Source organism: Copadichromis virginalis, linkage group LG7, assembly GCF_057382275.1.
Source record: "Copadichromis virginalis isolate Kocher_CV1m ecotype Utaka linkage group LG7, C_Virginalis_male_GT1.1, whole genome shotgun sequence".
Classification (NCBI taxonomy): Eukaryota; Metazoa; Chordata; class Actinopteri; order Cichliformes; family Cichlidae; genus Copadichromis; species Copadichromis virginalis.
Window position 1 is genome coordinate 30,003,880 of NC_140624.1, and position 288,358 is coordinate 30,292,237.

The 288,358-nt window shown below is 43.1% G+C and overlaps 6 protein-coding genes, 4 non-coding genes and 1 pseudogene across 12 annotated transcripts; 1 reads left to right on the forward strand and 10 right to left on the reverse strand.

Moving 5' to 3' along the window:
- Nucleotides 1-117,025: 117,025 nt before the first annotated feature.
- On the reverse strand, nucleotides 117,026-119,357 carry nkx6-1 (NK6 homeobox 1). The gene is made up of 3 exons (XM_085465181.1): nucleotides 118,590-119,357; nucleotides 118,299-118,471; nucleotides 117,026-117,676 (listed from the first exon to the last, which is right to left on the reverse strand). The coding sequence occupies exons 1-3, from the start codon at nucleotides 119,128-119,130 to the stop codon at nucleotides 117,428-117,430; spliced, it is 963 nt and encodes a 320-aa protein (XP_085321307.1). The 5' UTR covers nucleotides 119,131-119,357; the 3' UTR covers nucleotides 117,026-117,427.
- An 8,456-nt stretch (nucleotides 119,358-127,813) lies between these two features.
- Nucleotides 127,814-130,995, forward strand: LOC146705299 (uncharacterized). Its single transcript, XM_085462950.1, has 3 exons — nucleotides 127,814-128,449; nucleotides 128,767-128,902; nucleotides 130,716-130,995. Exons 1-3 carry the CDS (start codon nucleotides 127,860-127,862, stop codon nucleotides 130,917-130,919), a joined length of 930 nt encoding a protein of 309 aa, XP_085319076.1. The 5' UTR covers nucleotides 127,814-127,859; the 3' UTR covers nucleotides 130,920-130,995.
- Nucleotides 130,996-132,117: 1,122 nt separating this feature from the next.
- rpl17 (ribosomal protein L17) lies at nucleotides 132,118-136,334 on the reverse strand. Its single transcript, XM_085462951.1, has 7 exons — nucleotides 136,275-136,334; nucleotides 135,847-135,896; nucleotides 135,628-135,668; nucleotides 134,232-134,366; nucleotides 133,951-134,049; nucleotides 132,554-132,745; nucleotides 132,118-132,199 (listed from the first exon to the last, which is right to left on the reverse strand). The coding sequence occupies exons 2-7, from the start codon at nucleotides 135,884-135,886 to the stop codon at nucleotides 132,152-132,154; spliced, it is 555 nt and encodes a 184-aa protein (XP_085319077.1). The 5' UTR covers nucleotides 135,887-135,896; nucleotides 136,275-136,334; the 3' UTR covers nucleotides 132,118-132,151.
- Nucleotides 132,272-132,339, reverse strand: LOC146705301 (small nucleolar RNA SNORD58). Its single transcript, XR_014921812.1, has one exon. It is a non-coding gene; the product is annotated as a small nucleolar RNA SNORD58 (small nucleolar RNA).
- Nucleotides 133,021-133,087, reverse strand: LOC146705302 (small nucleolar RNA SNORD58). Its single transcript, XR_014921811.1, has one exon. It is a non-coding gene; the product is annotated as a small nucleolar RNA SNORD58 (small nucleolar RNA).
- LOC146705303 (small nucleolar RNA SNORD58) lies at nucleotides 134,129-134,196 on the reverse strand. Its single transcript, XR_014921810.1, has one exon. It is a non-coding gene; the product is annotated as a small nucleolar RNA SNORD58 (small nucleolar RNA).
- LOC146705304 (small nucleolar RNA SNORD58) lies at nucleotides 135,735-135,804 on the reverse strand. The gene has a single exon (XR_014921814.1). It is a non-coding gene; the product is annotated as a small nucleolar RNA SNORD58 (small nucleolar RNA).
- A 2,361-nt stretch (nucleotides 136,335-138,695) lies between the features above and the next one.
- Nucleotides 138,696-167,480, reverse strand: mfhas1 (multifunctional ROCO family signaling regulator 1). Of its 2 annotated transcripts, none has more exons than XM_085462956.1 (3): nucleotides 164,143-167,480; nucleotides 141,274-141,570; nucleotides 138,696-140,548 (listed from the first exon to the last, which is right to left on the reverse strand). In XM_085462956.1, the coding sequence occupies exons 1-2, from the start codon at nucleotides 167,093-167,095 to the stop codon at nucleotides 141,440-141,442; spliced, it is 3,084 nt and encodes a 1,027-aa protein (XP_085319082.1). In that variant the 5' UTR covers nucleotides 167,096-167,480; the 3' UTR covers nucleotides 138,696-140,548; nucleotides 141,274-141,439. The 2 variants fall into 2 exon arrangements, with proteins under 2 accessions (XP_085319082.1, XP_085319081.1); XM_085462955.1 differs by having other exon boundaries at nucleotides 141,241-141,570.
- A 3,852-nt stretch (nucleotides 167,481-171,332) lies between these two features.
- On the reverse strand, nucleotides 171,333-174,343 carry LOC146705306 (E3 ubiquitin-protein ligase TRIM21-like; annotated as a pseudogene). The gene is made up of 3 exons (XR_014921332.1): nucleotides 174,286-174,343; nucleotides 174,047-174,092; nucleotides 171,333-173,496 (listed from the first exon to the last, which is right to left on the reverse strand). The product of XR_014921332.1 is annotated as an E3 ubiquitin-protein ligase TRIM21-like (transcript).
- LOC146705307 (scavenger receptor cysteine-rich type 1 protein M130-like) lies at nucleotides 174,140-240,059 on the reverse strand. Its single transcript, XM_085462952.1, has 20 exons — nucleotides 239,353-240,059; nucleotides 232,408-232,693; nucleotides 230,455-230,487; nucleotides 230,047-230,340; nucleotides 229,127-229,432; nucleotides 228,762-229,049; nucleotides 226,513-226,818; nucleotides 226,165-226,434; nucleotides 224,078-224,383; nucleotides 223,715-223,999; nucleotides 218,905-219,210; nucleotides 218,543-218,827; nucleotides 194,959-195,264; nucleotides 194,581-194,880; nucleotides 180,830-181,135; nucleotides 180,452-180,742; nucleotides 177,232-177,558; nucleotides 174,948-175,036; nucleotides 174,704-174,861; nucleotides 174,140-174,608 (listed from the first exon to the last, which is right to left on the reverse strand). Exons 2-19 carry the CDS (start codon nucleotides 232,514-232,516, stop codon nucleotides 174,718-174,720), a joined length of 4,551 nt encoding a protein of 1,516 aa, XP_085319078.1. The 5' UTR covers nucleotides 232,517-232,693; nucleotides 239,353-240,059; the 3' UTR covers nucleotides 174,140-174,608; nucleotides 174,704-174,717.
- A 33,841-nt stretch (nucleotides 240,060-273,900) lies between these two features.
- LOC146705308 (CD5 antigen-like) lies at nucleotides 273,901-279,944 on the reverse strand. Its single transcript, XM_085460993.1, has 6 exons — nucleotides 279,899-279,944; nucleotides 277,487-277,573; nucleotides 277,083-277,364; nucleotides 276,430-276,735; nucleotides 275,137-275,418; nucleotides 273,901-274,347 (listed from the first exon to the last, which is right to left on the reverse strand). Exons 1-6 carry the CDS (start codon nucleotides 279,942-279,944, stop codon nucleotides 273,974-273,976), a joined length of 1,377 nt encoding a protein of 458 aa, XP_085317119.1. The 3' UTR covers nucleotides 273,901-273,973.
- Between the last annotated feature and the right edge of the window lie 8,414 nt (nucleotides 279,945-288,358).

The window sequence follows — 288,358 nt, forward strand, 5'->3', positions numbered from 1 at the left end:
AGCTCATTATTACACCCTCGGTAAACATTTATATTTATATCTGTGATAAATTTGACTTAACAGACTCAAAGATGTTTAATGTAAATCTATTTTTCTTCATGTTTTCAGTTTATTTCGGGTCAGTAAGCATATAGTAAAGTCTAACATTATTATTTTAATCCTTGTGTCTAGTTTGCTATGATAACCTTGGTGTTTCCTGGTGGACCAATCAGCGAGCTTCTTTTGACCCAGGGGTCTGAAGCGTTATCTGGAAGCCCGCCCCTCAGAGAGCAGAACAAGAGTATCTGTGACCAGCAGAGATTTGTCGAAGTCGTTTCATTCCGTCTCAGCCGCGGCCACAATTGACTTGTCATGTATTTTCCAGCTAATTAGCCCTTTAAAACGAGCGCCTATGTAAAGCAGCCATTGATAAGAACACAGCGGTAAATTGACCGTGAAATGCTGCCATTCATTCGGGGACAATGACCCCCTGTAGCGATAATCGGGATTAATTAGAGACCGTTAGGGGAGAGTGATGGCGGGGCGGCGTGCATGCTGGGTAGATAGCAGGGTTTCTCCCTTAAAGGACGCTGTGATTGGCCAGTTCCTGTGAATGTGCCGGGGTTAACTAGCAGGGATGGGAGGCGATGTGGGTCTGAAAAGAAGGGGCTGCATTTTAACAAAAGGTCATTAGAAAAGCCCGGACTGCTCAGTTTAAACACCCGCACACCGCCCAGGGCCTGAAGCTGAATATTCAGGAAGATTGACCAAGAACCATCAGAGTTCATCACACAAGCTCTGAGCACAGTAATGGTACCCAGCATGTTTCTTCTGCAAGTGGAGGAAGAAAGTCGTGTTTCTCATGAAGGGTGAGGAGCTAAAAGTGCTGAAAAAGCCCCCCACTGTGTGTTTAATGGGGGAGGGTGAGCTTTGAAGCCAGCATGTGGTGACAGCATCTTCACTCAGGCCTATAAAACCTCTGCAGGCAGATATCACTGCGACTCAGACCACAACACAAAGACAAGACACGCCCCTGACATTTAAAGCCCCGCTGCCCCATAAAGAGGCCGATAAAGCACCGAAATACCGAATGTGGGAACGCTCCACTGCACCTCCCCTGCAAGTGTCCCATATCGCATCCACCTTTCATCTAAAAGAACTGCATCACATGGTGCAGGTGAACTCAGTGTGTCAGGTATGAGACACACCTGCTCAGGTGTTTCCATCATCAGTGCTGCGGAAACCCTGACACTTGGTAACAATCAATAATCTGAAAATATGGAATAATAATGCTGAATAAACAGTTAAAATCATTAATAAAGTGTTGGAATATTAAGCTAAAATTATACACAAACTTAAAGCAGTGTGCAAAAGCCTCGGGCCAGCCCTCACTTCTTTATGTTGTGAAGGAGAATGAGAAACATACATGTAAATACAGAATATGAGGCTAAAATGAGCTTTAAAGTGAATCTGCGGTGTGAGCAGTTTCATCCTTCAGCTCAGTGTGAACTGTCTGAGCAGCTCTCTGTCATCTCTGTGAGGATCTTCGGGAACAGTTTTCCAGGCTTCTTGAAGGACATTCAAAGCTCTTCTTTGGGTGTTTCTGCCTTTTGTTGTGTTCTCTGTCAGGATGATCCCAAACTGCTTCAGTGATGCTGAGGTCCAGCTCTGGGGAGGCCCATCCATGACTGATGGTGTTCCACTGTGTGTTTCTATCCAGGTATGCTTTCACTTCACTGGCAATGTGTTTGTGATCATTGTCATGCTGAAACATTAAGGTGCTGATAATTAGATGTTTGCAGATGTTTCTGTAAAGAGGATCAAACTCTGATGGTATTTTACTGAGTTTATGATTCATCATTTGTCAAAAATCTCCAACACTGACTGACATGCAGCTGAAACATGACAGAGACTCCACCGTGTCTCACAAATGGCTGCAGACTGTCACTGTTGGACCTCCTCCCTGTTCATACTGACCATGATGTCGATCCATCTCTCCATCAGACCTGTTCCTCTGATCTTCAGACCTCAGCCTTTCCTCCTGTTCCCCATCTTTAAAAATGGCTTCCTGGCAGCTGCCCTTCACTGAGACCTTTCTGATGATTCTTCAGTAAACAGCAGAAGATCAGCTGAACGTCCAGATCATCTCTCAGGGCCTGTGCCAGGTCTTTCAGATATTGTTCCTCTGCTGTAGAGTTTTTAGGCCTCACACTTCTTCCGTCCAGTTTCCTCAGATTTTTGAGCACACACTGTACATCTGCTGAGATATGCAGAGTTTTAAGCTAACTGGCCTTTGGGAATCACCTTGTTGAGGCAAAAATACTATTTTCTGTCAAACTGTTTTCCTTGTGTCATAGATTCAGCTAAAATGTGAACAGATGAAGTGTTTGTGTGAGAGGTTGCTGGGAACAAAGAGCTAAAAAATCTCATTTAAAACTTGCTCTTTCCTCAGTTGTCTGTTATTTTTTGTGCCTTTTTATGTTTAAATGGTTTGTAGGTCAGAGTTCAGAGGTTAACAAACAAAAATGTTCCTGTGAAAATGTTCAGGTACAAGGACTGGACTGAAAATAAGAGAAAAAGCAGTAATAAATTTGGGCCACCCACAGTTCTCCATGACTTTTGCACAATACAGTTAAAGGTATACAGAGATGAAAAGTTTAACATGCAAAAGAGTATAAATTATGAATAAACAGCGAGTGTCACGAGGTCGGTGAGTCGAGATTATTTCAGGAACTTTGAAAGTCAGAACGTGAGAAGTTGATCTTCTCTTACTTCATCTCCTTTCCATAAACATGATGCTCCTGCTCAGGAGTCTTGCCTCAGTGTGATCGGGGAGTGTGGCGTCAGCTGTCAGCAATGCAGTGCGGCGTGATCCCCGCTGGCTCTGCTGGTTTCTCTGAGCGGGCGGAGCTGGTGGTGGAGCGCTGACAGCGATGCGACAGGCTGTGGGACTCCCTGGGGAGCTGTGAGCTCTCCTCTGCTGCAGCACAGAAAGGACTTGTCTCTGCTAATCGAGGCCTGGTCGGCCTGACAGGTAATGGGGCTGTGGGGGGCGAGGAGGGGGGAGATTGGGCCCTGCTCTGCTGCAGCCTCCAATCTCCTGGCGCTGTCTATGCAGGCTGGCGGTTTAATTCACTGACCATTAGCCGGCAGATTTGTTATTGCTCACTTTTAGAGGCACTGACAGAAGGCATTCGAGCCGGCCGACGGCTCCTCCGCCGGGAATTACAATGAAGGATTTGGCTTCTGCCGCTCTCTTCCCGAATCCTTCCCGTCTGGCTGGAGTGTGGGAAGCCACTGCATCCACCCGCTCACCTCATCATTCAAAGCATCATCCTCCATTCTCCTTGGTGCGTCACATCTGCAGGGGCTGGAAATTAGCGGAGGGCATTCCTAGTCATGGAGCTCCTGATTTGTCAATCACTTTTCAATTAGCAAATGAGCTCCAGCACCACAAAGGTAGCTCCCGGTCACAGCCAGGAAGAGCTGAGCCAGCGGGAACATCCACTTCTTCACAAACAGCAATGAAATTAACTGAATATAACCAAATCACCATTAGCGATCCATCAAACAGTTCAAGTTGCGAAGCGGGGCCTCCAGACGGCTGATAAGGGACTCCATCCTGATTGAGAGGCGAACTAAAGAACGATGAAGCAGCTCAGAGAGGCGGAACGAGAGAGCAGAGCAGCTTTAAACTGTAACTTCATACAAGTCCAGGTGAGAGGTGGATGTTAAAGATGAACTGCCAAATGGTTTCCCGATGACTAAACCTTGTTTAAAGGTGGAAGTAAATCAGCTAAAAGGAAGTCACCGTTTTCACCTGTTCACCACTCAAACTACACCACCTGAACAAAAAACTGAACTCTTCATAGAAAGTGTTCAGTCTACTCAGCAGCTGCTTATTTAGATAGAACCTTTCTTATAAAAATCTAACAATCAGACGATTTTAACAGAGACAGAAACAAATTACTCCATAACTGAAGCAGAAAACAGAGACTGAACTTTTAGGAAACCAGAGTCACGTGTTTTTGTTCTGACGCGGGCTTTGTTATTGGTTTAGGCAGTGTTGGCTTGTCATGGATGGGGAATTGGATGAATAGATGAATTGGTAGACGGATGGATGAATGGATGGATGAATGAATTGGTGGGTGGATGGAGTATAGATGATATTTCTGCTGAGACCGACTGCAAGGACTGATTGTGCAGACTTCCTGTCTGGTTTCAGTTTCAGGTAGAAATAATCAATAATCAGTGACGAGCATCTGATCGAAGCTCCTCTGGTGGATGTTTGATCTCCTCCACGGGTGGGAATGGGAAATGAAGTGATCTGTTTCTCCTCCTCCCTCCTCTGTCAGCAGCGTTGACCTTCTCTCCCTCACCCTGACAGAGCCTGCTAAAGGACGTCCTGATTGGCTGATGCTGCACTTCCTGCCTGCCGTCAGTGCGCCTGTCGCTGCCAAGGTGTGAGAGGTCCGGGGCGTCGCGTGGAGCGTTTGATGAAGCAGAGGAATCGATGGAGTGAGGAATGATGAAGAAATGAGAGGCGGAGACAGACAGACCGCGAAAACGAGCGTGTCACATTCGTGAGCAGAGGTGGAGCGGGGTGGGGGGAGGTTCAAAATGCACAGAGAGGAGGGGGAGGGAGGTCATTGATAACTTAGATGAAGCTGCATCTGTAGCTTCGTGCATCACATCACAGCTGGCTTCATTATTCTGAAGTTTGGAGTAAATTGCGAGATTTAATGAGGAGGTTTAATTAATGAAGTTATTCCAGGGCGAGCCTCGTGTCCCTCTAATTCGCCTGTTTGCGAGGAAGCTCCACCTGAGCGCCGAGGGCCTCAAAGAGAGGCCGAACAAAAACAAGCCGACGGGAGATGATGGATGATCGGGTGGAATCCTAAACGGCTCTCTGGTTGGCTGCCAGCCGCTTTGGGTTTATTTGTCTTCATATCGGGCCGAGTCTGTGTTTATGTTCGCTCTCTGGAGAAACCACATGTCCTGAGAAATGACCCGGCCCACCAGAGTGAATACAAATATGAACTCCTGCTCATCTTACCCATTATTTGTCTGAATTTGGGAATAACGCGGGAGCATACGTCACCCCGAGGACCGACAGGTTAAACGAGTTTACGCTGAAACTGAAGCACGAAGCTCTCTAAACACAAATCTATGAAACCTGATGTCTCTGCTCTCAACCCTCCACCTACTCTGATTGCAATTGTTTGGAAGTTAAAATAAGTTCTTTCAGATATGAATGAGTAAGTTTCGATGAGGGGATGTGAATTCAGGCCCAAGCTTTTAAAAAAAAATAAAAACAGGAACATCAATGAGAAACTTAAATGAAGAGTATCAAACTGAGCATAGATTATTTTCGTCTTTCTTTTAAAAACTGTGAGATTAATCAAAGCCTCAGTGCATCCATCCTGTGGACAACATGCTGTCCACGCCAAGCTGTTTGAACGTCTATCCTTCCACCCGATCTCCGGACCATAAACTCTCTTTCTTTTTTTAAATCATATCTCTAAATCCATCCGTTTAGAATTGCTATCCTTCATCATAACACAGTCTTAGTCTACTACTATCTTGATCAGTTTTATTGTTTTGTGGTTTCATATTCATGTAGATTCTTTTAATTTGGTGTACTAATGTAAGGTGAGGGATGAGTGAACTTGGAGTGCCTGTAACTCTAAAAATATTCAAAGAATGAAGGTAAAATTCTACAAAGGGTACTGATTTTTCTAAAAGTGAAGATGAACCAGAGATGGTGTCAAAATGAATCAATGGATGGATGATTTGACGGTTGGTTGGATGGATGAATGGATGGTTGGATGGATGCCTATGTGTGGAGTTCAGAATTAGGCCTCCTCCATTTCCAGGTGCATTGATTTATTTCCCATCATTAATGAACTTTGCTGCAGCTCCACCTGTCAGGCTTGGCCCAAGCGGGTCAATAACAAGAAGAAACTTGATGCTTAAGTGATTGTGCGGCGTTGACCATTCGATATATCCGGACAAATGTCAGCTGCTTGTAATATGTTGATTGTGCAGGCCTGATCTGCATAGGCACTACGTTGAGCCGGGTCGCGGGAAATTCTTGCCATAAATATTTCATGCAGAGGTGACACTGCCTGAATAAAGCGACACAGGAGGGACTCTATGGGCCAAATCGATGAAGCTGCTTTTAAAGGGAGACAGAGATTTCAGATCTGCCACAAACACGCTTTACACCGTGACGGCCCACACGCCAGCGTTTAACAGAGGGAATAGGCTGACATGGTGTTTGCAGGCTCTGCAGTGATGTGTGAGCGGCGTGCAGGGAGGTGGGGGTCGGGCGGTGTGTAAACACTTAAGGTGACTAAACTGCTGGCTCGAGTTTTCTGGCCCGAAGCAGAAATCAGTGCGATGGATCGGACGGGAGAGATTTAGTTGCAGGTGGCAGAGGTCGGTGGATTGTGTATTCTGTGCAGTCAATAATAAAGTTAGGACTTATGCCTGCGGAAAGTTAATGAGCGATCACAAGGACCTTGGAAAGTCATTTGCATCTGGGCACGAGCTCCTCACTTTGGCTGGGAGAGGTTCCCCAGGGACATGTGGGAGGTGTGAAAGGCACCACCGCACTCATAACAATCAGACTTCAGCACCACCACGACTGAAGGTGGCGCTACGAAACATAGAGGGTCATTTTTACAAAGCTGTATAAAGACTGCAGGAGGCTGGAAAACACTGACAGGTACAGTCAGTAACTAATAGAGCCAGGAGGAGGAGGAAGAGGAGAAACAGGAAGAGGTAAAACTTCAAGACAGCTTCGGAAATTAAAATTTTTACTGCCGGTAACCAAGCGACGCAAAAGTCTGGATTTGCTCCCGGCCACGTGGCAGTAGCCACGTCATCACCTTGGTAGCCAGCCCTGGGCCTCGTTCCCCCTCCCCCAAGGGCCCCGCCAGCTTCCAGACCGCCACAGTGCCCAGTTGCCGAGGGACCCAATGAGAGTGAAGCGGCTCCATATGGAAGCGATTCATTCAAGGTGGTGACGTGCTCACTCTTTGATGTGGATACAGAAGATGGTCCACCTCATCTGCTGCTCAGCATCATTTCACCCACCACTCGCCACGCCATTGCTTCGTTTATGCTGGATGTAAAAGCTGTAATTAACACCTTTATTAACGCTAACACATCACACTCTGTATGAAAGACGGTTGCGGGATTAATGAAAATCCTGTGCAATCAGGACACTTTTTAGCTCGTTGCTTCACCCTGACTTATAATCCTTTTATATTTGCCCACTGTTTTCTTTGGCTTTGACACATTTGTTGTCCTGAAATCTAGAAATTTACTTGACTTCATAATTAATCAGCAAAAACGTTCAAAAAAACATGGCTGCCTGAATGTTTGTTTTATATTAACATTATATTATCAACATATGATAACAGATTATTATGGAATAAATACACACAGCCACCCCTGAAAATCTGATTGAAACACTGAAGCAGAACATCCTTGATCTGAAGTTTCACATCCACTCGTTTGTTTTCCATAAGTTGGATGAGCAGTTAGGAAAATGGATTTGTGCCCTGTGAAGTGTTGCAGGTATATCACCCACATGCCAAACTTTATGTACAAGTCCATAAACGGTTATGTGTGCAGCTGTAAATGTTAATAAGCAGGAAAAACGTCTCTTGGTCCAGATGTCCTGAAGCTCTCTCACACAACATAAAACAGTTCGGTGATGAATTAAAGTCCTGATGAAGCAGGATTTCCTCACAATCTGGCAACCCAAATGTTTTTATCCATTAATGATAAGCGATCTATAAAGCATTACCAGTGATTTATTCACTGTTGATAAAACCATTAAGTTCAGCTTGTTAACGTGCTGTAAACTGACTCTGAGGGATTGTTCAAACAACAGAAATATAAACAAGTAAAAACTATGTGAGATGCTGCTCAGACCTCTGTGTGAGCACAATACTCACAGCCTCATGAACGAATCAGGATGGGAGACTGAGTGATGATCTGCTAAAAGTGTTTGAATCAAGTTGAGCTTCACCTCTCACCTGAAAACTTTCTTTGGGTCTAAGAGCTGACCAGTCTCAGGTGTTTAACCTTTAGTGTGGCCGTCACCTTGGTACCTCCACACTGGAGAGCCAGAAGGACAGGAAAGGACTGAGCTGTGCACCTGAAATTAAAGGAGATGGTTTGTGTGAGGAGTAAAGAGGCCATCTATCTATATCACTGTGAGCAACAGGAGGACGGTGATGGCCTCCGGCTTTTCACCCCTGAGGCTGGGTTTGTGTTTCCTCCTGGTCTAAAACCAGGGTTGTTTCACAAATAAGGTCAGTGTGTTAACCACTACACCAGACTTCATGCATAAAAAGCTGAAATATACACATTAGAACAAAAAGCTAAAAGTTAACCCGTTGATCTTGAACGGGAAAGTTTTCCACAGTAACTGCTCGTCTTGTTAAATTGTTAATCACTGTGATTAATAACGTTTTTGTAAAGCTAAGTTCAGTCTCGCACCCAGAACTGATCACTGCCAGACCTGCTGAACCATAAATTACTTCAACAGAAGCTAAAAGATCTGAAACAGGAGGACATCACGCCACGATCTAAAGAACCAGCTGAGAAACAGAGTCAGGGACAGAGACTTCTGGGAAATATTCTGTGGACTGACGAGACAGAAACTGAACTTTCTGGAAGGTTTGAGCCCCGTTACATCTGCATCAGACTAACAGCGTTTCATAAAGAGAATATCAGAGCAGCACCCAGACATGGTTGTAGTGTGATGGTCTGGGTTGCTCTGCTGCTTTAGGAGGATGTCCACCCATCAGGTCATGTCCTGAAGCTCAAGAGCACTCAGGCAGCAGGACAATGACCCCAAACACAGCAGAGATCCACGGGTGAGAGAACAAGCTCCATACGGAGGCGTGGAAGCTGCTGTAAAACAGCTGAGGGACCTTTGAAATGATGGTTTTGACTTCAGTGACATCCGGTAAGGTCACGGCTGTAAAATGCTCTGACGGCTCATTTCTATCCATAAAAACGGAGGCGGTGTGCGAGCTACAGGAGGGTGGAGCCTGCTTTTATTTCACCTCTGGATGTGACAGACGCGATCAGCATAAATGCTTTTTAAGTTACAGGTGAATTAACTGCAGAATCTTAATGCTGATAAAAAATCCAAATAAATCTGCAGTTATGAATGTATTTAAATGGTCCCATCTGTTTTCCTGCTGAGCCCTCTGAGGTGCAGAGCTGAAGCGAACAGTCGGAGCAGGCGGAGGGGAAAAATACATTTCATTACTTTGCTTTGTGGCATTTTTTCCACGTCATTACAAAGCAGTAATGGGCGATCACAGGGAGAAACAGATTGCTCCGCTACTCGCATCCAACAGGCCTCATTTTAATGTGCCACCATTACGCGACTCACTGCTTTGTTACAGTCGAGTATGAGCGCCTCCCTGCCTCCTCCCTGTTTTTATGAATCTGTATAGAGAGAGTAGACGTTACTTGGATCTGACACGAGACAAATGTTTCATTCAAATGTTGCTTTCGCATATTGTGGAGGAAGTAATGAATTCCTGTGCGGCGGCGGCGGGCCCGGTTCACCGTGTCAATCCTGAGCACGCCGCGGGCACAGCTCCACAGCAGCAAAATTAAATTTAATGTTCCATTCGCTGCGGGAAAGGTGCATAAATCAAAGCTTTTGATTTGCATAGACTGTGGCGAGCCACCTCATCCCATGCAAAAATAAACCAGGACAGAATATGATGTCACGGCAAAAACAATGTAATCTCAGAGCCACTAATAAAAACAAGCAACAGGCGGGGCCGTTTAATTCAGACCGCTGCTCTCATGTCAAGTTTATTATTAAAAACATGGCTCCCGCCTGCCCTCTGCTTTCATTTAAAGGAGGAAAACGGCAGCTGCTTGAAAAGTTTAATTTTGCTGCCCTGAAGAAAGAAAAATGAAAGTTTCAACCTTTCAATCATCAAAATAACAGAAAGGAGATGGTTCAATAAGAGCATTTCAAAATAAAAGCCTACAGTCGAATTATCATCTACTGATTATTTTCATTATTGGTTAATATTCACAGTTAGTGTTGGAATAATGAAATAATAGTTGAAATTCTCAGATAATTATATGTAAGTGTTAGATATTAATTCAAATTGTGGAATACCAGATTAACCCATACGGAAAAGAAATAGTAAAAACTTATATGTGATTTACTCATGAAAGTGGCCACTTTCGCATTACTTTCATATATTGTTTTAGTAAGTATCCAAAACATACAAGTTTCATTATATAATTTTTCAAGGGATCTTATATCTGTTTTCACTCTTGTATGCTTTTCATACAAGTTTCACACAAGACAGATACAAACTTTATAAGATTTATATATATCTTTTCCATATGGGAACTCTTTGCTAAAAGTTGAATAAACCAATAAAACATATGCCACTTTTGGCAAATTATTAATTGCTGGACAGCAAGCTACAAAATAATACTGATTACCCAAAATTATGAACAAACAAACGTTTAACCAAACAGAAAAACACAGCTGGCAGATGGTACAAAGTGATTCAGACCTCAACAAAGTAAAGTTTCCTCAGTCCCTCATTCTGTGCTATGACACATGTTTCTCTCATAGCATTACTAAAGGGAAGCATGTAATGCAAAAACTACACATACATCTATACCACATTGTGGATGATATCCAATTATATTTATCTAAAAATCTGCATTAGGAGCAGCATGGAGTCACGTAGAGGAGTTTCACCCTGGAGACTCGGGTTTGTTTTTGTTCACTCTCTTAGGTTTTACTTGGTTGTTAGATTTAAGGACTGAAAACTATTTAGGAGCAGTTCCTGATTAGCACTGAAATAGACCGCTCAACGGAGCTAACAAAAATAATGTTATGACTAAATCTAAAAATCTTTCATTTCCAGTTTGCTGTCCTGCCAAACTTATTCTCATCACAGATCATGAAATAATGTCAGAACCAGCCAGAAGACGGTGGTTCACCCCCTGTTTGGACCTTTGTGTTTTCTTGGTATGGATTCAGTTTAAGTGGACAATCATGGAATAAAATGCAGAGAAAACTTTAATTCATACTCAAACATAACTGAGCTATAACAAGCTTTGATCTTCATGTATTGAAATTACACTCATCGTGGGATTACGACTGTCATTTTCTAACAGATATAATCAGATGATATTTTTACCACGTTTCTGTAAGTACGCACAGACGGATGAATCCAGCGATTATCAGGCTGATCTTTGATGTTTCCATTCATGTAAACTAATGTCGAATGGCTCTGCATGCCCTCACCAAATTACACACACACACACACACACACGTCCGAAGGCCCATTAGGAATCAGCCCTGATCAATACCCAGTGAATTAGAGTGCTACTGATCTGATTAACTCCCCATTATTTTCTAGCAGGCGTATTCAGGATGCATGATGAGGAAATATCCCACTTTCTTTTTCTTTAAATGAAACACACTTTGTGGCCCACGCTCACTTTATGTCTGATTCATCTTCCCTGATGGCAAGGCGAAACGAGGGTTCAAGACGACGTGTTCCTCCTTTAAGGGTTTTACAAGTTTCCTCTAACAGCGTGTACGAACGCTCCGATGTGGATGGATGAAGAGCGGCTGATGGCTGATTCTCAGACTCTAATTAAGGATGCAGATGTCTGACTTGCAGCAATGCAGTGAAATGCCACGCGGTGGATTTGTTTTGCCAAAGGAATGTGCAAGATGACTAATAATAAGAATTATTGCTTTCTGAGATCAGAGTATTAGGAAACATCTATTTTATCCGACTGTTTCAGATACTTGTTCTTGATTACAGTCTTTTTGAATATGAAGAGGCCAAACTCACAATTTAAAAACTTTTTCAGAGATTCTTTGTCTAATTTGAATGAAAAATAAGTATTTTCTAAACAAAAAGCAACAGAAAAAAAATTTGTAGTTTAACATGTATTATGACAGTGTATGGATACCCAAAGCCCTCTGAAGTTAGTACTATTTATCACACAGGTTTCTTAGAGCCACAGTTGGGAGTTAAATAGGTTAGACGTAGCAAAATCTTTCAAAAAGGACGTGTTCATCTTCAAACTGACTTTGATTTTTCAGATGACTAATGAGTAGGGATGGGTACGGTTCTGACATAAACGGTAGTAACCAGACCGAAAAGCAGCGCACATTTCGGTGCTTTATTTCGGTGCTTTTTTTTCCTGAGCTGTGATACACTTCTAGCCAATCATTTTACATTTCCGAGGATAGTAGGCGGGGCCAGGTACGTACGTTCTTTTAGAGCAGAGCTACAGATTAAAAATGCCCAAGGCGAAGCGGTCAAAGTCTGGCTGTACTTCACAGCAAAATATGCAAACTCAGCAGCCTGCAACAAGTGCTTTAAGCTGATACTGTGATACTGTCAAAGGAGGTAACACCTCAAATCCGATGAAACACCTGGCGACGCATAGCGTTTTTTTAAAAGCCGAGAAATGCGCTGTATTTGATAGCTTGCTGCGAGACCTCACGCCGTGCACATCTACTGCGGGTGGGTTGCCTGTTATCGGACCCCGGAGTTAGCAACATCCCCCAAAAACACAAAGAGTAGAGTCCTGGCCCCTAGCCCTGCCAGTGTAGCAGAAATGATGAGGATGATGATGGCAGCAGCAGTCATTCTTCTCTGCGTGAGTAGCTTAATGTTGTTCGTGTGTAATTTACGTTGAGTAGGCTAACCACGTTATTACATTAATGCAGGTAAGGTGAACTAGCAAACACCATCATAGCTACATGCGGCTGTCTTCTTGTTTGATGGCAGATACTCCCTTCACCCTGGCCAAAAAGGCTAAAATGACCAAAGAAAAAGTGGAAAACAGCTAAACATGAGAGGTTTTTGGACAAAGTTTGTGTTTTTTTCCCCATTGTTTAAGCACTGCTTCCAGCCAAGAGTGATACCATATATGCCCTATAGCTGCAGAAAAGGCTAACATTGTTATCTTTTTACAAAAAAACAGCTAAACATGAGAGGTTTTTGGACAAAGTTTGTGTTTTTTTCCCCATTGTTTAAGCACTGCTTCCAGCCAAGAGTGATACCATATATGCCCCATAGCTGCAGAAAAGGCTAACATTGTTACCTTTTTACAAAAAAACCAGCTGAACATGAGAGGTTTTTGGACCAATTTTGTGTTCTCCATTCTTTAAGCACCGGTTTGAGCACCGTTTGAGCACCGGCACGTTTCAAAAGTACCGATTTGGCACCGGTATCGGATAAAACCTAAATGATACCCATCCCTACTAATGAGGGAATATTTATAGACTTTCTTTATCTTATTAGAGTTAGACACTTAGATTGTAGGTTAGACTTAAGATAAGATTACAGTTTGCGTTAAAAATGATAAATTTACTCGATTGTCAAACACTTTCCCTTCCTGGAGTGTCAAATAATGCACTTTTGGCAGATCGCGTGGAGATGAGAGGAGTGTGGACCCAAGAGCAGGCACTGACGACTGACTTACTGAGTGAGAGCTTAATTTACAGTGGGAGGCGACATACAAACAAAAGCAGAGAATGGCAGTAACTTAAACTAAACTGAACTGGGAACGCTAACAAGAAACATATAACCAGAGACGAAGAACTAGGAAAAACCTGCAACGCAGCGGGAACAACAGGGGAATGCAGATGAAACACGGGAGATTTCAAGTAGGTGAACCAGCGACAAGCAGAGGAAAACACAGGGCCTAAATACACAGGCAGGACAAGGAGAGGATGGGGAATGGGTGGGAACACACCTGGGACAAATCAGACATCACAAGAAAAAGGAAGCAAAGCAGAATACACTGACATAAGATAAGGACTATCAAAGTAAAACAGGAAGCACGAGACATTCGCAAAGACGCAGGATCAGAGACACGGATTTGACACTGTCAGTGTGCCCCAGGGCAGCTGTGGCTACAATGTAGCTTGCCATCACCAGTGTGTGAATGTGTGTGTGTGTGGGTGAATGACTGAATGTAGTGTAAAGCGCTTTGGGGTCCTTAGGGACTGAGTAAAGCGCTATACAAATACAGGCCATTTACCATTTACTGAGACATGACTGACTGGATATGCAACATGGAACAAGGTGACCAAAACTGTCTCACTGTCACACATAAGCTGTTGGCCAACAGCAGACTGCAGTCCTGTTTTAAAGACCTGGAGCCATTTTTAAATTTCACTTCCTCTTACTGGTTTGGTCACCAAAGACTTCGTATTTAGTAGTGATGGGATTTCCGGCTCTTTTTAGAGAACCGGCTCTTTCGGCTCGGCTCACTAAAAAGAGCCCGAACCGGCTCTTCAGGTTGTTTTGTTGCTTTAAATAATTTATTATTAACAACAATATAAAATTTTGCACAAAAGGAATTACTAATGTAAAAAAATGTGGTTTTATTTATATATGTTTATATAGAAATATATGCGGTGGCCCCTTGAGACAAAGAACGTACAAACTTGGTACTTGCTGGCTTGTGTAGCCACTAGGTAACAAAAGCTCAACACTGCGCCCAGCATCCTGGAGCACTTCTGTTGTCTTTTGTACGTGTTTCGGAGTTTTTACGTGTTTTGGAGTTTGTATGTGCTTTGTCTGTAGGGGCCACTGTAAATATACATTTATTTATTCACTCCACAAATAAATCATATAATACAAAAACCAACTATTCACAGTTCAACTTTTAACTATTTAAATTTTCAGCTTTTTCCTTTTAAACAAATTTAAAGTGAAACAACACAAAACACTGCAAACCACAACACAATTAAATATAAATTATAATATGAAAACAAAAAGAACATGCATATTCTCTGTCATATGGACCTACATGAATAAACTTTCTGTATCCTTTATCATCTGCAACTGAAAATAGTTGTGGATAATTACTATACCTTTCTAATGTGACATTGTTGTCCCTGGCTCTCTTTCTCTCTCTCTCCCTCCCACTTTGTTCCTGTGCTACTGAGTGTAACTTCCGCCCCTCCCCCCTCTTCCCAGTGCAAAGCACAAGGCTCACGTGCGGAGTGAAGAGAAAAAAGTGCGAGAGAGAGGGTGAGAGAAAGAAAAAAAAACACGGCTCGCGATAAGGAGCCGGCTCGCGTCGTTCACTTCAAAGACCCGGCTCTAAGAGCCGCTTCGTTCGCGACCGACACATCACTAGTATTTAGAGTTAGTCTTTGAAAACCACTCATTATAAAAATGACTCTGGATTAGCTGCTAAGTATAAGCCAAAACCCCACTAGATTAGACCTAGTGCCTTTTTTTGTTTTTTTTTCTTTCCTTTTTTTTCTTGCCCGTCGCCCGTTTGGTTCTTTTGCCATCAGAATTGTTGTCTAAAGGCAAAGAAAGATGCCCAACGGATTTACTTTACCAAATGGTCTATTTGATTCACCTTTGCTTTTATTGTTTATTTTAATTTATTTTCACTTGCTACACACGGGACAGACATGACTGGGGAAAAGAAAAGGGAGAAAGAAAGAGGGAAAGAAAAACAGCGGGGAAGAGGAACGGTGATAAAGGGCAAAAAACAAAAACCAACAAGACAAACAGACAAAAAATATATATATCAATCACCTGGATCACCTGTTGAGAAAGAAAAAAGGGAAAACAAGCAAAAAAAAGAGAGCAATATACTAAACAACATCATCGCCAATGTTCCCTCTAAGCTGCGCACGTGCGCAATTGTACACTGCTGGCACGTCTCTGCGCAGAAAAAATCTGCGTTGCGCAGAAAAAAAAAAACTAACCTGAATTGAAATTAAAGTAGATACGTTAACAATTCTGGCAATTCTGGCAGTGTTAGTCAGTAAGTGACTGGCTGCTCCAGTATGGGAATGATGCCACCTTATCCCATAGTCCAGCCAATCACGCGATTCACATTTGTATATATATGCAGCTAATCAGCGTCGTTGACAGGCTATGACAGCGTGCTTATGTGCCGACGCCGGTGTTTTAGCTAGCAAAGCGGCTGATGTGGAGTGAAGCCACATTAATGACAACGTGTACAACCATTGGAGATGTGAGCAGGACAGACGGAACAATTGACGGAAAAGGTGTGGACTTTATACCAGTTTTTAAATTCTGTTGATAGGCCACGTAAAACCAGAGTTGTGATAAAAATATCTGCAATGTTTGGTTTTCTTCCTGAATACTGTCGTTGTTTATATTTACTGCGGGGAGAAACGGTAAAAACTGCGTTTTATAAGGAAAACACTCGAAAGCCTGTGAGCAAAAACAAAACCAAAAAACCCCGCCCTTTCCTATTGGTCGAAAAATGTACCATGTCGACCAATCAAAGCATGGCTTTTAGTTGTTTAGGGAGGGGGAAGTTTTATGAGCGATGGCGGTGTTTTGACATGTGAGAGATTTGCGACGTTTAGCGCTAATCTTGCGTAGTTAGTGTGTTTTGTTGTGTAGTTAGTGTGTAGTGTAGTCAATAGTTTTGTTGTGTGTGTCAGAACAATGAGGCGACTGCTGAATGTTACAGGTGTTACAGGATTGATACATCTCTTGTTGTCAGGCCTGCAGGTATCAGGCTGTTGTTCTCCTTTATCTCATAGTGGACAGAAATGATTTTTTGGAGTGGCACAAATAATTTGTGTGGCATCAAATTTGATGCAGAACAGCTGATTGTTCTGTAAATAGTTTGAAATGTTTATTTAAAAAACGCCTTGGCTGCATTTTTAGGTAAACAGCTGCAAAAAACTTTGTTGTTTACAAAATTCAGTAACTTTTTTGAAGAAGTAACTATATAATTAATTGCCCAGCACTGGTCATTATATACTGTATTTTGCAGACAGAGTTACAGGACTCTCTCCCAGACCACAGACTCATAATACAAGTCAGAGCTTTATTTGTGTTTTCAAAATTGGAGTTCAAGTTATTTTTACTTCCAATAGTGTTACCATGCTACACAGGTCATGAACAAGATTTTTATAAAATTTTCATTGTAAGTGGGCTAAAGCAGTTAATTAAAAGTAGTCTAACATAAATGTAAATGCTGTAATTTGATTATTTTAATAAACCATGTAACTTGGATGGATTCGATCCTGGCGTGACCACAGTGCACACGTCTGCTGTTGCTCACAGTGGTCCAAGGGGCCGCTCAAGGAGTTTTTGTGTTCGCTCAGACACATGAAAAATTAGAAGGAACATTGATCATCGCGATAATCTATGTGAATATAACAGTAAATACTAAATATTGAATATTATTGTGCAGCACGTAGGATTGACAGCGCACAGTGTGCTTTGAGGTAGAAGCCAAAAAGGGTGTAGTTTGTGTGTGTGTGTACACCTGTGATGAACGCGCTTGTATTTAAAAGGTTCCTTCATGTAATGATCTGCTAGAGGGTGTGGAGGGCCATAGCCCCGTCCTCCAAGGCATGAAGCAGGTATGGAGGAGATCCAGGCTCCAGACATCCAGAGGCCCCCAGAGCACAAGAGACCAAGGAAGACCAACGGAGGGGCAAAAAAAAAGAAAACTACTTGATTTGGTTTCACTGCCACAAACTAGTCAATTAAAATTAGCTGCTAATAGGTTAAGTCTAGTCACTAAAACTACTTAGAGTACCTAAGCCTAAGTAGCTTGGTTAGTTTTAGTGACCAAAAACTAGTCAGCAGGATTTAGACACCATAAAACTATGAAGCTAGTTAGAATAGTTAGCCACTATAAATTACTACAGATACCAGTCAAAATTCCAGCTCAGTAATGCTGTAACCAGGTGTGCCATACACATCTGTGGGAGCCCCTCCAAGAACACGTCTCTGTACATTCCAATGCATTCTGCTCTGTGGGCTGTAGAAGCTGTTACCTGCAGAAAAGGAGAAACGTTGATCTGATCTGCAGGTTTACATCGTTCTCTGTGATTTGAACCTGCAGTCATGGCTCTGCAAACAAAGCCCCACCTCCGGTCCTGAATCCTGAACTCTGCTCCTCGCAGAGGATTCCGGGGCAGATGCAGGTTATTGAAATGAAATGGATCTGCTCTAAATCTGCTTTTCTTCCCCTGCTGCTCTAAGAGCGCTGAGGAAGAGGAGCTGAGGAAGACGAGAAGCGTGGGGAGAAGCCAAGTCCTCCCGAGGCATGATGGGATTAGTGGCGGGGGGCTATAGAGCGATTGCGGCGGCCCTGGATGGAGAGGTTCAGGTGTAGTGCTCACCCCTGTAGTTAAAGAGATTATAAACAATGAAGATAATCTAAAGAAAAGTTCCTGCACTCCACACACGCCGTGAAAACTCGGACGCTCCTCCAACAAATTCCCAGAAAAGGCTTTTTATTGTATAAGTGTGGCGCGGCAGGCAGGCCGTACAGGTGGCCGCGTGCTCGCCCTGTGATCCCGGCAGCTCCACTCGCCTCCACAAACCTAATAACACACACAGGAGGGATGACAGGCTTTTATATTAAAAGCCATATATTCTGATTAATTCCTCTCTTTGTGAACGCCACGCTTTGAGAACGAGGAGCAGAGAGGAGCTCAGCAAAGGCTTCACTGCTGCTTCATCTCATCAAAAACGCGGATGTTTTTCATCAAACCAACCACTCTGCAAACTACACATGATGAGGACTTCCTGTTGGTTTACAGTTGCCACGGCGACCACAGCATATGAAACCTGATAAAGACAGTCTTTCATTAAAGGTCACTGACCGAAGGTCACGTTACAAAGTCAGAAAACCAAATCATCCAAATCAACTCAAACACTGACAGATAAAGCAACACAGCAACTAAAGCTACCATCCATTACATCCAGCTTCGGCAATTAAACTAGTGGCAATGATTGCCAAACCCAGCTAATGCAACCAAAGAAATCCACCAATAACCACTAATACTGATGCAAGACCAACAACTAGCAACACTAGCCGCTGCAACTAAATACATGCCTGTAAAAAACCACGACTGCAATGAAGCGTGGCAACTCCTGAAAGTCACACCTGCAACTACGACCAACAGGTCCAGCTAACTCAAGTACACCACCCACTGCATCCACTGCAACGAAATATGAGCTGTGCGCCATGACAAGTAAAACTAGAACAGCTACTGCAGCTCCAACAATCACTCATTACCACACTTACAGCAACAGTTTCTCCTATTGAACCAGGTACCGCAACTTAAATACACCACCCATTACCTCTACAGTAACTATATGACTTCTGCAACTACCTGCAACCAAATAAACTGCATGAGCAACATGAATCTTTGGCATGTGAAAGATCAGCATTGGGCTGTCTGCTGTTAGTGGATCACAGACAAACTGAAACGGCTGTATTGCTCGACAGCGCAGAAGCTGCGAGGACAGTCTGAACTCTCTGGGTTTACGTGTGGTATGTAATGAGAGGGATTAATATTCAGGGCTCAGCTCAGGTTGCATTTCATTATGAGCTGATGTGAAAAATCAGAAACACTCTCAGGGTTTTTGTGTCCACATAAAGTCTGCAGCTGCTTCTTTCACCTCCAGCTTCACACGATTAATGGATCATTTCGGTGGTCTCGCTGCTTAATTTGGACCATTTATGTTTCAGAGCAGCGACATGTTTCCCGATTATGAGGGATGCTGTGAAGGCAGCAACTTTTGAGCATCATGAAAAGAGCGAACCATCTGTGATATTCCCCACGCTGCAGAAAATAACTGTTAACGTCCATATGTCTGCACACAGAGGGGAGGCTGCTGTGCAGAGAGAGTGGAGACTTTAGCGAATCACAGACAGTGTAAAAGATCCTCATGGCCATCGTGATGTCACACGCTGGTTTATGAAGTCCCACGGTGAGCTTTTTCAACGTTGCCACCTTGGTGATTGGAAACCACACATGCTGGTTGACGAGTCATTCGCCACTGACCATAACCCATTTCATCCTCCTGACTATGAAAATAATCAGAAATAAACTTATCATCATTTTTATTCATTATGAGCTGAAACTGGTGAGTGAGGCCATAATAGGATCAGGAGACTATTCACTGAGGTCACAGGAAGAGGGAGCAGAGGGTTGTCCTTTCATCAACTTATATATATTTATATAACATTTAGGACATGTGACGTTAATGATGACGATGCAGGGTCTAGTGAATAAGACCCAGACATGCAGAGCTAGAGACCGCTCTGCAACCATCTGGCAACAACCGTCGTGGGTTACAAATTTTAATTTCCCTGATTTGTTCCAAGTGTTGCTGGAGGATGATGGCAGCCTCTGGGAAAATGATTACTAAAGTGTTAGCCACTCAGGTGTAACTCACACTTTAGGTGATAGCAGTAATGTGACAGGAAAAACTCAATTTATGCTCCTGTCTCAACTGCTGTCAGATATGGTTACAGAACAATAACAATAATCCAGCTGTGGCTTGAGTCCTTGAATGAACTTTGAGGTTTTTCCACATTTTTTTTTTGCATCAAATCTTGGACTTTTGGGCTTCATTGGTGCGGGTCAGTTCTGCACCTACCTTACTTATGGATGATTTATAGAAGGATTTATTTCGGATAACTTTGCGACCTTCGTTACCAGCCTCCAGGTACCGGCTTACAAAAGGCTTCCAGAGACTCATATCTGAAGACTTCGGAGAGCATCTCCGAAGGACTCCATAAAAATCCCCAAATATTCACTTTATCTAAGAAAAGCAGCTGATAGTCTGTAGATGATTATAAGTAAAATAAAATCTATTGCATCTTGTGATCAAATTAAACAGCTTTTAACTAAATTCTGCTTTTAGCATGAAGGTCATTGTTGAGTTTTTGTTGTGCGTGAGGCTGAGCTCTGCAGAGACAGGAGGAGGAGGAGGTGGTGGTGGGGGAGGAAGGCTGTGAGAAAAACACACAAGCTCATACACCAGCGATTCAAATCAATTTCAAAGCAGAGCCGGAAGAAATTTCTGTACCAACGAGCCCGAGGTTCCTCGTTTGGAGAAGAACAAGTTCACAGAAGTAAAACGAGGAGGTGGGGGAGGAAATGAGAAAGACAGAGGGAGGAAAAAAAACTTCTCTGGATTCCAACTTGCAAATAAAAAAGCAAAGCAATCAATCATGTCGGAGAGCCCTCATTCCTGGCCGCTCCTTCCAGGCAGCGGCAGAATGAAATCGGACAAGACTAGAATATGCAAACTTACTCGCTCTTTCTGGACGGCAGGGAGAGGTGGAGGGGGAGGTGGAGGTCTGCAAAGACAAATGGGCATTCCTGAGGACAGCACACAGGCCTGCTAAAAGTTTACTGTCACAAACACTAATTAATCACCGCAGCAGCCGCTATTAATCATATATTAATGGGATGGTCTCTTTACTTTGGCCCGTACAGGCCTCCTCGCGGCCTCTGCGGCCCCTCGAAGCATCCAGGACTCAATTAATCTTCTTGCACCTCCGCCTGCTGCAGACAGACACTTCAGTGAAAGCAGGCAAACAGAGAGGATGTTTTTAAATGTCCATATTTCAGCGGGGATTTTTGGGGACATTTAATCACCTGTGGGTTAATATCCCTGCAGACCCTCAGATACATCGTACCACCATCCCAACCCTCACAGAAAAGGTGAGAGGGACGACTTGGCAGATCATTTTTGCTGATTTCTTTCTGATTGTTGGAAACACTAATGCTGATTCAGACATGAGGTTTATTTATATAGCCCCACACAATAACAGTTGGCTCAAGGCACTTTGTATTGTAAGGTAAAGACCTACACAGACAAACCTGGACAATCACATGAGCCCTTATGAGCAAATGCTTTGGCGACAGTGGGAAGAAAAAACTCTTTCAACAGGAACCTGCAGCAGAACCAGGCCCAGGGAAGGGGGGTCATCTGCGGTGACCAGTTGGGATTCAGGACTACAACCAGAATACAGCTCACTGCAGTCATCTGAGTCAGATCTCAATAGCTTTGAGACAGGTTGCCTACCACCAGGCAGCCTGTGCAATCTGCTCATGTTCAACATTGGTCGTCCAGAAGGGGAGGGTGTTGTTCTTGTCCTTTTCCTGTATAATGTTTCCTGTTTCCAATGTCCTCGGTTTACAGGAGGACGAAGACACAAACACAGACTCTGGATAGAGAATAAAGTGAAAACACATAATTATTGATATTCGTGGAAAAAGTCCAAAACACAAATACCAGGTTCCAAACAGGAAGGCAGGGAAGTGATTAGGAGCAAAAAACAGCTGAGGCCACCGGTGAACACAATCTAGGTAATGGGACAAGGAGAAGATAAAATTAATAATACAAAGCACTACCAAAATAAAACAGGAAGTCACTGAATAATAAATAAACTAACAAATAATGAAATAAATCAAACAGTGAACAAATGTGGACTTTATCCAGCTACAGCACTGACTCTAGGCTGGTGTGACGCTGTGCGATCGTTCCTATGTGTTTGTAATCCACAGTCACATGTCATCCTCACCTGGTTCCTGCACCGCTCCACTCACTGTAACAGAGCACGATGTCAGACGTGTGTTCCTAGCAGTGAACCCCAGGAAGTCGGCCGGTCCAGATGGAGTACCTGGCAAGGTACTAAGAGCATGCGCACACCAGCTCACCCTCATCTTCACCAGACTCTTCAACCTCTCACTGGATCAGGCAGCCATCCCATCCTGTCTAAAATCAGCCACAATCATCCCAGTACCAAAGAAGTCTCCCATCTCCAGCCTGAATGATTACCGCCCTGTGGCCCTCACACTGGTAATCATGAATTGCTTTGAGAGACTAGTCCTTCAGTACATCAAGGATTACCTCCCCCCAGAATTCGACCCCCACCAGTTTGCATACCGTGCAAACAGATCCACAGAAGACGCCATTGCCACAGCTCTCCACGCTGTGCTGAGTCACCTAGAGCAGCGGCAAAGCTACGTCCGAATGCTCTTTGTGGACTACAGCTCAGCCTTTAATACAATTGTAATGGAGACCAGGGGTTCCATTACCTGGTTGGTATTGTTAATAATAAATTGTTGGATTGGGAATTTAAAATAGGGTAATAAAGAAAACACATTAGTTCTTATGGAGTCTTTTATTAGGTTATTTGACATACGATTAAATTGACAGCTTGTAACGGAAAAGAGACAGTGGGACTGGCCATCCTACCTGTGTCAGAGAAGAGCCAAAGTTAGAGCTGCTTGCAGTTAATCATTTATCAATAACCTAAACATATGTGAAATGAGAACTTGTAAATGTACTCACCGGTCCTGGTTGCTTCTTGCAGGATGTGGAGCAAAAGAGTGAAAGCGGCTCAATCACCTGTTTAAGAGCTCTTGGAGCAGACCAGTGTGCCGGGTTAGGGAGTATGGTTAAAGAGGGATTTAATTTAGATAGAAATGGGTGAAGCTTATGTTATTGGTTTGTTTATAGTATGTGTTAGAAATATGTATATGTTTGTGATGTTATGTGTTCATTTTGATTAGTTACTTGGGCTATTCCGGATGCTCACCTGAAAAGGTAGAGTATAAAAGGAAGCCATTTTGTTTAGTTGTAGTTAGTGTTTCTGCTGTTATCATGCGCCTTCTTTAATACAGTGCCAATCCATGGATGTCTTTTACTCCAGTCTCGCGTCATATTATTGGACAGAACCTATGACCGCCGGCCAAAACTGACAACAATCATCCCGGACATCCTAATCATCAAACTGGTCACTCTTGGCCTCCCTCCTCTCACATGTGCCTGGATAAAGGATTTCCTCACAAACCGGCCCCAGACTGTAAGACTCGGCCCTCATCTCTCCTCCACTCGCACACTGAGCACCGGCTCCCCACAGGGCTGTGTGCTGAGCCCCCTCCTGTATTCTCTCTACACCCACGACTGCAGTTCGACCCACAACAACACTCTCATCATCAAGTTTGCTGATGACACCACGGTAGTTGGACTCATCTCGAAGGGAGACGAGGCAGAGTACAGAGAGGAAGTCCTGAAGCTGGCAGCATGGTGTTCAGAAAACAACCTGGCACTGAACACTAAGAAAACCAAAAAGCTCATTGTTGACTTCAGGAGACACAGCACCGACTTGGCCCCCCTCTACATCAACGGGGAGTGTGTGGAGAGGGTCCACACTTTCCGGTTCCTTGGTGTCCTCATCTCTGCTGACATCTCCTGGACAGGAAACATCTCAGCGGTAATCATGAAGGCCCAACAGTGGCTGCAAGTACAAGCTGAACTCCAACCTGCTGCTGACCTTCTACCGCTCGTCCATTGAGAGCCTGCTAACCTACTGCATCATGGTATGGTACGGCAGCTGCACCAAAGCAGATAGAGTGAGGCTTCAGAGTGTGGTCAAGACAGCACAAAAGATCATCGGCTGCCCTCTCCCCTCCCTGATGGACATTTATTCCTCCCGCTGCCTCAGCAGAGCAGCAAACATTATCAAGGACAGCTCCCACCCTGGCTTCAACATGTTCAGCCTGCTTCCCTCAGGGAAGCGCTACAGGTGCATCAACACAAAAACCCACAGACTCAAAAACAGTTTCTTCCCCAAAGCGATAACCACCCTGAACTCACACATGCACAGATAACACAGCCCCCCACTTCCCACTTCCTCTATGGACCACCACTGTGCAATACCAATTCCATGTGCAATAACTCAACTGTGTATACATAACACTATTTATTACATATTACTTAAGTCTTGTATATTGTACATTTTATATATATATGTTTTTCCCTATGTTAATACTGTCCATATGTACATAGCGCTGCAGAACTGTACCCCCCCCCCCCCCAGCATGTTTACACTGAGTAGGAGATGCTCTGTATCTCATTGTACAACTGTACAGTGACAATAAAGGCATTCTATTCTATTCTAACCAGCAGTAAAAAGACTGTAAATAAATAAATGACTGCACACTTTGTGTCCTGTTGTCCTCACGGTCTGTTATAGAGATACTTTTGCTTTTTTCAACCTTCGTGACTTAGAGGATTACAGATACAGATACAATATGGCGCCAATCAGTGACATCACCAAACAAGCGTGTCCCAGCGTGACACACACTTCGAACACTGGTGGTCTTTGGTCATCAAACTGACCTCAGGTATGCAGTATCAGTACACTCCTCTCAGCTGTTGGGGACAGAGCGGGTTTCATTACATCAGCTTTCCTCTCGCCTCCACCTGTGTGGCGAGCGGACAGGTTGGGGCTTCCCGTGAGCTGCTGCGTGCCACAGTGAGTGTGACCTGTGAGCTTCCTGCACAGAAATGTTTATCGCACGGCGGCATTAATAAACTGCAGGAGTGCATTAAACAGTGCAGGTGTCAGTGCATGCTGATGGAGAGAGCTGCACATCGTCCCCGCTGTATGCAGATCAGCCCGAGGTCAGGCCGCTCGCCGAACTCTGAACTACTGCACTCACATACTAATGTACACACACACACACGCACACACACAGACACACACACACACACACACAGAGCTACTGTATGAAACTGCAAAAACTCCCACTGATACAGATCAGCAGGCCGCTGTAACGCGTCGATAAGTCATTCTTTATATGAGTGGAGGCGAAACGTCACAGAAACATTGTTCCTGTAATCTGAATGTGTTCACGGTGCAGACGATCAAAAATTCATTTTTATCATTTAAATTCAATAAATAGAAATATTAAAGCCTGTTATTGTCCTAAAAGTTTACTATGGCAGCCCAAACACAAAAAATACTTCCTGTAGTAAATTTATATTTTGCTAGCAAGCACGGAGTTGACTAACCAGAACAAAGGGAACTTTAAGGGAGGCGGTGTCTTAACGAAACAGGAGCTAAAGGGGCTCATCACCAACGATGATGACACCGCCTACAGGGATGAGGTCCAGCGACTGTCAGAATGGTGTAACTACAATAACCTCACCCTAAACACCAAGAAAGTGGTCATGGACGTCCAAAAAACAAGAACTGATCCCCCTCCCCTATCCATAAAAGGTGACTATGTGGAGAGGGTGTCCTCCTTTAAGTTCCTCGGCACCCACATATCCGAGGACTTATGCTGGTGCACAAACATATCAGCCCTAGTAAAGAAAGCCCAGCAGCGCCTCCATTTCTTGAGGGTTCTGAGATGGAACAGGCTGCAGACTGAACTCCTAGTGTCCTTCTACCGTGCCACTATCGAGAGTGTGCTGGTGCACGCCATCCCTGTGTGGTACGCTGGTTGCACAACAGCTGACAAGAAGAGATTACAGAGGGTCATCAGAACTGCAGAGAAGGTGATCGGCTGTCCACTCCCCTCCCTGGACTTAATTGCCAGCTCAAGATGTCTCTCCAGAGCCAGGGCAATTATAAAGGACCACCTCCATCCTAACCACCACCTCTTCAACATCCTGTCCTCTGGAAAAAGGCTCAGATCCATCAGGTGCAAAACCAACAGACTAAAGAACAGCTTCTTCCCGTGGGCTGTCAGAACTCTTAATACAAACTAAGAGTGTGTAAAGACTTCCCCAACACATCCACCCTGACACTGCTGTTGATCATCTATGTGCAATATCTCAGTCTTTCCATGTTCTGTGCAATATTTTTGGCTCATGTGCAATTATTTTGGTCCACACCATGTATATAGTTCCACTCACATATGTATACATATACACTGTTTTTTTTATTTTTATTTTATTTTATTCTATTTATTTAATTATTTATTTATTTTCCGCCTTTGTTGTATATTGGTTTCTCTTCTTCTTACTTTAAGCAAGCAAGCAAGCAATTTATTTATATAGTGCTTTCAGATCAGCCACGAGCTGAACACAAAGTGCTGTACACTTGACATGCCAAACATGATACATTGAGCATGTTAAAAAAAATGAGAAAAATAGTAATAATAATATAAGATAAGTAATATATATATAAACACATTTAAAACAATAAAATCAGCACATTAGATTAAAACAATAAAATCAGGGTCAGACTGTGTCATAAGCCAAAGAGTAAAAATGAGTTTTAAGACGTGTTTTAAAAGTGGACAGTGAAGGGGCCTCTCTAATGTGCTGGGAAAGATTGTTCCACAGATTAGGAGCAGCAATAGAGAAGGCCCTGTCCCCTCTGAGCTTCCTCTTGGACCTGGGTACCTCCAGGAGCAGCTTGTCAGCTGACCTGAGAGACCTGGGGGGTGAGTAAGGATGCAGAAGCTCAGAGAGGTAAGTTGGGGCAAGACCATTTAAACATTTAAACACAAACATGAGAATTTTAAAGTGAACTCTAAGATATACAGGCAGCCAATGGAGTGAAGCCAGGACGGGAGTTATGTGCTCTCTTTTACGAGTTCTGGTTAAAAGTCGTGCAGCAGAATTTTGGACCAGCTGCAGACGAGAGAGAAGATGCTGACTAACTCCACAATATAGTGCATTACAGTAATCTAAACGACATGAAATAAAAGCATGGATTACCGTTTCAAGATGCGGCTGAGATAAAATAGGTCTTATCTTTGCCAAGCGCCTTAGATGATAAAAACTGGACTTGACAGTACCCCTAATTTGACTATCTAATTTAAAATCACTGTCCATCTTAAAACCCAGGTTTGTAACAACAGATTTAAAATACTCTGCCAGGGGTCCCAAATCAATAGTGGAGGGTTCACAAGGTCCACTAGGACCAAACAGAATGACCTCAGTTTTGCTGGAATTGCATCTTAGAAAGTTTAGGGACATCCAAGATTTAATGTCTTCTAGACATGCTAAAAGTGGCTTAATAGAGAAGGCATCGTTCTGCTTCAGAGGCAGATAGATCTGACAGTCGTCAGCATAGCAGTGGAAGGATATTCCATGCCTTCTGAGGATGGTTCCCAGGGGCTGTAAATATAATGAAAAAAGCAGAGGCCCTAAAATTGAGCCCTGCGGGACCCCAGACTGAAAAGTGGCAGAGGAAGACTCATACCCTAAAAAGTTAACACTAAAAGTTCTGTCGCAAAGATAAGACCTAAACCATTTCAAAGAAGTACCACGAATGCCTGCAAGATGGTGCAAGCGAGACAGTAAAATGTTGTGATCTACAGTGTCAAAGGCAGCTGTTAGGTCAAGAAGGACAAGAACAACATGATTGCCAGAGTCACAGGAAAGGAGGATATCATTAAAAACCTTTAAGAGTGCTGACTCCGTGCTATGCAAGTTTTTAAAACCTGATTGAAAGACCTCCAGGATACCATTCTCATTTAAAAAATCCATCAATTGGCAATGTACAATTTTCTCTAAGATTTTAGACATAAAAGACAACTTGGAGATAGGTCTGTAGTTAGCCAATACAGTGTGGTCCAGGGCAGGTTTCTTAAGCAAGGGTTGTACTACTGCATGCTTAAAATTAGCAGGGACTACACCAGATATTAAACTGCTGTTTATAACACTAAGAACAGCCTGGCCTATGCTAGGAAAAATCTCCTTAAAAAATTGTGGTGGGACAGGATCATTTGGGGAACCAGAGGGCCTCAGGTGGCCAACCACATCCTCTAAATAAGAAAGAGACACAGGCTCAAACTGGTTAAAAACAGCAGAGTAAGGGATCAAGACAGAGGGGTCAGACTCAGGAGAAGAAATGAGAGCCCGCGTGGTTGCAACCTTCTCAATGAAAAAACACATAAAATCATTAGACAGTTTATGAGAGGCCTCCAAACAGTCACTTTGTGGAGCATTTAAGACTAAGTCAATAGATTTAAATAACACACGTGGATTGTGACTGTTGGAGGAAATGATCTTTGAGAAGTATTTTCTTTTAGCCTCTTTGATTGCATCCTGATAGAGGCGCCAGCAGTCCTTTAGGATTTGAAGAGACACCTGCAGTTTGTCCCTCTTCCATCTGCGTTCAGCTCTACGACACTCCCTCCTCACAGTCCGAGTGGCGTCATTAAACCAAGGATCCGTTTTAGCCTTGGGCTTCCTGGTTTTTAATGGTGCCACAGAGTCCAGAATGGTTAGGCAAGAAGATTGAAACCAGGAGCTGAGGTTCTCTGTGTCCAAGGGAGTACGATCGGCGGGGATAGACAGCTGGTTAAAAGCAGTTGAGAACTGGGCAGCAGTGAAAGGGTTAATAATCCGACAGCGGCGAACAGGAGCACCGGTTTGAGCTGTAGTGCGTGAAAACACAGCATCAAATAATACAGCCATATGGTCAGAGAAAGCAGTGTCAGTCACTTCCACATTAGACACAGGTAGACTGTGTGACAAGACCAGGTCTAGTGTGTGTCCGTGTTCATGTGTGGGACCAGGTACGGACTGGACCAGATTAAAAGAGTCAATGAGGCTTAAAAACTCCTTCACCAGAGGTTTATCAGGACAGCAGACATGGATATTAAAATCTCCCACAATAAGAACATGATCGTAGTTGGGCATAATCCCAGCTAGAAATTCTGAAAAGTCATTTATGAAATTCTTATTGTATTTAGGGGGACGATAAATAACAGCAAAGAGCACAGAGTTAGAGCGATTAACTTCAAAACACGTGAGCTCAAAGCTGGAAAACAAGGGCTGTAAAACACACTGTTTACATTTAAAATCCTTTTTAAAAACAACCGCCGTACCTCCTCCTCTCCCTGATGTCCTTGGTGTGTTAAAATAGGAACAACCCGCTGGTAAGAGTTCAGATAAAGTACTGGACTCACCAGTATTAAGCCAAGTCTCCGTGACACACATGAAGTCTAGTTTCCAGGAGGTGAATAACTCATTCAGAATAAAAGATTTGTTCACCAGCGATCTGGCGTTTACCAGCCCAATCCTGACAGGAGCCGGGGATGAGGTAAAAACCCCAGCGGCACAGGGGGTCCGACACAGCGGCCTCAGATTGCGGAGGTTCGCCCGGCGCACGTTGAGCCGAGGGGGACAGGGGTCACGGAGGAGCGGCGCATCATCCTGGCAGACCACGGGGATGAGGCAGGAACCCACGGGGTCCAGGAAACGTCGGTGCACAAAAACTCCAGGAAATAATCTCTGTATTCCTTTGACGGTAGTGGGATGGTGTGCTAAAGAGATCTTGAGTTTAACCAGCCGACCACTGCGCCTACCCCGACGTCTTCGGGGAGGTAGCATGACTGCACGGCATGGGCAAGTTGGGATATGTGACAGCAACGGACACCATGAATTCTGACCTCCATTAGAAAATGGAGCTGTATTTTGTCCAGAACTTCGGAGGTTCAGAAGCGATTGGCGATCGTACACCAGTAATGACCCGATTTCTTGAGTGACACATGACAGGAGCAATATAAAAACAAACAAAACTGACAGCGACAGACGAGCAGCCACATACACCGGCGCCATCTTTGCAATTTAACACCTTTGTGCTTCAGCTACCCAATTTTGCTGTGCAAGAAACTGCACAATGACAATAAAAAGCTCTAAGTCTCTCTAAGTCTAAAGCAGATTTCCAGCTGCACGTCTGAGTATAGGTCTGTAAATACTTTCCTGACAACTTCATGGATCATACTGAATAATAATATGATGTTTGTTTTATAACTTATACTTATTATTATTGTCAGCTGATAAACGAACTCTTTCTCTGACCATAAAGATCGCTATGATCCTTCGTATCTTGAGTGTGAAGGTGTAAACATAAATCTAAATGTTCCTTGTGGCACACGAACATCTACGACACCTCCTGAGTACAAAATCCTTTTCCTATTAAACAACCTAAAAGATTACAGACTGCACCTTAAAGATTTGTGCGATCTTGGCGAGATTCAGATTTCAGAGTAGGTCGCTGGCTGATAAACAACAAACTGCTAAAATATTCCAGGTGGCATACTCGTGCTCTAACTTATAGATTTGATCTTAATTCATTAACAAAATGGATAATTAAATAAAATATTCACACATAATCAAAAACTGTTTTCATTGGTTTTTATTTACTCCCTTTTCTGTCTGTGAATCACATAAATCTTCTGAACATGTTATGTGCAGTGCACTGTACTGCAGACCCATAAAAATAATAATCAATGAAAATAATCCTTATATACACACTGAGCTATAAAAATGTCTCAAAGCAGAAACAATACAATCTTCAATAATCATCAGAGTCTCTTATTTTTCTCAGTAAACTGAATCTTTGAGTTTTGGATGGCTAGTCAGACACAGACAGACATTGAAGACTTTTTCCTTCGTTTATGAGTAAAAACTAATAAAAACAATCACTCGTGCTTCATGATGCGGTGAATCGGGTCACAGCGTGTTTGCCACCTTGTAAAAGCTGCTGGCAGCTCTGCGGCAATCGCCGCTCCTCCGCCGATGCCTCATTAAGTGAATGGTGCTAAATGAAGCGTGGCCTCGCTTTACACCTGCAGGATGCGCCGCTCAGGAGAATAAAGCAAATGGAGCATCACGTTGGAGAGCGGCCTTGCCACAAGTTTAACACACAGCCTGACAGACTGTTGGCACTCAAAGTCTCGGCTAATGGGCCCCGAAGGAGCTCAATGATTTTACATCCAGCGGTTAAACAAAGCCACGTCACTCGGTGCAGAAGCCACAGCGGCTCATTCCTGATGTCACTAATGCCAAAAATCTTCCTGTTTCTGAGGTGACCACATACACCTGAAGTCCTTCTTTTCTGTACAGACAGAAACATCCAAGAACATGATGCTATACGTCTTCATGTCTGGGGTGAAAAAGTCCTGTTCTGCTGTTGTTCGAGTTATCAGCTCTCCTTTGAACGCTCTTCATTTGTATTTCCAGCTCGTAGCAGGTCCTTAAAGGTATGCTGATGATCCTGCCGTGATTGAGTCAGACCTCTGGCTGTTCCACACCTTCAGTGAACACATCAGAAATGTAAAAATGTCCTCCAGCTCTCATCTATCATAGCCTGAGTGGGAGTAAACCAGCGCTGCCCCCCCCTCATGTCTTTGAATGATCCTTGCAGGACGTCTGTTAATACCTTTTAATCTGATAACTTACGGACGGGAATCATAGTCCAATCGGAGACGGATGATCATAATTACGCACTTAGGCAGCCATCAGACTAATCAGGGCATGTAAAACCAAAGTCCAAAACAGAGCCGCACTTCCATCCACGACCTCCACGCCGCCATACTTAGTAATAACGGCCCCCGAGCGGAGGGATGACATAATAAACATGCGACCCCGTGGCCGGGTTTGTCACAGAGATGTCCTTTAACGGCGTAGACACTCTCTAATTGGTTTGCCTCTTTCACGGGGAGAGCAGCCCTCCCTGTAATTACCCACCAAAAGCCGCCATGGAGCGTGCCGCCGTGTACGTCCGGGCTGATGGGCGCACTCGCTGTCCTTCAGTACATTACCCTGAGATCACCTGAGGAGGGTGACACAGATAGATCTCCCTCATGTGCCCCATGGGGGGAGTGTGATGGCTTAAAAGCAAGGTAGCCACGGGAGACCCATTGACCTGAGGACAGGAGATGGAGGGAGGAGCGGGAGGAGAGGGGTAGAGGACGGGGGAGGACAGCTATCTGAGCGCTGCTGTCAGAGCACCTCTGTGAAGGCTGTCAGTGCTGCTTTAATCAAGGACACAGAACTGCAGAACCACCCGAGATCCTGCTCTGCAGAGGAGGAGGCCCGCTGAAGGAAACTGTCATCCTAGCTCATCGTTTACGGTTTTTTCATCAAGAACCAGAAGATCTCAAAGAACCTGCAAAAATGAGGATGAAGTCTGGCGCTGACACGGGCACTCAGTGACCCATGTTTAGCTTGTTGGGAGCTACAAATGTTCACCTGGTTCAATAAAGTGGAAACACTACTGAAGGAGGAGCACACGGCTGGAGCTTAACTGGACATGGTTAAATGTGATTTGATTGACTGAAGTATTAAATATTTATTTCATGCATTGAAAATATTTTGTTAAAGTTAAAAAAGAATAAAATACCCCTTTACTGTTATTATACATGTACAACAACATTGTGGGCTGATAAAAGCTGATTTCATTTGATTTGACAAATTTGGCAGAGTGCATTTTAGACAAGCTTAAAGAAGGATGGACGCTGGCTGACCGCTAGCTTCAGTCTGTACATCAGGACAATGAAAGAACAAAAACTCATTATTATTGTAATCATTTATATAGGTAAATTTTACATAGAGACTCAAGACTAAAGCATTAGCAGATTTAGTCTAATGTGGAACTAGCCATAAGACAATAACCAAACATTTGTAGCATCATTACATTTAGGTAGCAAGAGTGACTGCCATAATGTTTCTACTGTGTAGAGAATCAACCTGGAATACTAACTGAAAATGTAACTATTTACCTGGGATGTTAAGTGAAATACAAAGTAATTTCTTGGATGTTATTTCAAATAAAAGTAGTTAGCTCTAATGTAAAGCAGTTACCTGGAATGTTAACTGAAATATGAAGTAGCTAGCTTGGGAGCTAAATCACATATAAAGTAATTGGCCAGGATGATAGTTCGCTCCTATACTAACTGAAATATAGCAAGTATAGAAATTTAGCTGAAATAGATGCCCAACAGATACCGGACCATCAGACTGTGGATTCATTGTGGACCCGAGGCAGAATGGCACATTGAACCCTTCTATTTACTCAGTCAAACCAGTTGTCACTGAAGGACAGCTGGACTCTGGACTTGTTGAAAACAGTGAGTAAAACATGCTGTAAAATTATACTTAATTTGTAAATTTGCCTTGTACAATATGGGCATAGAAAAAAGGATTTTATGTGCTGTTTTTGAAAAAATGGAAATGTGGTGGAAGTTAGCTCCTTATTGCATGTTAGCATTAGCTAAAGTTAATTCTTCTTAGCTGACAACCTTAAGAGGTAAAAAAAATGCAGAAACTTTAGTTAACCCTTTGGGGTCAACAGACGCGCTGGCGCGTCAAAATCACATGACCAATTTAAGACGACACAGCTACAAGATGCAGCGACTCAGAGTTTCCATTTCAACTTGGGTCGAAAGTGCAGACTTCAAACTACATACCAGTTTTTGAATTGTGTCGATGGGCCACGGAAAACCAGAGTTATGATAAAAAAAATACACGCGACGTTTTTTTCTGAATAAAACAGTGGTGTTTACAGCAGGAAGAATGGCAAAAAAGGCGTTTTCTACAGACGTCGCTAGCAAACAGTCTCCGCTTGCGAGTGAAAAGAGAAAAAGAAAAAAACACCCCTTCCCTATTGGTGTTAAAGTTTACCATGTCAGCCAATCAAAAAATGATAAGGCAACATGTGGCACTTGTTTGTTTAGGGAGAAGGGGAAGTTTTAGGAGGGACACCCGCTAAGGAAAGCGGGCGAGCGAAAGAAAGAGAGCGAGCGAGTTTTCATATGTGAGACATTAGTGACGTTTAGCGTGTTTGGAGGCTGTAGTTAGCGTGTTGAGTAGTTATTGTTTTGTATTGTGTGTCAGTTATACTGCTGAATGTCACAGTTGCTCCAAAACAAATTCTGTTCCCACATGGAAAACAGGAGTGATACACCTGGTATTATACTCAACACAAACTATTTTTTTGGACTGGCACAAATCATTTGTGTGCCTTCTTATTTGATGCAGAACACCTGCTTGTTCTGTAAATAGATTTAAATGGTTATATAAATGATACCAATGATACCAAACAAGGCAAGATAAACAGTTTTTAAAGATGAAATAACGAGGGAAAATCAAAAGTAGTCAAAAACGGCCAATTATACCCTGGACCCCAGAGGGTTAATCGCATGTTTTAAAATGTAAATGATATACTACATGTATAAAGGCTAATTTACCCCATGGAGCCCTGCTCTCACATACTGGGTTAATAAAACTCGTAACCATAAGATGTATAAATGGGTTTATTCTTGTACCTCCACTCCACAGTGGCCAAATTCTTGACCCCGGTGAACAGGTGATCGTTTCCACCTCTGTCTCCTCTTTGGTCCCTAAAACATATCAGAAAAAGATTAATTTGCAAAAATTTAAATTAGCTGTACGTAGGAGGCAATATACAAAAAAACCGTGGGACCCGCCAAATGGACTAGTTCACAGGCGATGACTTCTTATTAAAATTATATTAAAAAAACATCTCTAACCAAATGCCAAAAGCCTAACAACACAGCCACTTTAAGCTTTGAACTTTTGCTCCTTCAGATTTTCATATACTTACATTTAAAACTGTACTCCTCGCCTGCTTCGTCTGCCATTTATACAGGAACAGAAATCTCGTTTAGCCCACAATGAATCCTGGGATATGGTGGGCCATGAAGGATACAAGTGACCTGTCCTTCAAATCCGGGGAAGCGGAGGATGCATTTGTGGGCCGCATTTAGAGGAGCCTTTGAACTTGGACAGCCTTCATCGATTCGCTGTGACGTAATAAGCCCCTGAAATTGCCCCCGGAGCTCCAGTTCAGTCACAGCTACATATATCATATATGTTGTAGAGAATCGCTCACACGGCTGCCAGGACGAAAGCTTTCGAAGTACAGACAGCTACATATATTTTCTTCTGGATGGGTAAACAAAGCCGCTGTGTGGGTGAACAACAATAAAGCGTTCATCATTAAAGCAAAGGTAAGGGCTACACAGCTAGCTTAAACAAACTACCATGTGGAAATCTTAGGTTTTGTTGACTTGGACATAAACAGTGTAGGGCCAGAAAAGTTCTGGTAGGATTAATTTGTCACATTAAGTAAATGAATCCTACAGTTTAAATGAGCCACGCTGACAGCCAAGGTCACTGAATTTGGCCTGGAAGGCGGGGTCAGGAGAGGTGTGCTCACCTGTTGGTGCCACACTCTACTATCTGTCATATTTACTAAGTTAAACTCAAAGATGTTCAAAAGACCACAGTACTGTTTTTGCCTGCCAGGTGGGCGTGTCCCAGCAGCTTTGATGTCAGGTGAAAACTATGGATGGATCAACAATCATGACAGGTAAAAAATTTAACATTTAAACCAGACAAACTGTGGATACACTTTTTCAGGTCTTAGCCGCAGAATGCTATCAACAGGTTTAAATGCCAGAAGTTTGACGATGTTCTGATCGTCGTGCTGAATTTGTGGCGTATCTAGTTAAGAAATAAACCCGTTTGTTTGGGCGTCACACAGCTCTTGATGTCCACGCCTGACTGTGGGAGAGTGTCACGGGTGCAGCAGCTGTTTGGCTTCGTGGAGCTCCTCTGTGTTTGTAGGACTTCATGTCCTGGATGGACGAGCGGTTTGGTTCAGCGCACAGGAGAAACGGGGGTCTGTGTGGTAATGTTAACGTGAATGTTGTGATTGGTTGGGCAGGGGGCCTTTGATGACACGCTTAATGAGAGGTCTGAGGGAGCAGCTCAGCGGGGCGAGGGGGGAGACCTCCCACATCAAACGGAGACCCCGTCCCCCTCTGACTCCTCCCCCTCCCTGCAGACCCTCACAGAGAGGCAGCGAGCGTCCATGTCAGCACATGAATACAAACACTGAGCTCTCGCTGGAGTCCAGCTTTTATGATTCTGCTTTATTCTGGTGCATTTCTCTACCATCTGTACGTTTCACACGTTAGCCTTTACAAACAGCTCTGAAATATTTACATCTTTTGTTTTGCACACAGTGAATTTAGGTTTAGCAGTAAAACTAAATTACATTTTTAATTATCTCTCATTATTTTTCTGTCTGTGAAGAGACAGAGATATGGATAAATATTGCTCATTTGCTACAAAAGGGGAAACGAGTCTTGGAGCTGGAGTATTTTGAGTTGAGGATGTGAAATTTACCAAGAGCAGATCAGAATTATTATACTACTGATACTGGGCTACATGACTAATAACAAATAATGACATTCATAATTACAGTAAAGTGTATTATTTAAAATTGTTTCAAGATTTTCCATTATAATAAAAATACTGAGCGAAAGCATGGCAAAAACTATATCCCGCCTTTCATATAATAATGCTCCTCACAATAATAAGATAAAATTATTTGAGATGTCTGTGATATTATGAAAATTAACTTAATTTGATTATGAGATCCTAAACTAAAAATTCTCATTATTGGAGATACAAGTTATTTGTTTTCACAGTTAAAAACACATTTTTTACTCCATGAATGCTTAAAATACAATGTAAATGCATGTTCACGTACTTATACTGAGTTATCTGCACTTTATGCACTCACACTTACTTCAATTAATACTTATGTGACCTGTTATTTTATTTTTCTTCTGAAACAGTGAGCACAAAATCTTTGGATTGATATTGTTCAACTTTATATCGTTCATTTATTCATGTTGTTATAATTATTATTTTAATATTTAATCATCAACATCATAAAAATGTTTCTTGTAATGAGGTTGTCAATCTGCTTGTCCAACAGCTTTTTCATAAAAGTGACTGAAAACCATAATTAATGACTTCAGAACATTTCAGAATTTATCTGTTACAGATAAAGAAAACAGTATTGATAAAACGTTTTTAAAGTAACACTAAAGCCATTTTATTCCATTTGAATTTCCTGCAGGTCCCAATTTGTCAGGTGGCCCACCTGACAAATTGGGACTGTTGTGGAGGGCTGCAGCAGTCACCTCATAAAGACACAAAATTAATATTGATCAGAACTCAGTTGAGGTTATTGGTGCAGCCCTCCACAACAGCTCCAATTTAAGGTTAGTTAAATGATTAGGTTAGTTAAGTTAAATGCACTTTCTAAAACTATCAAATATTTATAACAGGTACATGAACATGACTTCTGACCTTGAGTCTTTAATATACATTACTACATTATACAATGTTAGGCTACAGGAGCCAAATGTGTCCTGTTAATAGCAAAAGTGTTACACAGTGAACCACATCAACCCTCAATGAACCAAAGAATTACACTAATTACTTTTTTCGTGCCTCTCTACCCATATATGGCACATTGTTTTCCAAGTTAAAACTTCACATATACTATATTTCAGAATTTCTAATGCAGATAACAAGTTTGTGAGCTTCCTGCAGCTCTCACATTATGAAGTTCTGAGCCGTGATCCAAATTAGCAGCGTGTCAGATGTAATGATGGATGTGCATACGAGTCAAATAAACTGAGCGCTCCACGTTACTGCACAAGTACAAACACAGTGGTTCACATGTGTGGATGGGAGGCTCTGTGTGCGAGCCGCGCTCTCACAAGTTTACTCAGCTTGGGAATTACATGTTACAGATGGCTGCTTCACGAGGGGAACGGGCTAAAGTCACGGGGGAAAATATTATTGCAGCGCTGACCTCTGTTTGAAAGTGCTCTAAATGTGAGTGTTTTCTGGGAGTCCTGTAGTCCTGACCTCATCAGCCTCATCAAAGCCTGACCCCCCCTCGCTCTCTGACCTCACCCTCACATCGTGTTTAAACACAAAAGTACGAACACGTGATAATGACGGAGAGGTTACGCACACACCTGAACCTCCTCTGGGTTTTTGCATCAAATAAACTTCAAACTTAAAGAACTTTTTCTCAAACGTCAAGTGTCTATTTGAGGACACGGAGGAGCCCAGCGTGTTTTCTCAAAGAGCAAAAATCCCCGTGGTATTTACTTTCGAGCACGCTCCAGTGCTGGACATCCCTCCACAAATTAACATCAAAGTGTGTGTGCTGAAGGAAATGCTTGGGAAGTATATTTTAAAACTCAGTGTGACTTCACTCTCCCGCCATCAGCTGGAAGACGAGGTCGAGACGAAAGAGGAGGAGGAAGAGTTTCTCACCAAATACCAGAGAAGACAGTCTTCGTGTTTGATGTGAATCTAGGAGGTTTTTAAGGATATCCACAAAGTAATGCCATCTGTTCCTGTGCTACTGAGTGTAACTACCGCCCCTACCCCTCTTCCCAGCATAAAGCACAAGGCTCGCATGCTGAGTGAAGCGAAAAAAGTGCGAGAGAGAGGGTGAGAGAAAGAAAAAAATAAGGAGCCGGCTCACGTCGTTCACGTCAAAGATCCGGCCCTAAGAGCCATTTCGTTCGTGACCGACCCATCACTAAAAGAGAGCCAGGGACAACAATGTCACATTAGAAAGGTATAGTAATCATCCACAACTATATTCAGTTGCGGATGATAAAGGATTCAGAAAGTTTATTCATGCAGGCCCATATGACAGAAAATATGCATCTTCTTTTTGTTTTCATATTATAATTTATATTTAATTGTGTTGTGGTTTGCATTGTTTTGTGTTGTTTCACTTTAAATTTGTTTAAAAGGAAAAAGCTGAAAATTTAAATAGTTAAAAGTTGAAATGTGAATAGTTGTTTTTTGTATTATATGATTTATTTATTACATTTTATGTGGAGTGAAAAAATAAAAGTATATTTACGGTGGCCCCTACAGACAAAGCACATACAAACTTCAAAACACGTAAAAACTCAAAACATGTACAAAACACAGCAGAAGTGCTCCAGAATGCTAGGCGCAGTGTTGAGCTTTTGTTACCAAGTGGCTACACAAGCCAGCAAGTACCAACAACCTGATTTGGTGTGTGGTAGTAACAGGTAAATGAACATTTTTTAAAAATTATTTGAATATATATGAGTGGCAGGCACGGTGGCACGGTGGTTAGCACTGTTGCCGCACAGCAAGAAGGTCCTGAGTTCAATTCCACCATCAGGCCGGGGTCTTTCTGTGTGGAGTTTGCATGTTCTCCCCGTGTTTGCGTGGCTTCCTCCCACCGTCCAAAGACATGCAGCTTGTGGGAATAGGTTAATTGGATAATCCAAATTGCCACTAGGTGTGAATGGTTGTCTGTCCTTGTGTGTTAGCCCTGCGACAGACTGGCGACCTGTCCAGGGTGTACCCTGCCTCTCGCCCTACGACATATATAAATAAAACCACTTTTTTTTTTACATTAGTAGTTCCTTTTGTGCATAATTTTATATTATTGTTAATAATAAATTAATGAAAGCAACAAAACAACCCAAAGAGCCGGTTTGGAGCCAAAAGAGACGTTCTCTAAAAAGAGCTGGAAATACCATCACTAGTGCAAATCTGAGATAAAGGAGATGTGTTATTGCAATTGCAAACAATAAAAAATAACATTAATGTAACATCACTCCACTTTCTGCATTTTTGTTTCATGTGATGATAAGCTGAATAAAATTAGAGATTTATTTAATTGTACCTTGTTTGAAGATGACCTCATCTTTCATTGTGGCTCATTGTGTAAATCTTGGATTCCACGATTAATGAGTAATAACAGCTTTATTCATTTCTATGCTGATGACAGTTATTCATTTATCAGCTTTCCCTGTTTCAAAATAAGGCATCTTTATCTTGTCCTGGGCCTCAGTTCATGCTCTGCTAAAACGAGCTGAGCAAGTTTTCTTCTGATTGGCAAACAGAAGTGTGTGGGAGTTGCCCCTCTGTGAAATCGCACAGTCATTACACACATCCTACAGTAAAAAAAGAAGGTAAATTTGGCTCATAGTGATTACTGTACAAACACTGAGCTCATTATTAGAAACTTCGGTCACGAACAGGAGAGATGTGACAGGAAATCAGGACAAACAGCATTGGTCAACTTCAATGAAAATACAGAGTCATTTCAGGCATATGTTAAATTGCAAGTTTATGCTGTTATCAGATTCTTTTCACAGTTTAATGAAACCTTTAGTAGTTTTAAAAATTTTTAGTTTAATTAAGAGTTGGTTGATTACTGCGGGGGAACTTTCACTCCCAGGCTTTTAGGGATGAATAAGCTGAAAAATTACTTTTTTAGGGTGTTGTCCTCCCACAGGATCTGAAAATGGAAAATTATTTGGTGTTCTGCCTCTCCTCCTCTTCCTTGTTCATAAAGCTCATTTAACACATCTCTCTGGCCCCATTCATTGTCCCGCCTAACCAACAGGCCTCAGTGATTTTATTTATTCTCCTTAGCCAGATTAGAAGCTGCATGGAAATCCCATCGCAGCTAATTGTATAAAGCCATTAAAGTCAGGCAGAGTTATTTGGTTTTAAGTGTGCGCGCTGTTTGCTGCAATTTGTTCAACATTTAGGCTAATGATATTAAAGTCGATCCATTAAGCAGGTGGGAGGGCGTGTGTGTATCGTGTGTGTGTGGTGTGTGGGGGCAGCAGCTGCTCGGCCATGGATTGACTTAACCTTTGTTACTTTGATGGCCTTTGTGTTTTACACTTGCCCAAAAAACAGGGGCAGATGTCCCTGAATTCACCCCCCACCTCCCAAACACACACACACACACACACACACACACACACACACACACACACACACACACACACACACAGGTTGAGTTAACCTAATGACGCACACACCGGCATCAGCTGGTTAAAGCGAGTGATGTAGTGAATAAGTGGGCGGCACGGCGATGCTGCTCAGTAATGAATAGTTCATTTTATTAGGGACCTCCAGTGATTTTCCACCTCAGCATTTGTGTGTGAGATAAAAGTATGAAGCTGGTGGTCTGCTTATATTGCCCCCTGGAGGCTGGGATCACAGACTGTCTATAAAAGATGGACATACCTTCTAGGTCTAACAAGTGAGACCTTAAACCTTTCTTTTTATTCACCAGCAGGGGGCGAAAAGCAGGTCTATGAGAAAATGAGCTTCTTTGTCAGCTGATCTCTGAGCTTGGTAATCATGTTTAAATAAAACATGATTTGGATATTATGGTCACATTAGAGTAAAAAAAAAAAACGGGATGAAATTTGAAGTGAAGCAAAAGCTTTCCAGCATTTTCTGTGGAATTTACACTCCAAAAGCACTTGTTGCTATTAATCATGAACCTTTAGACATTAAAAAACAAAACAAAAGAGTCAAGCACTGCAGTTCCTCTAGCCTCCACTAGAGGTTGCCTTGAAGAGTAAGCTCATTGGAGTTGAAGCCCTTTTTAAGGAATTTTTAACCCAATTGCTCTGAGCTCCAATTTTGATGAGAGAAATTAGGATTTTACTTTAATTGCTGATGGCTAGTTAGCATTTGTGTCTGTGTGTTGCTTTCACAGTCTATGCTAACCAGGCTAACTAGCATTAGCTGATAACTCAGTCTTCCAATCTCTCGTCCAAATATGGTTATTTCTGTGTCTTTAAGTGCAACATGGCAGTATGCAAAACACTAGCTTTACAGAAGTTGAGGCTTCAAAATGTTGTATCCAGAAAACAATGGGTGGCACAGTTCATCTTTTATATACAGTCTATATTCACGCTCCTAAAAAGTATGAAAACAGTGGCAATTTAAAAAAAAATATATCAGAATTAAGACTTTTTAATCAGATTCACATCACAATCCATTTCCCCTTTGGCCTCACTATTGCCTCCCTCCCTGCCTCCTCCCTCCCTCCCTGCAATGAATGCTAACTAGTCGGAGAATGAGAGCAAGCCAAAGGCTGCAGTGTTGTTGTGATCCACTCAGGCAGATCAGCATTTGACTGAGAAGTTTTTAATAGCCCTCTGGAGTTGCTCCATAAATAGCTTGGCTCTGGCCACTATTTGTCCCTGTTTCCTTTCTTTTGAGAGGCAGACCATTGTGTGCCACGCCACCAAGCCAAAGCAATCATTTCCACTGCTTTGGGCAATCGGGGCGAGCATGAACCCTCTTGATTTATCATTGAGTCTCTATTAAAATGAACGGGTCAGATTATGGCTCAGCATCTCCTAATCAAACTGTGTTCATTCGCCCATTATTCATCCGTTGTTAGAGCCGCAAACAAAAGCAAGATGTGCTCGTGTTTTCATCCAGAAGTGAGAGAGTAATTTCTTTATTTGGGAGCCGTGTTTCTCCACAGGCTCCAGACTTTAATCATGTCTTGCCTCTCTTTCACCTTGTTCTCCATCCAATAAACCCGTCCACTAGAAGTTATTGCCTTATTTGCACCAGAAAACAGCAAAGCTGGATTTGGGTTGATTGTCACATTTTTCTCAGTGAGGCTGGAACAACAGCAACACTGGTCGATTGTTCAGCGTGGTTAGAAAGTTCGTGCAGGTGACCTCATGCGGTCATGTGAACAGTGCATATAAAATCTGTGCTGTTGTCATGTTCATTAGGTTGGCTGACATTCAAAAGCAAGAAAATGGAGAAGCTTGTTGCACATGTTTGACCTTAGAAAGGCTTCCAGTTTAGAACTAAAAAGGTAGTTTTCAGTACATAAACTGAACCCCTCATTAATGGAAAATGATGATTTTTTTTTTACCATATTAATGAAAATTTTCAGCTAATTATGAAAACAATGATCATACAGAGGACACAAATCACAGTTTTCTGTTTAGAGTGCTGCCTCTGATAATAATGTTTCTACAGGCAGACCTGTCACTCTTTAAATCTGCTAATCCAAGTATTCATTGGTGATCTGTCTGAGTTACAATTTTAACCATAAACTGTATATAAAAGATGTGACCAAATGTGACACTCACTATTGGGTTTTGAAGTTTTAACTTTAGTTTTATTGACATCACTCCCTTTTTTGGCAACAAAACTGGTGATATTTGGAGTTATTAGCTAATGCTAGCAAGGTTAGCAAGCTGTATCTCACAGACTATCTGTTCCTATAAAATCACTCAGATAACTGCTGATTAGTGCTCAGTGACTTTCAAATAAAATGCTAGCTTAGACTGGACAGTCAGTAGAAGTAAGTATACAACTTATTAGATGCTATTAGACGCTACCCACACATACATATATACACCCATACAGTTGTTATGAAGGAGCAAACATTTTGTGCTTTAACGAACAAGAATATAATTTAAACATGAATAATAACAAGAATAATAACAATAATAATAGTAGACGATCAACAACGGAGACCTGTGGAACACCATGACCTGTAAGAAAACACTCTGTGTGCTTTCTGGTTTTTGTTACTCACAGTGATCTCTGATGGTTCAGGTGTAAAATCCTTTAGGTCAGACCTTTAGAGGGTATTTGTGCATGTCGACTCGTGTTTCTTAACATAAACCCCTCATTATATACATACAGGTGTTATGAAGAGAAAAATGATCTACAGATACCAAACTTTTTGTATCGCGCTGTAAATGTTTATTTCTGCTGTAAAGCTTTAACATGGGAGTGTGTGGGGACTGACTCACTGCTGGAGCCTCTAGTGGACACTAGAGGAACTGCAGGTTTTGCTGGAGGCTTGGTTTGAACTGAGGTCTGAGACCTAATACAAATTAGTGAAATACGACTGGGTTATGACCAGTGATGGGAATAATGTCGTTATAAGTAACTGCGTTACTGATGGCACTACTTTTTTTCAGTAATGGGTAATCTAACTAATTACCATTTCTATCGTTACAACGCCGTTACCGTTATTTACAAGAAAATGCAGTGTGGACACGCTAGTATTTTTCACCACAGACAGTTGAAGCTGTTTTCTTTTTCCTGGGAGCTAGGGGGGGGGTAAAACAATCGCACGAGTGCTGCTGATTGGCTGAGGAAGAATAAAGTAGGCGTGGTAAACCAATCACGTGACCAATTTAAGATGACAAAGCAACAAGACGCTACATACCTACGGGGCGCTACGGGGCGATCGTGGCTCAAGAGTTGGGAGTTCGCCTTGTAATCGGAAGGTTGCCGGTTCGAGCCCCAGCTTGGACAGTCTCGGTCGTTGTGTCCTTGGGCAAGACACTTCACCCGTTGCCTACTGGTGGTGGTCAGAGGGCCCGGTGGCGCCAGTGTCCGGCAGCCTCGCCTCTGTCAGTGCGCCCCAGGGTGGCTGTGGCTACAATGTAGCTTGCCATCACCAGTGTGTGAATGGGTGGATGACTGGATATGTAAAGCGCTTTGGGGGCCTTAGGGACTAGTAAAGCGCTATATAAATACAGGCCATTTACATACCATTTTTTAATTTGCGTTGATAGTCCATGGAAAACCAGAGTCATGATACAAAAAAAATATATGCTGTGGTTTTTCCTGAATAGTATTGTCACGTTTACTGTCTAAGAACAGTGCTAGTGGGTGGCTGTAGCTCAGGTGGCAGAGCAAGTCAGCCACTAATCAGAAGGTCGGTGGTTTGATCCCAGGCTGCCTCCTGGCTGCATGCCAAATATCCTTGGGCAAGATACTAACCCCATGTTTGCCTACTGGTGGTGGTCAGAGGGCCCCAGGGCAGCTGTGGCTACAATGTAGCTTGCTATCGCCTGTGTGTGTGAATGACTGAATGTAGTGTAAAGCGCTATACAAATGCAGGCCATTTACCATTTAAGCACTCTCTGTTTACGACCAGAAAACGAAAAACACCCCTTTCTTATTGGTGGAAAAACATTAAAAAAAAACGTACCATGTCGACCAATCAAGAAATGATATGCCAACATGGCATTTGGTTGTTTTAGGAAGAGGGGGACGTTTTAGGAGTGAGGTGTGAAGGTGTGGTTTGAGAGAGAGAGAGTTTTCAGATGTAAAAGATTTGTGACTTTTAGTGTGTTTGGAGTGTGTAGTTAGTGTGTTATGTAGATAGTGTGTAGTGTAGTCGATAATTTTGTTTTGTGTGTCAGAAAAACGAGGTGACTGGTGAATGTCACAGGTGCTGCCAAAAAGCCACCGAGGGCAGACTGTAAACAGTGTCTCCAGGTGGAAAAACAGAAGGAGTGATACACCTGTTGTCAGGCTTGCAGGTATCAGGCTTCTGATGTTCTCCTTTGTCTTATAGTGGAGAGAATTAATTTTTTAGAGTGGCGCAAATAATTTGTGTGGCCTCCTTTTTGATGCAGGACACCTGATTGTTCTCTAAATAGCTTGAAATGGTTATAAAAAACGCCTTGGCTACATTTTTAGATAAATAGCTGCATATAACTTTGTTGTTTGCAAAACTTGTGCATAGGTTTTAAAATATACAATTTAAATTTGCATTTCAAGTTATGTAAATGGTTTGTTGTGGCTGTTGTTACAGTAAAAAATATAACTTTTTCTACTCGGATTTTAGGTTTTCGTCTGATTTTAGATCAATTGTGTTAATACAGTATGTCAAAATGAAAACATAACTGTAAATTCAGACATGTGAGGTTGTGCCGAAAAGAATGATACCAAACAAGGCAAGAAGGTGAAATGTAGAGGTCAAATAAAAAGTAGTCAAAAATGGCCAATTACACCCTGGACCGCAGAGTGTTAAACTTTTTTTTTTTAACGCAATAGTTACTTTTCCTAGTAATTAGTTACTTTTAGAATATTGTAACTCAGCTACTAACTCAGTTACTTTTTTGAATAAGTAACTACTAACATTAACTAATTACTTTAAAAAAATAACTTGCCTAGCACTGGTTATGACATCATTAATACTTCTTTTTGTGCTTCTTTCTTCCTCACACTTCATTTGGAGAGACTGAACATGTCTTCACTCGTCATAAAGGTTTTGTTTAAAAATTCTGACCCTCTATAAAAGCTGCTCTTTCTGAGAATATCTACAGATGAAAAAATGTGACCTCTTGAGACTTCTTTGAAGCAAACAAGGAGCTCAGCATTAACAAAGTTCTGAACAAACAATGAAAAACATTCTTTTTTCTTCCCCATGACTGAATCTACAGAGTTCTCCAAGCGAGGCGTCTGAGACGCTGTGATAGAGGTTTAAACCGTCCGTCCTGTTTCAACGCATAAGGCTGGACATGAGTGTTTACACCATCAGCTGCAGCTGAACGGCCTGCAGGTTGTAGCACTACTGTGGCTGTAAACAGACCAGAGGAGCGGCGCCGTATTTACATGATGGCGGTATGTAGACGCCCAGAGCCTCTGACCTCACAGCACTGTGATGTCACACATCCCAGCTGTCCCTGTGTGAACTTCCTGTGAACTCCTGACAGTGACGGCGTACCTGCGAATGAATCCTCCTCCTGCACCGTCCTCTGGGTGGGTGGTCCCTGCTTTCACAGCCACAGGAGGAGGAGCAGCGGCCATTATTATGGACACAGAGGGGGGCTGAAGGCATTCATTAAGGAAATTAGCTCAACAAGGCAGCTTTATGTCCATCACCAACACATAGCCTCTCTGCAGTGTCCGCACAGAGCGCTCAGCAGATGGTCGGAGAGCCTTTCTGATGGTGAAGCTCAGCTGACAGCAGGAAATAAGGCTGGAAACCTCCATCATCTTCAGGAGGATCTGTGAGAAGGATCTCTGTGTTTGCTTGAAACACATCAGGGCTTACATTTCTAGCTGCTAGATCAAAAAAATGAGTTAAGGAGATTTTTGCTGATTCTGCTCACCTCTTTGACAAACTGCCAAAGGAAGACGATCCAAACGTTGCTTTCATGTTTATAGGAGTAAAATATGCTCCTATAAACTCTTATTTGGGTCCGCAGACCTCTCATCCTTTTTTTTTTTAGAAACATGCTTCTCACCAGGAAACAGACAGAGGCAAGAACATGATTTCTGCATAATCATAGATCTGTATTTTACATAATTCTTGTCTTTTCTTTGTGGGATCAAATGTATAGAGTAAGAGATTTATTTAACAAATCTGGGTGTTTAATCATCTCTGGCCGTCTGACAGATAGGCCTGGGAAAACTGAAGCCATCAAATGAACCGATCATGTTGCAGCAGTGCTGACACAGACCTCAGTCCTGACAGTCAGAGCGGGAAAGCGCTGCTCGTGCTGTTCTGTGTTGAGTCGTTCCTGCACGCACTCAGAGACGTTTCCTGTGATGCTCGGCGTGCTTTAACGAGAGCCGGTGCAGCTGTTAGAGGAGACGTTCCCGGGTTTGTGTGCGCTGTAAAGGATGTGATGAATTCACGGCGCTGTTGCAGCAGTCAAATAAAAGCTTACTATGAAAACATGGTGTAAAACTGCCTGTTTTATTGGAACAAGTGTTACCATTATGTTGTGGACAATATTACGGTGCCGCCGCCTGTGAAAAATGGCCACGATGATGTGCAGACCGCCTGCGCCCCACCCGCTTTATTACCACAAACAGCGGCGGTTAATTGTGCGACTGTGTGCTCGCCATCGCCGCTTTATGAAGAAAGTAGCTCAGCTTTGATTACACACGACACGTCTCAGTTCAGCAAACATCCACAAACCGGATGAGCTTCCTGTGGCACCTCTTGCTGCTAATCGCACACAATCATGTGACAGAACAAGAGCCAATCAGACAGCATCCTGCAGGTTAAAGAGGTGAGAGAGAGAGTGTCACAGCTCCAGGTCAGTGATGCTGTAATTATGACCACAGAGCAGGTACTCGTTTGGCCCCGCCCACTGGCTGCTCACCTCTGACTGTGTTGCTAACCAAATTAAAAGCTGTCCGAGGTCGCCGCAGGTTTGATGGATAAATTCTATTCATGTGAGCGAGGGCTAGATTCAATTCCAGCGTCATCAGCGTGATAAATAGGAGCCACGGTTATTAAGGGCCCTTCAGTTACTGGGTCACTTAAAGTGAGTGACAGTGCCCTGAGAAATTGCTGCTTTATTTAATTGCATTAATTAAAGTGCTGATGTGTTTTTGCCTTTTCGGGCGCCGCCGCTCGCCCGTATCGACGTGGCTGCCATGTTTGATGAATAACCTGCTTTAACATACATGTTTCAGAGGTCATGATAAGAGAGCGCATCATTCACCGCTCAAGCCGCCCTTCTCATAAACTCCAGATGTGGACCAATTTGACCCCTACGCCGCTCAAGGCCATTTTCAGCAGCAGACTTGCAGTGATTGGCTGCTAAACTGCTTAAACCACGTCAAATGTGATGTGATTAAACTCAAAGATGTGAGATTCCTGCTTCTCCTCCCGCTGGCAGCTGTGGATGTTTGCAGGTTTCCAAAATCACTCCAACGCCTGTATCAGTGAGAGTGACACAAGGAAGAACATCACTTCCTGTTCCTGTATTGATCCGTCCAACATCTCGAGCATTATAGAAGCAAACATTGCTGCAGAAATCGTCCATCGGGGCTTCAAGCTGTGACCCTGGCTCAGAGCTCAGATCCATCCTCCTCATGCAAACTGAACCTGACCAGTCATTGTATCAGTCTGCTGCCTCTGAGGAAGCATTCAGGACCCGTACTTCCTGTTCCTGCTCCCTTCAGTATTTACAAATGTGGACAAAATTTTATCTCATTAAATGCAGCTCTGTTTTTTCCCCCACAGGATGTTCACCTGCATCACAGGCTTCAGAACATGATCACAGCCCCAGTTCTACAGAAACTGGAACACTGCCGGTACCAAACAAAAGATGACATAAACATTTTACAAAGAGCAGGCACGGTGAAGGCTGTCATTACGTCGTCCAATCAGCTCTCACTGCCCCGCCCGGAAGGCCCGATGCAGGTGGAGGCTTTAAAACATCACGACTCCTGAGTCGATCCAACCAACGCTCCGACTTTAAACACAAGAAGAAGCTGGCCTGCATCCCCGTCAGGAACACCTCCGAGTGCTCCCTGCGGCGCGCCTCAGTATTCGTGCCGGGCTAGAAGGCTGAGCGCCGTAGCACCTCGTTAAAATACCAGCCGGGGCCGTAGAGCACAGTTTGTGTTAGCTGATAAGCCTGAATGGGCTTTAATGGCTGCAGTTACCCGTCACACTAATATTATTGTTACACACTGTGATGTGACAGACGGCTCATATCAGCTGGCGACTCTCCGCTAGGCGGGCGGGAGAATGACATCATCAACAGCAGAATGCATAAATTTAAAAACGCAGCTCAAATTTTCCGCCCCATCATAACGAGCTCAACCTTACAGTGAGGAAATAAAGGTAACACAGTTGTGCTTCATTTTCTCATCTCAAAATGTGTTTCATTTTTATAGTAAATATGAAAAAAAAACAGGAACTTTTGTGTTTATTGCTTATATATTACTTCATTACTGCGGTGTGGTATATGTGAGGAGAACTCTTCATCAGCAAGAAAAGCTCTAAAAAACCTTTATGCCCTCCCAATCCTTCCAGATTACAGTGTTTGTTGGGCCGATTCTGGGCCCCGGCCTTATGTTTCACACCAATGTATGTCAAAGAACCTTTTTTTTTTGCGTGTTTAAATGTTAATTTTTATTGTCTCTTCTTTTCTTTCTTCTGTGAGTTGGGTCTCTGTCCCTCTTATAGCTTATTTCCTGTTTTATTTTGAAGGGTCAGCTTCTCTTTTAGTTTTGTCTTTACTTCCTTCCGCTGTGTCAGGTTGTTGATGTGATCGGTAATAAAAACTTCCTGTAGTTTGACCCAGGTTTCAGTTGAACCGTGTCATCACTGAGAGTCAGCGCATCTGCAGCTTTCATAATGAAAAGCTTTAGTGAGCAGCACATACAGGAGGTGAAGGACACAAATTAAACATGTGGTTTACATGGAGGCGTTAAAGCTGTGGGATACGATGATCAGGTTCAGTGAACTTTCATTTTGCACACAAACAGCAAAAATATGCAGATGATCGCAGATGTGATAAAATCAGAGGAATCTACACGTGTCCGAGTCCGATTTACAGGAAAACACTGAAGTTAATGGAGAGCGTGTCCCGCTGCACTAATTACACGCGCGGACCATGAATTTCTAATCAGCCTGCGACTTGAGAGCAGAAATTCATTTTTCCAGCAGAAGTGTGTAAATACTCGGAGGACGATGATGATCTGCTCCTCAGAGGCCTGTGATTGAGAGAAAAAAGGGACCTGTTGAAAAAGAAGCCATTTCATTAAGTAGCTAACAAAATACAAATCTCAATAACTCACGAAATAATTGTGCAACCTTCATTAGGCATTCCATCTGGGCAATTAGCTTCTTTTTAGCCGCGGGGAGTTATAAATGAGTGGCCGGTAATTGAAGCTAGCAGGCAGCGAGAGGCTGAGATGAAGTGAATTACACGATGTCATTAAAATAAATACATCAAATAATTGTGAGACGGAAAATAAATGGACTGAACGTGTGTAATTGTTCTTTCAGATTAGCTCCCGCGCTGAGACAGAGGCAGGATCTTCTCATGCTTTCACACCTACTGAATGGTGGCGCCGCAGGCGGCGCTATGGCTCCTCATGGAGGACCTGCTGCTTCTTGCTGCTCCGCTGCAGAGGACGAATCTCATCTCTGGTTGCACGTGCTGAGGCCGCGGCGCTGAGGCCTCCATTGTGCCGGCACGTCTTTGTCCTCTCTCGCTGATTACTTTCTTGATTTGCCTAAAAAAAAAAAAAATGTGGGGATTCCTACCCTTTTTTACCTTGAACTCTGCAGAGGAGCCTGCGGTTGAAACATTTCCACTTGAATTGATGGTGACCTGATTTATGGGCCTTATTGCGCCGTATAATTAATTTTATGCATATGACTTCCTTTACAATTACCGCGCGGGCCGATTGGAGAAGTTCACTGCGTATATGAAGCCATCAATAACTGCAGATTCATCAGGGGCGGGCTGAACATCTGCAACAGATTTCCTGAAAAAGGGCAAACGCTTCAGGATGACTGAGCGCCCTAAAACAGCCGACAGAACAAACGTGAAGGAGATTTACAGACTCGGAGCACCCGCCGCTCGGCTTAAAACACCAAACGTCTGAGATTTGGATTCATTAACCTTCTATATACAGCTCGTTGTGACATCACATCAGCAGCAGCTGTGAGACAGACCAGCATGCTGAAAACACTGTTACACCAAAGATGCTGATTTTAATTATGACTGATTTTATTTGGAGGGCCGAAGCTGCCAATTCTGACAATTGTAAAAAGGAAAATATATGATGTACTAATAAAACTAATCGCACCATATACAAATAATAAATGAATAAATAAATAAATAAATAAATAAATAAATAAATTTTCTGCTTTATCTTGTATGTTATCATTATGTATACATTTATTCCTCTAATAATTTAATAATTCCATTTTTACTTTTTAATTCATCAGATTTTTAGTTGATGTCTTGTGTTTCTTTTGCTCATTGTTTTTTGTTTGGTTATAAAATATTTTGAAGGACTCACTTCAAATGCAAAATTAAAAAGTTGGTGTAATCATCAAGTGAAATGTCAGATTTCAAGGTAATTAAGAACCCGTGCCTGCTGAAATATTAAAACAACAACAACAACAACAACAAAAAACCCTCCCAACTCATTTGGATGCATTAAATGGTAATTAATATAATGTTTTAGTAATTTATTGTGTCATTTTTTAAGCCCTATTATTTTGCCACTTTTGGACCTCCTTAATGTTGAGATAAAGAAATCTGGACTGGAATTGTGTATTTAACAATCTTCAAACATTCTTTTTTATTTATTGGGACTACATGAAGGTTAGTTTACACCGGAATTAGTTTGATATCGAACATCTGTGGAAAACGCCGCTCTGTGGTTGGAGGTTTGAAGGTTTTTTGCATTTAAGCCCCCGTACACTCATTGAGAAGATGCCATAAGTTCATTACAAATTCACATTTTACAGCCACAGTCTGAAGACTGAACCTGGTTCCTGTGAACTTCAGAGTGTGACATAGAGGATATTTCTGTTGATTCACAAGATGCATTCTGGGAAAGCTGGAAATATCAAAGGTTTGATTTATGGCTACGCTTAGTGACCAGGATCATCTTTCATGGCGTGATGGCAAAAGTATTTCAGATGGTTTCTTTAAATATATTAAAAGGTTGTAGTTTTAATTGTTGGGGAGTGAGCCAGACTTCCTGTTTTCTGAGTCACCTGAAGGTGAAACGAGTCACTGACAGGTACGCTCAGACCGCTGAGCGTTACAGCGACAGGTGACGCTGATGTGTCTGAGCGTTTCCTCTCAGGTGTCACTCAGGAGAAGCGTGCCTCGTGATTGGACGTGGGGGCCAGCGGCTCAGGTCCAATCCTGAGACACGCTGAGTAAGAAGGTGACGAGCAGACAGAGAGGTCAGGAATAATGAAGAGCGAGAGATCCACTCAGGTACAACACAAAGAAAAATACATCAGCTCCAAGTTTTCAGGCCAAACACTCGATCATTGCTTTCATTTGTAGAAATTGGTTTATTTTTAGTTTATTTAGAGAAAAATCCCAAACTAATCCCAAGCTAATGTGCTAAGGCTGATTTGCTTTTTGTGCATCAAATGTTTGTGATGAGGTGAGCTGTCAATGCTGCTGGCGTCACTCATTCCTGCACAAGGTGTCCTCAGGTGTGCTTTTTAACCCTTAACCTTGACCTTAAACCTGCCCACCTGGTGGAAGCAGGAAGAATGACAGCAATAATGAAAGTACCTGAAACAACCCCATAAAACACAGAGAGGAGGCTCATCCAAGAAACTCATTGGCCAACGAGCGACAGTGTTCTTCAGTGTGGATCTAGCGCTCACCTTTCAGCTTGAGCCTTCATAGCGGGATTTCATGGGTGAGGAGTTTGCTTGACTGTTTGTGTCCTGCTTCCGAGCTTTGAAGCTTTAAGTTTTGTACTTTGTTTTCGGTTTCATGGAAAAAATGTGAAATAGTTGCAGAAAACATCTGCGTGTTTATGTACATGGACACTTTGTAAGTGGTTGGGTTTTTTGTCCATGTCCAAATATTTTTGTACTGCCTAAAGTAGAAATTATGCAGTACAGCCAAATATAAAAGTCAAACATCTCAGCGGCTGAAGGAAGATATGTTGGCCACAGAACATGAGGATGAGGGCTTGTGCACCCAGGGCGCTGTCTTACAGGAGCACCGTGCTGCAGGAGGAGGAGCCCAGCTCAGGTGTTGTCGCCGATCAAAGTATCAGCTGTGAAATGAGACTGCCAGCGAGCTAAAGGTCAGGAGGGAAAAAAGTTACCTTGAGTGCACGCAGAGGCGGCAGTGGTTGTCCCGGATTAATCTGGGAATCATTATCATGCATCTGTATGTGAATAAATCCAAGGAGCAGATACATTTCTCGATTAATTCAGCAGCACTGAGGGCATCTGCTGCCTTTCCACATGAGAGAGAGACAGAGGCGGCAGGAAACACAGCATCCACGCACCACCGGCCAAAAAGATTAGAATATATGTGTGCATTTATATTACCTCCTTTACTGTCAGCTAAATTATTCATGTCATCCAAGATTCCATTCAGTCCCAGCGAGTTTCCTGCTGCAGGTCATTCTAATACAGAGCTCCTGTGCTCACATTAACATGTTCCTCTGCACAGTTTGTCATTGTTTCGCAGAAGCACAGGCTGATGTGCTGCTGAGTGGATAAGAGATTTCAATTATGTGGACTAAACATGATGATGTCAGGAGTCAGAGCAGGATTTACACTGCGTGGTGGAGCCGGAAACGTGCAGCCGAAGATAATCTGGGTTTATGTCGTTCGTGGAGGCCTTTTTCAACTGATTTAATACTTTAATGCACATTTAAATGCACGAAGTTAAGGATGTGAAGGGGTGTATGTAAGTCAAAGGTCAAGCTGCAAAATGAAGACTAAAGCTGCAGTTCCTCTAACGTCCAGCAGAGACTCCAGCAGTGAGTCAGTACTGTAGGCTCCAATGTTAAAACTTTAACATGATGTGTTTTACACCCAAACCAGAGTTTTTCTGGAAGCAGTGCATCACAGAGTGTTTTCTTATAGGCTGTGGTGTTCCACAGGGCTCTATTATCGATCCTCTAGCTGCTAATTTAGCATTTTTGCTAAAGTGACCACAGTTCTGTACCATTTGCATTGTAGGCGCTTGTGCCTGTTGCTGTATTCTGCAGAAAGATAGGCATCACCACTCACAGAAAACCTCCACATCAGTGCTGATACAGGAGGAGAAGCTTCATCTTTTCCATGCATTGCACGACCTCTTTCTGTATCATCTGTGAACCTCTGTAGCTTCTGGGCTGACGCGATCATAAACTCATGTGTTGAATGTCGGTGGAGGTGGCTCCAGCAGAGCGGCACCCATGCAAGGTGGTTACATATATTGAGGGGTGTACAACAGGCTGAAACGGCACCAAAGGGAGTCTTTCTTTGTCTCACACAGTGTCACTTGTGAAGGCGAGATTGGTGTTAGGCTTGTTTAGACATTAACCTCCTAAGACCCAAACTCTTTCATGGCATGCATTTTTAATTTCTCCTTGCTATTGGGCTGATTGGGACCTGATGAATGTAAAAACAAAGAATTACGTGATTTTGTTTTTTTACCTGAGTTCTGTTTCTGAGAAAAATGAGATCCACATATGAGGACGTTCGTTTTAAATTCCGATAGAACAGTGGCAGTATAATGTCCTCGTAAGTGAATATCAGACCCTTGTAGAACAAAATTTAGTTTTTTGGTCTAGACAACCCAAAATGTGATGTCCACATATGTGGACGCGAGATCCTAGGAGGTTAAAGAAAGTCCTGCCATGTTTGTTGATGGCTGAGTAGTCAGAAGAAGAGATTCTGTGTGCTGATGGTGGCGTGGACCAGAGGTGGCATTTCCTCTGGGGATCAGATTTGATGCTGATCTATGGACAGCAGAGCCTCACCTGGACGTACGTGAAAGCTCTTGAACGCTGGGCTGAGCGTCGATGAAACGCCGCCGCCACCACAGAAGAGCTTCCTGTGAAACAGGAACAGATGGCCCGAGCAAAACAGCTCATTTGGACCCCAACAAAGAGCCACCAATGATTTAATGATCATTTCTCATTCAGCCATTATTTCTATGGGCAGATAATCAACTGACACACAATCTTTCATTTGTTGCGAGGCTCGTGCACGGGCAGAAGGAGCTCGCAGGAGCGTCGCCTCCTTCCCGCCGTGAACGATGATGCTGATTAGAAGCTGTTTTTATGACGCACCTCTTTCAATTAAAGGCCTCGTAATGAATGCGTCCCCTGACAGGTGTTTTTGTTGTCGCCGCTCTGATTTACATGGCAGACTAATTTGGTGGAGAGGCTGATATAAAGCAGGTCCCCCCCCCAACCACCCACCTCCACCCCGCCTCCGTGTAAAGTCCTGCTCCGAATGTGTTCCCATGTAAACACACAACAACGCGCAGGTGATGCAGCGCCGGGCTAATGAGTTGTGCAGGTGAAGCTGCTGCAAGAGGCGCAGCAGACCTGAGGTGCAGGTTAATTAATGAAGTGGCGGGGGCTTCCTGGCGCCCCGGGCGGAGGGTCGCAGCACCGACAGATGCCCCATTACAATGTTAATGATCGCAGGGCGCGGGTCACGTAATCATATTCAAAGCTTTTCTACAGATAACAATCAGGAGCGCACACGCCGCTGATGGCCTCGCTGATGAGGAGCTGCTTCAGAGCATATGTGGCCAACCCTGCCCAGCCCCACCCGCTCTCTCCCACCTCCACCATCGCTGGCTGAATGGCTGAGGTCCCGGAGGACCGATCAATGCGATCAGGGCCCGATAAGATCTGCTGGCGGCATGCGCTTCGCACTCTCAGCGGGGATCCATCAGCAGCTCTGCAGGTCCCCAACACCCGCAACACCTCCACCCACAGCTCACAGCGACACTATTCAACATGTCAGAGCTGAGACTGAAGCATCAATACCTGCAGGATTAAAAACACTTTCAGGTAAAAACTTCTCCACCCTCAATAAACACGAAGCAGTGAAATAGATAAAATTGTTTATTTATTCAAATAATTATGGGCATAAAAGTTTCATAACTTATATTTTTGTTTTTATATTAATTTATTTATTCAGAGAAGGCTTGCAGAGTGTGTGGAGCTTTTATTTGTTATTTTCTCATTTTTATATATTTTATGTTGGTGCTTCTTGGGATTATAAATTCATTTATTGTAATCTGAATTTCATGTATTATTTAAGGATTATTGCGTATTTGTGTTAATTTGTTGTTTCAGTCATTATTATATACAATATATATTTACTATAACATTAATTTTACAGTTTTTTTTATTTGCTTGATTGAAAATTTGAACTGGCCCCATGTTTTATAACAGTGCATACAAAATATTTAATTGAATTTATTTATTTTTTATTTTTATTTAATTGTGTGTTATCCACTGATTTCATGTTTGTTGCATCCTTAAAGTTTTAATTATTTATTTATTTTAAATTATTTATTTATTGTATTTTAAATATTTAAAGAAAGAAGAAGAATAGACTAGAGTAGAATAGAATAGAACCTTATTAATCCTTTGGGGAAGTCCCCTCAGGGAAATTATGATTCCAGTTCACATTATATACAAATAAGAAAAAAATACCAAGCGGAAATAAAAGATTAAGAACAAAAATATTAGCAGCAGTGAGAATTTAAGAGATGATAATTAAAGTAAGTGTAAAGACATAAATATAATGAGCGAATGAATACATCTGTTATCTGCTGCTTTGTTTCAGCAACTCCTGACCAATCAGAGCCTCTCGTTTGCCGACAACATTTCTTCCTACTTTTTTCTCTGTGTTAATTAATATGAATCCACCTCTCGGCCTCTGTGTTCCTTCAAGTCACACTGTTTGAATTAAAGCTCGAGCAGCGCTTGGAGCTTCAGCCACAGGTGCTCTGAGCGCTACCTCCAGCCTCACAGCTTTCAGGACACAGGAGCTGTGCTCCACTGTCGATTCGTGGAGGGTTTCTGCTGCTGAAGGTCCGGATCTGTCACAGATGAGGGAGGATTCAGCCCTCCTCCCTCTGTAATCTGGGCCTAGACTGGAGCCTTTTCACTGCTTCGAGGACATTTCCATTAGTCGAATGCAGAAGTGAGGACCAGAGGAGGACGTCTTCCAACTGTAAAATAATTCATCTCGAGCATGCGGCTGCATCAGAGGGGGCGGGGTGAGCATTGGCCCGTGATGTGGAAAAAATGAAGAGAGGCCAGGAGGCAAAGCGGGTGAAATTTATTTTTCAACCTCTGTCAGGAAGGTGCATTAATCTAAGAACGGGGTGCGAGTCCTCCGTCGGCGGCCACTCCCCTGCTCCCTCATCCCAAACATTAAATATCACCTGCCGTGATTAATCCCAACTTAATTAAATCCATCAGCCAGACAATAGCCAGCCAATGAGCTATGTAATCATTCACGTAGTAAATTAAAAGAAGGGAAGGCTCCTCGGCATGCTCCTCCTGACAGAGATGGAGAGCGTGGAGCAGGAGGTCCCTGAAACTCAGCTGCAGGAGGAGCACGAGGAGAACGCACGTATCAATTACAGCCGCCGCCATTAGTCACAGAAAATTAATCGCCGACTGTTTTGATGATTGAGTCGTCGTTTTGGTCATTTTCTGAGGAGGACAGTCAGACGCTAGACGGCTTCCTGCATCACGTGACGGGAACGTGAAGATCTCCGTCTGAAGGAGGCCGTGCAGGACGATGAGTCGAAGGTGGAATGGTTTCAAAGGAGGAGTACACCAAAACCACGAAAGGTGAACTTAAAGAAGTCGTTCCAGTTTAGTAAAGATTTAATTCACTTTTTTTAAAACTGCTAAATCTCATGCTTGAGGATTTGCTCTTTGGCTCTTTTGGGGTTGGAGGCCCAGAGCAGAACGACCACCAGTTCTGAAGAAAGATTTGATGTGAGCGGCATCCTGCGTGTACAGAGGAGAAACTTTCTGTTTGCTGCTTTCAGCCTATCAGATTTCAGGATTCAATGCTTTTCTTCATCATGTGACCTGCAGATCTTTGAGGTGTGTGGGTTGGATCTGAGCTTTGATGTTACACTGAGCTCAGTTTATTTGATAAAAATAAAAACTGCAGGGACGGGAAGCCGGACTTTGAGCCAGGCACACATAAACACCTGAACTCACCTTTACGGCTCCAGCACTCGGATGTTCATCTCAAAAATCAGAGAAATACAAATCCATCTGCAATCTTCTCAGGTTACCATAGTGACGTACCCCACCATCATAACCCTGAAAAATCTGGCCTCTGGGTGGAAATACAGATACACAGTCTGTGATCTGAGGAGGTCACGGGAAGTGTGTAACACACAGAGACACACACACACGGGCTGTGTAATAGGCAAACAGCAGCCACAGCTGGGATGTTAATGCCAGCAAACAGGATTATCCTCAGAAAGGATTTCTCTGCTAAGCATTTCCTCTTAATTAGATTTCTCAATCTCAGGGATGAATTGCCTTTTAGCGGCGAGCGCTGCCACTCAGGGAGCTGTTAGCTCCTTATAACTGAATTAAATGCATAATTAGTGATACAATTACATTTGCACAGGGGCTTTTGTATTTGTGTGAGTAAAGGAGATGGAGGTGGAGGGTGGGGAGAAGAGCTGACATGTGATCCATGAGGGAGAATGTGCAGCTCAGGAAGCTGCCAACAGGTGAACTGTGAGGTGACCACATGTGCATGCTGACAGGCGCCTCATATTCACTGTAACGGCCCACAGGATTCAACAGAGCAAAAAAATCTATGGTAACCGCTCCAAATTCAAACATCCAGGCTCAAACAAGACAGATGGTGATGACTGATGGGGTCACAGGGTCAGCATCAGAACCTGCAGTTCCTCTAATGTCCAGCAGAGGCAGCAGTGAGCCACTCCCCACAGACCACAGTGTTAAAACTTTAAAGCAGAAATAAACACGTTAACAGCCTGATACACAAACTCAATGTAAAAACTAAACTGGATATAAAGGTGGGATAAGTGGTATAAGTAAAACCTTTATCACACCTGAAACATCTGGACATTTGACATGATGTCAAAAGAGTCTTTCTTGAAGCAGTAACCATCAAAGATCAATGTGAGCCACAAAAACCAGAGCAGGGCATCGCAGAGTGTTTTCTTACAGGTCGAGGTGTTCCACAGGGCTCTTTCATCGATCCTCTACTTTTCTGAAATTATATTCTTCTTTGTCAAAGTCCAAAATGTTTCCTCCCTAATAACACCTGTACAGACAGAGAATGTTTTTATAACTCATCTGTTTAAATTGTAAGGCTTAAAAAGTTTGCATTATGAATGTGGCCTCTTTTACTGACAGATGGATGGTGACATCGGTGGCTGAAGCTGCTAGCTTCACCTGAACTGGACCTCTGACCGTGTTTGTGCTGTTGGAGCCATTTTTAATGACATCATGTGACCAATACTATGGCTGCTGTGAGGTTAATGTCCTAACAGAGCGTGCAAGAGAAATTAGTGTTACTGAGCACTAATTACCATGTATCTGTGTCTGTATGGATGCAAACTGATGACTAAGTGCTCCCTCCCTCCAGTTTAAATATGGTCATCTCTGGTGGCAACAAAAAATCTGCTTCACACTACACAACCAACAGCTGATGTCACAGGTGCTACGCCAGCCTTAGCATCTCTTTTCTTTTGCTGTTGTTTTGTGGTGAAAGTTTAAGAAACACCTGAAGACTGTCTGAAACAGGAACTTAAAGCACATGATTCATAAAATCTCACTGCTCAGTAATGACTGACGCTCTGAAGGTCGGTGACATCAGGAATGACGCACGTGCTCTGTTTGTGCTGAAAAACAGGAAGAAAGAGCTTCTCCAGTGTGAGCTGCAGAAGGACCATGTGACCTCAGGTAGAGCTGCAGAAGTGACATCATCAACCAACAAGCACCAAAAACACCACAGTGATGAACTCTGAGCAGATTTATAGACCAATGAACGTCACGTCATGATTTCCACCACCTTCAGGCTCCGCCCCCTTGTGCCTCATTGAGCGGTCCTCCTCAGATGATTACGATCTCTCTCACTGACTGAGCAACACACTACATGTGCTCAGGTCTTCAAGAGGATCCGTCCCTGGGGTCACAGCGAGCCACAGGTGGGTCATCAGACCGCTCGCCGCCTTCCGCCACACGCCATCCAGTTTGTGAGCGATATATTCATTACCCATCAGCTCTTGATTAAAGATCTGGCGTCCATGACTGTCCCCGTGACATCTCCCTCTGTGGCCCCAACCCTTCCCCCCCACCAAGGCCCCACGCTGCCACGGTCATGTGACGGAGGATATTAATGGCCGCCCTCTCTCAACCACTTGACATGTTGCTCCAGCTGTCAGTCTGCTGCCGCCGCCGTATGAGTCTCTGGCTGGGAGAGTGCCAGCGGCGCGTTGACCCATCCGTCACTGTCAGCGAGCGGCCGGTGATGAATGGTCCACGGATGCGCGGCAAGGATGGAGGGGCGAGGTGCAAGCGGGGCGTGAGCTTGGGCGCGTGCACTGCACAGGAGCTGTGATTATGAATTCAACGGGAATCTGAGTAGGAGCCTCAGGGGTTAATGTGAGCACTACAGGAGCGGTCATGTGACAGGCTGAGGCTGGATATCACATTCATACACTTCTCATTTGTTTCCTTGGGTTTCATAAAGTTTCTGAGCGTGGTCACCGTGAAGGACTTGGAGGAACCTGCAAGAGCGGGTTTCACCTTGAGGAAAAATATCCCAAAACTTTCCCTGAAAAGTGGCTGAATAAATAAAACAGTCACCTCTGTGCAGCAATCGGCATGAAAAAGTGTTCCCACTGAATTAGGCAGGATTTGTGGGCACAGAGTAGCAGAATGACTTTGAATATTTCTTATCATGGTGCAATAATAATCTGTATATAATAATAATAATCATGTCTGTGTGGCAAAAACCTCTTTAACCCTTTAAGACCTACCATAGAACCAAGTCCGCCAGAGCTTATGTTATATTTTTACATGCTGTAGTGCCATTTTTTGGGAGCATTTCAAGTTGATATACATCAATACAACTGTTATAGCCCAAATTTTAATAATATGTATGCATTAAGTGCATAATAATTACATAAATTGCAAAAAAGTGCAATAAACTACAAAAAAAAATAATTGAAAACCATTTTTGTTTTTTTAACATATATTTCTAGTTAGAGAAATTTAAGAGGCTTATCCCTCAAAACTGTAAATACAAAAAATTTGCACAAAATAGTTTCCACCACAGGAAATTTATTTTAAGTGTCTTCATAGTTTTATTTTTGAAATACATCAATTTTTATATACTGCAGGAAAAAGAAAATAAATATTATAGTGCAAATTTGCAAAAAAACAGCATATGCATCAAAATAAACTATTTCCAGCAGTGCAATATGAGTCCTAAGCATCCCAGAAACGACACAGAAAGTCATAAAGTCAAACATAACTTTTAAAAACACCAGTATAGGCTCATGAGGCCCTGATGGTAAAAAACTACATTTCTGCAAAATGACGTCACTTCCGGTTTCGGGCAGGTCATGGCGGACATGCGATAGTTCGTGCTGATGGACGTAGGAAGTGTTACAAACAGCTGATCGGATCGGCAAAGCGTGTTTCTGGAATATTATGTTTTTGTTGCTGCAAGTGCTTTTTATGTAGTTTTTGCAAACCTATATGTGGAAGGAAACTGTGAACTAGGACAAGCTGATGGCATAAGATGTAAGTACAACTCCTCCGGTTTCATATGAAAAAAAAATTATTGTGCTAGCTTACGTGGTTGCAGAGCTACCGGGATTTAAAAACAGTTACGCAAAACGGAGCGTGCCCGCTTCGACCGGCTTTAAAGGGTTAACAGTCACACGTTTAAACTCAGAACACCAGACTGTAAAAGATGGATGTAGCTACATGCAGTGACATATTGCTGTTCAATTCAGTTTTATTTATATAACACAAAATCACAACAACAGTCGCCTCAAGGTGTTTTATACTTTAAGGTAAAAACCCTATAATAATACAACTGAGAAAACCCTGCAATCAGACGACCCCCTATGAGCAAGAGCTTTGGTGACAGTGGGAAGCAAAAACTCCCTTTTAAGAGGAAGAAGCCTCCAGCAGAATCAAGCAACAGTCCCAGTGTTAGGGTTCCTGGGTCGGTGACCCAGTGTTTTGTGTTTTTGGTTATTTGATTTTGTTATTTCATTATATTCTAGCTTTGCTTTACAGGTTTTTCTTAGTTAAGGTCCTCTGGGTGGGGTTTGGTTAGAGTTTTAGTGTTTTGGTTTTCTGTCTGTGTTTCTTTAGTTGCTCTGTCTCCCCTATCACCTGTATCCCCTTGTCTAGTTCGCGTCTCTGTGTATCCTTAGTTCCTATATCCCCGTGTTCAGTCAGTGTTTGTGTCTGCCCTGGTCCCACGTCTCTGTTCCCTCTGTAGTGCCTGCATGTGAGTCTGTTATGTGTTTCCTGTTTTACTTTGAAGGTCTCTGTCTTATCTCAGTGTGTTCAGTTTATGCTTCCTTTGGTCTCGTCAGTTCTGATTTGCCCCAGCTGTGTTTCCCTCCTGTTATTCATTCCCTGATTGCTCCCTCTGTGTATTTAAGCCCTGTGTTTCTCTGTGTCCGTGTCGCGATCTACCGTTTACCTTGCTGTGTGTTCTGTCATTCCTCCAGTTTAAGGTTATTTTGAGTTTTTTCAGTTATGATATATTTTGAGTATCACATTAAAGCCATTTTGAGTTCACGACTGTCTCCGGAGTCTGCACCTTGGGTCCTATTCCTGTCTGCACACAGCCACACCTAACACCCAGTATGTCATTCTCTTTCTTTCTCTACGAAATCTAAACTCTGCTTTTACTTCAAAATGGTTCCTACCAGCCTGCAGTTCCTCTGAACAGAATTTTCAAAAAATATACTGCATTTCCCCTCTGATTTTTTTTAAGGAAACACATTTATTCCAGATAATTCAGAATTTGTTATTTCAATATTTGAGTTTTTCCTTCTAAATTATGAGATTTACACCTGTAACTGTTATTAAAGTATTTAATATGAGAATTTTTTTTCCATTAAATTTTTCTGATGTTATAATCCCTGAATTATTATATTTTTCTACATATCTTTATGTAAATGTATTTAAGAAGACAATATTCATTTTTATGATAATTGTACTTGTAATTGTAAGCAGAATATTTTGATTTTTAAAATCTCTAAGACTGTCCGGTCTTAGATGAGTGCTCCAGTGGTGGGAGAATAATTATATTTTTTAAAGACACATTTAAAATTCTTTGATAAATTGAGTTTTTTTTTCTGAAAGATTTATGATTTCAGGTTCCTGCTTGTGAATTTATGACTATAATTTAAAAAGATACTCAGCTTTTTTTTAACATGAATGTACATGCTGAAAAAAAAGGGGCGATCGTGGCTCAAGAGTTGGGAGTTCGCCTTGTAATCGGAAGGTTGCCGGTTCGAGCCCCGGCTTGGACAGTCTTGGTCGTTGTGTCCTTGGGCAAGACACTTCACCCGTTGCCTACTGGTGGTGGTCAGAGGGCCCGGTGGCGCCAGTGTCTGGTAGCCACCCCTCTGTCAGTGCGCCCCAGGGCAGCTGTGGCTACAATGTAGCTTGCCATCACCTGTGTGTGTGAATGGGTGGATGACTGGTGGTGTGAAGCACTTTGCTATACAAATACAGACCATTTAATATGAGATTTTTTTTTTACCTTTATGACTTTCTAATCCCTCAAATAATCCAGGTTTTCTCTATATAGTATATCTATTTACTACTTTAAGGGAAATTCATGGAGGTTTCTGTGTGAAAAATGCCTCTATTTTAAGACAAAAATGTTCTAATTTAATCAAAGAGTGTCTCTGATCTTTCCTCTGACGTCTGCTGCTGGATGAAACCATCAATGACAGTAATGAAAGTGATTCTCTCTCAGTGTTGGGTCTGAACAGGCCGATGTGATCTCCTCTCTTTGAGCTGGAGTTTCGGTGCTAAAGAAGCATCAATGTTTAATTGACTTTCACCTCTCCTTGTCCACTGAGCTGATGTATGCAAAGCAGGAGGCAACTGTGCAACTGTCCACAACAAACACACGTCTTTAAGAGCCGAGATGATCCTTTAATCCAATTCCACACGGCAATCAAAGATGCATGAATCAGGCCCATTATGAGCAGACCTATGGCTGCGCCGGGCCTCCCTGCATGTCATTATTGGGGGGCTGTGCCTAACAAAGCTGCTTTTAATGAGATTCCACAAAGCTCCAAATCAGGATCCCCCCTCACTAATTCGCTTAAAAATCATTCATTCCCAAAGAGCGAGGAGCAAGGAGAGCATTTGTCCTCCCCACAACTTCAGCTTCAACCTTCACAGGCAGGAGGCCCCCGTCCTCTGTGTGTGTGTGTGTGTGTGTGTGTGTGTGTGTGTGTGTGTGTGTGTGGGGGGGGGTTGATTAACTCTAATGTCCTCAGTGTCCCTAAATGCAGATCTGGCAGCAGGAGGGGCTCCGGAGGATAACTCATCCCACGCAAAGCTAATAAAATCAAATAATGCACGGCTAATGCTAGCAGCCTTTATGAATAGGAAAATAAATATGATATTCAATTACGAGTTTATACACACACACAGAATTCAATTTCTATCCATCTCTTCTATGAGGGTCGATCGGGCGCCTTTTCTGAGCTAAACAGAGAAATGAGAATATAAAATGGCATCAGTCACATGGAGCGTCGTAACGCAGCGCGCTGTCAGCCGACGCACGCCGCCCGAGGTGTTCACACGCACATCCACATGCCTTAAATTACCTCGGAGCGACCGGCTGTCAGAGCCAGTCGATACATCTCCCTCAGGTGAGTGTGCCACCAAGAAGGATGAACATATTGTAGCTCACGTCTTTCTCGAGCCATCCGTTATGATTGGGAAATTACAAATTGGAAGTTGGAGTGCAGACAGAGCGAGCAGAGGCAGATCCATCAAAGTGAAGCGTCACTGCTTTCGCTACAAATTATTTCACTTATCTAAGATGAAGTCCCGCAAACATTCATAAAGATTCAGTCTGTTTGCTGGATATTTCACATTTTCCAGAAGTGTTTTCTCTCTAATGTTCCCGCCATTTATTGAAGTGAAGTACCAACATGCCGAACATGTTTAATAAATCCAGTTTGTTCCAGATTCTTTGATCGTTCTCAGAATTTCTTTATTATTGGCTCACACGAGTCTTTTCTTAAAGGTGGCAGCGTTTAAATCATGGCACATTTACACAAACCCAACCAAGACTCGCTCTTTGCAATCTGCTTACACTCTCAGCCACTTTATTAGGTACACCTGTTTAACTGCAAATATGTAATCAGCCAATCACATGGCAGAAGCTCTGTGTGGCTGAGCATTGCATGGTTCCTGATCTGCTGCGATTTTACCACCAACCATCTTTTGAGCTCACAGAGTAAACATCCAGCCAGCAGCAGCTCTGTAGGAGGAAACGTCCTGCTGAGGTTGGAGGTCAGAGGAGAAAAGACAGACTGCTGCAAGCTGATAAGAAGGTAGTCATTACATCCAAGGTCTACAGAAGACCATCTCTGAACAGGCTACAGCAGCAGAAAACCACACAGATGGCAGGATCAGAGTTTGGATTAACACAAAAGCACAGATCTATCCTGCCTGTGTCAGCATTTCAGGCCACTGAGCATCGTTTAAACTCCACAGCCTGCCTGAGTGTTGTTGCTGACTAGGCACTTATGACCTCAGTGCACCATCTTCACCATCACAGAGACTGAGTTCACTCCACAGTCACAGTCTCAGTCCACTAGGTCACCTTTAGGATGCACCTGACACACCTGCAGCAGCTTATGATGATGTCAGATGATGTTGTGACATCACTGATTTCTGAGGAATGTTTCCAGCAGTGCTTCACAAAAGGAGCGCAACCCAGAAGGAACAAGGTGTACCTAATAAAATGTCCTGTTAGTGTATATAAATTGAATAGACTGTAAATAGAAGCAGCGTCTTTATCTTTATATAGGAGTTTTGGAGCTTGCTGCCTGCCTCTGACCTCGAGTCATCAGTCTAGCCTCAGTCATGTGGCTAGACTTAATATTAAACCTTTCCACTGGAGAGCACATCAGAGCCCGCAGGAATCAAACCGAAGTAAAGCTCTGATGTGAAACATTAACAGAGTCGAGTCAGCGGCAACGAGCTCAGAGGTCATATTCGGGCTGCTGATGTTCCTGTTACTGTGTGGGACTCAGGAATGTGAGCAGACTGAAGTCTTTGAGCTCTGTGAGGGAATCCAGATTACAGTGACGTGTTTATTATTATACATGTTTTAATTAAGTAAGAGCTTTTTACTTCAGTTATAAGTTTGTGTGAACTCAGAATAAAAAACAGCTCAACTAGCATCTCATAACATGTTTTAAAGCAGTGAGTTTTAAAGTGAAGGTAACTTATTAATGTTATTAAGGTAGAAACTAAAAAGCAGGAAACTAGTGATTGTGTGAATGCCTCACAGGCAATTACTTAAACTACTTCCTCAGTTTTTGTGCTATTTTCACTGTTCAAATTTTAAAAAATTATGCTCTTTCCGGCTATGCCTTTTGGTGCTCATAACTTCTATACTTTTAAGATGTTGAATTTTTTATGCAATTTTTCTGCCCATTTAAATGAATGGAACACATTATCAATGTGGTCACTTATTTGTGCTTGCCAGCCTGAGCTGTGTTTTAGCTCAGTGAGGTGAGCAGCCGTTCTCAGACCGGGAAGCCCGGGTTTAAATCCCGCCTATGGCAACATTTTTTTCAGTTAACAGTTAAACTTTTTTAACTCTTTTCAACACAAATTTCAGCTGCTTTACCTCTTTTCAGCAGAATTTTTAGCTTTTGCACCCCTTTTCAGCACAAATCCCACCCTTTTTAGCCGTTTTAAGCAGAAACCTCTTTTCAGCAGAAGTTCTGCTGATTCATCTCTTTTCAGCGCAGCCTTCTGCTTCTTTCCCTCTTTTCTGCAGAAATTCTGCTGATTGACCTCTTTTCAGCAGAATTTTCAGCTTCTTTACCTGTTTTCAGTGGAATTTTCAGTTTTTCCACCTCTTTTTAGTTACCTGAGAACCATTTTGGCTCAGTGAGATGAATATCCACCTTAAGACCAGGGGGACTGGGTTTGAATCTAGCTCATGGCAACATTTCCTTTAAGCACACTGTTCAACTTTGTAACCCCTTTTAGTACAAATTTCAGCTTCTTTACCCCTTTTCAGCAGAATTTTTGGCTTTTCACCTCTTTTCAGCAAAAAATTCTGCTTCTTTACCTCTTTTCTGCAGAATATTCAGTTAATTCACCTCCTTTCAGCACATAGTGCTGTTTTCAGCAGGTTCCACTACAAGGCATTCACACAGCATTTTTGCAGGAAATGCAAATTTTTCCAGTAATCTGGTTGATTTGCATTTGAGTTCAGCTCAGTCCACAGAATGAAGGATTTATCTCAATCAGATGTTTGCATCTCTGCCAGTCATCTTTCTGTCAGTTGTGCATTTGACTAGTTAACATGATCACCTGAGCTGAGAAGCTCAGAGATGATTGGTGGAGGTGGATGAGGCTCAGGCTGCGGTGTATCATGTGACCTCTCTGAGAGCGGCTCTGCTGTCACACATGCTGAGAGCTTCATGAAGCAACAGATGGGACTTCCTCCTCCTCACATCAGCCGGATTAGACCAACATCAGGTGTTTTGAAAGCTGCTGGACATCAAGGCGTTTGACTCAGACACACCCGGGAGGTCTGGGCGTGCTCCGTGGAAGAAAGGCGGTGAGAGGCTGCGGTGTCGCGGAGATCAGACCACCTGTCAGAGCTGGCCTGACGGGGTTCATGGGCGGCGTGGTTCTTAACTAAAGCGCCGACTTTCTTTAACTAAACTCTCCCATCTGTTGAGTGGCCATTGTCTGTTCAGTAATGCAGCTGCAGGGCTCCTCCTCCTCCTCTTATTCAAATACTGTTACTAACCACTGATTTATTCATTGGCTTTACACAGTCCACTATCCCACCCCCTCACACACAGACACAACCCCCCCCCCCAAACACTCCAGTCGTCCTTTTACTGCCCGACACGTCTCATCCTGCTCTTTATTCCTGTCCACTCAGACCTCCCAGCACCCAGCTGTCACTCCAGACTCGCCTTCCTCGCTCTTCACTGCAAAACCCACACCCTCAGACTCCGGCCACAGCAGCGTGTCATAATCTCCTATCAATAATTCATTTGATTCAGCATGGAATCAGCTTTAAGAGCAAAAGATAACCCCTGAGATCCTCAGTGGAGCAAAAAAAATTACATTCAAGTAACGATTAAATATTTTTAAAATACATTTTTAACCTTAGAAGATGAACTGGTTTCATAACATAAAATAAATCTGAAAACTTTATGGTACCTACATGTTTTCTTCAGCAAGAAAAAATTCATGATTTAAAGCTTTTTAAAAATTAAATCAGTGTCCGAAACACGTCCCCACTAAGCTGTGCTAATTTAGCCGCTTATTAGCAAATGCCAACCCACATTTCACCAACTGCAGTATTGATGCACCCACACTTTTATTCTATCTGTCAACATATTTAACTCATTATAACTCAGGGCTATGTTGGAGAGAGCCCACTGTTCTACTGCAGGACTAACATGACACTCACGTTAATCCAGAATCACCGTTAACCTGCCCAGTGCACGTCTCTGGACTGTGGGAGGAGGAGAACCCAGAGAGGACCCACGCAGAGAGGAAGCAGATGGATTCAGATCCTTCTCGCAGTGAGGTTGAAATGAATCCAATCCAGGGACCAAAAATAAATCCAATAAAAATACCAGAATGAAATATTTACTTAATTTATTTTCACTGACAGTTGTTAATCATGCTCACATTAGTCCTTGCCCTGCTGTTAGTCTCGCTTTGAGTGCACCATCTCACACACAGGGAGGAGCAGACAGGACGGACAGGAGGAGAGAAATAATATCAATCAGACATTAAGTTTGTGTAAGAGCCATAAACGTTTACGCACACAGAACACGAAGAGAGAAAAGGGAAAGAAACACCATCGCTGAAGCGTCACGTACACTCATGCTGACCAGTCCGCACCAAACATGAAACATGGATGTTTCTGCAAAATTACAAAGAAAACCTGCAGACTGCTGTCGCTGTGAGCTTCCTCCAGGCTGTAACTCAGATACTTGAGCTAGCTTTTATGGCTCAGGTACGTGATGCCAGATAGAAACCGAATGTCAGATTGGTGTATCGAAGCCTAATAAAGTAGTTCTGGTCCCTAAAATAAATAAATAATAATATCAACATAAAGTCTAAAAATACAGGTCCCACATGGACATGAACCCCAGTCTCAAATTCAAATTCAAATTTTATTTGTCACACACACACAACCATACACAGTATGACATGGGGGTGAAATGCTTGTAGCTGTACAATGCCCGACCATTAAATGACAGAAGAAAAGTTCTACAATATTTACAATTTACTACAAAAATTTACAAATTAACTTAGGAATTTACAGTAAAGAATGTGCAAATAGCAGAAGAGATTATAAAGATAAGGATTATAAATTATAGGAATTATAGGATTATAGGAAATGTGTGGTGGTGCGTGTGGTGACGTGTGTGAGAGTTCAGTCTTATAGTGACGTGTTTGGGAGAGTCCAGTCTACACCTGGTTCAGGCCCCGAATAGCCTGGGGGAAGAAGCTCCTCCTCATTCTCTCTGTTTTGGCCTTAAGGGAGCGGAAGCGCTTCCCAGACCTCAACAGTGAGAAGAGTCCATTGTTGGGATGGGAGAGGTCCATCATAATCTTCCTAGCTTTGGACTTGCACCGCTTGGTGTAGATGGACAGCAGGTCAGGGAGCTCTGATTGAATGATGCGTTCTGCCGAGCGCACCACCCTTTGCAGATCTCGTCTATCCTGCTTGGTGCTGTTCCCAAACCAGGTGCAGATGTTTGACGTCAGGACGCTCTCGATGGTGCAGGAGTAGAAGTTCTTGAGCGCCTTCAGTGGCAGATGGAAGTCTCTAAGTCTTCTGAGGAAGAAGAGACGCTGACGGGCTTTCTTAACCAGGGTGTTGATGTGACAGGACCATGACAGGTCCTGAGTGATGTGGACACCCAGGTATCGGAAACTGTCCACTCTCTCCACTGGCGTGCCACTGATGATGAGGGGTTTGTAATTCCTCGCCTGCTTTGTAGTGAAGTCCACGATCAGCTCCTTAGTCTTGCTGATGTTTAGGAGGAGGTTATTCTTCTGGCACCAGGTCTCCAGGTTCCTAATCTCCTCCTCCTCCTTGTTGAAACTCCTGTTTGTTGTACTATTCTCAGTATTTTTCAGTTATTTTTTCTGTTTTGTTTCTTTTATTTTACATGTTTAATAAATCTGCCCTTTGACCTTCTGTGGACTTCGTGTCCATCTGAGGATGGGGCAGGTTAACCTCCTGATTAGATCTTTACTCTGGAAGGCAGGACAGGCATCTTGTCCCCCTGTGGGTGATCTGCTCCCTGCAGCCAGCCTCTTTGTGGCTGATTTCACGGCATATTCACCTCTATGTTAAGCCCTCAGTGAGCGTGAGGCTGACAGTCTGTCGTGGTCAGTATACTAGACAGATACCGCCACTTAACGCAGCCGACTGAGGGAAATATGGCCTCTTTTATGAAGGAGGATTTAAGTGATGAGTGAGCGTCATCGCCCATGAAGCTGTCAGCTGAAGAGCGGCGGTCGGTTGAGGTCAGACCCGAAACCATGGTGGGAATCAGCCATCAGAGTGGGCGGGGGACAAAAAGCCCACCCAGTCTTTAGCTGGACTTTAATTCGAGGCTGATTTTTGTTATGCAGCTCCCCCACCAGCGCCACCAGCCTTCACCCTGCCGGGCAGAGCAGTTTTACAAGCCCCCCTGCAGCCCATGAATAAAGGCTGACGGTGGCAAAGAGGCCCGGAGCTGCTGTCTGACTGCACACAGCACGTTGTAATAAAGTGGGCCATTCATTCTCTGCTTGCCGAGGAGGGGGGAGCGTTTCAGCTACACTGCGCGTGTATGAAGCACCGGCCTTGTCCAGCTGCTTTCACTTTAATTCATCTTCAGATTTGAGCTTTTCGGCCAACGTTTCCTGCCATATCCTTTGTGGCAGCTGCGGCGGTGGGATGAGATGATGAGGCGGATGAGTGGCCACTCTTCTTCTGCTGTTCGAGTGGAGAGTCGGAGCACTCAAAGACACTCAGGCCACAAGGACGGATCAGCAGCAAAGCACACAGAAAATACACAAATGTCACTCACTGAAGAGTTTTAGAGATCAGCCACTGCCCGCTCTCCTGAGTCAGCTCTGAGTTTTGTTTCATCTTTGCTCTCCGTCTGCTGCTCAGCTTCCTACTGATCCTCTACACTTGGTGCTCCTGCAGGTAAAACTTTAAATCTGAGCTGCAGATCGTTTTCCTCACTAAATAACTGCTCATTTAAAAGGTTGGTAACACACATGTTCCGGCTGCTGGCCCTTGGTTTTTTTCTAATACAGGGTGGATAATCCTGGACAGGAGCAGGTTTACTGAGACCAGTGAACACTGACAGAGCCATGTGCTGACACATTTAATGTGTCCGTCATCACTGAATAATTATAGATGACCAAAGGTCATAATGAAACTGACTAATTTTAATCATTTCAGGCAAACTGTATATTTAGTTTCACATATTCACATGAATCCCAGGAATTTTTAGCTTGGTGGGGGGATGCAGTCTCGTTGCTGTGTTTCCTTCCACATGATTACAGAGTAGTTGTTACTCAATAGCAGTAAAAGACACTAAATTTAACCCATTGTTAAAGAATCCTGCCTAAAATTCCTGGATCCCCATTAACTAAAAGTTTGTTGCCTGATGAAGAAGCAAATCATTTACTAACATTAATAACAGAACACTGAAGCACGGCAGTTCAGATCAACGAGAGGATCAATACGTTCTGATAACAGGACTAAATTGTCCTATCAGACAGACTGTTTGGACTCTTGGACGTTTGGGCAGCTCACAAGTGGAGTTCAGGAAGGTCTGCTGAATTACAAACAGGTGTAAATGCACATATTGTTTTGTGAGGCTGCAGGTATTTATTAAAGTCAAATAAAACAATCAAAATCAGAGCCACCTCTGCACACCTGAAAGACTCACGAACAGACGCTTTACTATGTTCTGTGTTACATCTTAGAGAAAAAGAAAAAAAGAAAACAAAAGATGAAAAGATGAAAGTCCATTTGTGATGTTGCACAGCTCTGTGTTCAACCAAACCAACAAAATGTTCATTAAAAAACAGGAAGCACTGAATCCTGCTCCCATCACTGTAAAAATCATTTTGCTGGCTGTAGTACATCCATGGTTTTTCTGGATCATGTTTTGGGAAACTATTCTTCCATCACTCTGATGCTCCATGTTAAGTTCTGCTCATTGCAGTAACGCTGAAGACCAGAAATATGTGGGAGTATGTGCTAAACTTGGTCTGAAGTTACAACGCCGAAACACATTTCTGGCACCGTGTTCAGCATGTAAATCACATCTGTATGCTTCATTTAAATATTCTCTTCCTAGTATCTGGTACTCTGAAAGGTAAACTCTTACCGACACATGTGCAATAACTAACTCTTTACACCCTCTCAGTTACACTCTGAAGTCTGGAAGTAAATGTGAAATGTAAACTCAGCCAATAACAGCAGCCTGTGGGTGTGGCAACACCTGTTCATGTAAAGTTAAAGCTCTACAAATCAGCTGATGAACGCACACATACAGTTGTAGTGATTGCTGCGCTCGTTGCAGCAACTTTTAAAGTGCAGTCAGTCAGCGAGGACGCTCTTCATTTCCTTAATTAGAACTTTTACTGGTGGAGGTAAATGTCTTTTTAATTCATTAGTAATATCTTTGTAATTAGTAACTATTAGGCTCATCAGTGGAGGACAACTTTCAGGTGGCTTATCAAAAGCAAATTAAACATCATCAACAGCCTAATGTGGCTTTGATGGGGCCGCGTGCCGAGTCTTAACTAATGACGGTGCGCTGCTCTCAGCCTGAGTGGCCCCATTAAATCAGCCTGCCCAACTTAATGTTCGGAGGTGTTAACAGATTGATTCGCTTAATCTGTTCAACTACATCAACAGTCAGCATGGGGTCGGCCACAGCCGCCATGTGTGTATGTGTGTGTGTTAACCAATTTCACAGTCCACAGTCACACACAGTTAAACTCTGCAGCAGTTTTTTTTTGGGGGGGGGGGGGGGGGGGGGGGGGCTGGTGGCGTTGAGCAGAATGGCAGCAATCTTCAAGTTCATTCAGCGTGATTAAACCGGAGCGGGGACTTTTCTTCCCGGCTAATTATGTGGAAATTACAAAGACAATAAAGCATCTGCTCGTCTTTCTTTCCCCTTCACGTTTTCCTCAATATTGTGACAGGCTGATGTATTGTGGGCGAGTCCAGGCTCCTGGCGCTCAGCCGCCTCAGAGCTGAGGTCAGCAGAGAGCAAATAGATGAATTTATAACTTTGGCTTTTCACGCCGGAGGAGCAGGATCATTGTCTGCCCCCCCTCCCTCTGCTGTTCCACCCCAGAGACCACCACTTATTCTGAGGACACCCATACTGAGACTAACACCCCCTCCTTCAGTCTGTACAAAGCAGGGGAGAAAGAGTGTAACCCACCCCACCCCCACCAACACCACCCGGGTTGGCAGGCCACCCTGGTAAAGGCGCCATGTTTTCTAATTCCTCTCTGCTTCCACACATTCAGCCACAGCGACGGCCCACAATGAGCAGGAAGTCTCGTTCAGCCACCGCTGGCTGACCTCAGATCACGCCTCTGAGTCCAACCACAGAGAGAAAAATACAGCCAGAGATCTTCTTACCTGAGCCCCTTAAACTCAAATCTGTGGTCACGTTATCAGAAGGGTGAACTTCCTGTTCCTGAAACTCCGTCAGAGGCAGTCTGTTGTGCTACACAGAAAAACATTTATTCATTCAAACGACAGGAATAAAGTCAAAAGAAGAAGCAATGTAAGTAAAGTTTATCTTTATAGAGAGACAGTCACCAGCCAAAGGAAAAGGCCAAGTGAACACGCACAAACCCCGCCCACACGCAGGTCTGAACGGGTGAGTTTTAAAGGAAGTCACAGAGCCAAAGACACGGTGGTCAGCTGCTCTACGGTTTTGGAGCTGAAGGCAGAATCATGAGAAGCATCCAATCTGGGGCCCGAGAGCCCGGCTCCGAGGTGGAGGCCATAATGCAGGTGGAGGCTTTGCTCAGTAAAATTAAGACGCAGATTTTAGCTGACAGGATGCCACTGCAAACAACTCTAACAGTGGTGCGTTCACTCTGGGCCTGCCACACTTAATGCTTTCATTATATTTTTATTTATACTACTTTTACTCTGCATCATGCAGTACTTGGAAGAATCTGTCTAATATAGATTTTCTTTTTGTAAGATTCCTGTAGTTGGGTGGGGGGCTTTGTTGGACAGGGTGGGGGTTTCTGAGAGTATGAAGACCACCGCCTGCATGTTTGTCTTTCCAGCATTATGAAGGATAATTAGTTTGATATTTTGTCCGTCCTTCCCGGAGTTCCCTTCTTGCCTCGTATCCATCCGTCTCGTCCACCTGGCGTCCCGGCATGTGTCCCTCCACAGTTCCGCTGTGCCCGCCTTAATTAAATGTGCACTTCATTAATGTAAATTGGGGGGGTTTAATGCCCTTGTTGAAATTCTGAAGAAAGTGCAGTGGCCTCGCGAAATGCTCCGGCATCATTGCAAATGAGATTAGGGACCAAGAAAGGCAGTAAAATTAGAATGATAATGGTTGATATGGCTGCCTGACAGGCATGGCTATTCAGGGATCAATGGGATGTTGAATGCTCTGGCGGAGCCCACTTCTCAAAGGCCGGGGGACAAACGTCAGCCTACAGATGTGCCTTTTGGAAGCACTTGAAATTAGTTTAATTTGGTAAATGGTAGGGATTTAGAAGCTTTTAGCTCGACTGTAACAAGACAAGAATACATTGAAATGTTTTGCTCTTCTTTTATTAGCATAAAACGGGGCCGGGCCAATTTGCATTCCCAACAAGTCAATTTTTTTCCCTCCATCTGATGCTTTTTCTCCTCTATTAGATTGCATTTGCATTCGCTCCTGTGCTGCTGCTCAGAATGAACACTGTTTTTTAACCCGCGCTAATCCTTTTAAAGGGGAGGGGACGGCTTGATTTTATTACAGCTAATCTAATCACAGACACCAATTATGGGGTAATTTTGATTAAAGTCCAATAACTCTAACGAGGATAAGAACATTCTCCTTCCTGATAAGACCTGCGCGCTCTGTGGCTGTCAGCTTTGGGCAAAATTATCATGTCTGACAAGTTCAGCAGCTAAAATATGTAAATGTCACCATTGCGTGCTTAAAATAACAGCCGAGTGAGGGAGAGGATGATGATGAAGCAGCTAAAACACACCGTGGCCTTTCATTCAGCCTCCGGCAGGCTGACATCATTGACCCAAAGGCTTTGTGGGTAAACAGATGAACCCGGTCCACTTCTAAAAAAAAGAGGGTGGGGATATTTGGAAAGAAAAGAGCGAGGAAGTGACTCCAGAGGAGCTGAAGGTTAAAGCCGAGCAGCACAAACAGAACAGACAAAGGAGAGCGATCACACTGCGGGGGTTAAACGTTTCCGGTGTTTTAATCCCAAAAGGAAATCAGAGAAACGGATACGAACAACACCCGGAAGGTTTATAATTAACTCCAAAAATCACGTCTGACGAAGAGACCGAAGACCTCCCGAATTTAAAAGACAGCCAAAAATGAATGAATGAGAAATAAATAACTTAGAAGGTCAAAGCTGATAGTTATTAAACCCTTATGGACATATGCACAACATACACATATATATCCACAGTACATATAAATAAAATATTCATGTTCAGAAGATTTGATGTCATGACATCAGCATGTTGGAAAGACGAGTCCTTTCATATTAAAAGTGAATCACTACAGTCACAGGAAGAGGAGGAGGTCTAACACTGACTCAGGTATAAATCACTGTGACTGAAGTTTATCATTTCCAATGCTGCTCAGCTCATTTATGCCACATCTCACACTGACCAGTCAATGTGAATAAGAACGCGCTTATTTAAAATCTGACAGCAAACTTCAGACTCTAGTCCATCGGTTCATGTTCATGATTATTAGCAGCTAAAACATTAAAACACAATAAATGCTAAAGTGAAGGACACAAACATGTTTCTCCACACGTGGAAGCACGTTAAAGCAGAAGGAGGACTTTGTGTCTGCAGATGTGAGATTTGATCAGTAACACTGCTTTTTTAACGGTACTGGAAATATGTGATTTCCATTACAAACCAACCCACCCCGGACAAAACAGGGAAGCAATTTGGAATGAACTCAAAGATGTCTTAAACACACGTGTAAGTGGGGTTGAACTAATTGATTTTAATTAATTACTTTCATATGTCCTTGGATTGATGCTGACCTCCAGTAAACGTGCTAATGAGCCCGCCTCAGATGATCCAGGTTCAAACCAGAGTTACTGAGCGCTGACATTCCCGCCACACTCTCATTTTTTAACCAGCTGAGGGGGCAGTGGCAGGAAGTAGGTCACTGCAAAGTGGCAACTGGCAGCCCTATAATTAATCAGCTTCCACTGTAATTAAGGTGTCCATCAACAAGCCAGGCAACAGTGATCACTCCCTCCTCCTCCTCCATCCTAAGCCTCAGGAAATCAACCTGCGGGAATAACGATTTCACCTTTACTGGCTCGGTAACAGATAAACACCACGTTATAGGCTGAAGGCACGGATCAGCTGATGGATCATTGGTCTGCAGAGACGTTTGGAAAAGCGAGAGGCCCCCCAACAGACTCACAATTAAACAACAGACCGGGAAATGGGTTTAACCAGACACACGGTAGGTACCAGGAGGGGCATGAGGGTGACCAACAGGACGCTTGTTTAAGGTTCAGAGTGAAAGGCAAGGACTGGGTCGGTGCATGTGGCCTGGAAACCATTCGAACCAGCAGCGCTGCAGTTATAAAGAAGTGGAGATGGTGAAGTGAAAGCCAAAGTCTTCAGCTAGGTCTAAGAACCTCTGGGTTCTGGGTTAGCTTGTTCCTGTGGTGGGAGGGATCAGCAGGAATGAAGCTCATTTGTTGTTCATTTGGATGTTTCTCTGTGTGGAAACAAATCAAACCACAGGAAAACTGATTTAACAGAGTAAATGAACTATAGGTGTGAAAATGCCCTTACAGGTCATGGCCGGGCGACCAGAGTAACTATGGGGATGGTTAGGAGGGAGGTAGCTGGGGACTTCTAGCCTGCTGCACAAGTGTTAATATTAGAATGATGTCCATAACTTTTTAAATACAAAGGTGAAATTTATTTATTTATTTATTTTAAATGTGCCACTAAAAGTTGAGGATACTAAATATTATCAGTTGAAAGGAAATAATCGGTGGTAAAACTTGATCATTAGCCTTTTGTATCATATGATTTCCTGATTATCCACCTTTAGTTTTCCTAAGCTGGGTCCCCTTTGCTCAGCCCCCTCCCTCTCACCTGCTTGGGTGCTCTGTAACCTTGAAGCTCCACTGAGCGCGCTCTAAATACTGCGATCCTTCATCAAGGATGCTCGGCTCCCCCAGCCGCGGATCAATGGTAAAAAGTGGGATTGGTCATTCTAAATCATGCAGCTGTGGTCGAAGAGAGCTCCTCCAAAAATCATTAAACAATCATGTATTCTCATTGATTTATTCTAAATACCTGAGGAGGGAGCAGATTAAAGCAGGGGAAGAGGCGGCTAATGCAGATGAAGCAGCTGAGGGGGTGGCGGGGTCCTCTGGGAGTGCTTTTGTCCTAATCAGAGGGAAACAATACTGCTGCAATTACCAGCCTAAGCAGGTCTATTAAGGCTCCTTCACTTGACATATTTATGTATTTCAGTTACAGCGGGCCACATTAAATGGAGTTTACTCAAGCGCTTTCACATTTGGCCAGTAAACAGCAGCTACACTGGGGGCGAGGCAAACCACCCATCCTGAGGTTCTGACGTCACGGGGTTCCATTTACAACATGAACCAGCGACTTTTTAAGACCTCCATACATGAAAATTAAGACCACAGAATTTCTAAATGATAGGTATAGTTAGGTATACCTATAGTTAGGTATAGTCTACGTTACGTTATCCCCATGGTGGACTTTTCTGAAGCAGTCTAATTCCAGCAGTGAGTCAGTCCCCACAGACTCAAATATGCAACTTTACAGCCTGTAAAGGTCCAGTCTGGAGGATTTTACATTCAAATCAGAGTTTTTCTGGAAGCAGTAACCATCAAAGATCACAGTCAATAACAAAACCATAATGAGGCATCACAGCGTGTTTTCACACTTTCAGTGTTTAGTCCATTTAGATCGCACTCTGGTTTGATTTCCCCCTTGGTGCGCTGCATTTGTGTGGATGTGAACACAGTAATCACGTGAGTGATACCAAAACAACCACACTGAGACTTTTCGGAGAAGTTGATCTTGGTACGGTTCCAAATGAACTCCAGAGCGGCTTGTTTATGGTGTGAATGTGACCCTAGACCTGTAGTCAAGACCGCCTAATCCGAGACCAAGACAAGACCAAGACCAGAGGGTATCAAGACCAAGACAAGACCAAGACCAAGACCAAGTTGAGACGAGACCAAGACCGAGACAAAAAAAGTCTTTAAACTGCAGCCAGATGCTATTCTATATACATATGCAGGACACCTTAAACTAGTTTTTTTAATTAAGCAGCAAGGCAGAACAAAGTCGGGCCTGTATCAAGACACAGGGACTAAACCCCAATTCAACCAGACCCAGAACTGATCCGGAATTAAAACAGGACTACAACAGTAACCAAGACAGAACCAGAATCAGAACTAGATGATAGTAGCACTAAAAATCATCATAGACCTGCACTACACTTATTTTTTAATTCTACCAAAGTACAATATTTAGATTGAGAAAAGTTTATATAATTATGTAGCCTTGTTGTGCAAACAAGCCTGCAAAACTTAATAAATATAGAATTTGAAAAGTAACAAATGGTATCTAAAAAGAAACACTAGGTACGAGATACATGTTCTGATGAGTTTTGGCAAACAACCATTTGACTAACATGTGTCTCACCTGCTCTTGTTCCATCTCTCTCCCTCTCTCTCCCTCTTTGTGCTGACAATCATCAAATATACAGTTGAAACCAGATATTTACTCTTCAGATAAAAACACAAACACTTTTTTAATTGTAACATCAAATCAGACTAAATGTTTATTTTTTTAGATTGATAAATATAAAAAACATATTTGTTAACTTTAAGAGTAAAGAGAGAAATTGTCTGTATTTCTTAATCGTAAATGGCACCAAATTGTATTCATAATTGAGCCACACTTATGGAGCTCCACAATTCTTTTCCTGGTGTTTTGGTTGATATCTCTTGATTTTCCCATGTCACAGAAACAGGCTCTGTGTTTTTCCTTATATGCATCCACAGGTGTGCCACCAAGTTACTCACATGGACTCTACGAACCTATCAGAAGCTTCTTCAGCTCAGAATGGAATCGTCTGGAGTTTCTTATTAATTAACAATAAACTTAGTGTATATGTACTCCTAAATTTGATGAAAGTGATTAAAATAGACAGCTCCCTCTTTTTATTCTGACATTTAACTAATTCAAAAGATATTTCAACATTTATCTAAAACAAAAGTTTGCTCTAAATTGATGTTTTCTCCATAAAGTGTATGTAAATATCTGGTTTCAACTGTGAATATACTGCTGTGTATTGAAATTCCTCTTGTTTTGCATAGATATACTGAACAACATCCAAAGCATCATATATAAAATAACATCTACCTGTGTTTTTTCTTTGAAAGAAGCTCCTTATGTCCATTGTTGTGTACATCGGTACACAATTGAAACCGATTTAGAGAGTTTGTTTAGCCGTGGAGGGTAACAACTGAAAATATGAAATGTAAGCTAAGAATCAGCATTGCTGTTCGGCTTTTTATTTATCCATTTGTTGATTCACTCGAAGAGCAAGTAACGCAACCAAGTGATCAGTTTGATATCAATCTTTTGTGATACACCGTCATATTTACATTATTAGTTCAGTACGAATGATTTGCTTTGGTACCTGGTCAGACTTAAGCTCTCCTCTGTCTGCAGCAAACTCGCAGGCAGCAGCTTCTCCCCCCTCGCTCACATGGGTGCTGTGCTCAGTCGCCTAGTGCCTGAGCTCGGGTCATACCACAATTAGGGGGAATTTACGACGGTGTGCTCTGTGCTTCGTGTGTTGTTTTTGTTTCATACAGTTGTCAGTCAGGCCTCTAACTAAAAAATTACACTCCAAAAGACCCCATGCTTCTGAAAAAATGACCCGGGCTTAAGCCCAGTAAGCCCCCCCCCCCCCCCAACTCCGCTGATGGTTGACTCCAAATCTCCCGAACACTATGTCGATTTGAGAATGCAAGACCGAAACAGCGAGACCAAGACCGAGACCAAGACAAAAGTCCGTCGAGACCAAGACGAGACCAAGACCACGTAAAAGTGGTCTCGAGACCAAGACCGATCTCGAGACATCCAACTCTACGTGACCCCGACCTGAACCAACAACCAGGTGTTTGTTAGAGCTAAAAAAATTGGCATTGTAGCCACATGTGCTTCGTATTCTCAACAAAGCTGAGCACAGACTAGCAACTATCTGTGAAATTAATGTAAATTCTCTTTTTTCTCACACGTAATCTTACTCTTGTTGTTCCCACCCCGACACATCTGGCCAATGAGTGGATTAGACATTCTCACCTGATTTGTAGTGATGGATTTTGGCTCATTTGTTTTTCACTTGAATGTTTCTGTATGAAAACAAACTGGAACGACAGGAAAAGGCTATGAGTTTACACACTCATCAGCTGACTTGAAAGAGTAAATGAACTATCGGTGTGAAAATACCCTTACAGGTTGCAGCATTCCACAGGGCTCTATTATCGGTCTTCTACTTTTTATTCATACTTAATGATATTCTTGTTTACCAAAGCACTAAATATTTCATCCTTCTCAACAACTGTGCAGGTGAGAATGTTTCTATAACTCACCTGTTTAAATTGCAGGTGAGTTATAGAAACATGAAGGCTTAAAGTTTGCATTATTAGGGGTCTGCAGGTGGCTGCAGCTGCCTTCTAACCTTCACCTCAGCTTAATCAGAGTCCCTGAACTGGACCTCTGGATGATGTTTGTGCTTTTGGGCATTTTTAATGAAATAATGTGACTATATGGCTGCTGTGAAGTTACTGTAGTAACAGACCGTCCAAGAAGTCTGAGCTCCAGTTTTGGTGAGTGAAATTCTAGGATTTTATTTGTTTGTTACTCAGTACTAATTAGCAGGTAATTAGTGCTAATGTTAAATGATAACTTGGCCACTTCTGGCTTGAAGAAAAGAAGAAGAAAGAGAAATATAAGGCTGTAAATAGTTTAATGACTTGCAAAGATTTTCCACCAAACCACTAAAGATATTCTTGACAAAGCATAATGCTGTAATCTGTTTAATTCATCTAAAGCAGCCAAATGTCTCATAAAATATAGATTCATAGAAAATATCTGTTTCTATTCAAAGGCATCAGCATGAAGGGAGATCAGAGATCTGAAAGTATAAATTACAAAGATTTAAATGAGTCTCACATCTTGTTTCTTATGAGACTTTAAAGCCTTGAAAGTTATTCCCAGCAGAAAATATTAATCAGAGCAGATTAAGCGCTTGGCTCATTTGCTTAACATCTCAGAGGAGATGGCGGGAGACAATATTTTAAATTACACATGTCTAACAAAGCTTTTACATCTCAGCTGAAACCCAGAGGCCTCCGACGTCTGAATGCTTAGCTGAAATCCTCGAGCAGAAATAATGAGCGAGGCGACGCAGCGGAGGAAGAGATGCGCGACACTTGGAGGATTTGGAGAGATTAAACAGCTTCTGAATGCGGCAGTGCACTCTGAAGATTCCCAGAAACGGCGTTCAGGAGTCACTGTACGGCATATTGAGCTGTGAGCCTGACGGCCGTGGACAGCACTTTCATTCAGAGGCAGAATCCTTTCTTCAGCTAAGCAAAGAGTCATTGTAACTCCTGCTCCTGTTTAAACAGCTGCAAGTCAGCACACACTCCGCTCTCATTTGTCTTCTTTAACACTTCCTGCACATCTTCTCAGGAAAAGCACAGCAGTCACGTCGTTTTATAAAGTCTTCATTTAGCCATGAAGCTGTGTAGCTGCAAAGACACAAAATCTGCCACACATGATTGGGTGGTGTGAACTTTTAAATAATTTCCACATATACTTTTAAATATGTAGAAAGCAAAACTGCATTAAACCTGTCCTGGCCTCCAGCAGGTATCGCTAGCACCTGCTGCATGCCCTTGAATGTAGCGCACCGTCCTGTGGCAACATAATTGGAGAATCCTTGTTGCAAAAAAGAAGCAGAAGTGCCTTACACCTGCGTTCCATCTATAGGCCAGCAGATGGCGATAGCTGTGGTTGCAGAAACAGTTCTGGATGTATAGAATAAAATTTGATTTATGTAACACCAAATCACAGCCACAGCCCTGTCAAAGCGTTTGCTATTGTAACATAAACACCCTACAATAAAACAGAAAATACACCAACAATCAGGTGAGATAGCCCTTGGCAACAGTGGGAAGGCAAAACTCCCCTTTAACAGGAAAAAATGTCTAAAAACTGCTTTGTGACCTCTGGAAACACTTTCCTGCTGATACGCTCAGTTCAGTGGTTTCACAGTTAGACACGCCCCTTTTTTTCACATCTATTTTCTTGACACCAAGATGGTGACGGCAGAAACTGTCATCTCCATGCTTCTAAACAGGATGTCAGATGACGTCACAGGAGATACACCCACCTTTTACACCGTCTGCAGGTGGGAAAAAAATCACGACTGTGACAGAGGAGATTCACATCTGGCCTCCTGCTGCAGGTTTCGTCACAAAGAGACTCCAACAGGGCAGATGTTGGATGTTCAGCTGACTCCACATAGCTTTTTGGCTTTGATTTAAATGTAAAACATGATTTAGAGTAAAACAGAAAGTCAGATAGGCCAGTCTGGATTCTGGTATTCTCCGCTGCACACACTGTATTATCATGTCTTATCGTGGCTATAATTAACAGGAGTTCTGCCCCTTTTCTCATATCACAGCTCAACTGTCAGAAAACACAAAGTCAATTCAAGTTTGATGAAAGCTCAGAGAAAGAAAAGAAAAAAACCATTGTTATCCACTGTGTGTGTGTGTGTGTGTGTGTGTGTGTGTGTGTGTGTGTGTGTGTGTGTGCTGTCAGTGCAGCTGCTTGAACAGTATCTTGATACAGCAGAGTTGTGCTGCAGATCGACTGGGCACAAACTTGTTGAGTGGAGTCGGTCGATATTTCTTTAGCACAAACACAGAAAATGAAAGCACTTTTAAAGGCTGAGGCGACTGTTCTGCCACAGCAATCTACATCCAATGCCGGATTGACTGCTCCACCGGCTTTAGTATGTGGGTAATCAATGAGGGTAGGGGTTGGGATGTAATGATTAACTCTATATGGGGGTTCCTTAGTCTGCCTGCAGGATGACAGGAGACATGCAGAGGCTAGTAAGGACAAAAGATTCATACCTGCACATTAAACACATTACTATATGGTACAGTTTGGCTTCAGTCACATCAGGATAAACCCGCTTTTAGTCCAATCATAAATCACGTGCCTTAATGGGTTTGTTTGGTTCTGGGGTAGCTCTGGAATATTTGCCCTTTAAGCAACTCCAAACTCTTTAGGAGAATCCCCTTCATAACAGCTGCACAGAGGGATGAACGGTTTTATAACTCACTAAGAGCCGAGCCTGAAGTATTTTACATCCAAACCAGAGTTTGTTTGGAAGCAGAAGACATCAGCGATCGCTGGGAACAACAAAAACCAGAGCAGGGCATCACAGAGTGTCTTCTTACAGGTCGTGGTGTTCCACAAGGCCCTGTCATCGATCCTCTATTAAGTCATGTTTACATTTTATTCACAAAATGTTTCCTCCTTCATACCAACTGTTTGGGGTGAGAATGTTTTTAAGGCTCACTTGTAGGAATGGGAATTGATAAGAATTTAGTGATTATGATTCCCTACCAATTCTCATTGGATCAATGTAACCACCATCTTTAAGCAGCATATCAAACACAAACATTCATGCAAATTAATTACACAACTGCATGGTCAAAGGTTTGTGCATGTTAGATGTAGCTCCCTTTTTTGGTGTGATCAGTGTAGGGGTCACTACTCAAAAAAAGTAAAGTAAAACAATTATTACATAAATTTTCTTAAAAGTAATGCAGTAGGTTACTTAATCACACCCAGGAGAAAGACACTCTTATACTACCAGTTACTTTATGCTACTCTGTAAAATGATCTGAAACACATCTTTTCATAATGCTATGGTGATTCTACTGTAGAAACATGAACATGTAGAAACGGAGGCTGCAGCCTTCACTTTGTTACCTGTTGAAGTTCAGCAGCAGCTCACTTTATGGCGGTGCTGGTCTGGGGTCAGCATTCACTCTGCTTTAACATAGCTTTGGGTTCTTGGCTAGCTTAGCGTTAGCATGCTGTCTGTGCAGGTGCTTGTGAAGAGCCGAAGTTGTGTTAACAGTATGATGTAGTTCTTTCTGTCCTGGAGCAGTCTCCACTTCACCATCGCTCTCTCATCCTTTAATGCAATAAAAATAAAAGTAATGTCCACGTTGGCGACTGTGCCACTGTTTTCCTCCGACACACGAACTGAAATCAGCTGATTTGAGAGAGCGTGCGCGAACCAATAAGCTGGATCGATAGGCAGACGATTCTAAGGTATCTCGATTCCCATCCCTACTCACCTGTTTAAACTGTATTAAGGTTTAATGTTTGCATTATTAGGGGCGTGGCCTCTTTGACTGACAGGTAAATAGTGACACAGGTGGCTGTAGCAGCGCCCTACCATCTAGAGCATTTTGCCATGTGACCAACAACATGGCTGCTGTGAGGTTGCTGTACTAACAGCGTTCAAGAAGGCTGAGCTCCGGTTTAGTTGAGTGTAATTCGAAGAATTTATTTGATTGTTACTAATATGGTATCTGTAATGATCCAAACAGTCTGTGGCTCACATGCTGTTACACTTTTCATTACCACTTTAGATCTGAGCCCCTGCATCATATCTTAAATTTCAGGGAACAAACTTCAACATCATCTCTTTAACTCTTTATCTCTTTTAAAGCCACTTTCCAAAAACAAGATTTGAACTAAAGTTAAACCGTTTCTTTATTTGTGTATTTTCAGAAAGTCATGTTTTTAATTACATCCAGTTTGTTCTATGTTTGACTCAGTGAAACCTATTCTTAAATTGATGTTTCTGTCTGTCATTGGTGCACGGGTGTTCTCATCTCTCTCCTCACATCAGCTCATCTTCCTCACTAACAGCCTTTAATCCCAGCTGAAAACTCTCTCCTAATTTTGTCAGCTTCAGTTTACGTGTGTCTTCCCCCAGTAAATCTCTCCTTCATTTGATCATTTTTATGATCAAATGTAGATAATTTAGCACTCCGCCCTCTCATCCAAATCAGGATCTGTAAGGACTCGTGTTCACTTTTAAGGTGGTAAAAGTGAACACGTTTAGGTCGTTGTGTTTGTGTTTGTATGGATTTGAGTAAAAAGAAAGGAAACTGCTTCAGATTTATGGAGAAGGAAGTGATGATGACGTTCAAAGACTTTCTGATGAGATCATTTTAGTTTTTATGAGTGTTTTGGGGATGAACTGAATCTAAATGAGGCCATAGTTTAAAAAAAAAGTCAAAGGTCACAGTGACACACATGGTGAGCACTGCTGCATGCTGGGTAACGGTATTTAACAGTAAGATGATGTCCGTGTGTCTGCCGGCTGTCAGGCAGCAGCATTAATGCATCTCTGGTGTCCTCGTGTTGACAAAAGCTAACTGATGACAGCGAAGCAGCATCAGCCATGTTGGAGGAAAAACACTGTTGACCCTGCTTAGATTGGATTTACCGCAAGGCTGGATCCAACCACTGGTAGACATGATGGATTATTGTAATGGCCACCCCGATGGCCTCTTTGTCATGTTTAAATGGCAATACATTTTAGCCGGAGGGGGCAGATTTAGCGACGTGAAGCCGAGGAGGCGAATGATGTGTTTGAGGTGTAAATAAAAACGTGTCACGGGTTCACTTTGTGCTGACGAGCTGCAGGTGGGAGGACGTGTCTGCCTCTCAGCTCCCTGCGGGTTATTGCTATTGATTGGCTTTCATTATGTGCATTAATCTGCAGCCATTAAAAGCCATTATTATATCTGGCTGGAGCGTCGCCAGCTTTGAGTTACACCGACATCACCGGCATTTTCTCATCATCCATCTTTCCGGCTGTGACCGCAATAACTGGGTTTCATTCTTTGACAACACGATAACATGTTTATAAAATTCATCATGCAGTGCAGACAGAAAGTCCTGTTGTCCGCGTCTTTAACACCGACGCCTTAAAGGAGCCTGCAGAGCACACAACCCGAGTTTCGGTTCGTTCCAGTTCAGGTGCTGAACCCTGGATTCATTCCCATCATTGTCTCTGCAGTTTTCACAGAGAGGGCCACATTAAGAAATATCACAGATATTTAGGAATAATCAATCATATATTATCAATGAGAGGTTATTTGTCAGGAAGCAGTGCTCTGAGATAAACGGTGGTGAGAAACTGTGCAGTTGCAGCTGCTGATAGAGAACCAGAGCGCTCTTTTAGCCACCAGTGATTAAGTGTGTGATCTTTAAACTCGGAGGCCAGTCATTGCACTCTTATCACCAACCGGCTGTTCCCACGGAGACCCTGCTCAAAGCTTTCCTTTCACCCCCGCCACGCTGGAACCAGCAGACCAGTTTCCTCCTCCTGGATCCTGATTCATCACCAACAAACACCATGTGGCTTTCATGGCTTCTGCTTCCGCTTTCTCAGCCACCTGCTGACTATCCGACCAATCAATGAGCTCATATTCACCAAAGTCGAGTGAATATAAAACATAACACTAACGCATGATAAACTTGATAAATTCGCAAAGAAGAAGATAGAAGCTGTGACATCAGCAAGTTAATGAGACAGCACCTTGCAGGTGTGCAGTGTTTCACTGTATACGGTGAAACAGAACAAAGTGATATTTGAATCTACTTCACAAACACGCTGACATCTGAAGTTTTGTTATTCCTACTAACAATGCACCTAGTTTCATACTTACAGTTTCTCTGTGCTATTGTAGCGTCTTTACTTTACAGTGTAAATCACCTTCAGGCGACTGCTGCAGTGATTTGTTGCTGTACAAACAAAAGTGCATTTAACCTCTTTCAAACTGAACATCTGCTGTCACACATCGTCGTCTGTTTTATATTTGATTAACGTCTGTGAGGATGTTCTTTCAATTATCAAACTTCTCATAGAGGAGAAATGTATATTTTTCATAACAAAATTGAGATGAGAGCTTTTGCAGGGATGGACGATGAATGACATCACTTCCTCTTGGTGAGGTCACCTGAGGGTACAGTACTGTATTTGGTGAACTGATGTGAAGATGTGAGTTAGCATAAATCTTAAAGTGTTTGAAGTAAAAACTGTAATTCCTTTAATATCTGATGTCCACATTTACCATAAAGACACAAGTTTGTGTTGTTTACTGAAAGTGATCCGAGCAGACTCGACTGTCTCAAAGCAAAGCAGGCGACATGTCACAGTTGCAGTTATTTTTAGTGCACTTTACAGCCGTAAAGACACTCGAGTTCTTCCCTGCACTGACTGAAAACTCTGATTTAAATGTTTGTGAGGTTTGGTCTCCTCAGATTCCTTCGGTTTGACGAGTCGGTCTCCTTGTGAGGCCTCCCTGAAGCTCAGGGAATCTCCTCTCCAAACACTCGCTCCTCCCTCCCCTCTCCACTGACCGGGTCGCAGGTTAATGACTTTGTGTTTGTCATCCAACAGGCTCTCTGATAACAGGCCCGGCTCACCCTCCCTCCTCCCTCCTGCCATGTTTCCACGCTCAGAAGACGCGGTGTAGCAACAGGAAGTGAGGAATGTGACGTGGCGCCCGGGGCTTTGTGGGAGAGAACGGACTGAGAAGCACTAATATTTATTCATGATGGAGAGAAAGTCCGGGTTTGTTGGCACAAGCTACTTCATTTACATTCTCTTATAGACTGTTTGACCCAGTGTGGGAGCTCTGTCTGTCTCCCAGCAGATGAACCTGTCCTGCTCACTCCTCCTTCCTGTCACGCTCTCATGTTGCCTCAACAGAAAACTCTTCAGAGTTCCTCACAGGAGCGGCTCCCTGCTTTCATGATGGGTTAGTCACATAGAAAAGACGTGAACACAAACATGAAACGACCGGAAAAGAAAACCCGTGAAGATACAGCTCACCCAGACACGAATTCAGCCATCTGAGGGATTCCCACACGGCTCAGACAGAGCTGGAAGGATGAGGTGTGGTGCAGAAAATAAGAGAGCAGAGCTTCTGCTGTGCAACGTAGGTTCAGCCTTCTGTGGCCCCCTCTGGGTGATGGAGCCCACATTAAAGATGGACTGGGCCGCAGTCAGGGGCGGAGCTCCTGGCAGTTTAATACCTGCTTGCTAAGATTGTCTTTAGATACGAATAAATAGTATCAGGATGTTTTAGAGCTGCCTGGAGACCAGTGTCTCCCCTGACTTCAGGAACGTCCCTGCAGGTGTTTTCCGGGTCATTTTCTTGAATGGGCTTAGAAGAACAATGAAAATCTCTAAAACTGCACATGTAGGCAGACTCTGTTCCCTCTGGTCTGGTGCTTTGACCAAACAGAAAGCCTGAAAAATGAAGCCATGCAGAAACCAGTTGGTGATGTGGCTGTGTCCATCTGTGGTGTTCAGGCTATGGTGAAACTGTCCTGTCGCTTCCTACAGACAGAATTCAGAAGCTCATCTGGAGCCTGAAGGCTTCATTACTGACCCAGAGCACCTTTCAGAGCTGACCAGCGTCTAAAGTGGGAATAAAAAACACACTTATTGTGTCTAATAAAAAAACAAGTGAGTGTTTATTCGGGCCGCCGTGTTAAATCTCCGTCACGTTTGCACGGCAGGCTGCAGGTCTGAGAGGGGCTTTAGATAAAGCGGGCGGAGAGGGGGATAAACGAGGTGATGTGCAGGCAGCAGGCAGCGATGTGAAGAGTTGATTTGAGCGCTGTCTCCGGTGACAGACTGCTGTCTCCTCGGCGGTGAGCTTTAAATGGTTTCTCTGTCAGGCAGAATGGAGGGGATAAACTGCACTCTCCAATCCCCAGACCCATTTAGGGAGCAGATGAAAAGGCAGGAGGACAGCCTCTACATGTTCCCCCACTTTTATTCAGCGCCGGCCGGCTGATAAACAAAACAGCAAATATCCACTGCATTTTTTGACAGCCACTTTTCAGCTGCCACTCCACATAAAGATGCCGCCGCCACCGCCACTGTCAATCACAGGAGGCCCGGCGTGACGGCGGCTGCTTCGCGTCTCCTTGCGCTCCGATCACACCCTGACAGCCCGTTAATCTGAATCAGCAGCTGGAAATAATTATGGGAACAGTAGTCATTATTTAGAACATGATTAAAGGTTTCCGTGTCTATTGACTTGGGCCTCTGTGATTTATGCATTTGTTTAGTCAATAGTGTAGTTGAAATGATGTCATTAATTATGTATGGGGAGTCCAGGGGCCTCCTCCTCCTCCTCCTGTGCTGCTCACATCCTGACAGATGTAAGAACAGGAATCATCAGAGTTTGGGGAATTGCACAGTCCCACAATCCATCTCCAGCTCCATCTCTACACTCTTTATCTCCTTTTTATAGTCTCCCTCCTGCCTCCCACCCCTCCCCTCCCCCCTTCTTAGCTGCAGGTTTTCAGTCTGCTTCATTGTCAGCGTGAACAGAAACGTACCAAACATGCTGGTAAAGGTTTGTTAAGAAGGTAAAATGTCCATCAGATGGTCATAAATGCTGTGAAAGATAGATGTCACCCTCTTGTTTTGCACTTGGTGTTTTGGGGAAAATGCTGGTCTTCACAAATATTCATTAAATATTTATGTTGAGTCCAAAGTTTCTGACATGTGCTCACAGCACGATCTCTTATATCAACATAAACCAGGATGATTCATTCAGACTCGTGTTGTGTCTTTAAAATGAAACTAAAATCAGCTCCTCTGTGTTCGTATCCACACGTCCTTTAAGTGTTGTGCAGCGGTTATTTCAAGGATTTATCATGATTACTCTTTAAAGTGTAATGTCCACGTTAACACACAGAAAGAGGAAGTGGCGCCTCTGACTGTACGGCTGCATTGCTCAGCGAGGGCCCGGGGGAAGGAGACTTAAACCCTCTGTGTGATGTCCATCACAGCGCTGATAGATTGGAAGTGTGACATTAAAATGGAAATTACTCAGGGGACACCTGATAGGGGAACGGGGGGCGACCTTTGACCTCTGGCTAAGACCACAGAGTGAAATCCCTCAGAGAGCCGGACTGACAGGATGGATGGAGAGGCGCTGAAGAGTGACGGGTGTGATTTTAATGACACTTCTCTGCTTCATACCTGCCTGTAGTCTTAAATCAGGGCCCAGAGCACCGCATGCTGCAGCCTGAGCCTTTTTTATTTGAAGGGTCCCATTAAGGCTCATAAATACTGCGCTTAGCCACGTTCCCCCAAACACCACCACCATTAAAGACATGTGTTTATTTTGGTACATGGCTAAAAATGTATTAGAGACCGTAAAATTTAATTAGAGCCTGCGATGTGACTGTGGCTTACTTTTAAGGAACCTGGAATTCAGGCTTCATTCTTTTTATTGTTATCTGATAACCTGCTGATATTTGTTATTATAATTAAATTAATTTCCACAGTTTGTTTTACGTCATCAAACCTCCAAATTTTCTGTAAATTAATCACATTAATCTGACTATGAACTTTTCTTCTTTCCACTTCAGGACAACTTATGTCAACCAATCAGATGTCCCTCTTTTTCCTCGCTTGGCTCCACCCTTCGCTTATTCAGTAACCAACAGGTGGCGCTGCAGTGTTTACATCTGTGCTTTTTAGGGCTCATCAGAAGTACTGAAACACAAAAAAAACCCCACAAGAGGTCACATCAGGCAGCCACAGCCAGTTACAGTAGATCAAACTCTCATATTTGAAGGTGTGTCCCTGAGGAATATTCATATTATCCCTTGAAAACAAGTAAATTATCAAAATACTTTATACAATCATTTATATAAGAAACTAACTCAACATTTTTAACTTTAACATGTTTTTTATTTCCACGTGTGGTGTCTTCATCTGTGACAACGTCAGTAATAATTACTGAACCAATCGAAATAAAGCGTGGGTTACATGAGGGATCCACCGCCAACCATGCCGACCAACACGCTCAGCTCAGAGGTTCAATAACTGACGGGTGATGTTACAGTCACTACATCCATATTTGGAGATGTTTGTTAATATTGCTTGAAAATGATTAAGTTGATTAAACAATGATCAGAACTGTTTATAGTTATTGTTGTTATATTTGCTACAGTAGGTTGTGTTGTAGTTACAGGACAGTCGGGATCATCACACGTAATTTCCCTTTGTGATATCTTTATCATGACCTCAACAGTAATCACCACGATGTAAAGAAGTAAAGGTCACGTGAGCCCGTCTGTGCTCAGTGGAGACCTCCTGTCTTCCACGCCATCATTTCTGGCTGTCAGCATCAGCACTACAGAAGGGGGAGGGAGACCTCGGCGTGTAATGTTGATATTTCACAAACAAAATGATGTTTTCACATTGTGAGAGATGGCTGGTTCCAGTCACTGCTCCCCCCTCATGCCTGACTGTGGATATTAATGCGCTCCAGTAACTGTTAATTTCACTTTGGAGAAGTGATTTATGGGTAGATGGCGAGCGGCGGCAGAATCTAATTGAGATCAGAATGGCTGTTTCTCACAGAGCTGCGCCTGCACCTTCCAGATGGGGAGCCATGATTAATGCATAATGAGCAAATAATCCATGAAATTAATAAAAAACTATTCTTCAGCTCTTCATGGAGAGGAGAATAAATACAAATAGGAATCAAAGTGTTTGTGTCATTTCTCTCTCCTCGGCACACTTGAAGGGAGAGCAGCACAATCAATGGAGAGGAGCAGCGTAATCAATCTGAGATCGGACTGTTTGCCTGTACGAAACAATAAGGAGAGAGGAGGAGGAGGTTTCTGCACCATTAAGGTCTTCATCCGACTGTCTGCAGCCCTCACAGCGTATGACAGGAAGGGGCAGGAATCTGAACAGGAAGCAGGTTTAAAAGGCTCTCGGATCAATAACGGGGGGACATCAGCTCAGCCTGGACTCTGCTGTCCCCCCGCCTGAGGAAACCTGCTGCTGATGACCGTTTTCCTCATTAACTGATGAATCACTCTGTCCATAAAACAGCAGAAAATCAGGGTTTGTGCAGAGTTCACCTGCATAAGACTGAGACTGAATAAAATAAAAATACACCTGCCATACATTTACAGTAAACACAGAAAAGCCAACGACTATTAAATATTTAATATTTAGTATTGTCTGCGGCATGCAGGACCAGAGCCTCTGGACTAAGAACAATATCTGGACCTGGAATAGTTTGGGATTTTTTCACGATCACATCAAGATGATTTTTCACAGTTTTTCCTCATTTCAGTGTGTCATTGAAGTGTGTTTATAAAAATGTGACAGCAAAGGTTCAGTTTTCACAGATGTTTTCCACAGATTCCTGGATTCAGATCATACACCGGCTAATTTTCATGCAAATCTGCCTGAACTTTTAAAGTATTCCAGCTAATGAACAGCCAAACACTCACATGGCTTCAAAGGTTGTAAACACAGACCCAGGAAAAATGGCTGACAGGGTGGAGCATCCTCCTGAAACACAGTCTTATTGATTACATGGTGTTTAATGTCTACAGACAACCCACAGTCACACACAACAAAATACATGACCAGCCTTTCTGTATAGTGTCAAAGATGACATTAGGTTCTGTAAAACAGTAAAAATTCTTCTGTGCAGTATCCCTCTCTCTGGATGGGATCCCGGTTTATTCTTCTCAGTGATCCTTTCATTTCTATGTCCCAAGGACATCAGAGCGACTGTATCTACAATCTGTGGATAACCAAGCTGAACATCGCTCAGCTGACCTGGGTCCCAGTCCTCAGGCTCAGCTGGAGAGGCTGGTCATTGTAAGAGGGAGGCAGGAATACACCAACCTTGAATTTGTGTGTTTGTGTTGGACTCGAAGCAGATAAATGCCAAACTTCACTTTCCATTCTGAAGTCCCTAACAAGAAACCAGACTGGGCCCATGAAAAAGGCAAACCCCAAACTCCAACATTCAGGAGCTGCGGGAAATATTTTTTAATTTTGCCAAAAAAAAAAAAAAAAAAAAAGACACACAAAAAAAGACATCGGTTAATTTTCTTTTAATCAACTTCCTCGTGCTTGTTTGTCTTCCAGTTGGAGGAATAAGTGAATTAAATGAACTGAATGATGAAAAGTGCCTTCATACATGCTCTACAAATAATTTGCAGCAAGAAGCAGAAAACACTCCACCTGAAATAAGTTGTCCATAATTAATTTTCTCATCTTCCAGCCAGTGAGGATTTATATCCCTGAACGAAGCTCTTGGTTTTGAACTCGGACATAAAAAAGATGTCAGCATGACTCTGAGATTTTAGTTTTTCCCTTTCCTGACGTTTATTGGACGACATGATTGAGCGGCAGAATAGAAACTGCTCCCTTTAAGCACGTGAAACTGCTCGGAACCCCTCGATCAGCAATAAATGGATAAACGTGATTTAGAGTCATCATTAGAATATCTCAGAGCTGGACGTTAGCCATCTAAGTGTGCTCGAGAAGACGGATACAGCGAGAAAAGGGAAGATGGTGAAAGAAGTGGCCCGTTTATCGATTGACAAAACTATTGAGCTTAAAACAGCAGCTGCTTCTCCGTCAGAAAGGATCCATAACACTAAATGCTGACACCTTTCTGCAGAATATCCTCCATTGATTTTTACATAAGAATCCATCTTTCTGCATTAGAACACAGCACGGTGCTCGTTCAGAACAAAGACCAATCAGGCGCATTTATCATTATCTGATTTATGGTCATCATCGAGCCGCGGCCTGTCAGACGTGGCTGTGGGGTTAAAGTGCCTCTCTGGTAATGAACTATGTCTTTAATCCTGAGCTGATGGAGGGGCGGGTATTACATCACTGTATTTATTTGCCCAGCAGGACTCCCGCTGGCTCATGTGACCTGCTCACGCTTCACATAAGCTGAAACTGGCTCAAAGTCACGTGACAAGTGTAGCTCAGGCCAGTCGGCCTCAGCTTCAGCAGCTGTGTGGAAATACGTTTCATATGCCACTAAATTAAAACTGAATCAGCTTCTTTGGCGCTCCTAATGCTGTTTCAGGGAAAGCAGTGGGAAATGCCCTGCAGTCTCGTAATCCTTGCTCTCATTCTCTGTCACTCCTTTCATTTATCACAATATCACTACATATTGCAGAAACAGAAGATTTATTTAGAGTTAAACATTAAAAGGCTGCAGATTCTTGTGCAGGTGAACTGTACTTTTCTAAAGTATCTGAATATGTGACATGGTGTCAGCATCATAAAAATACTAAAGATAACCTTCAGTTACACACAGAGAAAATGAAGTGTTGTTGTTTAATCAGCACCAGACATACTGTATATATTAATAATAAACTTAAATGGTGGATTTTTATGTTAAAGAACATGAGTCCACATGTATAATGAGTCTCTAAAGGTCTGACCTGAAGCATTTTACATCCAAAACAGAGTTTGTCTGGATGCCGTAACCATCCGAGATCACTATGAGTGCTTCCTCACATGCCTTGGTGTTCCACAGGGCTCTATTATCGATCCTCTACTTTTTATCCATGTTCAAATTATATTTGTGGTCACACAGGTGGCTGTAGCTGCTAGCTGTCTGCTACCTTCACCTGAATTGGACCTCTGGACTCTGTTTGTGCTGTTGGAGCCTTATTAATGACAGCATCTGACCAATAATATGGCTGCTGTGAGGTTACTGTACTAAGAGACTGTACAGTTTTGGTGCACAATGAAATTCTAGGATTTTGATTGGATGTTCCTGTTACACTTTCTGTCATCCAGGGCAGAAACTAAGAGCTGTTTAAATCTCTCAGAGTCCCCAGTGATCTCTATCCTTATCCTTCCTCTGAAGCCTTGATTTAAAATGCTTCCTATTTATGCACAAAGACATGCTGCATGTAGTCCAGACCTTGAGTTCTTAATTCTCCTTAACTGTGCCTTCGATTTTTTTTTTTTCAACTAGCACGTGATTTTAAATACATAAAGAATCGGTATCTATAAGTTACTCATACCTGTACCAAACAGCACCTGTATCTTTTACAGATACAAAGATTCTGGCTCTGACTATCACAGGATTTATTAGATTATTGTACAGCCAAACAGCACTACAGCAGTGAAACACTCTATGTCACTGTACACTCTGCTCCATCAGCTGTGACAGGTTTAATACATATCATGGTTCATATCATTCATCTATTATGCTGCACTGCTGAGGCTTCAGCTCCTCCACATCTGTCCTCTCATTTAAATGCAGGAAATATTTAAAATGTGAAATTCTACGGAATAAATCAGGTACTAAACACACTTCAAACAGAATTGATGCCAGTTTTTCCAACTTTCAGCTGCTCTCTTTGACACGAGGTCACCACAGCAGGTGGAGTTTTTATTCTGGATGTTCTTCCTGAAGCAACCTTAAAGGGATTAGCGTCTCTTCCTGGGACTGACTCACCACTGCAGCATGAAGCAGAATGAAATCCAAACTGTCCTCAAACTAAAGCTCTTCACTCCTTCGTTGAGCTCTTAAAGCTTCATGAATCGATGTTTTCGTTCTTATGAATGTTTCTTATTTTCAAGTCACTCATAAAAGGGATTTTAATCTCACTGAGATGGCATGAATAAGTTTAGTTTTGGGGTTTTGACTGATATAAAACAAGAGGAATCCATTTCCTTCACAGCATCTGTGGAAAAACAAATGAGCAGTCCATAAAAATCATGGACAGGAGACAGAGTCAGGCCTCTTTATAGAAGGAATGATTGGTAAGAAGCTCATCAGCGATGTATAAATATGCTTATATTCTTCAATAAATGGATCTAGTCCACTCAGGGTCCTGCAGGCCCCCCTCTTGAAGCTGGATCTGCAATGAAATGAAGTCCCACGGGAGGGCGGCGATTTCAATTTACTCAAAGAGCGTCTGGGCGCTTCTCTCTCAATAAATACCTGCGGATTGGATTGGACACACTTAGAGTCATTGGCTGTAAATGAGAGACTCTGTGAGGTCACCAGACTTTATAGAGTCACTATAATCGGTGGGGAACACGTGAAGAGTGGCTCTCAGCTTCAGCATTTCCACCATACTTAATTATTCAGGCTGGACGACAGCTCAGGAATCACTGGAAGAAGAGTGAACATCAGCACGCCGGTGTGCACCGGAAACATCTCCTTACATCAGTGTCTTCATTTGTGAGCACAGAGGGCTTCGAACCATTGATCATTTCCTAAAGAGGCTTTCAAGTGGAATATTTTCCACTTCTGTGCAGTTTTTACGAGACTCACATGAACAAAAACAAAGAAACGATGTCACTGGACCCATGCGTCTAATACTGTACTGAAAAATGACTTTAGCCCTTTAAAACCTGAACCATGAAATAACTGCCACAAATCTTTAATTTTTGGATAATGGAGTGTTTGTTGAACCTTGAGGCAAAATATACAAAAATATATATAAAATTTTAATCTGCATATTGAGGTTTTAATTTGAACCACATTTGCTACATAAGCAATATTTTGGCAATTTAGTCATTAAAAATGTTTCACGCAATTTCTATCATCTTTTGAGGGTAAAAAAGTCACGCTGATGATGTAGAAGTCTCCCAAACTCACAAAAACACATGTATCAAATATGATACGCTTGGCTACGTATTAGAAACATGAACTCAACACTACGGTTTTAGCAGGTTTACAGTGCCTCCTCTTTCATGCTGGGTTTAAGATTCTTTTACTGACTTTTAAAGTTTTGTATGGTTTGACGTGCAGCTATTTAAAAAGCTGCTAGTCAAACCATGCGACCTCAAAACAGCAGAAGTCTTCATTTAAGCATAGAGGGGACTGGATTTTCGCTATTGCAGCTCCTGGCCAGGAATAACCTGCTGCTCCATATTTTTTAGTAAATGTAAAAAAAAATTAGCTCGTTTTTAGTCAACTTTACTGTATTTATTTTATTGATTTACTGTTTATCTTCTTTTGTTTTTTTAAACCAGCTTTGCTCTTATTAAAAATTGCCATAAAAATAAAATTAACAATGACATTATTTCCAGGTTTCAGAAGTTCTAGTTTATCAGTTTCACTGTTCCTGTCCATCGGGGAGCGACTCCTCTGAAGCCTGATTAGATAAAAGTCTGTGAGAAAAGTCCTGTTCGGCTGATCTGAGCTCAATAAACTGCGTTTATGTCGCTGTTTTCAAGCCCAACTGAATAAAAGACGAAGTTTATTTTAGACTCCCTGTGAGTGTTCGATGACGTCTGATAAAAATATCGAAGTAGTAATGGTAAAAACCCATCCTGCAGTTCTGGCAGAAGCTAAACTACCTCTTGTGGTCACGGGGAGATAACCAGCTGATAACATAAATAAATAAAACGAGCAGGATTTTTTTTCTGCTTCACTTTAATAAATCATAAAATGGTTTCACTCTTTGCTGTGTTTTGGGTCTGAGGTGTGTTTGGACTCGTGGGCTGACCCCGACACCCCGACACTGACTCCTATTGTCTCTTTGTTCTTTTGACCCCCTTTAGCTCCTCCCTCCACCCTCTGACACCCCTCACAGGGGCCCCTTTGTAATCCCATAAAGTGGAAAAAATCCTCATTTGTAACAATTTGTCTCCCAGCAGGGTGTGGTGTTAAAGCGTGCCTTTAACCAGTAGTTACCCATCATGCACCACTCCTACCACTACAGCTGCAGCTCTTTGGGCTCCTGAAACACAAAGAGACGGGTGAAGGCCCCCACCCCACCCATCCACTGCTGTTACTTAAATAATTTCCCCTAGGGATTAATAAAGTATTCTGATTCTGATTCTTACCTCTTTATAGAATTAAAATAGACGTTTTATGAAGTTTACCTTTCGTACACGTTGAAATCTTTGCAGGAAACCACCTTACAGAGAATCTGTCTCTGCTCACCATTTCAGTGATGAAGGCTAAAAATATTATATTTCATATTCTGGACATTTGTACTCTTTGAAGGACACATCTAAAAATGTATTATATTATGTAATCACAATTAAGAAAAAGTAAATGTTATTGTTTATTGAGCTAACACCAAAGAAATAATACTACTACTATTAATAATAACAATAATAATAATTTTATTTATGAAGCATTTCTCCTGCTGTGACAGGGTGAGCTTGAACGCAGCGAGACATAAAGATGATTTGAGCTTCAGATTGCTGCAGCACAGACGAGCCTGTCGGTGCTGCTCTGCTGCTCTGAACTCAGAGCAGAAAAAAAGGTTAAAAGTCACAAAGAATAAAGACGGATATATCAAGTGCACGGGGCAGGACTGCATTTGGAGGATTAGAAATTGGATTAGGGCATCATCTTAAGGACAGATGAGGAATTTATAATTTAATGATAAACAAATTCTAATGATAATGGCCCAGATGGAGATTCTTAAAGGAAACCATCATAGAATTAAATACTTAAAGATCGATCCATTTTCCTTTCAGAGGAGCCGCCATCAAACGGGGTTATCCTCCACACACACGCACACACACAAACACACAGTAACAGGTCTGTGAAGCAGGGCTGCAGCTGAATTACAATCACATCTCTCTCCTGTTTAGAAATACTGAGTTTCTTTTTAAAACCTGCGCTGAGCACGTCAGTATGACTGCACTCACAGGCTGTGGTTTCACTTTATTATCATACATATTTGATATTTTTAAACCAGGTGACCCAATTATGAATACATACACTAACTGTTTACATATTAGAGGGTGATTATCTGGACTTTTTTCCCCAAAGACTCACTACAGAAACAAAATGTGGATTGATTCGCTGACAAAAATTGGTCCAACAAATTTACTGTTTCCTGTATTTATTTTAATGGCATACATGATCAGACATTTTAATTAGTTTAAGTTTGGAAAAGCAGGTTTGAAGGCAGTAAATGCGTGAAATGTTAAAGCTCCTTTTAGATCCAAAAACATTCTACATCAGTGCCGTGACTTTTACAGACAGCCTCCCTGCTCACTCTGAGTTTTTTTGCTGTCTGTGGAAGGCTCTCAGTCCACTGTTTACCTCAGCTGTCAATGCTGAGTGAAAAGCAGCCACGTCTGTTTACTCTGGAGGAGGCAGTAAAAGTTTGTGAAAGGAGTCAGATATGAGTCAAAGACTCAGTGAAACTCGCTTCTCAGCCATACTGAGGAGAGCTGTTATAGGCTGAACTTTTCTGTTGGGAAGTATTACTGTTAGCTGCTGTTAGCCACTGTTAGCTGCTGTTAACGTTTTGCATAATGTGAATGAACCTTTATGGAAAATGTAAAGAAACACTGCAAAATATAGGGCAATGTTTGAGCTAAATATTTATATCTACATGTAAACAGGCATTCACATTAACATGGACAGAAGTTTATGTTTAATGAAAAGAGTGTAACTCGCTGTTCTGTGAGGAACCACCGACCGGACACGGACAGACTCTTCTCTGAGCTGCTGTTACCGGGCAGACTTATTGAGTGAGTTTCCACACATGTACGTGTTTCTGTCTCTGTGTTTATTGACCCTGAAGAGTATTTTTTAGTGTAAGCAAGCGGCTGAAGAGAGAAGAGAGTTGGGTGGCACAGTGATGCAGGGGTTAGAAATCTGTGACAGTAAGAAGGGTCTGGGGTTAAATCTGCTGAGTCTCCTCTGAAGAGGAGGCGAGGGGGAGATGTTTTCAGTCAAAGTTAGACGTCCAGGGACAGCGTTTGGTTTTATTCGACTCTCAGTCAATTATCAGGAAACATTAGAAAAGAGCCAGAATTCAAACTCCTCAAACTGATCTGATGCGTAATACGTTCAGCTGTGAGTGGAGAAACTTTATTCTGATTCAAAACCATTTCATCTTTTTAGCATTTTTCTATTGTATTTGCTACTTAAATTGTGGCTTTTCAGTGGTTCTAGTACTGAATAACAGAATTCTGGTACATGGACATCCCAAAAATAATGATTCAAAACTGTGTGTGTGTGAGGAGGTTGTTTAGTTGCATATTTCCTAAATAAAGTCTGGCTTCACCTTAATGAAGCGGAACAGGAAGTGCTCCCTCACACAGACAGAGGAGCACAGGGTCCTCCTGGCGCTGCTCCTAATCGCTCCATGGGAGGACTTGTCAGTAACGGCGCTTGGAACGTTTACCTCATCGTGTGTGAGCGGAATCGGGATGTTGGGAGGCCTTGTTGCAGTCAGCAGGTTGTGATCCGCATGCTTGTGAGAGCTGAGCTGCTGCTTTCTCCGACTCTGGAGGCGACGGGGTTAACCGAGGAGCTCGGGGTGACATAACTAAAGAGGCATTAACGCCCAGTTGTGACATCACTAAACAAACGTGGGGCCTTGGCGAGCATGGGAAAACAGCATTGTGGTGCTGCAGTGAATTGAAGTGAGAAAACAAGGAGCACAATCCGAGCCTTGTGCTGAGCGGCCCGTCCCGGCCTCCATCTGCACCGAGCTGACAACTTTCTGTCATGTTGACCGACTTTCCCAGGCGGGACCTGCGGCATGAATGGGCTGATCTCATAAATCAGAGTGCCGGGGTCGTGTTGACTCTGCTCCTGTGTGCTCTCAGCCGGACGTCCAGCTTTCTGCAGCGTGAGGAAACCAGCACACCATCGATCAGCCCAAAGATCCTCCAGACGGTCCGAACCGGAGCCCAAGGAGAGAATCACAATAAGTGTTCATCAAAAACGATGACACAGCTCAAGCTGCTCGACTGTTTCATGGGGAAAGCACTTAAAAAAGAACCGTGACTCATTTATAATCTAACAGAGCAGATTTCAGTTTGGGAAAAACGTCCACGAGAACCAAATGAGGATTCATATGACTGTTCCTGCAGATTTACACGCAGGGGAAAGGAGCCTCGTGTTGTTTCTCCTCTGGAAATATTTGATTTGCAAAGTACTTTGTGACAATAAATATTGCAGTAACGAACGTGTGCTGCCTCCCCAGTGAGCCTCCCATCCTTAAAAATAACTAACTGTAAATGCGCTGCTTCACATACAGTCCAATCATGACCAACTGAGATCGGAGAGCAACAGTCCAGATGTTTCCAGAGGTTTTTGCTTTATTGAATTTAATTATTTCACTCACCGAATCATTTTATACGTTTGTTATTGTTATTGAGCAGGTGCCACGTTCAGTATTGGGAGAGTTACTCTGTATTAACTGCGTTTCTGTAAGGTGTTCCCATTAATCTGCTCCAGTGCTCGACGTTCATGTTAAACATGAGCAGAGTTTCTAATAATGAGCTCAGTGTGAACAGTAACCCCTGTGAGCCCAGACTCAGTGTGCTCAGTTTATCACAGTTTTTTCTACTCTTGGCTCTGTATGATGTCATAGGGGATATCCCTTATATAGTTATCTCAGGCACAGAAGCCCCACCCCTTCTGTTTATAAGGGGAGATAGTCAGACAGAGGAGGGACTGAGGGGCTTTAAAGTGTGACTCCAGTGAGATCTACTGTAATGGTTTGGGTCAGTCCCGTGCCTCAGTCTCCAGCTCTGTGAGAGCCCGCTGATGAGAGAGTGCTCAAAGCAGTTAAATGATTTGTAAGGCGTCTCATTCGTCGCTCTGTGAGGGCTGCAATGATTACGTTCATCCATTAAAAGTTGACACTTTGCTGCACAGAAGCCCTGCCATTAATGCAGCGGGTTTGGAGGAAGCCATCGATGTCCTTGTGTATTGATGGAAGTGTCCACGACGCTGTGAGCTCGGCGTCAGCCCAGACTCACTCTTCCAGGCCGAGGCGGGAGCATGAACTCCAGCCAGCCTCGTCTGCCCGGCGCTAATATCCAAAATGCTTCTTATGACCTACTTATGAAGTCAGCCGCAGAGAGACTATTGATCCGAACGCCAAATCATCGGATGTATCTGCGCCGAACTCCAGGGCCGAGAGATGAGGAGCAGCTTAAGTGCATGGGGGTCTGAACCTTCTCTTACTTTCCTTATGCCCAGACGCTCCCCTGGATCAAAGATCAGAGGTCCTTAACCCGGCCAAGGTCACCCCACAGGGTTAATTCAATTTCTAGATAACGCAGCTTCTTCCCCAAAAACAGGAAATCCTTTTAAACTGAGGCTGATTTTGAGCGGCGGCGAGGGAGGAAGCTAATCAAATGAGCGTCTGATTTAACTGCCAAAGTATTTTCCTCTGCGTATTTAATCAATACTTAAGACTCATAATAGCCCCGGTCAGCGGCGGAGGGATTTCCATAATCGATGAGAAGAGGTTCTCAAGTTCAGCAGGTTATTGTGCTCTCCCTCCCTCCTCATTTTTCATAGAGTTATTTATTGTCAGGGTGTCTGTCAGAGCCGAGAAATAGTGCCGCAGCTTGCTGTCGTTTCCCGACCGAAGCTCAAGGTGAAGCCATTGTGGACCCACCGTGTGAGGACACCCAGACATCCAGATAAGCCGCTGGACTGTTAATGACAACTTTTAGTTGGTAATAATCACACATCTGAGGCTTTAGAGGTGCAGCATTCCCACCGTTGCTGTTTTGTTAAATTAAAGATAAATTAAACATTAAAACCAAAAAATTTAACTCCCCGTGTGACTCTTATATGAAAAGATGAAACTAGCTTCCATCATGGGCCTAAAAAAACGTCAGTTCCTCTAATGCCCAGCAGGGGCTCCAGCAGTGAGTCATAGACTTCCATGTTAAGACTTACAGCAGAAACAAACATGTTTACACTATGATACACAAACTGCTCTGTTCTCTATGGATAATTCCTCCCATCTTATGAAATTCATAACAGTCTTTTTGATACCCTCCTTAGTTTACATTGAATTGTGGTATACTTCAGTTTTAGTAAAGCATCAGGATATAGTAGGGTTTTTACTGAGTAAAACACCTTGAGACGACTGTTGCTGTGATTTTGTGCTTTACAAGTAAAGTGAAATTGAAGTAAATAAAATTGACATAGTGTGAAAATACTAAAGTTTCACACAAAGAAAATGTGTTGTGGTGCAATCATCATCAGACTTACTGTATATAATATTAATATGATGAGTAAAATAATAGAGCAGTGAAACTAGTGGAACGGTTTGTATCAAGTAACATGGGTACAAACCAGAATCTTCACTTAAATTAAATCACCACAAAAGCCAAAGTGACTGGCCCAAACATGGTTTCTTCTTCTGACCATGTGCCAAATAAATTTCATTACAGTTTCTTTACATTTTAGTTGAAGAAAACCAGCAAATCTTCACACCTGAGATACTGGAAGAAGCAAAAGTTCATCAAACTCATTGAAGCTACCTCACAGACTTATAAATCACAGATCCTGCAGTCACAACTGGATTTAATTCTCAATTAAATCTTGATTCTTGGTCCGTTTTTGAAAGATGAATATGATAAGCCGCTGGACTGTTAATGACAGAAACTCAACAAAATTTGTTCTGGAGGCCTTGCTCACACAGGAGCGTCCCCACAAGCTCGACTTCTTCACTTTCTTTCCATACTTGACCTGTTTTGTGCTGAGCACAGCTCGCCATGTGCCCGCTTTGGATTTTATTTCATTTTGTTTGATTTTTACGAGAGCTTGTAAAAGACATTTTGATACCCCGAGCTGTTAAAGTGTAAAGAGCCTCCAGAAAAACAGGCCATCACCGGCCTGCCAATAAAAAATGAAAACCCATTTAAGCCAATGGAGGTGCAGCAGCGTGCCGGCGGTCAGTCAATAAACCAAACAATGGGCTGGGTGGGTCGGATCCGCCTGAGCAAGCGTCCGAGGGAGAAGACAAGGTCACCGAAGGAACCGGACAAAAGCTTCGACACACAAATAACAACAAATCTAAATATCAATACGACCCTGCATACTCACAGTTACCTGCCCAGGTGACAGCTGTGACCTCAGAATCGACTCAAAGCAGCAGAGTCTCTGTAAATTCACACAAATGAAGAAGAAGAATCTCTGAGAGCTGAGACAGTCTGCTTACAGAAACATGATAATCATCAGTGCAGCTGCACAGCTCTCCATGTAGGACGTTAATGACACTGGAGAATACACCTTACCGACAGGTGACGTGTATAAAAGAAGCAGTCGTGATAAGCAGTGTATACATGTGATCGAGAAATGCAGAAAGTGACGTTTGAGAGTTTCGAAAAGCTCAGTTAAACATTTTCCTTCTAAGGACCGTCTCACTCTGTGAAGTTTTTGGGGACAGCTTGTTTCTCTGAGGTGGGTCTCTATGGTCCTGTAGCAAGTACCTACAGGCCACGCCCACAAACATACACAACTTAAAACCATGTTCAAGCATAGCAGGTGTTTTGGTGGGAACAACAGTTAGCGCCATGAGTTTTAGATTGTTCGGTTGATTTTGGCTGAAAGTTGCTTTCTGAGAGACTGCTGCTGCTCCACTCTGTGTGCAAGAGGAGGCACTAACACGCACACCTCTCACCTCTAAGTTTAACCATCACAAACCCAAGACTAAACCTAAGCCTAACACCAAGTCCTAACTGATATTTAATATCAGTTAGGACTTCCATTGAGAAAAAATGGTTTGTATCTGAATCATTAAAAGGAAGAAAAACTTTATGAAAACTTAAGAGAACACAAAACATTCTAATCTAAAACTGACTTCTAAGGTCATCGACTGAAAAATTTGAGGGAATCTGTTATTCTTTACACCATGATTTTCAGCACTTTTAACACTTTAAACCAACTCATTATCAACAGAATACACATTTAAGCTTTTCTGAACATGACTTCACTTCATCTTAGAGAAATACATCCAGCATGCGTCTGCTTATATTCTGTGTCAGATTTTTCTTCTTCCTGACAACAGAAGTTAGGAAGAAGTCATGAAGCTCATCACGATACATCAAACCAGTCACTGGAAGACAGCGACAGCGACACGGCCAACAGAGAAACAGATGATATCTCCAGCATCATGATTTTATTATGGAAAGGAAGAATTTGAAGATATTTGTTTGGAATTTCTAACCCTCACACACCCAGAGTTTAAAGCTTATTTAAATTTAGTTCGGTGTGGTTTCTGTCCTGGTCAGGGAAGAATGGAGCCACTCTTAATCATTCTGAGGTATGTGAGAGTCAGCTGGACAGGACCCAACAGTTCATGTAGGGGACTTGGAGAAGGTCGGTCATGAGTTTATATGAACTTACTCTTAAGTTCTTTCTCCTCAACACTGAAAGGAAACAGTTGAGTGGTTCAGTTATGTGACCAGGATGCTTCCTGGGTGCCTCTGGCCTATGACGAAGATCCAGAACATGCTGGAGAGATTACGTTTGCAGCTCTAAACTAAAATCCAAGAATCAACAAGAAAGTTTTTTATTTCGTAACACACGTGTTTGTAGGGATGTGAAATCACTTTGAGGACAAATCAGAGACAGGAATGGCCCTTGAACGAAGCGAGAGCTGGATGCTTTTAGAGATGTGGACCCTGAAGATATGACGATGGTCGCGGCGCTTGAGTCTGCAAAGAAAAGATTCTCCTCTCCGACATCACTTCTTTATCTATGAAACGTAACGTGCCGCCGAGATGAGATAACGCTTCCTGTGACTTCATTTTTCTTCGCCACGCGTCATGTTAATGCGGTTCCCCTCAGACGCGCTCAGTGAAAACCTCGTTGATGGTCACATGTGTCAAACGCTCGCCACGGTGACTGAGAGCTCCTCTCTGTAATGGAGTGACGGACACCCCCACAAACACATTTGGGTAATTTGATGGGCGCTCCTGTTTATCATGTGATGCTTTCAGTGCAGGAGGAGGAAGCACATTGTGTGCACAGTTCACTCGCTGCATTTGTCAAAACAGAGATGTGCGTGGAGGCTAATGGTCCCAGAGAAATTAATGAGTCCATAAAACAGAAAAATCCGGCGTCCACACAAGCATGGCGGATCCTCTGACTTTGATAAACCGTTAAATGACAGACAGTCATCAGAGCCTGAATCACCTCTTCATCGCTGCAAGGTGAGTCTGCAGCGACACGCCTCTGTTGTGAGAATTTAACCCGCCAAATTAAAGCACGGAGCTCTTCACAATAAAACAAACCAACAGATAGCATGACCATCCACGCATCTCACGTATTCATGACCTTCAAAGAACTTTATGTAAAAGTTGCACCATGTCAAATGAGTTCAACACTTCTGTCCTGCAGGGTTACCCCAGGCCTGTAGTGGTCCCTTCCATGCCAATGAATATTTAATAAATGTATCCTGTAGGAGCTGAATGTGATTATGGTTTATTGATCTTTGGTAAATATATTGCAGCTGTGGTTCTGCAGGTCAGTCTTTGAACAAGTGAATGTGGCTTATATAAAGTGACAGTCTAGTTTTAATTTTCAAAGTTTTTCCTTTAATTTTTCTACTTTTCTGACAGCGTTGTGGTTTAGTGTTGAGCGTGTGTGGCTTCATGTTAAAATAAATAACTGTAAACAATAAAAGCAGCGCTGTAGCTAACGGACTAACAGCAAGTGTGAATCTGTGTGAATGTCAGGTAGAAAAAGTGCTTGTATGGGTGAATGAGGCATGTTGTACAAAGCACTGTGAGTGCTTAAGTAGAAAAGGGCTATATAAGAATCAGCTTTAGCTTTAGTGCTAGTGGAATGCGCCGGAAAAACACATCGCCACTTTTTTTTGATGCAGTGAGGAAACGGACCAATCACATTTAAGATAACGTGGTTAACATTCAGACGTCACAAAAGTGTTTCCAAAGCTGCCAGTGTCATATTTAAACTGCGCTCATGTATTCACGGCATTAACTCGTGCACATATTTGGGCGTTTCCCCCCCAGAGTTTGTCCACTCTGCTCTGAATCAAGTGAGTTTGTAAATTTTGAGCTTTTTTTTTCTTTTCACGCAGAAAAAAAAAATCAGCCTGCTGATTGGTCAGATGTGTCTGAGAGAAAAAAACAGGAAGAAGGTCCAGTATTACTGCCCACATCTGTTTGCAGTAAAGAGAAAACTCAGCTCATTTCTGGAGGTGTGAAATTAAAAGAAGGACAGCGCCGGGTTTTTAAGTCACATGAAGATGACCTTTATTTGACCTGACAGAAAGTAACAACGTGGAGACGACTGCTGGGATCTTTCTGTTTCTGTATCCTTGTTTGTCCTCTAACTCGGTCATCAGGTTTAAGGCTCTTAAAATGACTTGGTTAGTTTTAGATGCTGAACTGATCACTAAGTTTGTTGGAGTCTGCTACACCTTATCCCGTACTCACCTGCGGCTTTGAGAAAAAAAATCTCCCTTCCTCTGAGACATCATTAAAGCGTGACTCAGACGGCATGTTTCTGCTGCACAAATAGTGTGTCTGCATTAACGGGCCCACAGCTCGTCACACGTCTGTTTATCACCGCATGAATCCATCTCCATTGTTTTAATTTCATTAAAGGCCCGATGCACTTTATTACCTTTTTAGTGTCTGCAATATTTATGAGTGAGAAACACTCTGTGATGGCACTAATGCCAGCTGAGGAGCGGCTGGAGGTGGCGGTGGGGGGTTATACCAGGGAGCCCCCTCCCAAATGAATGTATAATCAGGCTTTGATTCCCAGGCCTGCGTCAGGCAGCTTGGGCACCATCTATTACCGCGGTGCCATTTCCTAAGTGTTTGCTCCCCAGCCCGACCCTGCCACTTTATCTGTTGGTTTTATTTTCAGAGTGCATGCTGTCCATATGTTACCCTAATAGTTGCAATAATTCTTGTGCAACAGGGCTCGTGTTTTATTAGTCCTGAGCAGGAAGAGAGCGGCGAGAATGCATTTTAATAAAAAGCCCTGTAGCAGCACACTAATGGGCTGACACAGGGGTATTTGCATAGAGATGAATTACGGCGGGCCGCCTTGACGTGACTTTTAAAATATGATTGAGGAGGTTATTATTGCTGCACTATGATACGTGTTAACAGGTTATTTTAGCGTGGCTAGTGCTAATAAAATTCCCAACAAAAGACTCGGGTGATGAGGGCAGGCTTTTTCATTGCCAGAGTCTACTGAAGGTGCTCATTTTGTCATTACTTAGCCCAGTCAACCCCCCCGGTCCCACAGAGGGGAAATAACAGGCGGCGTTTCATCGCCGTCCATCCTTCAGGAAGGCCATGACCGACCACAGCCTCATAATTAATCACAATAGTTTGTCTCCATTTTATTCAGAAACAGTGAAAGGTTCAGTCTGCTTCAGGTCAGTATCAGATCCTCCACAGCTGCTCTCCCCCCCCCATAAGATGAGGTTTCTCTGATTGGACGAATGAATGTAAATGTAAACAGTGAAGGTCACAGACGAGACTGGTGAAGGCTTAACAGCCAACACACCTGATCAGAGTGCAACAAACTCTGTCATATTTAAAATATTCACCGCTTATTAACTGTTTATATTCTCAGTTAAGATGAAAACTATCATTAAGTTGATTTTATTCTGTAGTTGGAATCTTGATTTTTTAACATGATTACTGATTAGCCAAAACAACATGCATTCAACCCAAAAAGTAACAGCATCTTTATGAGGGAGAATTTTAAATATCATTCAAATAAATAAATAAAAACTATAATCTTGAGGTGAGTCTAGGCGCAGAGTAGTGCCTGTTTGTGTCTGATTCAAACACCACTTCCTGCTGACAAGGCTCCACTGCAGGATGAGGGTTCAGGGTCAGGGTTAGGCGTAACCCAAAGAAGGCTGAGGACTGTGAATCACAGAAGATCTGCACAGGTGACTGCCTGCTATCACTTCCATTGCTAGATTCTTGGCTCTCCAGGGGCTTTCCTTCACCTCATAGATCATGTTGAATTCAGGCTTTGTTTTTGGTCATCTTGGCAGGAAGTAAAATAAACTATGACTGACACTGGATTTGGGGGGAGCAGTAACAATGCAGTTCTGTAAAGGAAATTAAATACAAGCTTCACAGTAAAAATGAGTGCAAAAAGAACATAAATATTTTATGACATATCTTCACAATCTTTAGAAACCAAAATCATAATCACTGAGCCCTTACCCATGCCTATTGTATTTATTTTCAAAGTTTTCTGCACTGATAAATAAGAACCAGCAGACAGAAACTGAAAGCTCAGAAACCTGAAAAGGTCAGCAGGCTAACAGATCAGGCTAACAGAGGGAAGCAAACATAATGAAGTAAAATCAGAAAATATTTACCTGTGAAATGTGGCAAGGTAGGAGTATGAGAAGAAAAAAACCCACTGAAATAACAAGAATAATAAAAAAAAAGTGAGTATAAAACTATGTATCATCTGTAAATAGAAGCATTCACACAGTCTGAGACGAGGTCTGCTACTTTTCAGCTGAGGTAATCCAGACTGTACGCATTGGCCCTGGAAATGTTTGATTTCTGATCAAAGCCCAAAACATAATTTTTATTTAATAGCATAAAAGACCTATAATAAAACATAATTTGCAAATTTGACACTAATTTTATTTTAATATTGTTATACGTTTAAATGTCATATTCAGCTGTGAGAGCAGCGTAGTTCCACTCTATCAGCAGGTAACACAAAAGCAGTTATGAGGTGAAGAAGATGGATACAATTCCCTGGATTATAACACCACATGGCTGGCAGAAATACATTAATGTGATGGGATGGACAAACACATGTTTTAATCTTTAAATATTTTTAAATATTTATTTAAATCTTTATTTTAAAATCTGATGGCTTCTTTTGCATTAAGAGAGAAACTTTCATATTACAACAAATAATTTGACTTTAACAGTAAAAGCAGTGTAAAAATTGTCATTTTAGAAAACATTTTATGTCATTGAAAACAATAACAGTTGAATTCTGTCTCCATGATAACCTTCTTTAGTTTTGAACTCGTTTCCAGTTTGTTTGCAGGTGAGGACACCTGTTCATGCAGAGGAGCTTCTACAGGAGCTGAAGCTCCAATAAAGAGGTTATCGGTGAGCGAGGTCAGCGGCCCGGGCTGATAACAGATCATCTCCTCCATCACAGGTGCTCCTGCTGGAGCAGCACCTGCTTTAACACCTCCTCCTCCTCCTCTTCACACAGGATTGGTTAATGATTTCAGAGGCTGTCATTAAGCTGCTGTAGCACACACACCAGTTAGCAGTGAGAGTATTTCCTCTCTGACAGCTCTCAGAGAGCAGAGGAACGCTGCAGGAATCACAGCTGCACAATGTTTCCACTCAACCATGAATGTGCTTAAAGGGGGACTGCTCAGAGCGCCACCATCGCCACCACAGCTCATAATGGAGGATCCCAGGGCGCTCCTTATCACACGGCTCCAGGCAGCATTCAGGGAGATAAGGCTGCCATGTGTGGGAGCTGCGGCTCCCGGGACACATGTCCTTGTGTGTAATCTCTTGTAGTACACAGTCAACTGAGAGCCCGTCAATGGGCTCTTTATAAAGGTCGGCATACGCATTAGTCACGCATACAGACACGGAAAGATCAGGTGGAAGTCAACAGGTGAGTTGCAACAGGTTTGAGTTGGTTTCTGCTCGCTGCTTCTTGTTTTACAGAGAAAATATGATCAGTGTCGCCTTCTGTCACCGAACATCTGTTTTTGTTTGAGTAGCTAAATAAGGAATTTAAAAAAAAAGAAGAAGAAAAAACTGGTACAAAAATGATTCTTTGAAGCAGGGAGGGGATGAAAATCCAGACGTGCAGGAGAAACCCTGAAGCAAATGTTCCACAGTCCTGGAGATCCAAAGCTGGAAACACGAGGAACAACATGAACAGTCTGTTCTAAGTGTTTCTCTGGCCTTCAACTCAACGTGAGAACAAACTGGAGGTCATGTGATGCACACACAGCAGTATGGCAGGTGATTGGCTGTAAGAGTCACATGGTAATTTAATTCTGACGGAAAACGTTTCTGTTTTTTATGAACTTCTAACAGGCGTGACTCTAAAGGCTATAACCAGCATCTGGTTGGAAAGTTTATCACAGCCAGGCGTTGCAGAATCCGGCATAATATTCAGATTTTCAACTTTCTGCCTGTCCTTATACTAACCACATGCTGCATGTTTCCTTCATGAGAACACAAACTCTCAGCACAGTGATTTTGACCCCACTCTGACATTTGCTCTTTAACCTGCATCACTTTGATGTCATTCAAACACTTTTATGTCACACTACAATTTCAAAATTCCAATATTGTGGTATTTTAAAAACACTGGACACATAAGAAATTAATAAATAAAACAAATCAGCCCATTGGCACTGGAGCCAATTATTCCATTTATTATTGTACTAATAAGGGGCTTCTTTCTATTGTTATATGTTGTATTACAGATATGTTAAAGGTGTTTAAGTGAAACCTGATGCAACTATCAGAGATTACTGTGGGTAAAAAAACAGAATGGGGCATTGTGGCGTTCCACAGGGCGCTATCATAGATCCTCTACTTTTCATTTACTTTTAAATTATATTCTTGTTTTTCAAAGCACAAAATATTTCCTCCTTCATGAAGCTCAGCTTTTAAAATTGTTTTAAGGCTTAAAGTTTGCATAATTAGAGGTGTGGCCTCTGATTGACAGGGGACTCTAGCTGCTAACTGTTTACTAGCTTCATTTGGAGCCTTTTGGAGGATTTTTAATTACATCATGTGGCCAATAATATGGCTGCTGTGAGGTTACTGTACTAACAGACTGTCCAAGAAGATGGAGCTCCAGGGTTGCTGAGTGAAATCAAGGATTTTAATTGGATATTGTTCCACAGCTGGAGTCCACAGACACCTTCAAACATCACTGTTATCTCACTGCTGCTAATGAGTCAGAACACTCAGTGAGGTGAGAATATCTCAGAAATGTCCTCCAAGCTTTTATTAGGGGACCTCAGGGTAATCTTTTACTGTCTCAGAGTAGGAAAAGGTTCATATTTGCATGGATTCCACTAGATTCAAAGATTAATTTCAGAAGGAAGGCTGTGTTTTCATAAATACAGACAGAAATTAGATTAAATATTTATTTTCCTGTTCGGTTTTGAGGCAGATTTGTCCAACTGAGTTTCATGTGCATAATTTAATGAGAAATGCACGAACCAAAGAGCCGTCTCACGTCAGTTTGAAACGCTCAACCTTTACTGTTTGAAGCAGACGACTGCTGGCCTTGATTGTTATTCAATAAAACTAAATACACCCCAATGCTAAAGCAAAGCACGCTTAGAGGCGGCTTCACGGTCCTGAACTTCAGAGCTGTGCCCTACGTAACAAAACCCACAAAAAAAGCAAACCTGACCCGCCTGTTGTTTATGAGGGGCCACCAACCAGAAGAAAGCTGAAAGAGCTTGTTTGAGGGCCTGTAGAGAGGCTCAGTTAGAGGTAAAGAAGGATTATTTTGAGCTGTGAATCATGCAAAGCTGCTCTGGAAGGCTCTAAGAAAAAACAAAGATGGAGCAGAAATATGAACAAAGATTTGATTTTGTTCATATTTAATGCATCAATAAATCACTGCATTTATCATCTCTGTTAGATTAGCACACTGAAGCCGGATGCTTCACCTGATCGCATGCACAGGTCACATGTCTGCCCATTGACTGCTGATTAATCGGCTCATTGTTGCAGCTCTCATGTGCCTGTTCGGGGTCCTGCCCCTCGTGTTGGGAACCTCAGCAATGCTCATCATCTCCTCTGTAACACACGTCGGAGCCTCCAATGATGGTCTTCTTCATTAACCAACCAATCAGCAGCCCTCAGACCTTGCCCTGCAGACACTGCTGTGCAGAAACGTCTGATATGTTTAATTCTCCAGGTTTTAAATATCATCAGCTGGATTTATTCTGTTAAATCTTCTCTAGCCAGCCAAAACATAAATTAAAACAGTGAAACCTGGACCATAAATCCAGACAATTATCAAAGAAAAGTGAAAAATTTAAAAATCTGGAACTCAAACTAAAAATGTTTTTGCTTAAACTCTATTTTCATAAACTCAAAGATTAAATTTCTTGGATGTGATACGCTCCAAAAAGTTTATTTCTGTGCCTCCATTTTTTCTGTGGCTTTATTTTGATTAAATTACATAGCAATTACTTTTAAAATAAAATTTACTTTTAAATGTTTATTTTTAAATTTTAATTACATTTGATTTTAATTTAACTTTAAAATACATCTTAATTTTAATTGCTTAAAAAAATTATGTTAATTGTTTTAAATTGCTGATGTAGCAGCTGCTGGAAGTGAGTTCCTTGTTGCTCTTCGTTCCTGTTAGATTAAGTTTAAAGTGCAGTAACATGTGAGAGTGTAGATTTTAGATCTGCCTGTAAAAGTCATGTTTCAGAAGCTGATGTTGATGCAGCCAGCAGAGATCTGAAACAGCCAATGAAAAAGGAGGAAATCCTTCACATCCTGCAGGAAACCATGTAAGGAGTTAATGAATGAAACGATCACAGATCAGAGAAAAATCCAGAGCGGCTCAGTTACATGTTACAGCAGTAATCTGACTATGTACACAGACAAGCTGTCTTTGAATACAGAACAAGTTTCAGCACAGAGGAGTTTTTTGTTTATATTTATTTCATGATTCCTGACGAGTCTCTTCCATCTCTGTCCAGATGCAAAAACAAACAAAATTATTTTATTTTATTTGTTATCGGTTTTAATATAACATTTCTGGAATTTTTTGAGGAAAGGTTGGCTTGCAGCGAGCTTCAGGAGGAAAGCTCGATGATGAAGGATGAAGATGAGGAACTGTGTTCAGGAAATCCAAACATCTGCTGAGGAAAATACGTTTGAGCCTCCGGCAGCTTCTTCATCCATGGAAATGTCTCGAAGCCTCGTCCTCTATGACGCCAACCAGAAAAACCATTAAAACCATTAAAAGTGTCTCTGGCTGTGATGATGGAGGATGAAGGAGGAGGATAAGCCCCTGACAGCAGCTGGGGTCGATGTGAAGGTGTGAGAAGGCCGGCAGCTTCCCCGTCCATCAGATTGCTGACTGATTTCTCCTCATGTGTCGTGTTTGTACAACAAAAAGTTAAAAGATGATCTTCTAACAGGGGAAAAAAACTGCATGAAACATAAAATCATTCATCACTAAACAGCTGCAAACTAATCAATAAATCAATCGATTGGTTGGTTCTTCCAGCTTTATTACAAATACTCAATAATTTTTTTACATTTCAATCTTTTATTTTCTCTTTTGTTTCGTCTCATTTGGTCCATTAAAAATTAAACATTTTTCTTCCTGTTGAGAAGCTCCACAGAGGTGCCAAACACGAGGGGCTGGACCCCTGTGGGGCCTCAGATGCTCAGTGAAGGCCTGAAGTGCCACAGGTCCGAGTCAGGGCCGAATGAAGCTCCTCTGGGGCCTGAAATGTGACTCTGGGTCCCTCTGAGCCTCGCAGTAGCCCGAGCAGAACCCCACAAATGGAAGGATGAGAGCCGTTCAGCTGACAGGAAATCAATCCGCAGCAGATTTAATAAATAAAAGATGAAGATGTTTTTTGGTTTAAAAATAAAAAGCAGATGAAGACTAAATATTTTATGCTCTGTCAGTTTCATAAAATACACGGAAAAAAGAACATTTGGAATTGTTCATTAAAAATAATAATTAATAACTTTTCTCTGCTGGAAAATGATAGATTAAAAATGTAGTCCTTTTTTCTGTTATTCATCAGTTTCATTTTTGTAATTATTCATATCAGTTATTAAAGTAATGCTTGGTGCTGTGAAGGGTTCATGTAACCAAGCATTACTTTAATAATACTATCAAATAATAAAATCAGAAGCTCCACATAAGTGAGCTGATGTTCAGAGAACATCTGGATCCTTCAGCCAGGATGAGCCCAGCTGTGAGGAGGAGTCCGCGGGAGGAGCCCGGGATGAAGTCCTCACCGGCCTCTAGCTCGTTTTAAAGGGAGAGAGGAAGTGGAGCTCTGAGAGACGCTTATGGCCACCGATTCATCAAAACAAAGAAAAACGAGACAAACATCACTTCGGGACTTCTTCTTCGTTTGTCTGGCTTATTCATTTATACTCAGCTGAGCACAAACAGCTGGAGCTGCACGAGGTCACGGCTTGAGCCGGACTCTAAATTTATAGGCTACCTCAGAAAAATGTTTAAACCATTTCCATCAACGAGTCAATTAATGGATTAATTCACCTCATTAATTACTGAAAGTCACACATTTTAAAACGATCCTTTAAAACGATTTAAAAAAATGTAAATAGAATAAAAGTGCATAAAAAATCATCTGTATGTTCAGCCGGCCAGGAGCACCGAAACAACAGCGCCGTGGACACAATGACAGCATAATAATAATAATAATAATAATAATAATAATAATAATACATCAAATTATTATTATTAAAGATTTCAGCTTCAAGACCGCTACGATGGATTCAGACATTTAAAATTTATAAACACGGAAGTTCAGATCTCGCTCTCTTTGGCTTTCACAAATTATAATTTTAACAATAAATGAATGCTGCTCTGTGATAAGCTGACGGGGATTTAAAAAAAACCCGGTTCTTATGCTTTATTATTTTTACCGCAGTTTTTCGTGTCTCGTCAGTTTTTCTCTGTTTCTGTTTGACACAGGAATTTATTATTCATCATAATTCGTCTGGATCAGCTGATCTCAGAGTCTGTCCTCAGATCTGCTGTGTGTTTCACGTTTAACATTTAATTCAAAAATAAAAATTCAGAAGCACAAAAAAGGAAAAATGACATTTGTTTCTTTACCTTGAGGAGAGAAAAATAAAAATAATTATAAATTATAAAATAAATAATAAGTTTTATAAATTTAGTCACGTGATAAAGAGTCATTAAAACGATTAAATTAATGTTTAGCATTAAAAATGAAAAACCAACTGAATGTGGGGAAAAGAAATCAGCGATCAAATCTCAGGAAGAATCCTCCGAGCTTCAGCTCGGACTTTATTTTTAACTACTTTTAAATATTATTTTCATATTTTCAGCGGCAGTTTAAAACGGAGTTCCTGTTGACTGAAATGTATCCCCATGTTCTGCGTTTTACGTGTAAAAATGTGCGAAAATATAATTTAGACTGAGAAGAAGAGAGCACAGAGCTGCATTAAAACATGCCGGAGACGAAAAAAACAAAACAAAACTGAAAAACAGGATTCAAAGTCATTAACGTTCATATCCGCTCTTTAATTATTATCCTAAATGTATAAAATATTTCCAGAAAAACAAAAAACTCGACCCTGCGTTAGAATCACAGAATTAAAATTCATCAGCTGAGCGCTGATCAGGAAACAGAAGTCGGATTTAATTGAGCGGTGGCGAGGGTGGTGTTACCGCTGAGGGTGGTGTTACCCGGGAGCGCGGACTGGTCGGGACTGAAGCCGGGACAGAGCAGCGTGCAGCCGGGTGTGACTGCTCACAAACACCGACAGCCGAAGGAGAGAAAAAGCCCCCCAAAACTACAAAATCGTCCATGTTTTCTGCGTGATTTCAGCCGGGTTTAAAAAGGAAATCCAGAATCCGCCTCAGATGAAGCCGAGCATCAGCGACACAAAGCAAACACCTGCAGTTCTTTTTTTATTCAATAAAAGTGCATTACATGAGCCTGCGGGGTACACAACTGCGCAGACGCAACTCACAACCCAGAACATATAAATAAAATGTGCGCGAGCAGAAAAAAAACAATAATAAAAAAATGTAAATGTTTGCGCCGTTTGTGTCTGTACACGTGCTGCGTTCATGGTCTCCTCCTGAGAGGCCTTCAAGGAGCCGCAGCGGGGTGGTGTTGGTGGTGGGAAAGGGGTGGGGGTTAAACCCAAATGAAAAGTAGAAAAACATTAAATTTAAATATTCACATTTCTATCCACTCACTCATATTTACAGTCCGCTCCGGCCCGCAGGTAAAAACCAGTCTGTCGTTCAGGTAAGCTCACGTGACTTCAGCTGAGTTCGGACTTCCGGTCCGGTTAGGAGCTGTCCGTGTCGGGCGCGTGCAACAGCAGCGCGGAGCTCGCGGGCTTGTGTTTCTTGAGCAGCTGTGTGATTTTCTCGTCGTCGGAGTTCGGGTCCAGCGGCTTGTTGTACTCGTCGTCCTCGTCTTCGTTGTCCGAAGTGCCCTTGAGCCGCTCCGTCTCAGAGTCCTGCTTCTTCTTGGCGGAGGCCATCTCTGCCGCGTGCTTCTTCCGCCACTTCGTCCTCCGGTTCTGGAACCACACCTGCGGCGGCGGCACACACAGAAGCCCACTCACATTTCGGATGATTTAGCTTTTATTATTTAAAGCTAAGACAGGAAACAGTCCCAGTTTTCACATTTAAATTCCTACAGAAACCAATACAGGCGACTAAACGGCAGCTTATTAAATATGAGAAACTTTATTTATAAAGGCAGATTTAAACTGTGACAGGTTAAGTCATCATTCTTTCTATAATTAATTTTCCTCTTTTGAACTCAGATTTAATTAAAAACACGTATTCTGACCCGATGCATGTAAAAGGTTAAAATTGTGAGCTAAAGCTCAAAAATAATAACTTACCTAAACCTAAAAATAAGATATAAGTTACAAGATAAATAACTTAAAACAACGTACACATGATTGTTAAAAAATGTTTTTGCTTCAAATTAATTAAATAATTTTATTGTGAGACAGGAAAATTAAAACCTGAATTTTAGCTGAAAAACGTGGATTCAAGCCCGCTTTACAAAGAGTGCGAAAGGAAAAACCCCTGATATAATGATTGATGAATTCTCTGCGATTTACCCACAAACACAGTGAAAGTTCCGTTTGTGGAAGCAGACGGGTAAGCAGCAGCACATATTGAAATAGGGGTGTCGGTTACCTTGACCTGGCTCTCGGTCATGCCCAGGGAGTAGGCCAGCCGGGCTCTCTCGGGGCCCGCCAGATATTTCGTTTGTTCGAAAGTTTTTTCCAGGGCGAAGATCTGCTGCCCGGAGAACGTGGGCCGCGTGTGCTTCCGTTTGCCGTCTTTGTCCAATAAGACAGAGCTCTGATCTGAAACGAGAGGCCGACACAGACATTCAGTACACACAGCCCATAGCCTGCTTCTATTCTGTTCTATTATTTTATTGTACGTCATGTTTCTGGGATCTAACACTTGTTTTCCACTCACGGGGCGAGCACGCGAACCTAGCGTCCCTCCAGTGGGGGCTCTGCATCACCCCCGGCCAGAAGATGGGCGTCCTGCCTGGCAGGTCCGCCAGGGGCTTCGGGTACCGGGCCACGGCCACGGCGGCCGCGGAGGGGCTGAAGTAGAGCCCGGGGGGAGGCGGCGGGCTGAGGCTGCTGAACCTGGGCAGACCCGTCAGGATCCCCGCGGAGGAGGAGGCGGAGGCCCCGGCGGAGGTGGCGCAGGGCCGGTTCAGGATGTCGTTAATTCCGTGCGGGGTGGCAGAGGAGCACTGTTGCGGGGAGCCGAGCCCGGAGGACGGGCCGGTGGAGCTCTTGATGCCCGGGGAGGCTGCGGCCATGCCGCCCGGGTTCGGGGAGGTGGTAGCCGGTGAGGTAGAGGAGGCGGGGCCACCGGAGGAGAGCGGGTAGGCCGGGTACAGCGGGGTCTTCATCTCGGTCATGCTATGCAGAGCAGCCAGGGGGGGCGTGCTGAGGAGGAAGGCGCTCTGACGGGACCCGTCCATCGGACCCGCCGCTAACATCCCCCCGGGGGGCGGGCCGGGCTCTGCGGGCAGGGGCGCGCACTAACGCCGCTCTGAGCCCATCCCGGGCCGCTCTACGCTCTAATCCCACCACGGTCCTCTATGCAGACAGCCTGAGTCCAGCTCCGAGTCCCGGATAGGCACCAGGCGCACGCGCTGCTTCCGCCCGCGAGTTGCGTGAGATAATAACAGCTGATCATCCGCGCGAGACTATCAGCCCCAAGTTAGAGAGGAGGGAGAACAGGGGGACGGGGAGGGGGGCTGAGGACGGGCAGGGGTGGTCTCTCCGGATTGGTTAACCTGGGGGTGACGTAGACGTTCCCGGTTCAGGAGGGCCTCGTGATTGGCTGAGCAGAAATGAGATGAGTGATGGGAAATAAAAATATGTGAAGAAAGAGAAAAACGAGAATTTAAAGGTCAGAGACAAAAGTATGATTTAAATAATCAGAGGAGCAAAACCAGGTCGGTTATTAAAACAAAATAAAATGAGGTAAAAAGAAATGAAATAAAGTCAAATAAAATAAAGTCAAATAGTGGAAATTAAAATGCATGAAAAAAAATTTAAACACACTCTGCTTTTGTGATTGAAATAATAAACATGATTTCAGTCACGCTTTACTGTTTAATAAAATATACTAAAATTTGTCTTAATAAATGAAGATATTTTTTAATCATTTTAAATCTAAACAGACAAACACTAGCCAGCAGGGGGCGCTGCAATAGCAACGCTTATATTTCGGAGGAATCACCAAGAACATTAAATTCATTTTATAATAATTATCCACATGACTCTGATTTCATGGAAAGGAAAGTGCTGCTTGATGGTTTGATGCCACTTTGTAGAATAGAATAGATGAACAGAAGAATCCTTTAATTGTCCCACAAGGGGAAATTTGGTTACAACAGCAACAAAAAAAGAAGAAGAAAAGAAATGCACATACAAACAAACAAACAAACAAACAAACAAACAAACAAACAAACAAACAAACAAACAACAGTGTTTCCAGAACTGTTTTTTGGTTGATTCAAATTAATGCGTTAAACTTAATTCATACATTTTTAGGTTAATTATTGTATAATCTTTGAGTTTATTTATAATAACATTTACTAAATTAAATCTGTACAAACTGCTTAACTTAAAATTAATTAGAGCGCTCTTACTTTGATATAAAATATTAAATGTGTCTGACTTCTCCTGAATTCTTAAAACAAACAGTTTAATATAACGCTTCATTGTTATGCTGACACTGCTTTTTTGCAAGAAGTAAAGCTGACCTTTGTTTATTTATTATGTATTAGCTTTAGTTTGTCTGTAATTGAATAAGTTGCTGTTACTTTCAGTTAACGTAAGAATGGTGAGTTAAAGATGATCGGTCACACAGCTTTACATTTAGAAATAAAAGTTTAGCAAATTTTATTAAAGATAAAGTCAGTAAATGTTTAAGGGTCAAGATTTCTTTTAAAATTCAGAGGGCTCAGATTGCGTTGCGTTCATGTGCCCTGTACACCGCACGGATAAATGACCGCTGGTTTTATAAACAGTTTAACATCCAGCAGGTCACTGAGGACCAAATCCAATTTTGTGGGGCAAATCTTAGTAGCTGGGAGAGTTTATCCATAACAACACACACAGACCAGAAGATTAATCAAACTAAAGGTTTAAAGGAAAGGCTGGATTTTATTTAATTTCTATTTTTAAAAACTTCTTATAAACGTAAATGGAAGCTAAAGTGTATTTTTATAACTGCAAAATGAAGTTAATTAGTTTTTTCCAGAGGAACATTTGAACATTATCATTTTAAACAATAAAGATTATTAACAGCGCACACACAGAAAAAACAAAAACAACAACAACTGTAAAATACAGTGTAAACAGTTTTAAAATGAACATTTTTTCATGTTATTATTATTTTAAAAATTATTTTCCATATTTTCTGTTTTTTTTTAACTACACGTTAAATTTTTCAATTTTACAGAAACCTCCACCCCCCCCCCCCCCCCCGCCCCCTTTTTTTCTTTTTTTTTTACAGTGTAATTCATGCATGAAATGAACGAACAAATAAATTCTGAGAGTGGCAGCCTCGACCGTCGGGCTGTGGATCAGACCTAAGAGGAACGTGTTTGTGTTTCAGCTCTAAACTAAAAAAAATCTGAGATAAAAACCCTGCAGGTCAAACATGAGCTCAGCCTCTGTAAACATCTGGACGGTTAGTCACAAAGATCTGAGTCATTTCCTGTCTTAAGTTCTCCGCTTTAATTTAATGTCTTCAAACTTTCTCATGACCGCTCAAAATTTCCTTGTGACCCTTTACGGGGACTCGAGCCCTGGGTTTGGAACTCATTTCAGGCTTTTATTTTGAAGGAAATATTGGAAATTTGAAAAGCTGCAGCATAAAAAAGTGCAGCAGGTCCTTCTGGGGGATCATGAAAAGACGTTTTTTTAACACTCATTTACTGCTGATTTTCTATTTATTCGCTTCATCATCCACAAACAATTAATAATCAATGATAATGATGTTCACCTCTAATATAATTACTGAGGTGAAAATATGATCATTTATAATATATTATTAATATATTATCTTTCTCTCTTTTTTTTGGAATACCTGTTGTTGTCGTTGAAACAAAATAAACCCCTCCCTATGGCAGATGTGGGGCAGATTTTCCTATTTGTTCCTCTAACATGTAAATGTGACAGAGCCAGAAACAAATGAGTCACAGAAAACAGTAACAGGAAGTGATGTCACACCCAGCCCTAGATTTGACCTCTCAGGCTACACTGCAGCCTGCAACTAAGGAAAAATTAGGCTTCATTAGTTTTTAATTAGTAAATTAATTAAATCTAGCAGGTCTTCGGTGATAAATAAGAATAAAAAACTAATAAAGTAAAAAAAAATCTGTTTTATTGCTTCCATTTTCCTAAACTTCAAACCTCTGCTCCTGTATAGAACCGGATGGAGTGATGACATCACAGCTGATCATTAACACAAAACATGGAAAATATGAAGCACTGCTTGATTCAGGTTACTTTAGTTTAGATGTAATAGATTACTTTGAGTCCTTTTAAGTTCACCCAGTGTTACCACAGTACAAAGACATAATACTGCTGCTAATAACAGTAATTAAATAATGTTTTGAAAATCCTTTAAATCAACAAACGATTTTGTTTTTAAATCTTTGAATCTTTGAGAAAATGTGTTATTGATTACAATAAACTACTAATAATTAATAATAATATTTCAGGCTCGATGCATTTATGCGAATAAAAAATTTAACTCGACAGACCTCAGATTGATTCTATTTATAAGTTTATTGATTTTGTATTTTTGATAAGAGAATTGTTGGAGAGAAATAACAAAGTAATCTGGAGCAGCTGGACAGATTAAATTATGGTGTTGTGTTATGATGATGATCAGGAAGATGCTTCAACCTGCTGAAAGAGACTGAAACACAAAATCAGCAGTGCGCAGGCGCCCCCCTCTGGTCAGACTGTGTCAGCACACGGGGTTCATTTTATACACGTGCCTTGTAATCAGCTTAATGAGACTACCTGTATGAAAATCCTACAGTGTTGAAGACATATGTGTAAATCCTGGAAACATGAAGTCAGCCGAGTTCACGACCAGCAGCTGCAGTTTAGTGTTTATGAGTTTATGAACGTGTCACAGAAACACTGATAGAGACTGGACGGAGCCTTCTCTTTGACTTCACTGAGCTCAGCTTTACACTCGCACAAAGATTTAATCCCACAGTGAAACTAAATAAACACCTTTGAAGAGTTGTTTGCATTATTTTATAATAAATCACAGTGATCAGCTGTGTCACTGTTTCTCAGACTGTGGGACCTACAAGATTTCAATTCAGTTTTATTTATATATCATCAAATCACAGCAACATAACTCACAACACAGCAACATAACTAAGGAAGGATTCAGGGTCACGTGGTCCAGCCTATAACTATATGCTCTACCAAACAGAACATTTGAAGCCTAATCTTAGAAGTAGAGATAGTGTCTGTCTCCTGAATCCAGCCTGGAAGCTGGTTCCATAGTAGAGGGGCCTGAAAACTGAAGGCTCTCCCTCCCAGTCTACTTTTAAATACTCTAGGAACAACAAGTGAGCCTGCAGTGTGAGAGCGAAGTGCTCTAATAGGGTGATATGGTACTACAAGGTCATTAAGATAAGATGGGGCCTGATTATTTAAGACCTTGTATGTGAGGAGCAGGATTTTGAATTCAGTTCTGGATTTAACAGGAAGCCAATGAAGTGAAGCCAATACAGGAGAAATATGCTCTCTCTTTCTAGTCCCTGTCAGTACTCTTGCTGCAGCATTTTGGATTAACTGAAGGTTTTTCAGGGAGTTTTTAGGACATCCTGATAATAATGAATTACAGTAGTTCATGTCCCTAGAACAACACTCTCGCCAGTTAATTAGGAACTGCCTTTTTCAGCTAAGAAACATCTCCAAACTGCGAACTTTGTTGTCTAAATCTGAGTTAGAAATGGTTATTCATACTTTTAATTCATCTCGCTTAGATTATTGTAACAGCCTTTTTCTTTGTTTGAGCAAAAGGAATCTTGACCGTCTCCAGTTAGTCCAGAATGCTGCTGCAAGGCTTTTAACTAAGACACGAAAAAGAGAGCACATTACACCAGATTTACGTTCATTACACTGGCTTCCAGTACATTTTAGAATTCATTTTAAAATCTTGGTACTGACTTTTAAAGCTTTGAATTGTGATGCCCCTGCTTACATTTCTGATCTGTTAGAACCCCATGCTCCCTCTCGCAGCCTGAGATCTTCTAATCAAAGGCTGTTGGTAGTCCCACAAACTCTTTTTAAGACTAGAGGTGATAGCGGTGGCCCCCAGGTTGTGGAATGCTCTCCCTCCATCATTACGTTGCCTTGATTGTATTTATTCTTTTAAAAAGCAGCTTAAGACTAATTTATTTAGATTGGCTTTTAATTAGATTTGTGCTGTGTGTTTTATTATTGATGTATTTTATGTATTTCTTTTTTATATTACTGTGAAGCACTTTGTGGTTTTTATCCTGTGAAAAGTGCTATATAAATAAATTGATTTGATTTGATTTCAGCCTAGAAGTAATAAATGCATGAACTAGTTTTTCAGCATCACTCTGAGACAGGATATTTCTAATTTTAAAGATGTTGCGCAAATGGAAGAAAGAAGTCCAACATATTTGTTAAATATGTGCATTGAAGGACATATCCTGGTCAAAAATGACTCCAAGGTTCCTCACAGTGTTACTGGAGGCCAAAGCAATGTCATCCAGAGTAAGAATCTGTATAGCAGTGAAAATGTATGCTATGCCTACGGGATAGTATACAACGATATTGCCTAAGGGAAGCATGTATAATGTAAACAGAACTGGTTCTAGTACTGAACCCTGTGGAACTCCATAATTAACCGCAGTGTGTGAAGAACATTCTCTATATACATGAACAAATTGGAGTCTATTAGATACAGTGGCTTGCAAAAGTATTCAGCCCCCTTGAACTTTTCCACATTTTGTCACATTACAGCCACAAACATGAATCGATTTTATTGGAATTCCACGTGAAAGACCAATACAAAGTGGTGTACACGTGAGAAGTGGAATGAAAATCATACATGATTCCAAACATTTCTTACAAATAAATAACTGAAAAGTGGGGTGTGCGTAATTATTCAGCCCCCTTTGGTCTGAGTGCAGTCAGTTGCCCATAGACATTGCCTGATGAGAGCTAATGACTAAACAGAGTGCACCTGTGTGTGATCTAATGTCAGTACAAATACAGCTGCTCTGTGACGGCCTCAGAGGTTGTCTAAGAGAATATTGGGAGCAACAACACCATGAAGTCCAAAGAACACACCAGACAGGTCAGGGATAAAGCCTGCTTTAAAGAAATTTAAAGCAGGCTTAGGCTACAAAAAGATTTCCCAAGGCTTGAACATCCCACAGAGCAGTGTTCAAGCAATCGTTCAGAAATGGAAGGAGTATGGCACAACTGTAAACCTACCAAGACAAGGCCGTCCTGTCATGGTCCTGAGCCATGTTGGCCCAGTATTCTTAGTTTTCGTGTGTTTTGTATTTTGTTCCTTATTTATGCCTTGGTCCCTAGGTTGTTCTGTTAAGATGTTCCTTATTTGATTACCCCCTGTGTGCCCCTCTATGTATCTGTGAGCCCTCGTTTCCCCTCCTTGTGTTTTATTCCATGTTTTCCCCAGCCCGTTATGTCTGTGCTCTCCCTGTGCTCTCTCTCCTCCTGTCTGAACCTCTGTGTACTTCCTGTTTTACAGTCTCTCGTCAGTATGCGTCATGTTGTGTTCACTCCTGCCCTGTCTCATTATGATTATCTGTGTCAGCTGTGTTTCCCGTGTGCTCCCACTTCCCTCATTAACCCTCTGTGTATTTATGTCCGCGTCTCCCTCAGTTCAGTGTCGTGTTCTCCCTCATGACTGTGTGCCCTTCTGTGTGTTTCCTCATGAGTCAGTTCCTTTATGACTTCCCAGTTTAGTTTCATATTATTTTGTATCGTCTTAACTTCCGTCAGCAATAAAACTGTTTTGAGTTCATTCCTGCCTCCGTGTGCTTGCGTTTGGGTCCTCATCCTGCCTGCACACAGCCTATTCATGACACGTCCACCTAAACTCACAGGACGAACAAGGAGAGCGCTGATCAGAAATGCTCTGGGGGTGCTTCTCTTCAGCAGGGACAGGGAAGCTGGTCAGAGTTGATGGGAAGATGGATGGAGCCAAATACAGGGCAATCTTGGAAGAAAACCTGTCTGCAAAAGACTTGAGACTGGGGCAGAGGTTCACCTTCCAGCAAGACAACGACCCTAAACATAAAGCCAGTGCAACAATGGAATGGTTTAAAACAAAACACATCCATGTGTTAGACTGGCCCAGTCAAAGTCCAGATCTAAATCCAATCGAGAACCGGTGGCAAGATCTGAAAACTGCTGTTCACAAACGCTGTCCATCTAATCTGACTGAGCTTGAGCTGCTTTCCAAAGAAGAATGGGCAAGGATTTCAGTCTGTAGATGTGCAAAGCTGGTAGAGACATTGCAATGGAATCCAATAAATCTCCAATAAAATTGATTCATGTTTGTGGCTGTAATGTGACAAAATGTGGAAAAGTTCAAGGGGCCGAATACTTTTGCAAGCCACTGTAGATATGATACAAACCACTGCAGCGCAGTACCTGTAATACCTACAGCATGTTCTAATCGCTCTAATAGGATATTATGGTCGACAGTATCGAATGCTGCACTAAGGCCTAGCAGGACAAGCACAGAGATGAGTCCACTGTCAGAGGCCATAAGAAGATCATTTGTAACCCTTCACTAAAGCTGTTTCTGTGATGAGCTCTGAAACCTGACTGAAACTCTTCAAATAAACCATTCCTCTGCAGTTGATCAGTTAGCTGTTTAACAACTACTCTTTCAAGGATTTTTGAGATGAAAGGAAGGTTGGAGATTGGCCTTTAATTACCTAAGTTGCTGGGTCAAGAGATGGATTTTTAAGTAACGGTTTAAGGCCTGTGGTACACAGCCGATTATAAGAGATGTGTTGATCATATTAAAGATCCATCCATCTATCCATTTTATTCCACTTATCCGGGGCGGGGGCAGCAGCCCAAGCAGAAAAGCCCAGACCTCCCTCTCCCCAGCCACTTCCTCCAGCTTGTCCGGGGGAACACCGAGGCGTTCACAGGCCAGCCGAGAGATAAAATCTTTCCAGCATATCCTGGGTCTGCCCCGGGTCCTCCCGGTGGGAAATGCCCGGAACACCCCACCCAGGAGGCATCGTTGTCAGATGCCTGAACCACCTCAACTGGCTTCTTTCGATGTGGTGGAGGAGCAGCGGTTCTACTCTGAGCCCCTCTCGAATAGCTGAACCTCTCACCCTATCTCTGAGGGAGAGGCCAGCCACCCTTTGGAGGAAGCCCATTTCCAACACTTGTATCCGCAATCTCATTCTTTCGGTCACTACCCACAGCTCGTGACCATAAGTGAGGGTAGGGACGTAGATCGACCGGTAAATTGAGAGCTTTGCTTTTACGCTCAGCTCTCTCTGCACCACAACAGACCGGTGCAGCATGCGCATCACTGCAGCTGCAGCACCAATCCGTCTGTCGATCTCCCGCTCCCTTCTCCCATCCCTCGTGAACAAGACCCTGAGATACTTAAACTCCTCAACTTGGGGCAGAAACTCGTCCTGACCTGGAGTGGGCACTCCACCCTTTTCTGGCTGAGGACATTGGTCTCAGATTTGCTGATTCTCATTCCCACCGCTTCACAGTCAGCTGCGAACCATTCCAAGGTGAGCTAGAGGCCAGAAAGCTGGAGGCTTCAATTAATTAATGGCAGGACTTCTTTTAGCACTGTTGTAGGAATGGGGTGTAAAATCAGTGTTGGGGATTAACGAAATACATGTACCGGCATTACGTATTTAAAATACAACATTTGAGTAACTGTATTCCGTTACGTTACCATTTGGAAAAGGTGGTATTCAGAATACAGTTACTTTGTTGAAATAAATAGATTACACTGCGGGTTTTTTTTCTTCCTGTTTCATATGTTAGGCTGTCCCCTCTCTATTCTTGGTAATGGACTACTTGCACTACGGCATGTGACGTATTTCCGTTTCCAAATACTACCGCTTGGGCGTTTCCGGTATGTTTGTTTATCTATCGGTAGCTATGCTAACGTCACTTCAGAATGAGTATAAAAAGGAAAGTATTTAAAACAGAATATTTTCAAAAACAGCAGAAGAAATACTCCGAGCATTGCTGTGTCCCACTTTGTTCGGCTTCAGCCAAATTTAACGGCATACTAAGTTTTCATGGTGTTCCGACCCATTCTGACTTGAGAAGACAATGGCTGGTAAACATACATCATTTCACAATTACCTCTCACACCAGGGTCTGCAGCAGACATTTCGCCAGTGATCAACTCATAGAGCCAACAACCCTCGATGGTCGAAGGTGGCTTATTAAAGGTGCTGTACCAACACTTTTTGAGTGGAATGGCTATAAAGTTGAACCACCGCGGCGTAGTGTTTGGGAGAGAACGGAGCGACGCCCTGAACTAGTTCCTCCTGACGATCAAGAAGAGCACAGTCTTACAAGAGATCATGACTACTGCTCAGTCCCTGAGCCGTCTGCATTGGACATATCTGCATCAGCTGCAGAAGACCTGTCCGAAGACGTGGAGACTCTGAGGAAGGAAATACAGGAGTTACGTGTCCAGCGAGAATTTGGGTTACAGCGTTTTGCTGGCTCCGACACTGACATCCGATTCTATACCAGGTACACCTAAGTTCTATTCAAGCTAACTGTTTAAAATATACCAAGGTCACCATCAGTTAAATTTCGAAAGTGTTTCCAGTCTTAATGAAACACAATAGAAATTTACTTTTTCTCTGCTGATTGTATGTTTCATGTAGATGCTTTAGTATTTAAACGATATCCTAATGCTACAGGTAAAATACAACACCAAATAGACTCTTAATCAGACTATGTTATACAGCATACCATTAGCATATTTGTCACAGTTTATATTATTTTTATGTCAGTGTGTAATGTTAATTAATGATTGACACGATGTATGTCTCTCTCGTGAATAGATTTCCAAGCTATGATCATTTGATGGCATTTTGGTTTTTGATTGAGCCTTGCATCTATAAAATGATCCAGGTTTCAAGAGCCAAGTCAGCTGCCAATAGGAACGAAGAAGTGTTGACACGTGCACGCACATCAACAGTAGGTTATGGGTTTGTTGGTAGTTAGAACTAGAGGTGTAATTTTAATGTATTTATGTACAATAGCATGTATGCTAAAGGACTCAGCATCCTTTACATACATACACCTGTGTACTACAGCACCTCATTGTTTACCCCATAGTACGGTATGGTATGCATAACCATTACAAAACATTTAGCCAAGAAAAGCGTAATTTTACTACAGGGAGTGCAGAATTATTAGGCAAATGAGTATTTTGTCCACATCATCCTCTTCATGCGTGTTGTCTTACTCCAAGCTGTATAGGCTCGAAAGCCTACTACCAATTAAGCATATTAGGTGATGTGCATCTCTGTAATGAGAAGGGGTGTGGTCTAATGACATCAACACCCTGTATCAGGTGTGCATAATTATTAGGCAACGTCCTTTCCTTTGGCAAAATGGGTCAAAAGAAGAACTTGACAGGCTCAGAAAAGTCAAAAATAGTGAGATATCTTGCAGAGGGATGCAGCAGTCTCAAAATTGCAAAGCTTCTGAAGCGTGATCATCGAACAATCAAGCGTTTCATTCAAAATAGTCAACAGGGTCGCAAGAAGCGTGTGGAAAAACCAAGGCACAAAATAACTGCCCATGAACTGAGAAAAGTCAAGCGTGCAGCTGCCAAGATGCCACTTGCCACCAGTTTGGCCATATTTCAGAGCTGCAACATCACTGGAGTGCCCAAAAGCACAAGGTGTGCAATACTCAGAGACATGGCCAAGGTAAGAAAGGCTGAAAGACGACCACCACTGAACAAGACACACAAGCTGAAACGTCAAGACTGGGCCAAGAAATATCTCAAGACTGGTTTTTCTAAGGTTTTATGGACTGATGAAATGAGAGTGAGTCTTGATGGGCCAGATGGATGGGCCCGTGGCTGGATTGGTAAAGGGCAGAGAGCTCCAGTCCGACTCAGACGCCAGCAAGGTGGAGGTGGAGTACTGGTTTGGGCTGGTATCATCAAAGATGAGCTTGTGGGGCCTTTTCGGGTTGAGGATGGAGTCAAGCTCAACTCCCAGTCCTACTGCCAGTTTCTGGAAGACACCTTCTTCAAGCAGTGGTACAGGAAGAAGTCTGCATCCTTCAAGAAAAACATGATTTTCATGCAGGACAATGCTCCATCACACGCGTCCAAGTACTCCACAGCGTGGCTGGCAAGAAAGGATATAAAAGAAGAAAAACTAATGACATGGCCTCCTTGTTCACCTGATCTGAACCCCATTGAGAACCTGTGGTCCATCATCAAATGTGAGATTTACAAGGAGGGAAAACAGTACACCTCTCTGAACAGTGTCTGGGAGGCTGTGGTTGCTGCTGCACGCAATGTTGATGGTGAACAGATCAAAACACTGACAGAATCCATGGATGGCAGGCTTTTGAGTGTCCTTGCAAAGAAAGGTGGCTATATTGGTCGCTGATTTGTTTTGTTTTGTTTTTGAATGTCAGAAATGTATATTTGTGAATGTGGAGATGTTATATTGGTTTCACTGGTAAAAATAAATAATTGAAATGGGTATATATTTGGTTTTTGTTAAGTTGCCTAATAATTATGCACAGTAATAGTCACCTGCACACACAGATATCCCCCTAAAATAGCTAAAACTAAAAACAAACTAAAAACTACTTCCAAAAACATTCAGCTTTGATATTAATGAGTTTTTTGGGTTCATTGAGAACATGGTTGTTGTTCAATAATAAAATGATTCCTCAAAAATACAACTTGCCTAATAATTCTGCACTCCCTATAGTTCATAGCTTAAGGAGTAACATTTTCCCTTTTGTTTTCACCTTTCAGAGGCAGCTGCTACAGCCAATTGACGAGTTCTTTCTTTTCCTGGTTTTCCTGTCAGTTGGTTTGAAGGAGAGGGACCTGGCACATCGATTTAGCATACACCAGTCCACAGTGAGCCGCATTATTGCAACATGGACAATTTTTCTTGCCACTGCACTGGGGTCTCAATGCATCTGGCTTACATGTGCAGACGCGCTACCTCTCTGAGGAATTCAAAGATTTCTCAGACACCCAGATGATCCTTGACTGTACAGAGCTGAGGTGTCAGACACCATCCTCACCACTTCTCCAAAGTGAAATGTACTCTTCGTACAAATCCCACTGTACGATGAAAGCCCTGGTTGGCATAGCTCCACATGGTCCAGTGACATTCATCTCTAATCTGTATGCTGGTTCGGTTAGTGACAAGGAACTATTCAAACAATCAGGCATTGCTGAGAAGTTGACTGAAGACATGGCAGTGATGGTAGATAAGGGCTTCCTAATCACAGATTGTTGTAAATGCAAAGTGTACTGCCCACCTTTTCTATCTAAGCAGAAGCAGATGCCAGCATACCAGGTTAAGGAGACGCAGGCCATAGCCAGACTCAGGGTACATGTGGAGCGAGTCATTAGGAGGATAAAACAGAACAAACTTTTTGATAGCATCATTACCATGTCACATGTTTACAATATCAACCAACTGTTTGCAGTAGCATGTATGCTGTCAAATTACCAGAACACAGCATTAGTTAAAAAAATGGGTTAAGTGAGACAAGATGGATTTTTCCCAAGACACCAGTGCCAGGAACTTATGGAAAATGACCTGCAGCTGAGGCCACTACAGTTGCATTTCTTCCTTGACAATACTTGATTACAGAACTGGTACTTGAGTGCTGATAGTTGAGTTCCAGTTATTGTTAATTCTAACTCATTGCAAATGTTGAATGTTAATAATACTGTTTAATTATACTACTATATTACTACTCAGAGTCAAAATTGTTTATCAAAATTATAGTTAAATCACTAAATCGTCAGAGAATCACATTTGCTCAACACCTGCCACAGGTGGAGGAACCCGAATGCTGCTTCAATACCTCAACTCTTTACGCTCATTGTTATAAACAGCTGCACTCACAGTTCAGACCCTCACTGTGGCATTAATATTTATGTTTATTGTAAACTTTTATTCTGCATCTGCTGCTGGAATATCATTTTCAGCTCTGTGAAGTACATGTCCAGTAAAACAAAAGATAACTTGATTTTAATCGTTCAGGGTTGTAAACAGGTCACAGTAGGCTTAAGGTCTTTTATTTTGAAAAGCACAGAGGAATAACCCATCAGCTGCTAAAGCAGCAGCTGAGGTTTATTTTGAAGGAGGAACATTGCTTTCAGGTATGCTTGGTGAAAGAAACGAGTCCGAGTCTTCTCTCATAACAAGTTTCAGGTTTATTAGAATTTTACTCGCGTGCCATCAGCTTCTGCTTCTTCAGCTTCTTCTGTGAAACCTGCAGAGAGAAGAGAGAGGCAGAGTTATGACATCATCGATCAGAGAGTTTGCACCGCTGTCTTGGCCAACAGTCGCTCAGTTTTAACAGGGTTGTTTTCATGGAGAATCCAAAGGTGTCCTAAGGAGTCATCACTGCGACAGATGATGAAGAGGAGGAAGGTGACGGGTTCAGATGTGCAGCCAGAGGAGCAGGATTCACTGTGTTTGCTGTGGCATTCATGGGACCTTCAGTAAAAGGGAAATCACAGCTCTCCAGGTCCCAAGAGACTAAGCCAACTTTAATTCCCCTAACCTCGCTCCGTGCTGCATGTTTGAAGCCCCACCCCTCGCTCTTCCCTCTCCACGTTCTCACCTTTTTCTTCTGGGCGACCTCCTCCTCGGGCTTGGGGACGATCTGCTCCTTTTCTGTCAGGATCATCTCAATGTGGCACGGTGAGCTCATGTAGGGGTTGATGCGGCCGTGGGCGCGGTACGTACGCCTCCTCATCTTTGGCGCCTTGTTTACCTGGATGTGCTCAATGACCAGAGAGTCCACGTCCAGACCCTGAAAGCACAAACACGGGTCAGAACCACCACGAGAAAATAGGACTCCATCGATCCTTTCAGAGCTCAAATCATCAGATATTAATCATTTATTAATCAAAGGCTCTGATTGGTTCACCTATTGCTTCCAAACATTTGGAGATGAAGACTAAACGTCACCCGAGAAACCAACTGCAGATCAATAGATGCTCAGACATCAATAATCAAACTGAGGCCTGAAGCATGTGATCATTAAAGTGGTGTTGTCCTCTCGTTCCAGCTGTCTGTGATTCTCAGATTGCTCAGACTGTAATTGTTCTTTTCATGGTTAATACAAAGGTGTCCTAAATGGTCATCACTGCAATCTGCTGCTCACCGATCAGCTCAACAACAACCAGCTCCACAGAGCTGAAACCGAGCTCAGGGTCATCTCAACGTCTCCGCCTGCCCTCATGTGGAAGCTCGCCTCCCTAAAGCCTGCCTGTGATCGCCACCTGTAGGCTGATGTCACGATGCAGATAATCATTTTAAACTTAAAGAACGCTTTTGTGTCATAACTTCATGAAATCAAAGCCAGTGTCCTCAGGGACCTGCTTTCTGTTGGACCAACAAAATCCAGATATGCTCAATAGATTTAGATCAAATGTGCATACTCTGTCACGTTTAAGAAGTTGAAACGCACGACGAGTGTCATTGAGAGAAAAATATTAGTGTTCAGTTTGAGAACCAAGTTAAAATGTGAGATTAAAGTGTCAATAAGTCAAAGCTGCCACGGCTCCTTTAGTTCATAAAAACAGCGTGATGAGTTCAAGGACGTCACAGAGGCAGTACAGAAAGCTGCGTCTGGGAAACAGCAGGATGGATGTTACAGCTCATGCCATACAGACGAGCTACGACTCATCACAGACATAAGACAGCTAACTCATTTGCAGAACAGTCCAACATTTGGACTTTAGTCTTAAAATAAACAAGTATTTTTCATTAATGCGACGCTGACATGCACACTACTTAAGAGACGCCACATTTAGAAAACTAACAACAATTCGATCACACAAACTACTTTGCACATCACTAGCACAGTTTCAGGTGTTTAAAGCTGCAGACAGACGGGTGTGACCTTCAGACTAAATTGGTATCAATCCTTTCAATATAAAAGTGTGTTCCAGGGAGTCCATCTCTCTGTCTGCTTGCTACACCCGTTGGCCCCTCACCTCCTCATGACCTCACCTTCAGCTCAGCGTTGCTCTCGGCATTCTTGAGCATGTGCAGGAGGAACTCGGCACTCTTCTTGGGCCAGCGTCCCTGGGTCCAGCCGTGCTGTTTGGCCTGAAAACAGAAAACATCAAAGGTGCTTTTAGACCATGCCTCAGAGCTCAGAGGCGGGGTAACTCTGGCCGCCTTCGCTGCTGCTCAGGTTACTAGATTTAGTTTCATCTTTAATCCAAAGGTGTCCTAAGAAGGTCATCACTGCAGCTGTCAGAGTGATGCCACGCTCGCTGGGACCTCACCTGAGCACAGCGGCCAACGCCGCCATTGTAGCGGCGGAAGGGGACGCACTGGTGCTTGACGATGACGTCCCTCAGGTACTTGTTGGCTTTGCGAATGTGCATGCCTTTGATGGCCTGGGCCGTCTCACGGGTGTTCTGAAAGTGAGGACACAGACGGGTCAGAGACCGGATCAACAAAGTGGCACCTTTATGTCGTAACCTTCATGACATCAGCATGACGTCCAGATGTCGGGTCAGTTCTGAGGGCCTCGGCCGTCACATTAGATTTAATGAAAGTTGAATGTGTTTATAGATTTTAGGGGAGGCAAACAAACCATCAGAGAATCTCTGCGATCTGATCGATTCGACAGAAAACCAAGTCTCTTTAATCCACAGCCAAACAAACCTAGGAGCACTGCAGCCATCTTTAAAACTAGAGCTCCTCCCACTGACATAAACATTAGACCAGCAGCTCATTCAATCACAGCAGATTGTCTATTCAACATTTCTAAACACACAAAAGTTACTCAAGCCATTCACAGTAATTTATTTTTCCTGGAAAATCCTGACTTATTCACTCCTTATCCTCGGGAGCAGAGCTTTAAGTACCTGAGCTTAAATATTAACTTCAAATTATATACACAGAAATTCTATTTAATTACGGGAGGATTACACCTGTATTCAAAAGAGAGATTAAAAGTGTCACCAGTTATTTTCAGACATCTCACACATTCTGCAGCTGAAGCAGAGCTCCAAACAAACTGGGCTGTTCACAGAAACCAGGCTCATGCTGTTACCTGAAGCTCTAATGAACAGACCTCACTGAGGTTTATGCTTCAGCGAGACAACAACCTCGAAGGATATTTAACTACACATCACAGACAGCTCATAAACACCACTGACTCCTCCTGTGTGGTTTTTACATGTATCAGTGAGAGAACCATAATCACTTCTATCAGGACGATTAACCACAGCATCAACGTAAGGATCACTCAAACTGGGTGTGAGGAAGTGGAAAAACTGGGGGGGACAAACGTGTCTGCGTGAAATAAACTAACTACAGTACAGTGTTTCTATTGGCTGGGATCACAGATAGACATAATGCAAGAGTATAAAACATTTCAGTGCATCTCCCATCACTCCCGCGGCAACGAGCCATTCAGTTTCATGACTCTGAAGTAAAATTGGATCATTTTTCTCTACTGAGTCAGAGCACCATATTAACTCTGAACCCACATCCACGTGTGTTTAATGAGTTATTAGAGCCCAGATTCAGAAGCCTGCTGCTGCTCATGTAACCTACTCTGAGCCTCTACACACCTTTACACCTGAGAGAATCTACTTTAACATGGACACGCGTGAGATGACAGATGAACCCTGTGATCCCCTTTGTCTGTGCCCACATGTGGACTCTTACCTTGAAGTGCACCCGGAGGTTGGATCCCCTCGACTTGCATGCTGAAACACAGAGAGAAGCCGTTAGCACCCCCAGCAAAGACCCGGATCACTCCACCAGTGAGTGCGGCAGCTCAGTTGTGTTATTAGTTTGTTTTCATGTGGAATCCAAAGGTGTCCTAAGAGGTCATCACAGCCACCAGCTAACCCCCACACATAGCTGAAGTTCACCTTTACTCACATTTAGTCGGGTTCTCGGGGTCGAGAGAGTAGCGGACCATTGTCAGATATCTGTAAGAAGAGGCACACGTTAGTTTCCTCAGGCTAGCACACAGCAGGTAAGACCATCTTAGACAGCACCGTCTCAGGTGACGTTAAACAGATTTAAACCCCACAAACACGGAGAAAAGGAGCTGCTAGGGCCGCTTTACAACTCCTATCCACGCCACACGGAGCCAACATGGCGGACAGCCGCCGGAGCCACCAACCCGGCGTCTCCGCAAATATCTTCATAAAACTTCATTTAATGGCTCCAGACACACAATTCAACCATCAGCGCACACATTTACACACAGCTGACACGATCCAGATGCTTGCAGCGCAGGATGCAGTATTTTTACTCAGATTTAACATGGATTCTCCGCTTCGTGAGCGGGACAGAACTCCTACCTCTGAGGCCGCGGAAGGAAGAGGAAGTATCCCGGACGGCGCTCCTCTACTTCTGCCTTCCTGTGAGGGTTACCGCCCCCTGGCGGTGAGGAGGAGGAGGACGGTGCTCGGGGCGCAGTGAAGCGGAATGGACAGCAGGGGGTGGTATTTCACACACACACAAAATACGCGAGAAAAATTGTTATCCCGTGGTTACGCCATGATTATGACGTAAACACGATAATAGTGATGGGAAGTTTGTCTCTTTTCAGAGAGCCAGCTCTTGTGGCTCGAATCTCAAAGAAGAGCTGGCAGTTTTGGCTCCCAAATGGCTCTTAATTTATTATCATCTGTAGCCTCATATTTGACAAATATGAATGCTCTGTGTGTTGATAAACCCTTTTGCATTTAGTGTTTTTATGAGATGACTTATAATTGCCTAATATTGTGTATTTGTTCTGTTAGAAAAGCAGGCATTCTTACTTTTGTATAATATTTTAATCAAACTTTTGATTTTAATTCAACACAAAAACAAAGCACTGCAAACAAATCCACAGAAGAGAAACAGAACCAAACTCAGCAGCCAAACAGTATGTCCTCAGGTTGACATTCAGAATAATCAAATGCCTCAGCTTGATGAGCTGATGCAGTTTCTCATCTTAGTTAGTATCTGCTTCTTCTTTAAGCTGGAGCGAGATGCTGCTTCGTTTACAGTTGTCAGTCATATTTACATGTTTTTACGATGCACTTGGACTCTCATTCTCACCGCAGTCTACTGTCTCACTCACTGACTGAGGAATATCGATACTTCCAATACCAGCATTTCATGTTGCAGGATCAATTCCCATATGAAAAATTATAATATCTAATTTGATTAAATTAGTTTTTAATCATAAATATGACATACAGACAAAAGTCGGCAATACCCTGTTAATAAGAACTACAGTCGTCTTCTGCCTCTCATTCATGTTTTTTTTGTTTTTTTGTTTTGTTTTTTACAGCTCATTGTGTTCTACGTCCTGATTGGCTGTAGAGCATTGTCAATCAATCTCCGTGCTGTGTCGCCTGTACAGTACAGAATGTGTTTAACTTGTCAAATTTACATAAAGTGCTGTACTGTATGTTGTAAGTTTTCTCTCCAATAAACAACAATGTTGACGAAATGTGTTGCACCGTCGAAGGCAGAGGAAGATGCTAAGCATTGCACAAAAAGTTGGACTTCTGGACATGCTAACAGAATGTAGGAGTTACTGTATTTTTCAGATTATTAACTCATTCTTCTTGCTTCCTCTACTTCCGTACCATATCGTTGCTGTTGAATTCTCTCACAGCTGCTCTGTTCCCATATTCTGGACGTGAAAACAGGGTTTGATCTTTGGTTTCATTCTGTAATACTGGACTTATTTTTCTGCGTAGGTTTGAACTTTGAGAGTGGTTAAATAAGAAAATAAGAAAAGTGTGAAAATGTTGATGCCTGTCTGAGAACAGTGTATAAAATGTGTAGTGAGGGGTTTTACAGCCTTAAAATGTAATTGTGCCCAGAATGCACTTTGTGAATGATGATAAACAGATCAAACTACCAGCGTTAGCTTCTGTTCTTCAATGTCACAGACATGAAACTGCTGTAGGTTACTCCCACTGTGATAAATCCCCCACACTGAGGCTGTGACAGGAGGAGTGAAACAGTTTTTGACATTTTAAAGGTTTTTGTGTGGATATCTACTCGACTTATGAAATGAAAAATGCTGCTAATGCTAAAGAACTGATTCTGGAACCACTCGTGTGTATTCGGAGGGCCTGAACTCAAAAAATATTCGTAGTATGAAGGTAAATCTTAGCATGACTTTATTAAAATAATGTGTCATAATGTGTTTTCCTGATTTTACTTTACTTGATTTCCCTCTAGTGGGGAAGAGAAATTATAGTTAAAATTGATTCAGTGGTGGTCTTTTTTTTTTCACAAGCTGGAAACAAAATGCTTTATGAGGAATTTCAAGTGTCTGATGATTTTTCATTTTAAAAATATAAGTGCTTGTATTCACTCCAAGGACTCCTCCAGTTATCTGCTGCACAAAAATGCTCCACCCAAGAGTTCATAAATGAAGCGGTGGCACAAAAAACTGCAGTTCCTCTGATATCCAGAAGAGGCAGCAATGAGACCCATGTTGAAACTTTACAGCAGAAATAACTAGAACTCACCTGTTTAAACTGTATCAAGGCTTAAAGTTTGCATTATTGGGGGTGTGGCCTTTTGACTGACAGGTGGATGGCGACACAGCTGGTTGTAGCTGCTAGTTGACTGCTAGGCTTCTCCTGATTGAATTCTAAACTGAACTGGGCCTCTGGACCTTGTTTGTGCAGTTGTGACCTACAAACTGTACATTTACCCAGTGAAAAGGTGAAACTGTGTTTAGAGTGTGAATGAATGACATGGCCTGCAGGTATTAAAGCAGTCATTGTTTATTTGGTATTTCATGATGAACTGTGAGACGCTGGACGGAGCTACATAGAAAACCCCGTGTGCAGCCTCACAGTGAGTCATGCACATCATTGCACTGTAAAGAAAGTCAAAGCTCGAGTGACGACACCTCAGGCCAACATACAAAAATAAAGATATTATTTACAAACAACAACATTTTCCCATCAGCACGTGTCAGTGTTTTCATCAGACAGTGAAAAGAAGTTCAACATGTAGAAATCACTGTGGTTTCATTAGAAGACGCACAAATATCTGTACACGTGCCACATCCTCGGCCCGAAGGCTCATCTGCTACCTTCACATCAGTGTGTTCATCACAGTGTGTCTGAGAGCGAGTGCAGACCACAGGCTCCGAAACCTCAGCAGCCCCACACCATTGCACACCCCACACTGTGGAAATGTTTGAGCAGCTCAGTCAGAGGATCTCCACACTCAGCATTCCTGTTTCTCACGGCTGAAAAAAATCAGTTTCATCATCTTCAAGTTAAAAAAAAAAATTTTTTTTTTTTTTTTTTAAAATAAATTCTCTCTAAAACCTCGTTACCTGTTCAGTTCTGTTACAGTGTGTCGTGAATAATGTTTGTGTCACACGGTTAAACACTGTGATTGTGTTTATAGTTGCACACATGATAATATGTGATTGTGTGACTGTTGTTGTCCCAGCCCGAAATGTTTTAGGAGAAATATATTCACGAGATAATAACAAAAAAAGAAATGTTCAGTGAACGGCTACATGGTCCTACTAGTGCTGCTTTTTTCATGGGTTTCATGGGAGATGAACTGAACCTAATTTGATGAACATCAGAGAAGGAGAGACAGTAAAAGAAAAAATGTCCCCCTCAAAGCCCTGATGCTCTCAGAGCTTCTACAACTTTGTTCTTTTACTTATTTCATGAACTTAAGTTCATTTATTAATTAAGGTCACTAATAGGGTAAAACACGCCAGAGGAAAAATGGTTGAACTTCCTGCTGTTTTTGTCACCTGTGGTTTTAAGACTTATGCGTTTCCCCGTTAGCTCATCCCCATTCTCCCAGAGCTAACAGAGCCCATCACCAATCATTTACAATGTTTTCTAATTGTGAAACAGTAATTCTCATTATTTCTGCACAGCTAACAGTTTCTACACTGTTAGCTAGTAACCTCATTTTTAAATTGTGAATCATTAATTTTCACGATTTCTGCATTTTGAACCCATAATAGTTTTGTAATTGTTACCTTTAATTTCCATCAATTTTCTAATTGTGAAACGTTATTATCCATTTATCCCCATTGTTAGCCGTTGTTCCCACTGCTTTGCATTGTTTTCCCATTGCTTTTGTATTTTTGTATTGCTAACCATTAAATCCCACTGTTTCCCATTGGTAAGCATTATTTCCCATTATTTTCTCACAGTCATGTGTGAGTTGCTGATATTTTCCATTGTCTGTGTGAAATGAACACTTCCTGATGCTTGATACAGCGTTGATGCTGTAACTGCGTCTGTCCCATCATCACCTGAGATCTCCCGCAGAGCGCGTCGTGATCAGAGTCGCTCTGTGTCTCCAGCGGCGACCCGAACCTCAGTTTCACAGACTCCTCCCGACAAACTGTACGAAATAAGTGAAAATCCAAATGTCCTTCAGTCTTTACAGCCGTAGATTCACACAGGAGGAAGTGGGCGTTACTGTTCAGAGAGAAACGTGTGAAGCAGCGCGACTCGGTAACGGGACCGAGGAGGAGGAACCCTCATTAGATGCTACAGACTGTGTGGATCGCGTCGGGCTCACTGAAGCTCTTCAGATACCGCTCAGTGCGACGTGAAGAGGCGTCAGAGACCTGCAACACAAACAGGAAGTTAAATAGCCGCCAGGTGAAATCAAAGAGTATTTAATTCACTCGGTCTGACGGTCACGTAAAAAATGTAACTGTAGCAACGTTTACATAAAATCAAAGTAAGAAAAATAAGAAAAGCAAATAAAACTTCAAAAGGAAAAATAAACTCCAGGAACACGACAGAGTACGGTCATTGTATAAAACATATACTTTTTTATACTTTGAAATATAAAAATAATAGTAAAAAAAATTAATTTCAATTTAATTTGAATCATAAAGCTTCAAATCACAACAACAGTTAAGATAAGATAAGATAAAGACTCTACAACAATACAGTGAAGCCCCAACAATCAGACGGCCCCCTGTGACCAAGCGCTTTGGTGACAGTGGGAAGGAAAAACTCAGGTCACACTCTCCTCAGTGTAATATCACAATACAAGTAATACTTGTTCATACAGTATTATTAATTTATTTTTATTATTATTTTTTTGAAATATAAAAAATAAATAACCTGATTAAACCGAATGTTTGGTTTTACAGATTATAAAATGTGGAGGTTTTCTATCCATCGCAGTGTCCGTTGTTTTTATGGAGCTGATAAACGAAATCATTATTTTTATTTGTATCACCTGAATGTTTGTAAACAAAAATACAAACATAACAAAACAAAAAAAGTGCATCTGGTGATTTCTGACCTTCGCTGCTGTGTTCTGTAATTACTGACGTACACGTGAAGCAGAGACCCGTCGAGCCGCTCGCTCTGACTGTGGAGGACGCGAAGTGGTGGTTGGTGGCTCAGAAAGGTGACAGACGATGGAAGCCGGAGGTCGGAGGTGGAGGCTCTGGTGACGCAGTGAAGACGAGCCAGGTCGGTGTAGATGGGTGGGCGGGGCTTCATTTGAGACAGGGGCTGAGCACGGTGGGGGTCGGGGGGTAAACGAGGGCCACGTTGACCCGCTCCGAGCCATTCTTTGGACAGACGATCTCGGTGAGGCCTTCGGGCCGCGGCTGGCTCAGCAGCTCACCTGCAACAGCGAGAACATCAAAGACGCTTTAATACAGGAAACAGGAAACAGAGGAAGTAGGACATTCCCGAAACATCACAGAGAAACCATCACACGTACAGAAAGCAGGATGCTCTGGTTTTAGGAACAGAAGAGGCAGCTGCTCTGCTGTTATCAGGGAGGAAAAGTTCTCCTCCAGCATTTCAGATATAAAACAATAAATTATCTGATGTTGGACCAGGATGCTGGGTGGACACTGATCTGCCAGTCAGACAGATCTCAAGGCAAATCCGCCTCCAGCTTCTGGAAGTTTCTCCTGTTCTCGCCTCTAGATTTGTAGTTGTTTTTTTTAATAATAAACTGCTGGCACAAATTTAAATAACTGAAGACTCACAGACATCTACAGGCAACAATAATCCTTCACACTAAACTCCATTTACTTGTCTTTAGTAAGAACCTGCAGCAGCAGACGCTTTTATGAATTCGGCCACAAGGTGGCAGCAACGTCCAGCTGTGACTTCATGCTGCAGAGCAGAGTCCCACCAGCAGGGGGCGCCTGGTCCTCCTCTGTAAACTACAGTTTAAGGTCAGTCCTGGGTTTTGCTGCAGGTTTAGCTAGTGCACACAGCTGAGGGTCTCTGAGGTCAAAGTTCAGCCTGGATTCAGATTCAGGATAATTTTTTCCCCTCATTTTTATGTAATTTAAAAGTGCGGAGGAATAGATGTGTTTGTGTTACTGGGGTGAATTTCATGACGACGAGAGCTCTGAATTTTCTTCAAGCATGACCTGCTGATAAAGATACTTAAAAGGGGAAATGGTTATAGGAGGTGAAAGGTTAAAGGTCGAGGCAGAGATGTTTAGTTCAGTGTCTCAGCTCTCGTTCTCTGCAGGGCGTTTTTCTTCTACTCTCTCCACTGTTATTAGAACTCATAACAAGGCGAGATTTCTGTAAAGCAGTAACAGGTCTGAGCTCAGAGCTGCACACAGGCGGCTCTCTGACTTCAGTTTCCTGCAGGGCTGAACGCCGTTCCTGTGCACGTCTCCATTTATAAGGCGTCCTCATCGTTTGTGTTTCCGCTGTGGATAAAAATACGATTAAAATCACGCACACACTTCCTGTGTGATCCCTCGTGTGTTTCTCTGGCAAACAAAGAAAAGCTGCCATCTGCAGATCGACACAGCCATCCTTTTTCCTTCATCATCATTATGGCTCCCTCCTCATCGAACAGCTCAGAGCCCAGCCGGCGACTGCTTGAGGAGGTTCACGCGAGCTCCGCCGGGATTCAGTTTCTTACTCAAACCATGTTTATAAATCATTTTAATATCTTTTTCCATCCATGGAAAACTGTGTGAAAACTGGACTGGGTTAGTTTGAGCTTGTAGCCACGTGTTCTGTTTATAACTCTAAGCTGCACTTTATGAAATGATTAGCGCTCTCCATCTTTGGATGGATGTACTGATGAGGGTGGATGACGGATGACCTCAGGAAGCGTGTGACACGCCCTCCAGTACTGTTACAACTTGCCGTTCTAAAACACGTTTGAGTTGCTTTTTATTTCCCGTTTTATTTTGACAATCTCATCAGTTTCCACATTTTGAATTAGCATTCCTTATGTTCTCATAAGGAATGCTAATTCTGTTTATGTTTTTCATAATGTACTCTCCGACACTCAGCTCCACCTGGGTGTTTGTTGTTGCAGAGCGCTGATCATTCAGCCGCTAACAGAGACACGCCCAATGCATCACTCTGCTGCACGAACAACACTGAGCACGCTCCATAGCCAGTGCCTGGATTACATTCACTTCATTTTCAGGGCATCAGCAGAATAATACTGTGATCTGGCTTTATCTGACACACACACACACACACACACACACACACACACACACACACACACACACACACACACACACACACACACACACACACACACACACACACACACACACACACACACACACACACCCCTAATATCCTAACCTGCAGAGAGATAATACAAGCCTCCTGCAGCTCGGGACTGAAGCCGTGAACATTTACACAAATTAAATGCCAGATGTGCTCGTGATGTTGGATGATTTGTGGCAGATGTGCACAGTGGTGACCTGCCACATTTTGAGCTGACTGATGTTGAATCTCCAGAATTTTCAGAATAATTCTTCCTGGTCAGATCAATCTGTTAATCTGGCTTTTCGTCCCAGTGTGCCTTCAGAGCAGCAGACCAGCAGTTTTTGGCACATCATTTTGCTCTCCGGAGCAGGAAGGCCAAGGTTTCGAGCTGTGACCTTCTAGCAGCTTCCTGTCATCATTGTGAGTCACTGATATTACACAAAACTGCATCTCAAACGTTCAGCTGCAGTGAGAACCAATCATCTAGCTCCAGAGCTGAAAAGCAAAGTGATGGCTGAGGAGCCAAAACCTGCAGTTCCTCTAATATCCAGCGCGTTTTACAGAAGAAATAAACACGTCCAAGTTATTGTGAAGATTGAGAGTTTGTGTCTGTGAAGTCAAAGGAGCTTGCAAAGAAAAGCGTCTGGACTTCTTTAAGTTGCTTGAAGACGTTTCACCTCTCATCCGAGAAGCTTCTTCAGTTCTACGGTCAGATGGTGGAGAGTCCCAGATATAAACCTAGTGGGAGTTTCCCCCCACAGAGGGACAAAAGGACCCCCTGATGATCCTCTAATCGCCTGAGCCGAGGTGTGAAACTGGGCGTGGGTCCCAATCAGCCAGGGTTTCAGGTGTGTTCATTGTGAAACCTGGCCCCGGCTTATCATGCGAATTCCTGAGGTCAGATGGCCCAGGATGTGAGTGGGCGTTAAGGCGTCTGGGAAGGGATCTCAAAACTGGATTATAGATGGCAGAGAGTTGGTGTCGTAAACCCCCGCCTCTGTTCAAAGATGGTCGCTCACAGTGGACATAGATGGCTTCTTTCACTCCTCTTTCAAACCATCTGTCCTCTCTGTCCAAAATGTGAACATTGGCATCCTCGAAAGAGTGTCCTTTATCCTTAAGATCAGAAGGTCGGTGGTTCGATCCCAGGCTGCATCCTGGCTGCATGCCAAATATCCTTGGGCAAGATACTAACCCCGTGTTTGCCTACTGGTGGTGGTCAGAGGGCCCGGTGGCGCCTGTGTCCGGCAGCCTCGCCTCTGTCAGTGCGCCCCAGGGCAGCTGTGGCTACAATGTAGCTTGCTATCGCCAGTGTGTGAATGTGTGTGTGAATGGGTGGATGACTGAATGTAGTGTAAAGCGCTTTGGGGTCCTATGGACTAGAAAAGCGCTATACAAATGCAGGCCATTTACCATTTAAGATGCAGATGGACTGCTGAGTCTTGTCCTGTGGAGGTGGCTCTTCTGTGTTGTGCCATGCGCTTGTGAAGTGGCTGTTTGGTCTCTCCGATGTAGAGGTCTGAGCATTCCTCGCTGCACTGTACAGCATACACCACATTGTTAAGTCTGTGTTTTGGCGTTTTGTCTTTCGGGTGAACCAGTTTTTGTCTGAGTGTGTTGCTGGGTCTGAAATGCACCGGGATGTCGTGCTTGGAGAAAACTCTCCTGAGTTTTTCTGATACACCGGCTACATAGGGGATGACAATGTTGTTGCGTCTGTCTTTCTTATCCTCCCTCGCTGGTGTCTGATCTTCTTTTCTGTGCCTCTGTTTTGAGATCCCTTCCCAGACGCCTTAACACCCATTCACATCCTGGGCCATCTGACCTCAGGAATTCGCATGATAAGGTGGGGCCAGGTTTCACAATGAACTCACCCGAAACTCTGGCTGATTGGGACCCACACCCAGTTTCACACCTCGGCTCAGGGGATTATAGGATCATCAGGGGGTCCTTTTGTCCCTCTGTGGGGGGACACTCCCACTAGGTTTATATCTGGGACTCTCCACCATTTGACCTTAGAACTGAAGAAGCTTCTCGGATGAGAGGTGAAACGTCTTCAAGTAACTTAAAGAAGTCCAGACGCTTTTCTTTGCAAGCTCCTTTGACTACGATGACCAGGTCATCGTAGTCAAAGGAGCTTCTTTAAGTTGCTTGAAGACCTTTCACCAAATGGTGGGGAGTCCCAGATTTAAACCTAGTGGGAGTTTCCCCCCACAGAGGGATAAAGGACCCCCTGATGATCCTCTAATCGCCTGAGCCAAGGTGTGAAACTGGGTGTGGGTCCCAATCAGCCAGGGTTTCGGGTGAGCTCATTGTGAAACCTGGCCCCACCCTATCATGCGAATTCCTGAGGTCAGATGGTCCAGGATGTGAGTGGGCGTTAAGGCCTCTGGGGAGGGAACTCAAAACTGGATTATAGATGGCAGAGAGTTGGTGTTGTAAACCCCCGCCTCTGTTCAAAGATGGTCGCTCACAGTGGACATAGATGGCTTCTTTCACTCCTGAGGAGTGATTGAGAGTTTGTGTTAAGAAACATGAGTTCACATCTTTAATGATCCTCTAAAAATCCAGCCGTAAGTATTTTACACCCAAACCAGAGTTTTTCTGGATGCAGAAACCATCAGAGTGGGTAACAAAAACCCAAAGGAGTTCCACAGGCATCTATTATCGATCCTCTGCTTTTTATTGATGTGTAAATTTTACTTTTGTTTGTCAAAGCACAAAAAGTTTCCTCCTTCATAACAACATGGAGCCTTTTGGAGCATTTTTAATGCCATCATCGAACTAAGCACGCCGCTAACTTACCTACAGGCTCCAGAACAGGTGATTATAAATCTACGGGTGGTGTCATGGGGGCTACGACTCAAAGAAATGAAGCAGATTTGTTTCCGACGGATGTTTTTACATCAGCTGCCTCCAACATCACTCACAGCCCGTCTGTCCGTCCGTCTCAGCAGCACTTAAACCATTAGGCTTATTGATCGTGTGCGTTCTCTCAAAGTGTCTGCAGCTGCTGGCTCTGCTGGCCTGAAGCCAGCAGTCACAGACACAGTCAGAGTTACGGTCAGAGACGATTATTTGTAAGGAAAAACAGCTCTATCATAACCATTTCATTAAACCCGAGTACTGCAGAGCAACCGGAAGTACTGGGATATTTTACATCTGAGTATTTCTGCAGGTCTTTGCCACCGGCTGTGTGGCTGCAGGAGCTCCTGCTCCTCAAAGTCACTTCAGCTACAGTTTGTTTCTAACCTGCTGCTGAGCTTTGCTGCCACGGCCGGAGATCAGATGTTTATTTCATCAGTGGACGCAGCTGACGGCTCACACATCCGGCTGTGTGCCCTGAATTAGGCCACAGCCTAATAACTCCTCCTCCTCCTCCTCCCTCTGACTGAGAAGAGTCACGCAGAAAGCCACAAAGACCTGATTTCAAGGAACAGGAATGTTCCTCCCCCCTCAAACACCATCAGCAGGTAGAGGAGTCATGTCCTCCCTCCTGCTCCTTTGCTGTCAGCCATAAAAGGGAACAGCCGCCACTCGCAGAGAGGAGGAGGAGGGGAAAGTGTACCCGTATCCAGGAAACTCCCACTGGGATGTTTGGAAAATGAGAGAAGTAGTTTCACTCCATTCAAAAACTGCCCAGACCTCCGATTTCATTTCCTCCTCTGTTGTGAGGATGATTTGAGGATTTGTGAGAGAACGTCTGCAGCGGGGAGGTTATTCCAGAGCTGAAACAGGAAGTTAGTCTGCAGCCAGTCCGACCCTCTGGAAGTTTTTCAAGCAACACTGACAAAAAATCTGATGGTTCCACTTTTTAAAACAGTCTCATTTTTTAACTTTTCTCTGCTGAAGCTGAATGTTGGAGTCATTATGAAGAATTTCCAGTGCTCATGCTCTGCTGCCCTGTTTTATTCACTTATTAAAGAGAGATTTTCTTTTATTTCAGTGACTTTTTTGGCCACGATTTAGCTCTCTACATAAATTCATAACACCAAACTCCCCGGTTCCGATTAGCCTGTAAACACAGCAGTCTGTTACTCTGACAGTTTCACGTTTCCTCATCCTAAACAGGAAACTGTGTTCACACAGACGAGCTCCTGCTGCCCCTCAGTAATGTGACGTGACAGTAAAGAACCGTATTTAAGGCTCATCTCATGTTTGAATCAGTTCATCACTGTGAACACAAACAGGTCTGCTGACTGTTCACAGTCTCGCCTCGCTCCTCCTGGCGTCACTCATCCTGCTGGAATATTTGCTGTTTAAATATTTACAGCCTTCGACCTGAAATAGAAATTTGTTCACAAAGCCGGAGAGGCCACACAGAGAAGTCTGCAGAGTCACCCTCGCTCCATATTGATGAGGGACGATCCCGTCTCTGCTTTCACCGCTGCACACAGAGCGAGGCGATAACTGGGCCACGGCGACGACCCGGCTCAGAACAAAACATCACACGGGAGCAGAAATCTGCTTAAATCGCTGCCAAGAGATTTCAGGGGACATCATCGACCTCAGCCAACCCCTCGCTGTCCTGCTGAGAGCCGTGAAGCTGCTGCTGTCCTCACTGAGACTCGTTGTTTACAGGGTGGAGATGCTTCAGCCCATAAGTTATTTTTTATTTCCATAACTATCTCATGAAGCAGCTGCAGAGCCAGCACCCATATACTGTATATAACAGACAAACATGGCCACTGTGACACAAACTACCCGCACAGCAGCCAAATTAGGTGATGCCATTAAAAATGCTTCAAAAGGCTCCAACAGCCAAGCAAACTTTAAACCAAATACAGTTTAAAGAGGTGACTCACCGAAGTGCACTCTCCCGGTACACTTTATCATTTTTCTCTGATCAGGACTGAAGTTTGAACTTTGTGGTTGAGAAACATTTAGTCTCCATATCAGCGACGATCAGTATCAAAGGATCTGATTGATAAAGGCTTCATAGTTTATTAGAGCACACAGCTTAGATGATTGGGGGGTTACTGAGCACGTGCAGACCCACGCATGTGTTAACAGGAGCCGTTTGTCTTTTTCCAGGCCTCACTGTGTGTGTGTGTGTGTGTGTGTGTTCCTTTGTTTTAACACACTGAAGTGTTAATCCTCAGACTGAGCCGATGGCCTCTGTCAGCCTGGCAGCAGCTGCTCCTCATTCATTCATTCTCGTCGCTGCGCAGCTTTTCTCGTCGAGGACTATTTGAAGAGGATCCGCGAGGCGGCCGAGCTCTGGTTTCTGCTTTAAAGGTCACTGAATGTGCCTTCACATCTGCTGCTGCTGTCACCACTGTTAGCAGCTCAGGACTCAAAGGTCAAAGGTGAAAAACAGCAGCTCGCGATGTGCATTTCAACCAAAGACCAGCAGCAAAGCACCAGAAAACCTCCACGGCCCACAGTTGACACTGTGAAATACAGCCAACTATAAATACACAGAGAAGTGCAGACCCCGGACACCACACCAGGATCTCAGGCACAAAGAAAAGGCTCTGCTCCATCTCTAACACTGAAACACTCACGAAAAGGACGTTTCAGGAGAATCTAGTAGATTATATTACCACATCATTATTAACTGGCTGAAAATAAGTTTCTCCACAGCAGCTGATAGGAATGAAAAACTAAATCTGCTGACTACATTTCTGCTCTGTAACCTAACAGTAGCATCAGTTTGAACGCCGCTGAGCAGTGAGCTCTGCCGCCCTGAGTCAAGGAAGTGTGCGAGCAGGATCTGCACTCCATAAAATCCAGGATATGTGAAATGGAGCAGAATGAGGTGGCGGGATGAGTCTCAGAGAGCCGCCTCAGACTCTGGCAGACCCAGATACCGTGACCGCACCGCTAATCTCCTGTGATCAGCAGCTGTACTGGCAGTGAGGCCGATCCTCAGGAATGCGTGGCCTACTTCCAGAGCGCAGGAAAACCACCAGAAATAACTGCAGCCGGTCAGCCGGCAGGTCTGAGCGCAGCCACGCTACCCGAGCAGCAGGATTAACGGCAATCTCTGCTGTGGAGGTATGAGAGGAATGTGATCACGCTGCTGAGGATCCAAACAGTGAACGATGGACCGTCTGTGTTTCTGTTCTGGTGATTTACCTGCCAGAGAATCTGAGCTTCACAGGCAACTATTAAAACCGCTCAGGATCGGCACAGCTGCTGTGAAACTCACCAACACTACTACCACGGACATATCTCACTTCTTCTGAATGTAAGGAGGATTCATGATGAAGCATTTCTATTTCCTCTGATCGTTAAATAGAACAAACGTCAGAAACTTTCACTTCCCTGTGCAAAACAGCCTGAAGCTCCTCTCACATCCCGGCCTCGGCTTTCTCTCCAAAACTCCGGGATTCCCCAGAAATCTGCTGCTAATAATCCTCCACTCGCCCTCTGTGTGTGTGTGTCCAGCTGTTGTGTAATGACATTAAATGGTTTACAGCTGAGCAGATAATTTGGGGTTATTTCAGCGTGGTATATTTCCCACCTCCTCCAACATAAAACTGAATAAACGAGCTGATTATGTAAGCCGCTGAATGCCCCCGATGGAAATCTCAGTTCCAGGAAGTGTATTTCAGTGTTTCCTTTCAGTCAGACAGAAAGCAAACATTTTACAAAAGGGATCTTTTTTGGAAAGGTCACAATTTTTCCACCCTGACGTACTCAGGCTGGCGTGCTGTGACCCAACTTCTGGTTTCAATATGACAGAGTTCGCGTCACAGCGATGCGCTTGCACAAAAACAGTGAGCAGGTAGTAAAGAACGTTTCTGCTACACGACAGAAAGCAAGTGAGGCTCTGGAACAGAACCAGGATACACAGGATAAACAAAGCTGCGCACCGAGCAGAGGAAAATACAACACAGGTGAACCCGGGACAGTGAAGACAACAACAAGGGTGAGAACAGGAAGAAAGGAGAAAAGGTGAAAGAATGAAAGAGGGACAGTAATGCAGAGGTGAAGTCAAATGAATAATAATAAGGCAGAAAATAAAGTAAAGATTGGACAGAACGGTTCAGGTGAACTCACTCAGGAGAAGAAAAGGGCAGTAACACAGCGAGCTACAAACAGGGAAACAGGAAGTAAAATGTTATAATGGTGCAGGTGAACTCAAGACAATACACAGGCGGGAGAGAAACATGAAATATGTCTGCATTTATCCTCCTTAACTCAAACATCTTCATGCATACGATCACTCTCAACATCTATTTGTTTTAAAAACTGTTTGAATATAAAACCCACATCTTTTTTATTTTCATGTTCATCACCTCCCTGTGAATGCCGCGTTATCTTCTCTGTTTCTGCCATGCACCTTCACTCTGAACATGTCAACAGATGTCGAGGATCAACCAGCCTCAAATGAACCGACGCTGTCCCTCAAGATCAGGCTCTTCTCATCACATCATGTATCTGGACTGTTTTCAGTGTTTTAGTGAAACCAGTCGGAGCTTCTTCGACGTCCTCTGCTCTGCGAGGTCATTATCCTGCAGTCTGATCACATGACCCCACAGCGCTGTTACATAATCCTGATAATAAGCAGAGCGCTAAATATCAGACACACACACACACACACTTCCTGTGTTACTCAGTCTCAGGCCGACAGACCAACAGACAGCAGATCTCCTCATCCTCACACTCCAGAAACACTGCAGGCGTGTTCAGAGGAGAAGGCGATGAGAAACGCTCCAGCTGCTCCGACGAGAACCGACAAGAACTGGGGGTCAAAAAACCGAAAGCTCATTTTAACCAGACAAGAATCTGAAGGCCTGACCTCGTGGTTCAAAAACATGAATTACAGCTTAAAGCACCAAATCTGACTGAACTCAGAGTTTAACAAACTGGAAACAACAGGAAGTAGGAGGCAAAAAGCTTCAAGTGTGACACTTTAACCTTAAGCAGCACGTTGTGCCTGCTCCCTCTCCGATGACGGGAAAAGAAAAAGGCTGCGGTAACGTGTTGGAGGTCAGACTAATGGACTGTAAATGCTCTGGTTTAGTGAGCGCAGCGGTTCTCCTCACTGCAGTCCTGTGTTTGTATCTCAGTGGTTTTTATGGCTGAAGACTGTTCAGTTCAGCAAACAGTGGGTCAGCATGACGATGGCAGCTGTGGCGATTGGATCCATCTGTCCAGAGCTCGTAATCACTGAATGTGTAAAAGTTAATAAAGCAGCGCTCCTGTAGAAGAACTCTATGAGCAGGCGAGATCTCTGTGCCATCACAGGAGGATAACTACAAAGTAAAGATGAAGCAAGGGCAAATATTCCGCCCGTTTCAGCCGTGACTTTTTTTAAATCTGCTTTTTGATCACAAAGCTGAAAACGTGAAATAAAAGCAGCTGGTCTTCACTGGGTTAGAGGCCTTATGGGAGTGTGTCAGCCAAAACATTTTAAATATGGAATTTAATGAGACATGAAGAGTTTCTTATCTGCAGAATGGAGATTAGATTTAACTTTGTCGCTGTGCAAAGTGCTGAAACAGGAAATGGAGTTTGCTTCTAAGCAGACGTGCAAAAGAACAGTTTTACATACAGAGAGAGCCGGAATATAAGGTTAAAGGTTAAAGAGCTGCAGCATGAACAAAGTTTGTTTTCTGTACATAGTAACTGCAGGATGTACAGTTGGATGTATGTACAATACAAACAATGTAAACGTCAGAGGTTCAGCCAGTGGTGAAATCAGAGCAGGAATATGCTGCTCCAAAAATTGCAAACTTTTGTGTTCAGTAGTTGTTGGAAAGCAAGCCAAAAGGTGCAAAAAACCCAGGGACAGGTAGGTTCAGTGACAGGCCATTGATACTGCAGTGTTAGTGTGTGCTGCACAGGACACCAACACTGCAGACCAGTGTCAGCTCTAACTGTCTGCTGGGCTCAAAGTCCACATCAGTCTGTGCACAGAAACCAGAAATCAGGCTTCTGGCGGTTTAACATCCCCATAAAAATCATCTTAAATACACACATTGTGTTCCAGACGTGGTTTGTGTTTGCATCCAGGGAACAAATGCGTTCCTGCAGCCCTCACTGAGCTGCTCCCACTTTTCACTTTCCACATTACCTTCTTAAATTCCACTGAAACTGTGAGCTGCGATCAATGAACGAGCCTCCCGCGGTGCGTTTATTGTCTAAGCTGCTGACTGAAAGATTGAGGCTGAGTTTCCACCTCCGGCAGGCCCAGTGCTGTCTAAATAAAGCCAACAGTGCCAGCAATAAACCTGGAAGGAAACTGTAGAGACAAACGGATGTGTTCTTATTGTGAGCGGCGGCTGCTTTCTGAGTAGCTGCAGGGCTGATGTTAAGGGTGTCGGGATTCCTAATTTACTGAGCTGACAAACAGCTGCTCGCGGGGAGCAGTGCTTTCAGCAGCCAAACACCTTGCTGCGGCCAGGCTGTGATTTAGCCGTCAAAACTCTGAAAACTGATGAATGTTCAGTTACACTTGTTTTTTTCAGAGTCAAAAGGCCATGCTGCAAACAGCACGTCTGCGCTCAGCGTTTCTGGTCTAAAAGCAGAAGTTAAATGACTCATCCATTCTGAGCATGAGTAACTCTCTAACTCTAAGCTAGATTACACATCAGGAGTGGTCTTCAGCTCCTTTTATTTCCCATCCCTTCTCCTGATGACTCTCTTCAGGTCGACTCATCTGCGGTCAGATGATGAGGAAATCCTCCACGCTGCCAGTCACATGTCTGAGCAAACAGAGCGGGATTACAGTGTGGTGATGTAACGGGATTGCCTTCCTCACCATCTCATTACGTGTCACTCACATGAACAGAAAGAACACAAATGCCTGTCAGGTTGTCCCATCAAGGCGAAGCTCGAGTCTGGTGCTGAAACTTCACAGAAACCGGACGTGTCTGAACAGGTGGCCTGAAAGCCAACCATCACTCATCATCTGAGAACAAACCACAAACTTTCTGCTTCTTTATTCCAGCACAGACCAAAGTTCCCCAAAGTGATAACATCAGTGTTTGTCCGGTGAAGGTCACATGATCTCACCGAAAGCTCCCAAACAACCATAAATGGAGCGTCTAAAATAAACTGCTTTCATTGTTTATGACGTCAGATCCAGCACGAGTTCCTCTTTTAGGCACTCAGTGAAAACATTGACGAGTTCAGACATGTCGCTCCTCATCCTCACACACAGGTAACTGCTCACCTGAGACCATCACAGATGCTCTGAAGGCCTCACAGCGGATTCTTCACACACTGAGATGTTTATGAGCCGTGTGACAGCTGTGGACGCCTCAGTGACGGATTCTTTGTTCAAGCAAACATCACAAGGCAAAGAAAAATAATGACCCTTCATTCTCTGATGTCTTAATTAAAAAAAAAATCTTAAACTGCAAAAGTCGCAAAAGAGAAAACAAGGGTTACATTTAGTAGGTGTTTAAGGGGTAAAGAGTTAAAAAGAAATGTTTTAAGTTTGGTTGAAAAATTAAATGTGAAAAGTTTTCATCACAGTCTGATAATAGGATATGAACTTTACCCGAGTTTACCTCTGTACATTTGTTATAAAGGAAGAAAAATTTTGTGTTATAATTTAAACATGAATAAAAAGTAGAGGACCGATAATCGAGCCCTGTGGAACGCCACAATGCCCCATTCTGGTTTTTGTTACAGTGATCTCTGAAGGTTACTGCTTCCATTAAAACTCTGGTTTGAGTGTAAAACTTTTCAGACTAGATCTTTAGAGGCTCATTACACATGTGGACTCATGATAGAATTTAAACAAGTGATTTATAAAAATCACTGCTCCGTAGAGCTGGGCGATAGAACGATAATGATATGTATTGCGAAATAACTTTTTCTCAATAGAAAAATCAAACTATTGCGATAGACCTTTTGTCTGTTCTTCTGTAAAACAAACTAAGATTTATTTTTATAATTAATATTTGGTTTCTAAGTGGAATTGACAATTTAGTAGCCTGCTTTGTTTGATCTATTTTGAAACTTAAACGCTTTAGCGGCTGCCTTTTGTATAGTTTGCAATATTTGCCTTTATTTATCTGAAAAAGTCTCATGTTCCTTAAGTACATCTACCCTGTTGAACTTATTATGGGAAATAAATATTTAAATAAAAACAAGCTGCTGATTATTTCACATTTTACTTGTGAGCAACGGCACATTTAAATCTTACAAATATAGTTATTTGGCTTATATCGTGATATATATCGTTATCGCCTGAAATGAAAAAAACATATCGTGATATGAAAAAATCTCATATCGCCCAGCTCTACTGCTCCGTGAGTGCTCAGCCGATGCTTGGTGAAAGGCTGCTGACAGCAGTCACACAAAAGCCTTTAGCTGGCATACACAAGATTTATTATCTGCCAGACAATCTGTGACTCTGCTTTCAGAGTGAGAATCAGATGATGCTTGCTTACACACTACATCTGCTCAAGGCTGAACTTTTAAAGTCAGTAAAAACCTGTGACATCGTCACGGTGATTAAAAAAACATATGGAAATGTCTTTAAAATGTGTTCCCAGGAGGCTCCCTGTTTTCATATTTCCATATCAAATGATTTAAATTTGATTTATGTCCCGTCCAATGAAATCCTGCTCAGACAAACAGCTCAGTGAGTTAATCCAAAGTCGGAGCCTCCAGTCTGAACACGCCCAGACTGATACCTGGCTCAGGTTCAGAATGGGCAAACATGCGACGCCACGGCAGCCTGAGGCTAAACCACCTCTGTGCGGTGAAAACACAAAGTGCGGGAGGTCGGCATTTGCAGGGCGTGAACACCTGACGGGCAGGTAGGTCGCATACAGACTGCACTGACTGCAGCACGACAGTTAAAGAGGCTCTGCATCGGACCCGGGCTAATCCCAGCACATCCTCTAACTGGATTAACTGGAGATGCACAACAAGAGTGAAAGTGCTCAGACCACAGCCGCAACACGTCCTTCTCACACACGCACGCACACTTCTGTTAAAGATTAAATAAATAAATAAATTCTAAATACAGAATATAAACTCTTAGTTACTGTCAGTGAGAGTACAGTCTCTTTGGGTCTGTTTGGGTTTTGGGTTTCCAGTCTGAGGATTGTTGTGGAGGACACAGTCTGAGCACATGCCCACAACAAGTCTTTCCTGTCAGGTCCTGAAGCTCCAATGAGTCGGAGCTGTGAAGTCAGGATGTTCGAGCAGAAGCTATTTTGACTGCTGTCTAATTTGGCACCAACATGACTTCCAATGAAGCTCAGAGAGGTATTTAACATCGACTGCTTCAGGCTGACAGAAATACCCACCAGTCACAGTGAAGGTCCAGACTCCCCGAGGAGCCAAAACAACGTGAAATATACAAGTTATTTTACAGCTGAGCCGATCAGCCAAATGATCAAACTATAGTCATCTTAAATTATTTCCCTAAATCATTTTAATGTTAGTTCTACAACAAAAGGCATCGGGACTGTCATACTGACAGTCATGTGTGTTGTTATTATATATATATATATATATATATATATATATATATATATAGTAGATCAGCTTGTTAGTGACTCTGTGACTCTGCTTTCAGAGTGAGAATCAGATGATGCTTGCTTACACACTACATCTGCTATGGAGTGCTATGGGCTTCAAGCTCGGGTCCTCTACCAGAGGCCTGGGAGCTTGAGGGTCCTGCGCAGTATCTTAGCTGTTCCCAGGACTGCGCTCTTCTGGACAGAGATCTCCGATGTTATTCCCGGGATCTGCTGGAGCCACTCGCCTAGCTTGGGAGTCACCGCACCTAGTGCTCCGATTACCACGGGGACCACCGTTACCTTCACCCTCCACATCCTCTCGAGCTCTTCTCTGAGCCCTTGGTATTTCTCCAGCTTCTCGTGTTCCTTCTTCCTGATATTGCTGTCATTCGGAACCGCTACATCGATCACTACGGCCGTCTTCTTCTGTTTGTCTACCACCACTATGTCCGGTTGGTTAGCCACCACCATTTTGTCCGTCTGTATCTGGAAGTCCAACAGGATCTTAGCTCGGTCATTCTCCACCACCCTTGGGGGCATCTCCCATTTTGACCTCGGGACTTCCAGGTTATACTCGGCACAGATGTTCCTGTACACTATGCCGGCCACTTGGTTATGGCGTTCCATGTATGCCTTGCCTGCTAGCATCTTGCACCCTGCTGTTATGTGCTGGATTGTCTCTGGGGCATCTTTACACAGCCTGCATATATGCATATATATATATATATATATATATATATATATATATATATATATATATATATATATATATATATATATATATATATATATATATATATATATATATATATATATATATATATATATATATATATATATATTTATTAGGGGTGCAACGATACACAAAATTCACGGTTCGGTTCGATACTTCGGTGTCACGGTTCGATATTTCATGCATTTTTAATTTGTCATTTATTAAAATTATAAATATATATTTTAACTCAAAAGTACAGTTTTTAAATTTAACCCTAACCCTTGTGCGTGTTTTTTATTTTGACAGCGAATGCGCACCTGCGGACCACTTATGTGCACCCCTGGTTATTTAGCTCGTCATATTGCAGCCACAGAAATTATTTTGTCCATGAAACCATAAAGCTGCACTTTCTTTTTGCCTTATAGTCTGATTTGTCATAACTTCTCCGTTTTGTGGTAAGCTTTTCTTTGGCTGTCACTTCTTCACCCTGACCTGTCTTATTTGGCTCAGCAGAACTAAAATATATATCCTGCTGCTTTTACACACGGACTCACATAAGCTCAGCGATTCTCTGCGCGATCAACCTCTCACATGTTTAAGCTGCGGGAGATTTCACTTGTCATGTTTGCATAGTAAGCTAACGATTAATAAGACGATGTCAGAGGAATTGGTGCACAAATTATCATCACTCACAGATCAGTGCTGTCGCTCTCTATACACAGTTCGCACGATTGCAAAGTGAAAGCAAAAAAACAAGCGCAAATTCAAACGCGACTTCAATATGTCACATATTGACAGTGGCTCACCGATGCCAATGACATAATTACCCAGCTACATTTCCGAAAGAATGCAAAAGCATTGCCATATATTTTTCCTTCCTATGATAGCCCGACGGGCAGGGCAGAGATAGATTTTGGTAGCCCGACTGGAAAAATCGCTAGCTCCAGGACGTCGGGCTAGCGATATCGCGAGCCCTGTATCTGATTGAGGAATCACTCATCTTTGGAAAAGAGAGTTTATTACAGAGAAATGGCTCTTTCCAAAATAAAAGCTATACTATCCGCTTCTTCTGGGCTATATTCTCAGCAGCATATTAAACATATCAGGTCCCCATAAGGAGAATCATGTGCTAACGGCTGTCTAAATGACTCGGGTAAAGTTTGTAGCATGCTTGTCATTTTTGTCTGCTTCCACTTGTCTTTGCACTAGGATGATGTAAATGTGCAGTCATATTCGTTGTGTTCCCACTAGTGCTTTCAGGTTAATCTCGTTGAAATGACCTTAACGCCACAACACGGCAAATCTCCGTTAAGGAGCTACCCCTGATCGCCCCGTGCATGGGGCTAGACGGCCAACACGTTAAGGAGCTAACTGCGCTAACACGCTAGCTCCCACCCATGTAATTAAGCATTGCATGGCACATCCAACATACTGTTTTACTTTAGTCCATGACGCGCTTACCTTCAGGGTCATACGTCACATGAAAACCAAAATAATTCCAAACGCCAGATCTGAATGAGAGTGGGGGAAGTTCAATTTGCCATGTTGCAAGGAGAGCTTAACTTCTGTCTCGCTAGCTTGCCCTGCGCTCTTCCTTCTGATGATGCTGTCTGTGTGGAGCGCTCAGTGGATCTGCGCTCGACAGTGCAGCCTAGGCGGAGTAGTCGAACGCAGATTCACTGAGCGCTCAACACAGACAGCATCGTCAGAAGGAAAGTTGATAAAATAAATTACAAATTTTGTATTGTTCGATACATATGCGTACCGAACCGAAAGCACTGTATCGAACGGTTCAATATCGATAAGAATATCGTTGCACCCCCTAATTATTTTTTATATATATATATATATATATATATATATATATATATACACATATACATACACACACACACACACACACACACGATGGACAACATACACCACATGCAGATTGTAGAAGAAAGCAACAGAATGATGAGCGCATGCATCACTACAAATCAGAAAGTGCATGATCTTACAATAATTCTTAGATTTTAAAATAACTCAACAGTTTTACAACTTTTCCCTCTTTTTTAACAGCTGGTCAGAGGTGAAATGCTATCAGAAGCAACCTTTAAACGACAAAACTGTTATTAAGGACCCAGAGTCGGGCTGATAAAGACCGTTTTAGAAGTTTCTGCACAGTCAATGTGAACTCTGTGAGGTGAAGGTCACAGGTTTACCACACTTGTGTGCACTCAGTCAAAAGCAAACAGTTGAGCCATCAGCGTGGTGTGTTTCACAGTGAAGAACAAACAGTATTTTTGCTCGATATGTGCACACAGAGCTCCTCTGACTAATTATTACCATTTTATTTTACAGTCTAAATGTTTTTAAAAAAAACCTGTAACAGATGATCTGTGCTTCAAAAAGATATATAGACTGAAAACTGACAAAGCAATCGCAAATAGGTGTTTCAGTTGGACGCCTCCATCATTTCCACAAGCCTCAGATCTCAGAGCTTGAAAACAACAAGTTTTCACATAAAAATGAATTTAAAAAAACGGATCATCAAATATCAGAACTGTGGTCAGTCATACTGATATCACTGATAAATTGATGAAGAAATCATCCGCGTAGCTCACAGGTGAGTCAGGGAATAATGACAGTGCCATGTACAGTGTGCACCCCGGGGCCCCAAAGGACGGGTCGAACCTGCTGCAGAGTTTGCATTGAGGTCACAGTGAAGCGAGACAAACGGAGGAAACACAACACAGTGTGAGAAAACGCAAACATTTTTCAGTTCCTTCCACAGCGAGAACAAACTATGTTTAGTCTGTTCGACTCCCTGGAGCCGAACTGATCAACACTCGGCAGCCAAAAATATCATGACCATAAAAGGCCCGAAGAAACATTCTGCTGACCAGCGTTAACGGGCAGATCTGCTTGCAAAGGTATGAGAGTGTGTGTGTTTGTGGACACTGTTAGAGGACCAAAACAAGTCCCTTTTTTTCCTCACTGCCTGCTGATCTCGATTATCCAATAACAGCTGCTCCTCTCATCCTGTTTAACCGTTTAAAACCCCCCCCCAAAAAAACCACCTGACCTCTATCGATAAAATAATAAAATAATAGAATATCAGTTTTCACACATGTTGAAGATTTTCTCTTTCATTAAGTGATGATAATCAAACCACAGAGTACAGTTTTAAACAACCAGGTTAGTCTGCATCCACAGACTCAGATACCTGCTAACTGTTCTCAGCAACATCCAATCAAAACCCTCAAATTTCACTCAGCACAACTGAAGCTTCATGGATGCTTTGTTAGTACAATTACCTCACTGCAGCCACGTTATTAATTAGATCAGGTCATTAAAAATGCTTCAAAAGTCTCCAACAGCACAAACACGCTCCACAGATCCAGTTCAGGTGAAGCCTCGAAGACAAGTAACAACTACAACCATCTACCTGTCAGCCACACCCATAATCATGCAAAGTTTAAGCCTTAAAACAGGTGAGTTATGAAAACATTCTCCTCCATACAGGTGTCATGAAGGAGGAAACATTTTGTGCTTTAACAAACAAGTATATCTTTAAATATGAATAAAAAGCAGAAGATTGATAATAGAGTGGATCCCCACAATCTCCTATTCTGGTTTTTGTTACCCACAGTAAGAAAACTGAGTCACTGCTGGAGTTTCTGCTGGACGTCAGAGGAACTGCAGTTTGGCTGCTTCTGGCAGCAGCCGAGCTTTGACCAGCTAACCGTGACGTCTGCACGTTCTGTTCAGAGTTTACTTGTGTTCATTTTTTTAAAGGATTCTAGATCTTTTTGTCTTCTTTTTTTTTTTCCTGTGACATGAATCAAACCTTTACACCAAAATAATCATAAGAACTCTAAACTGTCCACATTCTGTTATCTAATCGTGAAGCGGGGCAGCACCTGCGTCCGCTCACTGAACCTGAAGCCTGTTTCCTCTGACAGCCGCTGCTGGACTTTCCCTGCAAAACAAACCCTTTTTTCTGAGTTTGATGTCTGGGAGGAAGTGACTCCATGGCTGCCCACTAACAAAGTTGTTCTCTTTAAAAAAAAAAAGAAAAAGAAGAAGATCTGCTTTCTTTTTCCACGAATGAAAGGAAAAAGAGAACTGCCTGACGTGTTCGAGCTCATGGAGCTCTCACGGAGGACTTTCTCTCTCTTATAAGCTATAAAACGACTCGTTGAACATCATGAATCATATTTGCATCAAATATTTCAGACCAGGCAGGGTCCACCTTGAAATTACAAATTCAAAATTCAAATTTTATTTGTCACGTACACAGTCATACACAGTACGATATGTAGTGAAATGCTTGGACAACTGCTCGTGACCTAAAGAAAAAAAAAGGAAAAGGCTATGAATAAGATAGGAAATAAATATGAAAAATTAAAAAGTGTAAATTTAACTAGGAAGGAATAAAATATAAATTAAGGTTAAAAATGAAATAACTGTACAACAAAATACACAATATAGAACTATATAAGAATGTATGAAGAAATATAAATAAATATATACACAATAACAGCAGCTGTATTAACTGGAAATGAAGAATATAGTGACCAGTGTTGTGCAATCCACATTTATTATACAATTATTGATCTTTTTTTTTGCTCATTTTAAAAAATGTGTTTCAGTTTTTACAGTCAGATATGATGGGCGGTTTTCATTCCCAGGGTTCATCATCCTCTGTTATCAAGCAGGGTGTGTTTACTTAACTTTAAATACAGTTCTTTGTTGACCCTGCAAGAAAACTTACTCAAACTGACTCGACATTTCTCATTGCAGAGGGTTAATGAACCAACATGCTGATTAAAACTGAGCAGCAGGTGAAGATCTGCAGGGTCCATGTGACACCTCAGGATGAGAATGTTTTGAATTTGATTGCACCGACTCCAAAATGGGGTTGACGCTCAGCCACTTTATTAGAGATATCTGTTCAACTGCTCATCAGTATCTAATCAGTCAATCACGTGGCAGCAGCTCGGTGCATTTAGTCATGTAGACGTGGCCGAGATGCCTGCTGAAGTTCAAACTGGGGATAGGACTGATGAAGAAAGCTGATCTACAGTAAGTCACCGAGTGTGGCATGGTGTCGGTCTGAGTGTTTCAGAAACTGCTGATGTGCTGCCATTTCCCACAAACATCTCTGAGTTTACAGAAAAAATATAATACTGCCGCTCTATGGAAAGCAAGCTGATAGAAGGTAACAGGAACTCAAATAAGCACCTGTTACATCCAAAGTATGCAGAACAGTATCTTTGAACCTAGCAGCAAATGAGCTGCAGCAATTGAAGAGCACACTGTGTCATTCCTGTCAGTAAGAACAGGAAAGTGAGGCTGCAGTTCACACACTAAACAAAACTGGACAACAGAAGGTGGAAAAACTAAATCATGACGTGTCACGTCAGAAGAACTTTAAACTGAAAGGTCAGAGAGAAAATGCAGACTGCTCTGTGCAGAACCCGGTGACAGTCGGGAGAAGAAACCCCAAAAACTCAGCGACACAAACTAAAGCATGAATGAAACAACGCAGATCAGCTTCATCAAGAACATCTACTTTAGATAATAAAAATGAATATCACAGCAGATTCACAGCACTAAAACTGAGAATATCAGACGACTTCTTTATCGGTACTGACCTCACGTGTTTGAGAAACACCCTTTGTGCTTCCACTCTTTTATTTTGTCCCCCAACTTGCTGATCCTGATCAGAGCCTGAAGATCTCCCAGAGCAGACAGAGACTTTTGTCTGCATCAGTCTGATTATCATTGATCGACGTTCACGCAAACGATTACTTTGATTATTGATTAGTCAGCTGGTTATTTGGCTTGTTTAAATGACAGTAAATATCAACTCCACCTCCTGGAGCTTCATGAGGACTAAAGAGAAACTTCTGGGTGTTTCCCCACAGGATAAGGACTGTGGCACATCTCCTCCTGTGGGAGTGTGTGTGTCAGAAAACCAATTTTCTTCCTTTAAAAAGTGCTCTGAGCTGAGTGAGCCTGCGCTGGGCTGCTGATGATCTAATGTGAATAAATCCAATAAATGATGTAAGCGACACCTTACATCGCATCACGTGACTCTGCTGACCACTTTACGGGTGCAGCATTGAAAGCAGGTCACACTGCAGCTGCAAACACAAGGAGCAGGATTAACTATGTCCCCGAGGCTGGGAGAGGGGGAGGGAGGGGGGCATCCTGCACCTCTGTGCACCTCCTCCTCCTCTCTGTCTAACCTGATGTCAGAGGCTTTTGTTCGGCTCTATGAGGCATCCTCTGCATGTTTCATGGAGCCTCGTTGAGATTCAGGGCGTGACTGAATCTGATTAACAGGAGCCGCAGAAGCACTAAAGCGAATCTGTGGAGGTAAATGTCACGCTCATGTTACAGTGAAGTCAAACAGGAAGCAGAAACGCCGTGAAGTCCATTACACTCAAAGAAAACTCAAAACCCTTCGGTCTACAGCGTCGTTTGGAGAAACGTCTGCTTCCTCTTCAGTATAATGGAATAAACGGCCCAAAGTGCTAAAAAAGGCAATCAGTGAAGCACAAAGTCACCCAACCTTCCACTGGGTCATTAACCCATTGCTGCTGTTAGCCAGTTTTACTCCTATAAAAGTCGCCCCATAAGTCATAAAAAGGAATAAAAAGCAGGCACTGCTGCTGAGGTGAAATCAGAGATCAGACATCCATCATCTCAGACTCCAGACTCACAGAGCCACCCTGAAAACCTCTGAAGAAACAAGCTCAACTAGTTTCCTACATAAAGGAATTTTAAATGAAAAACATTTAAATCACCTCGATCTTCTTTAAACTATTACATTTAGAAAATGGAATAATAATAATAATGATAATACATTAAAGCACACTATACATATTAAAATACATTATGTTTTCACTTCATTTTAACTGACTTTAATGAGCTTTAATAGTTTTCATTTTTTATTACAAACAACATATGCTTTTGTGTTTTTGTATAAGATCAACGGTGAGATTTACTCTCACTCAGAAATATAGTGAATATAATTAATGATAAAACAAAATAATGGTTCGATAAAACAGAATGTGACAAAAATATAACTAAAGTAGCTCTTAAGTATGAAAGCTTAAGTTATTTTACTTCTATGAGCTGTTTTAGTTTATTCTACTCTACTGAGCTGTTTCAGTACAGAAATTTCCTAATTTTTGACATAAAGAAAGTTTTTCTCGGTCCTTGCCATCTGTCTGTTTTCTTTTGAGAAATAATAATAACACACACATTTGTGTGTGTGTGTGTGTGGTGGTGGGGGGGGGGGGGGGGGGTCTGGAGGGCCTATCCCTGCCCAGTGGCCCTGCAGGAGTTTTTGTCCGGCCCTGTGCATCCAGCATTCAGGTTTCCATTAGCAGTTAAAAGGGTCACACAGTGACTCAGAAGTACTTTTACTTTTACTCATATAACAGTGTTAATATAAACAGCTATAAGTGAGTCTGTGATTGATCTGCATGTATATGGGACAAAGCCCCATCCTGACTGTTGGTGAGTGAAACGGAGATTAATGAGGTCTTACCTGGGAAGGCGTGTGGGTTGGACGACCCTCTCTTGAGGCACTTGGAACAGAGAACATGTACAGAGTAGTGCAGACCGGGCCACTCCTGCAGCAGCATGTTCAGCTCCTCCACCAGTGGAGTGATGGCCTGCCAGGCAGTCCAGATGTTGGGCAGTGAGGCGTGGCTGGCGATGGAAAGAGTCTCCACCTGCAGCTTTCCTTTGGCAGGCCGGTGGCTGATCACCACGGGAACTTTACCCCGATAAGCGAAGATCTGGTGCTTGCTGTCTGAACGCTGCACCACGTGGCTGTTGATCTGCACGCTGAAGCGTGCGAACAATCCAGGAGGAAACAGGAAAGGGAAACTGTACTGGATGTGCAGCTGCTCCACAGAGAAGAAGTTACACAGAGGCAGAGAGCTCCCGCCGGCTGAAGCATCCACCTGGACCTCCTCGCTGCTGACGTAGCTGGGGAACTTGTACCACACAGTCGCGCCATTCAGAGGCTTGCTGCGGGGTTTGTTTATGCAATAGCAGATCCCCATTTTCTCCAGTAGCTCCATGATGAGATGGAGGTCCTGCTGGGTCTGGATGAGCGGTCTGAGGAGCAAGCGGATGACATTAGAGGGTAGGAGTCCATGCTGGAGGAAGCCCTCAACGTGGTGCTGCAGATGGGTGACCCTGAGGTTCTCTCCCTTCTCGTCCTCTATGACCAGACTCACTCGCCCCTTGTCCCCCCTCTCCCCTTCAGAGAGGAGCCGGTCCAGCAGGGTGGACTCATCCCTCTGGAAGAACACATTGAGAATTGCGATGAATCGTGGAAGATTGTGAAAAACGTATTCCCTTAGCGTGAGGCTGTCCTCAAAGTAGAGCAGCTTCCCACTCTCGTGCAGGTAGGATAAAGCGCTCTGCAGCCGGTCCTCAGTGAGCCCTGCCTGCAGGCCCAGCCGGGCTGAGTCCCACCACGAGAGCCACAGGTCTTTGGGCTTAAAGTGCAGCTCCTCCAGCATCTGCCAGGACTTTGGCAGCACACGATGGAGGTTGGGGAAGATCTCCCTGTGTTCTGCAACGGACATGAGCTTCTCCCTCAGCCTTGGGATGTTCCTCTGAGCACCTGTGCAGCAAACTCTCAGGACAGGAGAGAGGATCTGCAGCCGGTGGTTCAGCATGTACTGCAGCTGGGCTTTTCGGCGCCTCAGGTTTTTGTCAGTGACACCGTAAAAGAGGATGTGAGGGCTGGAGGTGCGGACGTTGTAGCCCTGCTCCAGAGCCTGGTCCACCTGCAGTGCCAGCCCCCTTAAACTCTGGATGTCCCTCTTCTCCTGCAGGCCAATCTGCCTGTGGATGTCCAGAGTCTTCTCCTCCACCTCCACCTCCGCACACAGGTCTGTGTGCGTGCCCACCAAGCAGACTACAGCATGGGGCACTTTGGCGCAGAGCAGGTGAAGGAAATACCCAACATGGGTGTAAAAGTTCTTGGGCGAGTACGTTTTGAGGTTGATGACGAGAATGTAGAGAGCACCGGGGGAGAGAAAGAAGGGTTTGATCAGGTCGTAGTTTTGCTTCCCTGACAGGTCATACACAAGGAACGTGAGGTGGCGATCAGCGTCTGCCACCCAGTTGGTGACTTCAATTCCTTTGTTTCCCTGGTTACTGCTGGCGTCCTGCTGCGTGCTCACCAGGCTCTGCCTCAGCCGGGTTTTCCCTGCGTTTTGGGTCCCCATCAGGACCAGTTTGAGCCGCGGCTTCACGGCAAACTGAGAGTGTGCAAGCTCCTTCTGATACACTGCGATGTATGGGATTCCCTTCATGCACACCTCGTACGGTGGCTGGATCAGAGGGTTATCCTTCACTTTCCAAATGTTCACTTTGGAAAGCTTTCCAAAATTATCTGGAAGAATGGCTATTTGGTTACCCTGTAAAACGAGCTCCTCCAGATTCTCCAGCTCCACGATGGAGTCAGGCAGATATGTGATGCTGTTATTGTCCAGCCACAGGTTCACCAGCTTCCCCAGCTGGCCGATTTCCTCTGGAATATGAATCAGTCTATTCCTGCTCAGGTAAAGCTCCTCTAATCCCGTTATGCTCAAAATAACCTGGGGAAAGTTTTCAAAGTCATTTGAGGACAGATTGAGCATTTTGAGTCTTTGCAGGCTGCCGAAGGAGGGGGGCAGCTCTCTGAGGTGGTTCCCGTCCAACATCAGGCTCTCCAGGTGCTGCAGGTGACAGAAAGTGTGGGGTAAGGAGGACATGTGGAGGCTGCTGAGCCACAGGATTTTGATGGACTGCAGCTTCCGAACGTCCACTGGTAACACCTCAAACTTATTCCCAGAGCAGTCGAGCTCCTCCAGCTCACTGAGGGCCATGATCTCGGGGGGAAACTGGTTCAGCTTGTTGTGATCTGCATCCAGAGTTCGCAGGTGGGCGAGGCCGGAGAACGACCTGGGGAAATCGTGCAGGTCGTTAAAGCTCATGTCGAGCTCCTCCAAAGACTGCAGAGCTCCGACCTGAGCTGGCAGGTGCTGGATTTTGTTGTGGCTGATGCACAACTTCTTCAGCCCTCTCAGCTGCCCCACGCCCTCAGGAAGGCTCCTCAAACAGTTGTGGCTCATGTCGAGCTCCACCAGCCACCCCAGCTCAAACACTACCCTAGGGACAGAGCTGAACTTGTTCCTGCGGAGGACCAAGACGCGCAGGTTGTTCAGGGAGGATCCCAGGCCGTCCGGCAGCTCCTGCAGGGAGTTGTTCCCCAGGTTGAGCGCCTCGATGTCGGCTATGTCCTCTGGCAGGATGATCTGGTTGTTTTTGGAGCAGAGAGTGAGCTGCCTCAGGTTGCTCCGCAGCTTCCTGGAGCGGAGGGCGGCATCCCTCCACAGCCTGGCCGTTTTCAGATTGTTCTCCTTGTCCTCCATGGCGCTGCAGCCGGACCCCTCCTCCTCCTCCTCCTTCTCCTTGTTTTCATTGAGAGTTTTCATGGATCCTGAGCGGGCAGCATGGTGGACGGAGTCCCTCAGAAATCAGCGCGCTCCTCACCCACAAACCCTCCTCCTGAGAGGGCAGACGATCCGCTTCGAGTCGGGAAATGATCGAGTTTGTCGAGAGGAGCGGGAGGCGTGTGCGCGGCCGCGGAGGCATCCTTTTCTCCTGCGCCACTCAGCACACAATAAAGGCAGACCTCAGCGCTCACAGCTCCGGCTTTAAACCGAAGCTCCGGAGCCTCGTTTCTCCTCCAGTCATCGCCGCCGCCCTCATCGCCTCCATTAGCCGTCCTCCGCCTCTTTCCGTCCTGGTGGATGTGCGCGTTTGTGAGCGCTCTCCGAGCCTCCGTGTCGCTTCCTGGGAGCGGGGAGTGGAAGTAAAGGAGCAGCCGCTCACTGCGTCAGATCTCTGAGCCCTCCTCCTCCCTCTCTCCTCCTCCCTTTCTCCTCCTCCCTGCGCTGTGGGGAGCAGCAGGAGGAGGTGGAGGAGAAGGGAAAGTAATCGGAGGGTGAAAGCTTCCTAAACTGTGCAAAGAAATTCAGACCAAACACAAAAACAGTGAACAGTTCGACAGAAACATTTCTGCCGAGACAGAGAGAGACGATCAGCTGATGAACGCAGAATTTATAAATGTAGTCTGAATATTCATGTTTACACATGCAGAGGTTCAGAGTCCAAAGAGGATAAATGCGAGTAAAAAAATAAAAGAATAAAGGTGATAATATTAGTGATAAAGTCTGAACATGAGCCCGAAAAGACTGTAAATGTGAGTTCTCCGACGGCAGAAGAAGGACTCTGCCTCCACGTGCTGGTCATGATGTGGAAGTACACCAAACAGCACGTTTAATTCCCAGGCGTCTCCTACAGAGCTGTTCTAGCTTAGTGTTAGAGTGTGTTCACTCATTTCAGTATTCTGGTTGGAATTTCATTAGTTTCTCTCTTTTTTATTATTCACAGCATTTTAGATGTTTTTGATACTGCAATCATACTGTTAAACTGAGTAACCTTGATAACCTGCAGTCTTACACACACCACTCAGGAGCTTCTCTCCTCCTGTCATGCTTACATCTGCAACACATGTAAGACCACATCTGTCTACAACACTGAAATCCACACACACAGATCTTTATTTGTCCTCTGCCTGAAATCTTTCTACCTATAAAAGCACGTTGGGACTGAAGCTGTTTCCAGACTACTGCAAGCTGACAAAACAATAGGATATCTCATTGGCTTTGATGTTTCCACTGATGGCATAAAATCTAATATTGTGTTTAATTAAGTAGACCAAACTCCATTTTTATCAACTTGTTATTAGAGCTCAGTTTAAGTAAGTTACCGGTACTTTTCAAAAAGCTGATCAACTCAGTTTATTTGAGTTGATATAAATTAGAAAAACTAAGTAAACTGGAAATGTATTCAAACTGTTTTTGTGCATTCTCTCAGTTTAGCACCAGGTTTATGAACTTGCTAACTAGCCAGTTTTAGCCTAGCTTTTCATATCACCGATGCTCAGTGTGCATGCTGCTGCATCTCAGCTCATGTTACTTAAAAATGAACCCTGCAGCTTTAAAAACCTTGTATAAAAATCGTATACATTTTTTGTTGATTGTTTGAAATAGAAAAGTGAGCAGCTATAAGAGCCCAGATGAAACTTATTCAGAAGATGCAGCCGTTAGGGGGCGGGGCTTGTTTTTAATCCATACAAACCTTTATAACATATGAACTGTATATTTTGACCCCTGTATTTATTTCAATGCTTTGTGATTGCTTTTCAACATCTGTGACATCGATTAATGTCACAGATCTCAAGTGGGTTTTTTGTAACAAAACGTGTTTAGACAGGTTTTGTTGTGAAAGTCCAAAGCCATAACCAGATTACCGGCTTGTTAAATAGTTAAAGTCTAGGTTGGCTTTATAGTTGAAAATAAAGTAATTCAGCTTGTCCTTCTAAAGAATTAAATTAAATCCCATGTTTGAATCATATGAAACATTTTGGGTAAGCACTGCCACATGTTTTATCAGGTCATTGTGCTTATTAGAAACTTTATATATTGGATGTTAGCTTTTAACAAGCATGTAATGATTACATTTAAATTAGGTGTTCTTTTTTAAACACGTATTTATTTAGGCCTAAACTGACAGTGGCGGTACCACACATTCAGACACAGTAATAGACGGTGTTTTTAGTCTAATTTGGTTGTATGAGGTCTACATTGACCTTCTGTCTTGTAAGTTATAATGACTGCACAACCATTAGGGATCAAAACAGCTTCTAAATAATTTTTTGGTCCCTGTACTTGTTTCTTACTGTCTTTGAGGCTCGGGACCAGCACTCCCCACGTTACATCAAACTCGTACAAGTCTAGAAATGGAGCTGTTGGACAGAAAGACATCAACTGAGTGGTAAACATTATTGGGCAAGTTGCTACAAATTGTTTTTTAATTTAGTAGAACTTGAAATGTTTATCTGTGGGTAAACATTTCGTATTTCACAGTCAGAAACATCAAGTTATTCTTAGTATTGTATACTTGCAATGAGTAAGCTGTCCTAACGTAGTTCTTTTAAGTAAGCTTTACTTAGATTTTTTGCATTGTTTTTTGTTTTTTTTTTAGTTCTGTGAACTAATTTGATTTTACAGTGCAGTTGTTCACGGGTGACTGGTGCATCTGTCATCATCAGAGACCTTAAGGCCAATTAACTGACCTGTTTTTTTTCACATTTCCCCTCTGAATGGAATTAGTTCAACCTCTACCCCTTTTAAGGGAATAATTATTTATTCTCTGTTGAATCGTTAGTGTTCTCCTTCACAAAAAAATAAACAGTCTCTAATTGTTATGGTAGTTTTCATTTTAATGGAGAGCAACAGAATATCAACCAAAATTAAAAAAAAAAAAGGAAAAATCACATTACATAAAATGTATAAACTGATTTGCATGTCAGGGAGTGAAAGAAGTGTTTCAATGCCCTGTAATTTTTATTGTGCCAAATCACAACAGTCTCCTCAATGTGCTTCCTTTTCCAAGATGCCGCAGCGAATGGATGCCCTGGCAGGCGTATTTTCCGTCTTGTTTTTTTGCATAATTTGTGTTTCTGGACACTTTTCTGGATATTCTTACACCAGAGAAGCGCTTCTTAACTACTGTCACATCTGCGGTGGATAAACTCCCACCACTTACTCTGATTCAGACACATGACCCTGTATTGTGGTCTATGCACCTGTTCCATTCTTGCACTGATCATCACCTGCACTCATGTATATATCAATCTGCTTAGCTCTTTTTATCTTTAAGTGTTTGTCTTATCGTATGTCTTGCACAAAGTACAGCAGCAATTTCCTAATGTTGTAAATCTGCTCAACATTTGGCAATAAAACTCTTTCTGATTCTGATTTATACTGTAAGATGAGGACTCTACAGTAATACAAAGAAACCCAAAGAATCAGATGATGCCTGTTAACAAACACTTGGTCACAGTGGAAAGGAAAAACTCAGTTTTAACAGGAAGAACCTTCAGCAGAACTAGTGCTCAGGGAGGGGCGGCCATCTGTCGCCAGATGTTCACTCTCACTTCACTTTAACATATAGAAGGAAGATGTTTGTTTGCACGATTATTTAGTGCAAACATGTATTCTGTCAGATATCTCAGACTTTTATCTGAGTTAGTGCTCAGCTAAGATTAAATAATTATTGGTGGTAATTTTTACATCCATGTAGATGAGAGTCCCCTTCTGCTTTTGGATCATCTCTCCTCATCTCATTTCCTTGATTTCTTTGCTCGTGTAACAGGTGCATTAGAAAGATTTTATCATTATTTTTCATGAATATTTATATGTTTATTTTGTGTATTTGTATTTTTGTGAACTTTTGTTTGTGTGACCTTTGACTTCCCATGTGTGTCACTTCCTACTCTCCTCAGTCAGCCGAGGCCTCGCTGGGCAGAGGTGAGTTTCTGTTTCTGCTCCAGTTTACAGAACAGTTGCATGCAGTAAAGGTGCTAAAAAAAGGTTCAAACCCAGTTGGTTATATTTTTATAATATTGTTGGATGTTTTTAGTCTAAACTGTTTTTCTGTTGAGTGCAGCACTTTATTGTAATATGCTAATTTGCTGAACTTACGCTAGGTTAAGAGAACATGCAGGTGGTTTCTCATGCGGCCTGCTACTTTTCCCTCTTATAAAGGTGTGCACGTAGAAAATTTAAATGGCAGCATTAAAAAAAGATCAAATAGAAGAAAGTCTATTAATGTTAATGTTTTTATTCATCAGAGCACAAATAAAAAACACAAGTTCACCTAAAGTATTTTCATTCAAGTCTCCAAAAACTCAAAACCTGATAAAAATGAACACTGAGCAAAACTCCAACGTCTCATTTTGTGCCGATGAACTCTGCCGTGACCACTACAGGGCGCCATCTCCGTATAACTGAATGGACGCTGCGACTGTGGTCATCTACGTTTAAGTGGTGTTACATGGAGAGAAAGCAAGTGAAGCGCAACAGAAGCCAGTTAGAATCAGATTGACAGACTTTTAACTGACACACCAACGCTCGGCTTCATTACATCCATGAACCTCCTTTCGGGTCCTCTTTTCCTCCTGTCTGGCAGCTCGAGTCTCAATTATACCTTTAAAACCATGAGAATAAAATCAAAGTGTGAATGAGAGTTCCCGATAATCAGATTCTATAGAAAACATGGAGAATGTAGAGTATTTACTCTGAATATGTTCATTTGTTCCCTTCAATAAAAATCAATCAGTTCATCAAATAAAATCAGTCGTTGATCGACTCAGTTTGATTGACAGGACAGATGATCAGAGGTGCAGAGAATGGGTGGAGTTTGTGAATGAAGGAGCAGCCAGTAAAGGAGTGGATAAGACCTGCAGCACCTACATCATAAAAGGAGACCAGACCCTCCTCATAATCCACAAACACCCCTATCATCTCAGGACCAGACTGAAGACAGAGGGGGACTGGAGGACCAGCAAGAGCTCTGTATTCATTTCCATTTCTCAGCCACACAGTCCAGAAACCATCCTGAGGACACAGTGGGATTTTTCCCTTCCTGTTGATCGACTCTCTGGCCACTCCTAAAGTCCAGGCAGTATTTCCTTTAACCTGAACCTCAAAGTAAAATCTGCCTGAAGAGAAACTCTGCTTTCCTAAAACATTAACACAGTAAGAAAATCTCTCTGGGTTGTCAGGAAGTTTCTTCCTCACATCACCACAGTGCACTTGTTTTTCATCATCAGACAGGATGAGTTTAGAATTTGCTGTATCCAGATCCAGAGTCACGTCCACTGCATACTGCTGGACCCTCTTCAGCTCAGCCTCAAACAGCTTCTTCTTCATAAGTTTCCTGAGCGTCTCCTCCAGCTGAGCCACAGCTCTCACCACAGTCCCCTCGTATGATGGTGGACGGACGCTCACTCCTCTCCAGTCCTTGGTGGGTGGAGCAGCTTTCAGGGACAAGAAGCTGGAGTAGGTGGAGGTGGTCTTCAGAGCGTGAGAGCTGCTCCACCTCAGATCTTCTCTTCTTCAGCTCAGAGATTTCCTGTTCCAGATCTTTGATCAGACCTTCAGCGTGTTTCTCTTTTGTTTCCTGTTTGTCTTCGATCTCCTTTATGAGCTCCTTCAGGCCTCTATCGACAGACTTCTTTAGAGCAGTGAAGACCTGAACACCTTCTGCTTTCTGTCTGTCTGCATCACCTTTACTCATCTTCACTGACTCTTTGATCTGCTGAATCTTCAGTCGTCTCTTCTGGATCATCTGCTGAATTTCAGCCTCTGTCTTCTCCAGCTCTGCCTTCTTTCCTTCATATTCGTCCTTCAGAGGAACAAACTCGTGGTTCTTGTGGTCTGAAATAGAGCAGCGTGCACAGACACATGTCTGGTCAGTCTTACAGAACAGCTCCAGAGGTTTATCGTGCTTCTTACACATTCTGCCCTCCAGGTTCTCCACAGCATCAATCAGCTGATGTCTTTTCAGACCTTTCTTTGTCAGATGAGGCTCCAGGTGAGTCTGACAGTAGGACTCCTGACACACCAGGCAGGACTTCAGGGCCTTCAGTCTGGTTCCAGTGCAGATGTCAGGGAACTTCTCCTGGTTTGGCAGCTTGTTGCTCTGAGCTGCTGTAGCTGGCCTTCTGCTGAACTTCACATTTGAACTGAGCGACCACCTCAGAGATGAAGGTGTTGACCCTCAGATGAGGTCTAGTGTTGAAAGTTTCATTACACATGGGACACTGACACCTCTTATTTATGTCCCAGTACTCAGTGATGCAGTTTTTGCAGAAGTTGTGTCCACATGGTATACTGACTGGATCAGTGAACACATCCAGACAGACGGAGCACAGAAACTGATCTTCAGATCGCAGACTGCTGGCAGCAGACATGTCTGCACTCTGACGGAGAAAAAAAAAGAAACACTTTTTTTTAAATTCACAAAAAAAAGAAAAGAAAAAAGTGTCAGGTTTGTACTCTTTACATGTGTCTGTCAGCAGTTAGAGTTACTATCTATCTACTGTGATAGGATTTATATTCCTGTAAAAAGCAGAGTGATGAGCAATGACCAAAACTGCAGGTGAATATAAAAAGTGTGTAAATCTCCAAAATGACTCCATGTAGTCACCTGAGGTGACTGGCATATTATCAACCTCTGATGGTTCTTGAATAATGTGTAATGTACTTTCTGGTCCCAACAATTTAATAGCAAAATCTACAAAAGTTTAACTTATCCTTCTTAATTAAATATTTGTTTAGAGTGTTACAAACTATAAACTTTTCCTTCTCTGTGTTATATTCAGAGTATACATCCATTAGTTTATTTGATGCGTGACATACTTTTATAACATACCACTTTACAAAAAATAAATGTTTTTCCAATTAAAGCACATATTTATTTTGAAAATGACTCAGAACATTTTATTAAGGATAAAGGAAGCAGACAATAACCTTGTGTTCTTCTGTGATGTTAGTGTTGGATGAAGGGAGCAGTATCCTGTTGGCCAAGGATCAAATGCAAACACATGACACTACAGAATGAAGTGAATGTGAGCCTTTACTGGCTGATGCAAACAGGAAAAGTGGATAATAAAAGCCAGAAGAGTCAAGAAAGGAGTAATTAAAAAGAAAACACAGCATGAAACATCACAGCAACTATTTCTTCTAAATACTAAAAATGTCTTTCTTACATAAATGGAAATAAAAGGATATTGAACGTAGTCTGTGAGCAGTTGGCAAACTTTTGCAGACAAGTCTGTGTTTTCTATGCAAACTGCAGCGAGCTCGTCAGCCTGCAGACACCAAAGCGAGGGAGCTTTTCAGTGCAGCACCAATTTCACCAGAAGACTGCCAGTGAAGCAATCCACATTCTTCCATAGTGACCAGTGGTTACCAAGAAGTCATAAGCTGATGTTGAGGCCTGTTTGACTGCAGTGTAAATGATCCACATTCCAGTGTTACACTGCATTTTTAAAATGTTGCCTCACCGCCTTCCCTGGTGGGTGATCTATCTCTACACATTTCAGAATAATTAATGAAGATATTTGTTAGTGAGGTGTGTTTACAGATTTAAGTCTTCAGCAGAAAACTGAGCTGATGGTCGCTCACATCAGCTGATTAATTCATGTGGCTGTAGGATGAGCTCTTTGGAGGTCCTGCTGAACTCCTTTATTTGCAACCGTCCCTCCTTCACCTGCACAAACACCCTGATTAGAGTCAAGCAGCTCAGTGTTCTTCTGTCTGCTGGATTTCTGCCCCCTGCTGGCCTGGAGACAGATGACAACAGAGAGATCAGAGTGACAGCATCACAGGCAGAGGGCTTCATTCTCAGATACAAACACGTATTCAGTACCTGACAGTAGAAATAAAGGGCAGTGATCACCAGCAGCAGAGTCAGCGGTAGGATGAGCATTGTGATGAGAACTGTGAAATCTGTTGGAGCTGATAAAAACACATTCATCTTTGTATTAAAGTGAAAATAGTAGGATAAAAAGGGAGAAACAAGAACGTAATACTGTGGTAATTTCTAAGTTATTACCATTCAATTAATGCTGGTAGTTTCTTCTTGATGCATTCTCAATCATCCAGGAAAGTAAATCTCCAAAAAGTTGATTCTGTTCATCTGGACGTAGCGTTTTATGGGAGAAACGTTTCGTCACTCATCCAAGTGACTTCTTTAGTTACTTCAGTTCAGTTTGTACATGGAAGAAGTGGAAAAGAGGGCTTTGCTATCCTACCCTGGAACACCACCAAGCCATTGGTTCAGATATGTGGATGACACCTGGGTGTAAATCAAATCTCAGGACATACCACAATTCACTGATCACATTAACTCGGTGGACCGACAAATCAAATTCACCATAGAGGATATGAAAGTGGCAGGTTAGCCTTCTTAGACTGTGAGATTTCCATCAGTAATGAGGGACATCTAAAAGCTGACGTGTACCGTAAACCTACACATACGGATCAGTATCTAAGGTTTGACTCTCATCATCCACTGGAGCACAAACTGGGTGTCATCAGGACGCTACAACACAGAGCGAACACCATCCCCACTGACACAGCGACCAGGGAGGCAGAAGAACAGCACATCAAGAAGGCCCCTTAGTAAATGTGGTTATCCCAGCTGGACTTTTGTCAAAGCTGGAAAGGCACCTAAAGAAAGCTCCAGCCGATCCAGGAGAGAAGGACAACTGCTGCCCAAGTGAAAACCTGTAGTGATCCCATATGTGTCAGGAGTATCGGAACAGTTGAGACACATGTTTTCTAAACACCGGGTCTCTGTGGCTTTTAAACCCCAAAACACGCTGCACCAAAAACTGGTCCACCCCAAGGATCGGGTCCCCCAAACAGAGTAACATAGTGCACGCTGCTAAGTTCCAGGAGGATTGCCATGAACATCGGGGAAACCAAACAACCTCTGGCGAAGCGGATGGCACAACACAGAAGAGCCACCTCATCAGGCCAGGACTCTGCAGTCTATTCACACCTACAGGCCAGTGGACACTCTTTCAATTATGAGGATGTACACATCCTGGACAGGGAGGAACGCTGGTTTGAGCGCAGAGTCGAGGAGGCCATTCACGTGAAATGGGAAAGACCATCTCTGAATCAAGGAGGGGGCCCAAGGGTACATCTTTCGCCATCTTACAATGCTGTGATTGCAGCCATTCCCCAACTCTCTGTGAATGGTACTCATGGCCATTGATCAGTGGTCTTTGGTCAGTGGTTGTTGATCAATGGTCATGAGAATTTGCATAATTAAGATTAAGGAACTGACCTCCCAGCTCATTGTTCCTTCAGTGGGCTGGTTTCAGTCATTATGCAAATGTACTGTTTATAAGATTGGGGAAACCTGCAGTCAGCTGAGACTGAAGAAGTCACTTGACGAAACGTTTCTCCCACAAAACACTACGTCCAGATGAACAGAATCAACTTTTTGGAGAGGCTGGTAATTTCTGTGTAATAAGCAGAGCTTATTACAGAGCTGCAAAATGCTGAACTGCCTGTTTTTTTTTTTATTAATAACATATATGTGATTATTATGTGTCACAGATTTAAGCCCCATAGGGCTTAAATCTGTGACTCTCCACCATTTAAACTTAGAACTCAATAAGCTTCTCAGACGAGATGTAAAACATCTTCAGGAAACTTAAAAAAGTCCAGACGCTTTTATTTCCAAGCTCCTTAGATTTTGCAGCTCTGGTTCCTCATTATTAAACAGAAGCTACCACTAGTAATTGAGTAGTAATAACTTGGTAATAACTTGAGTGGTAATAACTTTATTATGTGGTAATAAATTACCACATTACATTCTTGGATTTAATTATATTCTGCTGAAATAAAAACATTTAGTTGGAAAAATAATTAGCATATAACAAACCACAGTTTCTACGGGCTTAAAAAGAATTCAAACCGACAGATGTCACTGAAACATCGATTTTATCTGGCTAATGTGGATTCAGGTCATAAACAGTATCATCAAAAACTCTGACAGCAAACTCAGAAATTCCAGCTTCCGACTTCAACTGGAATGTAACATATCCTTCAGGAAGCCAGGTGACCTGGTTCTTTGGGTCATCAACTCATTCAGCTTTCAAAGCTGTAAACATCTGAGAGTCTCTGCTTCAGCTTACCTGACACAGTGACAGACAGCAGGCGGCTCTCAGAGGAGAAGTTATGAGCGATAGCATAGACGTGATAAACACAGCTGTAGTTTCCTTGGTGGGCGAGCTTTGCAGCAGGAAACAGGAAATAAGCAGAGTGATTGACAGCTGGTTGGGTGTAGTTGTATGCTGTGTTGGAGGAGGTGAAGGTGAGCTGGAAGAAGCCTCCTGGGTACTGTGGCTGGATGGAGCAGCTGATGGTGAAGTTAGAGCCCCTTGATACCCGAAGCTCCTGCTGCTGGGCTTTGGAAACCCCGTTCATGGAGGACACAGAGATGACTGGCTGAACCAGGAAGTCTGTAAACACAGAAAATCTTCTGAATCTGAGGTGAAAGAGAGAGGCTTGATTCATTCATGAGAGGTGGAATGGTGGAGCATTTTGGTGTTAGCAATATTTAAAATGGTGAAATACCACAAGCTTGTTAATGCTACAATCCAAAATAAATCCAAATTTGTGTGTCCACTTCTTATTTTTAAAGTCATTAAAGATATATGCTGTGCAAACACTCCACCCTGGAAACAGAACAGCTCGAATAACTGATTGAAAGCTCCAAATGATCCTGACACTCACACCATGATGAGTGGATTTTGAACACGACTGTAGTTTCTGATGGTTGAATTGTACACCAGTGTAATTAATTTACACTGTTAGGCTGATATAAACAAGTTTTATGTTCTTGTACAGACAGAAGGAATTCACAGTAATGGTTTAGAGAATCGTCTTTGAACTGTTACAGGCTGGGTTTCCTTGTTTGTATTTCTGATAAAATACTACTTATTATTAATCTATTGCTCTCTTTCACAGCATGTCTTTTGTCCTGTCTTTCTTCTCTCACCCTAACCAGTGGCGACAGATGGCCGCCCCTCCCTGAGCCTGGCTCTGCTGGAGGTTTCTTCCTGTTAAAAGGGTAGTTTTTCCTTCCCACTGTAATCAAAGCGCTTGCTCATAGGGGGTCATATGATTGTTGGGTTTCTTTCTGTATGTGTTACTGTAGGGTCTACCTTCCAAAACGACGCACCTTGAAGTGGCTGCTGTTGTGATTTGTTGTTGTATAAATAAAACTTAAATTTAAAGGAATGGTAAAATGACAGCAACATGGTGGCACAGTAGTTAGCACTGTTGCCTCACAGCAAGAAGTCCCTGAGTTAAATTCTGCCATCGGACCTCGGTCTTTTTGTCTGTCTGCCTGCTCTGCCCATTTGTGCGTGGGTTCCCTTCAGGTACTCTGGCTACCTCTCACAGTCCAAAGACATGGAGTCAGTGGGGTTAGCTTGATTGGTAACTCTAAATTGCCCATAGGTGTGAGTGTGAATGGTTGCTTGTCTCTTTGTGTTAGCCCTGCAATAGACTGGCGACCTGTCCAGGGTGTACCCTGCCTATTGCAAAAAGACAGCTGAGATAGACTAAAGCCCCCTTGCAGCCCTGACAAGGATAAGAGAATGGAATGCATTTCTTTTAATAGCTAACTGAGATTTCTGCAGAGATCTTGCATCTGTTTCTAAAAACTGTTTTGATTGCCGGTCTCTCACCTCTGACATTTGGGGCAGCTTTGAACTCCAATTATTTCTGATGGAACTCTATTCTCCTGTGCTGGGTGCACTTGTTTATCACCATTCCAAGTTTAACAAGGATTTCATTTCAAGACCTTTCTGTCTTTTTATCTGGGATCTTACCAAGATTTGACAGCATTCTAATTCCTGGGGTTTTTTATATTCACGTTTGCTGCTACCAAAAATGTCTTGTGAAAGATTTCCCTTATCTTATTGACTCTTGTAATGTTGTTCAATCAGTCAGGGATCCCACCCATGACCATAGACATACTTTGGATTTAGTTTTATCCTGTGGTCTGCAGCTCCGCGATATTGACATTTGCAAGCTCAACTTTTCTGGTCAGATGCCTGTTATAATCCAAATTTCTGCACCATGTCCCCGAGTTAAACCTCTTTTACCTGCGTGCAAATTCTGCATCATCCCTCCTGCTACTGCTGGATGTTTTTCTGCTGTTTATCAGAATATTGGTGCACTTCCCTTGGACAATTACTCCCTTAAGCTCAGCGCTGATCATCTGCTCACTTTGTTCAGCATGTTCTTGATGCTGTTCCTCCTTTTAAATCTAAGTACATTAGACCTAAAACAAATCCCTGGTTAAGCAATATCACTCTCAGAAGGACCTCCAGAAAAGTGGAAGGAAAATGGCAAAAAGATCAAAACTACAAAAACGAAGTATTAAGTATCAGACATCATCTCTAATAATTGTTACAGGCCCTGTGTCCAGTGTGAAGGTTACTTCAGCCACCTGTGGAAGCTTTTTACAGTTTTTTGTTGATAAGGTTGCTACTACCAGGTCTAACTTTGCTTATAAATAAATGGATTGATTGATTGATTGATAATTAGCTAAGACAGCTGGGTCATTTTCTCTAATGGTTACATTTTTACTTGAAAAGAAATGTATTAAGTCATTTCTTGGTACGCATAAGGCATTCAAATGAATTAAAACTCTGTCTGGGTCTTTGATTGAATACTAAGCTGGAGTTGAGGGTTGCTACCACACCCCCCGCCTGTGCTAAAGGATTCTGACAATGGTATAACTCCATCAAAGCTCTGTACTACTTACTTATTAAAAACAGAGGTTAGGACTTTTTAAACAGAAAGAGCTGATCCAGATGTGCTGTACTGGAGTGCCGGTTCTGCACATCAATAACAGAAAGATCTTTTCTTTATACTAGACTAGCATTTGATTGAGCTAACATATGAAAGCATGGCACTCTCGTGATGCACCCACACAAAAAAGATACAACTCAAGTGAGCATGTGCAATTGGTGCGAACCAGAACAGGTGTGATCAGTGTGGTCCAGTATCACATAGAGCTACAACAGGACCAAGGTATGTTTTAGTTCCTGCTGTCAGTTCAGGTTCTCCTCCCTCCTGTCCTGTTCCCTGTTCCCAAACAACCTGTTAACTAGTTTAATTATCCTACAGCCTTTGTGTCTGTACTTGTCTATGAACTTTGAAAGCTGTTAGGCTGAAGGAGTCCTTCAGGCTGGTTGGACATTGGTTTAGAGGATTTCTTAAGTTCTGCCATGTTGTGACTGCTGGAGACAGTCTGTTGCTAATCTTGCTGCTATCTTTCACAGCTTCATAAATCTCTGTCATATATGAAGTCATGGATGATATCATCAGTATGATTACCTGAACAGGTTAGTTTCAGGATTTGGTAAGAAGAATCTGTCGTTGCACAACCCCTCAAAGGAGATGTGGATAGAACACACTCAGGTGTAATCAACCATGCAGATGTGCGTGAGGAGCGTCGCTTTTCTATAGAAACAGCTGAGCCACAGTCCAGATGTTCACAGAAAACAGCTGCTTCTTTCAGGGTCCAGGAATCATGAGAGCCACACAATGGTCTCCATCCTGCCAGATGTTTTAACTCCAGTGTACCTGCACAGCGACTGGGTCCTCCTACCAGCCTGACATCATTATCTGAAGAGAAAGCAGAGAGGAGCAGAGAGTCATCAGTAAAAGAATAAAGTGAGTTTGACCAGATCAAAGCTGCAGCTCCTCTTCTACCTGAGCAGGTGAGTCCAACAGCTTTGCCAGGTGAGCAGCTGTTTCTAGCTGAGCCTGAGCTTCTACAGTCCAGGAGAGCAGACTCATGGCCTCCACACTGGAACTCTTTGCTCCACACTGAAGCCTCCACTTCTTCATAGAGCGCCCCCTGGAGGACCGAAGGAGGCCCACAGCCGAGCTGCCTACAGACCACCTCTGCATCCTGCTGGTCAAAGTCATCTTCACACACTGAGGACCAGCTCTGGTTAGACTTCACCTCCAGTCTGCCTGAACACAGACTGGAACCATTCAGCAGCCTGACAGAGTCTGGAGACATCAGAGAAGATCAAACAGAGAGATCAGAGACAGCAGACACACAAGAAAAAGATGGCAGCAAACAACTATTCACTGACTCAACCTCAGCACAACTCAACATGACTTCATCATTAATGATAATAATAATAATAATGGATTGCATTTATATAGCACTTTTCTAGACACTCAAAGCACTTTACAATTCCATTATTCATTCACTCTCACATTCACACACTGGTGAAGGCAAGCTACAGTTGTAGTCACAGGTGCCCTGGAGCAGACTGACAGAAGCGAGGCTGCCATATCGCGCCATCAGCCAAAACCAGTAGGCAGTAGGGTGAAGTGTCTTGCCCAAGGACACAACAACCAGTACAGACAGAGCTGGGGATCAAACCGACAACCTTCCGGTTACAAGAGAAGCTTCCCAACCCCCTGAACCACGGTCACCCCCATTAACAACAGAACACATCTTTATAACAGCACACACTGGAGACATGTTAGCATAACAGTTAGATTTCATAATAAAACAGCTGTAGTTGCAGGCCCAGCCTACTGGTTCCCTTTGTGGATGTGTAGTATTGTCCCTTTTTCTTGTGGAACCAGTAAAATTGGTGCAGCTGATGCAGGGACATAACATGGCCAGAGAGACAAATTTGTTGACATATTATATTTTATGTTTCTTTATTTTCCTTTTGGTGGTGATGTTGTATTGTCTGTGTAAATGCTCATTTGATGGTTTTATTCCCAATTCTCCTTCCTATCTTTGTCTTGCCTTGAATATTGTTCTATGAACCCAGTACCCAAAAAGAGACGGTCTGAATCTCTCATCTTCTGAGTAGGCAGTGCACAGCTAGAATAGAGCCAGGGGGTGATGGGACTCGTACTGTTCCAACTCCTTCTATCTTCCATTTTTATTCAATTCTATTTTTTTAAGTGCCAAAAAAAGTGCCACTCCCACCCACACTACCAACCAGGATCCACAAGGAGTAGTGGAGTCTGCCACGATGACAATATCTTGAACATCAAAACTTTTCTTGTTCTTTGACCACCACTGTCATTCCTGCAACAATGCTACAGTACACAGTTTTCTACCTTCTACCTCACACAAAAGGGTTTGTAATCATTTATCATCCACTCTTTGTGCTCCCACAGTATCCTAATTACTTATGAATGTGACGTAGAATGAAAGTAGAGACATGAGGAATCACTGGATGTTTCATATCATCAAGCTAATTAATTAAGCCTTTCCCCAACTCTGAAAAATTAATTCTCGATTACTAGACCAAGCTTATAGAGACGAATGCTTTCCTTTCCTCCCATTCTGTATTTCAAACCAGATATTTCATCACCAAACCTTTTTAATAGTTAATGATGGCACGCCTTGCATCTTGTGTATCAAAGGATAAACACCAGCCATCCAACGTCGCCTGAAAGCTTTTAATATATTTTTCAAAAGTATTTGTTGATATATTTAGGCCACTTCATGGCCCAACATATCCTGGACTTCATAGCGCGGCAGTGGGTGTGGATAATTTTGCGGAAAAAACGGCAGACAGCTGAAACGGAGCGGCCGAAGAGTAAACTTTCAAAATTAAGTACCGAATATTGTGTCACTTATTTATGTGCGAATGTTAAATAACGAAGAACATTAAAACATTACTGTTGGCCACATGTCGGCAAAGTTATGTGACATTAGTGATGTTTGTACTTTCTGTGTTAACTTGGTTTTAAAGCCTTTAAAATATACGCCGTTCAATAGTTGGCCTTAATCTTACAGAGAATCTGATGATTTCATGGATAATTAAAGTCAGTCATATATCCACAAACACAACAAGCTAAAAGTCAGTGATGCTGCTCGGTTTGCAGTCCTGAATATCACAGCACAAGCAGGATTCACTGCACTGTTAATGTTAGCTATGTTATATTGCTGCCTCTGTTCGGTGGTGTCGAGCCAAACGGACTTTAACGTGTGTTTAAACGAGCTGACGGTTCACTCGTTAAGCTGAAAGAAAGATGCTTTAATCACAGGAGTCACACATGTGTCCACTGTACCATCTGGGAACTCTTCTTGTTTAGCACTCGTAATAACACAAACACTAAATCCTCCTGTTTGTAGCAGTGTGTACACCTGAGACTGTCACCTGTCTGTCTGTCCTGCACTCGCTCTCTGTTTCTTTCTCTCTGATTGTGTAATAAAAGTATGAACATGTGTTTATAAGTCACACTTGTGTTTGAATCCTGCAGCTTATCACACATTTGATTTCCATGTGTGACAACTGCAAGTGTCCAGAGTGAGGACAGACTGAGGGACACACTGCGGCACATCATCTGTGAGGCTTTGCACCCCTGATGATCCACCAGGACAAACTCAGCAGTGTGTGAGGAAGAGGAGGAGGAAGAGCCAGCAGCAGCTGACAGATGGAGAGAATAGACAGACTGTTCCCTGTTTGTGAAGGACTGCTGGAAAAGTTTAAAATAACTAATTGTCTGTCCTGAATCAGTCTTATTAGGTAATATTCAAATAATTGTATCATTCCAGTGTTTTCAGTGTGGGAGAAAGTACTCAGGGCCTTCAAGTTACACACTATGAAAGGCAGCAACAAGTTTAATATTCAGAAACCTAAAGTATGTATCAGCAGCAGAATGGAGCTAAAAATAAATGTTTGTTTCAGTTCTATGAAGCTTTGAGTATTTTGGATCAGTTGCACTGCTGTGTTTGTTGCATCATATTGCTGTAATTGTTTATATGCTTTATATATTCTGAGCTAAGTTGATCTATAGTGTTACATCATATTCTATAAGGATGTTATGTGTTTGTATACTTTCTGCCCAGTTTGACCCATTTAGCAGAAGCCAGCCTGTTTAAGGCTCTGATATCTATTCTGTATGACTTAAAGCAGTTATGACAGGGTCTGATTTTCTCACCCAATAAAGGAATATTAAAAGAAAAATATTTGTCTCTGATATATAATACATCTATATATACACTGTAACAGACACTTCTCTTTGAGTGAAGATTTAAGGTGATAGGAAATATAAATAAATGCAACTTGAATCTTTACTGAAGCTCAGTATTTGACACAGAGTTCAAGCTCACTGTTGTAATAACTAATAATAATTTATATAATAACTTTTTTTTTCCTTTTTTTTGCCTGTCCCGTTTGGCTCCTTTGCCATCAGAATTATTGTCTAAAGGTGGCGAAAGATGCCCAACGGATTTACTTTACCAAATTGACCATCCCAGCCTTGCCATAATGGTCCATTTGATTCACCTTTTAATGTTTATTTTATTTTCACTTGCTGAATACGGGACAGACTTGACTGGGGGAAAGAAAGAGGGAATTTATATATTTATATAATAACTTTAAAATTGGCCATATTATATTTACATTACCAAAGTGAGATGATGTCATGATCCTGGGTCTGTTGACCCAGCGTTTTGAGTATTAGTTTATGTAAGCCCTTCAGGTTTCCTAAGTTCATTTGTTATCATGCCTAGGTGTTTCTAGTTCTTATTATTTCCCCCTCGTGTTTCCAACTATGTTAAGTCTCCCCTGCTCTTCATGTGTTTCATGTCTGTGTCTTACGTTGTCAAGTTCGGGTTGTCATGTCTACGTCTCATTATGTTTCCTGTTTTATTGTGAAGAGGTCTGGTGTTTCTGTGTTCATCGTGTTCAGTTTTACTCTCCCACCGTGACGTCGTTATGTTCATGTGTCAGCTGTTTCTCCATGTGTTGCCACTTTCCTCATTATCCTCCTGTGTCTATTTAGTGTGTGTGCTTTCAGTCATTCTTTGTCAGGTCGTCTGCTCATCCATGTCTCATCTCCAGGTATCTCTGTCAGTTCACTGTGGTTAAGGTTTTTCATGTTTTGTTATTAGTTCACCCAGTTTAGGTTATTGTTTTAGTTTTCATCGATGCCCTATTATTTTGTACCCTCGTTGCTAGCCTCAATAAATGGCTTGTTTTGTTAATCCACACCATGTTTTGGTCTGCGTTTGAGTCCTCCTCTGCAACACATACGGTCTGCCCCAGCCAGACCGTGACAGATGACTTTAGTCTCATGAACAACATTAGCAAATTGTTATTAACTAGCTAATCTTAAATGACTGTTCAGTACAGAAATGAAGCCCAACAATTATGTTTTTACAGTCCTGTGGTCTCAGCCTCAGATACTCAAAAAAATCTATCAGAGCTCATGTAAAAACAAACAAACAAATGAACAAAAGATTTTCTCCTTCATTTCTGTCAAACAAAGCTGTATGAAAAATTTCCAGCTGTTAGTATCATGGTTGCTAGGCAACCTGGGCAGCGCGACGGAGGCTAGACCGTCCCATTTCACAATCCTACAACCCTCGCACTTCTGGCCTTAGCGGTGTTTGAGTACGCGGCCCTTGTGGACTGTTAAGGCTGCGTACTTAAAGGCTGCAGACCCTGAATTGGGATACAGCCCTACAGCTCATCAGGCTAGTCGGGGGAGCAACGCTTGCACTGCCGGTGTTCTGGGAATCCATCCTACCTGAAAAAACATCCTAGCCAATGTTTCTGCGCAGACGTGGCGCATTCGCACAAAACCAACGCCAAATTGACTTCTTTTTCTCTCACCCATCCGGAATACTTGTTAAGGTTATGGTTTAAAGTTTAGAGTAGGATGGTTTCTCAGAACAGGCTCCTCAACGCAGCCGGATTCCCAGTCTTTCCAACAGCCAGCTGTGGTGAGTAAAAAGGACATCGATTTTGTCACTGAACTGTGAGACAGCTAATGCTGCTGCCCCGGCCTGTAGCTCAGTTCGCTGTAGCTCAGCCGGCAACTCGGCCGTCTCTATCCTCTGCTGAACACTCGGGGGAGTTTAGTCTGCCAGCAGAGGATTGCGGAACGCTACCAGGGCTGGAATGGACTGACTGCTCTGCACAGCCCCAGCCGCTGCTTCATAAGCCTACTTCACCTACATCACTTCACCTACCTGTTGGTGCTGCAAATCCACCCAATCTAGCACCTGCAGCCGCCACACCACCATCACCATCGGCTCTACCACCTGCAGCTGCAGCGCCCGAGCAGGAGATCAGCATGCCCGGGGACCCACTCTGCCCAAGCAGTAGGTCAGCGCGCCGGAGGGACCCACTCTGCTCGAGCACGAGATGAGCATGCCAGCGGGACCTGCATAGGGCGCGCAAGTTCCTGGTGTCAGCAAGGAAGTTTTGCCATCGTGGGCGGCCGCCAGAGCTGCAAGGCTGCCACCGGACCAGGGGCAGGCTGCCCGTGCTGCTACGCCGCTACCCCTGGAACCGTGGTAGGCCACCGGACCTGTGACACTGCCGCCGGATCCGGGGCATGCCGCCGGAGGTGCAACGCCGCCACTCAACCATAATATTCTATTAGAGTGATTAGAGCATGCTGTTGGTATTACAGGCACTGCACTCCAGTGATTTGTATCATGTCTATCTAATAGACTCCAGTTTGTTAATGTAGATAGTACATGACTTAATAATTGATCATCAAATCGATTTACTCTGCCTTACAGAAACCTGGTTGCAGCCGGATGATTATGTTAGTTTAAACGAATCAACACCCCCGAGTCATTCTAACTATCAGAAATCTCAAAGCACAGTGGCAGCAATTTTTCACACCAGCCTATTAATTAACGAAAGCCTGATGCTTAGCCTTGTCCACCCCAGCTGTAAAACTCAGAAACCAGTCTTACTTGTTATCATATATCGTCCACCTTGGCCTTACACGAAGTTTCTGTCTGATTTCTCAGACTTTTTATCTGATTTAGTTCTCAGCTCAGATAAAATAATTATTGTGGGTGATTTTAACATCCATGTAGACGCTAAAAATGACAGCCTCAACATGGCATTTAATCTGTTATTAGACTCAATTGGCTTCTCTCAAAATGTAAAAGAACCCACCCACCACTTTAATCACACTCTAGATCTTGTTCTATCATATGGCATAGAAGCTGAACATTTAACAGTGTTTCCTGAAAACCCTCTCCTGTCTGATCATTTCCTGATAACATTTACATTTACAGTAATTGATTACACAGCAGTGGAGAGTAGACTTCATCACAGTAGATGTCTTTCTGAAAGCGCTGTAACTAAGTTTAAGAATATAATCCACCCACTGTTATCATCTTCAATGACCTGTACCAACACAGAGCAGAGCAGCTATCTGAACGCTACCCCAACAGAGGTCGATTATCTTGTTAATAATTTTACCTCCTCACTGCGTACGACTCTGGATACTGTAGCTCCTGTGAAAACTAAGGTCTAGGGATGGGTATCGTTTAGGTTTTATCCGATACCAGTACCAAACCGGTACTTTTGAAACGGTGCCGGTGCTTAAACGGTGCTTAAAGAATCAAGAACAAAAACTTTGTCCAAAAACCTCTCATGTTTAGCTGTTTTTTGTAAAAAGATAACAATGTTAGCCTTTTCTGCAGCTATAGGGCATATATGGTATCACTCTTGGCTGGAAGCAGTGCTTAAACAATGGAAAAATACCAACTTTGTCCAAAAACCTCTCATGTTTAACTGTTTTTCACTTTTTCTTTGGCCATTTTAGCCTTTTTGGCCAGGGTGAAGGGAGTATCTGCCATCAAACAAGAAGACAGCCGCATGTAGCTATGATGGTGTTTGCTAGTTCACCTTACGTGCATTAATGTAATAACGTGGTTAGCCTACTCAACGTAAATTACACACGAACAACATTAAGCTACTCACGCAGAGAAGAACGGCTGCTGCTGCCATCATCATCCGTCATCATTTCTGCTACACTGGCAGGGCTAGGGGCCAGGACTCTCCTCTTTGGTTTCTTGGGGGATGTTGCTAACTCTGGGTCCGATAACAGGCACCACACCCGCAGTAGATGTGCTCGGTGTGAGGTCTCGCAGCAAGCTATCAAATACGGCACATTTCTCGGCTTTTAAAAAAACGCTATGCGTCGCCAGGTGTTTCATCAGATTCGAGGTGTTACCTCCTTTGCACAGTATCACCTTAAAGCACTTGTTGCAGGCTGCTGAGTTTGTATCTTTTGCTGTGAAGTACAGCCAGACTTTGACCGCTTCGCCTTGGGCATTTTTAATCTGTACCTCTGCTCTAAAAGAACGTACGTACCTGGACCCGCCTACTACGCTCGCAAAGGTAAAATGATTGGCTAGAATTCAAAGTGTGTGACATCTCAGGAAAAAAAAGCACCGAAATGTGCGCTGCTTTTCGGTCTGGTTACTACCGTTTATGTCAGAACCGGTGCCATAATGGCACCGGATATCGGTACCCATCCCTACTAAGGTCTCTAATCAGAAGTACCTGACTCCGTGGTATAATTCTCAAACACGTAGCCTAAAGCAGATAACTCGTAAGCTGGAGAGGAAATGGCGTGTCACAAATTTAGAGGATCATCATTTAGCCTGGAGAAATAGTTTGCTGCTTTATAAGAAAGCCCTCCGCAAAGCCAGAACATCTTACTATTTGTCACTGTTACGGCCCTAGCTGGGCCTCCTGATACTGCCCTTGTGTGGGCGTGGTGTTTTTCTCCGCCTCCTCCTCTTTTGCTCCACCCCCCCGTCTCTCTCTTGCTCTTCTCTCTCCCCAGGACACAGCTGCTGCTGATTAGCCTCGTTTGCCACCTGACTCCAGTCAGCAATCATCCTCTGAGGCTATTTAAACTGGGGATGAGCTGTGAGCAGGGTGGCTTTTTCCTCGGTGGCTCTACGCGGTTCTGTGCTAGATTTTGGACAGACAGCCTCTTTCTGACCAGTGAGCAGACGGGCTTGTGGGCCCTGAGAGTGTCTCCCCGTGGTGGGGAGTAGGGTAGGAAGTGTGGGAAGTGCCTCCTTTTTTATTGTGTTTGTTTGGTAGTCCTCCTGCCTTTCGTGGCTGCGAGCGTTTTCTTTGTTTCTTTGGCGTTTATTGGTAAGACGGCGTTGCCGACCCTTTAAGTTAATGTTAACCTGTACCATTTTGTAATAAAGTTTTATTGATGCAGAACAACTCTGTTTGTTTTCCTTTTTCATTCTGATTCCGGACTCATTTGTTACTGGTCCCCTCTCTCACATGCCTAGACCCCTTCGGGGGGAACGTAACAAAGTGGGGGCTCGTCCGCGATATGACTGGAAGGAACAGCAATTGAGTTTTAGTGAGTTGTTTGCCGGTGGCTTGTTTAGTTGTATGGTATCTGCTGCGCTCTCTCTCCAGTTAGCAAAGGGGAGTGTCTAGCTGAGCGTAAGCTCCTCCTTCAGGCACTCATTTTTTATTTTTCCTTTATTATTTTCGGAGTAATCCCGGGTGGGGATTAGTTCCCTGTCGGGGGTAGGCTTGTCGGTGCTTTGTGCACTTGATGCTTAGCCTTTAAAGTTGCCTCGAGCCTGGTACACTCCAGAAGCTAACTAGGCTAAGATTTTAGTAGGCAGGTCTGGGGAGAGGGTCGGCGGTACTTTTATTTATTGGTTAACCTCTGGCCACATTTTTCCCGCCTGTTTCTCATTTGTGTATTGGAGGTGGTGCTTCTTTGTTGTTATTGTTAGCCTCAGGTAGTTTTTGTTTTAGAGTCAATGGCTACCTTTGATATTGCAGTGTTTAAGGGTGAGCGTGGTGCAGCGTCTCAGCCCGTTCTGCAGGCGCTAGCTCAAGCTGTAGGTCCATTGGTGTCGACACCTGTTGATCAGGGGCTGCCTGAGAACAAACCCATGACAGTGCCTCGCTTCGAACCCCTCTCCATTGAATCAAGTGAAGGCTCGAAGCTGGATGCTAAGCTCCGTGTCCGTCTGGCTCGTCTCCAGCTGGAGAAGGAGCAGCGTGAGAGAGAGTTCCAGCTGAAAAGGGAGCTAGAGCTTAGGCGTTTGGACGCGGAACTGGCTAGGGCTAGGGAGGTCGAATTGAGGAAGGTGGAGGTGGAGGCAGAGACAGCTGTGAGGTTGCGACAGCTGGAACTCCGGCAGGTTTCCCTTCCTCCGACCGCCTCCATTCGTCAGGCGGACACCCCGTTTGACGTAGGGAAAAACAGTCGTCTGGTTCCGATGTTCCGTGACACTGAGGTCGACAGCTACTTCGAGTCGTTTGAACGAATAGCCACGGCCTTGCACTGGCCACGGGATTCATGGGCCATTTTGCTCCAATGTAAGCTGGCGGGTAAGGCTCAAGAAGTTTGTTCCTCGTTGTCAGCTGAGGACAGCTTGGACTATGACAAGCTGAAAAGGGCTATCCTGCTGGCCTATGAGCTGGTCCCAGAAGCCTATAGGCAGCGTTTCCGGGGGTTGAGAAGAGGTCAGGGTCAGTCCTATCTTGATTTCGCCAGGGAAAAAGGTGTTCTTTTCGATCGGTGGTGTGCGGCCTGCAAAGCCACTGACCTGGCTTCGATCCGGGAACTAATGCTCATAGAGGAATTTAAGAACTGCATTGCTGAGCGCATCGCAGTAAATATTAATGAACAGAAGGTTTCCTCGCTAGAGCAGGCTGCGACGCTGGCTGATGAGTTCGCGCTCGTCCATAAAACCAGTGTCAGTAGGTATGACCGGCGCGATGCCCCAGTGAAGGTTAGTGATGTGCCAGCTACACAGTACCGAAAGGGTGAGGTACTTGTGTCCCATTCCAGTGTGAAACGAAAGTGTTTTTTTTGTTTAAAGTCTGGCCATTTAATAGCAAATTGTGGAGCCTACAAACAGAAACAGTCAGTCTTGAGAGTTAGGAGTGTGCCAGCTAACAAAGCTGATACAGGCGTGGTTTCAAGAGCCAAAACAAAGCTCTGTTTCTTCTGCCACAAACCTGGCCACCTGGTTGCTCACTGTTTGAAAGCAAACTCAAAGCAAAATCGATCTGCTTTCAAAAGAGTGAACTGTGGTTCACAAACCGACAAAGTTGCCAGTCCTAGGCAACAGTTGGAGCATAATTGCTCAGTGGTGTCATTTGGTCACTGTCAGAGATCAACTAATTGTAATCTGCCACCTGATGACGGTCTCTCGGGTCCAGATGACCTACAGTGTGATGGATTGTGTGTGACACAACCATTTCAACCTGCACCTCTGGCTAACCAGCATGCCTTTTGCCATGACCTAGCGAAGAAGTGTCAGAGAAGTGTTGCTGTAAGGCCTTCTAGCTGCCTGATGGGTTCTCCATATGTGATGGCTCAAAAAACATTTGGCTGTCATTTGGGACACTATGTTGAGGGACTTGAGCCAACCCCGTGCAGTGTTTTCAACCCATCAAAAAGGTCTTGGCAGATTCGGCAGGGTATGCCTAACCGTTATTATGGTGGATGGTAGGTGATATGTTTAAAAGCTGGGTAGGACGTTCTATGACAAACCACTGGTTTGTATTTATGGGAGGGGGTGTTACGGCCCTAGCTGGGCCTCCTGATACTGCCCTTGTGTGGGCGTGGTGTTTTTCTCCGCCTCCTCCTCTTTTGCTCCACCCCCCCGTCTCTCTCTTGCTCTTCTCTCTCCCCAGGACACAGCTGCTGCTGATTAGCCTCGTTTGCCACCTGACTCCAGTCAGCAATCATCCTCTGAGGCTATTTAAACTGGGGATGAGCTGTGAGCAGGGTGGCTTTTTCCTCGGTGGCTCTACGCGGTTCTGTGCTAGATTTTGGACAGACAGCCTCTTTCTGACCAGTGAGCAGACGGGCTTGTGGGCCCTGAGAGTGTCTCCCCGTGGTGGGGAGTAGGGTAGGAAGTGTGGGAAGTGCCTCCTTTTTTATTGTGTTTGTTTGGTAGTCCTCCTGCCTTTCGTGGCTGCGAGCGTTTTCTTTGTTTCTTTGGCGTTTATTGGTAAGACGGCGTTGCCGGCCCTTTAAGTTAATGTTAACCTGTACCATTTTGTAATAAAGTTTTATTGATGCAGAACAACTCTGTTTGTTTTCCTTTTTCATTCTGATTCCGGACTCATTTGTTACTGGTCCCCTCTCTCACATGCCTAGACCCCTTCGGGGGGAACGTAACAGTCACTGATTGAAGAAAATGAGAACAACCCCAGGTTTGTCTTCAGCACTGTAGCCAGGCTGACCAAAAGTCAGAGCACTGTTGAGCCAACCATCCCTTTAACACTAATTAGTAATGACTTCATGAACTTCTTCACAAATAAAAATTTTATCATTAGAGAAAAAAATTACCAATAATCATCCAACAGATGTAATATTATCTACAGCTACTCTTAGTACCATTGATGTTAAGTTAGACTCTTTTTCTCCAATTGATCTTTCTGAGTTAACTTCAATAATTACTTCCTCCAAACCATCAACGTGTCTTTTAGACCCCATTCCTACAAAACTGCTCAAAGAAGTCCTGCCATTAATTAATGCTTCAATCTTAAATATGATCAACCTATCTCTAATGATCGGCTATGTACCACAGGCCTTCAAGCTAGCTGTAGTCAAACCTTTACTCAAAAAGCCATCTCTAGACCCAGCAGTCTTAGCTAATTATAGGCCAATCTCCAACCTTCCTTTCATATCAAAAATCCTTGAAAGAGTAGTTGTCAAACAGCTAACAGATCATCTGCAGAGAAATGGTTTATTTGAAGAGTTTCAGTCAGGTTTCAGAGCTCATCACAGCACAGAAACAGCTTTAGTGAAGGTTACAAATGATCTTCTTATGGCCTCAGACAGTGGACTCATCTCTGTGCTTGTCCTGCTAGACCTCAGTGCAGTGTTCGATACTGTCGATCATAATATCCTATTAGAGCGATTAGAACATGCTGTAGGTATTACAGGTACTGCACTGCAGTGGTTTGTATCATATCTATCTAATAGACTCCAAGTTGTACATGTAAATGCAGAGTCCTCTTCACACACTAAGGTCAGTTATGGTGTTCCACAGGGTTCGGTGCTAGGACCAATTCTATTTACATTATACATGCTTCCCTTAGGCAGCATCATTAGAAGACTTAGCATAATTTTTCACTGCTATGCAGATGACACCCAGCTCTATCTGTCCATGAAGCCAGATAACACACCAATTAGTTAAACTGCAGGAATGTCTTAAAGACATAAAGACCTGGATGGCCGCTAACTTTCTGCTTCTTAATTCAGATAAAACTGAGGTTATTGTACTCGGCCATAGAAATATGGTATCTAACCAGATTCTTCCTCTGGATGGCATTACCTTGGCCTCCAGTAACGCTGTGAGGAACCTAGGAGTCATTTTTGACCAGGATATGTCCTTCAATGCACATATTAAACAAATATGTAAGACTGCTTTCTTCCATTTCCGCAACATCTCTAGAAATATCCTGTCTCTTAGTGACGCTGAAAAACTAGACCATGCATTTATTACTTCCAGGCTGAACTACTGTAATTCTTTATTATCAGGATGTCCTAAAAACTCGCTGAAAAGCCTTCAGTTAATCCAAAATGCTGCAGCATGAGTCCTGACAGAGACTAGAAAGAGAGAGCATAAGCATATTTCTCCTGTTTTGGCTTCCCTTCATTGGCTTCCTGTTAAATCCAGAATTGAATTCAAAATCCTGCTCCTCACATACAAGGTCTTAAATAATCAGGCCCCATCTTATCTTAATGACCTTGTAGTACCATACCACCCTATTAGAGCACTTTGCTCTCACACTGCAGGCTTACTTGTTGTTCCTAGAGTATTTAAAAGTAGAATGGGAGGGAGAGCCTTCAGTTTTCAGGCCCCTCTTCTGTGGAACCAGCTTCCAGTTTGGATTCGGGAGACAGACACTATCTCTACTTTCAAGATTAGGCTTAAAACTTTCCTTTTTGCTAAAGCATATAGTTAGGGCTGGACCAGGTGACCCTGAATCCTCCCTTAGTTATGCTGCAATAGACGTAGGCTGCCGGGGATTCCCATGATGCATTGAGTTTTTCCTTTCCAGTCACCTTTCTCACTCAGTATGTGTTAATAGACCTCTCTGCATTGAATCATATCTGTTCTTAACCTCTGTCTCTCTTCCACAGCATGTCTTTATCCTGTCTTTCTTCTCTCACCCTAACTAGTGGCGACAGATGGCCGCCCCTCCCTGAGCCTGGTTCTGCCGGAGGTTTCTTCCTGTTAAAAGGGAGTTTTTCCTTCCCACTGTCGCCAAAGTGCTTGCTCATAGGGGGTCATATGATTGTTGGGTTTTTCTCTGTACCTATGAAGCGCTTTGAGGGGACTTTTGTTGTGATTTGGTGCTATATAAATAAAATTGAATTGAATTGAATTGAATTAGATGGAGAGTTCTCTTCATACACTAAGTTTAATTATGGAGTTCCAGTGGAGTTCAGTGCTAGGACCAATTCTGTTTACATTATACATGCTTCCCTTAGGCAGTATCATCAGAAGGCATAGCGTACATTTTCACTGCTATGCAGATGATTTATTACTTCAAGATGTCCTAAAAACTCTCAACTCTGGATAGTCAGATAAGATATACCAGAACACCAATGTGCATTTTTAAAGGAACAGAAAGTGAAAGTCTACAACAAAGAGAGCACACAGTCATGGATAATATCTTCAACATAATTACCTGAGCAGGTGAGTTTCAGGATGTAGTCAAGCTGATCTGATATTGCACAATCCCTATTGGACAGAGGAGTTTTGGACACAATACAGGAAGACCTGATCAACCACACAAATTTGTATGAGGACTGTGCCGCTTCCATAGAAACAGCTGAGCCACAGTCCAGTTGTTCACACACAACAGCTGCTGCCTTCAGGGTCCAGGAATCATCAGAGTACCCCATTGGTCTCCATTCTCTAAGATGTTTTAACTCCAGTGTACCTGCACAGCGACTGGGTCCTCCTACCAGCCTGACATCATCAGACTCTGAACAGAAAGCAGAGAGTCATCAATAAACAAATAAAGTGAGTTTGAGCCAGATCAAAGCTGCAGCTCCTCTTCTACCTGAGCAGGTGAGTCCAACAGCTTTGCCAGGTGAGCAGCTGTTTCTAGCTGAGCCTGAGCTTCTACAGTCCAGGAGAGCAGACTCATGGCCTCCACACTGGAACTCTTTGCTCCACACTGAAGCCTCCACTTCTCCATAGAGCTCCCCCTGGAGGACCGAAGGAGGCCCACAGCCAAACTCCCTGCAGACCACCTCTGCATCCTTCTGGTCAAAGTCAGCTTCACACACTGAGGACCAGCTCTGGTTAGACTTCACCTCCAGTCTCCCTGAACACAGACTGGAACCATTCAGCAGCCTGACAGAGTCTGGAGACATCAGAGAAGATCAAACAGAGAGATCAGAGACAGCAGACACACAAGAAAAAGATGGCAGCAAACAACTATTCACTGATTCAACCTCAGCACAACTCCAAGATGACACTGGAAACATGTTAGCATCACAGTTAGATTTCATAATAAAAAAAAAAGCTGTAGTTGCAGCCCCAGCCTACTGGTTCCCTTTGTGGATGTGTAGTATTGTCCCTTTTTCTTGTGGAACCAGTAAAATCGGTGCAGCTGATGGAGGGACATGACATGGCCAGAGAGACAAATTTGTTGACATATTATATTTTACGTTTCTTTATTTTCCTTTTGATGATGATAGTGTATTATCCATCTATTTAAGCGCTCATTTGATGGTTTTATTCACAAATCTCCTTCCTGTTTTCATCTTCCCTCAACATTTGTTCTGTGAAACCAGTACCCCAAAAGACACGGTCAGATAGAAAGCAGCAAGATACACAGAGCTTTTTTTCTTTTTTAATAAAGCAGCAAACTATTTCTCCAGGCTAATTGATGGTCTTCTAAATTTGTAATACACAATTTCCTCTCCAGCTTATGAGTTATCTGCTTTAAGGTCTGCATTTGAGGGTTTATACCTGGAAGTCAAGTGCAACCCCAATTCCCAATGAAGTTGGGACATTGTGTAAAATGTAAATAAATGCATCAACACTACATATGAGCGGGCGGAGGGAGGTTTTGGAGTCTTCTCACACCCCCGTTCTCTGTGACCTGCTGGAGCGGGGGGGCCGGGAGGAGGAGTTGGCCGTCCGACTGGAGTGTGGGGCCTGCGGAGTCGGGGCGGTCTGCTTCTTCCCACCGCAGGGAAAAAGGGTAACACCACCAGGGTCTGGGTGCAGTTCCCCCCTCCAGGGGCAAAGGTACCTAGACCCGGTTCTTAGAGTACGCTTGGGGAGTGTGATCGTGTGTACAGCGTCTCTTTATGTCTGTCTCCACGTTGGGTGAGTGTTGAGTAATTGCATATGAGAGCATGAGGGTGGGAATGGATGTTTGTATCTGTGTGTGCCTGTATGTCTGTGTCTATATGTCAGGTTGGGTATCAGACGCCACCTCTCTGGGGACATCTCAGGCCCTTTAAGGGATGGAGGCCTATCTCCCCCCACCACTTCCCCTGCCAGTGGCGGACTCCCTCAGACATCGGTGCGTTGGTGGTTCTTTGTGTCCGGGGGTGGGCGCCCAGGTACACACCGGCTCACTCCTTGGTGGCTGCTTATCGGGGCCTGGAGCCTGGGGCTTCCTCGGGCCACTTTGGGGGTGGGGTGCCCCCGGCCTCTCGGCCTGGGGCTCGGTCACTCAGGCACAGCTGGCTGCCGGCGGAGCTCACGGGTACGTCACTGCAACTCCCCCTGGCTTCTGCTCCGCGGCTGCTGGGTGAGCCCTCATCTGGGACTCTCCTCAGCTCTTTCTGGGACAGTGGCGCGGCTGCCCCTCTGTTGGTCTTCCTTGGTCTCTTGTGTTCTGGGGGCCTCTGGATGTCTGGAGTCTTGATCTCCTCCATACCTGCTTCATGCCCTGGAGGACGGGTCTGTGGCTCCCCCACACCCTCTAGCAGATCATTACATGAAGGAACCTTTTAAAAACAAGCGCGTCCATGCTCACAGGTGTACACATGGGTGATCACACCCACAAACGACACCCTTTTTGGCTCCTACCTCAAAGCACACTGTGCGCTGTCGATCTTACGTGCTGCACAGTAATGTTTAATATTTAGTATTTACTATTATATTCCCATATATCATTGTGATGTTGTTTATTGTATTGCTCTCGTTTCCTTCTGCTTGTTTTCTTTTTTCTTTTTCAACAGGTGATTCAGGTGATTGATATATGCATTTTTTTGTGTCTGCTTACTTAGTTGGTTTTTGTTTTTTTGCCCTTTATCCCTGTCCCTTTTCTCTGCTGTCCCCCCCCCCCCGCTTCCTTTCTCCCTTTTCTTTTCCTCATTCAAGTCTGTCTGAAAATAAAATAAATAAATAAAATAAACAATAAAAGGTGAATCAAATAGACCATTACGGCAAGGCTGGGATGGTCAATTTGGTAAAGTAAATCTGTTGGGTATCTTTCCTCGCCTTTAGACAATAATTCTGATGGCAAAAGAACCAAACGGGACAGGCAAAAAAAAAAAAAATGTAAATAAAAACAGAATACAGTGGTCCTTTCCAACGTATATTCAATTGAATACACTAGAAAGACAAGATATCTGTCTTCAAACTAACAAACTTTATTATTGTTTTGTGTTATTTTGAATTTGATGCCTGCAACCTGTTCCAAAAAAGCTGGGACAGGGGCAGCAAAAGACTGAGAAAGTTGAGGAATGTTCAAAAAACACCTGTTTTAAACATTCCACAGGTGAACAGCTTAATTGTCATGGTATAAAAGGAGCATCCCCAATAGTCTGAGATGTTCACAAGCAAGTATGGGGTGAGGTTCACCATTTTGTGAACAACTGATTGGACAAATTCAGCAGTTTAAGAACAATGTTTCTCAACGAACAATTGCAAAGAATCTAGGGATTTCATGATCAACTGTCCATAATATAATCAAAAGATCCAGAGAATGTGAAGAAATCTCTGCACGCAAGATGCAAAGCCGAATACCAACACTGGATGCCCGTGACCTTTGATCCCTTAGGTGCATTAAAAACCGACATCACTCTGTAAAGGATATTACCACATGGGCTAAGGAATACTTCAGAAAACCATTGTCAGTTAACCTAGTTCATCGCTACATCTACAGTGCAAGTGCAAGTTAAAACTCTACCATGCAAAGCAAAAGCCATATATCAACAACACCCAGAAACACTGCCAGCTTCTCTGGGCCTGAACCCATCCGAGATGGACTGATGCAATATAAATGTGTGCTGTGGTCTGACAAGTCCACATTTCCAATTGTTTTTGGAACTGATAGATGTCGTGGCCTCTGAACCAAAGAGTAAATGGGTCACCCGAATTGTTATCAACGCAAGTTTAAAAGCCAGCATCTGAGATGGTATTGGGGGTGTGTTAGTGCCCATGGCATGGGTAACTTGCACATCTGTGAAGGCACCATTAATGCTGTAAGGCAGCAGTCCCCAACCTTTTTTGCACCACAGACCGGTTTATGCCCGACAATATTTTCATGGACCGGCCTTTAAGGTGTCGCGGATAAATACAACAAAATAAAACTAGTACCGGTACCGAAAAAAAGAAAATTTATTCATAACACACGTGAAAAGATCAAGGAAAACCGAGTAAACGATAAAAACGATAACAAAACAACGCTCAAAACCGATAAAAACCCTGAAAACTATACATTTCACACCTGAGCCTCACTCTCGCGGCCCGGTACCAAACGACTCACGGACCGGTACCGGTCTGAGGCCCGGGGGTTGGGGACCGCTGCTGTAAGGTACATACAGGTTTGGGAGCAACATATGCTGCCATCCAAGCAATATATTTTTCACGGACCTGCCTTCTTATTTCAGCAGGACAATGTGAAGCCACGTTCTGCATGTGTTACAACAGTGTGGCTTTGTAGCAAAAGAGTGCAGGTACTAGAGTGGCCTGACTGCAGTCCAGACCTGTCTCCCATTTAAAATGTGTGTCACATTATGAAGCTTCTGTCCTGTGCCACATCATCAATAAACACTAGTGTTCCACTGCCACTGGCAGCTATGGATGCCCGAGCCATCACACTGCCTTTGCTGTGTTTTACAGATGATGTAGTATGCTTTGGATCATGTTCCATGCCTTCTCCCTTCTTTTTTCTCGCTGTCATTCTGATAGAGGTTGATCTTGGTTTTATCTGTTAAAAGTATGTTTTTCCATGTTTTTCTATTCTTGAGGCATATTAGTGGCTTGCACATTGCAGTTAACCCTCTGGATTTAATTTCATGCAATCTTCCCTTTATTGAAGACTTATATATCCATACGCCTAACTCCTGGAGAGTGTTGCTCCCATAGTTGGCTATCGTGAAGGCAGGGCTTTAGACTAACTTTTTGCCACAGCACAGGGGACCTTTATCGCGGCATATAATGTGTGTTTTAATTGTGTGTTTCAGTTCGAAACATATTAGCGGCAGTCACAAATGCAGTATTGCCGGCCATGATCTTTCCACACTCACAACAGTAAATGCAGTGCATCTTATTGTCAGATTTACTGTATCTTAGCCAGGGAAACTGGTCAAGCCACTTTCTTCAATTTGTATACACTTTTAAATTAATTCCCCCCTGGGCTTTAGCTTGGAGTCTATCATTTTTTGGCTTTTTATAGCATATAACTGCCTTAAAAATATTCTGCAGTGAATCAAAAACTGAAGAACACATTGAATCAACATATGATCATTACCCAATGCTACTGAAGTGAAGCAGAGGAAAGTTAGAGGTTTTGCTAAGTGTTTTGCAATTTTGGCAAAAAAAAAAAACAAAAAACAAAAAAAAAACAGCGGCCAACAGCACTGTCCATGACTTGTGCGTAATCATTGACTGTAGAAAACATGGACGATGCGACAGCGCCCCAAAAATGAAGCCAAAACATCTCTATCGACCCCTGGTGTCTGGCTGCAGTATAGGTCATAAACCCTGCCTCCTCCATGTTAGTGGATGGAACTGGGGTCAGACTAAAATAAATAAATTCTCCTTAGATAATTTTTTTCCAAAGATTCTTTCTTTTGTTATCAATAGTTCTCCTCATGCTGATTGATGTCCAAGGGTCATCATGTCCAAGGCATCTCCATTCCCATAAGTTTGATTATAATTCCTACCGCGGTGATGTTAAATTGGGGTGAAACGTCATCATAACAGCTTTGACTGGCAGCTGCAGTCACGGAGAAACTTGCGTATATCTGTTCGGGAATAGCAGATAGAGCGTAGGCTCTGAGAGGAGGGCCAGCGTTTACGCTACGAAAACACGACCGAGTGTTTTAACCTGACAGCCTGAGGTGTCAAACTTTACTGGACATAAAAGACGGACTTTCTCATCACTTTCCGGAGTTCAAGTTTTGCAACACGGACCCTCCGTTTGCATCTCACCCGAGACGCCACCTCAGGTAAATTTACAACAGTGATTATTATGACTGTTTACATTCCCCCACAAGCCGACACTGACCGAGCACTCAGGGAACTGTACAGCGCGATCAGCAGTGAGGAAACCGCACACCCAGAGGCGACGTTTATCACGACCGGGGACTTTAACCCTTTAAGACCTACCATAGAACCAAGTTCGCCAGAGCTTATGTAGCGAGCGAAAGCCACCGAGTAACCGCTAAGGGCCTCTATACTACTTGTGCAAACTTTCAGGCCCAAAGCTCTCACAGGAACGAGCCCAGAATAAACAGGACAAGAGGGTCAATATCAGTCAGATATGTTAAAATTTATTATTTTAAAAGAACACAAAGGGTTTGCAAAAGGCCTAAAACATCAAAAAATGGTAAAAAGGTCACTAACGACCACAAGATAGTGTTATTGGTGCAACCTGCCAGCAATGCAACTATCACCTGAGGGCTTGCTCTCCCTTGGCGGTCCCAGATGCTCGTTGCTTTAAAAGAAACAAATCCACCCCAAATAAATACGAGCCCAACAGAACACTTATCGCATGCACTAAGTGCTAGTTCAGGCAATAATCGGTGGCACTAAAAATCACTCTTAATAAAAACTTATTCACTGCAAATCCACACAGAGCACCTCTAAAGATCCTAATTCCCCTAAGGTAAGAGTCCCACTCAGGGATTGCACATTGCCCGACTAATATTGCACCAGCCCAGTAGAAATAAAAACAAACCCGGCATAAAAAAAACAGTTTTAAAAGGTGACCCTACCAAAACCAAAAACACAACAACAAGGAGAAGGAGGGGAAAAAAACAGCGACAAATTCACATGTGCAGCCTGCCCTGCAGGAGGCAATACAATATAAATTAGATTATAGTGCATCAATATACTTTTTTTAATGTCAAATATATTAAGTTAACATACCTCCAGCAGACAACTGTGTTTGCTGCACACCTGGCTTATCTTGGCTTATCTTGTAAAAATCACTACTAAAACATAAAATACAATAAACATCAAATACATTTCAACAAATTTAAAAAAACACTAAAAGAAAAACAGCCTGTACCTCGAACCTCTGCTGTAGAGGTTTAAAACAACTGTTTGTGTAGCAGACAATTAAAACTTCTCAGGCTCTTCACCTACTCACACAACCATTGTTCACAGCCGGGCATCAAGGCATTGGACGCACTACCAGCCTGGTGAGAGAAAGGTGTTTTTGGCCCTTTATGGCACGTGACATTGAGAAATATTGTCAGGAGTGCGATCGTTGTGTCTTGGCAAAGGCTGTAAAACCAAAAGTTCGCACATTCAGGGGGGGTTTGGTGGCTTCTAAACCCCTGGAAGTCATTGCCATTGATTTCAGTGTTTTGGACAAGTCTAGTGAGGGGCGTGAGAATGTACTTGTGGTCACTGACGTGTTTTCAAAGTTTTCTCAAGCATACCCTACAGTAGATCAACGGGCAAGTACAGTGGCACGGGTATTAACTGAAAAATGGTTTTATATCTATGGGGTCCCTAAGCGTATCCATAGTGATCAGGGAAAGAGCTTTGAGGGAGACTTGCTGAAACGTCTGTGTCACCTGTACGGCATAGACAAAAGCAGGACCACACCATATCATCCTGAGGGCAATGGACAATGCGAGAGATTTAACAGAACACTCCATGATCTGTTGCGTACGCTCCCTCCTGATAAGAAAAGAAAGTGGCCGCAATACTTGCCACAGGTATTGTATGCTTACAATACCACAGAACATCAGTCCACCGGTTTTTCACCTTATGAGCTTATGTTTGGTCAGAAGCCCCAGTTGCCCGTTGACTTCTTACTGGGGGCTTCCCAGTCGGAACCAATGTCTAGATCTGCGCAGGAGTGGGTAGAGGAGCATAAACAACGTCTAAGTTCAGTTTATGTGCATGCGAAAGAACAACTCCAACAAGCTGCAGAGAGGAGAAATAAACATTTTCAGCCCACAGTTACTTCCCTTCTCTCCCCAGGTACTCTGGTTTATCGGAAAAGTCATCCTTTAGGCCGCCATAAGATCCACGATGCCTGGGATCCTATGGTGTATGTTGTTGTGCAGAGTATGGACAAAGAAGGCAGGGTTTACAAAATACGCCCTAGAGATCGTTCAGGTCCAGACAAGAACTTAAATCGGGCCGAGTTGAGAGTAATACCCTCAGGTATTGTAGCACCTGCTCCAGACGAATATCCTCTCTCTGACCCAGGGCTGGTAGTTGAGTCACCCCGGCAGTCAACATCAGATACACCAGATGATGACAGTGAGGCTGGTGGAGTTGTACTCGCCCTTGTTCCAAACCCACCCAAAGATCAGCCACCCTCGGTATGTGTTCCCGAGCTTGTTAGTGAAACTAGTAGCATAGGCTCGAGCAACTTGAACCCTGTATCCATAGTTCCAGAACAGCCAGAGGAAAGTGGGATTGATAATAGGGAGAATGTTTTAGAGCAGGACTCGGGAAGAGTTCAGGGGCGGCCTAAAAGAAGTACAGCAGGAAAGCATTCTAACCCCTTTAATCTCCCACGGTCAGTAAATCAGACTACTGCTGTTCTCACTAGCGATTCACAGCCGCTCGTCAGTGGAAATGAAGAGCACCTGCTGCTACTTCCTCTTTTATACCCTCCATTGGGTCCCCTGGGTCCTAAAGACTTCCCCATTACAATTGCCCCCGTTTTAAAAGGTCACCGTCCCGGTGACCACTTACTGCCAGGGCCTAAATAAATTTTGGGGCAAATCATTATGGACAAGAGAGCTCTGTGAATCGCTAGTGAGAACAGCAGTAGTCTGATTTACTGACCGTGGGAGATTAAAGGGGTTAGAATGCTTTCCTGCTGTACTTCTTTTAGGCCGCCCCTGAACTCTTCCCGAGTCCTGCTCTAAAACATTCTCCCTATTATCAATCCCACTTTCCTCTGGCTGTTCTGGAACTATGGATACAGGGTTCAAGTTGCTCGAGCCTATGCTACTAGTTTCACTAACAAGCTCGGGAACACATACCGAGGGTGGCTGATCTTTGGGTGGGTTTGGAACAAGGGCGAGTACAACTCCACCAGCCTCACTGTCATCATCTGGTGTATCTGATGTTGACTGCCGGGGTGACTCAACTACCAGCCCTGGGTCAGAGAGAGGATATTCGTCTGGAGCAGGTGCTACAATACCTGAGGGTATTACTCTCAACTCGGCCCGATTTAAGTTCTTGTCTGGACCTGAACGATCTCTAGGGCGTATTTTGTAAACCCTGCCTTCTTTGTCCATACTCTGCACAACAACATACACCATAGGATCCCAGGCATCGTGGATCTTATGGCGGCCTAAAGGATGACTTTTCCGATAAACCAGAGTACCTGGGGAGAGAAGGGAAGTAACTGTGGGCTGAAAATGTTTATTTCTCCTCTCTGCAGCTTGTTGGAGTTGTTCTTTCGCATGCACATAAACTGAACTTAGACGTTGTTTATGCTCCTCTACCCACTCCTGCGCAGATCTAGACATTGGTTCCGACTGGGAAGCCCCCAGTAAGAAGTCAACGGGCAACTGGGGCTTCTGACCAAACATAAGCTCATAAGGTGAAAAACCGGTGGACTGATGTTCTGTGGTATTGTAAGCATACAATACCTGTGGCAAGTATTGCGGCCACTTTCTTTTCTTATCAGGAGGGAGCGTACGCAACAGATCATGGAGTGTTCTGTTAAATCTCTCGCATTGTCCATTGCCCTCAGGATGATATGGTGTGGTCCTGCTTTTGTCTATGCCGTACAGGTGACACAGACGTTTCAGCAAGTCTCCCTCAAAGCTCTTTCCCTGATCACTATGGATACGCTTAGGGACCCCATAGATATAAAACCATTTTTCAGTTAATACCCGTGCCACTGTACTTGCCCGTTGATCTACTGTAGGGTATGCTTGAGAAAACTTTGAAAACACGTCAGTGACCACAAGTACATTCTCACGCCCCTCACTAGACTTATATTATATTTTTACATGCTGTGGAGCCATTTTTGGGAGCATTTCAAGTTGCTATACATCAATACAACCATTATAGCCCAAACTTTAATAATATGTCTGCATTAGGTGCATAGTAATTACATAAATTGCAAAAAAGTGCAATAAACTACAAAAAAATTGAAAATCGTTTTTGTTTTTTTAACATATATTTCTAGTTAGAGAAATTTAAGAGGCTTATCCCGCAAAACTGTAAATACAAAAAAGTTACACAAACTAGTTTCCCACCACAGGAAATTTATTTTGAGTGTCTTCATAGTTTTGTTTTTGAAATACACCAATTTTTATATACTGCAGGAAAAACGAAAATAAATATTATAGTGCAAATTTGCAAAATAACAGCATATGCATCAAAATAAACTATTTCCAGCAGTGCAATATGAGTCTTAAGCATCCCAGAAACGACACAGAAAGTCATAAAGTCAAACATAACTTTTTAAAACACATAACAAGTAAAACACAAGCTCATAAGGCCCCGATCGTAAAAAACTACATTTCCGCAAAATGACGTCACTTCCGGTTTCGGGCAGGTCATGCGGTCATGTGATAGTTCGCGCTGATGGACGTAGGAAGTGTTACAAACAGCTGATGGATCGGCGAAGCGTGTTTCTGGAATATCATGTTTTTGTTGCTGCAAGTGATTTTTATGCAGTTTTTGCAAAGCTATATGTGGAAGGAAACTGTGACCTAGGACAAGCTGATGGCATAAGATGTAAGTACAACTCCTCCAGTTTCATATGCAAAAAAAATTATTGCGCTAGCTTACTTGGTTGCAGAGCTACCGGGATTTAAAAATAGTTACGCAAAACAGAGCGTGCCCACTCCGATCGGCTGTAAAGGGTTAATAAGGGAAACCTGAAGAAAGTTTCACCAAAACTCCACCAACACATCCATTTCAACACTCGTGGAGACAGGCTACTTGACCACTGCTACACCTCTTTCCGGGATGCGTACAAAGCCCTTCCCCGTGCTCCATTCGGGCAATCAGATCACCGCTCCATCCTGCTCCTGCCCGCCTACAGGCAGAAGCTGAAACAGGAAGCTCCAACCCTGAGGGCGGTGCACAGTTGGTCGGAGTCTACGCTGCGGGACTGTTTTGATCACGCGGACTGGGGAATGTTTCACGTGGCTGCTAATGACATTGATGAGTACACAGACTCAGTCTGTAGATTCATCAGGAAATGCGTGGAAGATGTCGTCCCAACCAGAACAATGGCGGCGACGTGGAAACAGCTCAGGGGGCCGACCGTGCGCATGGCAACGGCGGCGACTCAGGCGAAGGAGATCTTGGGGACGAGCCGGCCGTGCAAAGTGTGGACGAGGAAGTGGCAAGTCAACTGCAGGACCAGACGAGGCTGGACCAGAGGGCAACATAGCAGCCGCGGAACCAGAGGAAGGCGAGGAGGCTGGACCAGGCGAGGCGGAAGGCGAGGAGGCTGGACCAGGCGAGGCGGAAGGCGTGGATGAAGCTGCTGCAGGCGGCGTGGATGAAGCTGCTGCAGGCGGTGGTGGAGCCGGTGGTGGCTGAACGGTCTCGCCAGAACTGTCAGCAGACATAAAGACGTGCTGGCTGGGTCCTCCTGGACCCCCAGCTGATGATGGTGATGGCTGAACCGGCCCCTCGGGCCCTCCAGCTGACGAGGCCGCTGCAGGCGTGGATGACGGTGATGGCTGAACGGGCCCCTTGGACCCTCCAGCGGAGACGGGTGGCTGAACGGGCCCCTCGGACCCCCCAGCGGAGATGAAAAAGTGCTGGCCGGGCTCTCCAGAACCCCCAGCAGACACGAGGGAGGGCTGGCCGGGCTCTCCAGAACCCCCAGGGGACAAGGCAGGTGGCGGCGTGGGAACTGCGGAGTGCTGGATGGGCTCATCCAAGCTTCCAGCAGGAGCTGATTTAGAAGTCTGAATGTCCGGCTGTGGGGTGGCGCGCCGGCGGCGCGATTGTCGTTTCTTCCCCGCAGACGGCTCCGACGAGCCGGGCAAAACCACATCCAGCCGGTGAGGCTGGCGCGGCTGCTCCAGGGTGGCTGTTGTTTGTTGCTGCTGGGCCAAGTCCGATATTTCCAGAGCTCGTGCCGCCTCCCGGGCTTCTTTCAAACTGGCCAAACATCCTCTGACCTGTCGGAGATAGGAATTTCCTTCGAGGATTGCTTCAATAGCATTTATCCCCACAATCTTTGCCCTTGTATTAGAAGTGTGGGTTATCCACTCGACTAGGCGTTGGACTCGTATCAGATCGCTCTCCCCAGGTAAGTCTGCTGGGTCCATGTTGTGGTCGCGTCATTCTGTTATGAATCGCTGTGCAGCAGGCAGGAGTTGGACCCAAAATGCAGGCACTCAGGCACGAGGTTTATACACAAAGAACTCAGTTTTATTTGCTAGCAGGGGAAAGTTATACAAACGCAAACTAAGCTCACAGTGAGACACAGGGAGCTCCACACAGCATGAGGGACGATGCGACACTGACTCAGAGAAACACAGGGTTTAAATACACTGGGAAGTAACGAGGGGAATGAGACACAGAAGGAGAGCACAACTGGGGGAAATCAGAATCACTCATGTATATATCTTTCAACGTAGCACTCTTAATTCTTATTCTCATGTATATATCTCATGTATATCTCATGTATATCTCATGTATATCTCATGCACATATCTTTCCACGTAGCACTTTTAATTCTTATCCCTACTTTTATTTTTTTCCATGTCTATTTAAGTGCTATTTATGACAGCATGTTTGCACTGAAGCACCGCAGCAATTTCCTAATGTTGTAAACCTGCTCAACATTTGGCAATAAACCCCATTCTGATTCTGATTCTGATTCTGAACTGATGAGACAAGGAAGTGTAAAGTGAACACACTGAGATCAGACACGGACTTTCAAAATAAAACAGGAAACACAAATACAGACTCAGAGACGCGTGCTTAACACAGAGACCTGACTACACTACAGGGGATACACAGGCAGGGATGACGGAAAACAGAGGGAGCACAGAATAAAGACTGGGAAACCAAAACACAAACTGTCATTCATAATATCAAAAATAAGAGTACAAAAATCTAAAACACTGGGTCACCGACGCAGAACCATGACACATCCAGTAATGCATACACTCTTATATTGTACATATATCTATTACTCTCAGATTTAGCCATTCTTATATTTTGCTTGTTTTATGTTATTGTATTTTTTTGCACACGTCTGTTGCTTGTGAAGCTCGCACACAAGAATTTCACTCGCATGTACTGTACCAGTGTACCTGCACATGTGATGTGACAAAAAAAGTGATTTGATTTGATTTACTTTTATTACAAGTATTATACTTTAAAAACAACAGGCGGCACCCTGCTGCAGCTCCTGTGCAGAGCTGAATATTAAATATGTGCAAACAACAGCATGTTTTCAGTCTCTTGCCACATCTGTAAAGACAGTAACATCTTTTTTAAAAGCTTGTACTTCAGTAACTCCTCATTAATCAGGAACTATGGATTAAAGTACTGTAGCACAGGCACAGGACAGCTGTGATGAAAGAAAGGGAAGAAGTTTCTCCAAACCTGTGGACCCAGGAAACCCAGCTTGATCCTAATGGTCTCCCTCACTAGTTTCTCTCCAGGGTGAATGTAGCTGTTGATATAATATGGACTATTATTAAATGAAAAGAACAAATTAGACTACACTACTGAAACGTTCTGCTGATTTTTTTAAAGTTTCCATGTTACCAGGCTGTAGACGGCTCTGAAGATTTAAACAGTTTTGGATCCATTACACTCACAGTCTTATGTTAAAATCTCAAAGGACAGCATTATATTTTTGATATTAACAGTAACTCTGGGCTGTGGAGTGTACAGCTGATCTCGCCGCTGTCTAAAAATGGATAAAAAAAAAACATAAGAAGTGCTGAATCCTTCAATAACACAGACTATTAGAGTATTAGGTGTGTAGCATCGCTAACTAGCTAGCAACAGCTAGCTAGCTAGTGTATGCTAGTGGCTAAGCTAGCAAACAAATTAACAACAGAGTGATTTTAGAACTATAAGATGATAAGCTGTATGTCTTTTTTTATAACAGTGACATGGTTGTATTGACCTTAATTAAACGAGTCGTCAGTCGCGGTAAACCAGCAAAAAAACTCGAGCAGCCGGGCTACAAAAAAAGTGTAGGGGGGCGTGTTTGAGGTCACGTCCAGTGTTGCCGTCTCCTCAGTAAGGAAAATCGCTATTGGCTGTCCTAAAAGTCGCTAGAAGTCGCTAAATGACATCATCGCCAAATTTGCATAATTGGTCATGCTAATCTAATTGTAACCTATGTTGTTGGAGAGAGAAATAACATCGTGGAAGAGACATAAAGTGAGTAAAAAACGTCCTAAATGCATTTAGAGTTTATTTAGAACTACAAATTAAATTTCTTTTAGCAATTGTTTTTTTAATGTCACAATTCCAACCCTGCTCCTTTACCCGGGCTTGGACCGGCAAAAGTGACCCGAAATAGGCACTCTGGTGGAGTTACTTTGTGTGTGTGTGTTTATAAGTAGTTTTAAACCATCCACAAAACAGCATAAAAGTAAAAGAAGAACTGACTGCGTTACAGCACCCGCTGCTTGTTGAGAGTAAAAGCGATACGCGCTTTCACGTCTTTTTAAGCATTTATGGGGTCTGAAAACTCGCTAAATATAGCGACAAAGTCGCTAAGTTGGCAACACTGGTCACGTCCAGCGGGTGTGTGGGCGAAAGCGTTACACAGTCGCTCCACCTCAAGTCACTACTGCGCAGACTCTGGCTCTGTCCATCTTTTCTACAGTCAATGTGTGTAATAAACAAACGAATAATGCAGAAAACAGAGATTTGAGATGGGAAACTGGTCTTGAAGTACACTGAGAGAGAGAGAGAGAGAGAGAGAGGGAGAGCTGTGCATGAAGTGGGATTTTATCGTGGTGAAAGCAAAACGGGAAAAGTAAGAGGGAACTTATGACGATGTTTAGCAAATGTGAAGCGTAGTTTTGATCTTCTTTTGCTGCTGGTTCAGTGAATTTTGGTTGGAGAGAGAGAAAAGCTGCAGTTTCAGAATCTAGAGCAAAAAAAAGACGTAAACACGAAGCATGGACCCGACACATCAGAATCTGTGAGCTGTCAGCTTTCAGCACCGACGGCGTGTCCGTGTTCATGCCGTTGGGTGAGAAAGCTGCCATCTCACTGATGTTGACGTTTACCTGCTCTCATTTGCTGTTTTAGCTGTTTGGTGGTTGTTGAAATAGATTTGTCAGGTTTAACCTGAGATTATAGCATTTCTGGCAAAATACCTTTATATTTAATAGTTGATTCAGGATTTAATAAATCGATATCACCTTATTCAAGCTACTCGCCTCTCTCTATCCGCCTCCACTTTCAAACGTACACACGAGTAGGACTACAGGTCCCGCCCTCACTATCTCTAATTGGGTTTGACCACCCAAATAGAATGGGCGTAATGTGTGTCTGTTGTTGACCACACGGAGACTGTCAGAGTTGCAAAGTCTTTTTGTTTATGTTTTTACTTCAATGGCTGGTTGCACCGGTGCAACCTAGGAATTTTTTTTGTCGCACCATTGAGAAATTAGATTGCATGTCCGGAGTTTCGCTTCCTCATGGAAGAGAAACCCCGGACATCCAGGTTTCTCTTCCATGGACATCCAGGTTTTTTGCGTTGCTGAGTTCACCAGTGCTTTCTTTCTTTCTTAGGATGACGCTTGAGGTCCACATAGGCAGAGTGGGCGATGCAGCCCACGAAATGGTCCGTCAGGCAGTATCCCATGCTGGATACTGGTCATAACTGAAGGGATGAACCTCAGGGGTGGGCGGAGCAATGCAGGTAGAGCAGGACCCTTGGACAGAGGGTATTTTAATAACATAACAAAGGAATTACTCGACACTTTCACATGTGATATATTTTAAATTAAAGCACGCAAGATAGACAGCGCACAATGTGCTTTGAGGCAGCAGCCAAGAGAGCTGTAGTCCGCGTCTGTGAATACCCGTGTGTACACCTGTGTGCATACCTGTGTGGATCAGCATGCTTGTATTCCAAAGGTTTCTCCATGTAACGATCTGCTAGGGAGTGTGGGGGAGCCACAGCCCCATCCTCCAGGGTATGAAGCAGGTATGGAGGAGATCAAAACTCCAGACATCCAGAGGCCCCCAGAACACAAGAGACCAAGGAAGACCAACAGAGGGGCAGCCGCGCCACTGTCCCAGTAAGAGCTGAGGAGAGTCCCAGACGAGGGCTCACTCAGCAGCCACCGTGCAGAAGCCAGGGGGGGTTGCAGTGACGTGCCCATGAGCTCCGCCGGCAGCCAGCTGTGCCTGAGTGACCGAGCCCCAGGCCGAGAGGCCGGGGGCACCCCACCTCCGAAGTGGCCCGAGCGAGCCCCAGGCTCCAGGCCCCGATAAGCGGCCACCAAGGAGTGAGCCGGTGTGTACCTGGACGCCCATCCCCAGACACAAAGAACCACCAACGCACCTGAGGGAGTCCGCCACTGGCAGGGGAAGTGGTGGTGGGTGGAGATAGGCCTCCAAACCTTGGAGGGCCTGAGATGTCCCCAGAGAGGTGGCGTCTGAAACCCAACCTGACATATAGACACAGACATACAGGCACACACAGATACAAACATCCATTCCCACCCTCATGCTCTCATATGCACTTACTCCACACTCAACCAACGTGGAGACAGACATAAAGAGACGCTGTACACACAATCACACTCCCCAAGCGTACTCTAAGAACCGGGTCTAGGTACCCTTGCCCCTGGAGGGGGGAACTGCACCCAGACCCAGGTGGTGTTACCCTTTTTCTCTGCGGTGGGGGGAGGCAGACCGCCCCAACTCCGCAGCAGCAGGGAGGCCCCACACTCCAGACCGCAGTCGGACGGCCAACTCCTCCTCCCGGCCCCCCCGCTCCAGCAGGCCGCAGAGAATGGGGGTGAGAGAAGACTCCAAACCACCCTCCACCCGCTCATTGTAGTGTTGATGCATGTGTGTTCTAAGGTGCAATTAAAACCCAGGAGGGCATGGAGCTACCTGCCAGAGAGCAGCAGGTAAGCGCATAGAATGTAGTGTAAAGCGCTTTGGGGGTCCTTAGGGATTGAGTTAAAGCGCTATACAAATACAGGCCATTTATCATTTTACCATTTATAAATGCCCTACCTGGCCCCCTGGCAAAACTTTGCTAGACCCGCCCCTGCACAGTTACCAGCTGTCAGCTACATAAAAAAGGATCCTGGTGCTATTTGTCCCTCAGAAACAGTTCATAACTTCCCTTCAACTAATTCATGTCACCTAAAAGGTAAACCTGTTTCTCCATCACCTGTTCAGCTCTGATGATTCAGTAAGGACATCTCCTGGTTCCATCTTCATGTTTCCCTCTCACCAGATATACAAACCGATATCATGACCAGCAGCTTTTACAGCTGTGGCTCCAGCAAACATCAGCTGATATTAGAAATTAATATTAAATAAATTCTAACAACAGCTGATCAAGCTTAAACACGTTGCTGTTGTTTAATGCGACATCTGCTGGTTTCCTCTTTCTGGAGCAAAGTGGGCAATAAACAAACAAGAGAGAAAAGCCAATCAGCTGATTATTGATCAGTTTCATGATTGAATGAGAGAAGAAGAGGCAGCTGACAGCGTAAGGACGCAGAATAAATCCAGCTTTGTGTCTTTTTCCATTCTAGCTAAAGTACGGGACATGCTGTGTTCCTTCTCAGCTCAATACAAAACGCGTAATATTTTCTCTGAATGCGGGACGATTCAGTTTTTACAGGACGGTTGGCAACTCTACTAATCTTATGAATAAAATAAAGTTCGCTATCAGTAACATCATAGCACTCACCTAGCTGGGCGACCGTGGCTCAGGGGGTTGGGAAGCGTATCTGTAACCGGAAGGTCGCCGGTTTGATCCCCGGGCTCTCTGTCCTGGTCGTTGTGTCCTTGGGCAAGACACTTTACCCTATCGCCTACTGGTGTTGGCCAGAGGGGCCGATGGCGCGATATGGCAGCCTCGCTTCTGTCAGTCTGCCCCAGGGCAGCTGTGGCTACAACCGTAGCTTGCCTCCACCAGTGTGTGAATGCGAGAGTGAATGAATAGTGGCATTGTAAAGCGCTTTGGGTGCCTTGAAAAGCGCTATATAAATCCAATCCATTATTATTATTGTATAGAAACTCCATCATGCTTGTACGCAGTACAAGTTATTGTAATTGATTGTAAAAAGTTAGCACAATGAAAATAAACTCCACCTAAACTTGGTTTATATCTGACCCAGATAGACTGCAGGTCATAACTTCTTACCTGAAGTTCAGTTCACCTGACACTCGGACCGGCGACCGCCTCGGGTCTCTCCTCTTCCTGCCTCCCCTTTTCCTCATCCACCTGCTGGCCTCTGTGGAAGCTCCACCATAGTCACCACCAAACAACTGAGTTATTTTTACACATCTGCCAGCATCTGGCCAATCCACCACCTTTCATTGTTTATACAGTTACAAAAAAAAAGAAAAAAAACCCATCCACCTATAAAAATGAAAAATCACCATCGGCCCACCGAGCAAATGCCTGGTATCCCTGATGGCCAGTCCAGCTATGGTCGTGCCATCAGTTAACCCTTCGTGTGCCCAGGGTTGCTGACCCCTGGTTTATACTCATGGGTAGTAGTTATAGGCTATGTGACATCAGCACTGGAGATTGGATCTCTTCGTAGGCCTTGGAACATTAGCGTGACTGAATCTGATTTTTTTTTCTTCAGATTTTATTGTTTACTGGTTTTAGAAAAATGTCATCCTTTCTGTGATAACTTAAATTCTACATGTGGTGTCAGCTATAATACTAGCTCTACAGTTGTTTGTTAACCAGAAAACTATACATAAGTGTCTAATAATGATGCCTGGGTTACACATCCTTCATATAAACGCTCGTAGTGTGGTTTCTAAGATGGATATGATTAGAATCTGGGCCTGTTTAACTGGTCCTGATATAATTGTTGTTTCTGGCTATCCAAATCTATACTGCATTAAGACATGGCAATTGATGGATTTAACATTTACCGTTCAGTCTGTCACCTACCAGAAATCATTCTGGTAGGTGATTTTAATTGGAACTGGCTTTCTTCTGTGTCTGATGAAGGCACACTGCTTGCTTTTAAATCTAACGCAAATTATTCCCACATGCCTTGATCTCAAATCCCCAGATAAATCTTCTCTTATTGACCGTTTTTTTTTCTTTTTACTTTTCCATATCAGCAGTTTTTGTCAATGACCTGATTGATTACTGCGTAGTTGGTGCTGTGAGAAACACTAAAATCTCACTCCTCAAGCATCACATTATCACAAAAAGAAATTTAAAGCTTTTCAGTGAGAAATTTCAGGGTTTTTTCAGTTTTTCATGTCATATTGACAATATCAGTTTAGCTTGGAAATATTTTCAGGAGAGTTTTATCTCCTTCGCAGACAAATTTTTGTTAGGTCAGTGTGAAAGGTTGGGACAGCCCCTGGTTCAATTCTGAATTGGCCGGTCTCCTATATAAAGGAAACCAGGCCTGGGCAGCTGCTAGAAAGTCTGGATCTGATGCTGATTGGCTATGTTTTTGTCAGCTGTGTAATCTGTTTACTTTCTCCATCAGGAAGGCTAAATGTGACTACTTTCTGACTTTGACCACTGACAGTCTAAAAGACCCTAGGACAGGGGTCACCAACCTTTTTGAAAGTGAGAGCTACTTCTTGGGTACCGATTAATGTGAAGGGCTACCAGTTTGACACACACTTCTCAAATAACAAATTTCCTCAGTTTAACTTAATTATGTGTTATCATTAATAATTAATGATATTCATCTATGTACGGACACTAATTATGTTAATTATTTTTCACCATAATTATAAAGAATGCAATTAGGAAACAAGGTAGGAAACATAAATATCAATATGCAACGCTTTATTTCTATATATCTCTGCAAGTATTTACATTTTGAAGTGATCACTTCTACAACATTTTCACTTACCACTAACAAATTTTAACAAATCATGCACTGTTACATACATTATTTTTGTATGTATGTAAGATACAAAAAATCAACTTTCAAATTTTACAGAACTTTTCACCAAATTGGCAGCATTTTAAAGCAAATTGTCACATGTTACACTTAACAAACACATTTGTTTTTCAATAATTAAATTCAACTTTGACATGACACTGTAATGTTGCCACTGAGAACATCTAATATGGCTTTCTTTGTCTGTTAGTGGGAAACCTGGCATTGCATGCTGTTCACCAGTGTGTTGTAATCTGGGGTATAACTTGACACTGCAACTCTGAGTGAGTCTTGCAGATGTGCATCGGAGAGGCGTGTTCTGTGTTTGTTCTTGATGAAGTTCATGTCAGAAAAGGCTGATTCACAAAGATAGGTTGAACCAAACAGGCTGGCAACCTTCATAGCTGCTGTGCACGCACCACTGTACTTTTCTGTGTCAACAAGGCACCAAAAGTTTGGTGCACCCAGATAGGCTTTGAGGTGGACGTCATTTTGCAATGTTACAATTTCGATTTCCACCTGTCCAGCATCCAAGCTGAACATTGAACTTAGTTGCTCAGCAATGCATGTTGTGTCCACATTCATGAAAGGATTGGAAACAAATGAGACACATGGCTCAAGCTGATCAAGGTCACAAAACCTGTTCTCAAACTCTTGACCAAGTCGGTTTATGACTTGAGTGTACTTTTCTGCAACTTTGTCAAAAGTCTCAGATGCAGAAGCATTGTCTTTCAGCACCATCTGCACAGAGGGAAAGTGCAGCACCTTTTTTCTCTGTAAATGCACAGAGAAAATGTTCATCTGGGCTTTAAATCCATTTAAAGCACTTATCATGTCAGCAACAGTCTTACCTTTGCCTTGCAGCTCACAGTTCAAATGGTTCAGTTTCCCAGTAATGTCTGTTAAAAACGCAAGGTCAAGTGTCCACTCAGTGTCCTCCAGCAGAGATGTGTCTTCCCCTTTGGATTGCATGAACTCCTTGATTTCACCCAAAAGTGACAAAAAACGAAGCAAAATCCGTCCCCTGCTGAGCCATCGGATTTCCGTATGTAGTAGCAGGTCACCATATTCAGCTGACAGCTCCTCCAATAGCACCTTGAATGTTCTGTGCTGTTTAGCTCTGGAGCGGATGCTGTTTATGATCTTCACGACGGGAGTCATGACGTGCTCGAAGCCGATCACGTTTGGGCATAACGCCTGCTGGTGAATGATGCAGTGGTAATGCATGAAGTTTGGGAACTCTGTGTCACCTTTACAGTGAGCGATGAATCCCGTATGTCGGCCGATCATAGCAGGAGCCCCGTCGGTAGTCACTGATACCAGCTTTTCCAACGGTACCTTTTTCTTCGCGAAAAACTCCTTCACCGCGTTATAGATGTCAACTCCCTTCGTTGTTGTCTTTAGCGGCAGTAGTGTCAGAAGTTCTTCTTTTGTGGAGAAACCATCAAATACCATCCGGATAAAGACCATCAGCTGTGCTGTACTGCTGCTGTCGACGGACTCGTCACACTGGATGCTAAACCAACTGCACTTTGCCAGATCCTGATCCAACTGATCGGCCAAGTTCCCGGACATAGCCGACACTCTTCTAACAATTGTAGTTGCCCCCAGCTGGACATCAGAGAGAGTGGAGATTACATCGTTTCCATATTTCTCGTCTTTAAGCACAGTTTTTGCAATTATCATCATTGCTTCTTTGAAATACTCCCCGTCTAAAAATGCCTTCTTTTTCTTAATCATGAAATGTGTAGCTCTAAATGAGGCTTCGGTTGCTTTTTGAGAGTTTTTCACCGGTCTCGTGAAAAAAGACTGCTGTTTGCTCAAACCTGCCTTTAATTCGCGGGCCTTTTCCGCTCGCAGTGTGCTGCCCTTTGGGTAGTTAGCATGGTAGCTTGTGTGACACGTTCGGAAATGTCTCTCCACGTTGTGCCGCTTTGCCGTTGCCACAGTTGCCCCGCAAATGAGACACACGCATGAATCTTTCACAGTGGTAAAAAAAACCTCTTCCTCCCATTCACTGTGAAAATTATATGTTTTCTTCCTTTTTTCCGCCATGTTTTCCTCATCTCCTCACCTTTGCCTTTGCTGGTCTTCACGGCAACTGTTTCCGTGGAGACCAGCTAGCACTAAATATTAGATCATGATCTAATATTTAATAATAAACATTTTTTTAATATATTATCTCTAACAAATTAACACCAATGCAATTGTGATTAAAAAAAATAGCAAGAAAAAATAAAAATAGATGCAGCTTACTGGTAAGTTGTTATGGTGAGCTATTTTTAGAACAGGCCCGCGGGCGACTCATGTGGTCCTTGCGGGCGACCTGGTGCCCGCGGGCACCGTGTTGGTGACCCCTGCCCTAGGAGGTTTTGGCAAACCAGTCTCTCTCTGCTAGCTCTTATTCCTCCGATCTACCTCCTTATTTAATTATTGACTCCACTCCTGTGTCAGACAAAACTGAAATGCTCAGTTGGCGGACACCACTGGACTTTTAATGTTGTGTTTTATTGATTTTTACCATGTTGTCCCCTGGCCAGGGTTGTTTTAATTCATTTTATATTTTTAACTATTTAAATATAATAAATTATATTTTAACTATACAGTTTTTATTTGTGTGCTTTCCCTTGGCGGCTCCACTGCTCTGTCCGTTTGGAGGAAGATTTCCCTCCTTTAAAAAACACTGTGGAAATAAAATCACCTTCGCTCCGTTACATAGTGGCAGCATAGTAACGTAAATGGGAGATCTGCACAAAAGCCACAGTGAAAGCGACAGGGATTCCAACTGCCAAATGTTATGAAGCCACAGAACTTACACTAAGGCTACATTCACACTGCAGGCGAGAGTGCATCAAATCAGGTTTGTTTTTTGTTTTTGGACCCTATCTGATCATGTTATGACAGCGTGAACGGCACAAATCCGATATTTTCAAATCCGATCTGGGTCACTTTCGAATGTGGTACTGAATCCGATACATATCTGATGTTTTAGAAAACGACTGCTGTTTGAACAGTCATGTCGCATTAAATCGTCTTTTACGTCACTGACACAAAACAGACTCCAATTATCAGCTCCGGAGAAGACATCGCGAACACTTCCTGGTCAATAAGTGTAGATGTTAGTGAAACTGTTGAGAAGACAACTGCAGATTCTGACAGAAATCTGCAACTATCCTCTGAAGCACCGCTCCTCTAAAACAGCAATAAAGATAATTATTAGGTTATGTACATTATGTAAATAACAAAATAACTTAAAGCAAAAATTGGGAAACGTAAAGTCCGAAGTCTTTATATTGTGGCATGCAGAGGAATCTTTACAAGGAAGCTCACAGAGAGAGATTGAGCTTGTTATTCAACCCCAAGCTGGTAGGGGGAGCTCTTTATTACAACACTTGCTGATGCTACACTGTGCTTCGTGGGTCATTAACAGCATAACAGAACTCACTTATGGTTGCAGTCATTCTATAAAACAATAACTGTAAGTGACTTTGAACCGCAGTACAAACACAACATTTAAGATAACAGTTAAAAGTAGTGTAACCATAAACAATAAAACAAGAACATCTAAACAGCAGCACATGTCCCAAGGCACGATGGGAGAGAACTAGCTGTTCCCCCAACACGCCACAATATTAAGGGCCATCAGTCAAACAGTACTGTTGGGTCTGGGTCTAAACAGAGCGCGTTGTTTGTGACCTCTTCTTTTGTGCATGCGGGCCGCTTTGAGCGTTCACACTAGAGCGCATTTGCTGTCGCATTTTATTTGTAGTGTGAACAAGCAGACAAAAATCGGATTTGATCAAAAAATCGGAATTGAGCATCAAGACCTGCAGTGTGAACGTAGCCTTAGACTCTGCTGTGTGACTTTGATGATACTAAAAAAAACAAGCCCAGGTGATCTGTTCAAATATGTAGACATTAGTTTGTTAGTTCCCCTCATAATGACAATTAAAGAAGCTGCTGTTGAAATGTAGTAGAAGGATCCTGAAAGATTTGTGAGAGAGATGTAGTGGCTGATGAAGATGGACAGACATAAAAAAGCAGAGGATTTCTGAAGCTCTGCCAGAGTGTGACTGATGGAAACAGTCTGCTGCTATCTTTTGCAGCTTGGTACATTTCTATCAAATATGAAGTTGTGGATGATTTCATCAATACGATTACCTGAGCAAGTGATATTCAGGATGAAGTGATTGTAATCCGATATTGCACATTCTCTCAGAAGACATCCTGACTGAACACAGTAAGGACTGATACTCCATTTAGATCTCCATGTAGACTCCTTCTTCTGTGTGACAGAAACAGCTGAGCCACAGTCTAGATGGTAACAGAGTAAAACTGCCTTCTTAAGGGACCAGAGAAGGTCATATACTGGTCTCCACTCTCCCAGATATTTCAGCTCCAGTGTTCCTGCACAGTGACTGGCTCCTCCCACCAACCTGACAGGCTCTAATGGAAAGCAAAGAGCCATCAGTCAAAGAATAAAGTAAGTTTGAACTACATCAAAGCAGCAGCTCCTCTTCTACCTGAGCAGGTGAGTCCAACAGCTTTGCCAGGTGAGCAGCTGTTTCTAGCTGAGCCTGAGCTTCTACAGTCCAGGAGAGCAGACTCATGGCCTCCACACTGGAACTCTTTGCTCCACACTGAAGCCTCCACTTCTTCATAGAGCGCCCCCTGGAGGACCGAAGGAGGCCCACAGCCGAGCTGCCTACAGACCACCTCTGCATCCTGCTGGTCAAAGTCATCTTCACACACTGAGGACCAGCTCTGGTTAGACTTCACCTCCAGTCTGCCTGAACACAGACTGGAACCATTCAGCAGCCTGACAGAGTCTGGAGACATCAGAGAAGATCAGTTCATTCCACACACTCCTGTGTTCTTCTGTGTTTATTCAACACATTAATACAAAGTCATGTATGTAGACTACTATTTAGAATATAATAGAATCATTGTACAGCTACAGCATCTGACCCAGTGTTTGTGCTACTGGTTAATTAATGTTCTTTCGTTTAGTGTTATTCATGGTTCAGTTTCCCTGTTTTTCATACTGTAGTCATTTGCATTTCTAGTTCTCTTAGTTAGGGTTGTTTTGTTCTCTCATGTATCGCTGTGTGGTTCAGTTCAGGAAAGGTTTAACTCAAAGAGGCAGCTTTTACTTGTTGTGACCAAAAAAAATTAAAAACATTAGATGCAAGAAAACATAACCCGAAACTGGAAACTGAAACCTGGAAACTAGAACTAGGAACAGACTAGGAATCTCCAAAAGTTGATTCAATTCATCTGGACGTAGCGTTTTCAGTGAGAAACGTTTTCTCACTCATCCAAGTGACTTCTTCAGTCTCAGCTGACAGCAGGTTTCCCCAATCTTATAAACAGTACATTTGCATAATGACTGAAACCAGCCCACTGAAGGAACAATGGGCTGGGAGGTCGGGAACTGATCTAATGGATTGCATTTATATAGCGCTTTTCGGGACCCCTCAAAGCGCTTTACAATACCACTATTCATTCACTCTCACATTCATACACTGGTGAAGGCAAGCTATAGTTGTAGCCAAGACACAGGTACTCAATATGCGTACTTGTGTTCTCATGCACTCGTGATACGTCATCAGTTGGAGACCAAGTACTGTTCCAATTCAAAGTACGCATCAAGCCGAGAATGTGAAAAATTCCCGGATGTGTTCCCCCTTCCGCCTGTTTTATCGAGCATGCATTGGTGGTGACTTGTGTGTACTTGGTACAGCTAAATATCCCAGAATGCAGCAATGATGGAGGAGCGCAGCTAAAAACTTTTAAATATTACTCTTTCTGGGTCACAAAATAAACTTTTAAGTTATTTTCAAGCGAGAATGTAGCTGTGTAAACTTCAAATATCTGCTCGATTTATCAAGATATCATATATTTCCAAATTTGGTTTATTTCAGTGCTTTATTTGTTCCTAAGTAAATCAGTTTGGCTGAGATTAAAGTTAAGCTTCATAACATATTAATTAAAGTTAATTTAAGAGGGGACAATAGTAAAAACTCCAGACCTGTGACATCCTCGGGTACGCTGGTGTTCCAACTGTACAAATCGCGAGTCCGTGCTCGCGTTCTCGGCAAGTCTGGACTCACCAAGAACGCGAGTACGAGAAAGGGCCACAGACACAGACTGGGAAAGAACAGACATGAGAACACAACTTACTGGATGACTAGACATGACAGGTGGAACACAGGGGAGGCACAGTAGCAAAAGCTAAAGACTAGAAATTATAAATAAACCACAAAATAACTAAGAGAACTAGAAATACAAATGACAACACTAGGAAAAACAAGGAAACTGAACCACATATAACAATAAATCAAATAATATTAATTAAGCTACACACAAAGATAGGACCATGACAGTAAATCATGTTTCCTAGTTTAATTTCCAGTTTACTTGAAAAAATAAACATTCTCATGTTTAATGTAGAAGGTTAGATGTTTATACTGCAACTTGAATTCACCTCACATTTGTGGATCTGTGCGATGGTTAAATTAGTCTCAAAACCCCACTTGGGAATACAACCTGATCTGTGTGTATTGCACGTTTTGTCGACACAAAGGTAAGATGTTGTAAGTGAAAGAGACATTATGTGTAGTTTTAGACATTTGTATCCAAAGAAAGGTTTTTGTTGGGGGTTTTGAAATATTTCATTTTTTTCTTATTTTACATGCATTGTGGTTGTTTAAATCAGCGGCCCCCAACCTCCGGGCCACGGACTGATAGTGGTCCGTGAGTCGTTTGGTACCGGGCCGCGAGAGCTGAGGATTGGACGTGAAATTTATGGTTTTCAGGGGTTTTATCGTTAATTCTGTCTTTTCCCGTGTTGTAGTTGTGTTTTGTTTTGAAATAAATATTTACGCGTTGCCATAGCGACCAGAGAGCATTAAGGGGCAGAGAGGTGGATGTTACTCTCAATGATGTTGGCGCATTTCAGGAGGACGCTGCTAATAAAGTTACACAATTACGCAGTGAATTCACACTTATTATTATATTTACAAAATATAGTTTTTGTCTTGGTCGTATTATTTAATTTTGTTGTATTTATCTGCGACACCTTAATGGCCTTTCCGTGAAAATATTGTCGGACATTAAACCGGTCTTTGGCGCAAAGAAGGTTGGGGACCGCTGGTTTAAATGATTTTTGTGGTATATTTGAGTTATTTATTACACTTGAAGGTATTCATGCTTTAATAAAAAGGCAAATGGAACTTAACAAAATATTTACATAAAGCTAATTTTCTGTTTCATAAATCTGTGGTCTTGTGTGTTGTGTGGGTTGGAGGTCTTATTTACTCTTACAGAGACTGCTACTGCCAGTCTCCTTCCCAAACCTAGCAGATCAGTGAGCATGAATCTGAGAAAGCCTGAGATAATTCTAAACTGGAAGAGCCTAGGTCTAAGATTTGTGATACAAGCCCTAGATTCAGATATTGTAGATGTTATACTTGGGGTCAGCAGTATAGATCTCTTTATATAAGATAGAGGGACACATGTCCCCGGTTTACGTAAGCATCAGGCTTTCAAATGAATTAAACCTCTGTCTTGGTCTTTGGTTGATTAATAAGCTGGTGTGGAAGATTGCTGCCACACCGCCCCCTCGGCCTGTGCTTCGAGTATTCTGATAGTTAGTATGACTTGGGGGTGTTAATTCATTTAAACTAACATTTGCATCCTGCTGCAACCAGGTTTCTGTAAGGAAGAGTAAACCTATTTTGTTGATCAATTGTTACTTCATGTACTAACAGAGACTTTTATTTTTTTCTGTCTTTGGGATTTTTTTCTGTTTAAGTTGTTTTTTTGGGTTTGTTTTTTTTTGCTGATTTTTAGCTTGGTTTTTTTTTTGTTTGTTTAGGAGCTGACACAGTCTCTAAGGGGATTGGAGATAACAGGAGGAGAGAAGCTGCAGAGAGGCGTATAAGACTGCAACTCTGCTTCCTGGTCCCAACTCTGGATAGTCACGTTTTTTGGGGTTTAATAAATTTGGCCAGATTTCTAGAAATGAGAGCCGCTCCACCTAAGGTGGGATGGATGACAGCTCTCCTAAGAAGACCAGGTTTTCTCCAGCAAGTTTTCCAATTATTTACAAAGCCCACATTGGTTTTTGGACACTCAGCCAGCCAGCAATTTAAGGCAATTTTAGTGATGTTTGATTGACGTAACTGGGTGTCATTACTGCCGACGTGAATAAGAACTTTACTGAATTTACAATTGACTGTGGTTTCTGGTGTCTTTAGCTTCACATGTCTCAGAAAGAATCACCAGTTCCCATGGTTTGACGCAGTGGGTGTGTCGCAGAGTGGGGAAAAGTTAGTTAGTTAGTCACACGGTGCACCGGGGGCTTCTATTTAAGACCAATCTACCTCTGCTTGCTTTGTATTTGTGTGTGGATTAAAGCATGCACTTGTGAGTCCTCAAAAGTTCAACACAAATGATTGTACACATTTGTAAATCTTTGTTTACATTTGTGTGATCATATCATACGCATATGCAACACTTTTGAAGCAAAATGCTATTTATAATGCAAAGACAGATGATCTGTTAATGAAACTAGTATAGATTTGATTATGTGCAATCATAAACATGCCACTATAGTGATATAACCTCAGAAACTAAACACAACTCACATACAGATGGGTTGGGTGGCCAAAAGCGTAACATACCAGCAATTTGTCACATATGTTACATTTTGGGATGAGAACGTGATGGTGCTATCATATGTAAACATGCCACTATAGTGAATATACCCTAAGAAACTATACACAACTTAAATGAGCATGTATATCTGATATGTACCTGCACAGGTGTGCTCATTGTGCTTCATTAACATATAGATCCGTGCTGACTTCTGTTCTAGTTCCTGCTCTCAGCCCAGCTCCTCTCCTGGAACATTTCCCACTTCCCGTCTTGCTCTCTGTTTTACAATAACAATAACCAGTTTCACTTCCTCCAGCCTTTTTGTTTGTACTTCTCCATAAACACCTGCTGAAAGCAGCAACTTGGAAAGTTTAAATCCCAACTCAAAACTCATCTGTTCAAATCTGCATATTCACTATGAATCCACTGCTTTTGTTTTATTGTTCTTATTCTGCCATTGTTTTACTAAGTGTTTTATCCTATTGTAAAGTGTCCTTGGGTGACTTGAAAGGTGCTCATAAATAAAATTTATGATTATTATTATTATTATTAAGCTGTTAGGCTGAAGGAGTCCTTTCTGGCTGGTTGGTTGGCTGCTATTCTTGCTGCCATCTGTCACAGCTTGGTACATCTTTGTCAAATATGAAGTCACGGATGACTCAGTATGATTACCTGAGCAGGTGAGTTTCAGGATTTGGTCAGTGTAATGCGATGTTGCACAGTCCCTCAGAGGAGATCTGGACAGAACACAATCAGAACTGATCAACCACCCAGTTGTGCGTGAGGAGTCTACCATTTCTATATAAACAGCTGAGCCACAGTCCAGTTGTTCACAGGAAACAGCTGCTTCTTTCAGGGTCCAGAAAAAGCCATACACTGGTCTCCACTCCCCCAGATGTTTAAACTCCAGTGTACCTGTACAGCGACTGGCTCCTCCCACCAACCTGAAATCAGGCTCTGAACAGAAAGCAGAGAGTCATCATTAAAAAAATAAAGTGAGTTTGAGCCACATCAAAGCTGCAGCTCCTCTTCTACCTGAGCAGGTGAGTCCAACAGCTTTGCCAGGTGAGCAGCTGTTTCTAGCTGAGCCTGAGCTTCTACAGTCCAGGAGAGCAGACTCATGGCCTCCACACTGGAACTCTTTGCTCCACACTGGAGCCTCCACTTCTCCATACAGCGCCCCCTGGAGGACTGAAGGAGGCCCACAGCGAAGCTCCCTACAGACCACCTCTGCATCCTGCTGGTCAAAGTCAGCTTCACACACTGAGGACCAGCTCTGGTTAGACTTCACCTCCAGTCTGCCTGAACACAGACTGGAACCATTCAGCAGCCTGACAGAGTCTGGAGACATCAGAGAAGATCAAACAGAGAGATCAGAGACAGCAGACACACAAGAAAAAGATGGCAGCAAACAACTATTCACTGACTCAACCTCAGCTCAACTCCAATATGACTTTTAGCATCACATTTACACTTTGTAATCCAACATCTGTTATTGCAGCCCTAGCCTACTGGGATTTTCCTTTGTGGGTGATTATTGATGATTATTTTTTCCCTTTTCTTGTGGAACCAGTAAAATGAGTGCAACTGACTTCACTAAACAGTCAGCTCTGGTACCAGGACATGGCCAGAGAGAAAATAGTTTATATTTTAAGCTTTTTATATTTAAGCTTTTTCATTTGTCCTTGGTGATCATAGTGTATTGACTTTTATGTGTTCTTTTGATGGTTTTATTTTCAAATGTCCCTTCTGTCTTCTTGTTCACTTTGACCTTTTTATTGTTATATTCCACATCCACAGGATCTTTTAATGGTCTTCAGTGTGTTTTCAGTGGCCAAAGAGAGGACCGAGTGGAGGTGTATTTGCGTTCCCGGGGGAGCTGCAGAAAGGCCTCGGGGCAGGGAATCTAACTTCCAACTTTTATCAACCACAGAAAGCTGACTCATTCTATTTTATCCTTGGTACAAGCAAAATGTGCAAATGCAAGAAACATAAGAAACAACCATGGTTGTTGACTCCAAATCTCCCGAACACTACATCGATTTGAGAACGCAAGACCGAGAGAGCGAGACCAAGACAAGACCGAGACCAACGTCCATCGAGACCAAGACGAGACCAAGACCACGTAAAAGTGTTCTCGAGACCAAGACTGGTCTCAAGACATCCAACTCTAGTGTGTATGGATAATAGCAAACACTAAAATACATGTTTTGCATGTAGCAATGATTTTTTTTTCACTCAAATTTAGCTTTTCTTCACTCAAAATAAATTTCTCCTCAAAATGTAACACGTGCACCTGCAAATGTATTTTATGTGCGCTCAGAATAGTGGCACAAAAATAATGCCATACTTTTAAAGTAACGGTTTAACAACTGCCAGCTTGAAGGCCTGTGGTACATAAATGATTTGTCATGGTTTACGGAGCAGGTCGTGAGGTGTTAGTGAAGGAGGAGCCAAAATGGTAAATGGCCTGTATTTGTATAGCGCTTTACTTAGTTCCTATGGACCCCAAAGCACTTTACACTACATACAGTCATTCATACACACATTCACACACAGGTGATGGCAAGCTACATTGTAGCCACAGCTGCCCTGGGGTGCACTGACAGAGGCGAGGCTGCCGGACACTGGCGCCACCGGGCCCTCTGACCACCACCAGTAGGCAACTTGTGAAGTGTCTTGCCCAAGGACACAACGACCGAGACTGCCAACTCTTGAGCCACGATTGCCCCATGCGAGCAAAGGCTGATGATATCAGTGAGCGTTTATTTACAGTGCAGGATAACAAACAAATGCGAGAGCGAATTCATTACTAGTTAAGGTTTAAAAAATGGTTGGTTCAACAGAGCTCTGACTTTTTGTTAGTGTGGCTACAGTGTTGAAGAGAAACCTAGGATTATTTTTATTCCTCCAGCCTTTATTTTTGTACTTCTTTATAAACACCTTGGAAGGCTGTTAGGCTGAAGGAGTCCTTTCAAGCTGGTTGGAGGATGGTTTAGAGGATTCCTGAAACCCATGTTGTGACTGATGGAGAGTCTGCTGCTATTCTTGCTGCTATCTGTCACAGCTTGGTACATCTCTGTCATATATGAAGTCATTGATAACTTCATCAATATGATTACCTGAGCAGGTGAGATTCAGGATTTTATTCATGTAATCTGATGTTGTACAATCCCTCAGCGGAAAACAGTCAGAAAGAATCGACCACACAAATTTAAATGAGGAGTGTGCTGTTTGTATAGAAACAGCTGAGCCACAGTCCAGATATTGGCAAACAAGAGCTGCTTCTTTCAGGGTCGAGAGAAAGCCTGGTCTCCACTCTCCCAGATTTTTTGCCTCAAGAGTTCCTGCACAGCGACTGGGTCCTCCTACCAGCCTGACATCATCAGACTCTGAACAGAAAGCAGAGAGTCATCAATAAACAAATAAAGTGAGTTTGAGCCACATCAAAGCTGCAGCTCCTCTTCTACCTGAGCAGGTGAGTCCAACAGCTTTGCCAGGTGAGCAGCTGTTTCTAGCTGAGCCTGAGCTTCTACAGTCCAGGAGAGCAGACTCATGGCCTCCACACTGGAACTCTTTGCTCCACACTGGAGCCTCCACTTCTCCATAGAGCGCCCCCTGGAGGACCGAAGGAGGCCCACAGCCAAGCTCCCTACAGACCACCTCTGCATCCTGCTGGTCAAAGTCAGCTTCACACACTGAGGACCAGCTCTGGTTAGACTTCACCTCCAGTCTGCCTGAACACAGACTGGAACCATTCAGCAGCCTGACAGAGTCTGGAGACATCAGAGAAGATCAAACAGAGAGATCAGAGACAGCAGACACACAAGAAAAAGATTGCAGCAAACAACTATTCACTGACTCAAACTCAGCACAACTCCAACATGACTTCATCATTAACAACAGAACACATCTTTACATTGGTACACACTGGAGACTTGTTACCATCACATTTACATTTCATAATCTGACAGCTGTTATTGCAGCCCTAGCTGCAATAACTTCTTTGTGGGTGTGTATTATTGTCCCTTTCTTTAGTGAAACCAGTAAAATGAGTGCAGCTGATTCAACTCAAAAGTCAGCTTTGGTACCTGACACAGGGACTGGACATGGCCAGGAAGAAAAATTAGTCAACATATTACTTTTTATTCTTTTTAATTTGCTCTTGGTGATGATATAGTGTTTATGTAGTGTGAAATAGTGTGTAGTCTATCAGTGTGTTCTTTTGATGGTTTTTATTTCCAAATGTCTCTCCTGTTTTCTTGTTCTCTTAGACAGTTTTATTGTTATATCCCACATCCACAGGACCTTTTAATGGTCTTCAGTGTTTTTTCAGTGGCCAAAGAGAGGACCGAGTTTAGGTGTATTTGCTTTCCTGGGAGAGCTGCAGAAAGGCCACAGGGCAGGGAATCTAACAACCAAAGATTGAGATTTTACTTTGTGACTTTGATCATACTGATAAGCCCTGGTTTAAGTGATCTATTCAAATATGTGGACAGTAGTTTATAACTGGGTAGACTAATGTTCCTGTTTTAATTCATCTCCATATTATTGCGTTAAGTTGCACTGGGTTGGGAGTGGTTGTGTGCGTCACATTTGCGGTGAGCCAATGGCTGTAATGGGGTTGGACTAATTGGAGGCAGGTATAATTGATTGCACTGATACAGTAGTCTACTTATAGCCCAAACTACAAACACCTCTGATGACACGATATGTTTGGGATGGATGGGTTGTGTGCTGTGAATTATATAGTGAACCGTGTTATTTTCTCTCTCTGTGCAGGCCAGGTCCTACTATATGCCACAGCCTTAAGGCAGCTGTGTTGCAGAGGCCGGAGTGATCACTGGCTATCTACTTACAGGGTGGTGGGTCTCAGAAGACAAATGCTAACCCTGTTGAAGTTAACAAGGTGTGGAGAGCTTTGTGGCATAGCTGGCTCTTGCCTTGGTCTGTGTTTTTACTTTATATGCAAATGGTACACTGGGCTGTATCTTCTTTTTGATCATTGTGTTAAAAATTTATTTTAGAATTTCATTGACTGTCATCTTTTTGCCCACGGCTGAGATGGTTGGTCAGACCTAGAATCTTTTTGTGTGTAACAAGTTTGTTAGTTTCTATCATGATGTCAAGTAAAGAAGCTGCTTTTGGAACACAGCAGAAGGATACTGAATAACGAGCCCTTTTAGAAAGGTTGGTGGTTTGTTCAGAAGACTGCTGTAAACCTTTCTGAAGGTAAAGGATAGAAAAGAGAGGACAGAGACATGTAGTGGGATGATGAAGATATTCAGACCGACAGATGATCTGGTAATGAAATTAGTGTGGGATTTGGATATATGCTAGCAAATGTAAACATGCCACTCTAGTGACATAGCCTCAGAAACGAGACACGACACAAATGAGCATATGCAAGCAGTGGCGGTCCTAGCCTGTTTGGCACCCTGGGCAAACACTCCCCCTGGCGCCCTGTTAACTAATTTCACTTCCTCCAGCCTTTGTGTTTGTACTTCTCTATAAACACCTGCTGAAAGCAGCAACTTGGAAAGCTGTTAGGCTGAAGGAGTCCTTTCAGGCTGGTTGGAGGTTGGTTTAGAGGGTTTCCGCATCTCAGCCATGTTGTGACTGATGGAGACGGTCTGCTGCTATTGTTGCTGCCATCTGTCACAGTTTGGTACATCTCTGTCATATATGAAGTCATAGATAACTTAATCAGTATGATTACCTGAGCAGGTGAGATTCAGGATTTGATCAGTGTATTCCGATGTTGCACAATCCCTCAGAGGAGATCCTGGCTGAAGACAATCAGAACTAATCTTCCATCTAGATCTCCATGAGAAATTGTGGCTCTTTTTAACAGAAAAAGCTGAGCCACAGTCCAGATGTATGCACACAACAGCTGTTTCTTTCAAGCTCCAGTCAGAGCTATACACAGGTCTCCACTCTCTCAGATTTGGCGCTTCCAGTATACCTGTACAGCGACTGGCTCCTCCCGCCAACCTGAAATCACTCTCTGAACAGAAAGCAGAGAGTCATCAGTAAAAGAATAAAGTGAGTTTGAACCACAAAAAGCTGCAGCTCCTCTTCTACCTGAGCAGGTGAGTCCAACAGCTTTGCCAGGTGAGCAGCTGTTTCTAGCTGAGCCTGAGCTTCTACAGTCCAGGAGAGCAGACTCATGGCCTCCACAGTGGAGCACTTTGCTCCACACTGGAGCCTCCACTTCTCCATACAGCGCCCCCTGGAGGACTGAAGGAGGCCCACAGCCGAGCTCCCTACAGACCACCTCTGCATCCTGCTGGTCAAAGTCAGCTTCACACACTGAGGACCAGCTCTGGTTAGACTTCACCTCCAGTCTGCCTGAACACAGACTGGAACCATTCAGCAGCCTGACAGAGTCTGGAGACATCAGAGAAGATCAAACAGAGAGATCAGAGACAGCAGACACACAAGAAAAAGATGGCAGCAAACAACTAGTCACTGATTCAACCTCAGCACAACTCAACATGACTTCATCATTAACAACAGAACACATCTTTATAACAGGAGATATGTTAGCATCATGTTTATATTTCATCTCCTCAGCGGTTATTAAAGCCGTAGCCTACTGGGATTCTCTTTTGTTGATATGTAGTATTGCCCCTGTCTTGTGGAATCTGTAAACTGAGTGCTGCTGACTCCATTAAGTAGTCAGGAAAAAAAACATGTTGGGTCTTCATCTGTAACAAAACACTGGAAAACCATATACAACAGCTGAAAGACAAGACAAAGGAAAGTACCTAAATAAAGATAAAATGTTGCTATTTGTTTGTCTGTACAAGTGAGTGACAGAGAGAGAAAGTGAGAAAGAGAAATGTGGCTGTATATGAGTTTCTGTCATGAAGCATACTACAAAATTAGGGTGAGACATTGCAACAATGAACCCAAGAGCCAGAGGCTGACAGGAAAAGACCCCAGAGGCCCTGGCCGGCCACAACCACCCAACAGTGGGGGGCTCTTTGCCTCCACTGTACCTGCACAGGTCAGTTTCAGGATTTGGTCAGTGTAATCTGATGTTGTACATTCCCTCAGAGGAGATCTGGACAGAACACAATCAGAACTGATAGACCACGCAGATTTATATGAGGAATGTCTTTCTTCTACATGAACAGCAGAGCCACAGTCCAGGTATTCACAGAAAACAGCTGCTTCTTTCAGTGTCCAGGAATCATGAGAGGCACACAATGGTCTCCACTCTCCCAGATGTTTTGCCTCCAGTGTTCCTGCACAGTGACTGGCTCCTCCCACCAGCCTGACATCACCAGGCTCTAACAGAAAGGAGAGAGTCGTCAGTAAAAAATGAATTTACTTCTGGAAATATTTAATGTTAGTGCTGATTCTGGTTGTGTGATCCTTAATTTCTCTCTGATTTCTCCTTTTACCTGTAGAACTGTGTTTTGCCCCAACCTGGACTCCTGAAGAGAAAAAAAGAGTAAAAACTGTAAGTGTGAAGATGGAATTTGATTGGAGGTGAGATGAGGACAGTAGAGAGTTACATTTTAGTAAATTTCTGGGACTACAGATGTTGAAAAAAGTTAATAGATATACTAAAATTCATTCAGTTATATCTAACTGATACAAATCTATATATATGTCTATATATAAATCTAACTCAAAATTTGAAATGACAACTTAGAATTCATGGTTCGTTTTAATGATGATTTGCTACAACTAATATATGAACTGTAATGCAGACAGTCTCAGTACATGAGGTCAAAGATGTTTCTGTTCTTTGATTTTCATATCCTGAGATTTTATATAACCATCCACACATATGGACAGATCAGTGGTTTCTGTCACTTCTGGGAGTAAGGCAGATGGTGAGGAATAAAGTTAGACTAGAAATGTTCCATCCATGTCACAATCACAGTATGCAGGAGGGTTAAACCAGTCTCTTTTGTGGCTTCAAGACAAAACATTGTAAACTGCTCCTCCTTTGAAGTTTGTGTGTTGTACCTTTCTGACCAGTTGATTTTGTACACTCTTTCAAGATCATCGAGGTCTGTGGACCAAATGCTCCTAGCTGTCCCAGGATCCACAAAGGAAATCAGGCCTTTGCTGTTGCTGCTCCTAAACTGTCATGACCTCCCCAAAATTAGACATTTCTAAAACCTGTTTCAAAACCAACTTTTATTCTCTTCATTTGTGTGAAGGAACATATTTGATACCAAACCAGGACAAGATTGTCTAAAAATAATTTGATTGGTCAGAAAAACTAAAAGTCTGTGAAATGAAAGAGTTCAGAAGACAAGCATTTTCAGGAACATGTTCCTAATAGTATAACAGCAAATGTTTGTTCTGTTTGATTTTGTTCTGTTCACAAGCAGCTGATGCAGTCATTACAGAGCAGTCTATAAGTTTTTTTTGCAGTGGGCTAAAGTTCATTCCAGCTGGTGGAAACAGCCTTTAGGTGTGTTCAGCTGGTTGTTCAGTGTGGGCTTTAGAGAGAGATGAGATTAGTTTTGTCAGAATGGAATTATTTGAAGTGCCTCAATTCTATGCTTTATATTAACTAAAATGCCATATAACCATGTAATGTAGTATTAAGTGGACACGGCCCTGAAAATAAAGGCGTTAGACTATGTGTCCTTGGTGGGTAGAGAGCTGTAGACTCTTGCTCATGCTTGCCTGGGAGAAAGTAGATAACAGGGGACCATCTTCTGGTGGAAAGTTACTGAAACGTTGTTTAGACTAGAGAGGGACCAGCAAATTGATTGATTGTTTGATTGTAATTGATTGTTTATTCTGACAAAAAACAGGAATGGGATATTACACTGTTTTATGATGCATTATACTGCTGATTTATAAGAAATTTTGTTTTCAGAGAATCATGGTCTTATTTGTCTGAAACATACTGCACAGGAAGCCAAGATCATAACTTAGGCTCACTGAGAGAGAAAAAATGTGAATGCTTAGTATGAAGGGGGGAGAAGCTATAAGAGTGTGGGTAACTCAGACATTTTGAGATTTTCCTGTGCACATCTCCCGTCCGGACGTTTGTAATGCTCAAAGTGTTGTATGGAATAAAGAGAATTTTATTGATTAAAGTGATTGTTGATTGAGCGTTAAACACAGAGTGTTGTTCTTCCTTCAGCCCAAAGATGAAATAATTGGGGGTATTTAACAGTTTCCTTTAAAACTGGATTACAGCCTGCGTCACTCCTACATTTGTCATGAGTAAAAGCAAAGTGAGTCTGAATTATCATCACTGAATTTGAACCCATGTGACACTGCAGGAATATCAGGATACATAACTGTGAAAAGAATAAAATCTGTCCTAAATTTTCTGAAGGATCTGAACCTTTTTACTTTTCATGTGTGTGTCAGAGTCCTACCTGAGCTCCGCAGCAGCAGCAGCAGCTGCAGCATCAGCATCAGCAGGTGATCCATGTCCAGGTAGAAGTCTCCCTGTCTGCTCTTTGTTCTGATCGTCACCTGTGCCATCCTCAGTGTTTACCTGTTGCACTTTTACTCAGCTTGTTGTCTCCACTTGAACTGAGTGCAGAATCACAGACAGTTAGCTCTGATCGATGATCAGCTTCTGCCTCGATTTACTTTCTCTTTAAGTTTCATAACATTTCAGTAAAGCTGAGCTGCTGAACTCTGAGACACATCATCAATCTGTGAGGAAAACCACAGGAAAAAAGAGGTGTTACTGTTGATCCATGACATGGTCACGAGGGAATACAATGATGTGTTGATTATTGTTAAATGAGCCTGCCTAACTATTGAAAACAGTACTATGCATCAAAAAAGAGAAATGTTGCTTTGTAAGTTCACATCTGAAGATCAATGTTCATGTAAAATCCTAACAGGATTTTACATGAACAGAGCTCCAAAGACAGAGAGCTCCAAAGTTGTTTCTGGGATCTGCTGGAGCCACCCGCCTAGTTTGGGAGTCACTGCAGCCAATACTCCAATTAATTTTTCTTAAAACACAAACTCACAACAAAGTAGAATTTAGAGAGGAATATTTAACCAATCTACTCCCTCGGACTCAAACCGTTTTAGTAGTATTTTCTCGAGATCTTCTCTGAGCCCTTGGTATTTCTCAAGCTTCTCGTGTTCCTTCTTCCTGATGTTGCTGTCATTCAGGACCGCTACATGGATCACTATGGCCGTCTGGTTCTTTTCGCCTACCACCACTATGTCTGGTTGATTAGCCACCACCATTTTGTCCGTCTGTATCTGGAAGTCCCACAGGATCTTAGCTCGGTCATTCTCCACCACCCTAAGGGGCGTCTCCCATTTTGACCTTGGGACTTCCAGGCCGTATTCGGCACGGATGTTTCTGTACACTATGCTGGCCACTTGATTACGGCGTTCCATGTATGCCCTGCCTGCTAGCATCTTACGCCCTGCACCCTTTCCACAACCTGCACCTGGGGTCTTACTCTGTGTGATAGACCCCAGCCTCTATGGATCTTGTGCACAAAGCTTGTTCCTGTGCTGCCATGATTAGTGCCTCTGTGCTGTCTTTCAGTCCAGCTTTGTCCAGCCACTGGTAGGACTTTTGGATATCAGTCACTTCTGCTGTCTGCCGGTGGTACATACCATGTAGGGGCCTGTCCTTCCACAATGGTTCCTCATCTTTCTCCTCTTTCTTGGGTTTCTGCTGCCTGAGGTGTTCACTGAGCACGGGGTCAGTTGGGGCCATCTTACTGATGTATTTGTGGATGTTTGTTGTCTCTCCTGGACCGTGGTGCTGACACTCACCAGTCCCCAGCCTTCTTCCTTCTGCTTAGCGTACAGCCTCAGGGTGCTGGACTTGGGGTGAAACCCCCCAAGCATGGTCAGGAGTTTCCTTGTCTTGATGTCCGTGGCTTCTATCTCCTCCTTTGGCCAGCGTATTATCTCGGCAGGGTATCTGATCACGGGTAGGTGTTACCGTTCAGCTAACTTCTCAGGACTTGCCTGACCCTCTGCAGGTACTTGGTGGTTGGAGCTTTTCTAGCGACCTCTTCATGGTTCCCATTTGCCTGTGGGATCCAGAGGTACTTGTAGCTGTCCTCTATGTCTGTATTGTTGCCTTCTGGTAGTTCGATCCCCTCAGTTCTGACTACCTTCCCTCTTTTTGTTATCATCCGACTTAATTTCTGCAGTCTGAACGGCATTCAAATGTTATTGCTGTATATCCTGGTGCATGGTGTGGATCAGTGAATCAATATCTCGTTCACTCTTGGCATACAGCTTGATGTCATACATGTACAGGAGGTGGCTGAGAACTGCTCCATTCCGTAGTTGGTATCTGTAGCCAGTCTTGTTAATGATCTCACTGAGGGGGTTCAGGCCTATGCAGAACAGAGAATCTCTTTGGTAGATCTTTGGTAAATCTCACTCATGAGGAGATTTTTGAAAAACAGTAAAATCCAAAAAAGGTGGAAGAGATTCTGCGATGAAGACAACAGGGGTGTATGACGTGGTCTGCCCCTTTCAACCTACAGCAGTGTTGGAACGGAGGAGAGATCGGCGATGGAATTATGACTCTTTAAACACCACAGACACAAGGAGCCCGGACCCTGATTAAAACTGACTGGCAAATTACTTGTGCACATTTTTTATAACATTTAGGCAATTTCTTTACTGTGCATTAGATCCTCATTCTTCTCAGTAAGCAAAGATGATTGGACACGAACAAAAGAGGGTGAGGGAATAGCCAAGTGAGGATGCACAGTGTGAACTTGTTTCTTATTCTGATACTGGTCACATTATTTTACCATATAAAGCCCACATGGGTGGCTGCTTCACACCACCCTATTCAAGCAGTTAAACAGATTGTAACTCAGGAAGTGGGGAAAGCATTCACACCAGGAGAGTCTCTCAGGTATAGGAAACTAGTTCTGCCCCAGGATGAAGGAGAGCTGTGATGTGATCTCTCAGTGGAGAGAGCTCACTCCATCCTCCCTATTCTGGTATTTTAAAGAGTAAGCAACCTAACTAATAGAGTTGCAAATTCCCAGCAAAAAATAAAAAAATAAAAAATAGGGAACCACCCTCCACCTCATGATGCTTAATCGACGTAATCAACTTTAATTTGATGCAGTGTGAAAAAAAATGCCCAGAAATAAATTATTTTTCAAGAATAATTAAATAGATTTAACATCTTTCTTCAAGAGAATTGCAGACTGCACAGATAGTATCTTCCCAAAGGAAAAAGTACTATAGCTTACTAGGGTATATTAGACTTAATAGTTACTATATACAGTAATGGACTTCTATACATTTTACATCAGATTAAAACTCTGGGTGTAAGATTCAGATAATTATTTATTAAAAGCTAGACATTTTAAATGAGAATAAGAAAGAAAAGTATGTCTTTGTGCCCCCTTTTCCCTGTTTATGCCCTATCGCCCCCCCCGGCTAAACTTTGCTAGATCCGCCCCTGCACAGTTACCAGCTGTCAGCTACATAGAAAAAGATCCTGGTGTAGAAAGTAATATTAAATAAATTCTAACAACAGCTTATTAAGATAAGATAAGATAACCTTTATTAGTCCCACACGTGGGAAATTTGTTTTGTCACAGCAGGAAGTGGACAGTGCAAAAGTTATGAGTTATATTAAGCTTAAACGTGCTGCTGTTGTTCAGCCGCTGGTTTCCTCTTTCTGGCGCAAAGTGGGCCATAAACAAACAAGAAAAACGGACTTGCGACAGAAAAGCCAATCAGCTGATCATTGATCAGTTTCATGATAGAAGTAGCAGCAGGAGACGGAGGGGGAGGCAGTCGCTCCATATATCGGTTGTTAAGCTTAACGTGGGAATGCGTGGGAACACTCAGAGATGAACTTACACACTTGCCTTACTTCTCTCTGGGATAACTTCCTCGGAGATGAAATGCTGGTTTGGTAGGAGGCTACACACAGCCCTCTATCACGTGACCACATGCTATGGTTATGAGCAGAGTTACGCCATGTCGCAAGTTTTGTGAGGTGCTTTTTTGATATTTAATGGATCGGATTACATTTTTTATTTCTCTCCGATATCCGATCCAGTAATTTACGTCAGTATCGGACCGATACCGATACGTAATATCGGATCGGTCCATCTCTAGTCAATAGTGTTGTCCTGTTCTAACTGCTTCAATCTATCGCCCTCTTCCTGTATCTACAACTTGGATGTTGTTTCAGGTGCTTATAAGTATTTTGTCGCTAAGCAGTGACAAAATGTTTTCATGATAGTCTGTCTGGTTTAGCAAAACTGTGGATCTATACTCTATACCTTTGTTGATGATATTGTTTTCCTGACTACATGATTGGAGTGCCTTCAGCATGAGATCACAACAACAGTGAGCTCAAGGTGTTTTATATCGTAAGATAAAGACCCTATAGCATTAGAGAGAGAAGCCCAGTAATCAGTTAGCCCCTTGTGAGCAACAAGCTACACCACATTCAACAGTCAGGCAGCTCTCCTTCCCTATTTTTTTTTTTTTTTTTTTTTTTTTTTTTTTGGTGTGTTGCCGGAGTTGTGGGCGGGTGGGTGCATGGGGGCCCAGCCCTGGAGCAGGGTGCCGCCGGTGCATCGAGCCACCTGGGGGGCTCTTCAACTGGTGGGGGAGATTGTCACATCTTGCAGGAGCTTTCCTCTCCTCAGGAGCTCCCTCTGCAGGAGGGGGAGATACAGGAGAGGTGGAGGAAGATCTCAGCCTGGGTGTTTATTGTCTTATGTAGTCTGGAAGATGAGTGGATGGTGGGGTGGGTGCAGTTTTCTCTGTGGTGGGGTTGGGTGGACTGTCCCGGGCTCTGTGGGGCCGGGCGGCGCTGCTGCACTGGGCCCTGGTCTGGATGGGCCTGGGCCCCCTTTCCCTGGCGGGTCGCGGAGTATGGGGGTGCCTACTGGGGTCAGCGGGGGAGCTGGCCCCAGGGAGGGGTCACTTGCCCCTCCCTTCCTTCCCTCCCCATCTCCAGCTGCCTCCCTCTTCCCGCTCCACCACAACCACCCACACATGCAGGGCCTTGGAGTAGGGGTATGTCACCAGGGTGCAGAGGAGGCTACCCCCCCCCCCCCCCCTCTGTCCCCTTCTGGCTGCCTCTGCCTCAATTTTATCCCACAACTTAGACATTCACATTACTCACACTCTCATTACACATACATATAGGATCTTGGGGGTGGGCACGATACACGGAGTCCAAAGTACCATCAGGGTGTACACCTCACCCCTGGCATCGTTGCCCACCTCTCAATTTTAAATACACGTAGACATTGAGGGCTAGCAGGAGGGACCATGCGCTTACCTGCTGCTCTCTGGCAGGTAGCTCCATGCCCTCCTGGGTTTTAATTGCACCTTAGAACACACATGCATCAACATTACAATGAGCGGGTGGAGGGAGGTTTGGAGTCTTCTCTCACCCCCGTTCTCTGCGACCTGCTGGAGCAGGGGGGCTAGGAGGAGGAGTTGGCCGTCCGACTGCGGTCTGGAGTGTGGAGCCTTCCTGCTGCTGCGGAGTCAGGGCGGTCTGCCTCCCCCCACCGCAGGGAAAAGGGAAACACCACCTGGGTCTGGGTGCAGTTCCCCCCTCCAGGGGCGGGGGCACCTAGACCCGGTTTGTAGAGTACGCTTGGGGATTGTGATCGTGTGTACAACGTCTCTTTATGTCTGTCTCCACGTTGGTTGAGTGTGGAGTAAGTGCATATGAGAGCATGAGGGTGGGAATGGATGTTTGTATCTGTGTGTGCCTGTATGTCTGTGTCTATATGTCAGGTTGGGTGTCAGGCGCCACCTCTCTGGGGACATCTCAGGCCCTCCAAGGTTTGGAGGCCTATCTCCCCCTACCACCACTTCCCCTGCCAGTGGCGGACCCCCTCAGACATCGGTGCGTTGGTGGTTCTTTGTGTCCGGGGATGGGCGTCCAGGTACACACCGGCTCACTCCTTGGCGGCCGCTTATCGGGGCCTGGAGCCTGGGGCTCGCTCGGGCCACTTCGGAGGTGGGGTGCCCCGGCCTCTCGGCCTGGGGCTCGGTCACTCAGGCACAGCTGGCTGCCGGCGGAGCTCACGGGTGCGTCACTGCAACTCCCCCTGGCTTCTGCTCCGCGGCTGCTGAGTGAGCCCTCATCTGGGACTCTCCTCAGCTCTTTCCGGGACAGTGGCGCAGCTGCCCCTCTGTTGGTCTTCCTTGGTCTCTTGTGTTCTGGGGGCCTCTGGATGTCTGGAGTTTTGATCTCCTCCACACCTGCTTCATGCCTATTTCCCTATTTTTTTACTGCCTCACAGGTTTGTCAAAGCAATTGGTCAACAGCTGTAACGTAATGTTCTTGTGATTACAGCCTGAACAGGAAGCTCCAAGCTTGTCACTGGGGTTTCTTCTGTGTGTTAAACAAGTATGCTTTTATCCAAGTCTGTGACAGACTGAATTGATAAAAAAATCCACTTTCATTGTGGTTAATGAAGATCCAAAGTCCAGAAAACAGGGAAGAACAGCAAATGTCAGGATAAGCAACATGATGCAGAGACAGAGACTAAACAACAGGAAACAACTGCTGTCATACAAAACTCAGAACTCCAAACACCAGAAATACAAGAATCCAAAAGCAAAAAACAGAAATATTTTTTTCATTACTTAGTAGCATCACTCTTATTAAGATTGTTATTAACTGACTGTTTTTAATGAACGTGAGAATACTTACCGGAATTTTTCAGGATAAAGGTATTTATTGTGTTTTAAAGATTTCCTGAGTGTCCCTGAGCCCACGCTTGTGTGTTCTGGCCTCACAGCTGTGCAGCTGTTACTGACATGAAAGGAAATTAATGACCTACACATGAAAATACTCTGAGGTCTCTTGAGAAGGTTTGTTCTGTGCAAAGATTTTGTTTTGGAATTCAGCTTCTTTCAGCTGCACGGTCGACAAGCAGATCCACATGTTTGATTTTGGTGGAGTTAACAGTAAAAAATGTACTAAAGTTTAATCAAGTACAAACTTAGAGAATTGATGGTTATAAGTGATGGATTTAGACCTTTTATAGTTTAACATTTATAAGAATCTGACCTACTGCCATGAATTTCCTCTTACTTAATGTTTGCTTTGGTGTTCCTTTGCCTTTTTTTTCTCTGACTGCTGCAATTTAAGCCGCACAGAAGTTTAATAAGCATCAGTTTAAATATTACAAAGTAAAGTAATTAAATGCCAGTTTGTAAAAAATAGTCTACAAAAACATCAACACTGTTTCAGTAACTGTAATCTGTTGCTTCAGTCCCAGAGGAGTGATGGATTAACTGTGGGAACCATATGGGAACACAGAAACACAATTAAACCTGAAAAACAACCAAACAGTTTAAGGACTCACCCGTGGAAGGATTCAAGGAAAAGAGATCAGCAAACAGACTCAGATATTCAGAGCAGAGCTTTGTAGAGGACAGAGCTGCTTCACAGATCAGTCTTGTATTTTGTCTGTTCTGTCTCTGTCTGCACTGCTCGCTTCCTTCCTCAGACCGCTGTGCTGTGGACCTGTCTGTTCACACTGCAGCAGAAATATAAAAGCACCACCCACTGAAACTATGTGAGACGTATATAGTGTGTCATCTGAGCCTCAGCAGAACGTTTGAATGGATGGCTGTGCATTTTGCACCCCTTTCTTAAAGTATTGAGGTTCTCTGAAGGAATAGCTTCATGGTTTTATTTTTGCCTCTGATGTCAAACAGCTGCTGATGGTGCTGGTTGGAGCTCTGAGAGAAAACAAAGGCTGATCCTATGAAGGTTTCATCAGCAGGAATGAAACAGAGCATCCAAGCTGAGAAGAAAGAACACATTCAGCCTCAGCCAGTAGCAACTTTCTCTTGTTTCAGACTCTCAGCTGTCTTTCTTCCTGCTGCCTGGCACGTCCATCTTCATCATCCTTTTTCCAGTATTTCCTCCCTCCCTGCTCTGCACATGTCCAGACCCTTTCAGCCTCTCTGACTCTGAGCTGTCCCTCTGATGAACTCATATCTAAATCTTCAGCTCGCCCTTCCGTCTTTTTGTCAGTGCAACTGTCTCCAAGCCACACATCACAGCAGCTCTCACTACTGTCTGTTATGGCTCTAGCAGAGCCTGCTGTGGTGTTTGGCTGTGTGGGTGGGTCCTGCCCTCTGTCCAGCCTTTGGTACCACCTCTCTGAGCAGCTGTTTCTACTTAGCAAACATGCCAGAGAGAGAAGAGCTCCAGTGTCAGATAGTGATGGGAATTCCGGCTCTTTCTAGAGAACCGGCTCTTTCGGGTCGGCTCACTAAAAAGAGCCGGCTCTTTCAGCTCCCAACTGGCTCTTTGGGTTGTTTTGTTGTTTTAATTAATTTATTATCGACAACAATATAAAATTGTGCACCAAAGGAATTACTAATGTAAACAAATGTGGTTTTATTTATATATGTTTATATAAATATATATGGTGGCCCCTAGAGACAAAGCACGTATAAACTCCAAAACACGTTGCTAGCGTTAACTGAACTTCCAAAACAGAGCTACCTAGATCACTTAAATTACACAATTGGAAGCATATGTCTATTGTGTGTGTATTTATACACAAACACTCATATATATTCCTATACGTCCTGGCTTGTGTAGCCACTAGGTAACCAAAGCTCAACACTACCCCTAGCATCCTGGAACACCTCCATTGTGTTTTGGAATTTGTATCTGTTTTGGAGGTTTCACGTGTTTTGGAGTTTTACGTGCTTCAGAGTTTGTATTAGTTATGTGTCGGTAGCGAACCAATGCGTCTTAGAGCCGACGCATTGAAGTGAAATCTCCTTATTGGGAGCTGTGTTTTTTTGTTTTTGTTTCTTTTCCCTCTCACACTCTCTCTTGCACTTTTTGTCGCTTCACTCTGCACGTGAGCCTTGTGCTTGTGCTGAGCAGAGGGGGGAGGAGCAGTATTTACACTCGCAGTAGCACAGGAACCAGAGGTGGGACCAAGTCATTGTTTTGCAAGTCTCAAGTAAGTCTCAAGTCTTTATCCTCAAGTCTCAAGTCAAGTCTCAAGTAATGTCAGGCAAGTCAGAGTCGAGTCTCAAGTCACTGGTGTAAAAGTCCGAGTCAAGTCACAAGTCTGAAATTTTGAATTTCAAGTCCTTTCGAGTCTTTAAAAAAAAAAAAAAAAAAATGGTAAATGGTCTGTATTTGTATAGCGCTTTACTAGTCCCTAAGGACCCCAAAGCGCTTTACATATCCAGTCATCCACCCATTCACACACACATTCACACACTGGAAAAAAGCATGTTGCAGTTATGCTAAATGTAAATATTAGACCATGTAATTTTTAAATCTGTGTTTTTCTCAACACATGACGAAATAGTGAACTTAGAAAATATACACAAATTGTGAAATTGCACCTCTTTAAAATACAGCTCAATTAAACCTAGCTCCAAGAATAATTTTCACCGACAGTTCTGAGATAAGCTGCATGTTATTCTTGGATGCGGTTGTAGGACCGGCTTTAAAATTGCATGACAAAAATATCATACACATTAAAAAAAACTGCATCACCAACGTAGCCTGGACAACATTTGCTAGTTAGATGAAGTCAGCTATCTTTACTGACGACAGTTTACCGACGGATGGGTGCAGGACCTTGAAACGCACCGTGTAGAAAGTAAAGACCATCGTACGTATCATAAGTTTACCAGTCTCACAAATCGTCTTCATAAATACACATTTGTTAACCGTTTATTAATAGGACCTTTGAGCTCAACGGTAATTAATTAGTAGTGGAAATAATTTCTGGTTCGCATTACAGAAATGTAGCAGTGACAATAATACTGTATGCTGTAATCGTACTGAACAATTAGTGATACAAAACAACTGTTTTACCCTGTGAATAAAAGTACATGTTTTTGTCAATGTACCATAATAACAGAAGTGAAACACAATATTGTGTCAGGACAATTCACTATTTATGCACAATAAACAAAGGAGCATAGCGCGACAATTTCTGTTCAGCGCCAGACTTGCTTGTAACCTATATCACTAATTATGTTATGAAAATGACGTATTAACTACAACAGAAGACTGACCTTTGTGGAAATGCTTGGAGCAGACTAACCTGTGAGCTGGAGTGTTCTGGGACGTTATATTTGGTCTTTGAATGGCAGCAATCTAGGCCATCCGTCGCCTCTTTGTTACTTCGGAAACATGGCTCGAACAATTTCTCTTAAACGTCGTAATCCGATAACAACCGATCTCTTTACCCGTCGGCTTCCCGTGGCTGTCATGCGACCGGCTATTGCAGTTAATAATACAACAGCTTCTTGACATTTTTGTGTTTCTTTTTATCGCTGTGTGACTGATTTCAATTGAAAGCCTGCGTGCGCTAGTACCTCTTGCCACGAGTTTCCAGAATCCTTTGCGGTTTTACCCCTGAATGACGTCACATTTTCAATCTCTATATAATATGCATGTAAAATTTTATATTTGGGGTGAAATATCAATTTGAATTTGAACTCGGTTTCAAATAATGAGCTTAAGTAAAGATTTAAGTTGCAGTTATTTAAATCTTCACTCAAAGACAAGTATCTTTTACAGTGTATATATAGATGTATAATAAACAGGACACAAATATTGTTCTTTTAATATCTTTGCATTACTAAATTTGGCTCAGTGCTTACATATATGAAAATGTACGAGCTGTGAAAACTATTCCTGATAGAATGAAGAGTAGACTGATATATTAAACATTCCTTTATTGGGTGAGAAAATCAGACCATGTCATAACTGCTTTAAGTCATACAGAATAGATATCAGAGCCTTAAACAGGCGGACTTCTGCTAAATGGGTCAAACTGGGCAGAAAGTATACAAACACATAACATCCTTATAGAATATGATGTAACACTATAGATCAACTTACCTCAGAATATATAAAGCATATAAACAATTACAGCAATATGATGCAACAAACACAGCAGTGCTACTAATGCAAAATACTCAAAGCTTCATAGAACTGAAACAAACATTTATTTTTAGCTCCATTCTGCTGCTGATACATACTTTAGGTTTCTGAACATTAAACTTGTTGCTGCCTTTCATAGTGTGTAACTTGAAGGCCCTGAGTACTTTCTCCCACACTGAAAACACTGGAATGATAAAATTATTTGAATATTACCTAATAAGACTGATTCAGGACAGACAATTAGTTATTTAAACTTTCCTAGCAGTCCTTCACAAACAGGGAACAGTCTGTCTATTCTCTCCATCTGTCAGCTGCTGCTGGCTCTTCCTCCTCCTCTTCCTCACACACTGCTGAGTTTGTCCTGGTGGATCATCAGGGGTGCAAAGCCTCACAGATGATGTGCAGCAGTGGGTCCCTCAGTCTGTCCTCACTCTGGACACTTGCAGTTGTCACACATGGAAATCAAAAGTTTGATAAGCTTCAGATGTGACTTTGAGGGATGCAGACCCTGAATTAGGCTGTATCCTTCGGAGCCTGCGTTTGTAGACCAATTACGTTGCAGTAATGCAACAAAGGTTGTCCCAATGTGAAGGCTGCTCCAAATGTGGCCGACAAATGCGTCCTTCATTTCCCTGAATTTGAAGGAAGAGTCGGGTGTATCCTTCATGGCCCAACCTATCCCAGAATTCATAGCACAGCCCAGCCAATTCCAGTTTCCAACAATGGTGGCAGCAACTTACTTTTAATATTACTCTTATTACTCTTTCTGGTTCACAAAATAAACTTTAAAAAAAATTTTAGGCGATGATGTAGGTGTGTAAACTTCAGATATGACTAGAGCCGGTGAGAACAGGCACATCGTTGTCAACCCCCCCCCCCCGTCTTTCGCTAATTAGGTTAAACATGATATACAAGTCATCTAGATAACTTAAAAAGGTTATCGTTTGGCTTTTTCTCAGTGTTTTATTTGTCCCTGAGTAAATCTGTTTGGCTGAGATTAAAGTTAGTTTAGATTAAATAAAACTTTATTAATTCACACAGCTGAATAAATGTCAAACAGAAAACTGATTAAACAGAAGTGTGAGATGGTCGAGAATTTACTCCAGTATCCTGTTATATTTTAGATAGCAAGGAGCAGACGGCTGAGTTTGTTAAACTAAACTGAGTCAGCTGGTGATGCAAATCTGAGGGCTAGACCGTCCAGTTTCACAGCCTCTCACTTCTTGCCTTCTTGGTCTGCAAAGGACCCAGCCCACTTCGACCGCAAAGGCTGGGTTCTCTGAAGGATGCGGCTGAGGTTTTGGGACACAGTCAGTCTCTGTACTGCACGTACGGCACTGTACAGCTGCTTCCTTGTGCTCTGTGTCGAGGAGGCTGCTGATCATTTAACTGTTCTGACTTCTTTTGTTTAGACCAGCTTCTAGGTAGAGTTTTATTTTGATGATGTTATTTGATTAACCATCTGCATTAGTTGAAGTATTTAATAGTTTAAAAGAAAACGCACCCAGCTTTGCTCTCTTGCTTCTTTTTTCAGACTCACTTTTTGTAACTTCCTTTTTTCTTTTGCTGCTCTCCTTCTGTCATAAGTCCCCCCTGACACTCCACCCTGCCTCCACCTCTCTTCTTCCCCTCTTATGTTTGGATGGTTGCCCCCAGATATTTAAACTCATCTACCTTCAGCAGTAATTGACATCTCTGCAGATGTAGTGAATTTCACAATTCAACAGAAAACCCTGAAATAGTTCAAATGTTGCTCAGTTATTATAGTAGTTGACAAATGAGCTGTAACAGAGTAGCCCTTTATATTAATTATATTGGTACATGTAAAATCATCATTTTTAGAAAAGATAATTTTAGAACTGATAAAAAACATTTTCTAATATTTGTGAAAATTACTGTTTATTGCCAATTTATTTACAGTTTCTAATGAGTAAAGTAAGGGATTACTATTGCAAAAACGGTAATTAGATTACCGTTACTTTCCTGTAGGAACGCTGCGTTACTGCGTTACTAAAACCATGATTTTTTTTTGCAAGAATGTCTCATGACAGTGACGTAAGCGAGTGCGACGTTCGTGACAAGAGCTGTGTGCAGATCAACAGTGGATCATATATCGAGTGCGGGAGAGAGTATGAGCGTGCAGCCTGCTTTACAGGTGAAAATTGAGCAAAAGGACCGCTGAGTCTTTGACTTTATTTATTTTCTGCTGTGTTTTACTTGCATCTATTTGAAAGACTGAGTGTAAACACACACACACACACAAAAAAATAATTTATGTGCTGGAATGTGCAGAAAATAGGTTTAAATGTTAAACAAATTTCTTCCAGTCAGAGAATGGTGCATATAATTAAATTTTTGCTTGATCCATAAAGTTAAAAGATTAAAACTAATAAAACAAGTTTTAAAAAAGAGACTTTTCCATTTGATTACATTTTTTATGATGGATTATGTAGAAAAAGTAGAATTGGGATGAAAGATCTATCGCTTTATCACCTATTCAGGTTGTAAATTGTGTTTTTAAAAAGTAACTAAGTAACTAAGTAATTAATTACTTTTGAAAATAAGTAATCAGTAAAGTAATGGGATTACTTTTGGGGGGAAGTAATCAGTAAGTAGTTACTGATTACTTTTTTCAAGTAACTTGACCAACACTGGTTATAACCCAAATGTGTTCTATGGTGTGACGTACAAAAAAATCAAACAAAATATTAAATATTAAATGCAGTTATTTTTTTGTCATTTAAAATTATAGTATTAAATAAAAAAGGGCTCAAGTCAGATAGATTTCTATACATTGTTATTTTCAGTTTTATTAATTTAATTAATTAATATGAATAATTTTAAACCAGGAATGCTGACCTCTGACTTTTTCCACAAATGCATGAAAAACTTTTTTTGATAATGCATAAACACATTTTTAAATTCCTTTTGTCTAAAAAATTCTTCAAAGAGTAGTTGTCAAACAGCTAACAGATCATCTGCAGAGAAATGGCTTATGTGAAGAGTTTCAGTTTCAGCTTAACCCAAAACAGCAGAAAGCAGAACACTGCTCAATAAGCTCTCTTTTCTTTTTCATGTATTGGGCACAGATATCAACAGGAATGCTCAACTACTCGGACCTTCCCTCCTCAATAGATTTTGAGGTCTTCTACAGGGTGGGCCATTTATATGGATACACCGTAATAACATGGGAATGGTTGGTGATATTAAAGTCCTGTTTGTGGCACATTAGTATATGTGAGGGGGCAAACTCCTCAAGATTGGTGGTGACCATGGTGACCATTTAGAAGTCGGCCATCCTGGATACAACTTTTGGTTTTTCAATAGGAAGAGGGCCATGTGACACATCAAACGTATTGGTAATGTCACAAGAAAAACAATGGTGTGCTTGGTTTCAACGTAACTTTATTCGTTCAGATCGGACAAACCCATAGACCATGGGTGTCAAACTCGAGGGCCAGTGTCCTGCAGGTTTTAGATATCACTCTGGGTCAACACACCTGAATCAAATGATTAGTTTATTACCAGGCCTCTGGAGAACATCAAGATATGTTGAGGAGGTGATTTAGCCATTTAAATCAGCTGTGTTGGATCAAGGACACATCTAAAACCTGCAGGAAACCGGCCCTCAAGGCCTGGAGTTTGACACCTGTGCCATAGACTTTTCCACAGTCAAAGAGGATGCTAGTATACATGTGCAAAACAAAAATGAGAGATCTGGATCTGCACATGAGTTATTTGAGGTGTTACAACTATACTTGGTCTAACCTGCAGCTGTGGATGTCGTGTCTTGTGGAGTGAACGTGATGTTTCACTGTAGAGGATGTAGAGATGTTTGAGTCTGAGGTTTTGATTAGAGTGACCCTGCATGGCTTTTATGAGATATTTACACCAGAAATCTCAAAAATCTCCCTGTGACTGACTGATTGAACAAGTCAAAGAGAAGAAAATAAGAATTCAATAAAATGAAAGAAAAGAATATAAAACTGTGACAGCAGGTTGGGGTTAAAGGTACAGCTTCAGTTTGTCTTTTTAGTTCCAAAAACAAAAACAAAATGAATCCAACACTTAACTTTATTGTATTTTGTATATGGATATACAGACTAATGACAAAATATGAAGGTGGTAATGTTCTGAGTGAGTCATTATTTTTCCATGACGTTCCTGTTTCCTCTCCTGGGTGCAGAGATGGGCAGTAACACGTTACTGTAATCCGATTATCTTTTTCGAGTAACGAGTAAAGTAAGGGATTACTATTGCAAAAAAGGTAATTAGATCACTTTACTTTCCCGTAAGCACACTGCGTTACTGCGTTACTAAAACCATGATTTTTTTTTGCGAGAAGTCATTGCTTGACTTACCTTGTTTTTCTTGTGCTCACATATTCTCCCTATGCACTAACTAAAGTTGCATACCTACCTGGATGCTAGTCACCACTCTGGAACTTCTTCAAGTCCACAGGCTAACAATTCCTCAAATTCCTACCCTCCTGCCTACCACTGTTCTGGATCACTGGATTTACCAGGTTGGACACTCTCCGCTTACACCTGTTACTGGACACTCACCCGGTCCTCTGCACCTCCCCTCAAACCTTAGCGTTCCACCTGCTATGTAAGCCATTATACCATCTGTCTCTCCATTTACTCTCCACCTTCCCAGCCCATTACTAATCAACCTCTCCCTTTGTTCACAGTGCACCTGAGAGTTGTTCTAGCAAGCTCCTTCCTATGTTTTCTTTCTCTTGTGTTAGCTAAACAAAGAGTCTTGAAAAAACCTTACCATTGCTCCCTGTACCTGTACCTGCATTTGGGTCTACATCTATGTACTGGCCTCCGGGCCCCCTAAGAAATGTAGAGCGTATGATCTTTTTTCTTCCTCATCAAACACTCGTGTCCTGTGGAAGAAGAGATCTCAGTCATCAGGGCAGAAATGTTTATGAAAGGTAATCACTCAGAAATACTTTGCACTGTGTTGGGTGTGTAATCAGGCAGCGGAGGCGACGTCTGGGTTCAACACTTTATTTTAGGCTTTACAGCGGAGCTCCATCTTGTTCTCGCTCTCTACTTTCTTCTTCTCCTCTTTCTCTTACCCAGCCTCATTAGCGACACCCCTGGTCTGACAGGGTAACAGCATGTACTAATTTTCTTCCCTTATTATAGAACCTTGTAACACAACATCTCCCCCTTTTCTCAAATAATACTCTTTCCCTTGTAGCACAACATGAACCATTCGACAGCCTTTACTTTTGAGGGAATTAGTAACTTCAGAACAGTATTATATATATCCTGATAAAAGAACTGTAATGGCAAAGTAAACGTGCCCCGGATCAACCCTGAATCAACAGTAACAACCATGTGCCCTCTTCTCAGCTTATCAGAAGTCACAGCTGGAATTAAAGATAACTAATGAAACTCAAATGCACTTTCCCTTCACAGTCATTTCTCACATCTGCATATTTCTCCTTTCTTTTTACCTCTGAACTATTTCATAACAAAGTCTTTTGTCCATCTTGGTGGTTGTCTGTCCCTCTGCAGTGTGGGACGTGTAGCAGTCTGTGCTGAGCTGATGTTTTCTGTCTCTGTATCAGCTCTTTGTGTGTGTTTTGAGTTCTCTGGGACAAGTGAGAGACGTGCTGCATTCCATCTTCTCCCATCGCTGAGGATGAAAGAACTCTCACCCGTCTGCTGCTGTACCTCCAGCGGCTTGGTGTATTGTGGCTCTCCTTTTCCCACATGGAATGGCTTTCGTACTCTCACTGACGCACCCACAGTCACTTTAGTAGGTTTAGCACCTCTCTTTCTGTCTGTATAAAGTGCACTTCTTTTCTGTGTCAATGTCACTTTGGATCTGATGTGGTCATATTGTCCAGCATCCTTTGGTGGTGGCAGAATGTTGAGTTTAGTCCGCATGGCTCTTCCTCTGAGGAGCTGGAAAGGGGACTCACCGGTTGTAGCGTGGGGAGTCGCTCGATAACTTTGAAGCAGTTCTGTAACCACAGTTTTCCATGGTCGCTGAGTAGCTTGTGCTGTCTGTATGGAGTCCTTCAGTACTCTATTAAAGCGCTCCACACATCCATTTGCTTGAGGATGATAAACGCTTGTCCTGATGTGTTTTATGCCCCTTTCAGCGAGAAACTCAGCAAAGGCAGCTGAGGTGAACTGCGGACCATTATCAGTTGTAATTTCATGAGGGTTTCCTTCACGGGCGAAAATGGAAGTCAGGAATGCAATCACTGTCGCAGTTGAGGCGTTTGGTGTGAATGCGACTTCAGGCCACTTACTGAAATAGTCAACTAGTGTGATGGCAAACCTGCAGTCATAGGTTCCTTGTTCAAACGGACCAACAATGTCGACAGCAACATGTTGAAACGGACCCTCTGGGAATTTGATGGGTTGTAACGGTGCAGGTGAAACAGCTGCAGTCTTGTCACACGATTGGCAGGTTGTGCATGTGGACAATATTTCGTGGACCAGTTCATCCATGTTTGGCCACCAATATAGATCTCTCAGGCGTTGTTTGGTTCGGACCATGCCTTGATGTCCTTCATGGGCTAGGTGCACTACTTTTCCTCGCAGAGATTTGGGAACAATCAGCCGTGTTCCTCTAAATATCAGCGGTGACTCTGCTGCCAGTTCATGTCGGACCAGGAAGTAGGGTTTGACATCATCTGGTAAGGATTTTCTTACTTTCGGCCAGCCCGAAAGAACGATCTGTCTTAGTTTTGTTAATTCAGGACAGTCTTCACATTCTGCTCTGAAGTCAGCCAGTGGAAGCGCTGTTAGCTGAGGAGAAATAAGATGAGGATGAATAAGATGGCGCCGGTGAGGTCGGCTGCCGTCACGACTGCTCCGACCACTTTTTCTTTGTCTTTGTTTTTTAAGTTCGTTTTCAGCGTTTCTAAATCGGCAAAATCATCACCATTGGGTACATTAGGTATGACAGTGACACTCTTGTTTCTATTGGTATACAATGTACTCACAATTCGAAGTTTTTAACTCCGGATCCGAGCTGGCCGAGTGAGATCTCGAGGGAGAACAAAGGGAAGCGGCGGCGGCCTAGAGGGAAGCGAGCCGGTGTCAGGAACAGGCTCAGAGCTCGTGCACACCTCACACCTCTGCCTAGCATCCTGCTCGCCAACGTCCAGTCACTGGAGAACAAGCTTGACGACCTCAGGGCCAGGATAAAGTTCCAGAGAGACATTCGGGACTGCAATCTCCTCTGCTTCACCGAGACATGGCTGAACCCAGCGGTGCCGGACCACGCCATCCAGCCGGCCGAGTTCTTCTCGGTTCACCGCATGGACAGGACACGGGACTCGGGGAAGTCAAGGGGAGGCGGCGTGTGTTTAATGGTGAACAACAACTGGTGCAACAGTGCGAACGTTGTTCCTCTCACACGCTCCTGCACACCAAATCTGGAACTACTGTCCATCATGTGTCGTCCTTTTTATCTACCTCGGGAATTTACATCGGTCATTGTAAGTGCCGTTTATATTCCACCACAAGCGGACACGGTCACCGCCTTATGCGAGCTGCATGAGGCACTCACACAGCACCAGACACAACACCGGGACGCTGCGCTTATTGTGACGGGGGACTTTAATAGCGCCAACCTCAAACGCGCAGCGCCGAACTTTTATCAACACATCACCTGCCCCACCAGGGGTGAAAGGACACTGGACCACTGCTACACTACGGTCAAGGACGGCTACAAGGCACAATCCCGCCCCCCGTTTGGCAAATCTGATCACGCCGCCATCTTCCTCATGCCAAAATACAAACAAAGGCTGAAACAGGAAGTTCCGGTTCAGAGGAAGGTCGCGCGCTGGACGGATCAATCGGTGGCCGCGTTACAGGACGCACTCGATGACGCAGACTGGGGCATGTTCAGAAACAGCTCCGACGATGACGTCAACGTGTTTACGGAAGCGGTTGTGGGATTCATCGGGAAACTAGCGGATGATACCGTGGAGACAAAGACTATCACAACGTTTCCCAACCAGAAGCCGTGGGTGGATAAAACCATCCGCGACGCTCTGAGATCCCGCACCGCTGCCTACAACACGGGACTCATGACGGGGGACATGGACCCGTACAAAGCCGCGTCATATAACGTGCGGAGGGCGGTGAAAGAGGCGAAGCAGCGCTACGGGAGGAAACTAGAGTCACAACTCCAACAGAGTGACTCTAGGAGCCTGTGGCGGGGACTAAGGACAATAACGGACTATAAAGCACCAACAACCGGTATGACGAACGCGGCCGTGACTCTGGCAGACAAGCTGAACACTTTCTATGCTCGCTTCGAGGCTGCAGCTAAGGTCTCCAACAATGCTAGTGTTAGCGGTGCTAACGGCTGCGGACAGGAAGATACTGCCAGCACCGGAAACGTGCTCGTCATCTCCGAGCATGAAGTAAGGAGAGCCTTCAAGAGAGTGAACACCAGGAAAGCAGCAGGACCAGACGGCATCCCAGGTCGTATCCTCAGAGACTGCGCATACCAGCTAGCTCCTGTGTTCACTGAGATATTCAACATCTCTTTATCTCAGTCGGTGATCCCCACATGCTTCAAAGAGTCCATCATTGTTCCTGTCCCGAAGAAACCCCACCCTGCTTCTCTCAATGACTATCGCCCTGTAGCCCTCACCTCAGTAGTGATGAAGTGCTTTGAACGCCTGGTCAGAGACTTCATCATTTCTTCACTACCAGACACACTGGACCCACTACAGTTCGCTTACCGTCCAAATCGTTCCACAGACGATGCCATCTCTCATCTCCTCCACACATCACTCACTCACTTGGACACTAGAAGGGGGAATTATGTTAAAATGCTCTTCATAGACTACAGCTCTGCATTTAATACCATAATTCCCTCCACACTCACCACCAAGCTGGAGCATCTGGGACTCAGCTCATCTATGTGTCAGTGGATCTCCAACTTCCTAACTGGCAGACCACAGGCAGTAAGGATGGGCGGACATGTCTCAGCCTCCACCACTCTCAGCACTGGAGCCCCCCAGGGGTGTGTTCTGAGCCCCCTGCTGTACTCTTTGTACACATATGACTGTGTGGCCACTACCAGCTCCATCACCATCATCAAGTTTGCTGACGACACCGTCGTGGTGGGCCTGATCTCTGATAACAACGAGACGGCCTACCTGAAGGAGATTAGGAATCTGGAGAACTGGTGCCAGAGGAACAACCTCCTTCTAAACGTCAGTAAGACAAAGGAGCTGATAGTGGACTTCAGCACTAAGCAGGAGAGGAACTACCAGACCCCCGTCATCAACGAGTGCCCAGTGGAGAGAGTGGACAGCTTCAAATACCTCGGAGTTCACATCACGCAGGACCTGTCATGGTCCTGTCACATCAACACCGTGGTGAAAAAGGCCCGACAGCGTCTCTACCACCTCAGACGCTTGAGAGACTTCCAACTGCCCTCCAAGGTGCTCAGGAACTTTTACTCGTGCACCATAGAGAGCATCCTGGCGGGAAACATCTTAACCTGGTTCGGGAACAGCACCATGCAGGACAGACGAGCTCTACAGAGGGTTGTGCGGTCAGCTGAGCGCACCATCCGCTCCGAGCTCCCTGACCTGCACTCAATCTACAGCAGGCGGTGCTGGACCAAGGCCAGGAAGATCGTGAAGGACCTCAGCCATCCCAACAACAGACTGTTCTCTCTGTTGAGGTCAGGAAAGCGATTCCGCTCCCTGAAGACCAACACAGAGAGACTGAGGAGGAGCTTCTTCCCGCAGGCGATACGGTCTCTCAATCACACCACCTCACAGTACTGACCCACACATATGGTTCTTACACACACACTGGACTTTCTGGACTTTGTTTTTGCACAACACTGGTCACTATATTCTTCATTTCCGGTTAATACTTGTACAGCTGCTGTTATTGTGTATATATTTATTTAGATTTAGATTTCTTCATACATTCTTATATAGTTCTATATTGTGTATTGTGTATTTTGTTGTACAGTTATTTTATTTTCAACTTTAATTTATATATTTTATCTTATTCTTCCCAGTTAAATTTACCCTTCATTCTAATTTGTGTTGTACAGTTATTTCATTTTTAACCTTAATTTATATTTTATTCCTTCCTAGTTAAATTTACCCTTTTTAATTTTTCATATTTATTTCCTATCTTATTCATAGCCTTTTCCTTTTTTGTTTTCTTTAGGTCACGAGCAGTTGTCCAAGCATTTCACTACATATCGTACTGTGTATGACTGTGTACGTGACAAATAAAATTTGAATTTGAATTTGAATTTGAATTTCAAATTTCAGCAATCTCTGTGATTAAGTCCTGTTCAGAGTCTTCACTTGTGTTTGTGGTATGCAGGGGAACACGGGACATACAGTCAGCTATAACATTTTGGCTTCCTGGACGGTACTCTAAGTCATACTGGAAACACATCAGTCTGGCTGACCAACGTGCTATCCTCATGCCAGCTCTGTTCATCCCCTTAGTACTTAACAGGGTGGTGAGGGCCTGGTGATCAGTTCTCAGAGTAAATCTCCGTCCCCATATGTACGTCCTACATCTTTCAACGGCCCATACGCAGGCGAGGGCTTCTTTTTCAATTGTTGAATATTTCCTCTCGGCTGGGGACAGGGTGTGGGAGCCAAAAGCAACAGCACGTTCCTCATTGTTTGAGTTGATCTGGGTCAGAACAGCTCCAAGACCATAATCTGACGCATCAGTGGTGATGAACGTTGGGAGATTTGGGTTGAAGATTGCCAGTGCTGGGCTTTTTAGTAGCATTTCCTTCAGTTTGTTGAAGCTTTCATTTGCTGTATCAGTCCATTGAAGTTCAGCAGTCTGACTTGTCCGAAGTAACTCACGGAGTGGTTCAACCACAGTTGCATAGTTTGCTAGGAATTTGCTGAACCACGAAGTCAAGCCTAAGAAGGAACGAAGAGCAGCCATGTCCTGTGGTGCAGGGGCTTTGGCAATGGCAGTCAGGTGGTCTGGGCTGGGGCTCAGGCCATCCTTGGAAATGACGTGTCCCAAGAACAGAATAGATGTCTGTCCAAATGAACTTTTGTTGAAGTTGATCTGCAGACCGACATCCTTCAGGCGTTGGAGGACAGCCTGTAACCGTTCATCATGCTCTTCTCTGGAATGTCCATACACTATTATGTCATCCAAGTAGTTCTGTACTCCTGTCTGGTCTTTTAGGACTGTTTGCGTCATCTTTTGGAAGGCAGAAGGGGCTGAAGCAAGTCCAAATGGAACTCGGGTAAACCGGAAGAGTCCTTCATGGGTTATGAATGCTGTGAGGCTTCGGCTATCAGGGTGAAGAGGCAGTTGGTGATAAGCTGAACTTAAATCAATCTGGCTAAAATGTGTAGCCCCAGCCAGCTGTGCGAACAAATCCTCCATGTGAGGAAGAGGGTAACAGTCCATGATCACACTCTTGTTAGGTTCACGCAGATCCACACAAAGTCTTAAGTCTCCCTTACTTTTTCTTCCAACCACCAGAGGACTCACCCATTCAGCTGCATCCACTGGTTCGATGATGCCTGCTTGGAGTAGACGTTTCAATTCAGCTGACACCTCCTCACGTATGCTGAGTGGTAGACGCCGCAGTTTTTGACGAACTGGCTGTACTGTCTTGTTCACTTGAACTTTGTGGATAAACCCTTTAACAGCTCCGAGATGATGGGAAGAAGAGGAATCAATGTTATTCACCATGCATGTTTGTTTACTGGCTGGTGCTCCTCTTGCAGGATCCTCTCCTTTGTTGATGACTTTTCCAGCAATGATATCAATGTTAAGTGCTTTAATTAAGTCCAACCCCAGCAACGGTGATCCATCTTTAACTATGAAGAATGATCCTGGCACTTTTCTGTCATTGTTTGCAACCCTCACTGAAGCCTGTAGGCAGCCAATGACAGGCAAGTCACCTTTTGCATAAGTGACAAGCTTAACTTTCGGTTCAGTCAAAGCGCAGGGTGCAAAATGTTCTTTGTAGATGGCTTCTGGGAGGATAGATACTGAAGCTCCTGTATCCACAATTAACTCCAGAACCTGAGAGTTTCCCTGTGGTGTTTCAATGTTCATTTTGCATGTAATCTTATCACATGCTGCAGTCATCAGTTTGTGATCATCGACACATAAAACTGTGAACTCAGGAACAACTACTTCCCTGACCACTGCTACAGCTGATTTACAAACTCTGGCGAAGTGCCCTTTTTTGTTGCATTTATCACATTTTACTGTTGCTGCTGGACAGTTTTTATCATTAGCCAGGTGTTTCTCGGATCCACATCTGAAACAATGATGCTGTTGCTCTTTATCACTTGCCTTTTTGTGCCATTCTTTAGATGTAGGTCCCCGAGCTTGAGCCGGTCGCGCTCCTCTTTTTCCCCGAAGACGTGCGTCCTTCACCTCCACAGCTTGTACTGCCGCAGTCTGGGCCGTGGGTGCAGCAGAGAGGAGTGTAGCATTCTTGACCGCAGCCTCCACCTGACATGCAATAGTAACTGCCTTGTCCAATGTAAGGTCCTCCTCCAGCAGCAATTTTTCTTTAACAACACTGAGATTAGCATTAGCAACAAGTTGATCCCGAATCATTTTACCCTCCATTATTCCAAAACCACATGGCACAGCTAACGCTCTGAGGGTGGCAACATACTGGGTCACCGTTTCATCAGCCCGCTGAACTCGCTGTCTGAATGTGTGCCTGCATGCCACTACATTCACTTTAGGGACAAAGTGGTTTTCAAGCGCAGTCATGGCTTCAGCAAACGTTGTACCTTGATTCGGCAGTGTGTAGAACAGTCGTTGTCCCTCTGGTCCCAAGCAATGTAATAAGATGGCTCGTCGTCTCGCCTCCGGCCATGCATCTCCCGTAGCATTTATCACTAGCATGTAGTTCTCAAAGAATTTGCGCCACGTCATAAACGGTATTGGCGGCTCACCCGCATGTTGCAAAAAGGGCGGTGGGCTCGGCACTGAAGCGCTCATCTTCGTCGCCAATTTGTTGGGTGTGTAATCAGGCAGCGGAGGCGACGTCTGGGTTCAACACTTTATTTTAGGCTTTACAGCGGAGCTCCATCTTGTTCTCGCTCTCTACTTTCTTCTTCTCCTCTTTCTCTTACCCAGCCTCATTAGCGACACCCCTGGTCTGACAGGGTAACAGCATGTACTAATTTTCTTCCCTTATTATAGAACCTTGTAACACAACACACTGAATCCAGCAAATGTGCCTATTTTAGCTTGAATCAGTCAGTTAATAACAGCCCTGTAACAATGAGCCACTGGTATTGAGTAAATTATGTAGAAAAGATCATTTTCTTTCTTGTGAGAGCGTTGCAGCCATGCATTCTCTATGATAAAGCCGGGCAAAGGTCATCAGATTAATGAGAAGGGCAGAAGGAGAAGTGCTCTGTTATTAGTGGTGAAAAGTTCAGAGTTTAAAGTGAAGAGAGAATTTGTGAATGACAGGAAGTGTGTAAAAGTGATCTGATTATTTCAAAGCAGCTCTTGTTTTGTCTGATAATGCAAAAACTTTTAAAGATAAGATAAGATAAGATAAGATAACCTTTATTAGTCCCACATGTGGGAAATTTGTTTTGTCACAGCAGGAGTGGACAGTGCAAAAGTTATGAGGCAAAAATTAGAATACAATAAGAATAAATACAGTACACAACTGTACAGAATAGAATAAAATAAAATACTATATACAGTAGAATAAAATAAAATAAATATACAATAAGATAAAAATAGAATACAAATACTATATACAACTGAGTAAAAATACAACGATGACAGAAAGGATTATTGCACTTAGTATTATTGCATATGTATGGATGTGTGTGCTTGATCAGTTAAAGTCTTTATTATGGAGTCTGACAGCAGTGGGGAGGAAAGACCTGCGAAATCTCTCCGTCCCACACCGTGGGTGCCGCAGTCTCCCACTAAAGGAGCTGCTCAGTGCTGTCACAGTCTGCTGCATGGGGTGGGAGATGTTGTCCAACAGGGATGACAGCTTAGCCGCCGTTCTCCTGTCACTCACCACCTCCACTGGGTCCAGAGGGCATCCTAGAACAGAGTGCAGAGTAACATCAGCTGAGTCTCTCCCAAAGATGGTAAAGAAAAAAAGATTAATGTAACTGTAATCCCTATAGACATGGTTACTAGTATTTTCTTGTTTTTTACCTTGTATTATTATTTCCGACACCCCTTGAACACACTTTGATTTTCCGTAGTTCAGTAAATGCAACAAAAGCACGTTGCTGCATTAAGCTAGGCAAAATGGAGCAAGACACCCAAGAGCAATTAACAAGCTACACAGTGAGTCTTTCGGTATAAAATAAGTGTTATAAAGTATTTTTTACAGTCTCTAACTTAAAGTTATGTACTTTTCAGAGGCCTTTATGTGTTTTACTCTCGACCAAAACCAGGCAGAGCGTGTGTTTGTTTCTTGGGAACTCCGGTGAGTTACTAAAAATGATAAGTTAGCAGGAAAATCTATGCTAATTTTACATGTGGTAACAACTGCAACAGTGAAAATTCTGTATTGTCTAAAAAAAAAACAAAGCTAAAGCCAGTCGGAGTACTTGAATTGTGTGTGAAATGGAGTGTCGTATTTTATTTTATTGTCTATTTGATTGGGCATCTTCACAAATGCGCAAAACTAATGCAGGATGCACTTTTCTTTTAGCCATAAATGTTGTCCAGTGTTTTTTTCTGCACTTTGTCATTTCAGTTATGGGTTGATTCATGTAAATACGTTATGTAAAACTACTTACGTTACAAACATTTCATGATGTGATTACATATGCCTTAAAAAGGGGTATATAAATACAATTGATTGTAATGCTGTAAAGCAATACAAACCCTACTATACTAAGCAGGTGTTACATAACTAAAACATGATTTCAACAGCACTGCTCAAGAAAGGAACATTTCACACTGACAGCCTAATAAGTACCAGGGAGACTTTCATTTTCCTTCTGTCAATAAAGACAATGTCGATTTGCCTTTATCGCCGTCTGTTTCTGTGTGTCCTCATGAACTGCTTTTTGGTTACTTTTTGCAAGTTTGATGATTCAAGTTCACCAGTTTGTATTTTTTACCCTTTTGGAGATTTGGATTTTACATTCACTTTTTATTGGTTTTTATTTTATTCAGTTTTGTTTTGTTTTTTTTAAACCATTTGTGTTGCATGTTTGACACTTAATAACTGTGTGTGCTTGTGTTGTATGTTCATGTATTTCCTCCCTAGCGTTGGTCCTAAAACCAGGATTGATCCCACGTCACTGCGTTGTTAGTCAGTTTTCCTCATGGCTGAAGCCTTGGACAGGTCACATCAACACCGTGGTGAAAAAGGCCCGTCAGCGTCTCTACCACCTCAGACGCTTGAGAGACTTCCGACTGCCCTCCAAGGTGCTCAGGAACCACATCAGTGAGTTCATCCAAATCAGAAATGCTGTCTTGGAACAAGGACCAGTCAATGCGATCAATACACCCCTGAAGGGCAACACAACTGTCTTTTGTCCAGACATTAGTCCACTTGACACAGGCCATCTCCCTCCTAATCACAGATCTGTAAGCAGGGAGGAGGTGAATAACATTGTGATCCGAAGAACCTGGTGCAGGTCTGGCCACAGACTTATATGCCCCCTTAATTGGTCCATAACACAAATCCAGCGTTTTGTTATGCCTTGTAGGACAAGTGACATATTGAAAGAAATTGTTCAGTGATTTCTTAAGATTACAATTGTTAAAATCACGAAGAATAAAATTAGGAGCATCCGGAGAGTAGGGATGGGTACCGGTATCCGGTGCCATTATGGCATAAACGGTAGTAACCAGACTGATTTATGATTTCTCAGCTTTATTTCGGTGCTTTTTTTCCCCCCCTGAGATGTGATACACTTGAGATTCTAGCCAATCATTTTATGTTTCCAAGGATAGTAGGTGGGCCCAGGCTAAAATGACCAAAGAAAAAGTGGGAAACAGCTGAACATGAGAGGTTTTTGGACAAAGTTTGTGTTTTTTCCATTGTTTAAGCACTGCTTCCAGCCAAGAGTGATACCATTTCTTCACACAAAAACTCAGTAATCCTGTGGTAGAAAAACATTAAATTGTGTGTCATACTGTAAATCACATGATCAAACACATGATTAACCCTCTGTTGTAGAAAAGAAATGTAAATGTTAGCGCTGCGCAGGTGTATACCGGCTCATCATCCACATCGGCACCAATGACATCCCCAAACAGCAATCTGAGCTGCTGAAGTTGGACTTCCTCGAACTCTTCAGCCTCCTTGGTCAGTTGCAGGTGAGTGCTTTTATCTCTGGGCCCACCCCCACCTGTGGCAGAGGGATAGGCCGTTTCAGCCGGCTGCTCAGCCTTAACACCTGGCTTTCCTCTGCCTGTATCTCCCACGGCGTGGGTTTTATTAACAACTTTGATGCCTTCTGGGAGAGGAGGCATCTTTTTGGGGCAGACGGGCTCCACCTCAACGCCTGGGGACGCCGTTTGCTGTCTGCCAATTTGGCATTTGGCGTACAGCACTCCCGCACATCGCCACTGTCTGCCACTGACTGATGTTCCCCTGGTCCCAGCTCCTATATTTGTTCCACTTTTAACAGTAATACACAAAACTCTGGACTAGGACCTTTCTCTCCCACAGTCAACACAATACCCGTCATAATCACAAACAGAGAGCAACAGAATTATCATAAATCCAGTAACTCCAAAAACATTAATAACCTCCGGCCTCTTCAAAAATATCAACATCCATTCAACTCTATTGTCAATAATCCACCAGTCTCAATCAGTATGGCACTTTTAAATGTACGCTCTCTGTCGAACAAGTCTTTTATTATTAATGATTTAATTTTAGATAATAAACTTGACTGTTTATTTTTAACTGAAACATGGCTGGGCTCGGATGCACCAGTTGTTCTCACTGAGGCCTCCCCACCAAATTTTAATTTCTCTTTTTCTATTAGAAGTGGTAAGAGAGGTGGTGGGACTGCATCTTTAGCCAACAACACACTCACCACCAAACAAATTTTATTTGATCATTTTACCACTTTTGAATTCCACGCTATTGTTTTCAGCAGCCCTCCAGTTTTATCTGTCACAATTTATAGACCACCCAAAGACAGCGTTGCTTTTATCAAGGAATTCTCAGAATTTTTAACAAACATACATTCAAAATATAATATGATAATTTTAACCGGTGATTTTAACCTGCACATAGATAATCCTTCTGACCCTGCAACAAAAGAATTCTTAAACATTCTTCACTGTTTGGATTTTACCCAGCACGTCACACAGCCGACTCACAACAGAGGACACACTCTGGACCTGGTCATCACCCATGGGCTGTCCACCAGCGTGTCCTCTGTTGTTGACTTGGCTGTCTCTGACCACTATTGTGTGGTTTTTTTTTTCTTTTGCCTGTCCCGTTTGGCTCTTTTGCCATCAGAATTGTTGTCTAAAGGCAAAGAAAGATGCCCAACGGATTTACTTTACCAAACTGACCATCCCAGCCTTGCCGTAATGGTCCATTTGATTCACCTTTTATTGTTTATTTTATTTTCACTTACTGAATACGGGACAGACTTGACTGGGGGAAAGAAGGGGAGAAAGAAAGAGGGAAAGAGAAACAGCTGAGAAGAGGGACGGGGGAGAAGGGCAAAAGACAAAAACCAACAGAACGGGCAGAGAAAAAAAAATGCATCACCTGGATCACCTGCTGAGAAAGAAAAAAGAAAGCAAGCAGAAGAGAACAAGAGTAATAGAATAAACAACATCACAATGATATATGGGAATATGACAGTAAATACTAAATGTTAAACATTATTGTGCAGCACATAAGATCAACCGAACACAGTGTGCTTTGAGGTAGGAGCCAAAAAGGGTGTAGTTTGTGGGTGTGATCACCCGTGTGTACACCTGTGAGCATGGACGCGCTTGTTTTTTGTTTTTTTAAAAGGTTCCTTCATGTAATAATCTGCTAGAGGGTGTGGGGGGGCCACAGCCCCGTCCTCCAGGGCGTGAAGCAGGTGTGTTTTTTAACATCACCGGTTTTATTCAGCGGGAGACCTCGGTGCGAACTGTGAGGAGGCGCTATCTAACCTCTGAAGTGGCTGCAAATTTTACCAGGGTTTTAGTCAAATGCCCCCCTGTGATTTTACCTGCACCCTGCGATTTGATTTTTAGTTATTTTAACAGCAAACTGAAGAAAAGCCTTGACTCCGTTGCTCCACTCACCACCAAAAAGATTAACGTAAAACACGTATCACCCTGGAGAAACGAAGAAGTCAAAAAACTCAAAAGAAATTGCAGGGCAGCAGAAAGGAGGTGGAGGAAAAATAAAAATACTATCAACCATCAAATATTTTCCGAGCAACTTAAAATGTACAATAATACATTAAGGAAGTCAAGAAATTCATACTTCGCCAAAATAATCAGTAATAACAAAAATAATCCCAAGCTCCTCTTTTCCACCATAGATCATTTATTTAACCCTGATTTTAAAAGCTCCAAAAGAACCCCACAGACTCGCTCTGTGAGCAGTTTGCAGACCACTTCAGGGGAAAAATCAGCGCCATCAGATCTGATATTTTATCTAATCGCGATATGATTGTAAACACATCTGAGGGCTCGATTATACCTGAGGAGACACTGGACAGCTTTGTCCTGGTTAATGCTGAGAACTTTCAGAAGGTTTTCTCCACAGTGAGACCCACCACATGTCTTTTAGATCCAATCCCTTCTTCACTCTTTAAAACACTTTATGGATTTTTTGAGGCTGAGCTTTTATACATGATGAATTGCTCTCTTCAGTTGGATGTCTTCCCTGCTGCCTTTAAAACGGCGGTGGTGAGGCCCCTTCTGAAGAAGAGCAATTTGGATTGTAATGATTTTAATAACTACAGACCTGTATCCAACTTACCATTTTTAAATAAAGTCTTAGAAAAACTTGTTTTTACTCAGATTACTGATTTTCTCAATGATAGACAGATCCTGGAGATATTCCAGTCTGGATTTAGGGTGAACCACAGCACAGAGACGGCTCTCCTAAAGGTTTTAAATGATCTTAGATGTAACTGGGACGCCCAAAAGCTCTCAGTCCTGGTGCTACTGGATCTAAGCGCAGCCTTTGATACAGTAGACCACGCTATTCTTTTAAACAGACTAAAACACATGGTGGGCCTCTCTGGTGCTGTACACAACTGGTTCACTTCCTATCTCTCTGACAGAACTTTTATGGTGAGTATGGATACATGCTCCTCTAAGATCCATAAGATGACATGTGGTGTGCCTCAAGGGTCGGTTCTAGGCCCTGTACTTTTTAATTTGTATATGTTGCCTCTCGGCAGTGTCATCAGGAGGCATGGAGTGAACTTCCACAGTTACGCTGATGACACGCAGCTGTACATCTCCGTGTCTCCTGATGACACCAGACCAATGGATGCCCTTTTTAACTGTATCTTGGATATAAGATCTTTGATGGCAGAAAACTTTTTACAGCTTAACCAGGACAAAACTGAAGTTTTAATTGTCGGTCCTGAGGCTCAGAGAGAGAAACTCTTGTCTAAATTAGAGGCATTTTCACTATGTCCTTCGCTACAAGTGAAAAACCTGGGTGTTATTTTTGACTCTGAGCTTGGTTTTATCCCACATGTTAAACATGTAACCAAAATTGGATTTTATCATCTAAAAAATATAGTCAGAGTCCGCCCTATTCTCTCTCGGGCCAAGACGGAGATGTTGATGCATGCTTTTATTACCAGTCGCATTGATTACTGTAATGCCCTGCTCTCTGGTCTTCCTAAGAAGAATATTTCAACTTTACAACTCTTGCAAAACTCGGCAGCTCGTGTGCTGACGAAGACCAGAGGGCGGGCCCACATTACACCGGTTTTAGAATCGCTGCACTGGCTCCCCGTGTGTTTCAGGATCGATTTTAAAGTTCTTTTATTGGTTTTTAAATGTCTTAATGGTCTTGGGCCTTCTTATCTCTCAGATCTGCTTTTATCATACAAACCCTCGCGGACCCTGAGGTCCTCTGGTACTGGCCTTTTGATTGTCCCTAAAGTCAGGACACATACTCACGGAGAGGCAGCTTTTCAGTGGTATGGTCCTCATCTGTGGAACAGCCTGCCGGAGGAGCTCAGGGCCGCAGAGAACGTACATGTTTTTAAGAACAGGCTCAAGACCCACCTTTTTAATTTAGCTTTTACTTAGCGTTTATTTATTTTTTATGCTTATTTATTCTATCCTGTTATTCTATTATTAATTTAGGATTTACCTAATATTTTTTTGATTTTATTCTTATTCATTTTTTAATCTTCTTACTCTATTTATATTTATATTTATATTGTATCCTGTTCTTATTTATTTTATCATTTTACCCTGTATATATCGTATTGCGTCATATCTCCAGTGTTTCCTCGGAGGGCGCTCTCTGCACCGGGGCTGTTATTGACCGTGGCTGCTGGGTCTCTGGGGTCCTCTCAGCCTGGTTGGGGGGCTCCTTGGCCTCCCTCCTGCTGTGTGCCCAGCCCGGAGGCTGCGGTCTGTGACCGGCTCCCGGTGCAGATGGCTCTCTGTTATAATGTTTCCTCACTTGGCTCATGCGAGCCCAGCCCAATTTTTACTCTTTAAGTGTGCGCGTGTGTGTATGTGTGTGTGTGTGGGGGTGGGGGGATATATGTGTATTGAGAGTGTGGGGAGTGAGTTGGAGGGTGGGGTGGGCTGCTTTTAACTATGTAAAGCACTTTGTGCTACATTTTTTCTGTATGAAAAGTGCTTTATAAATAAAGATTGATTGATTGATTGATTGATTGATTGATTGATTGATTGATTGATTGATTGATTGATTGATATACACTCTTTCTCAAAGTGACTTCTGTGAGCAACACAAGGTAATGAATAACACACTGCTGGTAAATTCACAAAGACACAGAAAGTGGCAATTAAAAGGTTAAGTCAGCACAGCCCAAAAGCTCATGCATCCTGTTGCTGTCATCTTTCTGCTCCTGTAAAAAGAAACATACACTCAACAAAAATATAAACGCAACACCTTTGTTACTGCTCCCATTCCCCATGGGATGGACGTAGAGACCTAAAATTCATTCCAGATACACAATATAACCATCCCTCCCAAACAGTGGTCACAAATCAGTCCAAATGTGTGGTAGTGGGCACATCTGCTATATTGAGATAATCCATCCCACCTCACAGGTGTGCCACATCAGGATGCTGATCTGACATCATGAGTAGTGCACAGGTATACCTCAGACTGCCCACAACAAAAGGCCACCCTGGAATGTGCAGTTTTGTCTCACAGCAAAATGCCACAGATGCCACAAGCAATGAGGGAGCGTGCAATTGGCATGCTGACAGCAGGAATGTCAACCAGATCTGTCGCCCGTGCATTGAATGTTCATTTCTCAACCATAAGCCGTCTCCACAGGCGTTTCAGAGAATATGGCAGCACATCCAACCGGCCTCACAACCGCAGACCTCGTGTAACCACACCAGCCCAGGACCTCCACATCCAGCAGGTTCACCTCCAAGATCGTCTGAGACCAGCCACCCAGACAGCTGCTGGAACAATTGGTTTGCACAACCAAACAATTTCTACACAAACTGTCAGAAACCGTCTCAGGGACGCTCAACTGCATGCCCGTCGTCCTCATCGGGGTCTTGACCTGACTCCAGCTCGTCGCCGTAACAGACTTGTGTGGGCAAATGCTCACATTCGATGGCGTCTGGCACGTTGGAGAGGTGTGCGCTTCACGGATGAATCATGGTTCACATTGTTCAGGGCAGATGGCAGCTGAGAATGTCCCAGTTCTTGCATGGCCAGCATACTCACCGGACATGTCACCCATTGAGCAGGTTCGGGATGTGCTTGACCGGCGTATACGACAGCGTGTACCAGTTCCCACGAATATCCAACAACCTCGCACAGCCATTGAAGTGGAGTGGACCAACATTCCACAGGCCACAACTGACAATCTGATAGACTCCATGCGACGATGTGTTGCACTGCATGAGGCAAATGGTGGTCACACCAGATACTGACCGGTTCTGGGTCCCCAGACCTCCAATAGCGCAAAAAACTGCACATTCCAGGGTGGCCTTTTGTTGTGGGCAGTCTGAGGTACACCTGTGCACTACTCATGATGTCAGATCAGCATCCTGATGTGGCACACCTGTGAGGTGGGATGGATTATCTCAATATAGCAGATGTGCCCACTACCACACATTTGGACTGATTTGTGACCACTGTTTGGGAGGGATGGTTATATTGTGTATCTGGAATGAATTTTAGGTCTCTACGTCCATCCCATGGGGAATGGGAGCAGTAACAAAGGTGTTGCGTTTATATTTTTGTTGAGTGTACATACATACATCCACCCTTTTGTCACTGGGTGGAGGTGCAATCTTGCATACTGGAGTCAAGTCAGTCAAGCTTTTGTCTCTCCAGTCAGCTTTTACCAATCAGTCAGTCAGTTCCCCATTTTTTAATTTTCACTCATTCATTTACTCATTGATTCTTTCTTTTGCTGATAGTGGAAATTATTGTCACATTTCGTTTCCAACCTCAGCAAAACGACAACATTTTGAAAAGAAAAAGAAGAATTTTAGACTGGATTACCTCGCTGTATCCTTATAGAAAAAGGGACTCGCTTCCTAATTGTCCCAAATAAATGACTTTCTCCTGAGCCCATTCTAATTTTGGAGAAACTCACTTTGCAACCGTTCGCAACAACATGTTGTGTAGTTCTTCCTATTGAAACATTTAGATCTGCTTAGATGACAAAGAATATTGAACAAAACTTTCAGTGCACTGTGAAAGTAACAAAATAAAAAGAATAAAAGAAAAGAAAGGAAAGGAAAGGCCTTGTTAAATCATGACACGTGTTCTTCATTTCAGGGGGATAAATCATACCAAACCTAATTGGCAGGCTCAACTTTGTAACATGAGACAAATCATCAGCCAGTTTAATCTCAAACATTCATCCAATCAGCCACACCACACACAACATACAGCATAACCCTGTTGTCTCATCACATAATAAGTTTCTTCTCATGCAGTGTTGGTCAAGTTACTTGAAAAATCAGTAACTAATTACCAATTACTTCCCCAAAAAAGTAATCCCGTTACTTTACTGATTACTTATTTTCAAAAGTAATTAATTACACCTGAATAGGTGATAAAGCGATAGCTCTTTCAGCCCAATTCTACTTTTTCTGCAATCCATCATACAAAATGTAATCAAATGGAAAAGTCTCTTTTTAAAACTTGTTTTATTAGTTTTAATCTTTTAACTTTATGCATCAAGCAAAAATTTAATTATATGCACCATTCTCTGACTGGAAGAAATTTGTTTAACATTTAAACCTATTTTCTGCACGTTCCAGCACATAAAATAAAATATTTTTTGTGATTACACTCACTCTTTCAAATAGATGCAAGTAAAACACAGCAGAAAATAAATAAAGTCAAAGACTCAGCAGTCCTGTTGCTCTATTTTCACCTGTAAAGCAGGACTACGGTAGGCGGAGGTTTACCCTGGTGCAGGTGTGCCGCAGCGGTCAGTTGAAGAATCCGCGAGTTTCTCTGTGAGTTTCCCATTACGTCGTAGCGCACTCGGTGCTTGCTTGGAAGTTTAGGGGTTTTTCGCTGTAAAAAGAAGTTTTCTTCCCACACATAACGGACGCTAATGTTTTTGTCACTTTTTATGGAATCAAACTTAAAGTAAGGTCAGTACTTCCACGCTTTAAACGCTGCACGCTCATACTCTCTCTTGCACTCGATATAGGATCCATTGTTGATCTGCACACAGCTGTTGTCACAAAAGTCACACTCGCTTAGGTCACTGTCATGAGACATTCTCACAAAAAAAAATCACGGTTTTAGTAACGCAGTAACGCAGCGTTCCTACAGGAAAGTAACTGTAATCTAATTACCGTTTTTGCAATAGTAATCCCTTACTTTACTCATTACTGTAAAAAAGTAATCAGATTACAGTAACGCGTTACAAGTAACGCGTTACTTGTAACAAGTAACGTGTTACTGCCCATCTCTGTTCTCATGTAACCAAATGTGTGCCATGTTAAAACTTATTCACCCACCAGAAACTCAACAATCATGCAAAACTCCTCATCAGCATTCTGTTTTCTCCCTATGATGCAATCATCTGTCCTCCTATAATATTTAATCCACTAGTCTACGTATCACTTCCATCTTACTGAGTGACTTGGACAAGATGACAAACAGAATCTCATACTTAAGATGCTGTCTGGTCTTCATGAGTGTCATTGTATGTGTATATGCATGTAGGGTTAGTATGGTTAATGCATTTTCTGCTTGTGTGTGATTTATATACCTTTCTCATTTTGTGGTCCAAACTCCTTCACAATTTTCCCACTTAAATCAGTTTCCTTTTTTCCCAGGATTGCTAACCCAAATTTTGATTTCCCACACTAAACGACAGCCTTCCTCTGTGTTCTCACCTGCTCCTCTCACTCTTTGCAGTCCAATGGCAAACAGTTCTCTTCAGCTTTGTCCTGTGTCATCCTCACTGTCTCATCTTGCCATTCCACTCCAAAAGTGGCCAATGTCACTCAGACAGTCTCCTCAAAAGTCATCTTCACACACAGTGAAGTTGCAGCTTGCTGGAAACGCATCTCCATCCATCCATGATGATGGGGTTTTCTTACTCTCTGATGCCGTTTGTACACACTGCTGCTGGACCTCTCTCAGGACTCTGTTGTTGTCTCTTGGGCTGCTATGAATTGTAGATGTGCTGTGCTTCTGGAACTGCACTCCTTGTCTTCAGGCAGAGGTTAGCTTCCATGGAGCTTGTTTTTTCAGGGTGAGGAACACATGGGAGTTAAGCTGTAAACACCACTCAGCCAAAAGCTCTGCCTCAGTGTTTCCTAATGATGTGAAACCTATAACTTTCTTCCAACTGCTGCATGTGGAAAATTGATCCAGGTCTGCTTTTCACCTGAAAGTGACAAACTAAGACATTTTCATTGTTCTCCTCACTGCTTAAACAACACACATCTCTCTCTCTCTGGTTTTTTTTTGGAACTCTCCTTTCTTAAAAACAGAAAGTGGCATTACAGTTGTTTCAGGCTGAGAAACACCAAACACTTGCCATGTTATCATTCATATTTCGTCCACACAACTATTTTTTTCTTTTTTGTGTCCACTGGGCAGGTGACCTGCAGAATCATGTCTTCCCCAGTTCGAGACCACTTCACTCACATACTTTCACACCTCTCTGTAACTCACACACACCATGACGTCAGACACAATCACCTGCTTTTCGACAAAACAAAAACATGATGCTGATGTTACAAAAGTCTCACACACATGAATCAGGATGCAGAAAAGCTGTTGCCCATATGGGGTGCCAGGAAGAAACTAAACTCATGGATAGCTGCATGCTTGAGATGTCATAGCTCTGTTTCCCTCCCCTCTGATAAGGTCAACCAGCTCCTGCTCTGAACATGTGTAGCTTGCTCATCAGCTTAAAAGCGACTGCATACAAAATGACAATCAGACTCACTCACGCAGACCACGTCTGGCCCGCACACGCACACAAAATAGACACATATGAGCTGTCACCACTTTCAAGTACAAAGTTGTTATGAAGTCTGTCACAATCCCCCCTTTTTTCCCCTTTATTTATTTATCCTTCTTATTTCATTGTACTGTATATTGTTACTCTTATTTGCCTTGTATGTCTACTGTACAAACTGAACTGGAATGACTGACTGTTTGCTTTATAATTTCAAATAAAGTTTGGGGAAAAAAAGAAAAAAAAAAGAGTGACTGACTCCAGGTGAATATCGCCAACAACAATAAAAATAAGGTGTAGAAGATCTCCATCTCGGCAAAAACCTCATAAAAAGTTAAAACCACAGTTAGGAACAGAATTAAAACAAAGTTAAAAACAAAAAGAAAACGCCAGTAAACACCTGCTGCAGGTCGCCACAAGAGCAGCACCCCCTTCTGGAGGACTAATATTTCACTGAAAAATATCTGATATGCATATCAACATAATTATGGATGATTATAAAAAACACACACATTATAAAGAAAATACATCAAAAGACAGATTGTATTATATTTATGTATCAAATATGACAAAATGCAGATTTTACAGAAGTAAAATTATCTCTAGTTTAACCCTTTAAGACCTACCCCAAGTCCACCAGAGCTTATATTATATTTTTACATGCTGTAGTGCCATTTTTGGGAGCATTTCAAGTTGCTATACATCAATACAACTGTTATAGCCCAAATTTTCATAATATGCATGCATTAAGGGCATAGTAATTACATAAATTGCAAAAAGTGCAATAAACTACAAAAAAATTTTTAAATCGTTTTTGTTTTTTTAACATATATTTCTAGTTAGAGAAATTTAAGAGGCTTATCCCTCTAAACTGCAAATACAAAAAAGTTGCACAAAATAGTTTCCCACCATAGGAAATTTATTTTAAGTGTCTTCATAGTTTTATTTTTGAAATACACCAATTTTTATATACTGCAGGAAAAACGAAAACAAATATTACAGTGCAAATTTGCAAAAGAGCAGCATGTGCATCACAATAAACTATTTCCAGCAGTGCAATATGAGTCCTAAGCATCCCAGAAACGATACAGAAAGTCATAAAGTCAAACACAACTTTTAAAAACACCAGTATAGGCTCATCAGGCCCTGATGGTAAAAGACTACATTTTCGCGAAAATGACGTCACTTCCGGTTTCCGGCAGGTCATGGCGGACATGCGATAGTTCGTGGTGATGTCTATTCCAACCTAAGAAGTGTTACGAACAACTGATTGGCTCGGCAAAGCGTGTTTCTGGAATATTATGTTTTTGTTGCTGCAAGTGCTTTTTATGCAGTTTTTGCAAAGCTATATGTGGAAGGAAACTGTGACCTAGGACAAGCTGATGGCATAAGATGTAAGTACAACTCCTCCGGTTTCATATGCAAAAAAAATTATTGCACTAGCTTATGTGGTTGCAGTTCTACAGGGATTTAAAAGTAGTTGCGCAAAACGGAGCATGCCGCTCTGACCGGTTTTAAAGGGTTAAACATTTAATTAGCGTTCTGCCTGCACAGAATGGATAGTCAAACAAATTGAATAATCATAAATACGTATCCCTAGCCCCATTTTATATTTATTACTTTATTTTTGTATTATCATTATTTTATAATTATAGCACTATAATATATAATAAAGGAAGGATTCTGGATCAGCACCATGATGCAAACTTGTGGCCATAGTATATACAGTATAGATTTTTTAAATTTATTACTAATGATATAACGTTGGTGAGAGTTTTTAAGTGTGGATAATTAAATAATACATTAATCCAATAGCAAATTTCACCTTGCTCTCAGATGGACAGCAAGTGGAGAGCAGAGATGGACAGTAACGCGTTACTTGTAACGCGTTACTGTAATCTGATTACTTTTTTCAAGTAACGAGTAAAGTAAGGGATTACTATTTCAAAATCGGTAATTAGATTACCGTTACTTTCCCGTAGGAACACTGCGTTACTGCGTTACTAAAACCGTGATTTTTTTGCGAGAATGTCTCATGACAGTGACCTAAGCAAGTGCGACGTTCATGACAAAAGCTGTGTGCAGATCAACAATGGATCATATATGAAGTGTGGGAGAGAGTATGAGCGTGCAGCGTTTAAAGCATGGACGTACTGACCTTACTTTGAGTTTGATTCCATAAAAAGTGACAAAAACATTAGTGTCCGTTGTGCGTGGGAAGAAAACTTCTTTTTACAGCGAAAAACCCCCTAAACTTCCAAGCAAGCACCGAGTGCGCTATGACGTAATGGGAAACTCACAGAGCTGCCATATCCTTCCACTGACCGCTGCGGCACACCTGCACCAGGGTAAACCTCCGCCTACCCCACTCCTGCTTTACAGGTGAAAATAGAGCAACAGGACCACTAGTCTTTGACTTTATTTATTTTCTGCTGTGTTTTACTTGCATCTATTTGAAAGAGTGAGTGTAAACACAAAAAATATTTTATTTTATGTGCTGGAATGTGCAGAAAATAGGTTTAAATGTTAAACTAATTTCTTCCAGTCAGAGAATGTTGCATATAATTAAAGTTTTGCTTGATGCATAAAGTTAAAAGATTAAAACTGATAAAACAAGTTTAAAAAAAAGGGACTTTTCCATTTGATTACATTTTGTATGATGGATTATGCAGAAAAAGTAGAATTGGGCTGAAAGATCTATCGCTTTATCACCTCTTCAGGTTGTAAATCGTGTTTTTAAAAAGTAACTAAGTAACTAAGTAATTAATTACTTTTGAAAATAAGTAATCAGTAAAGTAACGGGATTACTTTTTGGGGGAAGTAATCAGTAATTAGTTACTGATTACTTTTTTCAAGTAACTTGACCAACACTGGTGGAGAGTGATAAATGAGATGAGGAGATGGAAGGAGGAAGAGCGGCACAGAGTGAGTCACAGACAGAGCCTAGTTTATTTCCCACAGTTGTTTCAATCACTTGCTTTATGATTCCAAGCGCTGTCACCAATCTTTGCATTTTATTATCATCTAATAACACTTGTTTAATCAGCTACCATTTCTCCTATGGACTTTTTGATGTCTACAGTTTCAGATCAACACAAACCTGCCCTCCAGCACAATCAGCAGCAGGAGCAGCAGTAACCCCTCAACAGCATCATTGTAATATATAGGTAAAATATAAGCTATGTTTGCTTTGCGTAGTCCCCACCTGATGACAGTGATATAGTATGATGCAATTCCATATTAGATTCTTGATGAATGTGGGTTGTTGTTATTCAGCCTGGTTCTATGTGCCCCTTTTTTTTAAAAACTTTGAGCACCTGCCCTTTCAAACATCTCTGCACAGCCCTGCTGAACTTGTGTTTTGACCGGACTTCGGGCTCACAGATAGGAGGATGGAGGACAAAACAGATGGTGTAGAAATAAGACCATGCTCTGTCCAAACATGCTTTCGAGCTCCTTGGAGGTCCTCCTCTGCTGGCTGAACTTGTTCCTGGCCTTCCTCCAGGGGCTCAAACACAGAGTTTACAGTCAGTCAGCTGGCTGTTCTACTGTTTGTTGACCTGGAGACACATCACAGCACAGCAATCAGGCTTTCTACGGCAATTCTATCCTATCCTCAAATGAAAAAGGAGCAGCTTCACTCTCAGCTACAAACGTGCTCAGTACCTGACGATAGAGATGAAGACCAAGGATCATGAGTACAATGACCAGCAGGACTACCAGTGTGATGACAACACCTTTAACAACATCTGAGTGTGTGGGATCTAATAAAGACACATTCACAGTCAACAAGCATCATTAAAGAGATAATTCATTCAGTCAAGGCCTCTGGATGTCTGGGGCCTGGATCTCCTCCATGCCTGCTTCATGCCCTGGTGGATGGGTTTCTGGCTCCCCACACTCCATTTAACAGATCGTTAAATGGAAAAACCTTTTTAATACAAGCACACTGATCCACACAGGTGTGCACACGGGTGTTCACTGTTCACAGACACAAACAACATCTTTCTTGGCTGCTACCTCAAAGCACATTGTGCGCAGTCGGACCTGCGTGCTGCACAACAACATTCAATATTTAATATTGACTAGTGATGGGAATTCCGGCTATTTTTAGTGAACCGGCTCTTTTGGCTTCCAACCGGCCTGTTTGTACATGCTTTGGAGTTTTTACACAATTTGGAGTTTGTACGTGCTTTGTCTCTAGGGGCCAGCGTAAATATACTTTTATTTATTCACTCAACATAAAATGTAATAAATAAATTATAAAATACAAAAACCAACTATTCACATTTCAACTTTTAACTATTTAAATTTCCAGCTTTTTCCTTTTAAACAAATTTAAAGCGAAACAACACAAAACACTGCAAACCACAGCACAATTAAACATCAATTAAAATATTCAAAACAAAAAGAAGATGCATATTCTCTGTCATATGGACCTGCATGAATAAACTTTCTGAATCCTTTATAGTAATCATCCACAACTATTTTCAGTTGTGGATGATTACAATGCCTTTCTAATGTGATGTTGTTGTCCCTGGCTCTCTTTCTCTCTCTTTTCCTCCCGCTCTGTTCCTGTGCTACTGCAAGTGTAACTACCGCCCCTCCCCCCTGTGAAGCGAAAAAAAGTGCGAGAGAGAGGGTGAGAGAAAGAAAAAACAAAACAAAAAAACACGTCGTTCACTTCAAAGATCCGGCTCTAAGAGCTGTTTCGCGATCGACACATCACTAGCATTTACTGTTATTTACACTTAGCATGATTATTGCGATGGTGCTGTGTTTATTATGTTGCTCTCTTTTTTTGCTTGTTTTCTCTTGTTTTCTTTTTTTTTTCTCTCAACAGGTGATCCAGGAGGTTTTTTTTCTTTTTAAGTGTCCTTTCTCACTTTCCCTGTTCTCCTCTGTTTTTCCTTCATCTTTCTTTCTCCCTGTCCTATTCCCCAGCCATGTCTGTCCCATCTGTAACAACTGAAAATAAAATAAAATAAATCCGTTGGGTATCTTTGTTGACCTTCAGACATCAATTCTGATGGTTAAAGAACCAAACGGGACAGGCAAATATAAGAAATTGGCATTTTTCATAGATTTAACTTAAGACATGTCAAAATTGCTGCACTTTGGTGGCAAGTTTCTAGCACAATAGTGATTTAAAAAAACAATGTAAAATTGAGTTCCTGCCAAGTTATCTGTTATGTGTAGACACAACACTGGTTGATCAGTCAGGTACAAGGACTGGACTGAGAATGAGTGATAAAGCAGCTAATGTCCAAAGAAAAACAGTGAAAGACCTTCAAAAAGCTGGAGACCTATTGCTCAAGACCACATGTGGTCATGTGATAAAGTACAAAAATACTTACTGCATATTTATGGCTAATATTTCTATGTATCTCAGAATACTGCAGTGTATGCATCAAAGTAGTAGTACCATAACTCATAACCTGAACCTCTCTGTTATTTAACGCTGCCCTGAACACAAACCCAGCAGCCTCTGCTTCAACTTACCTGACACAGTGACAGATAGCAGGGGGCTCTCAGAGGACAAGTCATGGTAAAAAACATAGACGTGATAAATGCAACTGTAGTTTCCTTGGTGGGTGGGCTCTGCAGCAGGAAACAGGAAGTGGGCGGAGTGATTGACAGCTGGCTGGGTGTAGTTGTACGCCGTGTTGGATGAGGTGAAGGTGAGCTGGAAGGAGCCCCCCGGGTACTGTGGCTGGATGGAGCAGCTGATGGTGAAGTTTGAGCCCCTGGACACCTGAAGCCCCTGCTGCTGGGCCATGGAGACCCCATTCATGAAGGACACAGAGATGATTGGCTGAACCAGCAGGTCTGTAAACATTGAGATGATGCAAGGTGAGGTCACATCTACCTTCTGTAAAAAAAATGTAGCAGGATCTCAGCTGGGTGCACTCTCTCCAAAATCATTTACTGTAAACACCAGAGCATATGTCTGCTCCTCGAGCCCTCTCTCGAACCATTAACCTCCAGTTTTCCCGTCTGGTGGACAGTTTGTGTTCTTCATTCAATTTGTTTCAGTTTTCAGGTTGTTTTAGTCACAGCAGCTCTTTATCTCCTTTCTCATCCCGACTTGTCTGTTTTATTTCCATCCAGTTTGGAGATGAACTTACATTTTAAGTTAGTAACTGGTTTGCTGGTGAACACTGATTGTCTACAACAGATGCAACAGTCAAGGTAAAATGGCTTTCTTTTGACATTGGGTATTAATATGTGTTAACTTTTAGTTTGCAAAGTTTTCATGTCACAATTATACAAATGATTCCACTAATTATGTCCAGATACTTTTTTGGTGTTGCTACTTCAGTATCAGCTAACTGAGCAGATTTTGTCTTTTAGGGTTCAGACGGTAACTCTTTTTGCCATTTAAGAAAAGTCTGAGATGGTTAAGTTAAATGAGACAGGCAAAAGGAAATACAGGAATTCAGGTGTCTTTACTGGTCAAGCAGATAATAAATAACTGAAATAAAAATGGAATGAAGCATTTGATAAAATTTCCCAGAAAGTATGAACATATTTCAGAAGAGCAGTGATCGTGACAAACAAGAACTAAACCCTGCAAAGTCGATAAGATAAGGATATGTGATAGATGATTCTGCTTACCTTTGCAGGTGACATTCAGGGTTAGGAAAGAGGAAGATGATTTTGCACATTCTCTCAGAGCAGATCCGGAGTGAACACAATCAGGCTCAATTTTCAACACAGAAATCTCAGAGGGCTCATTTTTCCATTGTATAGAAAATGCAGAGCCACAGCCCAAATGTTCACAGACGACATGTGCCTCCTTCAGATCCCAGTCAAAATAATCGATTGTTCTCCACTTTCCCACTTTCACCTCCAGCATGCCTGCACAGCGACTGGCTTGGCCCACCAACCTGACAGGCTCTGAACAGAAAGCAGAGTTGTTACATAAGTCATTATTTTGACAGTGCCGAGTTGTTTTCCCTGAGAATCTGTTCAGTATAGGTTTGAGATAAATGTTCTTAAATTCTGCCCCACACAAACGTTTTTAAACCTTATTGATGAAACACTGCAGCACGACCTGGAAATTTAAAGAAAAGGACCAAACTAAAACTGTATTTAACCTCCTTTATGTTTACTTATTTAACACTCTGAGAGAGCAAAGAACCGTCAGCCTGCTCTCTGAGTCCAATTTCATCCACCTCTTGTGTGAGGAGGACGTTCTTCCTCACTTCTTCTCCCTTCTTCTGCTTTTCTCCTCCTTCTCCTACTCCAGTCTCCAACAATTAAGGTAAACTGGGAACCGCTTATTTAGTCACTCTAGCCTCGTCTCCACTGGACATTTTAACCCTATATAAATAGCTTTAATAGCTGCAGGTCCAAGAAACTGACTGTACCTGTCTACAGACTTGTCTCTCTGTCTCTGTCCTTCTGCCTTTGTCTCTGGGCAGGCAGGTGAGTGACAAATGAGGTAACCAGCTTGAGAGCGTAGGCGAGTTAAAATGACAGAGTTCTTCAATTCAAACAGGCTTAAAGGAATCCGTGCTGAAGCTCTGGCATATGTGCTAAAACAACTACACAGTGCTTCAGAAGCACAGTGTCGAGGCTTCATTAGTCTGGCCAGAGTGAGGTGATCAATGATGTCCAAAGATTCATTCGTCCCTTTTATGGTGCCTGATCCAGTGGATTACAAAGGATTAAATGATTGGTATGATCATTTATGTGTATAATGTATAAAAATATACATATACATTACAATACTACATTTAAACATACCTATCCCCTGGTTTATTACATGAGCATGTGGATGCAGGGACCTGACAGCAGAGGTATACTGCCAATATGTACATAAAATGTGCTGGGAGTATGCAGAGAGTCATCAGTAAAAGAATAAAGTGAGTTTGAACCACATCAAAGCAGCAGCTCCTCTTCTACCTGAGCAGGTGAGTCCAACAGCTTTGCCAGGTGAGCAGCTGTTTCTAGCTGAGCCTGAGCTTCTACAGTCCAGGAGAGCAGACTCATGGCCTCCACACTGGAACTCTTTGCTCCACACTGGAGCCTCCACTTCTCCATAGAGCGCCCCCTGGAGGACCGAAGGAGGCCCACAGCCGAGCTCCCTACAGACCACCTCTGCATCCTGCTGGTCAAAGTCAGCTTCACACACTGAGGACCAGCTCTGGTCAGACTTCACCTCCAGTCTGCCTGAACACAGACTGGAACCATTCAGCAGCCTGACAGAGTCTGGAGAAATCAGAGAAGATCAAACAGAGAGATCAGAGACAGCAGAGACATGTTTCAGCTGTCAGTGATTTGTTTTTGTGGTGCGTCAATATCAGCAAATATTTACTAAATTTTCTACTTTTTCTGAAAAATAAAATGATACTATTTTAGAGAATACTCCAAAGATTCAAAAGGGTTACTTTAAGAAGTGCCTTGACTACAGGTGGCTGTGTGGGTGTCAGGATACTGATGAGCCACAGATGGACTGATAGAAGAAGTCTTTTCAGGCTTATCTGCTGCTGCAGATGATGTGCTACTATTCTACCTGGTCTTTGTGTCTGGTGCATCAGTGTCACTGATGGGCTGACCTGAGCAGGTGAGCTCCACGGCAGAGGAGAAGCCTTCTGTTGTTACACAGTTCCTCAGAGCAGATCCTGACTGAACACAGGTAGAATTGACCCCCCACACTGAGCTTTGTGGGGACTGTTCTATAGAAACAGCGGAGCCACAGTCCAGATGTTTACAGAATACAGCTGCTTCCTTCAGGGTACAGTCAATGAATTGCAATGGTTTCCACTCTCCCAGATGTTTCACCTGCAGTGTACCTCCGCAGTGATTGGCTCCTCCCACCAACCTGACATCATCAGACTCTGAACAGAAAGCAGAGCGTCATCAGTAAAGAAGCAATTTTACTTCTGAAACGATGAGAGACAAATGCGAGTCACGATTTTCCCTCAGTGATTGTTCATTTCACTTTAATTTTTCTGTGTACCTGTTGAATCTTGTTTTCCATAAGCCTGAATTCCTGAGGAGAAAATCAGAGAACCATCAGCATAAAGCAGGATTCTGTGGAGCTCAGCTGTGGACATAACTCTTAGTGTTAGGGTGATTTTGATAATAGTTGTCATTCTTGCACTTAAATTTGTAGCCTTGTTTCAAACTGTATGATTAAAGACATTCTTCTGTTTCTATTGTCCTCCCCTACATGTAGAATGGTGGGGGAAGCTACAGTGTTTAACTGCAGGCACATCCTATGTAAACGTTCTGTTTTCTTATTTAGTAAACTTGCTGCCCTTTATGGCCTCACCTATGCTTGTGTATGGTGTACCATTAAAGGGGTTAAGCCATATACAGGGTGAGGGGAGATGACCCTTTGTGATCAACAGGAAGTCACTTATTTGGGTTTTAACCTGCAAACACGCACACACATGCACACGCACACGCACGCACACGGGTTGACAATGGGTGGTGCTTGTGTATTCACAGAATAAAAGGCTGCAGGGAAGGGTCGGTCATTTGAGGTCGGGTGAAGAGCTGCAGCCTGATCCGACCAGGCTTCCCTTGCAAGTTAAAACGGATCGCTGTTTGTCTTGCTTTGTTCACGGGTGATAAGTCTCTTAACCAGCAGGGCCTGCAAGCTCAGACCCAAAACTCAGGTTTTGTCTGATTAGTATCTTCTGTCAGTATCTTATATAATATCTAAATAACCAGAGTGCAGAGTACAGAAGTCAAAGACTGATTTAAAAGCATGAACAACGTGATCAAATAAAATTTAGTTCAATTCAGTTTTATTTATATAGCTAAATACCAATAAAAGTCACCTCAAGGTGCTGTATTGCTTTTGTTTTTCACAGATGCAGTCTTGTAAACTTTTTTTAAACACATGTTGATCTTGAATCAAATCCCTGAAGAGCATGAACAGTTTCCAACTGGAAATGACACCATTATTATTTACTACTGGTTATTATTACTTGTAGTTTGGTGCTATACAAATAAAATTGAATCAAACTTAACTGAATTATTAAACATAGTATGTGAAGAAAACTCCTCATTTACATTTTAAAAAATGGAGCATAGATATTTATGATTCAAACGAGAGCAGCACAATATTGGGGATGCAGTCAAAATTAAGAGAATGATAAATTATAAAAAATGTAATATCATCTGTAAAGCATCTGATTGACAAAAGCACATGTTTTTCAGCATGACAATGATCAGAAACACTGCAGTAAAAGCATACCTAGACAGTGTAGAATAAAAAGGGGATGTTTTTTCCTCTTCTAGTTTCATTATTTTAATATGGCACGATTAGTTCATTAGAATCATATAACCAGCTTTGCATTAAATATATACTGAAGTTTTTGATCTTACATTAGCCTTTGTATTACAGTGATTGTTATAACTCTAGTTTGATTTTCTACTTACAGGTACCAGAATAATATGATCTTTCATTGCAGATGTGACCATGATCAACTTATACATATTGCAGTTTGTTGCTTATTATAGAGTTGTGCTCAAGTTAATTAAGGGTTAAAAGCTACAGTCAGCGTGAATGTCTGAGTGATCTATGGAGAGGAAAGGCTTCGAGCATAGAGGGCCGCACGCGCTTACTGATATCATATTATTCTTTGTGGTCTTTTATTCAATTATGTTTTTTGCTAAGTTTAAAGTGGTAGTTAATTAAACAACATGCTTACAGTACATATAATACATATAATCTAGGAATGTGTCCGGCCTGAGGCCTTAACTCATTTGGAGTCTCACTATATTTTGCTCTACTTGGTAACAGATGACCAGAGTCAATAATTAGCCTCAGAGACCCTGAGGGCTTGAAGTTTATTACCTTGTTTGGAAGGTGTTATAGAAAGGAGAAGTTCTATGTCTGTTTGTAGCCATTAAAGATGTACAAGATGCACGATTAACTGTGACTAATGTCTGGAACCTATTTTGATCTGTCATTACGCATGAAGGGGCGTTCTAATACCCTGATTTTTACAAAACTATGGAGATGTGTTTTTTGTGATGAGATCTGAGGCTGTCTGCATACAGTTTCCATCTCCCACGGGTGTGACCATTAAAATCATCGTTTGACTTGACCCGGCCGGACCAGTGTTGTTATTGTGGTGTTTCTCCTGTCTCCATCCCCAATATTTTGAACCATAACAACAGACAGACAGTGGAACACTGTCAGTCATGGACTCCCCAGAGCCTGAATATTCCTGACAGAGAGCAAAACAAAAGGCAGAAACACCAAGAGAAGTGCTTTGAATGTCCTTCAAGAAGAGATGACAGAGAACTGCTCAGAGAGCTCAGATTGAGCTGAAGTATGAAGCTGCTGACACCAAATATTGACTTTCAAACTTGTTTTCATTAGTGCAATAAAAACAAATCAAAGCAGTCCTACCTGAGCCCCACAGCAGCAGCAGCAGCAGCACAAACAGCTGATCCATGTCCGGATAAACGTGTTTCTGTCTGTGCTCTGCTATGTTCATCACATGCTGTCCGGTTTATAAATTTAGGTTACACTAGTTTCGTTATAATAGAAGAATTTGCTAAAAGAAAAAAACAAAAGCACAGGGAGGCGAGTTGTGTGTATCTGCCAAGAGAATCTCATCTTACTCATCACATGATCAGAATTCCCATCGTTTATGTTTACTTTTCTCTGTTCTGTATGAGTCTGTCACAAGAGTAAAAACATAAACTCAGTTATTACTAATGCTGAAATTATTAAGAATCCAGCAGCCAGAGTCCACGAGTAAACCACCAAACCAATCTTATCCAGGAGGAAACTGTCTCTCAGTGCAGCTGGTTTAAGGTGTAAATCTCCAACTTTTACTAGTGAATACACATCTGTTCAGTTACTATTGCTGAATTCATTAACACAAGGGTGACAGTGGGTAAAGAACAGTCACCAAAGAAAGTTTTTCCTCATGCAGTCATTGGGTGTTAGTGTAAATGTGAATGTTAGACAAGGCACATAGATGCAGAATAAATAAAATATATGTGTGTCTGTGTGTGGTTAAGTGAAGGAGGCTTTTAGTAAAAGTCACTTGGACTGCTCAAGTATGAGCAGATTGACCAATCAGAGCCATGTGTAATGCAGAACTGAGTGATGGAAAAATGTAGACGGAGGAAACAGCACTGAGTTCTTTCAAAGCAGCAGTCATATTCTTGTAAAAATGGTGATTTGTGTGGGCTGAATAAACTCCACCCACCCCGTAATAGGTCAGCATTTCTGATTATCCCCCAGTCCAGTTGAAAATTTTTAAACAGGAGGAAGACCACACTGGTGAAATTCACTGCTGATAGTTAATAAAGTGTAACTTGGTTTTGCAAAAAACAGTCAATAAAAGATACATCAGACCGAGAATGATATATGAGATAAATGAAAACATATCTCATGTCAAAGGTTAGGAAGTCTCAAAACTCGGATTATGGAAGAAAGTCTTCTGTGTCTGTGTTTGTGCACATCTTAAAGCACAGAAAATGATTTGGAAGCAAACAGAAAAGGACAATAACTGTTAAAAGAAAAACAACTGAGCTGAAATAAGACGAGTTGCTGAAATCAAGGACCAAGAGCCTTAGCTGGATCAAAAAGTACCACCCAACATACCTAATATAAAACATAGCAAGAGGAAAACAACACAAGACAGCACATTCAGATAAAATGAGTCACACTCCAATAATTCATCCCACATGTTGGTAAAAAATCCAGAACTGAAATCCTGTTTCCAGGAAGAAAGCCACAAGAGTCCATGCAAAGCATTAGCTGCGGCTTAGAAATTCTCAGGAAAGTGCAAAAATTCAGCATGGAGATGTCCTGAATGCAGGTGTCATGCCAGAAAATGAAGACCAAAACAAAATGTTGGCCAATATGAAAAACACAGTAAGATAATGCCACTTCCAATACAACACTAACAATGCTTCTTTACCAGGAACAGAAATCTAGTGTTTGATAGTGATGCACTGAAATATGCACGTCTGAACCTTTTGAGAATGGTGGTGAAAGAAACACTGAGCAGCAGAGACAGCGAGTAATTGTTTAAGACTAAGGCATCTTGGAACGGTTTGAAAAGATGTTCTTAGAGGTTTGTGTCAGTGTATGCTATAATGCCATGGAGTTTGTGTAACTGTTCGGCAGTGTGAACAACCATCTTTGAACAGAGGTGGTGGTTTATGACACCAACTGTCTGCCATCTATAATCGAGTTTTGAGATCCCTTCCCAGAAGCCTTAACGCCCACTCACATCCTGGGCCATTTGACCTCAATAAATCACATGATAGGGTGCAGCTAGGTTTCACAATGGGTTCACCTTGCCTGATTGTGACTCATACCCGTTTTCACACCTTGGCTCATGTGAGAGGAGTGTGAGCGTGTTAATCACTGCCCTGCACCCTTCCTTTGGAACCCCTGGAGCCCTTGTAACAGCCGTTATGGTGTGGTGTCCCTTTAAGACACCCAAGTCGAGGGTTGATGGTGTCATCAGTGTGTGCCACTGCTCTCTCGCTCTCTCTCTGTGATTATGAGGACACGTGCCTTCACGCTCGTGCTTAACGAGGGACGGACTTATGTTTTCTTTTCGAGACCCTTTTTTTGTTTTGTTTGCAGCGCTTGGGTTGTATGAACGCTGGGCATTTTGTTGTTGAGCCGCAGCTCATTAAAGAACCACCGTGGATTACTGATACCAGTGTGGGTGTGTATCCTTCCGCCTAGCCTGCTAGGTGTTTTGCCGCCTCTTCTCAACCACACAACACAACCCAACGTTACAAAATGGCGCCCGAACATCTTCTCTTGGACCTCAGTATGCAGTATCTTCGAGCAGCGGATGATTGATACACTGAAAGGTACATAGAGGAGAAGTAGAGCTAGTAGTAGCCTGCCATACTTCGCGGAGACAGACCAGGCTGGCCTCGACGCGGACGTCCGATTCGCCGGATCACGGAAGTGTGTTTCTACGGCAACGAGTGGAGCCGCCGCAGCGCTGTTTTCGGGATGTATTATCGTCATCTGCCGAACGCCTTTACTGCGACATTTTTGGATTAACGTGGATTCACGCTACTTGGACGCGAGATGGATGCCGCTTCTTCATAGTTTCTGAAGAACATGTAAGCGGAGTAAAGCGCACCGGATTTTTTTTTTCCTTCCTCGCCAGCTGAGCTCACGCTGCAGACTTTGCTTCGTTCGTACGGTCTCTGCAGGTGGGAACTTTTCCACGGGACAAACCTCTATACCGCGTCAGGACTGGACAAGTCTGGTGTCCTCTGGAAAATCGCCAAACTGATGTTGTGAGTGTATTTAAAAAAAAAAAAAAAAGAAGAAAAAAAAAGAACGCTGTCTATATTTCAAACTGATTTGCTATTGATTCTCACTGGCTTAACTGTCCTTATTGAAATGCTGTTTTGCATCTGTGCATCTGACTTGAAAAGGTGTTGCTCATACTCAGTTACTCGTAAGTTTGGATCTATTTTACACCTAAATGCTTTTGATCCAGGGTGTTTGCTCCTTCCACCTCCACGTTTCAAAGTCAGATAAGACATGTGTAGCTAAACTTCAGAATTCACATGTTTCATATATTTTTGTGTGACCAGAACTGAAGTTGATTTCTGCTTAACTGCTACCTTGTATAGATTTGGGTCTTTGATAAGTGTGTATTATGGCTACTCATCCTGACTTGAATGACATGTGTGATGATATAGACTTTATGTTACACCCCAACCGACTTACTGCCAGACATAGTACTGCTGACCTTGGGCATAAAGTGCAAAGTCTGCAAGCAGAGGTTGATATGCTTCAGCAGTGTCTTCATGACTCTTTGGACCTCCAGAGGAATATTCTGGAGCAGTGGACTCAACAAAAACGACCAGTCCCAAAAGTGCCAGCTGCCCAGATTACTCACCCTTTTCCTCAGGCCTCCTCTACCCCATATGTGCCAGGCCTGCCAACCAGGGAAATGCAACAATCTATCTCAACACCTGGCCCCACGCAGCCCGCCAGAGCCTTGTCCCAATCCCACTCAGATTCACTGGAGCTAATTAATACAACCAGAGTCCTTGCTGCGGCATTGCACCAAGCTAAATTGGAGCCCAAGGTGTTCGCTAATGATGGCAGCCTTCACCCAGAAGAATGGCTGCAGTCTGTTGCTGCTTATAAAACCTCCTTAGACCTAACAGACGCCCAAATCCTCAGAGAGCTGCCACACTTCCTAGCTAAGGAACCAAGAAAGTGGTCTAATGTGCTCATTCCTCACGTATCTACATGGGCTAAGTTTTGTGAACTTTTCAGAACCGTCTTCTTGCCTGCTGACAACCAGGAGCAGATTTTGAGAGGCATCCTGGACTGTTTCCAGCACCCCGAAGAACCTCTGCCAACGTTTGTTGCCCACATGTTCAGTGAATTTAGGAGACTGAGGAACCCACCATCTGAACTGGAGCAAATTGAGCTCATCTGTAACCACGCAGTGGAGAAGTACAGAGTAGCACTGTACGGAACGCCTGTAAAGTCAGTAATTGATCTAGTGCTGCGTGCCCACGAGCTGCATTCTGTTCTTGGCACTAACCTTTCACGGCCCTCCCGAGCTCAGCCGAAAAACAGAGCTGAGGGAGGACCCCGCTGTTTCAAATGTGCCATGCCTGGTGTTACCTCTCGTACGTGCCCTAACTGTTCCACTGATTTTCAGGGAGCTCGACACTCTCCCAGGATGGCTCCGGAGCTTCCCCAAACGCTGTCTCCTGACCAACATCCAGTAGCTCAGCCTGCAGATCCAGATGAAACTGGCGGGGTCAGGGAGACGAGAGCAACGGGCAGGAGGCCGGGAAACTTCAGGGGGGGGAGAGTGTTTCACTGGGGCAACCCTCCCCCCAACCAATAACTCAGCCCTCATCGTCTTTGTCAAATCAAAGTGTGCCACCAGTGCTCAATCACGTTGAAGATGGAACTTCGCAAGCATCGTGGAACACCCCTCTCAGAGTTAAAGTGAACTTTAATGGGGCGGCTCTGGATGCCACACTAGATACAGGGGCATCTCTTTCAGCAGTAAATGCAGACTTATTATCTGAGAGACACCGAAACCAGTCATTAGAGAATTCGTGGGATTCTCCTCCAATAAGACTGGCCAATGGCACCAACTGCAGTCCATTAGGAATAACCTGGCTGACCATTGGATTTATGGGCAAGCGAGTCTATCAGCGGTTTGTGATAGTGCAGGACCTGTCATCCCCCTTTGTTCTTGGGATGGACTTCATGACTCGCACTTCACTGACAATACATGTCCCAACAAGAACTGTAATTATGGATGATAATCCCCCATGTCTTGATGAACTCTGTGAAAATGGCTTTGTGGAAGCTGATCTTGAGTGTGGAACTATGACCCTGCAGAACACCCCGCAGCTCCGTGATAAGGCTGGAGAAGCTAACTTGGATTCTGAGGAACGGGAAGAACTGTTGGAGTTGTTAAATAGTTTTGGTGACCTGTTTGATGGCCACCTTGGTCGCACTTCTCTGGCAGAACATGTCATTGTAACTGGGGATGCAAAGCCTGTTAACTTGCCACCATACCGCACCTCACCAGCTAAAAAGCAGATCATAGAAGAGCAAGTGAAAAAAATGCTACAGGATAACTTCATCGAACCTGCATCAGGACCATGGGCAGCCCCCGTGGTCATTGTGAACAAACCCCCCCGCGAACCACGGTTCTGTGTTGACTTCTGTGGTCTGAATCAGCTGACCGTGAAGGATTCTTACCCACTCCCACGAGTGGATGAATCACTGGACTTTCTGTCGAGAGGGAAGTTTCTCACAACACTAGACCTCGCTCGAGGTTACTGGCAGGTCCCCATTGCTGAAGAAGCTAAACCAAAGACTGCTTTTATCACGCACTGTGGCCTGTTTCAGTTCAGAGTCCTTCCTTTCGGCCTGTGTAACGCCCCTGCGACTTTTCAGCGGCTTATGAACAATGTTCTAGCTGGCCTGATTTATAAGTCCTGCGCGGTGTATCTAGATGACATTGTTGTCGCATCACCGACCTTTGAGCAACACCTGCTTGACTTGAGCAACACTAGGTTTCAGTCTGCTGGCCTCTCTTTAAAGCTGAGCAAATGCCAATTCTGCCTTTCAGAACTCACCTTCCTTGGTTATCGGGTTACGCCGGCTGGCATTCATCCTGACCCTGACAAGGTGAGAGCTGTGACTGACTTCAGAGTGCCGACCACAACAAAGCAGGTTCGACAGTTCCTTGGCCTGACTGGCAACTATCGCCGCTTTGTGCAGGACTATGCCCGCCATGCAGAGCCACTCTTCGCCCTCACTAAAAAGGACGTGCAGTTTCACTGGGATGACAAGTGCCAGGCAGCTGTGGACTTTCTGAAACATTCAATAACCTCAGCGCCGGTCCTCAGGTTCCCAGATTTTTCGCGTCCATTCTTCATTCACACTGCTGCATGCGATGCTGGTCTTGGGGCAGCATTAATGCAAAAAGATGAGGATGGCAAAGACGTTGCTGTAGCATTTGCTAGCCGGGCTATGCACAAATCGGAAAAGCCCTACTCAACTCCAGAGAAGGAGTGTCTGGCCGTGATCTGGGCCTTGGAACATTTCCGACCCTATGTCGAAGGCTTGCACGTAACCATTTACACCGACCACGGCAGCCTCAAGTGGTTGATGTCTCGACCGAATCCCTCTGGCAGGCTTGCTCGGTGGTCTCTGCGCCTTCAAGACTTTGACTTCAGCATCATCCACAAACCTGGAGAACGTAATAAGGTGCCCGATGCCCTTTCCCGTAATCCTCTACCAGATGTGGATGCCCCCACTGATCTTCTCCCTCCCTATGCCGTGATTGGGAGCATGGACCTTCGTGCTCTACCTTCTGTAATTGTTTCGGACCGCCCGCATGTTCGTCAGCTGCAGCTTGAGGACCCAGTCACAGGCCCGTTGCTCAATCAACTGGAAACTGACCAACAAACGGGGGAGAATAATCAAGATCTGGAACAGTACGTTGTCCATGACAGTCTCCTCTATTTCCTCGACCCAAAGACAAAGTGTGGTCTCCACCCACTCAAGCAGCTTAAACTGTTTGCTCCTACTGCCCTCCGTGGTTATCTGCTCAAATATTACCACGATCATCCCACAGCTGGACACCTGGGCATTGCAAAAACGCTGGCACGCTTGCGTCTCAGATTCTTCTGGCCACACATGAACTCTGACGTGAAAAAGTATGTGGTCTCATGTTGTTCGTGTCAAACCACTAAGCCGAGTCAAAGAAAAACAGCAGGCCTTATGGTCCCTATCCAGCCACAAAGACCATGGGAGTACGCAGGGGTGGACTATGTTGGCCCACTGCCCCGCACACAAAGGGGGAATGCTTATATCCTTGTTTTTGTGGACTATTTCTCAAAATGGGTCGAGGTGAGTGCTGTGAGAGAAGCCACTGCTCAAGTTGCTGCGAACAAGTTCATTACTGACATTTTTGCCCGACATGGTTCTCCCTCCCACCTTATTTCTGATAGGGGAACGCCTTTCGTCAGTGAACTCTTTGAGCATGTTTTGTTGACTCTTGGGACTGAACACAGACTAACAACTGCATACCATCCTCAAACGAATGCAACTGAGCGTGTAAATCGCACTTTGAAAACGGCCATTCGAGCCTATGTTGGGGATAAACACACCTCTTGGGACAAGTATCTTCCCCAGATCTGTTTTGCACTGCGCACTGCGCCTCACGAGAGCACAGGCTTGAGCCCGTCCATGATGCTGTATGGGCGAGAGTTGGACACGCCCTTGGACCTTGTCACTCAACCCTCCTGGGAGGGACTGAGCAACCCGGAAACGCCCCACTCAGATAACCTGAGAGCTTTGCTTCGGGATGCTCATGAACATGCTCGCTTGGTGCTCGGAGAGAGTCATGAAAGGCAAAAGCGCTACTATGATCTGAGACGTCGCACGGTTTCTTATGAAGTTGGGGACCTCGTCAGGGTAAAGTCACACCCAAAATCAGATGCATCGTCCAACTTTTCTGCTAAGTTGGCCCCGCTTTACACGGGTCCCTACCGCATCTCCAAGGGGATGTCGGATGTGAATTACTCTCTCACCACAGTGGACACTGGGGAGAGAGTGGGAGTTTTTCATGTTGCGAACATGCAACCATTCCATACCTGGGACTCAGCTTTGTCTAGCCAGCGTGCGAAGCTAAATGCTACAGCAGCTTTGGATCTCAGTGTCCCGGACAGCAGTTTGCCTCCTGCTCTTTCAGTCCCGGGCCGCATTGACTGTGACGCGGTTGACGCAACTCCCGTGGTCTTTAGCAATGCCCCTGCTGAGACTGGCTTTGACTGTGCTGACGCTGCCCCGCTTGTCGTGGACCAGAACTCTTTCCAAGAGACTGCTGACGTTGCTCTGGAGACAGAGGTTAACAGTTCACCTCCTGCTGCCGATGGGTGTGCTGTTAGAGGTTCTTATGACCTCAGACCAAGACGAGTTCCTAGGGTCACCGCTGACTGGTCGGTCAATAGGTGGACCAACCCTTTTCATACTGACAGATTTAACATAAAGTGACCTTGTTTGCTTTCTGATGTGTTTCATGTGGTCTACTGTTGTCACAGGACCGTTGTTTGAGTTTTCTACGATTCATGTTGGCACTGTTTTCATGTTGTGGTGATATGTTCATGCTTACTGTTGTAATTTTTGGGAAAACGGTGGAAACACAATGTAACAATAAGAGGGAATTTCATTCTGTCATTGTCCTGGCTGTCCTAAGCTTATTTTCTTTCTTTGACATTTATTTGAATGGGCATTCACCATAAGGGACACTGTCATGTATGCCAGTTTGTCAATTTTGGACTGTACATTCCATTCCCCTATTTTGGTTTTGAC

What these genes read in the sequence shown, in the direction of transcription:
- nkx6-1 (XM_085465181.1), bottom strand. Translation starts at nt 119,130, where the DNA reads ATGTTAGCGGCGGGTCCGATGGACGGGTCCCGTCAGAGCGCCTTCCTC. An exon ending in TAGGTTCGCGTGCTCGCCCC is followed by an intron (nt 118,472 to 118,589) that starts GTGAGTGGAAAA and finishes CTCTCGTTTCAG; the next exon opens with ATCAGAGCTCTGTCTTATTG. An exon ending in TGACCGAGAGCCAGGTCAAG is followed by an intron (nt 117,677 to 118,298) that starts GTAACCGACACC and finishes CCGCCGCCGCAG; the next exon opens with GTGTGGTTCCAGAACCGGAG.
- LOC146705299 (XM_085462950.1), top strand. Translation starts at nt 127,860, where the DNA reads ATGAGTATAAAAAGGAAAGTATTTAAAACAGAATATTTTCAAAAACAG. An exon ending in GACATCCGATTCTATACCAG is followed by an intron (nt 128,450 to 128,766) that starts GTACACCTAAGT and finishes TCTCGTGAATAG; the next exon opens with ATTTCCAAGCTATGATCATT. An exon ending in CACGTGCACGCACATCAACA is followed by an intron (nt 128,903 to 130,715) that starts GTAGGTTATGGG and finishes TTCACCTTTCAG; the next exon opens with AGGCAGCTGCTACAGCCAAT.
- rpl17 (XM_085462951.1), bottom strand. Translation starts at nt 135,886, where the DNA reads ATGGTCCGCTACTCTCTCGACCCCGAGAACCCGACTAAAT. An exon ending in CCCCGAGAACCCGACTAAAT is followed by an intron (nt 135,669 to 135,846) that starts GTGAGTAAAGGT and finishes TCTGTGTTTCAG; the next exon opens with CATGCAAGTCGAGGGGATCC. An exon ending in GCGTTGGCCGCTGTGCTCAG is followed by an intron (nt 134,050 to 134,231) that starts GTGAGGTCCCAG and finishes TTCTGTTTTCAG; the next exon opens with GCCAAACAGCACGGCTGGAC.
- mfhas1 (XM_085462956.1), bottom strand. Translation starts at nt 167,095, where the DNA reads ATGAAAACTCTCAATGAAAACAAGGAGAAGGAGGAGGAGGAGGAGGGG. An exon ending in CAACCCACACGCCTTCCCAG is followed by an intron (nt 141,571 to 164,142) that starts GTAAGACCTCAT and finishes TCGCTGTTGCAG; the next exon opens with GTGAGCTGCTGAGCCAGCCG.
- LOC146705307 (XM_085462952.1), bottom strand. Translation starts at nt 232,516, where the DNA reads ATGGCACAGGTGACGATCAGAACAAAGAGCAGACAGGGAGACTTCTAC. An exon ending in CCTGAAACTCACCTGCTCAG is followed by an intron (nt 181,136 to 194,580) that starts GTAATTATGTTG and finishes TGATGTCTCCAG; the next exon opens with ACTCTGTCAGGCTGCTGAAT. An exon ending in GCTGTCTGTCACTGTGTCAG is followed by an intron (nt 175,037 to 177,231) that starts GTAAGCTGAAGC and finishes TGTTTTTATCAG; the next exon opens with CTCCAACAGATTTCACAGTT.
- LOC146705308 (XM_085460993.1), bottom strand. Translation starts at nt 279,944, where the DNA reads ATGGATCAGCTGTTTGTGCTGCTGCTGCTGCTGCTGTGGGGCTCAG. An exon ending in GCTGCTGCTGTGGGGCTCAG is followed by an intron (nt 277,574 to 279,898) that starts GTAGGACTGCTT and finishes TTATGTCCACAG; the next exon opens with CTGAGCTCCACAGAATCCTG. An exon ending in TGGAAAACAAGATTCAACAG is followed by an intron (nt 277,365 to 277,486) that starts GTACACAGAAAA and finishes CTTTCTGTTCAG; the next exon opens with AGTCTGATGATGTCAGGTTG.